Source organism: Chrysemys picta, chromosome 8, assembly GCF_011386835.1.
Source record: "Chrysemys picta bellii isolate R12L10 chromosome 8, ASM1138683v2, whole genome shotgun sequence".
Taxonomy (NCBI): Eukaryota; Metazoa; Chordata; order Testudines; family Emydidae; genus Chrysemys; species Chrysemys picta.
The window spans coordinates 45,268,734-45,530,153 of record NC_088798.1 but is presented as its reverse complement, the minus strand read 5'-3'; the positions used below and the strand labels follow the sequence as shown (position 1 = coordinate 45,530,153).

At 44.0% G+C, this 261,420-nt stretch overlaps 4 protein-coding genes and 1 pseudogene across 8 annotated transcripts; 1 reads left to right on the top strand and 4 right to left on the bottom strand.

Moving 5' to 3' along the window:
* Nucleotides 1-36,428: 36,428 nt before the first annotated feature.
* On the bottom strand, nucleotides 36,429-133,100 carry LOC135973278 (complement factor H-like). Its single transcript, XM_065556037.1, is given in 30 exon segments — nucleotides 36,429-36,627; nucleotides 40,000-40,200; nucleotides 44,174-44,374; nucleotides 46,212-46,412; nucleotides 52,307-52,489; nucleotides 56,304-56,486; nucleotides 59,343-59,525; nucleotides 59,673-59,861; nucleotides 61,095-61,271; nucleotides 63,961-64,109; nucleotides 83,004-83,208; nucleotides 86,727-86,909; nucleotides 95,216-95,392; nucleotides 96,889-97,065; nucleotides 98,577-98,753; nucleotides 102,360-102,569; nucleotides 103,345-103,524; nucleotides 106,229-106,408; nucleotides 109,296-109,478; nucleotides 111,283-111,397; nucleotides 111,468-111,649; nucleotides 113,947-114,120; nucleotides 115,443-115,619; nucleotides 117,753-117,929; nucleotides 119,555-119,710; nucleotides 125,224-125,403; nucleotides 129,065-129,170; nucleotides 129,172-129,266; nucleotides 131,270-131,449; nucleotides 132,967-133,100. Coding segments are annotated over 30 exon segments (5,001 nt in total). The 5' UTR covers nucleotides 133,073-133,100; the 3' UTR covers nucleotides 36,429-36,613.
* A 2,115-nt stretch (nucleotides 133,101-135,215) lies between these two features.
* On the bottom strand, nucleotides 135,216-173,381 carry LOC135973277 (coagulation factor XIII B chain-like; annotated as a pseudogene).
* LOC135973046 (uncharacterized) lies at nucleotides 154,989-156,985 on the bottom strand. The gene is made up of 2 exons (XM_065554424.1): nucleotides 156,236-156,985; nucleotides 154,989-155,260 (listed from the first exon to the last, which is right to left on the bottom strand). The coding sequence occupies exons 1-2, from the start codon at nucleotides 156,786-156,788 to the stop codon at nucleotides 155,112-155,114; spliced, it is 702 nt and encodes a 233-aa protein (XP_065410496.1). The 5' UTR covers nucleotides 156,789-156,985; the 3' UTR covers nucleotides 154,989-155,111.
* A 6,830-nt stretch (nucleotides 173,382-180,211) lies between the features above and the next one.
* On the bottom strand, nucleotides 180,212-233,484 carry LOC112059023 (complement factor H-related protein 3-like). Of its 4 annotated transcripts, none has more exons than XM_065554419.1 (11): nucleotides 233,272-233,484; nucleotides 225,142-225,318; nucleotides 221,822-222,010; nucleotides 220,150-220,332; nucleotides 219,795-220,007; nucleotides 217,611-217,784; nucleotides 215,064-215,246; nucleotides 194,489-194,671; nucleotides 193,082-193,282; nucleotides 192,697-192,897; nucleotides 180,212-180,862 (listed from the first exon to the last, which is right to left on the bottom strand). In XM_065554419.1, the coding sequence occupies exons 1-11, from the start codon at nucleotides 233,432-233,434 to the stop codon at nucleotides 180,849-180,851; spliced, it is 1,881 nt and encodes a 626-aa protein (XP_065410491.1). In that variant the 5' UTR covers nucleotides 233,435-233,484; the 3' UTR covers nucleotides 180,212-180,848. The 4 variants fall into 4 exon arrangements, with proteins under 4 accessions (XP_065410491.1, XP_065410493.1, XP_065410490.1 ...); XM_065554418.1 differs by lacking the exon at nucleotides 180,212-180,862 and adding an exon at nucleotides 181,081-181,531 and having other exon boundaries at nucleotides 233,272-233,455; XM_065554421.1 differs by lacking the exon at nucleotides 215,064-215,246 and having other exon boundaries at nucleotides 233,272-233,453.
* Nucleotides 233,485-247,254: 13,770 nt separating this feature from the next.
* On the top strand, nucleotides 247,255-258,920 carry LOC101933818 (complement factor H-related protein 2). Of its 2 annotated transcripts, XM_024102029.3 has the most exons (7): nucleotides 247,255-247,408; nucleotides 248,591-248,752; nucleotides 251,798-251,950; nucleotides 253,476-253,652; nucleotides 254,380-254,568; nucleotides 255,916-256,098; nucleotides 258,184-258,920. In XM_024102029.3, exons 1-7 carry the CDS (start codon nucleotides 247,351-247,353, stop codon nucleotides 258,375-258,377), a joined length of 1,116 nt encoding a protein of 371 aa, XP_023957797.2. In that variant the 5' UTR covers nucleotides 247,255-247,350; the 3' UTR covers nucleotides 258,378-258,920. The 2 variants fall into 2 exon arrangements, with proteins under 2 accessions (XP_023957797.2, XP_065410494.1); XM_065554422.1 differs by lacking the exon at nucleotides 253,476-253,652 and having other exon boundaries at nucleotides 247,264-247,408.
* The last annotated feature ends 2,500 nt before the right edge of the window (nucleotides 258,921-261,420 follow it).

Sequence of the window (261,420 nt, the reverse complement as noted above, 5' to 3'; positions counted from 1 at the left end):
GTGGTCCAGGAGTTCACATTTGTCACTAGCTTGGTGAAATCTAATTATAGAACACAACACCAGCTTCGGCTGTCTGCTTTGTTTTCTGACAGTCTGCCTGAGATAGGCAGTAACAGTTGTGAGCCACTCCAGACAGAGTGACCCAGAGCCATGATATTTATTATGAGATTTAGTTCTGAGACTTGGCATAATTACTGTTCTGGGGCCATATCATAGAAGATTCTTAATATGGTGAAAGATTAAAAATAAAGACTCTCTACTCCGGGTCCCAGCCCAGGGGCCTTAGGGATAGCAGCAAACCACTTGAACTAGTGATTCCTTCCCCTGGGCTACTTCCCTCTCCAGCCCTTCGGCTTGTGGGGCTTCCTGTCCTCTCTCTGCTGGGGCAAGGTTTCTCCCAACCCTTGTGTCTGTGGAGTCCTTCTGCTCTGTACAAGCCGGGTTTCCCTTTACCTAGGGTCTTGGTCTTCTGGCCCACCATAGCACTTTTCCAAACTCTCCTCTGCTTCCCCCAAAACTGCTCTCCTTCAAACTACTCTCTGCTCCAACACCAAACCACTCTGCATCAACTCCTCCAACTGTCTGATTGAAGCAGGGGGGTTTTATCAGGTGACTGGCTTCAGGTGCTCTAATTGGCTTAAAGTGCCCTAATTGGCTTAATTGGCTTCAGGTACTCTAATTAATCTCTACAGGAAATAAGGCTCTCATCATCCTGGGGCTTACATATCTCCCATCTATCACTCTCCTGCTGCCCTCTGGCCATGCTATATCACATTTCCCTCTCCTCCCCCCTCTGCCCCCCCCACCCCGCGCTCAACACCATGGGGTTGGGCAACTTGGGAACAGAAGCAGTGCTGTCATGACAGGCCATCAGCATTGCCGTGTTGGCTTCCAGCCTTATGCTGTACCCGGAAATAGAAAGGTTGCAGGGATAGGAACCATCTAGTCACTCTTGCATTCTTCTCCTTGTTTCTGTGCATCCACTGGAGCAGGGCGTGGTCTGTCACAAGGGTAAACCGCCGCCCCGGTAGGTAGTAGCGGAGAGTCTCCATGGCCCATTTTACAGACAGACATTCCTTTTCAATGATGGCATACTTTTGTTCTCTGGGGAGGAGTTTCCAGCTGAGGTACAGGATCGGGTGTTCCCTCTCCCCTACCATCTGCAAAAACATGGCTCCTAGCCCTACCTCTGAGGCATCTGTTTGTAGGACGAATTCCTTCTCGAAGTCTGGGGCTATGAGCACTGGATGACAACAAAGGGCTGTCCTTAAATCTGCAAATACTCCTTCCGCCGCATCAGTCCACTTTGCTATCTCGGGGCCCCAAGCTTTTATCAGGTCTGTCAATGGCCCTACTCTTGTGGCGAAATGAGGGATGAATCTCCAATAGTAGCCTACTATCCCTAGAAATGCTCTGACCTGCTTTTTGCGGACCGGTCGAGGCCAACCCTGTATTGCCTCCACTTTGTTCCATTGGGGTTTCACCAAGTGTCTCCCTACTACATACCCGAGGTATCTGGCCTCAGCTAGCCCTATCATGCACTTGGGAGGGTTGGCAGTGAGGCCGGCCTTCCAAGGGCATCTAGCACTGCTTCTACTTTTCCTAGGTGTTTCTCCCAGTCAGGGCTATGGATGTCTATGTCTTCTAAATGGGCGATGACATACTTGGCATGGGGTCGCAGCAATTTATCCATAAGTTGTTGGAATGTTGCAGGGGCCCCATGGAGTCCGAAAGGGAGGACAGGGTATTGGAATAGGCCATTGGGTGTAGCGAAGGCAGTCTTCTCCTTGGCATCCTTGGCCAGGGGAATTTGCCAATATCCTTTGGTCAGGTCTGGGGTGGTTAGGTATCAGGCCTTGCCTAACTGATCAACTAGCTCGTCGATGCGTGGTATCGGATAGGCATTGAATTGGGATACTTCATTCAATTTGTGGAAATTGTTGCAAAACCTCAGGGTGCCGTTTGGCTTGGGGACTAGGACGATAGGACTGGACCACTGGCTGTGGGATTCTTCAATAACCCCAAGTTCCAGCATCTTCTTCACTTCCGTCCTAATTTCTTCCCTTTTAGCTTCTGGTATTCAGTATGGTCTTATCGTCACCCTTACTCCGGGACTGGTGACGATATGATGTTGGACCAGTGTCATACGGCCTGGCTGTGTACAGAACACGTCTTGGTTCTGTTGGATCATATCAATGACTTCTGTTCGCTGTTCTGGGGTTAATTCAGGGGGATATCCTCACCTGCCCCTGTGGGTCGTCTGTCTGGGGTGGACCTCCCTGAATGACCAGACACGGTTCTCGGTCACGCTAGGGCTTCAGTAAGTTGACGTGGTAGATCTGCTCTGGCCTTCAGCAGTCTGGTTGTCTGACCTTATAATCCACCTCCCCAGTGGCTTCCACTATCTCATACGGCCCATGCCAGCTGGCCAGGAGTTTGCTTTCTGCTGTAGGCACTAGCACTATCACCCGTTCTCCCGGCTGAAATCTCCGTACTTTTGCCCAGCGGTTGTAATATGCCCACTGGGCCTCTTGTGCTTTTTCCAAATGTTCTCGTACTATGGGGGTCACTCGAGCTATTCACTCTCTTATCTGTGTCACGTGCTCAATGACATTCTTTCCTGGGTTGGGTTGTTCTTCCCAATCCTCCTTGGCAATATCTAATATTCTGCATGGGTGGTGTCCGTATAGTAGCTCAAAGGGAGAGAAACCAGTGGACGCCTGGGGAACTTCCCGTATTGCAAACATCAGGTATGGTAGAAGGGTATCCCAGTCTTTTCCATCCTGTGCTACCACCTTCCAGATCATACTTTTTCGGGTATGGTTAAACCGCTCGACCAGGCCATCTGTTTGTGGATGGTAGACTGAGGTCCGTAGGGCCTGGATGAGGAGCAGGGTACATAAATCCTTCATTAATTTTGAGATGAAAGGGGTTCCTTGGTCAGTCAGGACCTCCTTAGGGATGCCCACTCTGGCAAAAACCTGGAGTAGTTCTTTTGCTATTGCCTTGGATGTGGGGTTTCTTAAAGGAATGGCTTCTGGGTACTGTATGACGTAGTCAAGGATGACTAATATGTTTCGGTGGCCCCATGCCGATATTTCTAGCGGGCCCACTAGGTCCATTGCTGTCCTCTCAAAAGGGACTACAATGATAGGCAAAGGTAGTAATGGGACCTGCAAGTGAGGTCAGGGGCTATGCAACTGGCATTCTGGGCAGGAGGCACAATAGCGTTGGACCTCAATGCGTATTCCTGGCCAGTAAAACCTTCTTAGGACTCGATCCAGTGTCTCGTCTACTCCTAGATGTCCCCCAAATAAATGCTTGTGAGCTAATTCTAGTACTACCCTTGTGTGTTTCCGTGGGACTAAGAACTGCTCTACTTCTTCCCTCATATTTGTGCTATCTGGTACAACAGATCACGTTTGAACACATAATATGGCCTTGGGCCTTTGGTCTTTCCCTCCACGGGTACGCCATTTACTTCTACTACCTCCTCCCTCACATTTCCATATAGCGGGTCATTGGCTTGGTCCTGTCCAAAATTCTCACGTGTGGTACCAATCTGACCTAATTCCAGGGGACCTACTCCGCCCCCTGGATTGCTCCTACTTAGGCTAGGAACCGCCTCCAAGTCCTCACTGGCCTGAATTGTCTCCTGGCCTCCTGAACGGGTTTGCCTACCAACAAGGGAGGCTTTCTGGTTCCCTGCTAGAATCCTGGTCCCTAATCTTTTATCTGCCTGCCTTTCCCACCTAGACTTTCAGGGTTTCATGGGGGATGAAGATAACTCTGGGGCAAATCCAGCAAAAATTGTGGTGAGGCTATCTCTAGGTGCCTCAGTCTCAGCCCGGGGGTTGCTACCCTCCTCTGGCTCTACTGGAGGAAGTAGGATCTCAAACCCTGGGAAGTCCCTACCAATTAAGACCGGGTAGGGGAGCCTGGGGACCACCCCTGCAGCTACCCTGGTAGTGTTCCCCTGGATCTCAATCTGTACTGGGATTGTGGGGTAAAAATTTAAGGTGCCATGAACGCACATTACCCCTGTGGTTTGGCCCGGGTTAGATGGTCTTGCCCCACTAACTTCCCCGAGACCAGTGTGACAGCACTCCTGGAATCCACTAATGCTATGGTCTCAATACCATTCATTTTTACTGACCTCGTATACCCATGTAGGGTCATTGCGACCCCTACCAGGCCTATTAGGCCACATTGCTCCCTGTGATCCCCCAGATTGCATGCATAGGCTCTTCCCTGTTGGGGCATTGGACTGCTATATGCCCCAATTCCCCACACTTGTAACACCGACCCCTTACCCTCATTGCCACCCTCTGCCTGGGACTATTTGGCTGCCCTCCCCTCCCTAGCCCTCTCTTCCCAAACCCCCAGGTCCCTTCTTGGCCTCGGCCCATTCCTCGGTCTCTTTCCTCCCCGTTACAGTTCTCCTGTAGTTCTCGACAGTCCGGGGCCTTGGGTTTGGCTTCCTGGTTTGCCATGTATCACCCCCTGGGGTCTGGAACAGTTCACGGGCTGCCAGCTGTCTTTCCACGAGGGAGACCAACTCATCATAGGTGGAGGGGTCATTCTGGCAACCCAAGCCTGGAGGCCTGGTGGTAGCCCCCTCATATACCAGTCCAGTATCAGGAGCTCCATCATTTTCTCAGAGCTGAGGGCCTCAGGGCGCAGCCATTTCTGGGTCAGGTGGATCAGGTCAAACAATTGCAATCAGGGTGTCTTGTCCTCCATACACTGCCACTCATTGAACCTCTGGGCTCGCAATGCCGTCGTTACTCTGGATCTGGCCAGGATCTCTGCCTTCAGCTGGAGGTAATCTGCCACAGTCTCTGCAGCCATATCGTAGTAGACCCTCTGGGCCTCCCCACACAGGAACGGGCTGAGGATACCAGATCACTGATCTCAGGGCCAGGACTCCCACAGGGCTGCTCTCTCAAAATCCAGGAGGTATGCCTCCACATCATCCTCCCATGTCATTTTCTGCAGGCAGTGACTGGACCGTATGGTCTGGGTCCCATTGTAGCTGTGGTTTAGCTCCATAAGGGCATTCATCTGGTTCACCAGCTCCTGCAGTGCTGGGCAGGCTGACTCATGAGCCGACTATTAGTCTCCGCTTGCATCCGAGTCGCCTCCTGTTGGGGGGTTGCTTGGACCCAGGTAGCCTCCTGCTGGGCCGCAGTGGCTTCTATTAGGGCCTTGACCATGTCATCCATCTTGGGGATGGGATGGTTTTGGCTAACCCTGGTTTAAATCCACAGCGCGGTAATCCCACCTCTGACACCACGTGTGGCAAATTGCCAGCACTACTATGATGGGTCCCGGACTTTCTCTTCTTGTGGGGGTGTTCATGGCCGTTTCTCACCCCTTATCTGGGATATTAACTGTCCCACTAGTATCCCAGAAAAGAAGAGTGGAGAGGGAGGGACCCGGGCCCACCTCTACTCCAGGTCCCAGCCCAGGGACCCTAGGGATAGTGGCAAACCACTTGAACTAGTGATTTCTTCCCCTGGGCTACTTTCCTGTCCAGCCCTTCATCTTGTGGGGCTTCTGTGACGTTATTGACATAAACTGGGACGATATAGATCATTATTGCAACCAAGGTCCTGTAGTGGCACCCAAATCTTGTATAAAGGGGGTCAAATGGGGTGTCTAAGACAAGGTTATGGTTTACTGGTTATGATTATGCTGTCTATATGTGTGTATCAGCTTGCAGTTGAAATTATGAATATTGGCTCTATACTGTCTGTATGGCAAACATGCTATGCTTCTGGGTGACATCCCAGACAAGCTGGTATTAGCTCTGCCTAGCCTGCTTGATGGCCCATTAAGGACCATCAGCTATACAATGGACCCATTGAGAGAAGGCAAATATGCCTTCAGACTCAGCAAAGTATGCAGGGACTGGCCCATGTGACTCCAGGCTCCATTTTGCTGTAATTTTCCACAGTAAGAACAAAGAGGTGTTCTTACACCTGGAAAAGACTATATAAGGCTGATGCCTCATCTCCATTTTGTCTTCAATCCTGTTTCTTACCTCTGGAAGGACTTTGCTACAAGCTGAAACTTTGAACAAAGGACTGAATGACCCACCCCAGTGGGGGATGTATTCCAGAGACTTAATTTGAACCTGCAGTTTATTCTATTACTGCTGCAAGCCTGAACCAAGAACTTTGCCATTACTGTATGTAATTGATTCCATTTAACCAATTCTAACTCTCATCTCTATCTTTTTTTCTTTTATCAATAAACCCTTAGATTTTAGATTCTAAAGGATGGGCAACAGCGTGATTTGTGGGTAAGATCTGATTTGTATATTGACCTGGATCTGGGGCTTGGTCCTTTGGGATCAGGAGAACTTTTTTTCTTTTATTGGGGTATTGGTTTTCATAACCATTTGTCCCCATAACGAGTGGCACTGGTGGTGATACTGGGAAACTGGAGTGTCTAAGGAAATTGCTTGTGAGACTTGTGGTTAGCCAGTGGGGTGAGACCAAAGTCCTCTTAGTCTGGCGGGTTTGGTTTGCCTTAGAGGTGGAAAAACCCCAGCCTTGGGCTGTAACTGCCCTGTTTAAGCACTTTGTCCTGAGTTGGCACTCTCAGTTGGGTCCTGCCAGAGCCACATCGTCACAGCTTCCTGCCCTCTCTCTGCTGGGGCAAGGTTTCTCCCAACCCCTTGTTTCTGTGGAGTTCCTCTGCTCTGCACAAGCCGGGTTTCCCTTTACCTAGGGTCTTGGTCTTATGGCCCGCCACAGCACTTTCCCAAATTCTCCTCTGCTTCCCTCAAAACTGCTCTCCTTCAAACTGCTCTCTGCTCCAACACCAAACCACTCTGCATCAACTCCTCCAACTGTCTGATTGAAGCAGGGGGGTTTTATTAGGTGACTGCCGTCACGTGCTCTAATTGGCTTCAGGTGCTTTAATTAATCTGTAGCAGCCTTTTTTCCCTCAATAGGGAATAAGGCTCTCATCATCCTGGGGTTTTCATATCTCCCATCCATCACTCTCCTGTAGCCCTCTGGCCTGGAGGGAGGGGGCTGCTGCTGCTCCTGCTACTAGGCCCTGGACTCTCCCTACAACTGCTGCTGCTCCAGCTACTCCCCTGGCTGAGCCAGACCCCCCCCCCCCCTTCTCTGCTACCTGCTTGCTGGCTGGCTATCTCCTAAACCCCCCCATCCACACTTGTTGCTGCTGCTCCAGCTACAGCCCCTTGGGGGGGGGGGCTGCTGGCCCACTCCCCAGAGAAGGGGAGGGAGGGACCCCAGCCATTGCTCCTGCTGCTGTGGACACCACCACCACCTCCACCTGAGAGGAGTCCTTCCTGCTGGCCACCAGACTGCTGCCTGGAGCTGCTGTGTTTGCTGCTAGGAAGCTGCTGGAGCCCCTTGCAGCCCTTTGCCCCTCTCCCTTGCCCCAGCCCCTCGCTAGCTCCCGTTTGTTTGCCTGCCCCACCCTTTCCCTCTGCAGCCTTTGTCTGTTTGACCCGCCCCGGCCTCTGAAGCTAGCCCCGTGGTTCCTCTGCCCCACTCCCAGCCTGGTTGTTCCCCTCCCCCTGTGGTCCCCTTGCCCTGATTAGCCCCTCCCCTTGTGCGCCAATGTCCCCTCCCATGCGCTTGTACCCCTCCCCATTTTAGTTTGAACCTGTCTCACTGCACCTCCCAATGCTGTTATGTCCCCCCTTCCTTGGTGCAACTAGAGGAGCCGGAAACCCTCCCCGAGTCAGTGACTGACCCCTTGATAGACCCCCCATCCAGCCCACCCCCTTTTTTGGCGTCCTCCTCCCCTGCCTGCAGCCTAGCGGGGAGGTGTGGTCGACCTGCTTCCCCTCTCCCTGCCTCCCCTCCGGTGTTTGTCCTCCCCCCGTCCTCATTATGGCAGGGGACGAGGCGAGTGGGACCCTGAGGGCAGACCCTGCTGCCCCTCATCCACCCGCCCCACCATCATCCCCCCTAGCCTCTTCCTCAACCGCCGCTGCCGTGCCACCTGCTACCGCCCCTGCTGGAGCGCTGGCAGCGGTGGGTAACGAGGTGACCTCCGCTGCTGCCATGTCCCTCACCCCCTCTGACTCTGGGGGAGCCCCCCCAGCCAGCAGGAAGGGCCAGGGCACAAAGAAAGGTAAAGGCCCCACCAAAAATTCCAGGCCCTCCATGGTGGGGGCTGCCCCCACAGCCGCGGCCACGCCACCAGCCACGGCGTCCCTCCCCGCTGTTCCCTCCACCAGCTCTGTATGTGTCCCTCCCCCGGCCCCCAGGGCATACACCCAGGTGGCAGCGGCCCTCCCACCTGCCACTGCATCATCATCTCAACCGACCACCACCTCTGCTACCATTTATAGTGGCCGGGGCCCCCTCCCCACCTTGAACAGGAAGCACGGCGTCCGTTGCCTCCTGGTGCCCGCCTCGCCCCACGTGGAGACCTATGTGCGGGCGTTGGCAAGGGTGGTGGGGCCCACAGCCATTGTGGCAGCCTCCAAGATGTACGGAAAGGTCGTCTTCTTCCTAGCATCAGAGGCTGCCACCCAGGAGGCAGTGGAGAAGGGCCTGGTGGTGGGGGGCGTGTTTGTCCCCCTGGAGCCGCTAGAAGACCTGGGCGCCCGACTGGGCCTGACCTCTGTCCGTCCCTTCCTTCCTAATGCCACCCTGTTACCCGCCCTCTCTACCCTGGGGAGGCCGATCTCTGTGGTCAGCCCTCTCCCTTTGGGCTGCAAAGACTCCGCCCTCCGTCATGTCCTCTCGTTCCGCCGGCAGGTACAGTTACAACTGCCGCCGGCAGCGCGTGACGGTGAGGCGCTCGAGCGGTCCTTCTTGGTCCCCTACCAGGGGGCCCGCTACCGGGTTCATTATTCGATGGGGGAGGCCTGGTGCTACCTCTGCCGGGCGATGGGACACGTCCGGAGGGACTGCCCCTTGACCCGGCATGGAGGGGCATCCGGGACCCCTGAGCCCCGGCAGGGCGCTGGCCCCATCGTCGCCAGCGCCCCTGGCTGCCCGGCACCCGAAGCCGCCCCTCCTCCTTTCCGGCCCACCAATGCTCCCGCTCGGGCCCAAGGGGTATCTCCCCTAGTGCGCCCAGACGAGCGGGAGGGCCCCGCCTCTGCCGCCTGCGATCTGGCGGGGCCTGTGGAGGAGGGTAGGGATACCGCCAGGCATAGAAGAGGGCATGCCCCAGGGAGAATCCTCCCTCCTACATGCTTCCCCACCATTGTCTCCCTGAGTCCCTGAGCCTTCGCCCTTGCTCCCTGACCCGACCCCTGTTAGCCAGCCCCCGGATGATGCCATGGAGGGCTGGTCCTTAGTACAGGGGACGCAAGGCAAGCAGAAGGCTCGAGCTCCGCTCCTTCCATCTGATGCGGTAGCCCCCCGGAAGACCAGGAAGGGGGGCACCGATGCTGAGCCTTCCACTTTGCCCCCTGCTGATTCTCATTCAATGGTGCCATCTGGGGATGCACCGGAAGGCAACATCGCCCCTCCTCCACAGTCCCTCCCTATGGAAGCCCCTGATGGAGCCCCTCTCGCCCCCTTACAATCTAGAGCCCCTGCAAGCACCAAGGCGAACGTCGCTTCGGGTGCTGGTGGGGAGAGCCCTGGGGTGGTGGAAGGTGATCTCCCCTCCATTTATGAGGAGATCGAGGCCCTGGGTCTGACCCTGGTTACCCAGGGGGAGGACGACCCTCTGCCAGCGGGCCTCAATCTGAGCGACCTCGCCTCGGCACCCCTTTCCCCGTGTTCCATCCCCTTATCCACTGCTTCCGCTCCCGCCTCTGAGGAGTCCCTGGACTCTTCCACCAACCCGGCCACAGATGGCACCCCGCTAGCAGCCGCCGAGCCTCTTGAGGTGACAGCCAGTGCCATGCGGCCGGGACCCGAGTCGCCAGGGAACTCCCTCGTGGCTGCGGAGCAGCTGACCTCCTTCCCGGGTGGGAGCCCCATCGTTGATTCTCCACCTACGGACGTGGCTTTACCATCTGCCCTGGAGCACGAACCCGGCATCGCCGAGGGCCCCCCTCCCTTCCCGCAAATCCCTGAGCCTATTTGTGGAGTGGCCTAGCTGCTGGGGCCCCCGATCCCACTATCGCCCCTTCAGCTGTCCCTATTCCTGACTCCGGCCCTGCCCCTGATATCGACCCCGGCCCTGACCCCTCCACTTCCCGTGATGCTTTTGCCGCCCCTGGGGCTGTCTCTTTCCATATCCCAGAGGATGACCCCCAAGGAGCGGCCTTTGTTTTTCCCTGTCACGACCCACCAGGGGCTGCTATTTTCCCTCCACCGCCCCCCATTGAGCCAGGGTCTGAGATGGGCCACGTGGCGCCAGCCCATCGGACGCCACGTCGAGGGTCTGCCCCCTGCTTGCCCATCTCGGTGGGCCACGGGGCTGTGACAGGGGCCCCACTAGGGGAAAGCCATAGATCGGTAACCCCACTCCCCCATACGCTGAGAGAGGAGCTACGGGAGTTCCTTGAGGACATCCGTGGCTCCCGCAACAAGGTACAGCTTGCACTCCAGCGATGGGGGGGATTTCCATCAGATCCTCCGGGCCGCGAGGGCCCTCATGGGGGAGGGTAAGAGGACCGGGAGGCAGGCCGCGGCGGCCTACCAACGGGTCCGCCTCTTCCGTGACTCTTTAATCGCCCACGGGATAGGTCACGGATTGTTGCGCAGTCCGACAGAGGCCGTAGGCGTCTCTGCCGGCGAGGATCCCCCCCAGCCCTCTTTATGGCACCGATCATCTTCGCAACATTAAACACCTGGGGCTGTAGGATGGGTCTCCGCAGGAGCCAGGTGCTCTCCTTCCTTCGGGGGGAGGGGGGTAATCTGTGATTTTCCTGCAGGAGACCCATACGGATCTGGCCACTGAAGCTAGCTCGCGGCTGGAGTGGGGGGACAGGGTCTATTTTAGCCACCTCACAGTTCGTACGGCTGGAGTGGCGACCCTGTTCTCCCCCGACCTATGGCCCGAGGTGCTGGGGGTCGCTGAGGCTGTGCCGGGCCGCCTGCTGCACCTCCGGGTCCGCATGGAGGGGCTTCTGGTCAATCTCATCAACGTTTACGCCCCGACATCGGGCCCGGAGAGGTTGAATTTTTATCAGCAGGCGTCTGCCTTCCTCGGCACCTTGGATCCTTGCGAGTGCCTGGTCCTGGGCGGGGACTTTAACGCCACCCTCGAGGAATGGGACCACTTGGGGACCGAGCAGCACCCGGCCGCCGTGGACGTCCTCCGGGAGATCGTTGAACATCACTCCCTGGTGGACGTCTGGCGCGACCACCACCCGGATGACATTTCGACGTTCACTTTTGTCCGGGTGGAGGTCCATTGGTCGCACCCCTCCTGATTGGACCGCATCTATTTGTCACGCTTCCATCTTTCCCGGGCCCACTCCTCCAGCGTCCGGCCGGCCCCTTTTTCAGATCACCATCTGGCCACCGTGACAGCCTCTCTCTGCGCGGAGAGGCCGGGACCGGCCTATTGGCACTTTAATAATAGCTTGTTGGAGGATGTGGGCTTCGTGGCATCCGTCCGCGAGTTCTGGCTGGCCTGGCGAGGGCAGCGGCCTGCCTTTCCCTCGGCGCGGCGGTGGTGGGACTTGGGGAAGGTGCGCGTCTGGCTCTTCTGCCGTGACTACACCCGAGGCGCCAGCCGACGGAGGGATGCGGCGATAGGGCAGTTGGAACGGGAGGTCTTAGAGCTGGAGAGGCATCTGGCCACCAGCCCCGGTGATCCATCCCTCTGCGGAGCATGCCGGGAGAAGTGGGAGGAGCTCTGGACCCTCGAGGACCATCGTGCCCGAGGTGCCTTTGTTTGATCCTGCATCCGCCTCCTTCGGGAGATGGAACGCAGCTCCGCTTCTTCTACGCCCTGGAGAAAAAGAGGGGGGCCAAGAAGCACGTCACCTGCCTTCTAGCAGAGGACAGCACCCCCGTCACGGATCCGGCGGAGATGTGCGGGAGGGCCAGGGCCTTCTACACAGGCCTTTTCTCCCCGGATCCGACCGATTCTAACGCTTGCAGAATGCTCTGGGATGAACTGCCGACGGTCAGCGCAGGCGACCGAGCTGCCTCTCACTCTGGCCGAGTTCTCGGAAGCACTCCGCCACATGCCCACCAATAAATCTCCCGGCATGGACGGGCTGACCGTGGAGTTCTACTGCATGTTTTGGGACGTCCTCGGCCCAGACCTTGTCACCGTCTGGGCCGAGTCCTTGCAGGGCGGGGTCCTCCCTCTTTCGTGCAGGCGAGCCGTGCTCGCCTTATTGCCGAAGAAGGGGGACCTCCGCGATTTAAGGAATTGGCGTCCCATCTCGCTCCTCAGCATGGACTATAAAGTCGTAGCGAAGGCCATCTCACTGCGGCTAGGGTCTGTGCCGGTGGACATGATCCACCCAGACCAGACCTACACCGTCCCGGGCCGCACCATCTTTGACAACTTGTATCTGGTCCGGGACCTCTTGGAACTCGGGTGTAGGGATGGTCTGTCGTTCACCCTCCTATCCCTGGATCAGGAGAAGGCATTCGACAGGGTGGACCACGGGTATCTCCTGGGCACTCTGCGAGCGTTTGGCTTCGGGCCCCAGTTTGTGGGTTTTCTGCAGGTGCTGTACGCCTCCGCAGAGTGTTTGGTCAGGCTCAACTGGACCCTGACCAAACCGGTCAGCTTCGGGCGAGGAGTACGTCAAGGGTGCCCCCTCTCGGGCCAGCTGTATGCTCTGGCGATCGAGCCCTTCCTCTGTCTCCTCCGTAGGAGGTTGACGGGGTTGGTGCTGCGGGAGCCGGAGCTGCAGCTGGTCCTGTCGTCGTACGCCAATGACTTGCTCCTCGTGGTCCAGGACCCGGGCGACTTGGTGCGGGTGGAGACTTGCCAGACCATCTGTTCGGCAGCCTCCTCCGCCCGGGTCAACTGGGTCAAGAGCTCTGGCCTGGTAGTAGGTGACGGGTGGCAGGCGAGCTCCCTCCCACCCACGCTTCAGGCCATCCGGTGGAGCGCGGATCCGCTGCTCTATCTCGGCGTTTACCTTTCTGCCACGCATCCGTCTCCGCCGGAGAACTGGCTAGGTTTAGAGGGCAGGGTGTCGGAGCGGCTCCGGAAATGGACAGGACTGCTCCGGTGTCTCTCCCTTCGAGGGAGAGCACTGGTGCTCAATCAACTAGTCCTGTCCATGCTCTGGTACCGGCTCAACACCCTGGTCCCGGCTCCGGGTTTCCTGGCCAACCTCCGGATGTCGATTCTGGAGTTCTTTTGGTCAGGACTGCACTGGGTCTCTGCGGGGGTTCTCCATCTACCCCTGGAGGAGGAAGGGCAGGGCCTGAAGTGTCTGCACACTCAGGTCCACGTCTTCCGCCTCCAGGCCCTGCAGAGACTCCTTTATGGTGCAGGTAGTCTGGCGTGGATCGTATTGGCGCACGGCTTTCTGAGGGCTCCGATATGACCGGCAGCTCCTTTGTCTCCCCGGAGAGGTCTCGCGGAAGACCTCTTGGATGCTGCCGGTCTTCTACCAGGACCTCCTCCGGACCTGGAAACTGTTCTCAGTGACCAGGTCCATGGTGGTCACCGTGGGGGCAGATCTCCTCGTGGAGCCCCTGCTACACAACCCCCAGCTCCGTGTGCAGGTGGCGGTGTCCCCCATGGTGCGCCAGAGGTTGGTCCTGGCAGAAGTTACCAGGGCCGGAGACCTCCTGGACTAAGACCGGGGAGACTGGCTGGATCCCCTGACACTTGCTCAGCGCATGGGGCTCTCCAGACCTCGTACTCTCCGGCACGTCTTTCAGGAGGTGAGGGCTGCTTTGCCGCTCGCTGCTCGGGACTATCTCGACCGGGTCCTGCAAGAGGGCACGCCCCGCCCACCCTCCACTCCGAGCCCTCCAGACTTTTTCATTGGGCCCCTGACCCATGGACCCAACTGGTCCCCTCCCTGTCCCTTCGCCATGAGCCGGCTGCATGATCTGCAGCCGGTTCTGTTCAGGACCGCGCCAAGGAAACATCTATACACGCTCGTGCTCCATGTTCTTCATGTCCTCACCCTCGTGTCCTGCCCCGATACGAAGTGGCGGGACCTTCTGCCACCTCTGGAGGGTGAGGAGCCCCGGTGGGCCAGCCTTTATTCTGCTCTGATCCCGAAGCCCACCGGGGACATCAGTTGGTGGCTCCTTCACGGAGCCGTGAGCACGGGCATGTACTTTATGCGGTTTGCCCCTATCCCAGATACCTGTCCCTTTTGCGGCGTGAGGGAGACCCTGGTGCATGTTTACCTGGAGTGCACCAGGCTGCAGCCCCTATTCCGGCTCCTCACGGATATTTTGTTAAGATTTTGGTTGCACTTTTCTCCTCACCTTTGTGCGGTCCAAAAGGAGCTTGTGGTTCTTTAGGGGTTCTCGGTGAAGGACTGAGTTGAATGACCCAGGACGAGGAGAAATGGATACAACTCAATTTTATTATATGATAATTATAATATAATGTTAATTTTATGAATTCTTATTAACTTGCTACTATACTATGTAACGGATTTTAAGCAACTATAATTACTATGTAACTAAATTTATAAGACTTGCAATTATTATGTAACTAACTTTAAAAAGCACTTACAAGATAAGGGAAAGGAAACACATTAACAATTGAGGCCTTTTTCAGTCTAACCACAGTATGGGGTAACAAGCAAAGTAACCACAAACAAAGCAATGATAGTTAACTAATTACTTACAACCATGCAGATAACAGTCAGATGGGAGAGCATATACATAATGAGTTCGAGCCGGCTATACGACACACGCTCAGGCTGGATTCGGGAGGGTCAAGCCTAAGTTGATCAGACCTGGACTGGTCGTGACGTAGGTTCGTTTTCGGGACACCTCTAATTACTATACAGGGGTGACTAAGTATATAGTTTTTGGAAGTGAATGTGGCACCCGTTGATTGTTTTTTTTAGTGCCCCACTGTCTTCCCCTTATTAGGAAGAACAGTACAATATGGAAACTGCAGAAATGGCTTTTTGTGTGGTAACACTAGGGACACGTCCCTCATAAGTTTCCTGTGATAAGCACTATGCCCTAATAAGGTCGTGCAGTCTATTGGGCCTCTTTCCTGGCTTCGGGTCCGCTGCGGGGTTGCGAAGCGGCCTGGCCAAAACGAATGGGGGGGGGGGTATACGCTGTATTAACAACCTTTTTATTTATGCACTCCCTATCCGTCGCCCCACAAAGTCATAGGACCTCCTGGTCAACCTCCTCTTGGCCCTAGCTAAACTGGCAATCTATAAAACCAGAGTGAGGAGGTTGGCTGATGGAGTCTCCTGTGACTGTGGGGCCTATTTCAGGTCCTCTGTTCATTCACGTATCCGGGCAAAGTTCCTCTGGGCAGCGTCCACTTGCTCCCTTGACGCCTTCGAGGAGCAGTGGGCGCTGTCCACGGTTTTCTGCTCAGTGTCCCCGTCTGGTTCACTTCATTTGACCCTTTGACCTCACTGCTGTCCCTGTTCTTTTATTAGTTGTCCCCTGTAATTTTTTGGTCTCCAGGTCCTGTGGACCTCCCCTTAGGCTGGGGGGAGGTCCTTTAGCAAAGCCCGCCCACTTCCTGGATCCCAATAGGATCACTCTCCTGCTGCACTCTAGCCTAGAGGGAGGAGGGAGGGAGAGGGCTGTTGGTGTTGCTACTGGGCTGTTGCTGCTGCTCCAGCTGCTCCCTTGGCTGGGCCAGGCACCACCCCCCTTCTCTTCTACCTGATTGCTGGCTGGCTGCTGGACCCCCCCCCCCCCGACCCTCAGTTGCTGCTGTTGCTCCAACTACAGCCCCTTGGCAGAGGGGGGGCCTGCTGGCCCGCTCCCCAGAGAAGGGGAGTGAGGGATCCCAGCCACTGCTGCTGAGGATACCATGACCACCATGAGGACACCATGACCACCTGAGAGGGGTCCTTCCTGCTGATCACCAGACTGCCGCCTGGAGCTGCTGCTGTGTTTGCTGCTGGGAAGCTGCTGGAGCCCCGAGGAGGAGAAGAAGAGGACCATCTACCAGTGTGGGAGTGCGGAGAAGCTCTACAGACCACTGTGGAGGGGGCCTACAAGGACTGAGTAACTTTTGAACTGTGCTCTTGTGGTGGGAGTCTAGACTGTGTTTGTGGAGACACCAGGGGTGTGGCATGGAGCCTGCCCCCGGTCCGTCTGTGTCCTCCCCCAACCCCCCCCCCACACCATCATCATCACTGCCCCCTCCACCGCCACTGCCCCCACTGGCTACTCACCATTTGCCTCGAGCTCCTGCCTCTGGGACTTAGCACCTCACCTAGCTTGCCACGCCTTGTTTCCACCATTGGGCCTGAAGCAGCAGCCAGCCCCAAACTGACTTTTTGCAAGCGCCCGTGGGCACATCTACCCCCCCTTGGACTGACCCCTCCTCCCTGCAGCAAGCCCCCAGCTTTGCCCCTTACTGCCTGCCCCATTTGCCCCTTGCAGCCTTTTGTCCCTCCCCTTTACCCCAGGCCCCTCGCTAGCTTCAAATTGTTTGTCTGCCCTGCCCGTTTCCCTCTGCGGATTTGTTTGCCCTGCCCCAGCCCTGAAGCTAGCCCCTTGGGTCCTCTGCCCCATTCCAGCCTAGTTGTTCCCCTCCCCCTAAAGACCTGCCCTTGTCCTGATTAGCCCCTCCCCTTGTGTGCCCATGCCCCCTCCCATGCGCTTGTGCCCCTCCCCTGTTTGAGTTGTCCCTGTTTCACTGCACCCCCCCCATGCTGCTATATCCCCTGTTCCCCTAGTGCAGCTAGAGGAGCCGGAACCCCACTCCAAGTCAGTGACTCACACCCCCCCAAGTCCTTGATAGACCCCCGCCCATCCAGCCCTCCCCTGCTGGTGCCTTCCTCCCCTGCCTGCAGCCTAGTAGGGAGGAGTGGCTGCCCCCTTTCCCTACCCCCTCCAGTGTTTGTCCTCCCCTTGCTCCCATTATGGCGAGAGACATGGCGGGCGAGACCCCTCAGATGGACCCTGCTGCCCCGCCTCCGCCTGTCCCCTCATCGACCCCTCAGGCCTCCACCTCAACCAACTCTTCCGAACCATCTGCTACCGTCCCCGCTGAGGCGCCGGCAGTGGTGGACAATGAGGTGACCTCCACTGCTGACATGTCCGTTACCCCCTCCAATTCTGGGGGAGCCCCCACAGCTGGCAGGAAGGGCCAGGGCAAGAAGAAGTGTAAGGGCCCCGCCACAAAGACCAGGCCCACCACCGGCCACGGCGTCCCTCCCCGCTGCTCCCTCCACCAGCACTGCAGGTGCCCCTCCCCCGGCCCCCAGGGCGTACACCCAGGTGGCAGTGGCCCCCCCGCCTGCCGCTACATCAATTCTACAGGGTGTTCTGGGATGTCCTCAGCCCAGACCTAGTCACCGTCTGGGCCGAGTCCTTGCACAGCGGGGTCCTCTCTCTTTCGTGCAGGTGAGCCATGCTAACCTTATTGCCGAAGAAGGGGGACCTCCACAACTTACAGAATTGGCATCCTGTCTCGCTCCTCAGCACGGACTACAAAATCATAGCAAAAGCTATCTCGCTGCGGCTAGGATCCATGCTGGCGGACATGGTCCACCCAGAGCAGACCTACACTGTCCCAGGCCGCACCAACTTTGACAACCCATATCTGCTTTGAGACCTCTTGTAACTTGGGTGTAGAGATGGTCTGTCATTCGCCCTTCTGTCCCTGGATCAGGGATCAGGAGAAGGCGTTCGACAGGGTGGACCAAGGGTATCTCCTGAGCACTCTGAGAGTGTTTGGCTTCGGACCCCAGTTTGTGGGTTTTCTCCAGGTGCTGTACGCCTCCACAGAGTGTCTGGTCAGGCTCAACTGGACCCTGACTGAACCGATCAGCTTCGGGCTAGGAGTATGGCAGGGGTGCCCACTCTCAGGCCAGCTGTAAGCTCTGGCAATCGAGCCCTTCCTCTGTCTCCTCCGCAGGAGATTGATGGGGGTGGTGCTGTGAGAGCCGGAGCTGCGGCTGGTCCTGTTGGTGTACGCCGACGAAGTGCTCCTCGTGGTCCAGGACCCGGGCCACTTGGCGCAGGTGGAGGCTTGCCAGGCTGTCTACTCGGAAGCCTCCTCCACCTGGGACAACTGGGTCAAGAGCTCTGGCCTGGTGGTTGGGGACGGGTGGCAGGCGAGCTCCCTCCCACCCGCGCTTCAGGCCATCCGGTGGAGAATGGGTCCACTGCCCTATCTCGGCGTTTACCTTTCTGCAACGCATCTGTCTCCACCAAAAAACTGGCACGCTTTAGAGGGTAGGGTGACAGAGTTGCTCTGGAAATGGACAGGACTACTTCCTTCGAGGGAGGGCACTGGTACCCAATCAACTAGTCCTGTCCATACTCTGGTACTGGCTCAACACCCTGGTCCCGGCCCTGGGTTTCCTGGCCCACCTCTGGACAGCGATTCTGGAGTTCTTCTGGCCAGGACTGCACTGGGTTTCTGCAGGGGTTCTCCATCTACCCATGGAGGAGGGAGGGCAGGGCCTGAAATGCCAACACACTCAGGTCCATGTCTTCCGCCTCCAGACCCTGCAGAGGCTGGAGAGTACTGGTACACGCCTTCCTACGCCATTTCCAAGGGCTCAGATATGACCGGCAGTTCCTTTATCTCTGCGAGACCTCTCTGGGCTGCCAGTCTTCTACCAGGACCTCCTCCAGACCTGGAAACTGTTCTCAGTGACCAGGTCCGTGGTGGCCAACGTGGGAGCAGATCTCCTCGTGGAGCCCCTGCTACACAATCTTCAACTCCATGTGCAGATGGCGGAGTTCCCCTTGGTGCACCAGAGTTGGTCCTGGCAGAAGTTACCAGGGTCGGAGACCTCCCGGACTACGACCAGGGAGACTGGCTGGATCCCCTGACGCTTGCTCAGCTCATGGGGCTCTCCAGGCCTCATACTCCCTAACGCGTACTTCAGGAGGTGAGGGCCGCTTTTCCGCTTGGGCCTACCTCGACCGGGTCCTGCGAGAGGCACACCCCGCCCACCTTCCACCCCAGGCCCTCCAGACCTTTTCATTGGGTCCCTGCCCCATGGACCCAACCGCCCCCCCCCCCCCCCCGCCCCTTCACTGTGAGCTGGCTGCATGATTTGCAGCCGTTTTTTTTCTAGACCATGCCAAGGAAACATCTATATGAGTTCATACTCCACACCCTTCACTTCCTCACCCTCGCGTTCCGCCCCGACACAAAGTGGTGGGACCTCCTGCCACTTCTAGAGGATGAGGAGCCCCGGTGGGCCAGCCTATACTCTATCCTGGTCCCAAGGCCCCCCCGGGGATATCAGTTGGCAACTCCTTCATGGGGCCGTTAACACGGGCATGTACTTGGCGCGGTTTACCCCTGTTCCAGACATCTGCCCCTTCTGAGGCGTGAGGGAGACCTTGGCACAACTTTATTTGGAATGCGCCAGGTTGCAGCCCCTATTCCTGCTCCTCTTAGATATCCTGTTACATTTTTGGTTGCACTTTTCCCCTCACCTCCTTATCTATGAACTCTCCATCCGTGGCCCCACGAAGTCACGGGACCTCCTATTCAACCTCCTCCTAGCCCTGGCTAAAATGGCCATCTATAAAACCAGGGAGAGAAGGTTGGCCGATGGGGTCTCCTGTGACTGTGGGGCCTATTTCCGATCCTCCGTCCATTCACACATCCGGGCAGAGTTCCTCTGGGTGGCGTCCACTGGCTCCCTTCACGCCTTTGAGGAGCAGTGGGCGCTGTCTGGGGTTCTCTGCTCGGTATCCCAGTCAGGTTCCCTTCGTTTGACCCTTTGACCTCACTCCTGTCCCTGTTATTTCATTAGTTGTCCCCCGGAATCATTTGGTTTCCAGGCCCAGTGGATCCTCCCCTCAGGCTTGGGGGAGGTCCTTTAGCAGTGGGCGGGCTTTGACCGCCCACTTCCTGGATCCCAATAGGATCACTCTCCTGCTGCCCTCTCGCCATGCTGTATCACACAGGTAATATCTTGTTCAGTGTTTGTTGCTGACAATCCAGATACCTTCCTCCTCTCCCTACCCCCCAGTCACACCATCATGACCTCAATAGGGGTGAAATTCATTGTAGTGCACAAGGGCTGTGAACCACTTACATTCCACTTGAGCTCTCTAAATGGATCTTAAGTGGGATGGTAGTCGTGTGTAGACCTCCACAGAGGAGTGAATTTCCCTCTAGATAAGGAAAGATACAGGTACAAGGTTAGGATTCTACTCAGGTTTTTATACTGCACCCATCACTCTGGAATCCTAATGGCTAAGTTACAGCATGACACTATCATAAAAAGGAAGGCTTTATGCTAGTCTCTTTGGCCATGCCCTAACTGTGGCTATTCTTAGATCATTGTTTGCTGGGCTCTTTGAACTTGGCATTCTTTTCCCTCTTTTTAAAATTGTACTCTGCTCTGTTCCTTATCTTTGGCAAACATTTTGATTCATTATAAGCTACATGCTTAATTACCATAACTACAACACTTGCATCGGCCAGAAGGAGAACATAACAATTTATAATGCGATATTTTACCATTACAATGTAATATGGACCATCTTACTACGATAACTATACGTACATCATTAGATTTCTGCCTTTCTCATTCTAGAGCCATGTGTTATCTCTCAGTTAGAAATGCAAAACCGTGGCATAGAGCTGACTGAGACATATAATGGAAAACAATACATACAACATGATGATTTTGTTGCGTTTAAGTGCAAATCAGGACATGTACTCCAGGCATTTTTATCTCCTGATTTTACTGTGTGGTGTCATTCAGGCAATATTGCGTATCCCCAGTGCAGTAAAGCTATGTGTTCCTTAATTAAATTACTATTCCTTGGGATATTCTGAGCTGGGAGGAAAATAAGCAAACTTGAAACAGAAGACCAGTGCTTCAAAGGTTTGTATTCGGTAAATACAGAAAAATAACATAACTATCTAAAGTGTGCAGTGGACAGTGGACACTTGTGAAATGAATTAGCTTTTATTTATTTAGGAAGGCTTCATTCTCTTAGTTAGAAAACAAATATTTAATAGATCAGGGAAGATAGCAACATTAATTGTCCTGTTGCTTTATTTGTTGTGCTGGAAGAACAACAACATACATTGGAAAACAATTAGCCTTTAAAGGAGAAGTTAAATTAGATCCATTTATAGTTCAATTAGTTCCTCTTGCAAATGCAAGATTCCCAGGTGTGGGTTTATGAACCTAGCAGAGGTGCTTCTCCATTCATTTATGATGATTCAGCATCAGGCACCTATCTCTCCAGATCTGGGACCATAAGTGGGTAGTGGGGAAGGTGAGAAACAGCTTCTGTGATAAATGTAAGTATCATAGGGGCTGTTCTAAGTTGTCCTGACAAGAGATGTCCCATAGGGAACCTTCTTCCAGCTGAGAACTGGGCGGAATGCTGTGAATTACAGCCCTATCTCTTTGGTCTTGGGCTGCCCATGACAAGCCACTAAATCACACAGGGGAAATCCTCAACAATCCCCTTTAGGGGTAGTTTAAGGTCCTTTCATGTCACTTCAGTGGTGCTAAAGGACCTTACTGGAATTAAGGATGGGCCGCCTGGGGTTTAATTAGTGATGACTGAGAGTGGCAAGAAGTTGTCACCTCAGGGCAACATGCCAGGTCCAAATGTAGAGCATAATGTTCAACAAAGACCCCAAATGAGGGACAAACATTTAGTTATGCTGGAATTTTCCCTAGGTTCACCCAAACTATTGTATCTAATTGCTTGTTAAGGCATAATAAGTAACTCATTGAAGAACTGTTTATATCACAATAACCACTACCATATCTGGTGCTTATTGGAAACCTCACTAGACAGATATAAGCACTTCTCCAGCTTCTTTGTTAGCCCAACACAGAACACATTGATATAGTCTAACCAACAGGGGTGTGCATAGGAATTTAAGTTTTACAGCTTTTGTAGAGGCATGTTCTGTGATCTTGCTGTGGCCTGTGGGCCAGAGAAGCTGTCAGTTCTCCCTGCTGTGGCTCTGGGGCTCGAGGAACTCTGTGCCCTTGCTGATTTATTGGGTGGGGGCTGTGCCCCTCCTAACCAAGATGCATGAACATGGCTGCGTCTTGCTTGAGCATGGATACCATGCAAAGGTAAAACTGCCGATGAGGAGCAATTCCAGTATTCTAGCCTACCTCCCTTCCTTCCGTGTTATCTGTACAGTGAGAGGTAACTCCTGAAATCAGGAACTAAAAGAGGCTTGACAGAAAATAAAAATGTGAGGCAAGGTAAACAGGTGTAGTTAGGGCAGGAAACAATGCTACCAGCATTTTCACTTTAAGTAGCTAATACCGTATTATAGTGCTATTATTCTGAGTTTTCAATGCTCTGTTTATTTAGATGTGTTAGGAAGGTCTGGCCCCCGCACCTTCCATTCAAAATGGAGACATCATTTCTGATCTATTGCCAGTATATGCAGCAGGTTCTTAAGTGGAATACAAATGTCAAAGTTTTCATGGACTGATAGGATCCAAAACAATCACATGTCGCTTAAGAAAATGGAAAGCCCCACCAATATGCTCAGGAAATTATAAAATTATTTTTGTGAGATGAAAAAGGAGCATGGTGAATTAGGTGACTGTTTCAAAATTTCAAAAATGGCTTCTAAATGTGCCAGTTTAAGTTATTTGCATAGCCAGAAACCTGTGTTTGTGCACGTAAACAATATTTGCATGCATTAACCAGGAAGTTTAACCCTCAGCTACTTGATTTAGTGCTGCAAATTCAATTTTTTTTTGCCTTTCTTTTTTTAAGCAGCTGGAGAAATACAATATGACCAAATTCTTATAAGCCTGGTGGAAGTGACTTTAAAAATGGCTCCAGAGCACATAATCTGTCTAGGAATGTAAACGGAAAAACATTCTGTCCAATTCAATGTGAATAAACAGCATTTCTTGCTAATTCAGTGTCATGTAATTGTATAAATCCATTAAAACATCACAGAAATTATATTAACAAAATATTATGAATATGTAATAGTGAACTGAATTAAGCACAGATATTCATTGAAAACTCAAGGTAGAAAACCAGATAGGCTTTCCTTTATTCATACCATTGTATGTGTGGCTATGTGTGGGATGGGTGGAATGAGGAGAAATTCATGCCTTCAAAATGGTTTGGCAATGGAACAATGCAATTTGAACTGAGCTGAGTGCTGCACCTAAGCAGTGCTTCAAAGTTATTGGAACCACACATGATTAAAATTACACATATGCTAAAATGTTGGCTGGATCGGGGCCTGAATTCAACACTGCCACTCCTCTGCCATTATAAACACTATATACTGTGTGCTGTTTCAGAATACCTTCAGTAACATATTCTTGAAATCAATCACTAAAGGACATCAGTGAGTTCAATAACCATAATATACTGGTATAATAAAGACAATTCTATAAGACTAATGCAAATTTCCAACACGTTAAATAATCTTTAATTAATTTTTGAAGAGGCATGGATGGCATCCCCAGAAATTATGAAGAAAAACACTACAGAATTAATACAGAGAAGTAGAAATAGAATTGCTTCTACTGCAAAACACTTTATGGAACTTTACTGTAAATGGGGATATGTGGAGGTTTCCAACATCTTCTGCATTTAGAGTACAAAGTTTAGAAGGGAAACTACAACATTGGGGAATCAGCTGACTAAAACATTTGTTAGATTTTACTGAGGAAGTATATTTAATAAATACAAAGAATGCTTGTCATAGTGGCTCTGTTGGGAAGGTTACCATAGAAACACATGGGAAATCATGCTTCCTGCTCCAGACAGCTTGTAATCTCAATAGATGAGACAACAGGAGGGTGAAAGGGATACAGCTCACAAGCAAAGTGAACAGAGTGTAACTTGATCTGGGACAATGGTCTTTTCACCTGTGTGGGCTATACATGTGGTAGAAAAGTATTGTAAATGTGCTGTTACCCAAGTTCTCTGGGTGGCCCAGTTCCTCATCCAGGCACTTGATTTCTGCTAAGGTCTGTGTCCCTTCAATATTCCTTTAAAGCTGATGTTTCAGATCCTTATCTCCTTATTAACCAAGTCATGTAGACCCTACCTGATATCTGGATTCACTGAGTGTGTTTCCTACACATTGTCTTTGCTGGGACTCATACAAGGATACTCCTGGGACATTGACAGTCATTTCACCGGCTGAGCTAAGCTATTAGGAGCTGTGCTGGTAGCATTCCCCATCCCCATCCAGTTTCTGGAATTGCTGTTTGTGCATTCTTTCCATTATTTCAATCTAGACAGCAGGTCTATGAGGTGAACCAAAAGGGATAGTGTTCCCACCTATGCAAATAGGAGTTGTGCTGTACTCTTAAGTGGATGCCCTTTCAGGCAAGATAAATGCTTCCTGGAGCATGGGTGGAGGGTGACAGGATGCAGCAGGAACTTCTACCCTTATCCTTTCATGGAGCCAGCAGAGTATCTAGCTCTTCTAATGCTGCCAATCTTGGGGAGCCCTTGCGTTCAGTGAAGCCACAGTGGATCCATCTGCATCTCAGGCAGATACTCTGTCTGAAGAGGGAGTTGAGGAGGTAGCTTGTCTTTTTGAACAAAAACACGCTGACACAGACTATGCTCCTAATTTTTCTCCAGAGGAGCATGTGGGACTGGCTTCTGCCACTTCTCCTGCTGAGGACGCTCTGCAGTTCCATGACCTGGTGAATATCATGGCAACTATATTGAACCTACCTTCAGTAGCTGTGGAAGAAAACTCCCATCTGGTGTTTAGGGGAAGCTCTTGGGGCTACCTCCAAGATGAGGATGTCATTGCCAATTGTTAATGGTCTGCTGCAGCCAGTTAGGTCCACTTCTGCCTCTTGCCAGCCTATTTCCAAGAAGGCAGGCAAATTATATCAGATAAATCCTTCTGAGAGGTTTTCATATTTTTACACACATCCTATACCTAATTAACTGGTGGTGACTACTGCCAGTAGCAGGTTGAGGTCTAGACAACCATATTCCACTCCTGCTGATAGAAAAGGGGAAGATGATTGATTCCTAAGGAGAAAGGTGTTCTCTTTTTCTTTTCTTGGTCTTAGGGCAGCAACTTTTCAAGCAGTTATGGCCTGCTGTCTATTCCACCTATGGGAAAAGATATCATTGTTTTTGCAGGATCTGCCAGATGACAAAGAGAATTTGGCAAATGCAATCCTAATGGAAGGTCAAAATGTAGCAAAGCACACACTCAGGGCCTTCTTTAATATTTCAGACTCTTCTATCAGAGAATTGGATCCTGCAATTCCTCATAGCAGACATGCTTGACTTCACTTCTCTACTCTAGCTACTAGAATTAAGGTGGAGGATCTTCCCTTTCAATGGGGATGGCCCTTTGAAAAGATGGCTGAGTTGCTACGAATGCTGAAGGAGATAGGAATGACAGCCAGCTGTTTGGGCTTGATTTTCTTCTATTAAGAGAAGACCTTCTACTCTAGAGACAGTATTAACTGCAGTCTTCTTTGGCCTATTTCTTGTCAAATCAAAGATGTCAGCAACAATCCCATCAACGGACATCTTTCCACAGACAACACAAGAATGTATCTTTTCAAACTGAGGTCTAAATCTAAATAATCTGCTCAATCCCTGCCATCTTTGCTGAATACCAGGCTTCATCTTTCATGTGAGGCTCAAGAGTCGAGAACTAAATAGTAAGGACCCTTCTCTTCTTCTCTTTGGAGACAGGCTCACCCATTTTATCCACAAATGAAGGGTTTTTACATTAGACAGATGAGTCCTAGAACTTACAGACAGAGAAGGGCTTTTCCATTCAATTAGAGGCACTAACCATTGATATTTGGCTGACCCAACCATAGTAGATTCATCACATCCCTACTGTCCAACTTTCCCATACTAACTAAGAAGCATTTGGTTTTGTCTACCAACTTGTGGCCATAACTGAGAGCAGACTTAACCAATCAGTGTAGACCCCATCTGGTGTCTGAACTCCCTGAGTATGCTTCCTGCACTTTGTCTTTCCTGGAACTCATACCAGGATATGGCTGGAACATTGATAGCCATTTCACCAGCTGAGCCAAGCCATTAAGAGCTGTGGTGAGCTGATTCAGATAAGTGTTGCTCTTTGTATTTTACATTTTCCTCCCTTTCGGGTAGTTTCATGCAGGAGCCAGTCCCCCCACATCACCAGGACTCAAGATGGGGCTGGGCAAGTGGTGGTAATCTTTTAATCTCTACTCCCTTGGTATACCAAAGTTAGATGTTACTCACAGGAGATCCTGCAGATGATCAAAACATGATTACCTCACAGTGTGGTTCTCATACACCTTTGGGCATGGCTGGGTTAAGGCACAGGTACAAATAGGAACCTACTCTCTAACTCCCAGAGTCCTATGTTGACATCAGAATTTCAACTTTTATTTAAAATATATATTGGTTCTAGTCCACATGGTTTTGAAAAAGAGCTCAAAAGCAATCAACTGAGCATAACTGATTTTGTGATAGCTGCATGAGACTGCAGCAAGAGCCATTAGAGGCACAGATCAGGCCCTTTGGGTAGTAGATTGAAGAGGGAGAAAGTGGTGGCTAACTCTCAAATGCCATCCAGTCTCTGTTGATTGAGGAGTTCTGTAATCCTCATTTTTGTTATTGTACATGCTTTGATCAGCAGTGAAATAGTTGGGCATCTGAGCCAACCCTGTATAGTTTCACAAGGCATTCACACCTCAGAAATATTGTTTCAGGCCAAGTGCAGAATCAGACAGACATATTGGCATCACTTACACTCATTTTATGGTTTTCTGTTACGGAGCAAGAGCATACTATGATGTGGACAGAGCCGGTCAGAAATTTTCCAATAGAATAAAGTTTGGTTAGTCAAACATGAAATGTTTTGCGGAAACTTGATGATGATGACAAATCCCCACCATTGTTTGACCTTTATTTTCATTCCATTCATCTTAATCCAAAACAATTCACCAGAGGCTAGCACTATTGTCACCTCCCTGAAATTTAAAGTGTTCTGCTAAACAGGCCCTTAAAAATTAGAGGATTTGAATAGTATTTGCACAAATCATAAGTGATATAGTTAACCTGAGATCCTTCATGGGAATGTGTAAGTAAGTGTTCCTGTATCTCTTTTCAGACATGAGGTGTGCACCCTCACATAATCTAGCATAAAACAGGAGTAATTCCACTGACGTTGATGGAGTTAATCTGGTGTTAAACCAATACAAGTGATTTCAGAATTGGGCCCATAATAAGAAAAACACCACAGTTGTATAACTCATCACAGTTTTTTCATATTATAATTTTTTCGTACCCACCTAAGCAAACTGGCAGGTCTGTCGAGTGGCCAGACTCACAGCTAACAAATGCAGATCCATTCATTAGATTAAAACTTTTGAATTTGTATTTTCACTCTTGACCCTGATTCAGATTCGGGTTGTGAAAAGGCCAGGGTGTTTCCATTATCATTAGCATGTGTGGTCCCACACTTTGCAGCCGCCTCTAAAATTAAGTACAGAAAGGGATAATATATGCATTAGTGTTTACTTACAGTAAAATCACAAATATTACATAACAGCACCATCAATGAATTGCGATAAAGCAGGACAAAATCTCTATAGGCTTTTATTCCTTTATTCTAAATATTTATTTCCCTTAATAGACTCTTGTGAAGAACCTTGCTGAGAACTTTCCAAACATCCAAGCAAATTCTACCTTCTGGTCCCATTTATACTGTGTTACCAACTCTTTCTAATAATCATAAATGAATAGAGAATCACATCTGCTGGATTCATAAGCCCACAGGTGGGAATCTTGTATTTGCAAGAGGACCTAATTTAACCATAAATACATCTAATTTGACTTTTCCATTAAAGGCTAATTATTTTCTAATGTGTGGTGTTTTTCTTCTAGCATGTCAAATAAAGCAACAGGGCAATTAATTGCTGCTATCTACCCTGATCTATTAAATCGTTGTTTTCTGAGGACTAAAATAATGAAACTCTGCTAAAAAAAAATACAAGGTAATTCATTTCAAAGGTGTCAGCTGTACAATGCACACTTTTTATAGTTATTTTTTTCTGTATTTACCAAATACGAGCCTTAGAAGTATTGATCTTCCGTTTCAAGTTTGCTCATTTTAGTCTGAGCTCAGAATATCCCAAAGAATAGTAATTTAATTAAGTAAAACATACCTTTATTAAACTTGGGATATACCATATTAGCTGAATTACAAAAGTGGTGGGATTCTGGAGGGATTTGAAGGAGGGAAGCTGTTCTAGGACTAGGGAAAGAAGGTGACTCCACATTCATTATAATGTCAATATCTACATTGAGAGAGAAACCACTGAACCCATTACTCAGGGTATGTCTACACTACGGGATTAATCCAAATTTATATAATTCGAATTTTTGGAAACAGATTGTATAAAGTCGAATGTATGTGGCCACACTAAGCACATTAATTCGGTGGTGTGCGTCCATGTACCGGGGCTAGCGTCGATTTCTGGAGCACTGCACTGTGGGTAGCTATCCCATAGCTATCCCATAGTTCCCGCAGTCTCCTCCACCCATTGGAATTATGGGTTGAGATGCCAATGCCTGATGGGGCCAAAAACATTGTCGCGGGTGGTTCTGGGTATATCCTCCCCCCTCTCCAGGGAAGCAACGGCAGACAACCGTTTCACACCTTTTTCCTGGGTGAATAGTGCAGATGCCATACCACGGCAAGCATGGAGCCCACTCAGCTCAAGACAGCAGTCATGAACATTGTAAACACCTCGCGCGTTATCGTGCAGTTTATGCTGAACCTGCAAAACCAGGCGGCGAGGAGTAGGCTACGCAGCGCGGCAGCAAGAGTGATGAGGATATGGACATGGAATTCTATCAAACCGCGGAACCCGGTGCTTTGGAGATCATGCTGTTAATGGGGCAGGTTATAGCCGTGGAAGGCCGATTCTGGGCCCAGGAAACAAGCACAGACTGGTGGGACCGCACAGTGTTGCAGGTGTGGGAAGATTCCCAATGGCTGCGAAACTTTCGCATGCGTAAGGGCACTTTCATGGAACTTTGTGACTTGCTTTCCCCTGCCCTGAAGCGCCAGAATACCAAGATGAGAGCAGCCCTCACAGTTGAGAAGCGAGTGGCGATAGCCCTGAGGAAGCTTGCAATGCCAGACAGCTACCGGTCAGTCAGGAATCAATTTGGAGTGGGCAAATCTACTGTGGGGGCTGCTGTGATGCAAGTAGCCAAAGCAATCACTTGGGTGCTGCTACGAAAGGTAGTGACTCTGGGAAATGTGCAGGTCATAGTGGATGGCTTTGCTTCAATGGGATTCCCTAACTGTGGTGGGGCGATAGATGGAACCCATATCCCTATCTTGGCACCAGAGCACCAGGGTACCCAGTACATAAACCGCAAGGGGTACTTTTCAATGGTGCTGCAAGCACTTGTGGATCACAAGAGACGTTTCACCAACATCAATGTGGGCTGGCCGGGAAGGGTTCATGACGCTCGCGTCTTCAGGAACACTAATCTGTTTAAACGGCTGCAGCAAGGGACTTACTTCCCGGACCAGAAAATGACCGTTGGGGATGTTGAAATGCCAATAGTTATTCTTGGGGTCCCAGCCTACCCCTTAATGCCATGGCTCATGAAGCCATACACAGGCAGCCTGGACAGGAGTCAGGAGCTGTTCAACTACAGATGAGCAAGTGCAGAAGTGGTAGAATGTGCATTTGGCTGTTTAAAAGGTCGCTGGCGATTGTTATTGACTCGCTCAGACCTCAGCCAAACCAATATCCCCATTGTTATTTCTGCTTGCTGTGTGCTCCACAATCTCTGTGAAAGTAAGGGGGGGACCTTTATGGCGGGGTGGGAGGCTGAGGCAAATCGCCTGGCTGCTGATTACGCCCAGACACCAGGGCGATTAGAAGAGCACACCAGGAAGCGCTGTGCATCAGAGAAGCTTTGAAAACCAGTTTCATGACTGGCCAGGCTACAGTGTGAAATTTCTGTTCATTTCTCCTTCATGAAAACCCGCCCCCTTTATTGACTCATTCTCTGTAAGGAACCCACCCTCCCCCTTTCCCCAGCTTGCTTTCAAAGGAAATAAAGTCACTATCATTTAAAAATCATGTATTCTTTATTAATTGATTATAAACATAGGGAGAGAACCGACAAGGTAATCTGGGTGAGGTTTGGGAGGAGGATAGGAGGGAAGTAAAAGGCCACTGAAAAAATTCAATATAATGACAGCCTTTTGGTTGGGCTGTCCACTGGGGTGGAATGGGAGGGTGCACGGAGCCTCCCACCCCCCACCCCCCCCGTGTTCTTACACGTTTGGGTGAGGAGGATATGGAACATGGTGAGGGGGGAGGGAGGTTATACAGCGGCTGCAGCGGCAGTCTGTTATCCTGCTGCCATTCCTGAAGCTCCACCAGACACCGGAGCATGTCTGTTTGCTCTCACAGCAGCCCCAGCGTTGCAGCCTGCCACATCTCATCTCGAGCGTCCCTCATAACCTCACGTTCACTGGCATCTTTCCTAAATTTAGATGCCGTGTCCTTCCACTCATTCAAATGAGCTCTTTCATTGCGCGTGCATTCCATTATTTCCATGAACATCTCGTCTCGTGTCCTCTTCCTCTGCCGCCTTATCTGAGATAGCCTTCGGGACGGAGGAGGGAGGCTTGAAAAATTTGCAGCTGCTGGAGGGAGGGTTGAAAAAAAGGAGAGAAGTTTTTTAAATGATACATTTTACAGAACAATGCTTATACTCTTTCATAGTGAACAACACTATTCACATTGCATAGCACGTGATTTCAGTACAAGGTCGCATTTTCCATCTTAATATTGAGTGCCTGTGGCTTTGGTGTTAGAGATCACAGACGCAGGTCTGGGCAACAGAATTCAGCTTGCATGTGGCCATGGTAAGCCATTGTCTTTCGGCTTCTGCACCCTCCTTTCCCACATACCATTCAAAGCCCGTTGACTGATGCGGTTTTCCTGTTAACCTTCAGCAGCAGCAAACAAACTAACCCCCCCCATCCAATTCTCTGGGATGATTGCTTTATCCCTCCCCGCACCGCATGGCTGGTAACAGGGAAGATCCCTGCTAGCCAAACGTGAAAAGCTCAGGGCCAATTCCCCCCCCTCCCCCACGCTTGGCTAACTGCAGGGAAGGATTTATTTTCAGCCACAGGCAAACAGCCCAGTAGGAACGGCCACTCTGTCCCCTTAATTAAATTCCCTTATTTCAACCAGGTTACCATGAGCGATATCACTCTCCTGAGGATTACCCAGCGAAATAAAGAACGGATGTTGCTTGAATGCCAGCAAACACCGGGACCATACGCTGCCAGGCTTTGTCATGCAATGATACCAGATTACTTGCTGCAAGCATGGCGTGGTCAAGTGTCCTACCATGGAGGACGGAATAAGGCTGCACTGCCTAGAAACCTTGTGGCAAGGCTTTTGGAGATTTTTTCAAAAGTTTTGGCATTTCGTCTTTTCGAACGAAGTTCTGCTAGCACTGAATCCTCTCCCCATATAGCGATTAGATCCAGTACCTCCAGTATGGTCCATGCTGGTGCTCTTTTTTGATTATCGGCCAGCATGGTTACCTGTGCTGATGAGCTGAGCTATCTGTGGTCACCTGTGCTCTCCACGCTGGGCAAACAGGAAATGAAATTCAAATGTTCACGGGGCTTTTCCTGTCTACCTGGCCAGTGCATCCGAGTTCAGATTGCTGTCCAGAGCGGTCACAATGGTGCACTGTGGGACAGCTCCTGGAGGCCAATATCATCAAATTGCGGCCACACTAACCCTAATTCGAAATAACAATATTGATTTTGGCGCTAATCCACTCGTCGGGGTGGAGTACAGAAATCGATGTAAAGTGCCCTTTATTTCGAAATAAATGGCTTTGTTGTGTGGATGGGTGCAGGGTTAATTCGATTTAACGTTGCTAAATCCAAATTAAAGTCATAGTGTAGACCAGGCCTCAGTATAGAATCATAAGACTGGAAGAGACCTCGAGAAGTCATCTAGTTCAGGCCTCTGCACTCATGGCAGGAGTAAGTATTATCTAGACCATACCTGACAGTATTTGTCTAATATGCTCTTAAAAATCTTCAGACACAGAACTTCCACAACCTCCCTAGGCAATTTATTCCAGTGCTTAAGTATCCTGAGAGTTAGGAAGTTTTTTCCTAAGCTGCCCTTCCTGCAGTTTAAGCTCATTGCTTCTTGTCCTATCCTCAGAGGTTAAAAAGAACATTTTTTCTCCCTCCCCCTTGTAACAACTTTTTATGTACTTGAAAACTGTAATCATGTCTTCTCTTTTCCAGACAACACAAATCCAATTTTTTCAACCTTCTCTCATAGGTCATGTTTTCTAGACCTTAAATAATTTTTGTTGTTTTTCTCTGGACTTTCTCCAGTTTGTCCACATCGTTCCTGAAATGTGACACTTAGAACTGGACACGATACTCCAGTTGAGGCCTAATCAGCACGATGTAGAGTGGAAGAATTACTTCTCATGTCTTGCTTACAACACTCCTGCCAATACACTAGGGCTTTATAAGTCTAAGTGTCACATAAAGTGGCTGAGCCAATGTAGTTGCCTTCATGTATGGTGATGGGAAAGCAACAGGTGGGAAAAATGCAATTCTGTGGGAAAATAATCCAAATACAGATAATAGAAAGGGATAGTGACCCTTGTCCATTATTTCCAGGATCCAATGGTCTGGAGTTAACCAGTTTCAGGCCTCCTAAAAGCAAAACGGATGGTTCCCAAAGAGAGGAGAAGGAGGATAAGGTAGATTATGCAGTTCCAAGGGGCTCTCAACTGCACCATCAAAACTGCCGATGCCAGGTCAAAGCACGGTTGTGATGGAGGAGGAAGGGGCATAAGGTGTCCCTCAGCTTTGCTGGCTGTAATAATAAGAGGAAGCTTGTCTCTGTCTGGAATAATTGAGGCTTATATATTACTTTCTCCATGTGGCCAGGGTATACATCTATAAGGAACACAACATGGCCATTGAATACTTTAAAGTGTTCAAGGCATCATCTTTGTGCTTTTTGAAGAGGTTGCAGTCTTCAAAAGGTATTGTCATGACTAGGATCTGGGCCGTCTGACCAAGTGGTCAGAGCAGGAGTCAGCTTGGGTCCGATACCAGGAGCCCAGTGTCTGAGGGCAAATGAAGAGTCAAGTGCTAAGAGATGGGGTAGGTAGGGTTACCAGGAGATCCACAACAGATATCACAAAGGAAGCAGTCTAAAGCAGGAGGAACTCGTTGCACAGACTACTTTCTGTTCCTGTGCTTGGATTATTTCTGGCATTCTGGAAGGTCCTGCAGTGGCATTAAGAAGATAGATAGAAAGGAACTGGGGCCAAAAGCTTCCTTGTAGAGGCCAGCAATGGGGACTCCAGCTGGTCAGATACCACAAAGTCACTCAGTACTTTGACTCTCACGGCTACTGAGTAGATTGGGTCCAAGATTGTTTCTTCCACCTCTGGAAGCATGGTAGAGACCACAGAAGAAATCTGATTACACTAATAACTATAACACTAAACTAACTAGAGCGCAAAGAATCCATTCACTGACTGTGCAGAGACATGGGCGCTGCAGGGGTTCTGTCTCACACCCACAGGCTGAAAGAAAAATCTAGAGCATGGTTGGGACTGCTCTGGTTTTATGCCCTTGGCTACAGGACATTGGAGATCATCCAGGATGCAGGCGCACCCAACTTGGAATACATGTGATTAGCTGATTTTTCCCAGATAACCTTGTATACGTTCTGTATTGTAAACTGTAATTGAACTCAGCGAGAGAGTGACACTCCCCCTCCACCCCCCGCCCATTTGGTAAATGCTCTCTGGAAGCTTGAATTGCTTCTCAAAAAAACTTCACTGCTTAATGATATCTGACCCTCTGACCAGCGAATAGCCAGTGCTCAACTACATGGGTGCTTCTGCCACTGGTAGATCCTGGCCCTTGATTCATAAGCTGCTAGCACCACCTATCAGAATAGGGTTACATAGTGAACTGCATTGTACAGGTGCTTTGTGAGCCAGTGGATCCCAATTGTATGGGGATGTGGGCCAGGACACTGGGCTATCAGTAAAACATTAGCCCAAGTGATCACCCAACTTGGCCATCAAATTAACCTAACGTGGATGTTATTAAATTCAAAGATTCTACAGTATTGCTCCTCAAATTATGAATTTTTAGTGTTTTGAGATTTTTTTTTTGCCTTAGATTATTATTGTAGACTTTATCTTCTCCTTCTTTCCATAAATTGAAAATGTGATAATTTCTGTCTTAGATTAATTCAGCAAGTTATAATGTACTCAATACCCTCTTTTAGTCTTTTCCTTTTAGGGAAATAAGGGTCCCCCTTCTCCAGGGAATGGACACATCCCTCCCTTCTTCTTGCCAAAGTATGCTTCAGTTTCAGCAAGGGAAGACAATTGCCAAACTTCTCAGAAAATGCTAGGCCACACTCCAGCAAAGTGTCTAAGCATGCATTTAACTTTAAGCACAGGTAGTGCCATTGCCATCAAAACTAGCCATGTAGATTTCAAGTAGTAATAATCTTTCTTAGTGAGCCATTCAACAGCAGCAGCAATATCAGTGGGACACTGTCCCAGACTGAAACTCTTCCTCTTAGCTCTGCCACAGATGAACGCTGAAAATATCCTGACATGTAAAAAAGAGGGTTTCCATGAGGACACAACATTTATCAAAAAGCTAAAACACAACCTTGCCTGTTGAAGCCATTCCGTTTTCTATTAAACATTCAGGGGGCTACAGCACCATTGAGAATGATTCTATGGCCCAGTGGTTAGCAATTCACCTGATATATATGAGTCTCAAGTCCCTGTGCTAATGAGCATTTTAATTACTTAATTTGTTAGACAAAGTAGAACAGCTGAATAGGAGAGCTTGAGAAAGACATATGCTAGAATATGCCATTGGCAATCAACGGGGCAACCTGAGTTTAAGTCCCTCCTCCACATCAGTATTTGGACTTAAGGCTCCTCCTACAGGATGAATGCACACCTGGGTATAATGGCATCACCACCTAGTGGTGTGAGCTTTACAAAAAAGAGCTGACCTGACTTGGGTGCCTAACTCCAGGAGAGAGTTCACCCCTGTCAATCCTGCGTGGAGAAAGGTGCTCAACTCCCTTGTCCTTGGCATTCCCCACTGGCTGGTTTAGGTGCCTCCTTGTTCAACATGCTGGCTTTTGTGAATCCCAGTCTAAGGGTATGTCTACATTTGAGCTGGGAGCTGTACCCACGGTAGAGCTGCCCAACCTAGCACCTAAAAGTAGCAGTGTGCAGTAGCAGCACCAGCAATGGCTTGGGTTAGCCAGACGAATAGGTAGCTGAAGGTCTGGCAGAGTCGGGGAAGCAAGGCTACGCTAGTGCCTGTGTGGTGATAGTTTGAGCAGAGCTAGGGCAGATATGGCTATGAAAGCTGGGAATCACACCTCCAAGCTCAAATGCAGCCCTACTGTTAGGTGCCTGACTCTCCCCAGCCCTTGGATAGGAAGCCTGGGTATTTAAGTTAGAAGTAGGGAATCCACGAGGGAGATCAGTAACATTACCACTGCAATAATGTGAACATTTGCAGCCATCACACAATTTTGGGGAAATGTGTGTGTCTGTGGGGGGAGGGGGGCGTTGGCGTTATTCAGCTTTAGCTGCCCCGGGTCTAGAGTGTGGTTTAGACACGTAGCATCCCATCAATGTTCACTGTCTCTTTATTAATTTGTTATTCTCACGTATGTGGATTCTGATAAGTTCATCTCTATCACACCACTGGTCTAGTTTGTTGCATACAGTAAAAGGTAAGAATAGTCAATTTGTTCACACACTACCCAATGCATGCATCATGTTGCTGTTTAATGGGCTGCAGGCTTTCATCTTTGTCTCCCTTTCAACAAATCCTAAAATTCCTTCTCACTTTTCTTCAGGTTGGGTTGTTAGTAAAAAACACACTCAAACAACAGATTTTTTTTAAATTGCTAAATGAAATATACAACTCTTTAATTTAAAAAAAGAAATAAGACACCATAAGTTTAAATTGTCATCAGAGAAGTGAATATTTTCTATACAACTGTGTTAGATGTCTGGATAATATTTTGGTTGCATGGACTAAAACATTTAAAAGAACGATGACCAACTGCTCATAGGGATGGGCAGAACTCAAAACGGTCTCAATCCATAAATAAACCTCTGGATGTAGCAATTGGGCTATAAGCCTTCCAAGATTAAGGTTCCTTGTAAGACTTCAAGGAGTTCCTGATTTGGGCCAGAGAGAAATATTGTTACTTTCTGTTTCAGCAAGCGGGAAGTATGTAATTCAGGACGTGCGGCCAAGTGTACAATTTCCCTTAAAGCTTCCTTTTCCAATTTTCATAAAATAGCTGTAGTTTGGAACTTTTTGCCAATCTGTTGTTACTATTTTATGATTAGTTTAATATACATTGTGATAAAAGAAGTAATTACATGTATCAGTTCAGACAATCTAGGTTAAAATACTGACAAAGAGCATAATGTGTGAACATTACAAATAACTGGTTAATGGCTTCTGCTCCTCAGATCTGGGTTAAAATTATTTGTTTGATGCTTCTTTTTATTCATTCTGAAGTACCTGTCAGAGAGAGAACAAATACTGGAAAATTAATTTAGTACGTCAATTTTTTTGAAACAATATTACATACAGATCCCCTATGGGTTTCTCACAGGAACAGACTATTGATTTCAGCACAACGCCTTAACATTCACCCTGGGTAATTTTAGCCATCTTTGGAAACTAAATGGAAACAAACTCAATCAAATGTAATTGCAGTAACTCCTGAACTGCAGTGGATCAACTACTGTTCATATTAAAAGCAAATATTTTATGTTATGTGGAACTTAAAAGCAGGATAGAAAACCATGCGTTGATTTCATACATATTACTGTATTTTATCAGCATCCATTGTGTAGCTACTAGCATTGGAAAGTGATGGAATTTTTGAAGCAGAGATCTTCATTCTGTTTCATCCTATGACTCCTTATCAGCTTCTTCCAGCCAGCCCTCTTCATATATATGCACGAATGATTTGCTTCTGTCCCCAGTGCTATAAAGGGGGCATCATTTCTCAAAACACTTTATCGGAGGTGGTGTGGGAATTATCACAATAATATAGGAGCAAGCCTATTATGGGAGGAAGATCAGCAATTACACCTCTTCTATAGCAGAAGACAGGATAACTAGAATGAGGTAAGACAAAATAGATCATTCCATTAATAGATTTTTGATAGTATTGTTGTATTGGAGGTTGGTTAGCTCACAGTAAGTGTGTCTTTAATCTATAGGTAGTCACAGACCTCAGTGGGTATCTCTACACAGCAATGTACGCTAAGGTTAGTGAGACTCGAATCAGCTGACCCGTGTCAGGGAACCCTCGGCTTGAGCATCTACACTGCATTTTAACTCTAGGTTAAGGATTTTCTGACCTGTGCTTGAACTAGGACTTTGGCATCTACACCATAGTGCACAGATCCAAGTCAAAATAACCCTATCCCAGAATGCCTAGCACCTCCTCCCCCCTGTCCCCTGCCCTCTGCCCTCTGTTGACACTCTAGCCTTATGAATATGTTGCACTGTGAGAAAACTCTACTACCAACCCAGTTTCCTAACTGTGATGGTGCTATTGAAGGGCGTCCAGGAAGTCTGCACCAAAATCTGGCTGTGGTCTTGTGATCAGGAAGCAGCTCTCTTTGCAAAAAGCTTCTTCTGATCTGCGGGGTACTGCAGGGGGCAGAACCCCAAGAGAAAGGACACTAGGGTCCGGGAGGGTCACCAGGGCCAGTGGCAAGTGAGACACCCACCTGCAGAGGGCGCTCCACTGAAAACCATGCAGGATATCTGGTAGTGTGATTTCAGACTGATGTTCAGCAGACAATGGGTTAATGCTGAACTGAGCTGCTGCCATTTTCAAAGGCAGGTGTGGATTACATTTGCAATAGGGTGCAATAGACTGCATCAGAGATTATAGGCATCCAGAGGACTGAGGAAAATGCCCCAAGGAACTCTGGGATACATCCAGAGGACTTCCAGGACTTGAGTCAAGCTGGGGCCATATGCACACAGGAAAGCAATAGGGCTTGATTCCTGAGTCTGAGCATAGCAAGGGCCCAAACCGTCTAGCACTGCAGGGTCCTGCACCTTAAGTATGAGATCTTGGTTAACACAATTGCTGTGTGGATGCAAAAGGGGGTTAGGCTTGAGCCAGAAAGCTGCAGAAAGCCAGCAGACAGCAAGAGAAGTATTAGTAGCATGGCCTGATAGAAATCCAAAAGAGACCTCCTTGATCAGAATGGTGAATGTAAAGGTAGGCTTGTATTGTGAGCAAGGAAACAGCCTGCTGTTGTCTGATCCAACTGTTCAGAGAAACAGGACTTTGTGTACATTCTTTGTAAACAACAAGGATTGTGTCATGAAAATACCTGTCTCTACCTCCATTTTTCCTCCTCACACAAAAACAAGGCAGAAGACCCTATTGGCTAAACGCTTAGGCCAAAAGGGCAAAGTCAAAGATGGGCAAAATAAATTAAAACAGGAGATGGAGATTTTGCAAAAGGTATTGAAGTAGCAGAGGGAGGTTTCCTATGAAGGTATGAGAGATGACTCGCAGTCTGAGTTAAAATATTTGTTGGGCCAGCAGATATGAAGTCTCCGGGCAGCTTGAGAATCCCGGCTGTGACACTCCCAGTCTGAAATAGAAAGGCAGATTGTAGCGGGGCAGTAACCCCATTCCTGCCCTGAAGGGCTTAAAACAATCCTGTGAGAGGGCTATGGCAGGGAATCAATAAGATAGGCTGATTGGGGAGGCAGCCACAGCTGGGGCCATGCCCCAGTCAGGCCACAGCTGGCCCTATAAAAGGCCAGTGAGCCAGGAGCTGGCAGAGTCTCTCTAGCTGTTGAGAGGGATGGGTCTGGCTGTGGGGAGCTGAGCAGGGTACCTAGACTGGAGTAGGGCTGGGGAAAGGCCAGAGGAGCTGGGGAGCTCCGGCCTGGAAAACCCCCAGGCTGCAGGTCTTGCTAAAGGATGGAAAAGGTACTGGGGTTGCAGAGGGCAGCCCAAGGGTAGGCAGAGGCAGCAGGTCCAAACCCTCCTTGCCGATGATGAGTGGCAAGTATACTGCAGTCTGCCCCAGTGAGCAGGGGCTAGACGGTGACTGGCAGTAGCCAAAGACTGAGGCGAGGTGTGGATAGGGGGTTGGGGGATCCCCAGGGAGGGGAAACCCAGAGAGACTGCAGGGTACTGCAGGGGGCAGAACCCCAAGAGAAAGGACACTAGAGTCCGGGAGGGTCACCAGGGCCAGTGGCAAGTGAGACACCGGCCTGCTAAGGGCATTCCTGAGTGGACAGAGCAAATTCCCTGGATGACCAGCAGGAGGCGCCGCACCAGTGAGTCATTGCCCCGTTACACAGATAAATAAGGTGACCAATAAATTGACTCTTGTGGATAGAAGGTTTCAAAGGAACTATGCAACATCAGTAAAGTTTTCCCCAATATGGAACGTGTTAGCAGCTATGAACTCCAGCAACGAATTAAAGAGCTAAAAAAAAAATCAGCATAAGAGGAAAATCAAAGAAGTGTAGACCACAATGGAAGTCAGCTGCCCGGAACTGGGCGGCCAGAGAATTTGGGTAAGACAGGAAACTTACAAAACTTTTCTGCTCTGTTGGTAACCGAAAGAGACCCAGATGTCAGAGGGAGATTATCCCAGCTCAAGTAATAGAGCTCACAAACAAAGTAACCAGTGTATCTCTTTAACCGACCATTTGTCTTCTCTATTTAGATTGCAAGCTGTCTGGGTCAGGAACCATGATTTCCCACATGTTTTTATGGCACCCATCACAATGGTGCCATTGCATTTTTTTAAACCTGAGAAAATCTTGGTAAAAATTTTAACAAATGTTTTAGTCAGATGATTCACCAGAATTGTAGCTTACTTGGAGATCACTTACCTCTTCTCTTACATTTAGGATATGCCAATTTTCCCTCCACACACTGTACTCTAAATGCAGAAGATGTTGGATCCCTCACATATCCATTTTTACAGTCAAATTCAACAAAGTTTCCACTTTCTAAATTAAGTTGTGTTTTCAAGCTCCATTTCAGCCCAATATTGTTTTTCTCCATATCTTCTGGGGATGTTGTACATGGCTCTGGAAATAGAAAAATATAATTTCAGTATGTACATGTGGATGTATCAATGGACATTTGGTTCACTAATTGTATAGTGACTCCATGCTGAAGGATACTCTGTTGCTTGAGAAGCAATTGAGGGCAGTTCCCCCACGCAGTGCTAGATAACTACAGTGTAGTGCACAAAACTGAGCAGGATGTATGTGCAGGCTGAACAGAGACTGCTATGTAAAATCTCCGATCAAAGGTGCAAGGGGCGCAAGGGCATCTAGAGTGTAGCACCCATTGGGACACTATTCGAAGAAGAACAAGAAGGAATTCAACAGAAGGAGCTTTCAAAACAAAGTAGGCATAGTTGTTGGCATTTCTCAGGTCTTCCAGAATGTTCTCATTATAACAAATTTGAAGAAAAAGGTTTTGGAGCTTATCTACCAGTTCTTCACCTCCACACTTGTAGACTTAAGCTGGTAAGCTGTCTGGTCCTGCTGGCTTGTTGTTCTTGGTTTGCATGATTGTTGGTGTTACTTCTTTGAGTGTGGAAGGTTCAGCAAGAGATTATTTTTCATGTCACTGAAGTATGGATTTTTCCAATTTTTAAGAAAGGAGACAAGTCAGAGTGTGGAAGTTATCAAGGCATTGCCTTGCTATCTACAGCATTGCCTTGCTATCCCACCTGTATCCTCTTAAACCAATTACTTCCCCTTGTTGAGGAAATATTGCCAGAATCTCAGTGTGGTTTCAGACCATCCTGTGGGACAACCAACATGATCTTCATTCCCCACCAAATCTAGGAAAAGTCTCGGGGACAAAATCAGGATCAGCACATGGCCTTCATCGATTTGTTGAAGGCCTTCAACTCTATCAATTGCGAAGACCTGTGGAAGATGCTGGCCAGATTTGACTGCCCTCCAAAATTTATTAGGGTCCTAAGGCTTCTTCATGATCAGACAACTGCCACCATTCGCTGTACTGACTTAGAGACGGACCCTTTCGTCATCAAAACTGTGGTTAAGCAAGGATGCAATATTACCCCAATCCTGCTCTCCAGCTATTTAGCAGTCATTCTGGTTCTCGTTAAAGACTACCTCCCCACTGGAATTGAAATTCAATACAGAATGGATGGGCGGCTTTTTAATCTTTGATGTCTCTGCTCAAAGTCTGAAGTCCTCCAGGCATCTATTATTGATCATTAGTATGCTGATGACTATGTCATTCTTGCACATACTGAGAATGACCTTAAGTCCACACAACATTTTGTTGCACAAGCTTACTGAACCCTAGGACTCTCACTTAATATCAAGAAGACTAAATGCTCCATCAGTCTGCTTCAGGCCTTGCACATGATCCACCACAAATCACCATTGAGGGACAGATTTCGGAGACAGTTGAGCACTTCTGCTACCTTGGTAGCCAACACTCTCTAAATGCAAAAATGACAGTGAGATCCAGCACAGGATCCAGTGTGCAAATGCCTCCTTTGGGAAACTGCTCTGATGCATTTTCACAGATCGTGACCTATGGAAGGACACCAAGATTCAGGTCTATAAGATAGTTGTCATCCCTACACTCCTTTTTGGATGCGAAACCTGGGTTATCGACAGCACCTCAAGAATTTGCAGAGGAACCACCAACGATGCCTCCTGAAAATCCTTCATATCAAGTGGGAAGATCACCGCACTAATGCCAGCATCCTCAATGAAGCCAATGTCACCAGCATTGAAGCAACGATCCTTATCCACCAATTCTGCTGGGCTGTACGTTGTGTGTGGATGCCAGATTCTCACCTCTCAAAACAATCCCTCTACTCTCAGCTCATGTATGGTCATAGATCCTGTGGTGGTCAGAGGAACTGCTACAAAGAAACACTAGAAGTGTATCTCAAGAAAACTGATATGGACATCACAAGCTGGGAGGAGCAGGTCACCAACCAACTACAATGGTGCCACATCTTCCATCAGGCAGTGGCCCGCTTCGAGGAGAAGTGCCTTGCCCTCAAATTGAAGAGAGAGACAGAAGAAAGAATGGTCTCTCAGCCAGGGCTGTCCCTAGCTATTCTGGGGCCCTATGCAGCCCTCCCCATGTAGGGGGATGGGGGGGCCCAGGCCTCCATGGGGGGGGCAGGACTGGCTTGGGGGACGGGGGGGGGAGAACCTCCCCCAGCACTCACCAGTGCCGGTGAGTGCAGGCCCAGCCTTGCTGCAGTCCTCAAGGGAGTGGGGGAGAGGCTGGGGTGAAGCAGGGGCAGGGGCTTGGGGAAGGGGCGGGGCTTGGGGCGGAGCAGGGCAAGGGCTTGGGGAAGGGGTGGAGTGGGGGTGGGGTTAGGGTGGAGCAAGGGCAGGGGCCATGGGGAAGAGGTGTAGCAGGGGCTGGAGAAGCACGCAGCTGCTCAAGGCACCAGGAAATTTGGGGCACCAAATTTCCTGGTGCCCTACGCAGCTGCATACTTTGTGTATGGGTAAGGACGGCCCTGCTTCCAGCACACAGCTGACCTGCCAGGAAATGTCTGTACCTACTGCGGGCAGATCTGTGGTTCCAGTCATCTCAGCACCCATATGTAAATCCATGGTAGCGATCATCCTCGAATCGAGGAATCACCGATGATAATGAATCATATTGTGTAAAGGAACAGTCTGTTGGAAGCTGGGACCAGATGAGAACAGGGAGTTCCACACATTCTGGTTATATTTTACAATCTGGCCCCTCTGTGTCACTCAGCTCATGCAAGAAGTTTGCCGAGATATAGGCTGTGAAGCTGAGAGCAGGGGGACCAGGGTTGCGGCCCGATTGCTTTTTGACTTGGCGAAACCTGATCATCACTGTTATCCCATGTGCCAGGCCACAATTCCAGTGGCTCAGTTTTGGAGAGGATGGGGCTAAGGGCTCATGGGCCAAGGCATTAGGCTGCTTGTGGTTGTGTTGCTGGTGGAGTATCTAGGAAGAGGAGAGTCAGGAGGGAGGCAAATCTATGGCCCACACACACATACCTTAAATACCGTTGCACAGCTCCTGCCCTTAGCAATGGATAAACACAGGAGCTGGGGATTAATTGGTGGAGCTGTGTGTCTCTGAGTCACAAGCTGCCAGAAAGTCAGGGGACAGTAAGAGAAATCTTGGAAGAGGGGCCCTGAGGAAAGGCTGAGAGAGCATTTTTTGGACAGAGTGCTGAATGTGAAGCAGGCTTAGAACTGTGAGCAAAGAAACTTCCTCCTGATGTTCATTTTGCATTCAGAAAAACAGGACTTTGTGTACACTCTTTGTAAATTAAACTGCTTCATAGAAAACCTGACTCTATCCCCAATTTCTCTTCCAAACACAAAAAATGAGGTGGAAGACCCTGAGTATTGGCTAACCACTCAGACCAAAAAGGTAAAAAGAAGATAAAAAGAAATTAAAACAAGACCTGAATCAGGAGTGGGAGACTTCACAAAAGAAACTGAAGCAATATTTGGCAGTTTCCCAGAAAGGTATCAGAGATGACTCACAGTCTGAGAGAAAATATTTGTTGTGGCAGCAACTACAAAGTCTCTAGGCAGATTGAGAAGCCAGCTGCAAAATTCCCAGTCTAGAATGGCAAGACAGATAAAGGAGGTGACCAACAAAGGTTTCCCAGTAACTAGAGGAGATCAGGAAAGCTTTTCCCTATATAGTTCTTATTAACAGTGATGAGCTCCAGCAATAACTAAAGGAGGTTTAAAAAAAAAAATCAGCTTCAGAGCAAATGAGTGTAGACCACAATGGAAGTCAGCGATCTGAATGAGGAATTGGCCAGCCAGAGAACTTGGGTAAGACAAGAACACTTACAAAACTTTTCAGCTCTGTTGGTATCCCATAGAAGCCCAGATGTCAAAAGGAGATTGTTCCAGCTCAAATCATACAGAGGTTACTTTGCTTGTTAGCTCTCTCTCTTTAACCCACCATTTCTCTTAAAAAAAAAAAAAAAAACCCTTAGAATTCCTCAGTAAAAATATTTTAATTTCACTGGAGATTACTTACCTCTTTTCTTACACTTAGGATATGCCAATTTCCCCTCCACACACTGTACTCTGAATTCAGAAGATGTTGGATCTCTCACATATCCATTTTTACAGTCAAATTCAACAAAGTCTCCACTTTCTAAATTCACTCTTGTTTCCGAGCTCCATTTCAGCCCAATATTGTTTTTCTCCATATCTTCTGGGAATGTTATACATAACTCTGGATATGGAAAAATATAATTTAAGCATGTACATGTGGATCTATCATTGGAAATTTGATTCACTAACTGTATTGAGACCTACCCCATCGCCAAATGGTTTACTTAGCTAAATAAAACAGAAATATTTACAGATAAGATTTATAAAGTAAAAGAGAGATGGTAAGGTTGAGAGAACAAGAAGGAATTATCGAGAAACAGGCTTTCACACAAATCCAGGTGATACTGTGGGAAGGAACAGAGAAGTGACCGGGGCTAGATGAATAGCGAGGGAGACAAGGTTAGATTCTATTTTACAATCTGACCCCTCTGTGTCACTCAGCTCATGCAAATGGGCCAGAATCTAGCCATAGCTGGCCAACAGACTACTCCCCCTGCAGAATGATACTCTCTCTGAGGCTTGAAAAGGAATTCAGGGCAGTTCACCCTCATAGTGCTAGATAACTACAGTGTGGTGCACGAGACACAGCAGGATGCATGCGCAGGCTGAACAGACACTACTACATGAAATCTCCAATCAAAGGTGCAGGGGACGCAAGTGCACCTAGAATGGAGCACCCATTGGGACACTACTCAAAGAAGAGCGAGAAGGAATTCGAGAGAAGGAGGCTTTCAAAACAACGGTAATCATACTGTATAAAGGAACAGTCTGTTGGAGGTTGGGACCAGATGAGCAGAGAGAGGCACACACACCATGACTCGATTTTACAATCTGGCCCCTCTGTGTCACTCAACTGATACAAGGGGCTTTACTAGGTATAGGCTATGAAGCCAGGGTGGGGGGAACCTGGACTGTGGTCTGATTGTTTTTTGCCTGGGCCAGACCTGATCTGCACTGTGATCCTGTGTGCCAGGTCACAACACGAGGCATTGATTTGGAGTGGATGGGATTAGGAGTTTATGGGCCAGCACACTTAAACTGCTGGTTGTGGTGGTGTTGGTGCCTGCATGAGAAAGGAAGAGGACAGTCAGGAAGAAGGCAAATCTGTGTTCCACTCACACACACCTTAATTTTTGCTGCATTGCCCATGTCTGTAGTGATGAATAAACACAGGAGCTGAGGATTAATTGATGAAGCTGTTTATGTCTGAGATAGAAGTTGCCAGAAAGCCAGTGGACAGCAAGAAAAGCCCTGGAAGAGTAGCCCCACAGAAAAGCTGTGAAAGCATTTTTTGGACAGAGTGCTGAATGTGAAGAGATGACTCGCAGTCTGAGAGAAAATATTTGTTGGGTCAGCAACTACAAAGTCTCTAGGCAGATTGAGAAGCCCAGCTGCAACACTCCCAGTGTAAAATGGCAAGACAGATAATTGAGGGGACCAGCAAACTGACCCTCATGGATAGAAGGTTTCCCAGTAACTCGAGACAATCATGAAATCTTTCCCCAACATGGAGCTTCCTAACAGTGATGAGGACCAGCAAGGACTTGACTTAAGGAGCTAAAAAAATCAGCTTCAGAGGGAAAGCAAATGAGTGCAGACCACAATAGAAGTCAGCTATCTGGATGAGGAATTGGGCTAGCTAGAGAACTTGGGGTAAGACAAGAACACTTACAAAACTTTTCTGCTCTGTTGGTAACTTAAAGAGGCCCAGATGTCAGAGGAATTATGTCTCAGCTCAAGTAATAGAGCTCACAAGCAAAGTAACCCATGAATCTCTTTAATCCACCATTTGTGTTCTCTATTTAGATTGTAAACTGTCTGGGTCAGGAAGCATGATTTCCCACATGTTTCTATGGTACCCATCACAATGGTGCCATAATATTTTTTAAACCTGAGAATTCCCTAGTAAAAATTAAGACAGGTAATTCACCAATATTGTAGTTTCACTGGAGATTTACCTTTTCTCTTACATTTAGGATATGCCAATTTCCCCTCCACACACTGTACTCTAAATGCAGAAGATGCTGGATCCTTCACATATCCATTTTTACAGTCAAATTCAACAAAGTTTCCACTTTCTAAATACAATCTTGTTTCCGAGCTCCATTTCAGCCCAATATTGTTTTTCTCCATATCTTCTGGGGATGTTGTACATGGCTCTGGAAATAGAAAAATATAATTTCAGTATGTACATGTGGATGTCTCATTGAACATTTGATTCACTAGCTGTATTAAGACTGATCCTGTCCCAAAATGCTTTACATAGCTAAATAAAGCAGGGAAATATTTTCAGATAAGATTTGAACAGAAAAGGAGAGTCGGTATGGTTGAGAGAACAAGGAGTTCTAGAGAAGGAGACTTTCACACAAACTGGTCCAGGCTTTTGCTAGAGTAGGCATCCCTAAGGAGATCCTGACAGAACAAAGGACTCCCTTCATGTCGAGAGTAATAAAAGATTTATGTACCCTGCTCTGCATCCAGGCCTTGAGGACCTCTGTCTATCATCCCCAAACAGATGGTCTGGTTGAGCGATTTACTCAAGAGCATGATCCGAAAGGTGGTGGCACAAGACAGAAAAGACTGGGATTACCCTCCTTTCATACCGGATGTTTGTGATACGAGAAGTTCCCCAAGCATCTACTGGATTCTCCATCACAAGGGTGAACCGCCGCCCAAGTAGGTAGTACCATAGAATCTCCATGGCCCATTTAACCGTTAGGCATTCCTTTTCTACTACGGCATACCATTGCTCCTTGGAGGGGGGAGGGCTAGCTCAGTGGTTTGAGCATTGGCCTGCTAAACCCACAGTTGTGAGTTCAATCCTTGAGGGGGCCACTTAGGGATTTGGGACAAAATCAGTACTTGGTCCTGCTAGTGAAGGCAGGGGGCTGGACTCGATGACCTTTCAAGGTCCCTTCCAGCTCTAGGGGATAGGATAGGAAGTCATTGCGGAGAAACTAAATGGATTCTTTGCTTCAGGTTTCACGGCTGAGGATGTTAGGGAGATTCCCAAACCTGAGTCAGCTTTTGTAGGTGACAAATCTGAGGAACTGTCACAGATTAAAGTGTCACTAGAGGAGGTTTTGGAATTAATTGATAAACTTAACAGTAACAAGTCACCGGGACCAGATGGCATTCACCCAAGAGTTCTGAAAGAACTCAAATGTGAAGTTGCGGAACTATTAACTATGGTTTGTAACCTGTCCTTTAAATCAGCTTCTGTACCCAATGACTGGAAGATTGCTAATGTAACGCCAATATTTAAAAAGGGCTCTAGAGGTGATCCCGGCAATTACAGACCGGTAAGTCTAACATCAGTACAGGGCAAATTAGTTGAAACAATAGTAAAGAATAAATTTGTCAGACACATAGAACATAAATTGTTGGACAAAAGGTTTCTGTAAAGGGAAATCGTGTCTTACTAATCTATTAGAGTTCTTTGAAGGGGTCAACAAACATGTGGACAAGGGGGATCCAGTGGACATAGTATAGATTTCCAGAAAGCCTTTAACAAGGTCCTTCACCAAAGGCTCTTACGTAAATTAAGTTGTCATGGGATAAAAGGCAAGGTCCTTTCATGTATTGAGAACTGCTTAAAAGACAGGGAACAAAGGGTAGGAATAAATGGTAAATGTTCAGAATGGAGAGGGGTAACTAGTGGTGTTCCCCAAGGCAAGGGCGGATTAACAAATTTGCCACCCCTAGGCCATCAAAAAATTGCCCCCCCGCCCCCCCACCCCCACCCCCACCCCCGCCAGCTCACTCCGCTCCCCCGCGGCAAGCTGGGGAGGGAGGGGGGAGAAGGGGAGTTGCGGCGCGCTCGGGGGATGGCGGCGGCAGTGGAGCAGAGGTGAGCTGGGGCGGGCCGGGGAGTGGTTCCCGGCCCCCCGTTACTCCCCATGCCCGCGGGCCCTAGCTCACCTCTGCTCCGCCTCTTCCGAGCACGTTGCAACTTGCTTCTCCCTCCCTCCCAGCGCGGCAAGCCTGGGAGGGAGGTGGAAGGAGGGAAGTGCGGCGCGCCTGGGGGAGGAGGCGGCGGGCCGGGGATTTGGGGAAGGGGTGGAGTTGGGGAGGGGGCAAATTTGCCACCCTAGGCCTAGGCCTTGTTGTCCTAGGTGATAATACGCTGCTGCCCCAAGGGTCAGTCCTAGGACCAATCCTATTCAATTTATTCATAAATGATCTGAAGAAAGGGGTAAAAAGTGAGGTGGCAACGTTTACAGACGATACTAAACTGCTCAAGATAGTTAAAACCAAAGCAGACTGTGAAGAACTTCAAAAAGATCTCACAAAACTAAGTGATTGGACAACAAAATGGCAAATGAAATTTAATGTGGATAAATGTAAAGTAATGCACATTGGAAAAAATAACCCCAATTATGCATACAATATGATGGGTGCTAATTTAGCTACAACGAATCAGGAAAAAGATCGGAGTCATCGTCGAAAGTTTTCTGAAGACGTCCACGCAGGGTACAGAGGCAGTCAAAAAAGCAAACAGGATGTTAGGAATAATTAAAAAGGGGATAGAGAATAAGATGGAGAATATATTATTGCCCTTATATAAATCAATGGTATGCCCACATCTTGAATACTGTGTACAGATGTGGTCTCCTCATCTCAAAAAAGATATACTGGCACGAGAAAAGGTTCAGAGAAGGGCAACTAAAATGATTAGGGGTTTGGAACGAGTCTCCATATGAGGAGAGATTAAAGAGGCTAGGACTTTTCAGCTTGGAAAAGAGGAGACTAAGGGGGATATGATAGAGGTATATAAAATCATGAGTGATGTGGAGAAAGTAGATAAGGAAAAGTTATTTACTTATTTCCATAATACAAGAACTAGGGGCCACCAAATGAAATTAATGGGCAGCAGGTTTAAAACAAATAAAAGGAAGTTCTTCTTCACACAGTGCACAGTCAACTTGTGGAACTCCTTGCCTGAGGAGGTTGTGAAAGCTAGGACTATAACAGTGTTTAAAAGAGAACTGGATAAATTCATGGACATTAAGTCCATTAATGGCTATTAGCCAGGATGGGTAAGAAATGGTGTCCCTAGCCTCTGTTTGTCAGAGAGTGGAGATGGATGGCAGGAGAGAGATCACTTGATCATTACCTGTTAGGTTCACTCCCTCTGGGGCACCTGGCATTGGCCACTGTTGGTAGACAGGATACTGGGCTAGATGGACTTTTGGTCTGACCCAGTATGGCCATTCTTATGTTCTTGGCCCGGCTCAGTTGGTCTTGCCCCACTAACTTCCCTGAGACCAGAGTGACAGCACTCCCAGAGTCCACTCTGGTCTGGATATTGTTCATCTTTACTGGCCTGGTGTACTCATGTGGGGTCGTTGCAACCCCCACCAGGCTGATTAGGCCACATTGCTCCCTGCGATCCCCCAGATTGCCTTGCATGGGCTCCTCTCTGTTGGGGCACTGGGCTGCTATATGCCCCAACTCCCCACACTTGTGACAATGATATCTCATCCGGAGGTTGCCCTCTGTCTTGGGCTTTCTGACCCATTTGCCCAGCCCTCCTGCCCCAGACCCCTAGGTTCCTTCAGGGCCGTGGGCCGCTCCTTGGTGCCTGTTCTTTCAGCTATGGCTTTCTTGGAGTTCTCAATAATCCAGGGCCTCTGGGTCAGGACTGGCTTCCTGGAACACTGTATTTCACCTCCTTGGGTTTCAAACAGTTCACGGGCTGCCAGTTGTCTCTCCACGAGGGTGACCAGTTCATCATAGATGGAGGGTCATTCTGGCCTACCCAGGCTCGAGGATAGTCCCCTCATATAGCGGTTCAGCACCAGGAGCTCCATCATTTTCTCAGAGCGGAGGGCCTCTTGGCGTAACCATGTCCGGGCTAGGTGGATTAGGTCAAACAGTTGTGACCGCAGTGTCTTGTCTTCACAATACTGCCATTCATGGAACTTCTGGGCTCGCAAGGCCATCGTTACCTTGGACCTGGCCAGGATCTCTGCCGTCAGCAAGGGGTAATCTGCCGCCTCCTCTGCGGTCATATCATTTTGTGCCTTCCCGCACAAAAATGGGGCAAGGATGCCCGACCACTGGTCTTGGGGCCAGGCCTCCTGTAGGGCTCTCCTCTCGAAGGCCAGGAGGTATGCCTCCACATCATCCTCCTGGGTCATTTTCTGCAGACAGTAGCTGGCCCATGTAGTTCACGTCCCACCATACCCGCGGCTCAGCTCTGTAAGGGCCTTCACCTGGTTCACGAGTTCCTGCAGCATGGCCCGATCTTGGGTGGCCTGATTCATCAGCAGGTGATTAGTCTCCTGCTGCAGCCGCATGGCCTCCTGATGGGTGGCTGCCTGGACCCGGGTAGCTTCCTGCTGGGCAGCGGTGGCTTACACCAGTGCTTTGACCACGTCCTCCATCTTGGGGATGGGGTGGTCATGACCCAATCTGGGTTACATTCACGGGACAGAAATCCCACTCCAGACACCACGTGTGGCAAAATGGCCGATGTTGATATGGTGGGTCCCGCACTTTTCTTGGCAGGGGGAAAGTACGCCACTCTTTGCCCCTGCTCTTGGGGTGCCAAGGGCCCCTCTAATGGCCCGGGAAGGTGGTAGAGGAGAGAAAGGGAGGAGGGGTCTGGGTTTGCTCCTCACTCTGAGCCCCAGCCCCTCTCAACACCTTCAAGTTTCTAACCATCTTCCCCCCTTGGGTAGGGTTACCCTTGGTCCTGGATGCTGGGGGAGGGAGTCTCCCTGTCCTCCAGTTCTCTGGTCTTTCAATTCTTCAGCAACACACTTCCAAACTCCAGTCTTCTCTCCTTCCTTACACCACACTGTCTGCCTGAAGCAGGGTTTTTTAATTAAGTTCCTGACAGGGCCTTAATTGACTACAGGTGCTCCAATTAACCTATAGTAACCTACCCTCCTCTATAGGGAACCACACCTTAATTAGCCTAGGGCTTATATATCTCCCCTCGACCACTCTCCCACTTCTCCCTGGCCCTGCTGTAGCACAATAGCTAAATAAAGCAGGGAAATATTTTCAGATAAGATTGAACAGAAAAGGAGAGATGGTACGGTTGAGAGAACAAGAAGGAGATCTAGAGAAGGAGGCTTTCATACTAACCAGGGTCATATTGTGGGAAGGAACAGAGAAGAGACTGGGGCTGGCTGAATAGAGAGAGAGACAGCATTATATTCTATTTTACAATCTGGCCCCTTTGTGCCACTCAGCTGGTGCAAGTGGGCCAGAATCTAGCTATATCAGGCCAACAAAATACAATCCATGTGGAAGGATACTTACTTTTTGATGATATGAAGCTGGCAGATCGGGCTTCCCGTTGTCCTCTTCCCCCCACCCCAACCTTTGAGTAGGTGACATGGCAGAAGAGAAAGGGGATGTGGTGGGCTACATGATCAGTTCATCATAAATTTAAGAACCACACAGAGGTAGCTGCATAGCTGGAGATCACTGCACCACAGTGTACTCCAGCCACCCGCTCCCCTCTCACTCTCAGCAAATGGAGGTTGGAGAGAGCAGACTATATTGGTTTTATGCCAGTTAGAGTTCCCCCTGGGTAAAAGTGGAATCCCCTGCTGCTCATGCCAGCATCGTGTCTACTCCAAGTACTGAAGAGCAGTGACCAATATTCCTCCTGGTCTTCCATAAGTTATTGAATTGTATTTCACAGCATCTGCTATAGTTGAAATCTTTTCAACTAAAATATATATTTGAATATATTTTTTCATGTACAGTAAATGGTAGTTTCATTATAATGGTTGTTGCAGGTTTTAACTAAGATATATTTTGGGGGTTCATTCTAAATACTTATAATGGTGTGGGTGTTTGCTATTTGCCAGTCTTTTCCTTTTGAAAAATCTGCACTGATGTCCCTATAAAGAATGTGAGTCTCCCCCACACTTGCTCCGGTATAAATCGGGGGTAACTCAATTCAGATGTATGGAATTAATCTGGTGTTACACCAGTACAGGTGACTTCAGGATTGGGCCCATAATATGAAAAATACCACAGTTGTATAATTCATCACATTCTTTTTTATATCGTAGATAGTTGTACCTACCTAAGCAAACTGGTGGGTCTGTCCATTGGCCAGACTCACAGCTAACAAAGGCAGATCCCTTCATTCTATGAAAACTTTGGCACTTGTATTCCACTCTTGAACCTGAGTCATATTCTTTCTGTAGGAAGGCCATGACGTCTCCATTATCAATAGCAGGTGGGTGCCCACACTTTCTAGCAGCCTCTAAAATTAATGTAGAAATAAAAAACATGCACATCAGAGATTATTTACAATAAATGCTGTAAGATCACATATATTACAGAATAGTGCTATCAAATGTACTGTGATAGAGCAGGAAAGATCCCAAAGAAAATTTTTAAAAATCCTCTTGGTATTGGAACTGAACACAAAATACTACAAGATATATCTTTAAAGTTGACACAGCATGATACTTCCATACTAGCAGTATGGAACTGATGGCAAAATAGGTAACTAGCTACTCTAGCTTTGTCAAAATCTGATTCTGGTTGCTTTTCAAACAAGTTAATTTGGAAGCCTTTGGGTCAATCATCTCTGCCCAACTAATCTCACCATTCTGTCTTGAGCACTGACTAGCACAGAAACAGAAAGTAAGAGGCTTTGACCCAACTCCTCCCCTCCTAAGGCTCATGTGGATCAATCAACTGAGATGTGCATCCATGTGAAATACCTACTCTCTCCAGGACCATATTACCATGTAGGGTATTTGATGCACCCAGCATTTGTCTCAGAGTATTGTGAATTATGATGTTACCATGGTATCTGCATATTGAAAGACTGGGGGTAAAATAGTGGTAAGAGGATACAAGCTAAATAGAAGTTGGGACAATACGGGCCAAAGGAGTGGAATATGAAACATAGAATAATGCTAGAGAGATAAATGAGTGTAAATCATACAACAGGAATCGGCAACCTTTGGCATGTGGCTCACCAGGGTAAGCATCCTGGTGGGCCACTCTGGTTTGTTTACCTGCCACGTCCGCAGGTTCAGTCAATCGTGGCTCCCACTGGCCGCGGTTTGCCGCTCCAGGCCAATGGCGGTGGCGGGAAGCTGCGGCCAGCACATCCCTCAGCCTGCACCACTTCCCACAGCCCCCATTGGCCTGGAGCGGTGAACCGCGGCCAGTGGGAGCTGTGATCGGCCAAACCTGAGGACGTGGCAGGTAAACAAACCGGCCCAACCCACCAGGGTGCTTACCCTGGTGAGCTGCATGCCAAAGGTTGCCGATCCCTGTCATACAAGAAAGAAGTACCACACAAAATGGAGGGAAAAAGGAAAGAAAGAATCCTAGGACACAAAAACCTCCTGATGTCCCTATAACTGATAAAATCATAGATGTGGCTAAGCTGTGCCCTTTAGAAAGAACCCTTCACCGGGTGGATTTTAAAAATAATTCATAGAGAAGCCAAAGTCATCATCTGAAATTTACTCTCTAATACAAACTGCCTTTTCCTCTCTCTCTGCTCCTCTTCTCACAGAAAGGGAAGTGAGATTGGGATAAACAAGATAAAGTTTTGAAAATGGTAAGGCTAAAAATTAACATGAGTAATAAAATACTATACCTTTACTCAACATAACTTAACATGTGTCTCTGCCCTCTTTCTGCTTTATGGCCCACCCCTTTTGCCTTATGTCCCATCCCTTAGTCTCACTTTTGAAATGTGGATTTCTGGCACTGGTTGCCATTTTGGAAAAAAAAAAATCCTTTCTATTTAATTTATTCTTATCAGATGCATTAGAAATAGAAAAGAAATATATGTTTCTTGCTCTTTCCTCATTTTAACAAGAGAACACGTTTTATATTTTTAATGCAATATTAAATAAAGTCTAGTAAACAGGTGTACAATGTTATAATAACCGAAGAATAAAGAAAGGCTAACGTGCATCTTTTCTGTAGGGAAAAAACAGTTGTGACAAAAAATGTTAGTAATGGCAGAATCAAGTGTTCTTATATATATATATATATATATATATACACACACACACTCACACACACACACACACACGTATAAAAATCACATTTTTAGAGAAAAATATTATTTTATGCATTTACTGTATTTTTATATAAAGAAATTAAATAATTGTACCACGTCTAAATAACAGAGAATAAAGAAGTTTTATATATGCACACCATGCATTTTTCTTATTTTTAGATAAAATATTTTTATATATTTAGTACATTTTTAAATAGTAATTAATTATACAAAGTCTCAAGGTAGAGACATAAAAGAGAACTGTTAATACATACTGTATATAGAATTATGCATTTTTATAAGAAAATATATATTTCATGAAGTTAATGCCTTTCTAAATAGTCACTAAATAATACTTTGTGACCTTTGTGGAACTGTTTAATCAACTTCATTTAGAATTGTAATATCTGCATAATTTTTTTTTCTAAAAGTGCATAATTCTCTCTATATGTATATATTAATACTTCTCCTTTATTCCTTTGTCATTAATACTTTCTATAATTATTTAATGATTTTATTCAGAAATATGCTAACTGAATTAAAAATATGTTCCTATAAAAATGAGGAAAATGCATATTAACGTCATAACATTTCTCTATTCTGCTGTTACTAAGCTCTTTTATGCAATGACTTCATTTAGAAATGTACTAACTTAATTTTCTCTACAAATGTATGATTTTATGTAACACTCCTTTATTTCTCTATCATTTATTTCTCTATCATTCACTTTGTATAATTATTTAATGAGCTAGAACTGTTCTAGATGCACAAAAATATTTGTCTCTCAAAATGCATGATTCTGTATATGTATTAAGACTTCTCCTTTATTCCTCTGACCATAATGCTTTATTTAGAAGTGAACTAGCTACATTTAATTTTTTTCTTAAATGATAGAAGGGATGCTAATATATATGTGTTAACACTTTGTTCTGCCATGACTAAGATTTTTGTAAATTAGTACACTTCTAAATAATTATTTAAAAACTGTCTTAAAATTATTTTTTTCTAAAACATGCATGTTAACTTTTTTGTATTGTTCTGTCATTAAGACTTTGTACACCAGATTACTAGACTTTATTTAAAATTGCACTAAATGCATAAAAACATATTTTCTTCTTAATGAGGAAAGGGCCACAAAGCTTCATTCAGTTCTACTACTTCCAGAAAGGAGAAATGGAATCAGAAATTTTAAAACTTCCATCTTTTTTTCAAGACGGCTGCCAGCACCAAAAATGCACATGTCAAAAATGAGACTTAGGGGAGGGACATAAGGCAAAAGAGGGGCATGGGAACATACCAAAAATCACATGATGAGTGAAGCTATAGCTTTTTTTAATGACTAACATATTGAATTTCCCTGGAAATAGAGGATAAAGGCAGCAAGAAAGTGAGAAGAAAAATTATCACAGAGCTACACAGCTATTGGCTTTCTACATATCACTTAGCCTTCTGTATCTAATAGCTAAACTTTAAGAAACTGTTTGGGGTAGCATGAGGCTCTCCACCTCAGGGATAGCTCCAAAACCATTGCATCTCCATTCAAACCAATGGTTTAGCTTGGTGCTTTATGGTGTGATCAGGGTGAGTTGCATGCTTCACTACAGTTTAGAGGGGGATGAGTTTTATGCTCCCCTTTGTGGTTGGCTAGCTCTTCTGCCAAGGCCCTGCTTCCCTCTGCCCCTTATGTGGTGAGTAGCATCCCACTGAGAGCAGCACTAGTAAAAACATTTGGGTTAGGATGCATAGAAAGAAAGGCAAACAACTATGGAGATTTATCAAAATCATCATGTTTCTGCAAAAAGTTTGAATCAGTGTTTTATCAGTAGGAAAATTTCTGATGAGCTCTATCCACATCATACTGTGTTCTTCCTCCCCAACTCACAGAAACTCTTCTGTGGGTTCTCCCTTGGAGTTTATGCTCTGTGCCTGAGATGGATATGCCAACTAGTCTCTGCCAGATTGTCTCCCCCCCCCCCCCCAAAAAAAAAAACCAAGAGCAAAGTCATGTTTCTTTTTCATATCACAAGGATAATTTTATATGTACCTGAGCATACTGGTGGGGCTGTCCATTTTCCTAAGCGACATGTGATTATTTTGGATCCTGTCATTCCATGAAAACTTCGACATTTGTATTCCACTGAAGAGCCTGCTGCATATACTGGCAATAGGTCAGAAATGATGTCTCCGTTTTGAATAGAAGGTGGGGGGCCACACCTTCCTAACACATCTAAAAAAACACAGAGCGTTGAAACACAGAGTAATTGCACTATATTAGGGTACTAGTTACGTAAAGTGGAAGTTCTAGTAGCACTATTCCCTGCCCTAACTATACCTGTAAAATCTGAGCCTTCAATAGAGTAAAAGATCAATCTTGCTATTTTTTTAAATTAATGTTTAACTTGCCTCATATTTTTCTTTTCTTCCAGGTCTCTCTTAGTTCCTGATTCCAAGTAGTTACCTCTCACTGTACAGACAACATGGAAGGAAGGGTGGTAAGGCTAGAATATTGGAATTACTCTTCTGGAGAAGTTTTAATCTACCATGAGATCCATGCTCTATGAAGGCTCAGTAATGTTCATGCATCTTGGGTAGACTATTTCTATGTGCTCTGTATTGGACTGACTAAGAAGGTGGAGAAGTGCTTACATCTGTCTAGTGAGGTTACCAGTGTGAGATGTGATAGTGGTTATTGTGATATAAGCACTTCTCCACTGACCTACTTAATATACATTAAAGAGCAATTTAATATCATAGTCTGGACGAGTCTAGGAGAAATTCCAGCATAATTAAACATTTGTGTCCCTCATTTGGGGTCCTTGTTATACATTGTGCCCTGCATTTGGGCATGGCATGTTGAGAAGCTTGTCCTGAGTTGACTTAAGTTCTTGCCACTCTAAATTGTCATTAAATAAACTCTAGAGGCCACATCCTTGACCCCAGTTAAGGTCTTTTCACACCGTTGGAGTGACATGAAAAAACTTTTAAACTATCTCTAACTGGGAATGGTGAAGATTCCCCCTGTATGATGGAGTGGTTTGTCATGGGCAGCCCCACCCAGTCCTCAACTGGTAGAAGGTTCCCTATGGGACTTCTCTTGTCAGCACAACTTAGAACAGTCCTTGTGCTGCTTACAGTTATGGCAGGAGCTGTTTCTCCCCCACTATCCACTTATGGCCCCAAATGTGGAGAAAGAGAAAGGTGTCTGAATGCTGTTCTATTCTCTCAAACCCACTAAGCATTACCCCAAGTTTCCCATTGCCTGGTAAGTTTCTAACATAATAGAATTGTATTCTTTACTCTGAGTATTTGTGTCCTTTAATAGATTGTCGTGAAGGACCTTGTTAAGAACACGAAAAAAAACCATCCAAGGAAATTCTGTCTTCTGGTCCCATGTATCCACTGTCTTACCAACTCTTTCCAATAATGATAAATGAATAGAGAAGCACCTCTGCTAGGTTCATAAACCCACACCTGTATTTGCAAGGGAGCTAATTTAACCATAAATGCATCTAATTTGATTTCTCATTTAAAGGCTAATTATTTTCCAATGTGTGCTGCTCTATTTCCAGTATGACAAATAAGGCAACAGGACACTTAATGCTGCTATCTACCCTGATCTATTAAATCTTTGTTTTCTAACAACTAAATCAATGAAGCCCTCCTAAATAAAAACAAGTAAATTCATTCCATGAGTGTCATCTGTACATTCCACACTTTTGATAGTGGTGTCATTTTTTCTGTATTTATCAAATATAAGCCTATGAAGTACTGGTCTTTTGTTTCAAGTTTGCTCATTTTCCTCCCAGCTTAGAATATCCCAAGGAATAGTAATTTAATTAAGGAACACATACCTTTATTGCACTGGGGATACACAATATTGCCTGAATGACACCACACAGTGAAATCAGGAGATAAAAATGCCTGGGGTACATGTCCTGATTTGCACTTAAACACAACAAAATCATCATGTTGTATGTATTGTTTTCCATTGTATGCCTCAGTCAGCTCTATGCCACGGATTTGCATTTCTTCCTGAGAGATAACACATGGCTCTAGAATGAGAAAAGCAGAAATCTAATGATGTACATATAGTTAACATGGTTGAGGTCTAGGTGGACTGATTCGGGGGAACCGATAGAAGAAAAGTATCTGGATTGTCAGGAACAAACACTGAATAAGATATTACCTGGCTTTTCCAATAATCACAAATTTGTTTTGATGTTAGCAATAGAAAAATGGTATGGTCAAGAACCTGGGATTCCCAGATTAGATCTCAGCCAGTGGCCTGTACCAGATGTATCAGAGGAAGGTGTAAGAACCCTGAGGCAGGCAGAGATGGGATAATTTGCTCCCCACCCCCTAATATTAGATCTCAGCTTGATTTCTAATAATTACAGACTGATTTAACCCTGAAACAGGAGTGTGAATATTGTTTCCACATTTTTTATCATTATTAATCATGATAATCTGTCAAGTATCAGGGAGTAGCTGTGTTAGTCTGTATCTACAAAAACAACAAGGAGTCTGGTGGCACCTTAAAGACTAACAGATTTATTTGGGCATAAGCTTTCGTGAGTAAAAACCTCACTTCTTCGGATGCATAGCCATGCATCCAAAGAAGTGAGGTTTTTACTCATGAAAGCTTATGCCCAAATAAATCTGTTAGTCTTTAAGGTGCCACCAGACTCCATGATAATCTGGATATTCTTGTAGGCCTTATAAACACTGAATTCCTTATTGAGTCTTGCTAACTTCTTGGCCTCAATCACTTCCTATGGCAATGAGTTCCACCATCTAATTACGTGTTCTGTGAAAAAGTATTTACTTTTGTCAATTTCAAATTTTCCACCCTGAAGTTTCATTGAATGTTCCTTTAAAAGGACTTCATTGAAATTGTAAAGAAAATACATTTTCCAATAACTTCTAAAAGAACCTTGAACTTTCATCAGAAATATTTAGATTTCTAACAGTAAAATCTCTATATTACAAAGTTCAAAATATTGGTACAAAATAATGTAACAAAAATGATATTTGAACTGTGAAGCACTTTTACCTACTACCAGATATATAAACATCATCTTACCCTCACAAATTGGTGTTTCTGTCCAGTTTCCATTGTTACAGAAAGATTTATTTTGCCCTTTCACTGAATAAAACTTTTGGCATTTGTATTCCACAGAAGAGCCTGAGGCATACTCTTTTTGCAAAAAAGTAGTTATATCTCCATTAACAACAACAGGTGGACGTCCACATTTCTTTCCTGTCGCTAAGCAAAAACAAACAAAACAAAATGATACTGCATGCCCAGTCATTGCTTGTTCACCCATAAGGCTACTTGGGATGAGATTTTCTTCGTTATCTTCCCCTCATTTCATGTGAGTTATAGACAGTGTCTGCAAATTATCATACCTACCAGAGATACACAGTGGAAAATCTATGTGTCCATCAACACACTTCCTGGCTGAAGGTTCTGTGGGGTTATATCCTTCACTGCAGGAAAATTCCACTATTTGATCATTTACAACCATTATTGTACGTCTACGGCCACTGGACAGAAGCAGTTTTTTGTCCTCCAGTTGCTGTTTTGTGATGGTACATGGTGCTAAATGAAAACAGGAAAAAATTAGAACAATGTATTATTCACCACAAAGCTTACAGATTACATACAATTAAAGCTATTGCTTTATTTTAATCTTTCACCATAATAACAATCTCTTCTATGATCTGGCCGCAGAAAGTGATTATGGCAAATATCAAAAATAATTTATTAACTAAATCTCATAATAAATTTCATGAGTCTGCATTAGATATGGGGCCTAAAACTGCTTCCATTGGGTGATTGGGCTCAGAGTCTAATTGCATTTTGATTGCAAATTAAACTTGTCAAGGAATGGTGAAAGGGAGATGGTTGCTGATTGAATAGTTGGAATTGGAGTCACCAGAGAAGTCACTGAAGAGAATAGAAAACTAAATTCAAATTACCTCTCCAAAGCGACCACCTTTATTAAGCAATTACTTTCATTACGAGACCATCCCTAAGAACCCCAAAGTATATTGAGTACAATTCTGTTTCATTTTTATCAGACGATCATTTCTGTTGACTGATTTTTATCAGTCCCTCAATGGATCACTTTTGATAGGTTTCATTGTACTAGTGAAAATGTGGCACACGAGTTAAAGTTGTGACTAAGCATATTACTTTTAGGGGCTCAGTGTGGTATTCACAATTCAGGGGGAAAGGGTTAAATTTCTTGGGAGATGTATGGGGCGAGGCAAGCAGGGGTTTAAAGTTAGCCATTTTACATTAACCTCTTAGGCTTTCTAATATTTCTTAAATTGCCAAATGTTTAAAATTACTATTTATAAATTGTCTTCTTGAGAGCTGGAATAAGGAATGCCTGAGCATAGATTTCAGGGAGCAAGGAAAGTCAAGCCACAAGAGGTGGGCTTTGTGGAGGGATTTGAAGGAGGAAAGCTGTTCCAGGAATAAGGAAAGAAGGTGACTCCACAGTCATTATAATGTCAACATCTACATTGAAGGAGAACGCATTGAACCCACTAGAAAAACAATGCTATAAAATCCAGTGATGGAAATTTAATATAATACTTGTTTTCTCCCTGGTCAAATACCTGCGTCAGAATGCACCCTAACTTCACAACATGGAGACACGGTGACGGCAACCAACCGCTTTCCTGCAATAGTGGAATAATGAAGGATTCTTCTCACCTATGGTCTCTGATCAACTACCGAGTTCTACATACATCTGCATTTATTAACAAAAATTCACCAAGACTTAAGCTGTGGGGAATAAAATAGATTCAAATTTCCCTTTACCCAAACATTTTGGTGCTGGCATCCAGTTTCTCCCATAACACGTTATCCGTTCAGATCCTGCCAGTGTGTATCCAGGATAGCAGCCGTACTGCACAGAGTCACTCTCCACATATTGCGATTTCTCACCACTAATAATATTGCCAAAATCAACATCAGGCGGCTGTTCACATACTGGCACTACACAAACCAAACACACAGTGTTATTCATTATAGGTGCAGATTGGGTAACTGAGCATCTGAAAAAGCATTTCAGACTATTTTGTCAGCTTGCAGTGCAGAGCTCAGGTAAATTTTAGATTGTATAAATATTTCCAAAAGACTGACTTGAGCTAAAAATATAGCACTTTTATCTCTCCCTCTTTCTCTACTTTATATAAACAAACCATCACTGAAAGAAAAAAAATCATTTTGCAGGCAGGTTAGACTTTCATGTTTTGTTACTTAGAAACCTATTCCATGTTGGTGACATTATCACTGAAATGATAAACAGTGAAGAACTGTGTAATCTTATCACGTCCACACTGGTCAACGCATTCAAGTCTAAAATATGGCATGGGGCTCTGGGAGAGGGGGAGGGAGTCCTACAGAGAGAAGTGGGCAAAGGCTAGTGTTCAAATCAGATATCATTCAGATTTGGAGGATCTGAATATTGTCCAAATATCAGAACCCTCCCTGCCCAAATCTGAATAAAACTTCTGAGTCTGAATGGAAAACAATTCTGTCTAATCTAAACTAGTCTACCTAAGCATTTATAATGAGCCCATCATGGCAGAATCTACTTCAGTGTTGTCAATTAAGAGTGAACATGCCCTCTCGATTATTATATATATAATGCTACTAATAGCTACATAATCTGGTTTATTTTTAAAGATTTCTATATTTTATTTTAGATACATTAGGCCCATAAAACCTGCACATGTACTTGGAGTCTAGAGGTCAATTCACCAGTGTTCCCAACTACCATTTTGTTTAGTCTTTTAGAAAAAGAAATCCCTGCATTATACTGGATCCAACACCCATACATTCTGGGAAATCTAGATCCAATGAACGAAAAATGCTGAGGTCTGGAGAAATGTTAACTAATCAGATTATGGCAAAGATGTTCAAAGATGCCTAGAAGATGAAGGAGAAATACTATTATTTTCAATGACTATTGTGTATCTAAATTCTTAAGGGACTTTGACAATCTCAGCCCATATATATAAAGTTTTTTTTTTTAAATCATGTAAACTTAGGATGTGTGAATCACTCACCTAAGCCACTAAATGATGATGCTGTTGTCACCTTTGTCCTCCCCTACTTGTATTTGTCACCCCATCTGTTACTCTCTTAATTAAAAGCCTGTCTAGCACCCTCACTCATGTGAGTAATCTCTGCTCATAAAATCATCCCTTTGTGTGGGTCTGCTCACAGGAGCAAGGCCTGCACCTTTAGCCATCTGCTTTGACCCTTTGAATGTAAAGAAAACTGTTACAAATAAAAAATCAATGACCATAAAGCAGAGATTGCCATATAGTGATTCAAGTATTCAGAATTCTTGGAACAGCTTATGCTTTTTCCTGAATTAACGTATCAAATCATATCAGGATTTATTGTTTGTCAATGCTAATATTTCTCTTTGAACACAAACATTTTAATGTTCATGTAAAGAAAACTCAGTATTAATTTAGTGTAGCACCTCCTCACCAATGCCAGGGTTATGGCTGAGACAATTCTTTCATTCGAAGCATTTACCGGTGCTGAAGTTTCTCATGTTCTTTGTCAGTCCAAAAGTAAATGTTTGGGGGGAACTTTGACCAACATCTGATCAACCATTTTTCATTACTCAAGAAAAAAGAAGTTACTTCATTAACAAATTTAAGATTTTGATAAAACCAGTTCAGATCTAAAACCTCAAGCTCTACAAACTCTTGAGTCTTACTGAGGAATTAATGTCAGCTAATGTACAAAACAATTAACCGAGACAATGAAACAACTGATAGCACAGTATACTGGCACCTCATGTCATTTTCTGTGCAGAGTTTGGTGTACGTGGAATCCAGTTATTCAGATATGCCTGCCTGAGGAAGTGCATATCTTCCAGAATGTAATACATTGAACTACTGAGTAGCTCAATTAACATGGATTATTTGAGCAAAAACAGCCTGTCCTACATTAACAGTTATGATTCAAATTACTTCTTTGGTGTACCAAAGTTCTTAACTGCTTGGAACCCTCCCAGTCTCTTGGAAAGTCATCCCTCTAAGTCCTAGTTCACTGAATGATGTGATGGGAAAGGACTCAGAAGGTCTAGTGTCAGAGATTAAAATGCCCCCTTCTCTATAGAGCTCAATGCACTATCTAGAGCTATTTCTAAGGCATCTTTCCCTATATTATCTATATATCAGGCCCATATACCAGAAACTTTTCTACAATCAGCACAGTATTACTCTTGGAGTGATATGAAATAAAAACAATTGCTAAACAAACATAAATCCTGTTGAATTCATAATTCATTTAATGTGGCAAAAATAACTATGGAGATGAACAGGAAACAGATATGTGAGTACCTTAGTAAATTTCACCAGCTGTCAGGATTACAGCAATAATGCATACAGAGCTACTAGGAACACTCACATACTTTTGCACTCTGAATCCCTCTGAAGTATTTTGTTTCATTAGCCTTGTTTCATTAGGCAGTAGACACATGGGAATAGTCTCTAGAATAACACAAAAGTAAGGCTCCATAACTAACCCTCCATCTGCAAAGGTTCTCACGCACTCTCCTCCATTTGTCACTAAACCCCCTATTTACCATGTTCCATGAGTCATTGTTTTACCCTTGCAAAATGGGGCTGAGGATCTTTTAATTCATTTTGCATCTTACCTTCTCCCTTAGCATAGAAAGCCCAGAGTATCTGAATGATGATACCTCTCAGCAAAGTCATGCTGGTGCTTGATAAAGTACACCCAGCACTTGTAATAGCTGACATGGAGTTCTGCTCTTCTCTGGATCCTGTCCTCAGCAAATGAAGACTGACCTTCCTTTATAACCCCTCTCTGTTGCACCCCCGACCTCTTCTCTTGCAACATCTAATTCCAGAAATAACAGATATAAACTCCACCAGGAACACAAAACAAGTTGTTTGTTTGTTTCCCAATGCTCCTCTTTCATGACATAGGACCTGCACATCCACTAATGTTATATATGCCATCATGTGCCAGCAATGCCCCTCTGCCATGTACATTGGCCAAACCGGACAGTCCCTCTGCAAAAGAATAAATGGACACAAATCGGACATCAGGAATGGTAACATACATAAGCCAGTAAGTGAACACTTCAATCTCCCTGGTCATTCTATTACAGATTTAAAAGTCACTATCATTGAACAAAAAAACTTCAGAAACAGACTTCAGAGAGAAACAGCAGAACTAAAATTCATTTGCAAATTCAACACCATTAATCTGGGCTTGAATAGGGACTGGGAGTGGCTGGCTCATTACAGAAGCAGCTTTTCCTCTCCTGGAATTGACACCTCCTCATCTATTATTGGGAGTGGACTACATCCACCCTGATTGAATTGGCCCTGTCAACACTGGTTCTCCACTTGCGAAGTAACTCCCTGCTCTCCATGTGTCAGTATATAATGCCTGCATCTGTAACTTTCACTCTATGCATCCGAAGAAGTGAGGTTTTTACTCACGAAAGCTTATGCCCAAGTAAATCTGTTAGTCTTTAAGGTGCCACCAGACTCCTTGTTGTTTGTATGACATAGAGGTTTCCCCTCACATCATTTCCTGACTCTTTTACTCTATGACCAACCCACTCTTTTGCATATGTCACAATTTTTGATTATCTAGTTGCTGGGTCACCCACTTTCTGAAGGTGGCAGGATCTTCGGGGTGAATGTACATGGCCCTAGTCCTCTTCCCTCCTCAAAAGCAGCACCAGAAGGAGGCAGCTGGGCTGGCAGGTGCAGTGGACAGAACACTGAGGTTATATCTATGCTAGAGGTTTACTCCAGGTTGCTCAATTCAGTAAACCAGGAGCCTGGAACAAACATTTGGGCAGTGTTTACATTACCCTTTATGTCTGTGTCAACTACCTCATATTAACTGGCAGCCAGTTAGGTTGTGGCGAAAAACTTGAGTGAAGCCCCAGGCCTGAGAGATAGCATTTGCCAGTGGAAGCTGGTATTGTGCAAGCCTGACTGTTTATCACTCATTGATCAGGACATACAGACACTTTGAATTTTGGAGTGAGGTAGAGCTTATTCTGGTAAATCATGTTTTGGGGGAACTTCCCAGCAAAGGTTAAAGACTATTAGTGCTATTCACATTTACTTATGTTATCAGACTGTAGCTCATCCTCCAAGTCCTTTTGTCCCTCTGGGGAGTATAGTAGATGTGGATAATTGCTTTTGTGGAGACATCCAAAACACCATGAGGCAGGGACACTTACAAATACAGGATTATCTTTAGTGCATCACACTACATTGTACGGGATAGGCATCAACATTCACTGAAAGAAACTGAAAAAGTTTTGGGAGCAGAAAACCCTGTACATTGCTACCAAATAACCGTAAAGTTATGTTCTCTTATTTTGCAACTGTGGTTCCAATCTCACAGTTCTACATTCACTGTTAAGGAAACACCAGACTGTGGAGAATAAGTTCCCAAGCCATGTTATAGGAAAACATTTATAAGTATTTTATCTGTGGGCTGTTGGTGAAAAATAAATGCAATTACCCTAAAACACCTGCATATTATCTTTTTGATTTAGGGATAAACAACCCACACAAATATCCATTGCATGAATATTTTTCTTATGATGCTTTAAACATAGAGTAGGAAGACAGCATATTTGCAAACATTTTAATTTCTTTTTCATAGGCTAGAATGAAGGAAAGACCTACATGGTCCCCTAGGATCCGTCCAAGCTAATGTAAAGTTATTCACTATAGTACATGTTCTAGTATTCTCTCCAGTCTAGTTGCTTAACAACAACAACAAGAAAGAAAGAAAACAATATTCACCTATGAGTGGGACTCCATGACACTCCTTATAATACTTTAAAAAATCACAGTGCCTACATGCTCAGTAGAGACTTCTTTGAATTTGACAACTAAATTCATCAAAGATTCTGTCTGCACTGGGCAATCACCATTCTGGGGCTGCAGAAGTTTTCCAACAATTGCTCTGCCCTAATGTCAGAGATCACTGTGGCATTGGGTACAGAAACTGAGAGGAGGGAGACTATGTCTCATGTACTATCAGTGCCCCCCTGGCTGGCATCTAGGTAGCCTGAAGGAGAATTAGGAATCAGCCTAATTTGAATAAAGAGGGATGAGGAATGGTGTTTAGTGGGAGAGAGCCGGGACAGAATAGCAGCAAGGAGGGAAGGAGGTTGTGGGAGCCAGAGAATGGAGGGAGCAGAGTTCGTGGAGTGAGTCTAAGGGGCTTATAGGCACAAAGTCGGATGAGGCAGGAGCTAAGGCATTGTGAGTGGTAACATAGGAATTAATGGACTGTAACTAAAAGAATGTATCATAATTCATACACACAGGGAAGATTAATTCAAGATGCACAGCAACCTTAATTCTGTCATTTCCTAATTTTTGAGTGCTTGATTTTTGCAATTTCAAGTTTCTTAATAATTGGAACAACCCTCTCCCTGCCCTTAGAATCATAAAACACAGCTCCCAGGATTGCTAGCGATCATACAAATGTGTTCATTGGTCAGAAATATTCTTCAAAAGAGTCAGTTTCCCACCCCAAAGCAGGATTTAAAGAAACTGGCAGTCTAGTGGAATGGTGCTGACAATCTTTTTGGTTCATGTGTCCCTCCTGCTGTTGTGCCACTGCTAACTTTGCCCTATGAGTGCCTATGTGGACAAGGGCAAAGTTAAAAACTAAGGTAAGTGAAGTTGTGACAGCAACCTTAACCAGGGAGCGAAATGGGGACCTCCAGTGCTAAAGGTGGGAGATGCTGTGCCATAGCAGTGACTCTATATTTCTTAAGTGTAGTGAAATTAAAAGCTTAATGTGTCATTAATTTACTTTTTGGGGGGGGGGAAGGAGGGCATACCAAGATACTGAAACTTTTCCCTGTAATTAAAATTTCTCCACCCGCCTTTAGATCATGCTTTCTGTGACTAATTTTTTGTACACACTCCCACCTACTTTAAAGGGCTTTGAACCTGGCACAGAAAGACAGTTATTGGGCTAAATTCCCAAAGACACAATAGAGAGGTACTTTATGTAGACACCAGATGACCTTAGCAGAGCCCAGGATCTGCCCCAATCAGTGCTGAGCACCATAGAGAAATCTAGTATCATGTAATAAATGTTTTTACATACTAAGAAAACTGGTAGTTCTGTCCACTGGCCAACGTGAGAACCCTTTACCGCATGTAAACGTTTGGATTTGTATTCTATTGTTGAACCTGTTACATATTCTGGCAGTGGGAAGGAAGTTATTGCACCATTACCAATAGTAAGTGGGTGCGAACACTTTCCAACAATATAGAAATAAAGAATAAAACTATTAGGCAGCATTTCATTACAGTAAATTTTATATGAACAAACTAAAATCAAAACAAGAAATCAAACTAAAAAGTGAAAAATACATACATTAATATTAGAGCTGGAACCAAACTATTAAAACCCATATCAATATCAATAACCCGTTAGGGTAGGATGACAGGAATGAAAAATAAAAGGCAAAAAATATCTGCTACAAACCACCAGGATTGGCAGAACGTGAGAATAAGTAAGTTCCTGAACCAATTCTTGTGGTGTGTGGAAGCATGTCATGTTACAGTCTTTGGCGGGAGAGCTGACTGAGAATCATAGAATCATAGAATATCAGAGTTCGAAGGGACCTCAGGCGGTCATGTAGTCCAAACCCCTGCTCAAAGCAGGACCAATTCCCAACTAAATCATCCTAGCCAGGGCTTTGTCAAGCCTGATCTTAAAAACATCTAAGGAAGGAGATTCCACCACCTCCCTAGGTAACCCATTCCAGTGCTTCACCACCCTCCTAGTGAAAAAGTTTTTCCTAATATCCAACCTAAACCTCCCCCACTGCAACTTGAGACCATTACTCCTTGTTCTGTCATCTGCTACCACTGGGAACAGTCTAGATCCATCCTCTTTGGAACCCCCTTTCAGGTAGTTGAAAGCAGCTATCAAATCCCCCCTCATTCTTCTCTTCTGCAGACTAAATAATCCCAGTTCCCTCAGCCTCTCCTTATAAGTCATGTGCTCCAGCCCCCTAATCATTTTTGTTGCCCTCCGCTGGACTCTTTGCAATTTTTCCACATCCTTCTTGTAGTGTGGGGCCCAAAATTGGACACAGTACTCCAGATGAGGCTTCACCAATGCCGAATGATCACATCTCTTGATCTGCTGGCAATGCCCCTAATTATACAGCCCAAAATGCCATTAGCCTTCTTGGCAACAAGGACACACTGATGACTCATATCCAGCTTCTCATCCACTGTAACTCCTAGATCCTTTTCTGCAGAACTTGCTGCCTAGCCACTTGGTCCCTAGTCTGTAGCAGTGCATGGGATTCTTCCGTCCTAAATGCAGGACTCTGCACTTGTCCTTGTTGAACCTCATCAGATTTCTTTTGGCCCAATCTTCTAATTTGTCTAGGTCTCTCTGTATCCTATCCCTACCCTCCAGCATATCTACCACTCCTCCCAGTTTAGTGTCATCTGCAAGCTTGCTGAGGGTGCAATCCACGCTATGCTCCAGATCATTAATGAAGATTTTGAACAATGGGAGAACACTAGGGGAACTTGGAACCAGTGACTGTGAGTTGCTACAGTGGGCACAGTAAAGAGTAGGATCCTAAAAATCACCTGGACAAGGGTATTCAATTTCTTAATTCCTCAACATTTACTTTGTTGAAATCATGCCCCCTGCTCCCCTCCACCACTGTGAGGGGGTGTGGAAGGGGAGCATGCCTTCCTCACAACATCCTGCCTCTTAAACTACTCTACTCCTTTAATCAGGGGCCAAGCACATTCTTTGTGTTCCCCTGAGTGTTAGGGCTCTGCAAGTCTAGGTGTTACATAAAACATTAGACAGCTAGAAGTGGGCAAGACTGTGCCAATGCAGTTGGCTTCTTGTATGTTGGTGGAATATAACAGGTGGGAAAAATATAATTCTGTGGGAAAATAAACTAAATCTAAACACAGTTAATAGGAAGGAATAGTGACCATTGTCCATTATTTCCAGAATCCAATGTTTTAGAGTTAGCCAGTTCCAGGCCTCCTAAAAGAGGGGAGAAGAAGAAGGTAGATCCTAGAGTTCCAAGGGGCTCTTTGCCGCAGCATCAAAGCTGCTGATGTGAGGTTGAAGCAAGGTTGTGGTGGAGGAGAAAGGGGAAGGTGGTGTCCCTCTGCCTCAGAGGCTCTGATGACCTTTGTTGGCTGTAATAATAAAAGGAAGGTTGTCTCTGTCTAGAATAATTCTGAGGCCTACATATTACTTTCTCCACGTGGCTGGGGTATGTATCTCAAAGTAACTTAACATGGCCCTTGAGTCCTTTAAAGCATCCAAGGCTTCATCCTTGTGCTTATTGAAGAGGTTGCAGCCTTCAAAGGATAGAGTCATGACCGGGGTATGGGCAGTCTGAACTAGTGGTCAGAGCAGGAGTTGGGAGTAAGCCTGGGTCCAATACCAGGAGGTTAGAGTCTGAGACAGGCAAGAGGGCAAACCGAGAGTCAGGTGTCAGGAGGCAGGTACTGTCAGGTTAAGAGGAGATCTGCAGCAGGTACGAGGAGCAGATATTACAGGAGAAGCAATGCAAAGCAGGGAGAACCTAGTTACATGGACTACTTCCTGTTCCTGTATTTGGGTTATATAGAGGCTGGGGACCAATCAGGACCCCCAGGGTTCCACCAATCAGATCTTGGGACAGGAGTTCTCTGCTAGAGTTCAAAGCTGCTATCCTAGAATCTGGCAGCAGGTCCCTGGGTGGCAGGTTGGGACTTCCCACTTCTTAGGTGTCCCGTGTACCAAGGTTCAAAACCTATAGCTCCTATATGGTCATTTGGCCCTCCTTCATATCCCCCAAGAGCACAGCTAACAAGCCCTGTGCATCATGACACAGTAGCCATGTCTGAGGGAGCAAGGCCTGCCTGTAAGGAGGTACATGCAACAGTTGTGCTGCTAGCTCTAATAATAATATGGGAATTTAATTTATTTTTATTTAATGTTATTAATATTAATAATAATAAACTATTAATATTAATTAGTATGGTTCTTAGGCTCGCCAATCTGTTTGATCAGAAGATAAAAATTCTTGTCCTGAATCAGGCTCCACAGAATTTACAAAGGACCCTCGAGGGTATGACAGGAAGCTCACACTGAGACAGATATAACCTTAAAGACTTCTTATTAAAATCAATAATAGTAAGTAAATGGTAAAATACCCAGAGTTACAAAGTTACAATTGCATTACTGCTATTCAAAAGATGCATATAATTCTATATTATCATATGTAACAAAGCTTTGGTTAACATACTCACACCCTTTCTTGATAACCTGGTAGTAAGAGACACAGGACCAGCCTTGCAGTTCAGGTTTCTCAATTCTTGAGTGAGGGATGCAGTACTTAGAAAATGCTAAGAGCTATCAAAGCTGACTAGGGTTTACTTGACTAACTTAAACTTAAATCAAAACCTAATCAACTAAGAATATAACTTAGGGAAACCAAGCTTAGCCTAGTTCCCTTGAAACTTTAAGTTTAAGAAGAACAAGTACAACCTACTAATAGTAGCAGTCATTGTAGATAGAGAGAATAGATAGAATGGAGGAAGTAAGTAAGAATAGAGCAAAGTGAGAAATGGAGATGGAGCAAAGTGAGAAATGGAGTACTCTATTGAGGTGGGTTACCTCTTTTATAGGGCAAATGCCAGAAATCTTTCCTCTTATGTCCAAATTTAATTCATTCACTCAGAAGTGTTAGGGTACACTTACCCCATAGGCTAGTATGTATGTGCGAATTGATGACAGTTATGTACGCACATCAGTCTCTTGTCGTGTACTTGTTAAGTCTGTGGGTACAACATTGAAAACCTCCCTATGCCATTCTCCATTGTCTATTGGTCTAAATAAAAGGTCATAGACATAGGCGTAGGTACTTTATCTATTTGGGTATAGGATAAACAAGATAAAGGTCAACTTTGCTTTCTGAGTAAAAGGACTTAATATAGATATGCTAACTTTGCTTTAGCTTACCATACAGGATATGGCCTGTAGGTCTCTTGCATTACAGCCAAACTTATTTTTAATATACATTTATAAACCTATTTCAATAAACCAAATACTTAAACTATAAGAAAAAATATATATATATATATACACACACAAGCAAGCAGGTTGTAGCCTATAGGCTACAGCCTCCTCCATTGGAGGGAAGCTCCCTGAAGATTGGATAGGCATCTGTCTGAGCTAGGACAGCTGGCACACCAGCCTCATTAGGCAAAAATGAAGAAATTGCCATAGAAATAGTTTCTTCACATCATCCCACTCCATAGCTTGGTCTTGGTGGTGTGAGATATGCTGGACCAGCTGAGATCTATGGTGGGAAGGAAACCTGGATTTAGCAGCAGGAGCAGTGGCTGGACCCCTTCTTCTTAGTATCTCATGGAGCCCAGAATGGACAGGATGGCATGAGATAAAGGTAAGGTGCAATAGACCATAGAGAATACCATGAAGGATGCTCCTCTTGAAACTCCCAATGCCTCCTTTTCTAGGAATGTTCTCAACACTGCCTGTCTGAGTAACCTGGCTCACAGAAGAGGAGTATTGCAGATATGTACGATACATCACTGCACTCCTTTCAGATGCAGAGGAAGAAAAAGAGTTTCTCTCCTCTGTAGATGGAGCCATTCTTTCCAGAGTTCTGGAAGGTCCTGCAGTATACTGCACTGGCATTGAGGTGACAGATATAAATGGACTGGAGCCAAAACCTTTTTAGTAGAGGCCAGCAATGGTCCCTCTGGCTGGTCAGTTACCACGAAGTCACTCAGTATTTGAATCTCACAGGTACAGAGTAGGCTGAGTCCAGGATTGTTTCTTCCATCTCTGGAAGCATGGAAGATACCAAAGAGGAAATCTGGTTACACTAATAACTATAACACTAAACTCACAGCTAATTAGAGGGAAAAAAACGTTAACACACTGTACAGAGACATGAACACTCCAGGGATTCTGTCTCACACCCACAGGCTGTAAGACAGAACTAGAGCATGGTTGGTGCTGCTCTGATTTTATGCCCGGGGCTACAGAAATTGGAAAGCATCCAGAGTGCAGGCGCATCAGATGTGAAATATGTGTGATTGGTTGATCTTTCCCAGAGAACCTAGTATACATTGTATATAGTAAACTGTAATTGAATTCAGAGTGATGCCACATTTTCTAGCTGCCCTCTGGAAGCCTGAAGCACTTCTCAAAGAACCCCCCCTACTTAATGATATCTAACCCTGTCACAATGAACAGACAATGCCAAACTAAAGTCAGTGCTACTATCACTGGCAGATCCTGGCCCCTGATTCATAAGCTGCTAGCACCACCTATCAGAATAGGGTTACATAGTGAACTGCATTGTACAGGTGCTTTGTGAGCCAGTGGATCTCAACTGCATGAGGAAGTGAGCCAGTACACTGGGATATAGTTAGAAAACTGGAACATTTGATCACCCAACATGGCCATCAAATTAACATAATCAGGATTGTGATAAATGAAGGGGAAGGGGAGGTGTAGCTCCCTTTTATGGACACCCAGCCAGCCAGTAGCTATAAAATCCCTCTTAGTAGCTGTTCTCTAATTATTCTACCTGTAAAAGGTTAAAAAGTCTCACTGCTACGCATAGGTAAAAGGAAGCCAAAAGAGCCAATGGGAAGGCTAGAACTTTTTAAAATTGAGTAACAGAAACAAAGAAAGAGTTACAAGAATCAGAAGAAGCTACTAAGACCTGGAATGCTCCCACTCCCTTTGTGGGGCAGCAAGCAGTCCAGAGACAGCAAGCGGGGGAACAAAATAAAACATTGGAAACAGCTATAAAAAAACTACAAAGAAGGGATGTGCCGTTCCCTGTTATAAATATTTGTGGTCAACAGCAGGCTTCAGGTAGCTACCCTGTGCCTGAAGAATGGGGACAGAAATGGAAAAAGGTGGCCCTAGCAAAATTAAAACATGAAACAGCGTCCACTGCATTGCAACCACCACTGTATGATAAAAGCCAGATTCCGGTAAAACCTAAACCAAGACCTAAACTGGTGCCTGTCAAAATGGGACAAGTAAGTGCACAGAAGGAAAAACTAGTGAAAAATACTTTCACTGAATTGGTAAATCAGATGAAGAGAAAAAATGGAACAGTTCACAGAGCACATTAGGATACAGGAGCTGCGACTCAATCACAGGGAAGTGAATAAAAAACAATTTCAAAGTGAAAAACCAAAACTGAGCAAGTTAACACCTAAAATTAATGTATTAAAAAATGGAGCTGCCCAAAAATAGTTAACTGCAGCATGGAAGGGCACTCCTGCAATCTATTTGGCATGCACATGTAACCCACACACCTTCTGGGTGTGGTGTTCTGTCCCTTCTAGTGGCAGAAGAAGGGAGGGGGGGAGAGAGAGAGAGAGAGAGATATTAATGAGTTTGCTCTACAGCCTTAGTTAACAGGTGGTAGCTCATGTGGTAGAGGCTTATGCACTAAACTCCAGAAGTCCCCAGTTCAATCCCACCCACCAATGACCGACATAAGAACAGCCATACTGGGTCAGATCAAAGGTCCACCTAGCCCAGTATCCTGTCTTCCAACAGTGGCCAGTGCCAGGTGCCCCAGAGGGAATGAATAAAACAGGTAATCATCACCTGTTGCCCATTCCCAGCTTCTCACAAACAGAGGCTAGGGACACCATCCCTGCCCATCCTGGCTATTAGCCATTGATGGACCTATCCTCCATTAATTTATCTAGTTCTTTTTGAACCCTGTTATAGTCTTGGCCTTCACAACATCCTCTGGCAAAGAGTTCCACAGGTTAACCGTGTGTTGTGTGAAGAAACACTTCCTTTTGTTTGTTTTAAACCTGCTGCCTCTTAATTTCATTTGGTGACCCCTAGTTCTTGTGTTATGAGAAGGAGTAAATAACACTTCTTTATTCCACACCAGTCATGATTGTATAGACCTTTATCATATCCCCCCTTAGTCATAGAATCATAGAATATCAGGGTTGGAAGGGACCTCAGGAAGTCATCTAGTCCAACCTCCTGCTCAAAGCAGGACCAATTCCCCACTAAATCATCCCAGCCAGGGCTTTGTCAAGCCTGACCTTAAAAACCTCTAAGGAAGAAGATTCCATGGGTTACCTCCCTAGGTAACCCATTCCAGTGCTTCACCACCCTCCTAGTGAATTTTTTTTTCCTAATATCCAACCTAAACCTCCTCCACTGCAACTTGAGACCATTACTCCTTGTTCTGTAATCAGGTAGACACTCATTTCTTAGGGTATCATCTCATTTGTCTATTAAACTACATTAAAGGAAAATCAACCCAAAGACTATCTCTAATAACAATAACTAATATAGAATTCATGGACTTTCTAATAAAATTTTGTAAATATTAATTGCTTCCATGCCAATTACAGTAATGCATATGTAAAAAATAAAAAAGAGTGGGCTGAACCTTTGCAGGTATGTTGCATATCTCACTTCTTTACACACCATAGCGGTAGTATGTATATAGTGCACATCCCCAGGTTTATCTAAGCATATCCAGTTAGTATGTCCCCCTCACTTGGTGTTTTTTTCCCTACTTTCAGATGAGGACATTTATCAGTGAAGCAGGCCATGATAAATGAGGAGAAGCCCCCCTCCAAGATACAACCTTATGGGGCCCATCAACTCCTATGAGGTCACTGCAATGAGTATCTGGATAAATATTATTTGCCAATTTCTCCTAATACTGCGCCCAGCCCCTGGCCAGTTGCATCTGGGCTGCTGCCCAGCTGGTGCAATCCCATGGCGGCCCCGGGGTGGAGGCATCGGCAGCCCAGGCCCGTTCGTTCCCCTGCGGGACCCAAACGGGACGCGGGGGCTGGGGCCTGCTGCCCCCACTCTGGGGCCGCCGCGGGATAGCACCAGCTGGGCAGCAGCCCAGACGCGACTGGCCTGGGGCTGGACGCAGCGTGCGTGCTGCTGGGTCCCCGCAGCAGGCCCAGGCTCAGGGGGTTCGGGCCTGGGCGCCAGAGCCGCAGCTGCAGCCACAGCTGCCGAGCTTGGCCATCGGCCACTTCCTCCCCCGCGGCAGTGGGAGCTGCAGCAGCGGCTGCTCCCAAGTCCCACTGCCCGGGGGGGAGAACAGCTGCTGCCTGGCCCCGCGGGCCGCCCCCCTACTCTCCCTACTGCCCGACTGAGTCCTGCCTGCTCGGGGCCAGGCCGGACTCTCACTCACCCCGGCCCCGCGGTTCCCCTGCGTCTCCCAGGCCTCCCTCCAGCGCTTGTGGAGGAAGGGTGTTTTGTTTTTGTTTTTTGCTCTGCCCCCCCACGTCCCGATATTTGACTTGGGTGATCTGGTCACCCTAGGCACTCGTGAAAGAAAGTTCAGCAAGGAGAGTTTTCAGTGAAACTGGATACCACTAAGGCTATAACACTGCAGCCAAGGCTGGAGCACAAAGTTCTGACTACCTTCACTGGCGGCAAGAAGGAACTGAGGGTGGGGGGAGCGCACAGCCTCCTTTATGGCGCAATATGTCAGCTCCACCCTAGGGGCTGCAGCGGTGCTCCCCCACTTGGGATGCTGCTAAGGGAAAAACTTCTGCCACCAGTGCACGTGGCGAGCACGCACACCTATAGTGAATACACAGGAGCAATCACTCGAAGAAGAACTTTTGCTTTAGGCACTGTCCCCAGAGGGTCTTTTCTTTCCCTCTCATTGGTGGCAGAGGACAGCTGCAGTGAGTGATGGGCACCCTTGTGGGAGAGTGGGTTAGGAGGGATGCGATGGCCAGGGTGGGTCTTTTGGGTAAGAGGGAAGAGAAGAGAAGGGATGTGGTGAGCAGCGGTGATCTCTGGAGGGGTGTGGAGTGGGGAAGCTGAGCAAGGAAGGACTCACCAGGTAGCAGAGGGCAGTGGGGGCCTTGAGGATGGGGCAGAGCATGGAGGGGAAGAGGCAGAGCACAGTAGGGGCTTCCACAGCCCAGACGTCTGGTGGTGGGGCAGCGGCAGCTCTACCAGGGGAGGCTTATTATACCTGTTGGCCATGCATGATAGCCTCATTGAGTGGCAGAGACACTTTTGAGTGGTCCACTACTACTACCATGTCCAGCAGGCTGTGGGAGGTCTCCTTGACTGCCTCCATCTGGGTGCCCAAATTTGAGACCAACCACTTAAACAAGTCTTAGTGAGCCTTATAGTCGTCCTGAAGAGGTGACAAATCAATTGCCAATAGCCTCATCTGGGGAGGAGGAAGCCAACACAGGCTGAGGACCCTCCTCTCCTCTTTCCACTTTGACAGGGGCCCACTCTTGAAATTCAGTACCGGACTCCGGTACTGAGCCTGGATCAGGAGCCTCTCACCAAGGCAGTGGTAGTGCTCTGCTCTCAGAGGCCACCAAATAGGAGCACCTTGAGACAGGACTCTGGGCTGTGGGAAGCCCCCACAGGTTCCACAAGGGCCATTGCATGGTCACTGGCCCCCAGGGTCCAGAAGGCCAGGCACACGGTGGTACCCTGGTGCTTGGAGCCATGGCAGGGTAGAAGTACCTGGGGGTAGCATGGGTGGCTCCTAGGGTGAGAGGAGTATGACCCCACCTCTGACTCTGAGGATGATGAGTCTCGATGAGGTGACCATGGAGGCACAGTTCCTATCAATGCCAGAGACCAGTGCTGAAGTGGGGAAGTCTGCGCCGAGGCCAGCAAAGATGGTTTTCCCCTAGATGGTACCATTGGCCCTGGTACTGGACAGAAGCTGGGGCAGCGGCTTCCCTCCTCCCTGCCAGTTACCAGTAGCACTGACTCCTATGCTGCCGGAGATATGGGCACCAGCAGCGAGAGCAGGTCCCTAGACATGGCAATAGAGGAGTTGATGGCACTGTAAATGCACTGGTGCTGCGCTGCCTCTACAAAGACAACAGCACCGCCGGGGCCGGAGTTAATGGTACCAACTGCTGCAGTGCTGAGGTAAAGGAGTGGCCTGACACAGGTCTCACTCTGTCCTGGGTCCCATACCTGGCCTTCTTTGGCACCAGGATCAACACCTCTCAGACGACTGCTTCTTGTGCCTCTTCCTGGGCACTGGGGAAGGGGAAAAGTGCTAAGACTCCTGCACAGTGGGAGGAGGACTCCTTACCGACACCGAGGTACTCAGTGCCGAGTCGAACCGGCTCAGCTCAGAGGCAGGTCCCAGCGCTGCCTCTATAAAAAGAACCTTCAATCTGGCCTCCCAGTCCTTTTGAGTACATAAATGGCAAAGGGTGCTACTCCATTGTTATGAAGGCGCTCATTGACCACAGAGGTTGATTTAAGAATATCAACATTGGCTGTACTGGGAAAGTTCATGATGCCAGGGATTTTCCCCCATCAGGAATCTCCATTCCTGGACAAGTTGGAACACTACTTCCACCAAATAACATTGTCATAAATGGAGTTACTATCCCCACCACATACCCGCTTTGCCTTGGCTTATGAAACTGTGTCCTGAATTAAGAGGCCCTGGAAAGGTGGTTTAAGTAGTTGTAGCAAGCTTGCTGAACGTGCTTTTGCAAATTGAAGTCCAGTTGGAGACATCTACAGACCAGTTGGATGCCAGTGCCATCAATGCTGTCTGCATTACTGTGGCATACTGTGCTCTCATAACCTTTTAGCAGGCCACTACCAGACTTACTTGGCTGGAGATTTTTGGTCCCTGTCATGGGGTGCGTTACTCACTGCTCGGCTGGTGCACCCTCCTGGTCACTCTGGGGATTAGCTCAAGGCCAATGCCCTCATCCATGGTTTGCTTTGCCTCTGGTCTGCATCTTCTCTCACTTAGGTGCCCTACTCACACCCAAATCTGCAGTCTCCTGTTATATGGCTTGGCCCTCCAGCCAGGTCACTAAAGTCCTCCTCTTCTGAAGAAATCACTGTCCTCTGTCAATCTGGCAGCTCTTATGCCCTTTGCACTTCCCAGTGGCAGGTAGGGGACCCCAAGCCCTCCCTTTACATTGTTTTCCAGCCCAGGTACCCCATACTAAGCAGCCACAGTCCCTGTACAGTTCTCCCCTAGGTGCTACTTCCCTGAACTAACTCCTACTTGTGTAGCTTCCCCCAGTCTCTGAGTTTGCCAGACTCCAACTCCTTCAATTCAGGAAGTGGCTGCAGCCTGTTTGCCTGCAACCCCCTGCTTGCAGCCAGCCACCTGACTTTGTGTAGACCCCACCTGTTCCAGCACAGGTGAGCCTGTTCCTCTAATTAGACTCTCCCCTCAGCATTCCATATATTAGGTTAATTGGCCCATCTGGCCACTATCTTGGACTTCTGTGCGGGGTGGATACCCCATCACCGTCCCTAAAGCCAGAGGCTCTCTTTCAGAGGCTTCTGCTCTGTGCAGCGTTCAGGAGCCTCCTAACTCTCTGCAGATTCACTCTGCCACATCTTCCTCTCCCAGTTCCCTATTCCCCTCTGGCTCTGTGTGGAGACCAACTGCCCTCCATCAGACCCCAACAAGAGGCTGTTAGTGAGGCATAGGCAGTGCTTAATTTTTGCAGGGGTTTGCCAGGGCTGAGACCCAGAATCTCTAGGCTTGGCAGTTCATAGCTGTGGCACCTCTGGGCTTGCCACATCACTTATGAATGTAAAGAAATTGCTTGAGCCCCGGCACCTCTTTCATTACAGATTAAGCACTGGGCTCAGGCCCAATCTACCCTGTGACACTTGGGATCATACAAACGTACGGTGGGTCCAAACCATTATCCGTAAGAATCCATTTCCATCCCAGAGTAGTATTTAGAGAAGCTCGAAGTCCAGTGGGAAGAAGCTGACCCTTCTGTTACTGCTACCGCTGCCAACCTTGTCCTCTGAACGCATTTGTGGAAAAGAGCAGGTAAGAACCAGGAGAACCCTGCCATTAACTCTACATTTCCTGAGTCTTGTGTGATTAAAAATCTCACCCTTAATCTTGCATTACATTCATTTCCTGCATCTATTTATATATTTTATTCATTCATTTCAATACATACAAATTTGGGGAGGGGCATACAACAATATTTAGATTTTTCCCGTAATTGAAGTTCTACCCCCAGCTAGTCACACAGAAAGCCTAATCCAAAACCCATTGAAAGCACATAAAGATTTGTGAGGAAAACTCCCATCGACTTCAAAGGACTTTCAATCATGCCCAGTGAGACAGTTATTGGGACAAATTCTCAGAGGCACAGTACAGAGGTGTCTGCTGGAAAATAACCCTCAACAATGAGATATGGAATTGAAGTAGGCTGTCTCCATGCTAACTCCACTCAAAGCTATGGATAAGTCACTTCACTGGAGTCATTCAGGAGAGGCATTCCCTGACTGGGGCTGAGAGATGCAACAAAAATCTATATTCACCCCACCACTAAGTATTAGTGCCCTGGCAGTAGTTAACCAGAAGGAATAATCTATTGGAGGGGGCAGCTGTACCTGGTTTCAATGGTAGCCAGAATAATAAAGTACATTTAATGGGCTTTCTTAGGGCCAGATTGATATACCCCCAGGCATGCTGAGTAGGACCTTACTTTGCAAGTAGACCCATTGATGTCATTAGAAATTGGAACAGTGACAGACACCCCCCCGACCCCATCCACCCCCCCAGTCCTGATCCCCAGCTGCGAGCCCAGCCCCTCTGAGCTGGGCACCCCCCAACCCCATCCACCCCCCCAGCCCTGACCCCCAGCTGCGAGCCCAACCCCTCTGAGCCGGGCACCCCCCCGACCCCATCCCCCCACAGTCCTGACCCCCAGCTCCAAGCCCAGCCCCTCTGAGCCGGGCACCCCCCGACCCAGAGCCCAGTTCCCCACCCAGCCCTGGGCAACAGTAGTGCCTCCCCAGGCAGCGACAGCCCATTGGCACCAACCATCACCATCACCCAGTGACAGCCCATTATGTAATTGCAAAAGTATACATACCATTAAAGCATTTAATGTTTTTAAATAAAGTATTTTGTGTATTTTCAAATTATTAAAAAATAATTTTTGAATGTATTTCACTGGTTATTTTTTACATTTCCAAATACATGTTACTATAGTATTGCATTTTTTTTATTGAAGAGGCCTCCGAAATTGCTTTGCCCCAGACCCCCTGAATCCTCTGGGTGGCCCTGGCAGGTTGGTGGGCTTGGAAGAGCTCAGCAGTCCCACAGTCCAAGTTGCACCCCAGGGACCTGTCCCAGACTGCTCACAGCATAGGGTACTACTCAGACTGAAGTACATCTCATAGACTGGCCCAGAATGTATATCTATCTAAGCTTGGAAAAGGGGCCATATAACTTAGTATCTGAAAGCCTCACAGTCTTTAATGCTAGAGGTGTGATTCACAGCTCAAGGAGACATACCCACATTAGCTTTGATTGAGATAGTGTGCTAAAGATAGAGTGTAGCCACAGCAGTGTGACTGATGGGACAGGCTAGCCACCCCACGTACGTCCGTAGTGTCTCTGACAGGCACATACCCTCAGTAGCTAGCCATTTCCACCACTCAAGCTGCTGGGACTACTATCTGTTTTTAGTACGGAAGCTTGATGAGAGCTAGCACAAGTATATCTCCTCGAGCTGGGAATCACACGCCGAGCTTGAAGTGTAGACATACCCTGGGAGGTAGAGAACTATATTATCCTCTATTTACAAATGGGATGCTGAGGTACTCAGAGACTAAGTCTCTGGAGTTCCAGGCTAGTACCCTAACCACTGGACCACCTTTCCTCTCTACCTGCTTTTGGGGCTATTTGGTTAAGTTCCAGAATTTGTCCAATTTACTGGACATAGCCTCCCATCAATGTGCACTACTTTTGGATTTGTTTGTCATTCCCAGCTGGTTCTGACAAATTAATCAGTCACAGGACTGGTCAACTTTCCAATTTACTGCATACAGAAGAAGAACTAGTTTGTTCACATATTGTGAAACACACGTAGCTCACTACTGCCCATTTTATCTGCAGACCTTGATTCATCTTTGCTTGCATTTTTCATCATACCCTAAAGTTTCCAGTCAGTTCATTTCAGGATGGATCTGTTAATAACTGACAAAAATTACAAGGCAGGAATGTTCAGGTTATTTTAATTGCTAAATGTTTTATACACTGTTTTCATTTTAAAAAAAGAAAATTAAGATTGTGCATGTTTAAACTTTAACCAAAAGGAACAATCGTTTCTATATAATTCTGTTAAAATACATTGTGGTTGCATCTACTAAATTATTTTCTTTTCCCAAAAGTCTGTTTTAACAGTGATGGTAAAAAGGTCTGAATGTTTTCCTGAACAAAACCAACATTCTGGTACAAGATCAACGTTGCTAGTGAGATTTCCCATACTTCCTCCTTTTGGCCAGGTGGGAAATACTGCTGCTTCTACCAGCATATTAGCAAAAATAGGAAGTGCAGAAGCATATGTGATTTCGTTTTAAGCATCAAAAAAAGGTTTGGCTTTGGTTTGAGTTTGGGGTGAAGATTTGGCTCAGATCTTCTTTTATCCAAACCCAGTTGCCTGCTTTACTTGAAATTAGTTGTAGAAATGTACCTTTGATCAAAGACATAAATAAATGAGTGTGTAACCAATACATGTAAACTGCAATCCAGGCAAATATGCCAAAAAAAACCCAGGAGATAATCTGTGAATATTACAAATAACTGGTTAATGGATATTGAACATAAGATGCTGGTTAAAGATACAGTTAGATGCTTATTTTCATTCATCCTCCGGAACCATCAGAGATCAGATATAAATAGAAAAAGTTATTTGTAGATATACATTTTTGAAGCTAATGGTAGCCCTGAGAGCTCCCAGGCTCCTGGCTCCATGACAGAAAGTCCCAGGTCTTCTCAGTGACTGAGCTAGCTCTGTGGCAAGGAATCCGGAAGCCCTAAGATACATGGCTGAACCAGGAGCCTCAGACTTGGGCTCTCTGCCATGGAATATCTTTTTGAAATTTTCAAAATAAATGCTTCAATTCTTTGTCAATGAAATGTTTTTGGAACATCCCTTCCATGGAAATTTTTCACTCTTTGTTCTGAAACAGAATGATTTTTTTTAAAATCAAAATTCCAGAATGTCCCACAGAAGGGGACCAGCTATAGTATTATCAACCACAAACTGTCAATTTCCTTATTGTAGAATTCTCTATAGTCTTGTCTGTTATATACAAACTTTACAAACAAATGCTCTTGGGGCTTGAGCCAAAGAGCCAGTATGAAGCATGAGGCGGGAGACTGTCATGTGAATAATTCTTGGCACAGGGTTGGGTGCCAAGAAAAATCTCTTAATGTCATTAGAGGACACTTAAAACATATTTTTGGATTAAAGTATCCAAGTTTCCCTGTTCCTTCTCCATTTAAAACACCATTACCAAAATAACCTCTCCAAATTAACAGAGTTACACTGATTTATCCCAGCTGGGGATCTGGTCTCATGTTTTTAATTTCTTAATAACAACTTGCATACTTCTACTGGAATATTCAACACTCTGTGATATTAAGCAGCAGCTTTTATCTTGTGAACAAGGCAGAAATCTCACTTTATACATTAGAATTTCAGAGAATATTACATTTCATTCTGTTCAGTCACCATGTCATGTATTGATTGTATTTTACACACCCTTAGACATCCTCAATAAAAATAAATAAATAAAAATTTGGCTTAGTGGACAAGTCATCAATATTGTGGTTAAACTAAAGATTACTTATTCCTGTGTTTACATTTAGGGTATACCAGACTCCCCTCTAAACATTGTACCCTAAGTCCAGAAGATGTTGGATCCAATTTATATCCCCATCTACACACAAATTGAACAAAGACCCCTGATAAAACATAGAATTTTTTTTCATAAGGCCGTCTCAGCTGTATTTTGTTCCTCTCCATATCCTCTGGGGTTATAGTACAAGGCTCTGCAAAAAAAAAAAAAAATGGCACTTCAGTTATTTGCACATGGGTCTGACCTGGACATTTGACTCAACAGCACTTTATTTGTATAATACATCTTCTCAAATACTTCAAATAAATCAAAAGATCAGAGCTATTTTCTCTTTACCTCTGATGTTACAGAGCCAGATGCTCCAGTAAAGAGTGTAGACCTTCTTCCCTTCTGTCATAGATCTTAGCAAATGCCCCCTTCTGGACACTTGCTAAGTCCAGCCATTGTCACAATTTTAAGGGCCCTAAGCACACTCTCAGGGCTCAGACCTTTCATCTGGCACCCGCTGTCCAATTGCCTAGCGCCTGGATGCAAAGATGACTCTTCAGAGTCCCTTGCACCTAAACCCACCCTCTCCCAGAACTCCACCCAAAAGGTGTGAAGCTCCTGGTTTACAGTTTAATACTCCCAGGGGCACACAGCAGTTAGGAAGCAGTTCAGACACACACACACACTTTGCACAGCATATAACACATTTGCTCTTTTACTTAATGATATAAAATGCCAGAGAGTATAGACCACACAAAATAATAAAGCTCTGAGACAGCAATGTCCTACACTAGCTCACCCTGCTCTTGTGTGTTCTTGAGGAACCTTTTGGATCCAGGAAAACAGGCAGTTCCCTGCCTCATTCAGCCTGTCACATGCTGGCTGGTTTCTCTTCCTCATGGAGTTCCTTACCCAGCTTGTGTGACCTTGTTCTCTCCTGCCCCAATCTTCTTCCTGTCTGGCCTTCGTTCCTGTTTGGTTGGCTATTTAAATCCCCCCGGCTTCCTTTGTTTTGTCTTTAGCGTCACTCTCCTTGGCTCCGACCTTCCTTTCTCCCTTCAGGATGTAGCTGCTTTTCAGCATAACCTTTGTGTCATTAACCGTAAATATTTCCCATTGTCCCTCTCTGGTATGTATCTGTTACAGGACTTGTCAGCAATGGTGGATCCATATACATATTGGCAGTTTTCCATAATATGTCACAATATCAACCAGATTTCATAAATTGTACAGTCATAGTCCCAATTTATCTCCTGCTGGAGAATTATGCAATCAAATGTCTATGGGGAAAATTTCTTTACAATAGAGCTGGGAAAATAGTGAGAGTAAATAAATATCCATAAATATTGTCTTAACTTCTAATTCATTTGTGATGTGACCATGTCCACACCAATTCTTACTTATTTACAGGGAATATTGGGGCGAGCATTGGCTCAGTTGAATGTGGGGTGAAGTCACAAGTTCATGCCACTACTGGGATTACACAGGAGTTCTGGTGAGGGGGAGAGTGAACAAAGGATTTAAAAGATAAATAAACTGGTGTGATCAATATCATGAACAGCCTTGATGAGGAGATTGCAGTACAGTGGGCCAAGAGGACGGATGCTGCAGCTGCAGTCCCTCCAGCTGAGTGGGCCAGCCCTTTATACCATCAGCAAGCAGGGCAGGACAGGGCAAGCAGAGCCAGTAATAGTGCTGTGGGGTGCCACAGACACTGGAGTGGGAACAGCTGTAAAAGCTGCAGGTGGTAAGGTCTTTGCTGCTGAAGTTGACCAGTGGGTGGTACCAGTGAGAGTAACTGCCACAGCTGGGCAGCTTCTCTCCATGAGTGGAGGCACACCCTGGGAAAGAGAGGGAGCTTGTGGAGGGCAAACAGCTCCTGAGGACCTGAAGGATGAAGCAAGATGGCTGGAGGAAAGCCACAGACTATATTCGGGTAGCCAGAATATAATGAATTCCTTTTAGCCTTAGGAAGAGAAATATTAATTAATTATTAATTAATCTGTTACATGATGCATAGAGAGTAGAGCTAGTCAGAAAATGAGGTTTTCTAACATTTTAGCAAAATACTAATTTAAAAAACTGATTGGCAATGCCATATGGTACCTTATGGGAGTTATAGTTCATCCGTCTCATGATCCCATTCTCCTCAGGGTCCCTGGTTGGACTGCATTTACCTTGATACACCATGGTATCCCCCACTGGGTGAGGATAAATTGTGCATCATGGGAATACCTGGCCATAGTTCATCATGGGAGATGTATTTCAGCTGGGGAGTCCAGCCCACAGTGAAGGATGCCACAGTTGAAGCATTGGAACTACAAGTACCACGAGGAACCACCACAGCATATCCAAATACAAAAATTTTTGGTCAGAAACTTAAAACTTTGATGTTTAGGTGTTTGGTTTTTCAACAATAAATAAAAAATTTACACAGAAAAAAGATTTTTTTGTGAATAAAAATTATTTCAGTCAAAAACCCAATTTTCAGTCAAAAAATGTTTAGATGGAAATATTTTAACCAGCCCTAAAAGGAGGAGTCACATCACTCACACAAGCATCACACAAATATATTAGGCTCAGTCATCAATGCTCATGCTCAGCACCATCTGTGGAGGAGGCAAAGATTGTCTAAAAACCACTTTTATGCCTCCCCTGACCCTGGAGATAGCTGGGGACTGATCCCAACCCCATATCTCTGCAGAATTTAGAGCAGCCACAGGACTACCCCAACTTACAAAAGCTAGAATGGCCCCGTAGGGACTGTTCTGCTGGCCAGAAATTTGTTCAGTGCACCTCAATCTGTCCCTGTCCCCTTGGGCCCCCTCCTCACCCCAGATGGTTCCAGCTTTGTGCCATCCCAGGATTCTCCCAAAACTGAGAGAATCCTCAGCTGCCCCTTAAAGTACTCTCCTCTGGTAATACAAATAAATAGTAAATAATAAATAATAATGTTTTGCTTTTCCAATATTTTACAGTGACCCTAGCAGGGACCGGAATTTATCCCATTTCACTGTTGTGAAATCTTTACATAAATAAGACCCAGAAATTCAGGGCTAGAATTCTGCAGTGAGCATCAGGAGCAGAAACAGAAGCAGCATTCTCATCACACGGACAGAGCATTACACAAGAAGCTATGCACAAACGTAATATGCAGGTGCTGATAATTATGTGGAAATATGGAATCGCTCCTATCCCACCCTCATTTGAACCTGTTCTCTCAAGAATGTAAAGATGCTGATGAAGATGACTCTTGTGTAATGAAATGTAACAAAAGACCCAGACTTTAGAGACAGAAACAGGAATCGCTCTGATATGTTGATAGGCACTAATGCTAGCCTGAGTCCTACAAACGCCAGAGCCCAAATATGGAGTCTACTAAATTTTTTCTCTTTCCTTCTTTCCACATTCTATCATCCCTAATTATTAACTAATTGAATTCTAAGGGACTCCAAGAAAGGAGGCAACAAATTCCATATTCTCGGTGTGTGAATGGTGGCAGGTTTTCCGCATTCACTACATTATGGGGCATGTATTTATTGGTGCTCAGAATCCTTTCTGGTTATTTTCCACCACCATCTCCATGGGTTTCACCTCTGCTACTAGTCTCATACTCTGGCTATGTGTATTGCGTGTAAGCAGGCAGCGTTGTTCATTTTAAAAAATAACACCGCTTCATAACACACCACTGTTCTGTTTCGTATAATTGATTTTTGTACATACCTAAGCAAACCGGTGGGTCTGTCCATTGTCCAGAGTCACATCTAACACTTTGAGGTCCCTCCAATATATGCAAACTTTTGCATTTGTAATCCACTGTTGAATTTAGTACATATTGTTTTAATGGGAATGAAACAATGTCTCCATTATCAATTCTTGGTGGAGGCCCACACTTTCCACCAGCCTCTGAAATGAAGTATAGAAATAGAGAATAAAACTACTGGGCACTATTTAGTTACTGTAAATGCTGTAATATGTCAGTACAGCACTATTAATTCACTCTGATTTGTAGACCAGGAAAAATCAAAGGAAAAAGTGAAAAATAGCTATACTGATATTGGAGCTGAAACCAAAATATTAAGTCATACTGACATTCAAGTTGCAGCAGTACTGTATGAAACTGATGGCAGTGTTCTCCCACTGGTTTTTGAGTATTATGATTCCTGATGTGGGAGAACACTTTAACCTGTCTGGTCATTCAATGACAGACCTGCGGGTGGCTATATTACAACAGAAAAACTTCAAAAACAGACTCCAAGGAGAGACTGCTGAGCTGGAATTGATATGCAAACTAGACACAATCAACTCAGGATTGAATAAGGACTGGGAATGGTTGAGCCATTACAAACATTGAATCTATCTCCCCTTGTAAGTATTCTCACACTTCTTATCAAACTGTCTGTACTGGGCTATCTTGATTATCACTTCAAAAGTTTTTTTTCTCTTACTTAATTGGCCTCTCAGAGTTGGTAAGACAACTCCCACCTGTTTATGCTCTCTGTATGTGTGTATATATATCTCCTCAATATATGTTCCATTCTATATGCATCCGAAGAAGTGGGCTGTAGTCCACGAAAGCTTATGCTCTAATAAATTTGTTAGTCTCTAAGGTGCCACAAGTACTCCTGTTCTTTTTGCGGATACAGACTAACACGGCTGCTACTCTGAAACCTGTTCCACTTCTTGTTACTTAAGTAGTCACTGTCCTGTGCAGAGCCTCATTTCTCCATGAACACATGTTAACAACTGAGGTATTTCAGACAGTGGTTGAGTGCATTAGAGCATTAGACACCATGTTCTTCCTGTGGTGACTAAATATTGAGGAGGAGGAGGAAAGAGACTAAAGGGAGATGAGTGATGGAGGGTAAAAACTAGGTAAGAGGATACAAGCTAAGGAGAGAAATGGAGAAAATGGGTTAAAAAGTGTAACATAAAACACCAAATGAAAAAAGGAAGAAACACTGACTAGATAAGAAAATGAGCAATGAGAATTTAAGAAATTAAACAAGAGAAAAAGAGGAGAAAAATAAGAAAAGAAAAGATGCCAAGGAGAAAAACCATTGGTACCAATAAGAAGTGATATAATCATGGATGAAGTTAATGCTTCGGTCTCTGGAAAAGCCCTTGGGCCTGACAGATTAATAATGGATTATAAACATATAGGAAAGAGAAGAACCACTCATCATTTGATAGTTACTCTCAATAAATATCAAATGATATTTATTTGATTAGTAAAATAGCCCAGAGTGCTAACAGGGCTGCAAAGGATTGTTTCTGCACGGGGAAGTCATCAGCTGAAAAAGGCAGTGTCTGGAGGGATTGTGTTGGGGCAGAGATGACCTGCAGCATGTAGCCTTAGCCAATTCTGAGCTATGGAGTTGTCCCTTACGAGTTTTCAACCATCATCGGCCTCAGAACCAGGCTCAAAGTCACTTTTCTCCCACCCATCCTCAGCTGTGCTTAACTTACACTTGGCCCAGCTGAAGAACTGGCCCCGTCTCTTGAAGGCACTGGCCCACATTTGGAGCCATGTGTAGCCTTTCCAAGCTAAGGAGTATTCTGGAAGCCACTGTGCCATAGGGAGAGAACACTTCCTGAGCTCAATGATGCATGGGGGTCTGTGCATGCTGCACCACCCCTAAGACAAAAGGGGGCAGTGTTGCCAACTCTCATGATTTTGTCATGAATTACATGGTATTTCACGTGTTTTTTTAATTCCAGCTCCTGGGGTCATGTTATGTGAGAATTTCAGCTGTTATTAAAAAATAAAAAGATGCTAAACCTCATGGTTGTGGAGGAGAACTTGAAAACATGGCCCAGAGGGTTCAAAACACAGACGACAAATACAAAGACCCCAGATTTATTATTTTTAAATATTTTATCATTGTTTAGTGAAATCTGATAAGTTTAGCAGGCCTGATTCATAATTACTGAATGCTTGAGGTTGGCAATACAAGGAGAGTGTTCTCCCATTTGGGGTTGGCCAGATCCTCTAGCCAGTGTGAGCCAAGGCCCTTCCCCTTTCTGTCCTCTTTCCAGAAAGAACGAAAGGGCAACAGGCTCTGTACTGAGAGCAAGGACTGCAATATATGATTGTTTCCCCCTGCACCCCCCCAAAAATATTAACAGAAATACCCTGGTTTTATTTTATTGTCAAAAGAACTGGAAAATTAAAATATTATATTTGTGGAAAATGTATGTGTTGAGAGAAAAGATCTTTCTGCTGAACAAAATTAGTTGGAAATGTTTCTGTCTGCTCTAGTTATTAGTAAAGGATGATTCATAAGCTCTTTGAGGCAGAGGCAGTCGCTTTATATGTATGGCTACAGTGCCTAGCACAATGGGTCCCTAATACTACTATTTTGGGGAAGTTCTATGGCCTGTGTTATACAGTTGGTCACACTAGCTTATCATATCATATCCTTCTGGCCTTGGACTCTATGAATTTTCCTGCCCAAATAAGCAGGTTTGGGTAGCTATGGTTTCCTAAAATCAAATGCAGTCTATAGCACTTTAAATGGTGGGGCAATGTTTAATTTAAAGAAACTGTATTTTTTTCCTGAATTTAGAAGTTAACTTACACTTTTAAAAAAACATTTAAATTTTGTTTATATTTCATCCTTTGAACTTTTCATTTATTTTTATAAAAGTCATAATTACTTAAAATGGTTCATATTTATAGTATGATTTTGATTTTAATGTATATAAACAAACAAACTGCTATTAAAAAATAAATTGTTCCAATCGTAATGCTACCAGTGGCAGCTGAACAAGAAGGTCTTACTCCTTTTCAAGACTACATTACTTTTGCCACAGAGAGATTATAACAAGGAGTCCTTGTGGCACCTTAGAGACAAACAAATTTATCTGGGCGTAAGCTTTGTGGGCATGAAGTGGGTTTTAGCCCACAAAAGCTTATACCCAAATAAATTTGTTAGTCTCTAAGGTGCCACAAGGACTCCTCATTGTTTTTGCTGATACAGACTAACACGGCTACCACTCTGAAACCAGAGAGAATATATTCTACTTCTTTAACTGCATTACCACCTCCAGCTTCAAATTACATTTTCATAGTATTTTTTCCTGCAAATAAAAGGTAAATGGCAACCCCATAAGCACACACACATTATAGCCACAACATTAGAAATAATCATTTTAATGAGCAGAGGATGTTAACATTTACACTAAGAGTACGATAACTTTCTAGCTAATGGAAGAAGAACCATATCACTTATTTTTCTGATTTTTTGTTTCTAAACAAAGCAATGGAATGTACAGCTTTTGGGTTTCCCAGAGGCTCTGGTTGGGGGTGGGCGGGCTACCTGGCTCCCCAGCTACTTGGGCTGATAATAAGTTTGAACTTATTTTAAATTTTGCTGATGGAAGAACGCTGAGTAACTGCCCGTTGCTAGGGTTCTCTCTCAATTAGCTATGTTTATAGTATTTTTATGTTGAAATTTCCATAAATTGGTGACATAATATCATCTTAAGAATTTTCACCCAGATAAAACCATACCAGCTTCCTCAAAAGTGGTCTCATGTATCTGGATTTTTGATATTTTTGGAGTGGGTCACAGACATAGATCTCTGTGTTATGGAAAACATCCAATATTTTTTAAATTGCTAATTTAAGGGGGGCTTTTCCAAGTTGATACTCACTAAAGATGACCTAATTCAAAGCTGGCTGATTGCACCAAGTTGCATGGCTCCAAGGTAGGCCTCTCACTATGAGGCGGGAGGTACATCAAGGCTGAATAAGCAACTTTCAAAAAATAAGAATCAAGCGTAAGGCTGAGCTCTCTTGCCTTTTGGATCAACAAGACAATCTAGAGGGAAGACAGACATTCTGGAACTCTCACAACTAGGCCACCTCGGGGAGAGGAACTCACAACATCAACAAACAGGCTACACCTGCCTTTGGCTAGTCTTTCTGTAGCTGAAGGTCCACTAGTGAGAAGTGCTGTGCCAGCAACACCACCTTGACTGCACGTCCAGTTCCTACTCAGAGTCCAGAAGACTGTGAGAGCTAAAGAATTTGCAAATTCTGTTATTTGAGATCTTATTTTTCCTTTTTCTATTTTTATTAGTTGTGAGACATCCCAGCTGTTTAATATTATTTAATTTTAGGGTGTGAAAGTGTGGTTGTGTGCATGCTTATGTAGAACACTACCCATAAAATCTTCATGGGGAAAGCACCAGAAGGAAATTTCCCTAGGTTAACACAGCCCTAAATAATGTCTCATAGAACTTATTCAATAGAGAGTATGTTCTGCATTCTATGTTTAAAAGTCCTGAGAGATTTGATATTGTCGTTTATGATAACTTGTCTTTTAACTTCTGATAAGTTGTCAAACTACTCCTTATCAAGAGTGTTCTGTTAAACTCTGAATTATAATATCTCTGTCAATGTGAGAGGAAAGTATTAACCACTACACTAGATGGAGGAAGCTTTGTAATTGGCTCTGGGATTGCAATTCAGATATTATCTTAATACTGAAACAAAATTATTATCTATTTAACGAGTGCAAAGTTATACATTTAATTGACTTTGGTAAAATTCCTTACTTGGGATTTACAACAAAATGGACAGCCACCTCCTCAGACTCCTTCTTAGAATTTATATGAATTTTTTTTTGCATTAATTTGATGATTTGACTAATTTGATTATTTAATTTCAGTCCAATATTGAGACTAATTTGTTGATTTCTTGAACTTACAGCAATCTAATACAAATAAAATTAATGTAACACTTTACTTTTAGTTTAGTTTAATGAAATAGCAACTTAGCTTTGGTGATATGTTTTCTTGGTTTTATTTTAATTTGGTTTAATAGTTTTAGCAACATTTATAAAATCAATACAGTCACATTTCTTTCAATAAGCAACATGGGTTCAGAAACTTTGAAGGCATAGGCCAGTCAACCTAGAAGCCTGATGAGCTCCCCCTAAATAAGTCTCTTGGTCTCACAGTCTATACAGAGCGCTGACCAGTAGAATTGTCCAGAAAGAGATAGGAGTATGTTTTCTTCTTCCTTAAAATCATTATTAATGTAAGCAGAGTCAGGATGAGCTCTACCCTGACATCTGGTGGTGAATGGTGGCGAGTTGTGGAAAAGAATTTCAGGGGCAGATCTTGTTTGCATAGGCACACCCACCCCGACTAGCATGAGCCCAAATGGTCACTTTGGCTGCTGTGGGATCCCCAGTTTCTCTGTTATTGGGGCAGGAAGAATAAATTGTTACCCTGATTATGTGAATCAAGAACAATGAAACTGTTTTATGACAGAGGGACTCACCATCAACTAAGTAGCACTCGCTAGACAAGGGACATGGCTTCCAAAACCCTGTGAATTGAGAGAGGTATTTGTACCTGATGGTATGGGCCCCCTTTAAGGGCCTGAAATACCAATTGCTCCTCCTTCTCTCTCTACTGTGGACTATCAAAGCTAATTTTAATTCCATTAGGAGTCTAGTTACAGGCCACTGAGCTGAATTCACTTTGGGCCAATGGTGCACTAGCACTGAGACTCCCCTACTACAAGCTGAAATCACTAAAGAGCTAAAATCATTGAGTGCTGGGGGGGGAGGTGCCTGAAGATATGTTGCTGAGCAGCTGGCAGGGCAGAGCAAAGCAGTTTGTGGGATGACTGGAGCAGCTTGCGGGACAGCTGGTGAAGCGGCTGGCAGAGCGGAGCAGTTCGTGGGATGGCTGAAGCGGCTCACGGGACGACTGGTGGAGCAGAGCGGCTGGTGGAGTGGCTCGCAGTGATGGCTGCAGCAGAACCCCATGGAGAGGCGGGGCAGTTGGTCTCGGACCACGTAAGGTGCCCCTTAACGCCACTGTGCCCACCCCCCGCTGGGAGGTAAAACTCTGCAGATAAACTTTTGAACTCTCGGGCTGCACTGACCAGGGACTTTTGGGTTGTTGGACTTAAGATCCTGAGGGGAAAAGGATACTGCCAAACTTACTTGGGGGTGGAGGGTGGCTCTTTTGTTCATGGTTTGTGTTATGAATCCTGTTTGTGGTGTTTCCCCAACATAATGCCACATTGTTTCCCTCCTTTATTACACTCAGACTCTGCTTGCGAGAGGGGAAGTACTGCCTCTTAGAGGCACCCGGGGGGGGGGGTATGTAATTGTCCCAGGTTACTGGGTGGGGGCTCGAGACGGTTTTGCATTGTGTTATTGAAACAGGACCTCTAGATACTGAACCCGGCCCTTGTTGCTGCTAACTCAGACGGGCAGAAGGGTTACATTAATATTATTGGACCTTTTGAAGACTTGCGAGACCAAATGGTAATGACTGGAGTTGAAAAAGCTGTCATCCTTATACAAAAGGGGGGAATTATCTGTGGGATAGTAAAATGGGAATGTTTGTTAAAAATAAACAAAGGATAGATTATTTCAGTCAGAATGCTTTAAAACTTCCTCAGAAGGTCTGAGGTTGCCTCAGATAAACTATAGCTATATATCCCTCCTCATGCACTTGTTTGTAATCCGCTGACACAGATTCGGACATCTGGCCTTCCTCCCTGGAAAAGGAAGGTTTCTTGACACCCCCTTTTCACCCTTTGGTCTTAGGTATTTGGCCCTGTGACAGTGTTCTGGGACTTTGTGGTGTGATATACACTGGGGAGATGTTTTCCTTTTAAGAAGTTTCTACTGTTGATAAAACTCTTTTGTTGCAGGTGGCATGAGTGAGTGAATGAGATACAAATGGAGATGGAGTATGAGAGATCATATTCTTTTTTGGTGTCTGTTCCACTCTGCTTTATGTCTGTTTATGCTGCAAAATTTTGTTGTTCTACTTCCTATTTCACTTTTGTTGGGAATTAAATGAGTCCCAGAGCTTTAGCAAGCACTGACAATGGGAAATTAGTTGGGGTTGTCATGACAACAGTTGCCAGGAAAAGCAAGAACTAATTGCCTGGATTTGATCCTGAAACACTAGGTGAGGCTTGGTGAGGAAACAGAGTCTGGTCAATCAGGACAGAGGAAGGGCCAAATAAAAACAGGTTTCCTCAGTTTGTTAGGTGTGGATGATTCCAAAAGAGTGGGAGCCTTGTGTGTGCTGGTGGGGTTGAGCCTGTGAACTGGAACTGTTTAAGAACTAGTGCCAGGATAGGGAAGTTGAGGGCAGTATACTGCAACTATGACACTGTTAATTTAAAGGTTGAAAGCTACAGGCATTCTGAATCTGGATGCTGAAACCGTTGAAGTTCATGTGCTGAGACTGAACCTGGGAAGATTGTGTATGGCAAAATCAAGTGTGAAACCTGAATTCTTTGGGCATGTTCTTTCCCAGTTTTGGGAAGGATGAAAAGATTATATTATAGAAAGAGAGCACTTGTGACTCTGTTTTATTAAACCTAGACACATCAATTGAGAGGTCCCTGTAACAAGTCCTATGCTCCTGTTTCAGAGGGAGGCAAGAAATTGGGCTCAGGGATTGTTCAAAAAATATTTTGAATAAGTAGGGTTCTTCCTCCCCACAAAGAGGTTTGGCTTAATGACTGACCTCCCACTCTGGGGTTTGCCTGTGGCTCTCCCAAGGAATGGTTTGGGCTCAAGAATGAACTCTCCAGCAGCCTGATGCCTTAGGATTGACTTGCCCAAGATGGGAGGTCCCTATACTCTACCCCTTTCTGACACATGGGGTTTACCTGGGTCTGCATTTCCTCTGAAGGCTTGAGCCTGGAATATTGTGGGAGACCTCTAGGAGACCTTTGACAAGTGGCAGGAGTGGGAAGGGGTCTGGGCAAAAATGCCCCTTAGCCCACTACCTGGTAGTGGCACTGTGCATGTTGTGTCTAATGCTGCCTTTCTGTGATCCTATATGAGGTGGAGGCAGTGCAATCTTCAATCTGCTGCACTGTCTTTCTGGTGTTGCCATTTTGAAAATGGAGGCATGGGAGTGGGAACTACTTGCCACTGGAGCTGGCTTTTCAAGTTCCACCTGCCCCTTTCTCCATCTGATGGAGGGGACAGAGGTGACTGCACCGGGGCTGCTGAAATGCTTCCTGCATATTGGAATCAGAGCTGAATTCTCCTTGCTTCTATCTTTCGTTCCTGGATAGGCATCAAGGTGACCCCCAAGTCACACAATATAAGGAGAAAGATACAGAGAAGTAAAAGCTTCTTAGTATGAATGCAGCTTTTGATTCCAACAGTATCTTCATTTTTAGGATATGTATAAATAATAAAATAAAATACCTCTGCACTCTGGTGATTCTGACCATTTTTTCTTCTGACATGTCACTGTCTGTGACCCAATGAGGCTCAGCCCTTGTTGACATCGATAGCGCACTCTCTCACCAGGCAAATACTTTTGGTTTCTATACCCTAGAATCTGACCATTAGTAAGTGCAGGTGGAGGTCCACACATCATATCTGAAAAGATATATGGACACATTTACAGTCACTGACACATTTCCAAGAAATACTTCAGTTGAACCAAATCTTTAATGACATTTCATTAGCTGTGTATCTTTTCTATTCAGATCCTCCAGCCAAGGCACGTAACTTATCCTGTTTAGTTTATCAGAACCTTTTTAATTGCAGAGAACCAATTGACAAACCTTTTTAATTTCAGAGATTAATATAATTAAGCTGAAATACCCTGGGTCTATGGAAAATAGATCCTGTCAAACTAAACAGATATATTTTTGATGAAATTACAAGTTTTGTTAAGTGATGATGTAACAGGCTTAGACTTCTGTAAAACATTTGACTTGGTACTACATGACACTTTGATTCAAAAACTAGAACTATACAAAATTAACATGGCATACATTAAATTGATTAAAAACTGGCTAACTGATAGGACTCAAAATGTAACTGTAACTGGGAATCATCATCAAGCAAGCATGTCCCTACAAGGATCCTGTAGGGATCGGTCCTCGGTCTTGTTTTATTTAACATTTTTATCAATGACCAGTTTTATCTGCGATTGAGTCGGCTGCAGCCCTGCTCACAAAGAGAATATCAAAGAGAATATTGCTGACAGGAATGGGGTGGGATTTCAATGGACACCAGAACTTCCCCCCAGATCCTTCAAAAAAAGATGAACAAGAGAGACTTCTGAATTATTGAGGGGTTGAAAACATAAGAACATAAGAAACAGTATATAAGTCTTTTTCCTAACTTCTCCAAATGGAAACCTCTTAAAGTCAGCTTGTTTGGCTGCAAATATTTGCATCACTTTGATTTTACTCATTTCAAATTTAACTTTTACTACACTTCATTTTTTTAAAAATTTTCCTTTCCTATTTTTAAGGAGACACCATTTGCAGACTCCCTCACTTACAGATGTCCATATGGACTATGACAAGAGTGAAGGAGACACTGATTTTACCCACAGTTGGCAAAATTAATAATAAGGGGGTTAGAGGTAGGGCTGCAGCACCCCTCTCTCTGAACTGTCCATTCAGCTGGCCCCATATGGTGCTGGTGGAGTACTGAATGTTGTACCCATTTTAACGGCCAGATTCTGCCTGGCCCTAATACAGGTGCTCACTTGTGGCAAGGGTGCAAGGAGCCTTCCCCCACTTTTGAATAGCTTACATAGGGGCCAGGGACAATTTCAATCCCTATGCTCAGATGCATGTAAGGCCTGCTTTCTCTCTACTAGTGGTACATGGTTCTAAAAGGGGTAAGGAGGCAGGTCCACAGCTCCATCTTTCTACACACTAGCCCATAGAGCTGACAAGCTGTGGAGTGGGGGAAATGAGCTGCAACCAAGGAGGGTACTAGCGACATTCATTCAGACTCTGCTTGCCAAGGATGTTTCAGAAGGGATTCTGCAACCTCCTCGCCTTACTTGACACCCATATACTGGGCAGGTACAATCTGGCATTAATTGTTTTAATAAAAATTCAAACCTCCACCTTCGCAAGTTGGAGGTTGTGACCATTCCCTGTTTATACAGGTGACATCATTTGGTCCATGACTTTCAAAACCTTCATGACACTGATACTGCACTCTTTCAGCAGGCCAATATCTTCTGTCTCTATGGTCTATGATCTCAGCATTGGCAACTGCAGGTGGATCTCCACATGTTGCATCTGAAAGGGGAGATTTATCAAAGTGAAACACTTTTGTCGAGTATCTTATACTTTATGGCCCATAAAAGAAAACTCCAGGCACTCTCATAACGAAGGTAATGAAACAAATCTGTAAAAGTGAGATGAGAGCATTTATTCTGTATTCCTTATTAGGGCAAAAAATGGCACAGGCTGCAGCACTGGACTCTATATTGTGACAAATAAGTAAATTTAAAATACGTTAAAAACAACCTGCAGACTTTGATAGTTTTAAAAATGCATTTAAGTTCTCTTTGTAGAAGCTGGTAGGAAAAAAATTGCTTTCCTATTTTGTCCTTTTCCATTTGACAAACAACAAATCCTCTCGCAGCTCCTTCCATATTTGAAATTATCAGGATTTGTGTATCAGCCTTCCCAGTGAATGAAGCACAGCCATGGAACAGAGTTTGGTGTTGACTGTTTTGTCCTCTGCTGCTGCAGAGGCAACAGAGGGAGCAGAAAGTTAAGTATCCTAAAGTATTTAAGTATTTATCAAGTCTATCATTATATCTGACTCAACATAAGGCACGTGGCACTGTGGGTAGCCAATCCCAGTGTATTCTGCACTGCCTTCAGGTGCACCTTGTGGGAAATTGTCACTATGTATTGTGCAGCAATCACTGTATATTTAGGAATACCCATACACCTCTCAGGAAATTGTGAGTACTTGGTCCCCAGATTTCCACAATTTCCCTTGTTCCATCCCATAATATACTGCTCTCAAGCTCCATTTTTGAATTGGCTGCTGCACTCTCCTTAAAGTATCTATCTACTCCAGCTGTATATCTGACTCATCTGGATAACTGAAATATCCTTCTCTCTGGCCTTGGCAAATGTAGTCTTGATCTGCTCATATCCATTCAGAATGCTGCTGCAAAAATCATTTTCCGATCCCATCCCTTTGAACATGTCACCCAATCCCTCCACTGGCTCCCCCCTTCTATATTGCATCAAACATCCCATCATATCTCATTCACTATCAAGCTCTCGATGCTCCTCTCCAATCGGCCCATGATGCCAGCCTCCACTGCCCACATGTTCCATTTTCAAACTAGCACCTTCATGCTTTGGCCCATGCTGCCCCTCACACATGGGAGGCACTCCCCATAAACATGCACAAAGCAACCTAATTATCCACTTTCAAATCCCTCCTTTAAATTCTTCTTTTCCACAATGCCTACAAAAAAAACTTGACAATGTAGGCCATTGATGTGCTGATACCACAGTCTGTCATACTAGCCAATAGTGTCTTCTTGTTTCCTTGTACTCCCATCTATTGACTCTTGTCTTATACTTAGATTGTAAGCACATTGGTACAGGGACTGCTTTTTGTTCTGCGTTTGTACAGCATCTAACACATTGGGGCCCTGGTCCATGACTAAGGATCCTAGGAAATATACTAATTCAAATAAATAGTAATCATCATCCCCTGAGTATCTGAGTGCCTATATTATAATATATTCCTGACAATTAAATCAAACCACACACTGTACCCTGGCATTCCGGTAGCTGGGTCCATTGCCCTCTTTTACATGTTACCTCCTGTGATCCAACAGCAATAAAACCTGGGTGGCACTGATAACGCACTGTTTCACCAGGTTCATAATTAGTCTTTATGCTACCTTCAGCATGAGCATGGGGAACATCAGGTGCATCTCTGCATGGCATTTCTGAAAAAATAGTCACACAAATTGAAAGTGAGTGAAACCTTCTCACAAATTACCTTCATTCAATAAAGCCTGTTTAACAAGGTGCTCAGATACAAAGAGAGAGAAACTTAAAATAAAGACTTCAAGCAGCACTCAGAAATATGCACTGAGACATGGATGGGTATGAAACTTACACAATGTGCACTGTTAAATAAAATTGCTCAATACTTGGTTAATTAAATAAACAAATGCTAAATAGATTAGAATTGAGTTTTTGTGGATGTTTAGTTTCTGCCTCAGTCTAAGATTAGCATTTCTGGTTGCTTCTTGTCTCCTGGATTTCTCATGCAATGGCCTGTCCTGCTAGGCCTTGTCAACACACAGCAATCATGTCATTGTAACTTAAATAGTTTTTTAAACTGAGTTACTTTAACCCCGTGCAAACTCCTCTGTAGACACTTTTATTTTGGTTTAAGTATCTCACTTCAGTTCCACTTAAACCTGTTGTGACTAAACTGAATCTGGTTTAAACTGAAATAAACTTTTTTAGACACCATCACCGTAGTATCTGAGTGACTGACAATGTTTAATGTATTTAGTCTCCTGACACCTGTGACATATCTAAGTGCTATTATCCACACTTTACAGGTGAGAATTTGAGGCACAGAGAGAAAAAAAGTGATGCGCCCAAAGTCACACAGGAAGTCTGTGGTGGAGCAGGGAACTGAACGTGGGACATAAGTGGGTCCACAGACTGATACACCAGTTTAACTACATTTGTTTAAAATCACAACTCACAATAAACTTGGGCAACTGCTGCATGGACACAAGCCCTTATTAATGCTATAGAGATGTAAAGATAGAACCCATCATAATAGCATCAGACCATCTCACAAGTTTTAATTAATTTATCTCCACACTGTCCTCTGTGGTAAATAAGTATTATCCCTTTGCAGAAGGTAAACTGAGGCCCTGGAGGATTAAGTGACTTGCCCAAGATCACAAGGACATTTGTTTTAGAGTCAGGAACAGATGCCAGATATTTGAAGTCCCAGTCCAGTGCCTTAGCCACAGGACTAGACAGCCCAGTGCTATACCACATACTCATTTGAACAGTCCTATTGGGCTGTGTGATTATTATAGACCATGACTGTGCATTGGGCAGCTATTGCTGGAATTTGCACTCACTATTATGTGGATCGGCTTAATACATTTTTTGTAAAGCCCTGGTTGTAACACCCATAAAAGTTGCATTTCATAGAGGGAAATGTATCAGAGGGGTAGCCGTGTTAGTCTGAATCTGTAAAAAGCAACAGAGGATCCTGTGGCACCTTTAAGACTAACAGAAGTATTGGGAGCATCAGCTTTCGTGGGTAAGAACCTCACTTCTTCAGATGCAAGAACCTCACTTCTTCTTGCATCTGAAGAAGTGAGGTTCTTACCCACGAAAGCTTATGCTCCCAATACTTCTGTTAGTCTTAAAGGTGCCACAGAACCCTCAGTTGCTTTTTATAGAGGGAAATGTTACTTCTGCACTGGTATTCCCCAACCCAGGGGCAGCAGATGGGGAGGTTCACATTATAGAAAAATTGAAATGTTCAAGAGGAAACCCCAAATTCACTATTGCTTTTACATAAAAACATATTTACCAACAAAGTCAAAACAGGAATGACCCTATAGTCGCATTAAAATTCCTGTTTTAACATATACGTAAGAGGTTGACTCATTTCTCAGCATGCAGCTATGTTTTTGAAAATTAAGTATGACTGGAAATTGTCTATTTATTACATATAGAGGAATCCTGGAATTTGTTGTCAGCTTATGCCAGGACTGGTTAGAATGTGATCCTTAACCTGACTTATCTCCACATGCAAGTGATGAGTACTATAAGTACAAAACGATGGGTTCTTTTTCCCCTGTGAATAAACAATAGGCTCCTTATTGTTCTGTATTGACAAGATATCAATGCACGTGCCTTTTCCAGCTGGAAGTGCTAGTTTCTGTGCTATATTGCATCTCACAAAACACCACACATTTTCTAAAAGTGTAAAGAAGCACATTTCCTTGCTCAAATGCAAGCCTTATTCATGAGCCATCTTAGTTCAAGGCATCTCTGGGCTGGTCTACACTAGGGGAGCGGGATCGATCTAAGATATGCAACTTCAGCTACGTGAATAGCGTAGCTGAAGTCGAAGTATCTTAGATCGATTTATCTCAGGTCCTCACGGCGCGGGATCGACGGCCATGGCTCCCCTGTTGACTCCGCTACTGCCTCTCGCTCTGGTGGAGTTCCAGAGTCGATGGGGAGCGTGTTCAGGGATCGATTTAATCGCATCTAGATCACTTACTACCCGCCGATCCGGGTACCCTTAGGCCTGGTCCCCACTTAGTCCGGACCTTGGACTAAGGTACGCAAATTCAGCTACGTTAATAACGTAGCTGAATTCGAAGTACCTTAGTCCGGACTTACCGCGGTCCAGACGCAGCCGGAAGTCTCCCCCCATCGACGCCACGTACTCCTCTCGGCGAGCTGGAGTACCGGCGCCGACTGTGAGCACTTCCGGGATCGATCCGGGATCGATTTATCGCGTCTTAACCAGACGCGATAAATCGATCCCAGAACATCGATGGCGTGCCGCCGGACCAGCCGGTAAGTGAAGACTAGGCCTTAGATGCAGTACAGGTACAGCACTTACTGCAGCATCCCAATTACATCCCAAAGCAGAAACGCTGGATGTACTAAACTTTTGTCCAATGTACATTTAGGAATGTACATTGGACAATGACTGACAGAAATGACCCCACTAATTATCAGAAAGTTAGAAAAATCTGTCCTCTATTGTAGAATTGTAACAATGAAAGATGGAAAATACCCATCAGGTAACATTCTCTCTCTCTCTCTCTCTCTCTACTAAAACAAGATTATTCAAATATATATGCTCTATTTTCTGAGTCATTATAAAAACTTAAGTTATAAAAGCTATAAAAGAATTTTTTTTGATGGATTGATTGCATCCAATTATAAAATGTCTTCAGTCATTGTTTAGTATATTTTTAAGCAAAATAAAATTTACAGTTTTTTAGTTAGTTATTTTGGCTCTGTGAACAAGCAAATTCCCAGATGATTGCTACCACCTGAACACTGGCTGATGTCTATTGTTTTCTATGGGCATAGCAGAATACCAGATGTAGAGAAGAACTGACAGTGGAAGAAGCTGGGACCAGTGACTGTTTGGAAGCTGTCAAGAAACATCAGCCTGCTGAGACAGATGTTCCTATGGTCTTCATGGGCCCTGCAGGGCAGAGAGCTGGAAGAGGTCTCCTTTTCTCAGAGAAGTAAAAAAAGGGAGCAATAACTGGGACAGAAGATAAGTTCCACGAGGCAGTTTTTAAAAACCAAATAATTTTTTTTAAATAAATCCTTCACTTCAATCAGAAGTTTGTTTCACCGCAAGCTAAACAAATGTAAGAGTTCCTGTTCACCATCATTTAGCCTCCACTTTAAAACTCACTGGGCCAAATTATTTGCTGAACCCATTGGAATTACACTGGCATAGAATTTGGCTCTTTGATTGCTCTACTGAAAAAATATTAATGGAAATGCAACACAGCAGACAATATAATTACCAATACAGGCAGGCGGTGAGGTCCATTTTTCCATATTACAGGTTATTTCTGATGGGCCTCTTAACATGAAGCCCGCATTACAGGTGTACTTTAATGTCGCACCATTCGGATAAGTCACTCGTCCCGGTTTCTCCATTCTTAAGCTTCGATTTTCTAGACTTAAAATCTCACCATTTTCTATGGGATATGGTTGCAAACATGATTTTTCTTCTGTTTGGAAGAGAAAAATTAACAATAAAATGTACATGTCAAATGCACATGTAATCTAAAACTGAAAGAAAAAAAGGTAAAGCTGAGTGAGTGTAAGTTCTAGTCATTGTTCTTAATGCAGGACTCCTTGTATGGGCTCAAATTAAGAAATGCTACAAACAAACCCTCTGGCCAGCCCTATAATAAACATTTGAAGCTGTTACAGTGTAAGTTAAGTACAGTACAGTCAAACAGAAACACAGGGATTGTCATGCTGAACGAGACCAATGGTCCATCTGGTGCAGTAGCTGCTCTCTGACTTTGGCCAGAACTAGATAATTCCAAAGAAGCCATAAAACTGCCATGAAGGAAAATTATGCAATAATATGCCCACTGAAAATTTTCCTTTTAACCCCAAGTTAATGAGGACAACAGTGACGAAGTGACTGAATTCCTGCTTCTCTGTATGCTCAAAAGAATTTCCATATACCAAAGCTGGATAATGCTGAAGAGTTTCATTAAAATGTGATTATTCCAGCTTGTTTCTAGCCCAAAATAAGAAATGAACATACACCTACACACTGAGGGGTGCATTAAGTCAGGGATTTTTAAGAAAGCTCAGTACTGGCTTAACTCTTCTTTCTTTGAAGTCAATGGGAATTTTACCATTAACTTCAATGGGTGCAGAGTTATTACTGAAAATGACAGTTATTACTGAATGTGCTTTTTGTCTGATTCATCTAATTTCAGGAAATCTGTATTAAAAACTAAAACATAAATAAAACATCCTACTGACCAACACAGTGTGGTGGTGACTGCCACTTCCCACCTTCACACGTTATTTCTTTCACTCCATGAAGCTTGAAATTTTCCAGACACGTAAAAGCTATTTTTTCACCAGTCTCATAGCTTCTTTTCTCTGTTATCTTGGAGGCTCCTGGTAGCTGAGGGGGAGGTGTGCATTTTCTTTTATTCTCTTCAACAAAAGATAGTTTCAGTCAGATCTCAAGGCTCAAAATATGGTAAATGTGACAGTTCATTGCAAATCAGAACAGTTATTAGATGAAAAACAGCATACCACAGATCTTTAGTAACCATTGTCCTCTTTTAATTGCCATAGACTCATAGACTTAAGGTCAGAAGGGACCACTATGATCATCTAGTCTGACCTCCTGCACAACGCAGGCTACAGAATCTCACCCACCCACTCCTGTAACAAAACCCCTAACCTATGTCTGAGTTATTGAAGTCCTCAAATCGTGGTTTAAAGACCTCAAGGTGCAGAGAATCCTCCAGCAAGTGACCCATGCCCCATGCTGCAGAGGAAGGTGAAAAACCTCCAGGGCCTCTGCCAATCTTCCCTGGAGGAAAATTCCTTCCCGACCCCAAATATGGCAGTCAATTAAACCCTGAGCATGTGGGCAAGATTTACCAGCCAGCACCCAGGAAAGAATTCTCTGTAGCAACTCAGATCCCACCCCATCTAACATACTATCACAGACCATTGGGCCTAATTACCTGCTAATAATCAAAGATCAATTAATTACCAAAATTAGGCTATCCCATCATACCGTCCCCTCCATAAACTTATTAAGCTTAGTCTTGAAGCCAGATATGTCTTTTGCCCCCACTACTCCACTTGGAAAGCTGTTCCAGAACTTCACTCCTCTAATGGTTAGAAACACAAAGATCTGCTGGCTGATCAGCTCCTGCCTAGAATTTTTCAAACATTCTGTTTCAATTCTTCTCAAATTGTGGAAAATTTGGCATTTTGGATTTTTTGTTTTGACTTGGGATGATTTTTTTTTAAATGTGAAATTTTCCATGGAACAGAAATTCCAGTTCCCACATAGCCCTAGTGCTTGGCTTGTTTCCCTGGATTTGAGGGGTGTGTATACCCCAAAATGTGATCAAGCTAATTGCAACCATATTGTGTGCATTCTGCCACCCTGAAGTAATGAAACAGAACACCACATAGTGCAGTGTTAATTTGGTCAAAACTAGCTACAGTTTCTGCTAATCAGAATTGGAGAAAGGGACAGACAAGTAAACAACTGAGTGTGAAAACCTTGCTGGTTGAACAACATTGAATCTAGACACCTCTGATATTAAAAGTTTCTTGAAAGTTAGAAAAGTGATGATCCTGTAGAGGTCATTATGACCTATGTGTTTTGTAGAAGTTAGTTATAAAACATTAGCTAATAGAGTGTACTTGGGAGCAGTCCTCTGAAGCCATCTTGAGAGATGTTTTTCCTGATACTCTTTCTCCCCAGTGGTTGAGCAGCTGGCCACTGCGAACCTACTGTTTGTCCAACAGAAACTGGCAGCATTTCCTAGATTGTCCATTTTTCCAGATTTATGCATGGGGATTGTATCACACAAATGCTCAAAGTGATATTACAAATCCAAAACACATCTAGCCCTCTGTGACGGGGCAGCCCCGTTGCGCACTAGCCCCAGCGACGTCAGACCAGTAGCTCTGACGGAGGAAGTCCCGACCCGTTCATACTGGGCATGCTCCAGATGCTCATTGAGTATAAAAGGAGGAAACTCAGCTCAGTCAGGGCTGGCGGCCGCAGGGGAGGGACCTAACTGGGAAGCTCCTGCAGAGGACCAGCTGACACTCTTGAGGCTGCCAGGGACTGAGGCTTCGACGGGCCAGCACGAACCCCTACTGCGGGAGGAACCAGAGGAGGCGACGGATCCGGAGACTCACGGAGAACCCTGGGATCCGTGGGAGACCCCAACTCCCCAGCCGGTAGGGAGCGACACGGGGGGGTGACGGACTGGTACCTTGACCCCGGTAAGCCTCAGCGTGTTTAGTAGGACCCCCTCGTTGAGCCAGTAGTAAGGTCCTACGGCCCTGCAACCAGGGGCGCTTATATGGACTCTGGCCACTAGGCCGTGCTGCCCTGTAAGGAGGGGTGTGAACCCTCACACCCTCACTTGGTTTTCCAGAGTTTCTAGTCTTCCCCCCTCCTCCTCTTATTGAGAGATTTTTGCACTTTTTTGAGGTTTCATTTGCACAGATATTTATGGCCTTAATCTCAGTCTCCATGTACCTCAAATGCGGTTCAACCCTAGTAACTTGAGGATAAAACCACTCATGAACTGAGTCCATCTTTTCTTCCACAGAGGACACAAATTTTGTAAACCATTGAGTTAAACATGTAGGGCAAAAATCATTTCCTTTGGAGTCCCCTTTCTCTTCGGCTACAGGATTGAGTTAATTAAGGAGAGACTCACTAGCACAAACTCAGCACACTGGTCTGACATTTTCTTTATCAGAGCATAGCACAAAAGTCAGGTCTATGTAATCTGCAGTGCCATAGGTGAATGCAGCTCAAGAATACATCATCTCTATGTAGAGAGAGAAGCTAAACCAACTCTCATTGTAATATGTACTTTATTCAGACTCTTAATTGTTCTGCGAAAGTAATTCATAGTAAATTAGCCAAAAGTCATTTGGTTAGGATGTCAAATTATTTCTGACATTTAAAAAGTATTTGGTCAGTGTTTTCTTCCTATTAGCATATAAACAAATTTATGGTTTAATTATTAAATCAGCCCTATTTTTCAAACTAGTGAACTTCATTTAGATTAATAGTAGCGTTAATAAAATTAGCATTCTTTAGCTGGATTACAAAAAGCAACAATTTGATATAAATGCAAATACTTACCAATGCATTCTGGCTTGGGTGACCATTTCCCATATTCACAGACTGTTTGTTTAAGTTTGACATCTGAATTACATCTGTATTTTACAACATCTTTGTGATAGAAACTCTTTTGAAAATTGTAAACTGATAAAAATCTGATATTCTCAAGATTCCTTGGAAGTGCACATTTCACAGATGGATCTAAATAAAATCCAACACAAAAATTAAAATATGTTATAGCTCAAAGAACCTGTCAGGTAAATATGCATTTAAAGAGATGCCATCAACTTGAAGATGTGTCCATTTGAAAATTTTATACCTACTATTGTTACAAGTAATGTCCAAGATTATTAGCAGAAGGAGATCAAAGGAAAAACATTTTTTTCCAGTGTTTATAGTCTGTGTGCTTTTAACAATAGCAGGCAAGATATTCTAACAGAGGTGATTTTTTAAGTTGACAGTGTCCCTTTAAATGTGTGAAAGAACAACCAAATTATAATTTGATTTGTCCTTCCACTATTTTTCAAACACCACCACTGTGTAGAGAAATGTACCACCATCAGCAGATTATTTCAAACAATCAGTATCCAAGAAAGGAGTATGTGTCTTAAAGTTGATGTGCTGAACCAGGCCTTGTCTCTTTAATTAGGGGCTTCTGGGAGTTATAATGAATGCTTCTCAGATAACTGTGCAAGCTAAGCAAACTGACCACTGAGTTGAATACAGGATACAATTTTCCAAAGCTCCTTAGTGACTTACTTTCTTGGTTTTGTAAATACGCAAATCTTATTTTACTGCAGTTACCTGATTTTCATAGTCCATATATTATCTTATATTAGCCTGTGAAACTGAAAGAAAGAATTAGAAGAAAAGGCCACAAAAGTAGTTCCAGTATGAAAAGACCTGCTTCAGATGTACAGGAGGTCAGAGGGAGGGATTAATCTCTCACATCCTGAGAATGTTTTTGAGGTTATTGGAAAATTCCATGAAGCAAACAAATAAACAAACCCACTGTATAAGCCCCTTACATCCTAAAAGTCCCAGGGATGCTACAAAGTTGCCTGTTATTGGAAAGATACATTGAAACAAGGGGTCAAACTGTTTTAAAACTCCAGAACAAATTTAGACCCCACAGCTGTGAAGACTTACTTATGTGCTACATTTACACACTGAGGACCCCTTTGAGTTTAGTAGGACTATTCATGGTGCGACAAGTTGAACTAATGCCTAAGCCTTTGCAAGTTAGGAGCCATCGTAGAGAAAACCCAGCATGAAACCAATATGGTAGCTATGCCAGGTGGAGAACGGTTCTCCAAATAATTAGAAACGGTGCAGGTAGTGCTGCCTAAGTTGAGGTTGTCCAACTCTTCACACTATAATTTTGTTAAACTTAAACTATTCAGGCTGAAATTTCTTACGCCAGGTGTGATGATTCTGTACCACTTATGAATTTGGATTGCTATTATGATGACATTATGAAGTTATTAGTATGAAAAGTTTTAGTAAAAATGGCGCTGCCATTTCTAAGAATGAAATCAGTGAAAAATACATTGTTTTGCCCATGTTAATGAGTTGGTTGTAAGAATATTTATAGGAGCTTTAGCTCCTCCATACTTTGAGGCATGGATTTCAAATTTGGCAAGGGGGGACTAGTCTATAATCACTAATATATACTCCTGTCCAGAACCTGGAATTCAATCCAGTAGTCCTCAGTTTCTAGATTTCTCTGCTTTCAGTACATATCTGTGAAAATCACTGGGAAAGTGTGTCTTCTATAGTGCCTGATCCACATAAAGGATGACAGCCTACTATTGCTATCAGTTACTCCTTGAACTCAGAAGTCTGTGCTGTGGATCCAAAGAGCCAAACCTTTCTGACCTCCGATTTGTACTATCAGAATGGTTCCACATAATGGAATTTCTGTTTTTACAATTTTGTTATTTAATTTGGAAATGGCATCCAAAAACCCCTATGTTAGAATGTGCCAGAATGAAGGTCACCTGTGCAATCTTAATTTGGCTCCCTTGTGATTATGCATTAAATTACAGTCTTTGATTACATGATCACATACTTTTTTCATCCCACTTCAGTCCAAAGGATGGTCCTGCTCTGAGAATGAATTAGGGTTGTGTAGTGAAAAGGCTGTAGTCTTAGGAACCCTGTTTCAGAAGCTGGAAGGCTGGTAAAGAATGAGGTAGGAAATTGCCTGAAGAGGAAGGATTGTCTCATTGTTCAAGAAGTTGAATGCTGCCTGAGACAATTGGACTGTATCCCTGACGCTGCAAAAGAATTATATGGCACTAGCCAAGTCACTTAATGTTCACAGTTGACCACAAATTGTGTTTTCTTCATTTTCTGAAAGCCTTATGTAAGACATCTGGGGCCAGATTTGTAGAACTGCTGAGCACTCGTGACTGCAACTGAAGTCAATGGGAGCTATGCTTTCAACATATGATGTGCTATTAAACTGCTACAAGTACTGTGGAAAATTAGGGCCTAGGTGTCTCCCTGGTATTAGAGGACACTTTTGACAGTTTTAGCCCTAATGTCTGTATTTCAGTTTGCTATCTGTGAAATGGAAATAATAATTCCCCATTATCTCACAGCATTGTTGTGAGAACACACTTATTAATGTTTGTGAAGCACTTAAATACTGTGCTGAGAAACATAGAAACATCACGGAGGAAATTAGTAGTTTTCTATTCAGTGCAGGGTTTGAATGGTGTGCAGTAAATAAGGGCCAGGCCACATAATGAACGTAGAGGATAAAAAGGCATATTGAGTAACTTCTCATTCACAGAATGAGGCTGGGGTTTTGTGGAAAATATAGTATATTCATTTAATTAAAGTCTACAATGTAGCACATATCCAGGAGGGCAGAATTAAAGATGCATGGACAACCTTTAGTTGTGTTTCCTAACTTTTGAGTACTTGACTTTGCAACCTTGATATTCTTTTAATGTATCTGGTTTTGGATACAATATCCACATTAATTGTATTTCCATGAATATAGATGAATAAACTCTATAAATCTTTAAATAAAATTAAGTTACATTGATGTTTAAAGTGTTATCTAAGTACAGTTTACCAGCACATGAAGGTAAAGATGTCCATTCTCCACTAAGACATTTTATGATATTTGTCCCAACAATTTCAAGGTTTCCTTCACAGCCATACTCCACAGCATCACCATGAAAATATCGGTTCTGGTTTACACTGAAGGCACTCCCTCTGGCAATATTGGGGGGTGGCACACATGTTTTTTCCTCTTCTGTAGGGTAATGAACAAATGATCCATATTATAGTTTTGTCACATTTACAGATACATCATAAAAGAAATTTAATGCAAATATTAAAACCACTATTTAAGACCTGATCTTTTTCCCATTAAAGCTAGTGGAAAAACTTCCACTGACTTAAATGAATGTAGGCGAGGGATACTAAGTCTGTAACAATACTGTTTCCTCTAAAAGTCTATCTTCTCCCTCTCATCTCCTAGGTTGTTATTAGGCTTCTTTCCTTGCATTAGGCTCTCTAAACATTGTCACTTATTCCTGTAAAATCTCTAATGATTTTTTTATGTGTGAAACTAAAGTTAAGGTTGCTCAAATGTATTTTCTCACAACAATGTAGACACTGCAAAGCACACAAATCATAAGCAAAGAGAACCATCTCTACACATCAGCTCATTACTATCATGATACTCAGTCACAACGATGCACTGACTCACTCATGTTCTTTTTAAAAACACTGTCACTCTTAGTGCACACATCCAAGAAATGAAAATTGCACTGCAATACAACACCTTGACACCTGCAACTCCTTATTCCCTGGCTTTCCTCAAGCTCCGCTTCCCACCTTTCAATCTGCAGCAAAACCAGGGCTAAGATAATTTCCCTCCCTTCCTGCTGTGACCACATCACTGTTCTCTGGATTATTTCCTTTGCTTGCTCTCTATGTCTGTAAAACATTCAGGTTCCTTATGCTCACTTCCAAGGCTCAGCACAATCTCATTCCTACCTGTTTTTTGCCCCAGATTGCCTATCCCACCCCTTCCTACATTCATCATAAAACCTCCTTGCTAGTTGCTTTTTTTCCCTCTCCTCATTTCACTTTTAGTTTGTACTTAATTTCATGTCCACTCCTACACCTAGGATTCCTTACCATTTATTATGCACTATCCAACCTCCCCTCCCTCTGTTAAATTGCTCCTTACAACACACTTCTCCAGGAAACGTTCCTTTACTGATCTGCACAAATGTCCTTTTCCACATCCCTTTGCCTTTCAACTGTTTTTTACATGCACCTAAGATTCTCTACAAATAGGTAACATTCATAGTAGCTCTTTATTTTATGAAAACATCTGTAATTATTTCCTGAAGCTGCAGGTCTTCACTGCTGCTAAATCTAAACAAAAAAATACTCTATTTGTTTTCCAAATAAACTGCAAGAGCAAGCAAATACTATAGCTTTATGCATTTATTTTGATTCTTAAAATGATATGAGTTAATATGCATACCAAATGCCTCCCTCAGGGTCCTAGTAGTAAATTAGCCAATTGGCACTCATAAATAATATTATTGTAGCATCAAGGAGCCCCAGTTATGGACCAGGACCCCATTTTGCTAGGCATGGTATAAACACAGAACCAAGGAGCTTACAACTTTCTTAATCAACGTTCCTTTCAAGATCCTGCAAATTACAGTTGGTCCCTGGGTAGCATATTAGGTGTCAAGGCAATAAACACACTGTCACAGGGCATCCCTTCACTTACAGTGTGAATACTGCTACCTAGCTACAAACACACAGCCTGTTTCTCTTTCACTACACATGCTTTTAGTTTTCAGTTTCAAAGCATAACAGACAGACCTCAAGTATACAACAGGAAAAGTCTTCCACACAGCTTTCTCTCCTCCCTTCACTTCCTAGTTCCTCCCAAATATATCTTCCCAATTACTGAGTCAATTGCCTCATTAGCCCAACAACTGACACCCAAGTAATCCCTACGAGAAACTACTTAATTGACTTTAATTAAGGCTGGAGTCTTCCCAGTGCTGCGGCACTGAAGAATGCACCTGTCACAAACTTGCACAGGTCTGATTCCATCCCACAGAGGGCTATGGTATGGAAATTATGCACATCAGCCAGCATGTTACACCTCATTGTGTGTAGTTTGGATTTTAAAAGTCCCTGAAAGCATAAACAAACAAGAAAAAATTATTCTACACTAATCTTAAAAGTGAAAAATCTATAGTTTAGCAATGCAAAAGGGTGAAGATGACCATTCTCCATCAACACATTCTATACTCTTTGAGCCAATCATTTTAAATCTGAGGTTGCAGTCATATTCCACTGAGTCTCCATGCTGATATTTCTCGTGAAGTTCACTGATAATATTCCCATTCGTAATGCTGGGTGGTGGCCCACAAGCTTTGATTTCCACTAGAACAAAAAGACTATCTGAATATTTTGTATAATATTAGCCACAGCTATAATCAACATGGATGAAAACAAATTCACTCCTGCAAGTGGGGAAATGTGACACAAATGTCTTAGTGAATGACTTTACACCTCTGGAGATTTGGATTCAAATGCTCATTTAGGTCACAAGTGGAAATGACTTTGCAGGGCTCATCCTAATCTCACGCCACGCAATTGGAAGGTTCTACTCAAGGATGGAACAGCAAGGAGTAAGATGGTTTTTGGATTGGGTAGAAGAACACCAGTATAGATGTGTGATAGAAGCTTATATAACACTTCCCTGTACTATGAATAATTAGCTTGCATTGTTAGTACCTGTGGTAAATGAGGGGGGGCAGCTCCCTTTTATGGACACCCAGCCAGTCAGTAGCTATAGAATCTTCCTTAGCAGCTGTATCCTAATTGCCTTAACTGTAAAGGGTTAAGAGAAGCTTAACCTGAGTTGGCACCTGACCATGGGTACCAATGGGGGGGCTGTACCCTTTTAAATTGGAAAAATTGCTGGGTGTGGGGATGGGGGTTCGGTCTCTCAGGCTGGAGAGAGGGAAAGGCAGCAACAAGCTTTAAGCCAGGTATGGGAAATCATCAGCATCATACCTAGAAACTCCTCACTTGGAACCCCAGATATGTAAATAGCACAGGAAAACTTTAAAGAATGAGGCATGATCTGGATAATTTAGAAAGGAAATAACCTTAATGAATACCACTATCTTATGCCCCTCACCTACAGCACAGAGGGACTAGGTAAGTATGGCCTATCCTTTTCTGGATCAGATATATTATAATTTTTACCCATTGCTGTGAAAAGTCTTAGTGGACTTTTATGTGTGTAAACATTACTTGTCCATTTTCAGACAATAGCCCTGTCCACTATGCTTAGCTAAGAATAATAGGATCATAGAATATCAGGGTTGGAAGGGACCTCAGGAGGTCATCTAGTCCAACCCCCTGCTCAAAGCAGGACCAACCCCCAACTAAATCATCCCAGCCAGGGCTTTGTCAAGCCTGACCTTAAAAACCTCTAAGGAAGGAGATTACACCACCTCCCTAGGTAACCCATTCCAGTGCTTCACCACCCTCCTAGTGAAAAAGTTTTTCCTAATATCCAACCTAAACCTCCCCCTCTGCAACTTGAGACCATTGCTCCTTGTTCTGTCATCTGGTACCACTGAGAACAGTCTAGATCCATCCTCTTTGGAACCCCCTTTCAGGTAGTTGAAAGTAGCTATCAAATCCCCCCTCAGTCGTCTCTTCTGCAGACTAAACAACCCTAGTTCCCTCAGCCTCTCCTCATAAGTCATGTGTTCTAGCCCCCTAATCATGCTCTCTGCTGGACTCTTTCCAATTTTTCCACATCCTTCTTGTAGTGTGGGGCCCAAAACTGGACACAGTACTCCAGATGAGGCCTTACCAATGTCGAATAGAGGGGAACGATCACGTCCCTCGATCTGCTGGCAATGCCCCTACTTATACAGCCCAAAATGCCGTTAGCCTTCTTGGCAACAAGGGCACACTGTCGACTCATATCCAGCTTCTCGTCTACTGTAACCTCTAGGTCCTTTTCTGCAGAACTGCTGCCTAGCCATTCAGTCCCTAGCCTGTAGCAGTGCATGGGATTCTTCCGTCCTAAGTGCAGGACTCTGCACTTGTCCTTGTTGAACCTCATCAGGTTTCTTTTGGCCCAATCCTCTAATTTGTGTAGGTCCCTCTGTATCCGATCCCTACCCTCCAGCGTATCTACCACTCCTCCCAGTTTACTATCATCTGCAAGCTTGCTGAGCATGCAGTTCACGCCATCCTCCAAATCATTAATGAAGATATTGAACATAACCGGCCCCAGGACCGACCCTTGGGGCACTCCGCTTGATACCGGCTGCCTACTAGACATGGAGCCATTGATCACTACCCGTTGAGCCCAACGATCTAGCCAGCTTTCTATCCACCTTATAGTCCATTCATCCAGTCCATACTTCTTTAAGATACAATTAAGAAAGGGAAGAAACATCCTAACTGTGAGAAATATGAGGTTCAGGAATAGTTTCCCACTGTAAAAGGTGAAAACTCAGTCAGGGCATTTAGAACTAGACAATGAAAATGTGCTGAAGGCAACAGTCCCTGCATTGGCAGGGGGACAGATGAATGATTTGACTTGGGGAAGAGGTTACAATCCAGAAGAAGACCAACACAAGATTAAGAGTATTCAAGAGTCAGATGAATTACTATTCTCCCTTTTCAATAACCCTAGAGTAAACATTTACCTTTACATGTCGGAGGTGCTGGGGACCATCCAAAGTAATAGCACTGAGCAGAGTCAGGTCCTACTCTGGTGTAACGTTTTGCACAGGAAAATGTCACAACGTCTCCATTAAGATATTTGTCCTCCTTGGGGAAAACCTCTCCATGGGGCAGCATCAGCATCTCACATTCTATTGCTAAAGATGGCAGTGAGGGAAGGAAAGAGAATACTACATTGTAACTACACATATGGAAAAGGATTCAATAATTTTGCTAATATGAACAAAATAATTTAGGATCTGATTAAGAGCCTTTGAAATCAATGGAAAGGCTCCCATTGTGTGGATCAGGGCTTTGATTATCAGCAAGAAGAAAAGTCCTGATTGAGGATAGACTGGGAATCTCTAAATGTGTAAGATTCCCATCACAGGTGGGGAAGAAAAGAAGGCAAGGAGGCCAAACAAAGTGAATAAAAACAAGCTGCAGGGCATAATATGATATTTGCTGGAAGGCAAATGATGAACCTTAACAAATGAGGATTTGAATTTTCATCATCTTTCCCCCACATTCTATCTTCTAATTATAAATAATTTTGCAAGTAACTTTAAAAAACAGGACATTTTCACTGACCTGTGGTTCACTCAGCAAAATTACGTTTGGTGAACTGTACATAATGAGCTGGTGAAATTGACCTTTCCATCTGCACTATTTTCCATCAGGCCTTTAGATACCCCTGTTACTTATTTTAATATCCGTATTAAGATTTTATTGTATTTCTTATTTTAGTAAAAATTCTGTTTGCATGAGTTGATTCAAGCACTCTAACTACCTAACGTACAAGTTACTAATTCTCTAAAAATCCACTGACTATGGCAAGTAAAACCATGACACATCCCCCAGTCTAAATCAGCCGTACACCCTCGGCCCCCACTCCAGCCATGGTGTCCCTGTACAGACACTTCAGCTCCGTAGAAAGGAATGGGCTTCCTGCAGCCTGCTCAGGAACACCTTATGATTCCAGGTGGCGATTGACCACAACCGTTAGGGTTCAAGAGACATACTTAATGCTTCCAGTAGCCCAATGAGAATTTTCTCTTGCTGTGGTCTTAGTACATCTCTATCACCACTTCCCAAACTGGCTATATAATCTGTAAAAACAGTATATGAAATGAAGTTGGAGGGATACAACAAACATATGTCACACTGTGCCCCATGAATAATGTCACCCACATAGTTTATTCTAAATTTTCAAAGCAAACCAGGAAATGGGAAATGAGGTTGATATTTTAACCTTAGTCTATGAAGAACACTGTTTCCTTGGGATTGCTGACTAAATATGATTAATGATTCTTGACTACCCTGGGAGCCATCAATTTTTCCCACCCAATCATTATCCACAATGTAACCTGCACCTAAATCATATTGATTTAAATTATTAAATGAAACAACTACAAAACCTTTTCAAAGAAATACATTCTGTAGTGTAGAAGTTTCATTAGTACAAAAAAAAAAAGCTTACCAAAACATTGGGGCTCTGGAGTCCATCCATTTATGCTACATATTGTGTGACCCCTTGAGATTTTATTTACAGTTTGGTATCCATCTGCACATTCATATTCCAGTATGTCTTCAGGCAAAAATACCATTTTACTGGTGTAGAAATGAATATGCTCAAAAGCAGGCATCCTACATGTCTCTACAGAATTAGAGAAAGATTAGTTATTTTTATTAACTAGATACTCTGACAGCCTAAAGTATCCTCATTATATGTACTTTGTGCATGTCAATCTTATTAATTGCATATTTAATAAAAATTAAAAATGTAAAATTCTTCAATGCCACACCAAAACAGAGTATTCTACACAAAGTGTCGCACATTATATCTGTTGCATTTGTCTTTAGAAATATGTGGAGGTAAAAGAAGAGGATTCTTAGACTCAAAGGGAAGGTACAGAAGAGATGATTTTGAGCATCTAATTTGAGCCCTGATTTTGTAGGCTTCCCTCCATGCTAGTCCCAAATGTCTTCTCAGACCTGTTTGTTCTTGACAATCTACTGTGATAGTGACTCAGGTGTTCCCCTCGAGAATCAATGCTAATATTCTTACAATCAAGAATATCTCCCTAACATCTATCCTAACTCCTTACTTAAATTCAGGCCACTGTTTTTTTTCTTAGCCTCTGACACTGTGAATAATTCCCTTCCTTCAGGCGCTGTACTGGATATTGTTACTGTGGCTGTTCCAGTTGTAGTCATGCTTCCCTCAGCCATCGATGGGGATGTCCACATTGCAGCTTGAAGTGGGCCTCCCAGCCCAGCTAGACAGACTCGCGCTAGTGGGGCTTGAGCTAGAGTGCTAAAAATAGCAGTGTATTGGGGCTTGTGCTGGAGCTCAGGCTCTCAAGCCTACCCACCCCCCAGGCTTCAGGCTGCAAGAGTTACACTAAGAGCTAAACTCTCCAGGGTGGGGAAGCCAGGGCACAGATTTTCTGATCTTACTGGCTAGGCAAAACAGGGAACCAAAGTAGGGGATGGAGCAAAGGTGATTTTAAGCCAATCTTCTGCCTTCCAGATCCTCAGATTGATCCACCCTCTTCAAGCTACCTTGTGCTGTCTACCTATGGCCCTAGGGGCTCTCTCCAGCAGCCAGTGATCCCTGCAATGCAAGGACACCCAAGTAATGTCCCTTTTCCCTAGCCAACTCCTCCATGTCTTGGGGGAACTCACACTAGCTAGTTAAACCAAATTCTGGCTGTTTTGTGCAGCCAGAGCAATGCCAAGTGGATGGAACAAGAGGCAAATTTGGCTTTGTATGTATAAAAGGGTTAGGGATGGAAAGCCATGTACAACCGTACATACAATGTTCTAACTGCATTTAACAATATTGGCCCTTATATTGACCTGTTTTATCCCATTTGAAGGTCTAGTCCTTGTTTACTAATCAAATTAATCCATCATGCTCACTGTCTGTATTTCCAACATCATGACATGCATGAACACCACAAAAGCCAGAAACATTTCCCCACTGAATTCTATATGAGTCATAAGATGCAGAAAGCTCCTATAGAAATGGAGAGATTATTCTTGGCTGGAAATATGGGAAAATACTTGAAAAGAGGCACTCGTCCAAAAAACGGTCTATTCCTTCGTTGTACGAATTTTGTATCCTGTTTTGTTTTGAAGCTTCCCAGTTTGATAAAGCTCTGGTAGGTGCTATCACAAGGGAAACCACTTTGTAGAGCCAGAACTGTCAGCAACTTCAAGTTCATATATTTCCAGAGGCAGCCAACATAGAAGGGATTCTCATAGTCATGGTAGCTATGCTGATTATGTTATAATTGTACCCTTGCTCTGTGAAACAGAATGGACCTCGTCTTGAAAAATTATAAGTGAGTTCTTTCAGTCACAAAGGTGATACTAATAGACAGAATAACCAGGAGATAAGGTATCCTGGAATAAAAGGAATGCCCTAAACCTCACTTGGGCTGGGCTAATACTGTAAGTCATTATTTCATGAAAGTGGGAGATTTAGTTCTCCCCTATTAAAACCATACTTCCCCTGGCCTGGAAAAAAGGGACGTTTAAAATACCTAAGATGATAACAATCAGAAGAAAGTTTTGAAACTTTTCTACTCTGGTGTTTTACATAAAATACATCTCCTTATGATTTGAATACAGATCAGACAATGGCAGTAAGTTCTTTTGTTTATGATGGTAACACCTTCCCAAACAATAGATTAGTTAAAATAAGGACAAACTGTTACAATTAAGGGAAAATCCAGTAAGGAGCTATGTGACAAAAATAGAGCTATTCAATCAAACTACTCACTAATGCATTCTGGAAAAGGACTCCATCCTTCTTCAAGACATTGTATCTCCCCTGTGTCATTTCCTTCTAGAGTCATGTAACCAATCTGACACCTATATGTTGCTTTTTCATTTAAACCAAACCTGTTCTTTGTTTCATAGAAATAACCATGAGGTACCTCTGTCCTTCCACATATTTCTAAAGCAGAGAGAAAATGACATTACTTCAAGAAAAAATACTGTTAAGTAACACGTTTTATAAATGTAAGGTGACCATGATGAGGACACGGAATTAAATGGAGTAATGCCATTTAAAAACTCCTTGAACAATTCACTTCATTTCTTCATATTGTTCTGACTTTGGAGAGCAGGTGGGATGTCAGTAGGGAAGGATAAAGGTCATCACACCATATTGCTTCCCAGCTCTCATAATTTCTGATAGTGTCTTGCAGAAGTCAAATTAAAAGGTGACTGGAAGGAAATGATCATTTTGATTTTGACACTAATGGCTCTTATTTTATGGCAATTCTTTTGGACAAGTAATTCTGTGAAGAAACTTCATATTGTTAATGTACTTGACAAATCAGAAGGAGCTTGTACATTTAATTCAATTCAATTCAAAGGAACAGTGCTGCTAGCAAGGTATTACCCCTTAAGGGCACACACTCAGCTGTGGAATGAACTCTCTGCCTGAATTTTCTGACCTTCAGGATACACTGCACAGCTCATCTGTTTTCCCAGATAAAGATAGAGATATGGAGGAAATGAGGCTTTGAAGCAGAATGGACGATGAGTTTGTATGGCTAAATTTTCTTATGATATTGCTGACTAGAATTACAACCTGTATTTGAAATTGTAAATGTGATATCTTTATTGATTTCCAGGCCCCAGGGGTACTGGGCAAATTGTCCCACAGAAGAAGGGGAGGCAGAAAGAGAAGGTAGGGCCATGGCTTTAACCCAATTTGAAACACCCAGAAGTCTTAGTCAGAGGAACATGCTGCACCATCCTAACATGGTATACTACACTGTGGCAGGGCATCTCGGGGACAGTCTGGAGCTTACAGCCAAGATAGCCTGGGTATCAGAGTTTTGGGGCTGAACCATTTTCTGCTAGAGTGCACCCATGTGGTGTGGCCCAATGACTCCAGGATATGGTTGCCTAGTGGCTGATTTCAGAGATTGAGACTATGGGGGAACTAATGGACAGTATTGTTCTGGAACAATATCTGCAGATGATCCAGCTGTGGTACAAGCCTGGATCCAGCATTTCTGTCTGACATGTTTAGCAGTGGCCAGGAAATGACTGAGAGGTTCCAGAAGGCCAAAACACCCACAATGGGCAGGCGTGGTCAGGAACAGCAGCAGGAAATGGCACAGAAATGCCCACACAGAGGGTCGGCTCAGAGCCACTGAAATTCAGGACTGAGGCCCACACACAACAATAGCACAGACAGAAAGGACCAACCCTCCTCTCCTCCCCCCCGCCAACCCAAATTGTCTGGAGCATACCACTTCTTGTCTAGGGAGGATGGGTGGTATGTTATCACTCTTGGGACCTGGGATACATTTGGCATGAATGCTCCCTTATGAACTGTGACTATCTGGGATGCTACTTTGATTAGTCTAGGGAAGTGAACAACCAATCCATAGGCCATCCTAGTATTTTATGTAACACAAACAAAAATAGGGCCAAACACCATGGAGAATTTGGTAGATTCAGACTGTGGGCAGACCAGCTCCAACACTACAAGTTTCATTCTAGGCCTTAAATCAGGGACATCCCATCCAGGTGTCCTGTAGTCATGGTGATGTGCAAACATACCTGACAGACTTAATGATCCTGTGTGTGGCGAACCAGATGGACCAGCTCCAGGTAGAAGTGATGGATCATCTATCCTGGTCAGTGATCCCGGGGCGGGACTGAAAACATCTTCTGGCTCTCTTGGGAGGAGAGTCTGTCCCATCTTTCCCTGAAACCCTGAAGTGGCAAGGAGGAATGCACTCAGCAGACACCTGGGATCTAGCCCTGTTGCCCAGTCAGACCTTTGTGAAATTCCTCAGAAGACCTGAAAGCCACAGAACCAACAGTGGAGGGCTGGGAAGGTTAGGCAAGTCTGGGTCTGTCACAGAGGTGACTCGACAGAGCCTGAAGGTGACTATGGGGGCAGACCTTAGAGACTGGACCTCCTAACAACACAAACCCCTTTATGACCAGGAGAGGGGCCCAGCAGAACAATCTTCCACTCTAGATTACAGTGTGCTAAGTGACATCTTTGACACTGTGGTGGCCTAACACAAAGACCAACTGTCCAGGGGTGTTGGTTTGTTTCTTGGCCAGGCTATACAAATAGGTAGCGGATATCTGCCTCTTATGTCCTGACTGCCAGAGACTAGCCATTTGGTATGAACCAGGGGTTATGCCTTCACCATCACCATGTGGCTCCATATTTAGACAATGTCATAATCTACAGTTAGGACTGGTCCACCCATCTCTGGGACTTGGCCATAGTACTGCAGTCACTGTGAGATGCCAAACTGATGGTGAATCCAAGAAACTGCAAAATGGAAAGGCAAAGGACTAAATAGAACCCCTAGTCAATAAAGTGGAAGTATAAAGTGGATACCATTAATGAAGGCTCCTTAGAACCCACAAGTGGAGAGGCAATTCTTGGCTGAGTCCTAGGTGGGGCACAGGATCTAGTACAAGAGGTGAATTTAGCTGAAGCACTCTGTAATAGCGACAATAATGTAATTAAATTTAACATTCTTGTAGGGGGGAAAATACCAAAGACACCCACCATACTAGCATTTAAATTTAAAAAGGGAAACTACACAAAAATGAGGAAGCTAGTTAGGCAGAAATTAAAAGTAACAGTGAGAAGAGTGAAAAGCCTGCAAACTGAATGGAAACTATTTTAAAACACCATAATAAAGGTTCATACTAAAGGTATATACCAAATTTAAAAAAAAAGCAGCAACAAGATCCAAAAAAATGCCATCAAGGCTAAACAGAGTAAAAGAGGCAACTGGAGGCAAAAAATCGTATTTTAAAACTGAACGTCAAATCCTACTGAGGAAAACAGAAAGGAGCATAAATTAAGGAATATGAAATTGCAGAACAACTAACTATGGTATGTAACCTATCACTTAAATGTGCCTCTGTACGAGATGACTGGAAGATAGCTAATGTAACACTGATTTTTTTAAAAAGGCTCTAGTGGGAATCCTGGTAATTACAGGCTGGTAAGCTAACTTCAGGACCAGACACATCGGTTGAAACCATAGTCAAGAACTGATTTATCAGACATATAGATGAACATATGTTGGAGAAGACTGAACACAGATTTTTTAAAGGGAAATCATGCCTTACCAATTTATTAGATTTCTTCGAGGGTATCAACAAGCATGTGGACTGGGTGATTCAGTGGATATAGTGTACTTGGACTTTCAGAAAGCCTTTGACAAAGTCCCACACCAAAGGCTCTTAAGCAAAGTAAACAGTCATGGGATAAAAGAAAAGGTCCTTTCCTGCATCAGTAACTGGTTAAAACATAGGAAATAAAGGGTAGGAATAAATGGTCAGATTTCACTATGTGAAGAGGAAAATATCAGGGTCTCCCACTGTTCAACATATTCATAAATGATCTGGAAAATGGGATAAACAGTGAGGTGGCAAAGTTTGCAGACGATATTGAATGACTCAAGATAATTAAGTCCAAAGCTGACAGAAAAGAGTTACAAAGGGATCTCACAAAAGTGGGTGACTGAGCAACAAAATGAGAGATGAAATTCAAAATTGAGTAGTACATAGTAAAGCACATTGGAAAACATAATCCCAACTATTCATGGAAAATGATGGGTTCTAAATTAATTGTTACCACTCAAGAAAGCGGTCTTGGAGTCACCATAGATAGTTCTCTGAAAATATCTGCTCAATTTGCAGTGGCAATCAAAAAAGCTAACTGAATTATTGGAACCATTAGGAAAGGGATAGATAATACGATAGAAAATATCATAATGTCACTATATAAATCCATGATACCCCCACATCTTGAATACTGCATACAGTTCTGGTTACCTCATCTCAAAAAAGATATATTAGAATTGGAAAAGGTACAGAGAAGGGCAACAAAAACATTATGTGCATGGAACAGCTTCCATATGAGGAAAGCTTAAAAAGACTGGGACTGTTCAGGTTAGAAAAGAGTGACTGGGGGGAAATATAATAGAGGTCTATAAAATCACGAATGGGGTAGAGAAAGTGAATAGATAAGTTTTATTTACCCCTTCCATAACACAAAAACTAGGGGTCACCCAATTAAATTAATAGGCAGTAAGTTTAAAACAAACATAAGGATGTACTTCTTCACACAATGCACAGTCAACCCATGGAACTCATTGATGGAGGATGTTGTGAAGGCCAAAAGTATAAGAGGGTTTAAAAGAGAATTAGATAAGTTCATGGAGGATAGGTCCATCAATGACTATTACCCAAGATGGTCAGTGATGCAACCCCATTGGCGTTGGAACAATTTTTTATAGTTGGGTGCTGAAAGCCATTGAACAAAACTGTAAACCCTGTACATGATGGAAACCACTTAAAGCCAGGGGGTGCTGCCACACCCTCAGCATCCCTAGTTCCAGCTACCCCATGCTCTGGGTGTCCCTACACCTCTGACTGCCGGAAGCTGCCACAGGACAACAGGAAATGGATCACTTGGTAATTGCCCTGTTCTGTTCATTCCCTTTGAACTATCTGGCACTGGCCACTCTCAGAAGACAGGATACGGGGCTAAATGGACCATTAGTCTGATGCCATATGGCCATGTTTATGTTCATTGCCCAACGTATCTGTCCCAAGCATCAAAAAACAGGTATGTCTTTCCTGGGCCAAGCCAGATATTATGGACAGTTTGTGCTAATTTTTGCCTCACTGGCAGGACTTCTCATGGACCTTATCGAAAAGTCATCCACAAGCAGGGCCGGCTCTAGGGTTTTGGCCGCCCCAAGCAGCCAAAACCAAAACAAAAAAAAAGCTGCGATCGTGATCTGCTGCGGCAATTCGGCGGGAGGTCCTTCACTCCCAGGCGGAGTGAGGGACCGTCCGCCAAATTACCGCCGAATACCTGGACCTGCCGCCCCTCTCCGGAGCGGCCGCCCCAAGCACCTGCTTGAGAAGCTGGTGCCTGGAGCCGGCCCTGTCCACAAGACAGATTGGAGTCACCTCAGTGAGACCAGGTGTTTCAGGAAATGAAGAGAATTCTCTGCAATAAATGCTTTCTGCACAGCCCCGACTTCACACGGGAGTTTATTTTACAGACCAATGCCTCACAGTTAGCCCTGGGTATGGTCCTTTCCCAGATGTTCCAAGGCCACTAATACCCCATCCTCTTCATGAGTAGGAAGCCCCTAGACAGAGAGATGTGGTACTCTGCCCTCAAAAAGAAATACTTGACCATCCACGGGGCCATTAGGGTGCTAGTACACTACCTGTTGGGTACCCTGTTTGTCTTGATCACTGATCATATGGCTCTGCACTAGCTCCATATGATGAAATGCCCATGTCAGTTCTGAGCAATAGAACAGTGTCCAGGAAAGGAACAGCATAACACTGATTTCTGTTCTCTGACTGAGGAAGATGTTGGCATGATTATTGAGTGCACCAATGGGTCCAGTCAGAGGGGAGAGATATGTGATGAGGTGTACTATCCCTTTAAGGGACAGTCTGGTGCTTACAACCAAGACAACCTGGGTGTAAACACGAGCTGCTACAGGTTGCAGGCCCATTAGTCTTTAGGTCACTAGTCTGACCAGGGCCATAGAGACTTTGTATGTCTGACTATAAGTTTTGTTGCTCTGACTCAAGGCTCAGCGATCTCAAGGGCCTTAAGAATAGGTTAAGCGGTTCCTCCCCAAGCTGACATCTAAGGGAAAGGGAGAATAAGCCAGCCTGCCTCCTAGAACAATAAGGAAGCACTAGGAATTCTGCCAGAAGGGGTAAGTTTGGAGGGTTTTTTTTTTAAAGGAGACACACATTTTTGTTAGTTTGGTTTTGGCCTCCCCCTCGGGGATCCTATACACACACACACCTCCAGACTGATGGGGGTGGGAGAGAGATTGGGCTTCCTACAGTACAATACCTCCCTGGGCCAGTTTGCCTCCACACCATCCCCAACACAGGCTAGTCACTAAATGCCATAATTTGGCTATATTACAGATGGCTCAGGTAACATCGCCTGTTATTAAGGTTGCTGGACACACTCCATTATAAGACCCTGTTTTCGGTTGCTTACGACTTTGTCAAACTTTAACTGTTGCAAATAAAATTTTCTATGCTGGGTGTTTTTGAAAGTATCTGCTAACACAGTTCAATCATTTATAAGAATGAGATGAGAAAAAAATAATGTTAAAATAATCTTACAGCTGTTTTGTTAAGAAACTCAGGCACTTGGATGCTTTGGGGAAAGGTCTTGCAACTTGACTGGGGTGTCCACCCGGTATCAAGAATGTATCTTTTACTGTCCTCCAGAATAGTCACTCAAATTTGGCCAAGTTATAAATTTATGTAAGTCTCAGATTTCAAATGCCCAGTATAGATCTGTTACAGTTTGACAGCTAAATTCTTTGAAGATCCTGTCCACACTGAGCATATTCTAGGGCTGCAGGGTCTGAGCTGGACTTCCCTGAAATTACTCTTCCTAGCTTCTAGGGGGCCACAATGGTTCTGGGCATCAAAACTGAGATCATTAAAACTGTCTCTCCTGCACTCTCATTCCCCACAGTGATGGTGCCCAGTCAGCCTGGAGACGAAGGAGGAAATAGAATTACTGAAATGCAATGGGGTGAAGAGCATGGGGGAGCAGAATCAACCTGTAAGGATGGATATAAGAAGAACCAGGAGAGGCTCTGGGGTGGGGATAAGGAATAACAAGTATGGGTTGCAGGAAGAGCATTATTAATAATAATAATGTTTATTATGCCCACAAATATATTTGGCTGTTCGCAGAAGATAAAGAAATACTTGGTACCTGTCCCAAGAACTTTACAATCTAAATATTAGACATGACACAACAAGTGGGGGGTGACAAACAGCAGAGAGGGTCTGGATGAGGAAGGCTGAGGGTCACAACAACATGATCTTATAATTACTCAGGTCAAGAATACACATTCTCATGATAAGTCATCTGCTAGAATTGGTACTATAACACTAGCTTATAGAAATCAAAGGATGAATTGGGACACTGCAAGTAGTAACTCCAGCACAAACCGGCAGAGCTAAAACTTACTAATGCCCTGATCAGATATAACAATATATTAAAAACAAAAAAGCAACAACTTAGCACTAAGATAAAGATACAGCACCACCTATTGGTGGAGGTTCTATCCATACTAATCATTACACTATTTTTGTATTTCTCTTAAGCAGAACATGATAGTAGTGGTTTTGCAGTTGTTTAGCCAGGAGCCTGAAAGAACAAAAATGTTGCTTACTGTTAAAGATACATCTTGGAGTAGGCGTCCAGTTATTCTTTGTGCATGTAACTTTTGCTTGTTGATTTTCAGGGATATATTCATGATCACACACATATGAAATTTCATCACCTACTTTGTAGTATTTCTGCCATTGAATTAGGAATTTACCATTTGCCAACCAAATGGGAGAACACTTTTCTAAAGGAAAAAGGTTTAGTACAGTTAGCAGTTGGACAGCAGGCATTTAAACTGGGAGAAAAAACTGAGATCCTTTGGCTTTCCACCTTCTGTCAAGCCTCCCACTCTGTGCACCAGTATTCTCCACTTCGGATCCCTCATTAAAACTCACCTCTTTCACTCTCACTTCCTATATCATTCTGACTACAAATGTCTCTAAGCCTGCTGATCTTGTACTGGAACAGCTATCCTGTGCATTGTGTTGGCCTGAATTTGACTCTAAGCTCTTTGGAGAACGGATCTTGTCCTTGTTTGTGCTTTGTGAAGACCCATGCATGCCCACAGCTCTATTTAATTCACAACACCACACCAGGTTGTGGTGACCCCCACGTCTCTCTTCTAACTTTTCATGGGAAGTAGCTATTCCTATCTCCAATTTTATAACTAATCTAATGGAGATTTTCTTTTAGTTTTTCAAAGTGTAGAATAAAAGTTTTCAAACATCAAGACTTCAAAAATGAGCCCTTTACACACTGGGAGCTCGAGGGGTAAAATCTCATGATATTTCTGCCACTTCTAATGTAAAAATAGAATAATCTGTACATTAAAAATCCATACTGGGCCAATTAGTGTACATTCCCCCCGCCTACTATAAGTGATTAGAATTTCAGTTTTGAAACTAAAAAGTTAGGATTGCCTGTGTCCCCATCAGCCAAGACACTCTGTAAATGATTAAGCACCCACTGTTTAATTTTTTTAAATCACTGGAGACAAAGTTGTAATTGCTAATCTACAAGTATTTATAATTTTAAATACTATTGCACTGAAGAGCATTCCAAAGTGCTAAGAGTGTGGAGAGCAGTGCGGTGGGACGTTAAACTAGGGGAGTCTGGCAGGCTAGGAAGAGGGAGAGGTTTTAATCTCAGGATGTGTACTCAGTGCAGCCCCTAGCTCCAGTGTGGAGATACATTTTGATGGCTGGTGGACCTGCTAAGGTCTCATAGAGGAAAGCAGGACCTGTCCTCCTGCAGACTCAGCATCCTCACAGGAGGTGGAGGGGGAAGAGTAGATTTGGCATGGAAGTATCCATGGAGAGGGGCTGACTGGGCACTGGACTCAGGTCTAGAATTAGGCCCTATACTGGGGAAGGCTGGGGTCTGCAGCTGAGGTGCAAGGATGCAGAAGTAGAGCGAGAACTGTCTGTAATGCGGAGCCTGGCTGTGATGAGTGATGGGGGAAATGGCTGGAGGCTCTCTGAGGGGCCAGAGAGCAGGGCTGGCCAGACAGTAATACATTTATACTTGCTCCATGAAAAAAATCTTCATAGCAGATGGACAAAACTTGGGTGTAGGTTACAGATTTCTCCAACTGGAACACAAAGCTTTCCACTTAAAGTGGATCTGGCTTTGTAAAAAGCTTTGTGCACTAACCTGGGAAATCTTAGATATTGGCTAAAGACTTTATGGAACAGCTGTGATGCTTTTAGGTCTCTCAGACTCCTCTGGTCTGCACCCAACCTCTGAATTACTTTCCAGCCCAGAGCCAATTCTCCAGGTACTAAGTATGTTCCCTACACATACCAGTTCCCAGAACATGCTGAGGTATAGAGCTGGACAGGGAACAGTTTTCCTATTTCACATTAAGACAAAACCTGAGACCTTTTGAATTTTTTCATAAAAAATATGAGAGAGAGAGAGAGAGAGAGAGAGAGATGCTCACCCCAGAATAGCCAAGAGGTAGGGCACTTAGTAAGTGAGAGAACCAGGTCAAGTCCCTGCTTTGCCATTCTACCACATCCCAGCTAAGTGACCTAATCGCTGCCCTCATCACTGATTATAAGCCACTGGTAAAACTACTGAGTTCAAAGGTGATTCACTATACTCTTCTGGGATGGCTACACCTCATAACCAAAGAGCAAATTAGTCCTTACTATTTCAAGAAACTGGAGTTATCCGTGAATGGTTGTTTGCTATGGAGGCTACGAGTAGTAATAGCAAAACATGAACAGCAAAAGATGCCAGTGGAATTACATGAGTAGCACCAAAGGGTAGTAAAAATGAAAGGAGTGGCTAGAAGTTATGTTAGGTGGCTGGCTTCAGTTCAAGATATAGAAATGAAAAGTAGCCTGCATGACTCCTGCAACAGCCATTGAAACATACCAGAAACGGTACTATGTCACCCATGGAAGGGGGCTATGAAGCCCTGTCAATGGCTGCACATTGACTTTGCAGAAAAATAAGCAAATTTATTTAGTTGTGGTTGATGCTTATTCTCGGTGGTCAGAGTTGGTTCACATGACAACAACCTCTTCTGTTTGCCATGTACAGTTTACCTACGGACCTCTTTTCAGATAATGGTCCATAATTTATTTCTGAAGATTTTCAGACATTTCTATGGCAAAATGTGTGGAAGCATATTAGATTGGCTACCTATCACCCAGCATCAAATGGATTGGCCAAGTATTTTGTGCAGATATTGAAACAAGCATTAGACCAAAATAATGGGGGACACAATGCATTGCAAATTTCCTGTTCTCATATAGGTCTAGCCCACAATCTGCCAGCTGACATTAGTTAGGTACTACATTTGATTTACTTAGACCAGACTTACTGAGAATACTCGATGAAAGACAGCAAACAGTCAAAAACCCACAACGTAAACCTTCCAGGTTTTTCTGCATAGGACAGGCAGTGTTGGTACAAAATCACAGGGGAGGGATGAAGTGGGGAAAAGGTGTGGTGAAGCAGATATTGGGACCAGTGACATGTTTGGTAGAGGTAAAAGGCGAGAATGAAGAGGCACACTGATCAACTGTTACCAGATACAAGCTCAGGATGGTTATAGGATGTGGTCTCTCAAGTTAGTAAAGAAGGTTGTACATTTTGTTGGCCAGAGGAGATGGTGCTGCTAGAAGATAATGGCCGAAAGAGAAGGAGAATGAGCACGCTCCTGCTGAGCATGATCCATAAAGAACAGGACAAAGGTCAGGTGTCATTCACTTTTCCTGGCAGGTACCACCAGCCTCAGTGAAATCACAGACCTCCCATGCGGTTACATTTATGAAAATTTTTATTGTGTTTGTTTTAATTGAAGAATTCACACGGGAGGAGTTTGCTGTTTTGAAAACTATATTAAAGTATACAAGCACCCTCTGTATAAAGCTATGAAAGTGAGATCCATGTGGACTTGATCAGTATTTTCCTGATCCTGCTTCCAGACTGGGGGGCTCTGTAGGGAAGCATGCAATCTGGGTCTAGTAGCAGTCAGACTGTAAAGAGGAAGCTTGTAGTAAAATGGGGTGAAGTGTACCTCCCTGCCTTGGGGACCAACCTGCTTTCTCTGTGTGTTTTTGGTTTTGTGTGTAAAAATTTTGGACATTAAGAAATAAAGTAACATTATTATGCAACCTTCCCAAAAGGATATTTTGTGTGTTTATCTAACTTCTCTGTTTGTATGCCATGACTAAGAAGGGGAAAATCCTACTAAAGATTTTTTCATGTCCTTGGATTACAAGTCTTGACTGGGAGATGTAAGGGCCAGACTACCAAAGCATTGTTATAAAAGTCTCCCCACTCCCCCCAACTTGGTTCCTTCAAATGCTGCTGATGCTCTACATATTTACTAGTGTTTCATGCTACAATAGTATTTTTAAGGGAAAAAAAGCAAATTTACATTTACTTACTAAGACATTTTGGTATTGGGTCCCAGCCATCAGCAGTACATCTCATTAGATTCCAGGTGCTCTCACTCTTAGATACATAACCATCAAGACATCTGTAGAAAATTGTCACCCCCTAAACGTACTGGAAAATCTTTTTCTCTGTGGTTTTTGTAATAGCCAGTTAATTTGCCATTTTCTATATGTGGGTAGTCACAGAGTTTCACTTTAAAAGAAAGTTTGGAACATATATATATTACAAAGTACATGGAAGAAAAATTCACTGTTATATTCACTCATCAGTTTTCTCCTCAGTTTTAGTACTTTGCGTTTGAATGTTACATTAACTCAGTGGTTCCCAAACTTTAACAACCTGTGAACCCCTTTCACTAAAATGTCAAGTCTCACGAACCCCCTCCTAAAAATGAATATTTCCAGGGATTTTCTCCTTTACCTGAGTTTAAATTATAAAAGCAGTAATCTTGGAAATATAAAATTTGTTTTTATGACATGCTTACTACACACTATTATTAATTATTATGTATCATTACAGTATTTTTATTACATTATGAAAATGGCAACACTCTTCCAAGATCTCATTTCTGTAGCTTGTATCACTTTGAATAAGCCTGTTATAAGACAAGGCTCCTGTGTTTCATCAAGGAGTATCAGATTTGAAACAGCATGAAGGTATTTAAGAAGCCAATTCAAAGAGTTCCTCCTACACAAGCATTCAGGTCTTGAATAGTCCAGGCAAAGAACGCACGTTACAACAAAGCTTAAACTTGTTCTTCATAATAATTTTAAAAACAATACTACCTGCCTATTTAATTTTTAAGAACAGCAAAAAATGTCCACCTCCCTTTCCATTTCTTATAAGGAGTCTTGAAGTTTAAATCTCCTTGGCATGATAGATACGCTTGCTTTGATCTGCTTAGCTCTTGGAAGTCCAGGGTCTCCAGGCTGCTGGCCCCATGCTGCCCGGGGTCCCTAGGGACAGCTCTGTCTGCCATTAGGGAATTTTTTCCTGAGCACCCCCTGTAACATTTCGTGAACCCCTAGGGGTTCACGAACCCCAGTTTGGGAACCACTGCTAACTGGAGTCATGAGTTCAGGACATATACAATATGATGATCTGGGTTATTTTACTTTTCACCTCCACACGCTTTTCCTACCAAGCAGGATGGGACAGCTTTAGAAATTACTGCATAACAGCTTGTTATTCACAGACTCCAGGAAGGATTACCCCGTTCTGTGGAAACTCATTGGGAGAGGTGAGAGGAGGGGAGAGCTCTGCAAGGTTCCACTCACAGTTCACTCAGATTGTTCATTTGGTGCATGCATTACCGCTTTCACCTGGTGAGCAGGGGGTCCTGCCCCCAGAACCCACATACTGTGAGGGATCTCCTCACGGTACAGGGCCATCCACAAGTGGGCAAGATGGTAGCTTGGAGGTGACTGATTTCCCTCCACACGCAACAAGCTCTGTGTTTACCACAAAATCTGTAGTCCCATTATCAGAGGGTTAATTTATAATGACACTGGTGGGCTTCACCTCCTCCTGCTTTAGACAGTTTTCATTTATTGTTAAATAACAAGGGCCAAATTCCTCAATTTTTACTTAGTCTCTATTCAACAAAACTCTCACTGCAGCCACTGGGATTTTACCTCAGGAAAGATTAGGTAAACATTTGATAAAAAACTTCATGATTTAGCACAGGAAGAACCACCTGGAAAAAAACTGTGACAGTTCAGAACAAAGGTTCCAAATCTGAAGGCACAAAACTAGGGCTGTGGTGTATATGAGTGACTCAGAGTCTAAATATACCACATAGAGTTTCTTACCATTCATACTATACTGGTATAGTGCCTGGCATGCTACCATTTTGATAGGTAAAACACAGAGATACAAATCTTCCCTGTAGGAGGTTGATCTTAACACATTTGCCAAGTCAATCATAGTGTATATGTTGCTCATATAGTTATTTACGACTATACTATCTGATATCATACCATGTTGTTTTCACAGGGACTTTTTCCAAGACGTTTAAAGTAAACTTTGCAAAAGGCAAAAGCCCAGCAGGTATGAATCTTTCATTTCTGTTGACTGCAGAAGTGAGGCCACCAGCTCCTTTTTATTTAAATATTTTATACTGTCAACTGCAAACATTATATAATCAATTGGATTTTGATAGTGTCTACACACGTTAAGACATAAAAGCAACTTACAGATACATCTTGGAATAGGTAACCAGCCATTCTTTGTACATTCCGATGTCTTTTCCCTGTTGTCCGTTTCAAAGTGAAATCCATGATTACAGTCTACTCTGATTACATCCTCTTCTCTGAATACTCTCTTTTGGGGCTGGAAGGTTCCATTAGTCACTGCTGGAGGATCACAAGTAATTTCTATGCAGAAATAGATAAACTAGTTGAAATGGAAACAGGACTTAAGGCCATAAATACCCTTCAGTTAAGATTCTTTATATCCATCTTTTTTATTACCTCTCAACATTGCAGTATAAGAGCACTTTCTGTATCAAACTGTGAAAGTGAGATCCCTGAGCACTTAATGAAGTCTGTAGCTCTTCTCCTGTCTCTGCTTCTGGGAGGATCTGCTTAAGGTAATTTTATTTTATTTTACTGTGTGGGGATCAGGTAGTTGTTGTTATAAGTATCATTCTGATTAGGATGGGAAAACTTTATCAAAAAGGCAAGTCTTGCAGAGAGACCTAAAACTGGACAGACATTATTTTTGTTATGTCATCTGGAAGTTCATCCGATAGCTGGAGTTGGATCTCCTTCACCAAAAATGCCTTCCCTCTCTCTCTCTCACACACACACACACACACACATTCTCCTATCCTAGGCTTGGTGATTGGCATTGTCCCAAAGGAGTGCAAGTCTTGGCACATCATAAATGGAGATGTGATTTCCAATGTCCTGAGCTACTAATGGCTTTGTGTTCATGATCAGAAGAACCCCTCCACAATATGTGGATTCTGGAGGAAGAACTCTCCACTGCTCATTTCAGGTGAAGCTCTACTTCTTGCCCTAATGAGATTGGCTGGGTAAATTATGGGTGGACCTGGCAAGATTAACCCTGAGGTGAGAAATGCAGAACATAATCCTTAGTGTTCAGATGAGACAAGGGTCCTACAAACAAGACTCCTTCACTACACAACCCTGATTCATCCCCAGAGCTGCTCGATTTTAATAGCTAGGTTTCAAATAGACCCTCCTTTCTCTCCACAACATTCAAATAGTCCTTAAATACTCACAAACCCCTCAGTTCCCTGGAAAGTCATCCCTCCAAGACATATTTTACTATATGACATCATGGAAATGGATAAGTCAGGTCTGATGTCAGAAATTAAAGTGCCCACTCATTCTATAGGGCTCATTCTATAAGTATATGAAAGGCTCCTATCCCCATGGTACCTATAAATCAGGCCCACATGCGAGAGCATGTTCTTCAGTCTGTATAACACTGAACCTGGGAATGATACAGAACTGTTTCTAAACAAGCCAGAATACAATGAATATAACTACAGCTCCCATAGCATGGCATAAATAAGAGACATTTGAGTACATGAGTGAATTTCACCAGCTCTCCTGATTGCAGCAGTACCACTTATAGAAATACTGGTAATGCTCACCTGCTTCTGCACTTTGAACTCTGCAGTGTTTTGGGGAATGCACTCAGCCCTGCTGTATCAGGCAGTAGATTACGTACATGGATAGCCTCTAGAACTTCATAAAAATTAGATTGAATATCAAATGACGTGAGCTGAAGTTGTATATATGAGAGTTTGCTGTAACAGCACTTGACTATGTGCAGCATTGAGCGTATTTAATGTAACCCCACACAAGGGAAAAGTTAAACTAAAGTGTTGTTGAATATTTTGATTAATTTTGCATCTTACCTTGTCCCTTAACACAGAAAGCCCAGAGAAACTGAATGACGATACAGCTCAGCAAAGTCATCCTGGTGGTTGACCAAGTAAACCCAGCACTCGTAATGGCTGACATTGAGTTCTGCTCCTCTCTGGATTCTGTCCTCAGCAACTGCTTTTAAAGATTGATCTTGCTTTCTAACCCCTCCCTGCAGTTGTCTATCACCTCTCTTTCAACATAAAGGTACCAGAGATAACATATGTAAACTCCACCGGGAATACAGTTCAAGGGTTTTGTTTTTTTCCCAATATCCTCTTTCATTACATGAAATTTCTCCCCACACAGCGTGATCTGGGAAATTCTTGTACTAAGTACTATGCTATCTACTACTGGGAGTTCAGAAAAATTTCTCATGTGTAAATATCAGATAAATTAGGGTTGTTTAAGCTACATTTTCAGACATTTTCACTATGCATTCCCCAGGTTGGTTTTCATTTCTATTACTACAGTCTTTATTCTGTTTTCCAAAATGGGCAATTAATTGTTCAACACAAATTTTCATACTACAATCTGCTAACCTAAGAGTTCATGTAGAGTTTCTGTGGATCTGAAGAGACCTGTAGTTTTGAAATGCTGGAAAGGGACTTGATGATTTATTCATATGTTTAAAGAGGGGTTCCTGGCTACAGGACGTTTGAGAACAACATGCACAAGAAGCATTTGTTGGAATCTTCAGAAATTCCTACTGGGAAAAATAAATCAGTTTTATAAACCACCTTGCACTATGGACAACCATTAAACTGATATTCCATCATGTCTGAATATTTCATTTGGTGCATGCATTTCAAAAAAATGTGTCCAATTGAAAGACTTTAGTTGCTGAAGTTGTTCCAAACTAAACATTTTGTTTGAAATTATTTTGTCAACTTTTCTGATTTGCCAAAGTTTTTCAAAATTTTTAGATTCACTTTGATTTGAACCGTTTTTCTTTCTTTATTCCAGAATTTTGGAAATGCCAGCGAACCAAATTTGTATCACTTGCTCTAGTCCTACACTTGAAATATCACAGCAATTTTTCAAGGCAAACTCCCTGCCATGTGATTTTACAGAACTTTAAAATATTGTCTATAAACCAAAACTCTGCTGCAAGCTTAGGTAGGCGCTGCCCTACAAACAATGTTCAGAAAGCCGCAGATATTCTGTTTTACTAAACAGCCAAAATCAGCAGTTGGTTGGAATTTGATGGTTACCTGTTCTGTTCATTCCCTCTGGGGCACCTGGCATTGGCCACTGTCAGAAAACAGGATACTGGGCTGGATGGACCTTTGGTCAGACCCAGTATGGTCATTCTTCTGTTCTTATGTTTTTGATAATTACCCTGAATGTCACAAACACCCTCCCTTCTTCTCTATGAAATTTCACAGGATCTCCTGATCCCAGAATACAGTTCCTGTCTCTTTTGCTGTATGACCGACCCCTTCTCTTGAACACACCTCAGTTTTTGATTAACAAGTTGCTGGGACCCTCTCTCTGAAGGTGGCAGGATATTCTTTCCCCTCCTCAAAGTTACCAGGATGAGGGTGCAGCCGGGCTGGCAGATGCAGTAGACAGAACCATGAGGGGATATCTACACTAGAGTTTTTACCTCAAATTAATTGATTACCAATTAATTCAAGCTAATTAACATTTTGTAAACACTAGTTTGGACTCTCCTCAAACATTTGTCCCAGAATACTAACATGGTTTGCCCTAGGCTGATCCCTCTGGTTAACCACAAACATTTGGGAACTGCCCAAATCACCCTTTACACTCGCATTAAATCCCTTGAGTTAACCATCAGTCAATTAAATGGAGGTAAAAAAGCTCTAATGAAGCCAAGCCCCAAGACACAGCATTTCACCAGTGGAGGCTGGCATTGTGCAAGCACGAGTGTTTATCAAACATTGATCAGAAGTTCATTGGCCAAACAGATACTTTGAATTTTGGCATGAAGCAGCACTGGATGTGGTAAATCATGTTTTGAAGGAATTCCACCTTGTATGCCAAAGGCTAAGGAAAGAAAAATTGTCATCATGGAGTAACTTATCCTGGTGTTTTGAGTGAAGTCAGGATAGGGCCAACAACTACCACCTACAAATGTTACTGCTGTCCGCAGTGTTTCTGATGGACACCTCTGCAGAATGTCTGGCAGGACCTAGCCTGTTCTTCAGCGAAACATCTCAATGACTATTTATGTGGAGACTTTTTGGGTAAAGAAAGAGTCTAAACATATTGGTTCAACCCCCCAGATATGTATTTATTTTATAGAATGAACAGAAAACAATACAAATAGGTGCAAAAATTAAATGAATGCAATATTAAGGGTGAGATTTTCATTCCACATGATTTAGGAAATGCAGAAGTACTGTGATGGTTCCCCTAGAGAACTCATTCACATGTATAAACTGAGGAAAGATGACTGTAGCTGCAGCCAGCTGGACAGGTGACTACTGGCAGGAAGAATACTCTGTGAGAAAGGGTGTGGGAGGATGTAGCTGTATATGGGGTGTCTAATGACTGGAATAAAGCATATATTTATTCTGCTTTTGCAGCATGCATGTGTCCCTGTTCTGGGGCCTATTTGGGAGAGACCCACAATTTTCCTGCACTCTGGCCAAAGAATCCCATCGGTGCTCACTCATTTTCTGTTTCCACCTGGTGGCCCTAGGAAATTCACCTTAGTGACAGCACTGATTTAATTTCTAATTGACTGTCAAAAGAGGAGCAAAAAATAATGAATTTCTTCACAAAGCACATGCAGTTCACAGCTGCTGAAATTCTCTGCCAATTTCAGTTCATTTTTGTGTAGTCCTTTCATAAGATTTTATGATTTCTTTTCACATGGAACAATGTTTTCCATTCAATTCTGTTAAATGACTATCTAGTTAGTAGTCACAGCTCTTAAAAACCACATTTTCTTTCCACAGCAATCAGCCGTCAATAGTGATGGACGACCCCGGTAAAACACCAAATATTTTCCTGAACTAAACTTTCTGATTTGCAAATGTCACAAGATCAAGATTTCCAATGATTCTTAGATTTGACCGGGTGGGAAATGTTGCTGTTTCTGCCAGCCAAGAGAGAAAACCAGAGGGTGCAGTGGCATATGACTTCATTTTAAAGTTAAGAAGGGGCACCGGTTTGGTTTGAGTTTGGGGTAAAGATTTAGGTCCGTCCTTAGAGTTAGAAAACCTATTTGCCCATCCTACATTGCTTCAAATTTGTTTTAGGAATGTATATTTTGATCAAATACATAAACAAGCATTTGAACTGATAAAGATGAATCCAAGCACAAATGATGACAAAGAATAGGAGATAATGTGTAAATATTACAAATAACTGGTTAATAGTCTCAATGATCATGAGGTGCTGGTTAAAAATATCTGTTTGAGGCTTCTTATTTTCATTCATCTTGAGTACCTGTCATATAAAGAGAATAACAGAAAGTAAAAAAGTTAGCGCTAAGTATACAATTTAATCTAATAATAGAAATAACAGTTTGATGATCCAGATCATCATATTTCTCTCCATCACATGTGGATTCTACCAATCAGAACTTACTAGCTTTACAAATAGAGAAAAAGTTAACGTAGCAACCTGCATGGAACTCTGAGGGATGGTCATGGGTTGCAGAAGGGAAGAGTTTGAAGAAGGGGTCCAGGCACTCAGCCTATGGGTATGTCTACACTACCCACCGGATCGGTGGGTAGTGATCGATCTATCGGGGATCGATTTATTGCATCTAGTGTAGACGTGATAAAATCGATCCTCAATCGCTCTGCCATTGACTGTAGAACTCCACCGTGGTGAGAGGCGGAAGCGGAGTCGATGGGGGAGCAGCCAGCAGTCAACTCGCCGCCGTCCTCACGGCCAGGTAAATCGACCTAAAATATGCCGACTTCAGCTACGTGTAGACCTAGCCTTAGTGTAGATGACTTGCATTGTTATGCTACATTTGGAGCAACTCTATAAAAAGTGGCTTTACTAAAGAGCTAGTTTATTTTCAGTAAGAATAGAGTCCTCTCATTTTATTACTTAGCACTCAGCGAATGAACCAAACATATCACATGGCAGAGCGTGAGGAGAGACAGCACATGTGCGGGCCTAATGGACACTGCTCCAATCAGCAGTGCAGGGATGCAGGCACACCTACAGTGGAGCACCCATCGGGACACTACTCAAAGGAGAATACTAGGTTAGCAAGTACATTTTCAATCTGATATGTTTAGTATACCGAGTTGAGTTTTGACATTTGTTAAGCAAGACAGGACACAAATGCAACTTACTGCTACACCTTGGAGGAGGCAACCAGCCATTCTTTGTGCATTCAGCTATGTTTTGTCCATTATGAATGTGAAATCCATGATTACATGTAATTATAATGACATCACCATCCCTATACGCATTCCTTTGAGGTCTGAATCTACCATTATCCACTCCTGGAGGATTACATACAATTTCTAACAAGAATGAGACAAACACATTTTACAAATGAAAATAGGCCAGTAGGCTGTACAATCCATCAGAAATTAGTGTGATTTATCTCTGAATAAAACATATGGAAATTACATAGGAGGGAACCTACTGTTCTCCCCAACTTTTACTGTAATGTCTGTTTAAGAAGTTGCTAAATAGAATATGGATGAACTGATTTTTAATTGAGCAATACACATGCCAGAGCTAGTAAAAAGTTTTCAGTCAAAACTGTTGCTTTTTAAACAAGAAATGGTCTTTTTCTAAACCAAATACTTTCACAGAAAAGCTTGGGTTGCTTGGTTTGGGATTTTTGTTTTGAATTTTTCCAGTTTTTCATAAAAAATTGATATTTTAAATTGTGTTTTTTCTACTCCTGTTTTCCCTTTTTTATTACTAAATACAATAGAATGAATGATGTCAAAGTCTTTTACCACCACTTTTTCTTTTTTCCATCTTTGGCTTTTCTACTCTGTAATTATTCCAAAGTTGGAGAAGTTTTCAAAATTTACAGAGTAGAAAAAGGAAAATGAGAGAGGAAACCCTGAACATTATTCATTTATTTACAGTAAAATGGGGGTGGGGGGAAAGGGAGGCTGGATAGGAAAGGAAAACATTCAAAGTTTTGAAATTAAAGTGTATATACTTTGTGAAAAAAAATGAAAAATTGCTCTATTTCAAACCCTGCAAAATGGTAAAACCATCAGATGTCAACACTTTTCACAAAATTGCTTCTCCATTTTTCATCCAGCTCTGTTAAATTTGCTGTGTCAGGGCTTGTACCATAGAAATTAAAAGGACTTTGTGTTATTCTGTAGTTACAAATTGTTATACCCAGCAGGTGATTATACCATCTCTAGTTCTCCCAGCACTTTCATACCCAATAGCAACAAACCAAGCTCCAGGCACAAACTCAGTTTTCCTATTATAGACCCAAGTTGTGCTGTCAAGAAAGGCCTGAGTGGCTCTGACCGCTGTTTCTGAGAAGGCTTCTGAGTATCACCATTAAATATTCTGTGAATGGATTCAGTAACATCTGAAATAGCCTTAGATACGCCTATGCTAGATATGCGTAGTTACAGACAGTAACTCATTTTTATTTTTAAAATGGTTGTATGACAAATAAATGCCACTTGGTTATTAAATTAACTCAGGGGGTCAGAGTAGAGTAGGGAGAATATGCCTCACAGTGTCTATTAGCCCCTGAAATGTAGTCAGCTTAACCAAGCTGCCATCTGGAAGGCTTTAACCTCTGCACTGCAGTGATGAGAGCAAAGCAGCAGCTCTTTTACATCCCTTATTCCTATCTCTCCAGAGTGCCCTCTACTGAAAGCAGGATATTTGAGATACCCACTAGATCCTGTCTCTACCTACCTTTGCATTCTGGATAGACAATTGGATTTCTATTGCAGTGCACCATAAAAGTAGATTGAGATAAATTAGTTGCAAGTGCATATCCTGGTTTGCAGCGAAACTCAAGAAAACCACCACGTTTTAGGTACACCAACTGCAATATGTTCTCATTTGCTCTCCCATTCAACTTTATCATCCAGTTTTCCATTTCTTCCACTGAGATAGCACATGGCTCTAAAACAAGAAAAAGAAGCAGTTGTTTTGGTAACACCCCACACACACACACAGGTAAGCACATTGAAGTAATGTGTTTACACAGGTGATGAGTTTTATTCAGTGAATCTCTAAATAAACCTCAAAGCCTAAGAAAGCAGTATCTTTTTTACCTAAACAAAGTGATGCTTTTGTCCAATTTCCATTGTCACAGAAAGATCTGTTCTGTCCTTCCATTGCATAAAATTTTTGGCATTTGAATTCTATGAAGGAGCCAGATGTGTATCCTTTTTCCAAGAAACTAGTTATGTCTCCATTCTCAATGGTAGGTGGACGGCTACAGTTTTTTCCTGTTTCTAAAGGGAAACAAATGACAATGATAATAATCTTATGCAAAAATGGTTATGATGTAATTTTTTGGCTTTGGTACTGCATGTGGAAAATGACTCCTTTTCCAATGTTAGGGAAACCACTTGTAAAAAACCTCATGTGGCTGAGGTAGGCACAATGACCAAAATACTACGGGCCTCATCCTCAGCTGGTGTAGATTAGTGTTACTTCACCTGAACACAATGGGTCTATGTCAGTTTACACCAGCTGAGGACAGGGTTCTGAATTTCTTGGGTTTTATTAACTTAATTCAGACACTAATTTTTATATGGAATGTATTTAGTTGTATATCTAGTATTTCGTACATACCTTTCCCTTTCACACTCTCAATTATACATATTTGTATTACATACAAAGCACCATCAAAATCTATGTTAAAAGATTATTAAGATTGCAAAGTGAAGCATTCAAAATATGCATATGCATTACGTTGGAGTCTTTAATCGCATGATAACACACTATTTTTCCCACAGGACCCCTGCCTCATTCAGTGCACAGGCTGGTGGGTGCTCACTAGGGTGACCAGACGTCCCGATTTTATCGGGACTGTCCCGATATTTCCTTGTTTGTCCCACGTCCCGACCGACGTGCGGTCGGGACACTGGACAAACAAGGAAATGCTCCGGAGCCTGGAGCCCGGAAGTGCTCCCCCCCCCCCCCCGCCCCGACTCCACCCCCTCCTCCCACAATTGGCTCCCTCCCCGAATCCCCGCCTCTTCCCCGGGCTCACCATTCCTCCTCCCTCCGCAAGCGCTGGAGGGAGGCTCGGGAGACTCAGGGGAAGCGCGGGGCCGGGGTGAGTAAGAGTCCGGCCTGGCCCAGTGCAGGCAGGACTCAGTTGGCTGGTAGGGAGAGGAGGGGGGCGGCCCGCGGGGCCAGGCGGCGGCTGTTCTCACCCCCGGGCAGTGGGACTCGGGAGCAGCCGCTGCTGCAGCTCCCACTGCCGCGGGGGAGGAAGTGGCCATGGCGCTCGGCGGCTGCGGCGCCTCCGAACCCCCCGAGCCGGGGCCTGCTGCGGGGACCCAGCAGCGCGCACGCTGCGCCCAGCCCCTGGCCAGTCGCGTCTGGGCTGCTGCCCAGCTGGTGCTATCCTGCGGCGGCCCTGGGGCGGAGGCATCGGCAGCCCAGCCCCGTTCGTTCCCCTGCGGGACCCGAGCGGGACGGGGGGGCTGGGGCCTGCTGCCCCCACTCCGGGGCCGCCGCGGGATAGCACCAGCTGGGCAGCAGCCCAGACGCGACTGGCCAGGGGCTGGGCCCAGCGTGCGCGCTGCTGGGTCCCCGCAGCAGGCCCCAGCTCGGAGGGTTCGGGGGCGCCAGAGCCGCAGCCGCCGAGCGCCATGGCCGCTTCCTCCCCCCGCGGCAGTGGGAGCTGCAGCAGTGGCTGCTCCCGAGTCCTGCTGGCCGGGGGTGAGAACAGCTGCCGCCTGGCCCCGCGGGCCGCCCCCCTCCTCTCCTTACCACCCAACTGAGTCCTGCCTGCTCGGGGCCAGGCCGGACTCTTACTCACCCCGGCCCCGCGCTTCCCCTGAGTCTCCCGGGCCTCCCTCCAGTGCTTGCGGAGGAAGGGGTTTTTTTTTGGCCCCGCCCCCTGCCACGCCCCTCCCCCCCCCCCCCCCCCCCCGCGTCCCGATATTTGACTTGGGTGATCTGGTCACCCTAGTGCTCACTGAATGAGATGACTATTCAATATTTCTTTTTGTCCTCATCTTTCTATATGCAGCCCCTTGCCTTATGTTGTATCCACCAATCAAGGTATTAACAAACTTTAACAGACCTTTATTTACAGTGGAAGTCTCTTTTCCAAGCTGTAGCTGCACACACTGTAACTCTCCCAGCCTCCTCAACTCCTCTCCCTCCTTCCTGTTTCCTGTCCTTTCAGACTCCCAACAGCCAATGCTCCCAGTTCTAATAATCACATGCAGCATCTAAACACCACATTCCCTCCTCTCTTAAGAAACTTTCCAAATTAAAATAAACATTGTTGTTCTAACCACAGGAACAAATATGAAACAAGACACTATACTGTTGGAAGGAATATTACACTGAAAACACTGTAGATACTACATAACATAGTCTTTAGTCCAGGCAGGTGGTCGTCTGAGTCTGACAGGCCGTCTCTCAAGCACCAGTTCCAGTGCAATGTCTTGTTGTGTTGGTTCTACAGTGAAGTCATCCAATGCAAACTGGGCGTAGGCATAATCTCCTCTTGGTGCATAGGCAGGTGCAAGATAAGAAGCATTCCATACCCGCCCATCAGAAAGTCGATAGGTGTAAGGTCCCTTCTTCTCTATGATTTTAAGAGGAGCTGTGAACTTATGGTCCCCTTTGTGTAAGTTTCCAGGTTTTCATATTCTAACAAAGGAACCACACTCAAACTTTGGTTCCTTAGCACCTCGCCGTTTGTCTGTGAAAGCCTTAGACTTTGCTTGGTTCTGTTCAACTGTCTTTCTCACATCATCCCTGTTTGGGGCATCAGGTTTTAGTCCAGCCTGTGAAATTGTATGCCCCAGAAAGGAGAGTTCAGTTTGTCTAAATTTGCATTTGGACCTATTGAGCTTGAGGCCTGCTTTGCTGATGCAGTTTAGTACAGACTGCAGGTTATTGTCATGCTCCTCAGTAGTATTTCCAAACACAATAATATCATCCAAATAGCACTGAACTCCATGTTGATTCTTCAGAATCAATGACATCATTTTTGGAAGGCACTTGGGGCTGATGTGAGACCATATGGAATACATTTAAATGAAATAGTCCCTCATGTGTAATGAATGCTGTGAGGTCTCTGCTATCTTCATGCAACATAAGCTGGTGGTATGCGCTCTGCAAATCAAGAGTAGAAAACATCTTTGCTCCACGGAGTTCTGCAAATACTTCTTCTATGTGAGGAAGAGGATGGCTGTCAATCACAATATCTTTTCGTACAGGCATCACATTATTCCGCATTTTAACTTTATGCAGAAACCCATAAGCACAGCCGAATTTCTCCTCAACCTGGAGTTTGGTCCCAGCTGAAACTAGTGTGAGTACTGCAAGAGTGCTTTGCTGCGGAAGATCAATTCGTCCATTAACTACCCTGAGATTTAAAGCAGCTAATAAATCTCTGCCAAGGATAGCAGTGCCTTTGTGAACAATGTAGAATTCCGCAGTTACACAGCAATCACCAAAAGTAACTATTGCTGGCAAGCAGCCATGTACTGGAATATGGTTTTTCAAATAGAATACCAAGTGAAGTTTGGGTTCAGTAAGAGGCACATCTTTAAAGTAATGCAAATAGATGGAATCAGATAGTATAGATACTGCTGAGCCAGTGTCCAACATTAGCTGAATAGAGTGTGATAGGCCTGAGGGTATGGCAGAAACATTTACAGTGCACTTTATCTGTTCTGGAATATGTGCAGTAGTGATTTTGTCTACATTCAGCTCAGTAACATCTGGTATTGTAACTGCATGCACCTGTTGATTGAACTGGCTACTGCGACATACTTTAGCAAAATGCCCAATCTTTTTGCAATGGTTGCACCGAGCTACTTTTGCTGGACATCCTGTGTAGCTTGCAAGATGTTGTGGGGATCCACAGCGAAAGCATGCTTTTACTGTATTTTGCATTTGCTGATTCAGTGGCTTTTCATTAGTTTTCCTTTTGCAATTGTTTGTCTGCAGTGATAGTGAACTTTTCTGCAAAGGAGTCACAGCCTGGACTGGGCCTCTTGTACCCTGGCTCATTATTTTGGCTTCAGCTGTAGCTGACTCAATCTGAGTAGCAATGGTTATTGCTTTTTCTAGTGTAAGTTGTGGTTCTAGAAGTAAGCGTTCTCTTACACGAAGCATGGTTGTTTTCTCAATGAGCTCGTCTCTAATCATCTCATCTGCCATATTCCCAAGTCACAAGTTACAATCAGACTCCTTGTGAAAGCCATATACTGCATTATAGTCTCCCCTGGTTTCTGCTCATGCTGGCGAAATCTGTAGCAATTAGCTACTACATTCACTTTTGGCACAAAAAAGTTCTTTAATGCAGTAAGTGCAGTCTCATATTTATCATCTGCAAGAGGAAAAGTGTAAAATATACACTGTCCTTCTGCTTCAAGGCAGTGGATTAGCAGAGCACGCTTCCTTACTTCAGAAATCTCTGTAGCACTGATTGCAAGCAGATAAGTCTCAAACATATGGATCCAGACAGTAAAAGCAATTGGAGGCTCACCTGGGCTTTGCAGAAAGGGTGCAGGTGGGTTCAGAGGCAGAAGATCCATCCTTGTCGCCAAAATGTTGTATCCACCACGCAAGGTATTAACAACTTCAACAGAACTTTATTTACAGTGGAAGTCTCTTTTCCAAGCTGTAGCTGCATACTCTGTAACTCTCCCAGCCTCCTCAACTCCTCCCCCTCCTTCCTGTTTCCTGTCCTTTCAGACTCCCAACAGCCAGTGCTCCCAGTTCTAATAATCACATGCAGCATCTAAACACCACACCTTATTGGCCACATTATTCACAAATGTCAAAGGCAGGCGGGAGGTATTATGCAGGCCATACCAAACAAGTGCCCCTAAAATCCCTCTTAAAAAGTGGCTTGAAGCTGCACAGTGTTTTCAGTTGTTAGAAGCAGTCCCAAAGAGATGGGTAAGTGGGGAGATGCTGTCCAAACCATGTGCTTATCACATGGCTCTGTAATTTAGTACATGGATGTCACAACCACTATATATTTTCTATACAACAAAATTATGGTAAAATACTGTTAAGGCTACAAAGTGAAGCATCCCAAAAGTCAGAAAATTCCAAAGTTAAGGCTGCCTGTACAACGTTAACTTTGCCCCCTGTGTGTATACATTACAACTGGCCTTTAACTGCATAATCATACTGTATTTTTCTAGAGCAACCCTGCCTCATTCAGAGTGAAAGCTGACCAGTGACTTAGGCAGCTGTTTAATATTAATTTTTACCCAGTGTTCAATGTGTGAGTTCTGTTTCTTCCACTACACATTCTGCAGTGGTCAGGAGCACCCCGACTCATGCAGTACATAAACTTTTCTCATTCACCAGCTAATCTGCTCACTGAAGGAAAAATTCATCCCTGCACAGAGGAGCAGCACAAGGCCTATTCACCATTTATGCCCTACCTTGTGCTGGCCCTCCGAACAGCACTGAATTCACCCTGAATGAGGCAAGAGCCCCGCAGAAAATAGAGTATATGATCATGTAATTAAAGACTGTATCATAATACAGACACACCGTGAGGATATACAGGTAAATATAACTTTGGCATTTCCAGTCCTTTGAGTGCTTCACTTTGCAACTATAACTTTCTTTTAAAGCAATTGTATGAAATTTCCTACCACTTTTATATAAAGAAATTCCATCATGTGGAACTGTTTTCCAGACTGCAGGTGACTGCTCTGTTCTGCACGATATGTGCACTAAGTGATGCCCATGGAGGGTGATGCAGTGCCTCATGAGTGATTATCTCTAATGGAAGGAGTAGGTGTCACAGTCCAGAACACAGTGCAATACAAGCACACAAATGACTTTACACAAGAGATCAAATAAAACTGAGAAACTGAATTATCAAAATACGGTGCAGATTTACCAGAGATACAGGAAGGCAATTCCATGTGGCCATTAATGCACTTCCTGACTGAAGGGATTGTGAGGGTATATCCTTCACTGCACATAAATTCCAGTGTGTGGTCACTCTGAATCAACTGTGCATGTCTTCGGCCATTGGACAGAAGCAGATTTTTGATCTCCAGTTGCTGTTTTGTGAGGCTACATGGTGCTAAAGAAAAACCAGAAAAAAATGAAAATGATAGAGCCTGATTCTTCAGTGTCCTGCATCTTGTGCAGCCATTTACCTGCTCTGTGCAAAGTGACTGAAAAACATGGCCATTCTGCTGTGTACTCTCTCTCTCTCTGAAAGGTGTAAAATGCTATGTAAGATGCAAGACAGTGGAGAATCAGACCCAAGATATAGGTTAAAATGTATTTCTAACTATAACTATAAAATTCACATTGCTGAAAAGCAAAATAAAATAGTTTTTTCTAAATATTAATATAGATGTATATATGAACATATATAGACATGTGTTGCCAACTCTCATGATAGATCTCTAGTGATATTAGTGGTATTTTTAAAGCCCCTGCTCCCAGAGTCAAGTGAGGATGGAGTGGAGGTTAAGGATAATCTAGGCATGGCCCAATATCTAAACAAATACTTTGCCTCAGTCTTTAATGAGGCTAATGAGGAGCTTAGGGATAATGGTAGGATGACAAATGGGAAGGAGGATATGGAGGTAGATATTACCACATCCGAGGTAGAAGCCAAACTCAAACAGCTTAATGGGACTAAATCGTGGGGCCCAGATAATATTCATCCAAGAATATTAAAGGAACTGGCACATGAAATTGCAAGCCCATTAGCAAGAATTTTTAATGAATCTGCAAACTCAGGGGTTGTACCGTATGACTGGAGAATTGCTAACATAGTTCCTATTTTTAAGAAAGGAAAAAAAAGTGATCTGGATAACTACAGGCCTGTTAGTTTGACATCTGTAGTATGCAAGGTCTCGGAAAAAATTTTTGAAGGAGAAAGTAGTTAAGGACTTTGAGGTCAATGGTAATTGGGACAAAATACAACATGGTTTTACAAAAGGTGGATCATGCCAAACCAACCTGATCTCCTTCTTTGAGAAGGTAATAGATTTTTAGACAAAGGAAATGCAGTGGATCTAATTTACCTCGATTTCAGTAAGGCATTTGATACGGTTCCACGTGGAGAATTATTAGCTAAATTGGAAAAGATGGGGATCAATATGAAAATTGAAAGGTGGATAAGGAACTGGTTAAAGGGGATACAACAGTGGGTCATACTGAAAGGTGAAATGTCAGGCTGGAAGGAGGTTACTAGTGTAGTTCCTCGGTGATCTGTTTTGGGACCAATCTTATTTAATCTTTTTATTACTGACCTTGGGACAAAAAGTGGGAATGTGCTAATAAAGTTTGCGGATGACACGAAGCTGGGAGGTATTGCCAATACAGAGAGGGACTGGGATATCCTACAGGAAGATCTGGATGACCTTGTAAACTGGAGTAATAGTAATAGGATGAAATTTAATAGTAAAAAGTGTAAGGTCATGCATTTAGGGATTAAAAACAAGAATTTTTGTTATAAACTGGGGATGCATCACTTGGAAGTAACAGAGGAGAAGGACCTCGTCGTATTGGTTGATCACAGGATGACTATGAGCCGCCAATGTGATATGGCTGTGAAAAAAGCTAATGCGGTCTTGGGATGCATCAGGCGAGGTATTTCCAGTAGAGATAAGAAGGTGTTAGTACCGTTATACAAGGCACTGGTGAGACCTCATCTGGAATATTGTGTGCAGTTCTGGTCTCCCATATTTAAGAAGGATGAATTCAAACCGGAACAGGTACAGAGAAGGGCTACTAGGATGATCCGAGGAATGGAAAACCTGTCTTATGAAAGGAGACTCAAAGAACTTGGCTTGTTTAGCCTAACCAAAAGAAGGCTGAGGGGAGCAGGGCCGGCTCTAGATTTTTTGCTGCCCCAAAGGGGAGCAGTGGAGGCAAAAGACATATCTGGCTTCAAGACTAAGCTTGATAAATTTATGGAAGGGATGGTATGATGGGATAGCCTAATTTTGGCAATTAATTGATCTCTGACTATTAGCGGTAAATATGCCCAATGGTCTGTGATGGGACACTAGATAGGGCGGGATCTGAGTTACTACAGAGAATTCTTTCCTGGGTGTCTGGCTGGTGAGTCTTGCCACATGCTCAGGGTTTAGCGGATTACCATATTTGCGGTCGAGAAGGAATTTTCCTCCAGGGCAGATTGGCAGAGGACCTGGGGGGTTTTCGCCTTCCTCTGCAGCATGGGGCACGGGTGACTTGCTGGAGGATTCTCTGCACCTTGAAGTCTTTAAACCACAAATTGAGGACTTCAATAGCTCAAACATAGGTCAGGGGTTTGTTACAGGAGTGGACGGGTGAGATTCTGTGGCCTGCGTTGTGCAGGAGGTCAGACTAGAAGATCATAATGGTCCCTTCTGACCTTAAAATCTATAAGTCTATGAGTCTATAAGTGAATACAAAGGAATCTCATCTTTCACTTAATAAAGTAAGTTTCTAGTCCTCTCTGTTGTTGAGAAAAGCTCAAAAACATGACCCCAATGTACCTTAAGGCTCAAAAAGCAGAAGGTAAATAAAAGCACACACAAAAGTAGTATTTTAAAAAAACAATTTCATTATTTTAAAGCCAATCTCATGACTTTTGGAATCTTGCGGTTAGAAAAACTGAATAGATATCACTTTCCTGATAAAATCCTATTTTCATAATAGAGGCCCAACTTAAATGTATACCCCAAATTAAGAAACACAGTAAAAGAACTAAAAAAGAACCACCATGGCTTAACAACCATGTAAAAGAAGCGGTGAGAGATAAAAACTTCCTTTAAAAAGTGGAAGTCAAATCCTAGTGAGGTAAATAGAAAGGTGCATAAACACTGCCAAATTAAGTGTAAAATTGTAATAAGAAAAGCCAAAGAGGAGTTTGAAGAACGGCTAGCCAAAAACTCCAAAGGTAACAAATAAAATGTTTTTTAAGTACATCAGAAGCAGGAAACCTGCTAAACAACCAGTGGGGCCTCTGGATGATTGAGATACAAAAGGAGTGCTTAAAGACGATAAAGTCATTGAGGAGAAACTAAATGGATTCTTTGCTTCAGTCTTCATGGCTGAGAATGTTAGGGAGATTCCCAAACCTGAGCCGGCTTTTGTAGGTGACAAATCTGAGGAACTGTCACAGATTGAAGTATCACTAGAGGAGGTTTTGGAATTAATTGATAAACTTAACATTAACAAGTCACTGGGACCAGATGGTATTCACCCAAGAGTTCTGAAAGAACTCAAATGTGAAGTTGCGGAACTATTAACTATGGTTTGTAACCTGTCCTTTAAATTGGCTTCTGTACCCAACGACTGGAAGATAGCTAATGTAACACCAATAATTAAAAAGGGCTCTAAAGGTGATCCCGGCAATTACAGACCGGTAAGTCTAACGTCAGTACCGAGCAAATTAGTTGAAACAATAGTAAAGAATAAAATTGTCAGACACATAGAAGAACATAAATTATTGGGCAAACGCCAACATGGGTTTCTGTAAAGGGAAATCGTGTCTGACTAATCTATTAGAGTTCTTTGAAGGGGTCAACAAACATGTGGACAAGGAGGCTCCAGTGGACATAGTGTACTTAGATTTCCAGAAAGCCTTTGACAAGGTCCCTCACCAAAGGCTCTTACATAAATTAAGTTGTCATGGGATAAAAGGGAAGGTCCTTTCATGGATTGAGAACTGGTTAAAAGACAGGGAACAAAGGGTAGGAATAAATGGTAAATTCTCAGAATGGAGAGGGGTAACTAGTGGTGTTCCCCAAGGGTCAGTCCTAGGACCAATCCTATTCAACTTATTCATAAATGATCAGGAGAAAGGGGTAAAAAGTGAGGTAGCAAAGTTTGCAGATGATACTAAACTGCTCAAGATAGTTAAGACCAAAGCAGACTGTGAAGAACTTCAAAAAGATCTCACAAAACTAAGTGATTGGGCAACAAAATGGCAAATGAAATTTAATGTGGATAAATGTAAAGTAATGCACATTGGAAAAAATAATCCCAACTATACATACAATATGATGGGGGCTAATTTAGCTACAATGAATCAAGAAAAAGATCTTGGAGTCATTGTGGATAGTTCTCTGTGTGGATAGTTCTCATGCAGTGTGCAGAGGCGGTCAAAAAAGCAAACAGGATGTTAGGAATCATTAAAAAGGGGATAGAGAATAAGATGGAGAATATATTATTTCCCTTATATAAATCGATGATACGCCCACATCTTGAATACTGCGTACAGATGTGGTCTCCTCATCTCAAAAAAGATATATTGGCATTAGAAAAGGTTCAGAGAAGGGCAACTAAAATGATTAGGGGTTTGGAACGGGTCCCATATGAGGACAGATTAAAGAGGCTAGGACTTTTCAGCTTGGAAAAGAGGAGACTAAGGGGGATATGATAGAGGTATATAAAATCATGAGTGATGTGGAGAAAGTAGATAAGGAAAAGTTATTTACTTATTCCCATAATACAAGAACCAAATGAAATTAATAGGCAGCAGGTATAAAACAAATAAAAGGAAGTTCTTCTTCACACAGCGCACAGTCAAGTTGTGGAACTCCTTACCTGAGGAGGTTGTGAAGGCTAGGACTATAACAGCGTTTAAAAGAGAACTGGATAAATTCATGGAGGTTAAGTCCATTAATGGCTATTAGCCAGGATGGGTAAGAAATGGTGTCCCTAGCCTCTGTTTGTCAGAGGGTGGAGATGGATGGCAAGAGAGAGATCACTTGATCATTACCTGTTAGGTTCACTCCCTCTGGGACACCTGGCATTGGCCACTGTCGGTAGACAGGATACTGGGCTAGATGGACCTTTGGTCTGACCCGGTACGGCCGTGCTTATGTTCTTATGTTCATACTATTGCAACAATATTGAACACACAGGTCTCTATGCTATATTCGGTGATAGGGTACATTCTCTAATAAATATATTTATCAACATATATAAAAGAAAATTTTAAAATACAATGTATATCTGGGAACAGATCCTAGTCCAAATCTAATAGTCCAGAATTCCAAATAAAATTAATTATTCAATCAATAAGACAGAAATCACCATCTTAATTTATTACAAATGCCAAATAAGCCATAAAACAGAGAAGTTCCAAAACAGGAGAAACTGATGTATGATAATTGGCCAAAGTCTGTTCTTTCTACATATATGACAAATGGCAATCAAGGGCTCTGCCACCACCCCACCTCTTCTCCTGAGGCTCCATCCCTATGCCGCCTCTTCCCCTGACCCCCATCACCTCTGCTCACTCCTCTTCACCCCTCTCCCATCACTCACGGCTTTAACCCATATAAACATCCGTCTGGTTTGTAAAGGACTTTGTCTAAGTCAGGTAGCCAGGATTTCAATTATCTGAGGTCCTAACAAGCAGTATAATCAAACGGTATCCCCTGAAAAGACGAGAGGCCCCTGTACAATACCAAGTACTTCTAGGATACTTTGCTTTTAATAAGACTCCCTCTTATACGGTGTCAGTAAAAATATCACATACGTTCAGCCTCCTGAACGTTACAGTGCTAAACTAGCAGGGTGTCAGCTAATTTGTTTAGAAAACTGCATTAAAAGAAAATCAACCCACAGTTGATCTCTAATAACAATAATACAGAATTCATGGATTTTCTAATAGAATTTTGTAATTTTAATCGCTTCCATGCCAACTACAGTAATGCATATGTAAAAAATAAACAATAGTCGGCTGAACCTTTGCAGGTTTGTTGCATATCTCACTTCTTTACACACCATAGCTGTAGTATGTATATAGTGCACATCCCCAGCTTTATCTAGGCATATCCAGTTAGTACGTCCCCTCACTCAATGGTTCTTTCCCTGCTTTCAGGGGAGGACTTTTAGCAGTGAAGCAGACCATGATAAATGGGGAGAAGCCCCCCTCCAAGATACAACCTTATGGGGCCCATCAACTCCTATGAGGTCACTGCAATGAATATCTGGATAAATATTATTTGCCAATTTCTCCTAATACTGCAGGTCTCTTGTCTTTCTTATGATGATACAATGGTGTTTCATCTCCATATTCTTTGTTATGGATATTTTTAACCACGCCTCCAGTTTTCAGGCCCTGTGTCATTGCTCGCATTCAGGGTTATTTTTAATAAAAATCCTGGAATTTGATAAAATGGAGAAAATTCTATCTCTTCTGTAAAATGAATAAATAAATCTAGATGCTCCATATCTTGTTATAAAAGAGATCCACCTAATTCAATTTTCATATTTGAAACTATCAGTTGACCTGCAAAGATCTCATTAACAGCAACTCTTAGGGTATGTCTACACTACGAAATTAGGTCGATTTTATAGAAGTCGATTTTTTAGAATCGATTTTATACAGTTGATTGTGTGTGTTCCCACTTAAGACCAGTAAGACCATTAAGTCGGCGGAGTGTGTCCACAGTACCGAGGCTAGCATCGACTTTTGGAGCATTGCACTATGGGTAGCTATCCCCACAGTTCCCGTGGTCTCCGCCGCCCATTGGAATTCTGGGTTGAGCTCCCAATGCCTGATGGGGCAAAAACAGTGTCGCGGGTGGTTCTGGGTAAATGTCGTCAGCCGTGAAAGCAACGGCAAAAAATCATTTCTCGCCTTTTTTCTTGGGTTACCCGTGCAGACGATATACCGCTTCCTGGGTTACCTGTGCAGACGACATACCGCTTCTATGATGAGCTGCATGCCATTGCAGGGGGTGCCCCTGGAACTACGTCACCCCGGTGCTTCCCTCCTCCCCCATCCCTCCCGGACTACCTTGGTAGTTATCCCCCCATTTGTGTGATGAATTAATAAAGAATGCAACGACTTTATTGCCTTTGCAAGCGGAGATCAAAGGGGGAAGGGGAGTGCGGTTGGCTTACAGGGAAGTAGAGTGAACATTCTGCATTTGCTCAACCTATAGTTGAGCTGCTCCTTACTTCATGAGCCATGGGAGCAAGGGGTAGGCTGGGGTAAGTGCGACCGCACGGTGCTGCCGACTGGGAGAGCAGCCTGAGGCAGAAGCCTCCAGCTGGTATGATATTCCAGGCAGGACTGAATCTCCATTAGATGAAACTTAAAGAAGGGAATGACCTGGAGTCATTCCCATTTTTGTCCAGGCGCCCCTGACCGACCTAACCAAGGTCAGCCAGGAGCACCCACGGGACGACGATGACGGTTAGCAATCCTATTGCACCGTCTGCTGTTCGCAGGGCAAGGTAAGGGGATGCTGCTGTGTAGCACTGCAGTACCGCGTCTGCCAGCAGCACTCAGGAGACATAAGGTGACAGTGAGCTGAGAGGGCTCCATGCTTGCCGTGGTATGTCGTCTGCATGAGTAACCCAGGAAAAAAAGGCGAGAAACGATTTTTTCCATTGCTTTCACGGAGGGAGGGGGTGGCTGATGACATTTACCCAGAACCACACGCGGCACTGTTTTTGCCCCATCAGGCATTGGGAGCTCAACCCAGAATTCCAATGGGCGGCGGAGACTGCGGAAACAGTACAGTAAGCCAACCCTGTACGCCATGTCATCAGTCGCTCCCCTCCCTCAATGAGCAACCTTTTTTCCGGGCAAGCATGGAGCCCGCTCAGCTCACCGTCACCGTACGTCTCCTGGGTGCTGCTAGACGTGGTACTGCATTGCTACACAGCAGCAGCTCATTGCCTTTTGGCAGCAGACGGTGCATTACGACTGGTAGCTGTCGTTGTCGTCTCCTGGGTGCACTTTTAGCCGACCTCAGTGAGATCGGTCAGGGGCTCCTGGGCAGACACGTGTGCTCCTGGCCGGCCTCAGTGAGGTCGTTCGAGGGCGCCTGGACATAAATGGGAGACGACAATGGCCAGCAGTCCTATTGCACCGTCTTCTGGCAAGCAGCCAGGCGACGACTATGGCTAGCAGTCGTACTGCACCATCTGCTGCCAGCCTAAGATGTATAAGAAAGATGGAGTGGAGCAAAACAATAAAGAGACCAGATGTGTTCAGTATTCATTTGCTCCCTGCCCGCCCCCCCCCCCCCCGTGAATAGTGGGGGGAGGGATAGCTCAGTGGTTTGAGCATTGGCCTGTTAAACCCAAGGTTTTGAGGTCAATCCTTGAGGGGACCATTCTGTGTGACAACCCTGTAAGCCAACTGTGTATGCCATGTCGTCAGTCATCCCTCCCTCCGTCAGAGCAACAGCAGACAATCGTTTCAGGCCTCTTTTCCACGCAGACGCCATAGCACGGAAATTATGGAGTCCGTTCAGATCACCGCAGCAGTTATGAGCATTGTAAACACCTCATGCATTATCGTGCAGTTTATGCAGAACCAGAAGCTGAAAAACCAGGCGAAGAGGTGATGGCAGCACAGTGACGAGAATGACGAGGACATGGACACAGACTTATCTCAAAGCATGGGCCCTGGCAATGTGGAGATCATGGTGTTAATGGGGCAGGTTCATGCCGAGGAACGCCGATTCTGGGCCCAGGAAACAAGCACAGACTGGTGGGATCGCATAGTGTTGCGGGTCTGGGATGATTCCCAGTGGCTCCGAAACATTCGCATGCGTAAGGGCACTTTCATGGAACTTTGTGATTTGCTGTCCCCTGCCCTGAAGAGCAAGAATACCAAGATGCGAGCAGCCCTCACAGTTGAGAAGCGAGTGGCAATAGCCCTCTGGAAGCTTGCAATGCCAGACAGCTACCGGTCATTCGGGAGTCAATTTGGAGTGGGCAAATCTACTGTGGGGGTTGCTGTCATGCAAGTAGCCAATGTAATCACTGAGCTGCTGCTATCAAAGGTAATGACTCTGGGAAATGTGCTGGTCATAGTAGATGGCTTTGCTGCAATGGTATTCCTTAACTGTGGTGGGCCGATAGACGAAACGCATATCCCTATCTTGGGACTGGACCACCAAGGCAGCCAATACATAAACCGCAAGGGGTACTTTTCAATGGTGCTGCAAGCACTGGTGGATCACAAGGGACGTTTCACCAACATCAACATGGGATGGCTGGGAAAGGTTCATGACGCTCGCGTCTTCAGGGACTCTGGTCTGTTTAAACGGCTGCAGGAAGGGATTTACTTCCTAGACCAGAAAATAACTGTTGGGGATGTTGAAATGCCTATAATTATACTTGGGGACCCAGCCTACTCCTTAATGCACTGGCTCATGAAACCGTACACAGGCACCCTGGACAGTAGTAAGGAGTTGTTCAACTATAGGCTGAGCAAGTGCATAATGGTGGTAGAGTGTGCATTTGGACATTTGAAGGGTTGCTGGCGCAGTTTACTGACTCGCTTAGACCTCAGCGAAACCAATATCCCCATTGTTATTGCTGCTTGCTGTGTGCTCCACAATCTCTGTGAGAGTAAGGGGGAGACGTTTATGGTGGGGTGGGAGGTTGAGGCAAATCGCCTGGCGGCCGATTACGCCCAGCCAGACACCAGGGCGATTAGAAGAGCACATCAGGAAGCACTGCGCATCAGAGGAGCTTTGAAAACCAGTTTCCTGACTGGCCAGGGTACCGTGTGACAGTTCTATTTGTTTCTCCTTGATGAAAACCCACCCCCTTGGTTGACTCTAAAATTCCCTGTAAGCCAACTGCCCACCCCCCTTCGATCACAGATTGGAAATAAAGTCACTATCATTTAAAAAACATGTATTCTTTATTAATTGATTATAAAAACAGGGAGATATCTCACAAGGTAGCCTGGGTGGGGTAGAGGAGGAGGGGAGGAAGAGGCCACTTTAATACTTGTTGAATGACAGTCTTCTGTCCACTGGGGTGGAGTGGCTGGGTGCCTGGAGCCTACCCCCACACATTCTTAGGCATCTGGGCGAGGAGGCAGCTATGGAACATGGGGAGGAGGGAGGGCGGTTAAACAGGGGCTGCAGTGGCAGTCTCTCCAGCTGACATTCCTGAACCTCCACCAGACGCCGGATCATGTCCATTTGTTCCCGCAGTAGCCCCAGCATTGCTTCATGCATCCTCTGATCTTCCTGCCGCCACCTCTCCCCATGTTCACTGGCCACTTTCCTGTCCTGTGCTATTGTGTCCCTCCACCCTTTGTGCTCAGCTCTTTCAGTGCGGGACGCTGCATGAGCTCAGAGAACATTTCATCGTGCATGCATTTTTTTCGCCGCCTTATCTGAGATAGCCTTTGGGATGGAGGAGGGAGGCTTGAAACATTTGCAGCTGCAGGAGGAAAAAAGGGAGAGAAGTATTTAAAAAGATACATTTTACAGAACAATGGGTATACTCTTTCACGGTGAACAACACTATTCACATTACATAGCACAAGTGATTTCGGTTCAAGGTCATTTTTTGCATCTTATATTGAGTGCCTGAGGCTTTGGTGTTTAGACATCAAACACGCCGGGCAACAGAATTCGGCTTGCAGGCGGCCATGGTAAGCCATAGTCTTTCGGCTTCTGCAACCTTCATAACAGCAGCGCTCTCCTTTCCCATACCAAGCAAAGCCTGCCCGTTAAGTTGTCCATTTAGGGCTGCAGTTTTCATGTTAACAAGCAGCAGCAGAAACCAAACTAACCTCCCCCATCCTTTTCTCTGCGATAATAGCTTTAACCCTTCCCCAACCACATGGCTGGTATCAGGGAAGATCCCTGCTAGCCAAACGCGAACAGCTCAGTGCCAATGCCCCCCCCCACCCTCCCCACTGCTTGGCTAACAGAAGGGAGGATTTCTTTTCAGCCACAGGCAAACAGCCCAGTAGGAACGGCCACCTCTTAATTAAATTCATGTATTTCAACCAGGTTACCATGAACGATATCACTCTCCTGAGGATAACACAGAGAGATAAAGAACGGATGTTGCTTGAATGTCAGCAAACACAGGGACCATACATTGCCAGGTTTTGTCATGCAATGATACCAGATTACTTCCTACTAGCATGGCATGGTAAAGTGTCCTACCATGGAGGACGGAATAAGGCTGCTTTCCCCAGAAACCTTCTGCAAAGGCTTTTAGAGTACCTCCAGGAGAGCTTCATGGAGATGTCCCTGGAGGATTTCTGCTCCATGCCCAGACACATTAACAGACTTTTCCAGTAGCTGTACTGGCCACTAATGCATCACAAGTCCTCAGGGCAAATTAATCATTAAAGAACGCTTGTTTTTAAACCATGTTTTATATTTACAAAGGTACACTCACCAGAGGTCCCTTCTACGGCTTCATGGTCCGGGATATCGCCTTGGGAGGGTATTTCAGTCCGGGTGAGAAAAAGATCCTGGCTGTTGGGGAGAATGGTGTGCTGTGTGGTCTCCTCAACCTCATCCACCTCATCTTCCCTGTCTGCAAAATCCTCAGGCATGGCAACTGAGAGTACCCCATCATCGGAGTCCACGGACAGGAGTGGGATAGTGGTGGCGGCACCTCCTAGAATTGTCTGCAGCTCAGCGTAGAAGTGGCATGTCTGTGGCTCTGTCCCGGAGCGTCCGTTTGATTCTTTGGATTTCTGGTACGCTTGTCTCAGCTCCTTAAGTTTCACGCAGCACTGTGTTGAGTCCATGTTGTGGTCTCTGTCCATCATGGCCTTGGAGATTTTTTCAAATGTTTTGGCCTTCCGTCTTTTGGAACGGAGTTCTGATAGCACGGATTTGTCTCCCCATACAGCGATCAGATCCAGTACCTCCCGTACGGTCCATGCTGGAGCTCTTTTTAGATTCTGGGACTGCATGGACACCTGTGCTGATGAGCTCTGCATGGTTACCTGTGCTGATCAGCTCTCCACGCTGGGCAAACAGGAAATGAAATTCAAAAGTTCGCGGGGCTTTTCCTGTCTACCTGGCCAGTGCATCTGAGTTCAGATTGCTGTCCAGAGTGGTCACAATGGTGTACTGTGGGCTAGCTCCCGGAGGCCAATACCGTCAAATTGCATCCACACTAACCCTAATTCGAACTGGCAATGTCGATTTCAGCGCTACTCCCCTCATCGGGGAGGAGTACAGAAATCGATTTTAAGAGCCCTTTATGTTGACAAATATGGCTTCGTTGTGTGGACGGGTGCAGGGTTAGTTCAATTTAATGCTGCTAAATTCGACCTAAACTCGTAGTGTAGACCAGGCCTTAGATATGGCTTGAGCCATAAACCAGATATTTGGGGTATTTGGATCTAAGGATCAAGGCTGCTCCATCAGAGACATGAATTTGCTCTGAATTCTCATACCACCTTCCCTGTCCCCCCAAGTTCAGGAGTGTTTGAATTCATGGGTTTGATTTGGGTCCATCTCTACTAAAGATCCAACCTGTAGGAAAGAGCAAGGGAGCAATTCCTCTTACCCAAACACTGTGGTGCAGGTGTCCAGGCTTTCCCACTGCATGTGATCCATTCAGGTCCTGTCAGGCTGTATCCAGGATTGCACTTGTACTACACTTTGTCACTCTCCCGGTACACTGATTGCTGATCACAAACAATCCCCCCAAAATCAATGGCAGGTGGCTCTTCACATGGTGGAGCTGCAATAGAGGCAGACATAATTGTTGTTATTTGATGTAGAGAAAATGTTTTAAGATCATTTGGCTTACTAATGAACACCTTACTGGTGGCTTTGCACAGCTCATTTATTTTAATCATTTATAGGTCAACTATCAACATGGTGCCTGGGAACATTACTGCACAAACACACACAACTCTCAGTCACTGAAATAACCCGACAGAAAAGGGAGAAAAGAAGAGGAGAGAGATGCTTTACATTAGACTAAGGTTTGTCTGCACTGATGAGCCTTTCACCATGCTCTGAACATCAGCAACACAGAACTGACTTATCACCACAGGGAGCGAGCACCACAGTTTTGGACCCTACACATCGAAGTATGTCTTACCTCCAGCTCCCAAGAGTGCATTTCAAGGGACTGTCTGCGGCAGTGCCTCAGCTAATCTGAACTGTCACAATGGTGCATAAGGAGGGAAGGAACCTCCAATGTGTCACACAACATACGGTTTTATAGACTAAAACCAACACCTGGAACTGCTCACTATACAGCAAAAATACACATAGCAGGAAGAGGAGGTCTAGAGACAGGCAACCATGATGAGGAGTATGGAAAGAGCCAGAAACCTGAAACAATGAAGAATTTATTAATATGCTACATGGTCCTGCTCCAAAGAACATCTTTGTTCAGATCCACAACAGTATTCTCTGAAAAGGGTAAAAGCCCCTTTGCAATTGTTCCTTAAACATCCTTGTAATTTAGGAGAAAAATGGGATTGTGGATTATGAATATAACCAATGGAGTTAATGTCGGGGTACAGTCAAAAGTAGATGACCAGGAGATGAATTAGGCCTCATATGGATAACAGGGCTGGGGTGGAAAGCAGCATACAACAATAAATATGGAGGTCTCACTGCATTATATATTTGCAGAGCCAGAAATGCAAATAGCCTCAAGTTCATGTATTTCCACAGACAACCAAGGTAGAGGAATAAAAAGAACAGATGCAAGTCCTAAACCTCACTTGGACTGGGCTAATATTGTGGGTTTGTGTGTCCGAAAAAAGCAGGACACTTTATTCTCCACTTTTATCACTGTGTTTCCTCTGGTCTGGAGAAAAGGGACCAAAGGAAGAAACCCAACATAACTAAGGCAACAACAGCGAGTAGAAAGAGTTCTGAAACCTTTCTGCTGTGGTGCCTTACATAACATTTATGTCCTTATGATTAAAATACAATCAGACACGGGAAGTAAGATCTTTTATGTACAATGCTGACACGTTCCCAAAAAAACAGATTTTTTTTCTTATTTACACTAGTCACAATTAAAGGAAGAGCCCAATAAAATCTAAGGATCCCTCAGTCTTGTAAATTTCTCCATATGAACCCCAAAACTTTGCCCCATACATGAGCAAAATGCTCATCTGATGGCCAGAAAGAAAGGACCAATGTGACAAATGTAGAGAGTTCTTCAACCATTAAATTACTCACAGAAACACTTTGGTAAAAGAGTCCATCCATCTTTAAGGCATTGTGTCTTCCACATCTCATTTCCTTCTGGAGTTGTGTAACCAATTTGACACCTATATGTTGCTTCTTCATTTAAATTAAACCTGTTCTTACTTTCATAGAAATAACCATTCTGTACCTCATTTTTTTCACATATTTCTAAAAGGGAGAGAGAATGACATTACCTCAGGACAAAATACTCTTAACATGATTTTTGTAAATATAAAGTGACTGTAAGAAGTGGGGCACATGAAATAAAATGGAGGAACGTTATTTAAAAACTTTTTGAACAACATGTTCCTTCATAGTGTCTTGGCTTTTTAGGGGTTGGATAGGGAAGGTAAGAAATCACCACGGTGCACAATACTGTTTGCCATATCTTGCCATTCCTGATACTGACTTGTCAAAATCAATCTAAAAGATGGCTGGATGGGAAATGGTCATTTTGGTTCTGATGCTACTAGCTTCTACTTTCTGGAGAAAGATTTCTCTTTTCATTGTATTTCTTTTATGTACAAGTATTTTTGTGTAGACGCTTCATATTTTAATACCCTTGACAAATCATAAAGGACTCATCCATGAGAAAGACAGCACTATAAACTCACATAGACACAATCACTTAACCTGCCCCTCTGTAGGGAGCCAGGGTGGCTTCCTTCCGAACCTGAGGGTAAAGAGCCACTCTCTCAGCCTGAGTGGGCAAGGCCAGGCCAAGCTTACTCCACCCCCAGAAGGGGAAGGGTGGAACAGGAAGTACAAAGGGCAGGGCCCTTAGCTCAGTCAGGGCAGCACCAGGGAGGGAGGCAGACATAGATGGCGGGCTGCTCCCTTCAGACCCTGCTGCCACGCCAGGGGAGGCCCTGGACCAGGGGAAACCTGACCGGGAGGAAGGACTGGAGCTATCAGGACTGCCCACCACCAAGTACCTGGAGGGACTGGAGGAGCCTGAGGCGGAGGGGGAGCTGGAGCTGCCAGCAGCTGACTACCCGGACGAACTGGAGGGACCAGAGGGACTCGCACTAGCAATCGGGTAGGAAGTAGCCCAGGGACAGAACTGCACAGCACGGGGAGTCTATTTGGTCAGCGTGTTGCGGAAGGACCCCCGCTGACCCAGTGGCGGGACCCTTGCCCCGCCACTGTCAGGGCCCTGCGCTGGAATGCAGTGGTGTAGGGTGGGCCTGCGTTCCCCTACCCTGGCCGACCCGCCTCGGGAACAGAATCCTGACAACGCTACAGACTTTTGCTGATGCTCCCCTGTTTGGGGGGCGCGCTACGGACTTTTGCCCGCGCCCTTCCCGCCGCTAATTCCCCAGTGACAGAGGCGTGACCCAGGCCGGCCAGTGAACCTGTAGCTCCCCACCGCCCCCTAGCGGCTCGACCCCCCAACCGACACAGCTCACACTCTCCCACTGCAATTCTTCCACAGTAGTGATCAGTGGAGCTTTTGTGTTGGACCCCCCTCAGTTTAAAGGAGAGGGTGTTACCAGCAGGGCATTATCCTAGAGGGGCACTGAGCTTTGGAATTCATTCTCTGCTGGAATTTGCTGACCTGCAGGATACATTATACAGCCCATCTGTTCTTCTGGGCATTTGTGGAGGGTAGAGAGAGAGAGGGAATGGTGTATTGAGGCAGGATGTGTTTGTATTGGCTAAATGTTATGGGATTTAGCTGACTGAAATGGCCTCCTATATTTTAAGTTTTATACATATCATCTTAATTAGTAGTCATCAGGCACCCATGACTACTGGATAAATTGTGCAATTCCCTACGGAGGGAAGGGAAGAAGGTACAAGGAGAAGATGGAGCCATGACTTCAACCCACTTCACAACACCCAGAAATGTTGGGTAGCATAGACAAAGGAACATGCTCCATCATCCCAACAGATGCTACACTGCACACAGTCCTCCTCCCTGATAGGAAGCTACAGGAGGCTTCCTGAGGTACAATCACTTGCTGGACCAGTTTGCGTCAATCTCCAACACAGGCTGCTTAATAAAATGCCACAATTTGGCCATCTTATAGGTGTCTCAGGTAGTGATGCCTATATAAGACCCTGTTTTCAGTTGTTTATAACTTTGTCAAACTTTAATCATTCTGGCTGAAAACTGTCTATGCTGGGTGTCTTTCTCAAGTTGAATTTTTTTAGAAAGTTTTTGTTAAAATAAACATTACAGCCATTTATACAAATGAGATGAGGACAAAATATTTTCTTTTGCCTGTGTAAAAATATTCTTTCAACTGTTTTGTTAAAGAGCCCACTCACTTTGGAGTAGGGAACTGAAATCTTGTCGGGGATGTCCACCAGGTGTCTGGGATGCGACTTTTTTTCTGGAAACCTAGCAAGTTGTAAGAATATGCACAGTAGACACTTGTTACAGTTTGACAGACAAATTCTCTGAAGATTCTGTCTGCACTGAGCGCATGCTCCAGGGCTGCAGGTGTTGTGCAGGACTTTCCTGCTAATTGCTCCTCCCGGCTTCTAAGGGTCACTATAGTGCCAGGAGCCAAAACTGAGAGCAGGGACACTGTCTTTCCTGCACTCTCATTGTCCACACTGCTGGTGCTCAGTCAGCCTGGAGGAGGAGGAAGTAGCTTGACTGATCTGCAGTGGCGTGAGAAGCATGGGGAGCCAAGACAGGCTGTGGGACAGGGATAAGGAGAAACAGCTGTAGACTTTGTATTGTTACTGTTGTTATTATATTGCATCCAAAGGTACGCTCGGCTCCTCGCAGAAGATGAAGAAATACCTGGTACTGGTCCAAAGGAGTTTACAATTTAATTATTAGACATGACACAACAAGTCAGGGGTGACAAACAGTAGGAATGGGCTAGGTAAGGGAAGAAATATGATTGCACACAGTTGCTAATGTCAAATGTACACAGTCATGACAAGTCACCTGCTAGAATTGGTATTTTTGTATTTGTCTTAGGCAGACAGTGATTGTAACATGTCTACAGTTTTTAGCTAAGAGCACAATATTACATAAATACTGCTTACTCTTAAGGATGCATCTTGGGGTAGGTGACCAGTCATTCTTTATGCATGTAGCTTTGTCTTTCATATTTTCAGGGCTATATTCATGAGTGCACACATATGAAATTTCATCACCTTCTTTGTGGGTTGTTTTCCAATGGGTAGATAGAAATCTACCCTTTTCCAAATAACCAAGAAAACACTTTTCTAAAGGGAAAAAGGTTAAGTACAGTTACGCACTGGAAGTCAGAGATTTAACAATGAAAAGAAAAACTAAAAACAAAACCCAAACTAGCTATTTATTAGAAAAAAAACTTGCAAATAAAAGGAGAGATTGCTCACCTTGAGCAGTAAACAGCTTGTGTGTGTGTTCAAAGGTCGACAGAGAACACTTGGCCTTGAAGGGTGAGGGTGTGCACAGAGTTGGAGAACAAGATTTCTCTTGCTTTAATGATTGTAGTAACATTTTCAAACACCTCACAAACCCCTGATGGCCTTTTGTTAACCCTTTGGGGCTTGTGATCTTTGGAGATCCCCAATCTCTGTTGTGCCTCTAGCCACTACTGGAATGCAACCAAATATTAACAATAATTTCCAGGAGGAAATTTATATATTATAGTATATTTATATATGTTGCAAGTGCTTTGGAGGGTAGGATTAAAATACAAAATAATCTGGACAAACTGCAGAAATGGTCTGAACTAAATAGGATGAAATTCAATAAAGACAAATGCAAAGTACTCCACTTAGGAAGGAACAATCAGTTGCACACATACAAAATGGGAAATGACCACCTAGGAAGTAGTACTGCAGAAAAAAATCTGGGGGCACAGTGAACCACAAGCTAAATATGAGTCAACAGTGTGACATTGTTGCAAAAAAAAAAGCGAACATCATTCTGGGATGGATTAGCAGGAGTGTTGTAAGCAAGACTCGAGAAGTAATTCTTCCACTCTACTCCACCCTGATTAGGCCTCAACTGGAGTATTGTGTCCAGTTCTGGGCACCACATTTCAGGAAAGATGTGGACAAATTGGAGAGAGTCCAGAGAAGAGCAACAAAAAAGATTAAAGGTCTAGAAAACATGACCTATGAGGGAAGATTGAAAAAATTGGGTTTGTTTAGTCTGGAAAAGAGAAGACTGAGGGGGGACATGATAACAGTTTTCAAGTACGTAAAAGGTTGTTAAAAGGAGGAGGGAGAAAAATTGTTCTTCTTAACCACTGAGGATAGGACAAGAGGCAATGGGTTTAAATTGTAGCAAGGGATGTTTAGGTTGAACATTAGGAAAAACTTCCTATCAGGGTGGTTAAGCACTGAAATAAATTGCCTAGGGAGGTTGTGGAATCTCCATCTTTGGAGATTTGTAAGAGCTGGTCAGACAAACATCTTTCAGGAATGGTCTAGATAATACTTAGTCCTGCCATGAGTGCGGGGGACTAGACTAGATGACCTCTCGAGGTCCCTTCCAGTCCTATGATTCTATGTTTATGAAGTACTATGTGTGATTGTTCATTACGATATTACTAGTTGTTTTGTGTAAAGAACCGATATTATGCAAGGCTTAGAATTAGGCTGTTAATTGATTAGCTATGTATCTAATCATATTAGTCTAGATAGGTGTATAGAGATTACTATTTGTATGATATTCATGTAGCATACATTTTTCAAAAGTGCCTAACTCCCATTGAGAATCTTGAATTGTTAAAATACCTTTTATTTTGTAGATTTTGATGATTAATCCAGTCTTTGAATAAATCGGAGTGAAGATTTTATAGACTGTTATGAGAGAAAGATTTTTGACGGCTAGCCTGAGGCTGCAAAGTGGAATGACAAGACTCTGAGCAGGCTGGTTCTATGTCACTTGAGTTTTCTTCTTACACTAGGGGAGTCTTACTTGGCCACTTAGATCAGCTTTAAATCTGCTTTGTACAGTTTGAATGTCACAAAGCAGACTTAGCATGTGTCAGGATCTCCAACTGCAGGCCTCCATATCCACAGCATCTGGCAGTGGCACTCCACCCTCACCACCAAGGAGTGGCCATTGAAAGGGCACAGTAGTTGGAGCCCAAATACTGACCTCCAGAGCAAGCTGCAAGAGCCAGCTAAGAAATAATACATTCCCACACAGCAGAAAGTGTGTGTGCATATGTGTGTGTGCGCACCTGCATGCATACACATTTGCAAAAAAAATCCTGTACGTCTGTCACTCTCACAGGCAGTTTCCTTACAACTGAACATCCCAACGAGAGAAGAACCACCCGAGCCTCTTCTCCCCAAGAAAATTTCACAACCCAAAAAAACCCTCCCCACAGGTCTTTCCCCACACAAGTTATTATTGATCTTTGCTCACCCCTTCTGAACCTGCTAGATCCCAGCCCCTTCCGCTAATTCTTTCACTCTGAGGGATACCAAGTCCTAACTCATCCCCTTGCAACAGGGATAGAAATACTGGTGGAGGGATCAGCACTGAGGAGGAAGGAAAAGGAGAAAAAAAGAACCAAAAAAAAAAATCCCTCTGCAAATCCTACAAGCGGTTTACTGAAGGCCTGTTCCCACTCCTGGCGCCTTGTAATGCTGCTGCTGCTGCTGCCTGATGGGAGGGAGAATCCTATTAAAGAGAAACTCATGTTCTTGGATGACAGTCTTGGCTGGCGGAGTGAAGGGGCTGGAAAGAAGCAGCGATGTAGTAACACACACCGTTCTGCCATTGCTCTATATAATTATTAGTATTTACAGTACAATAGAATTTTAAGGAAATAATAAAAATTTACATTTACTTACTAAGGCATTTTGGCGCAGGATACCAGCCGTCATTAGTACATTTGATCAGATGCCACCTCTGCTCGTCTTCAGATACATAACCATCAAGACATCTGTAGTAAATTGCCACGCCTAACTGTGTTGGAAAGGCTCAATCTTTGAAGGTTTCATAATAGTCAGTTAATGCTCCATTTTCTATATGTGGGTAGTCACAGGGTATCACTTTAAAAAAAGTTTAAAATGTATACTATTAGAAGGTACATGCAAGAAAAATTCAATTCATTAAGTTCTGAATATTCACTCATCTGTTTTCTCCTCAGCTTTACTACTATATTATTTGAGTTTTACATTAACTGGAATCATGAGTTCAGGACATATACAATCTGATGATCTGGGTTATCTATTTCTGCTCCTCTCTCCCTCCCCGCGAAGCTTTTCCTACCAAGCAGAATCTGGCAGTTTTAAAAATTATTGCATAAGAAATAATTGCTCACCCTGTGCAGTAAGTGTGGTTCATCAAGATATGCATCCCTATGGTTTCTCCACTCTAGGTGTGCTAGCACTCCCTGTGCGTTTGATCAGAGATTTCTCATAGCAGTGTCTGTTTGGCCTGCGCATGTGTATTAGTCTTATGCCTCATATCCTTGTTATATAGCACTGGGCAGGTGAACCACCCTCAGTTCCTTCTCTACCACACAGCTCCATAGCAGAGAACTCCAAAGCAGAGGGGAAGGACAGCGGGTAGTGGAGCACCCGTAGGGACACACATCTCAAAGAACCACAGTTACTGCACAAGGTGAGTAACCATTTCTTCTTCTTCGAGTAGTGTCCCTACGGGTGCTCCACTCTAGGTGACTACTGAGCAGTTCCCTCTATGATGGGAGGTGTTTCGGAGTAGAGTCCAGGACCAAAGAAAGTACAGCTGAGCCAAACACAGTATCAGCAGCAGAGTCATGAGTCATAGCATAGTGTATGGCGAACCTATGTATAGACTCCCAAATAGCTGCCTTACATACTTCAGTAATGGCCATGTTCTTGAAGAATGTGGTAGAAGTGAAAATGGACCTAGCAGAGTGAGCACATATATTTGAAGATATTTGAATATTGCAAGGTTTGTAGCAAGAATTAAGGCAGCCTCATATACACTTGGGAAGTCTTGGATTAAAGATTGCAGACCCTTTTGACATTTCTGCTAGCAAGACAAATAATTTGTGGGTCTTTCTGAAGGGCTTTTTCCTATCAAGATAAAAGACTAGAGCTCCCCTGACATCCAGGGGGTGCACCAATGCCTCCTCAGTATCTAGGTGAAGTTTGGGGTGGAAGAAAGGCAGGTAAATGGGTTGATTAATATGAAACTCAGAAGAAACTTTAGGTTAAAATTTGGGGTAGGGTTGTAGTTTGACCTTCTCTTTAAAAACTCTGTAAAAGGAGAGCATGCCATCAAGACCCCTATTTCCCCAACCCATTATGCCGACATGATGGCTATGAATAATGTCGTCTTCATTGATAAATGGAGCAGTGAGCAGATAGCTATCAGTTCTATCAGTTCACATGGTGGTGTTTTGAGGCATTTAATGACCAGAATGAGGTCCCAAATAGGAGTAGGGTGTTGGACTGGGGGATAGAGGTATCCAAATCCCCTGAGAAATCTTGTGAAGTTGGGTGAGAAAAACATGAGAACCCTCTAACGGAGGGTGGAAAGCTGTGATAGCTGCCAGATGGACTCTTAAGGAGCTCATTGATAGTCCCAAGCTTTTAGAGTTAGGCTGTAGCCCAGTATGTCCAGCAGCGATGAGGTCATCCATAGAATATGTCTGAGGTCACATCAATAGACAAATCTTGACCATTTTTGAGAGTACATGTAGTGAGTAGACTGTTTTCTGTTGTGTAGTAGTATTCTTTTTACATCCTCTGAGTAGCTTGTTTCTAATCCTGCGAACCATTGACCAACCATGCTTTGAAACAAAGCACTGCAACACTGAAATGAAGGAGCTTCCCACCTTCCTGGGAGAGGAAATGAGGAGGGATGTGGAAAGTGATCAGTGAGCAAACAGCCAGCTATATCAGGTAAGGGAACCACATTTGTCTGGGCCAGATTGGAACTATTAGGATGACTCCTGCTTTGTCTTTTTTTTTTAATTTTGAGCATAACTATGGCTATTAGGAGAGTCGGTGGGAATGTGTACAAGAGAGTTGACAACCAATGAAAGTGAAAAGCGTCCCCCAAGGATTGGTAACCCAGTCTGCCTCTTGAGCAAAACTGGGTACATTTCTCATTAACTCTGTGGTGAATAAGTCTATCTGAGGGGTGCCCCTTGACGGAATATGTGGTGTAATATGTTGGGGTCTATTTCCCACTCATGGTCTTGGAAGAAGTGCCTGCTGTCTGCCACGTGCCCAGCAACAGAAGACAGTTCTTGACTGCACTTTGAGGGCTGAGCTGAATTGTGTTGGCTATGTTGGAAAGGACAACAAACCTGTGCACAGGAAGGTAGGCTCTTGCTGGTACTGAATCAAGATGTTCCCCTATGAGCTCTAAAGTTTTGCACAGGGGTCAAAGTGGATTTTTGGATGTTCAATTGCAGGCCCAATTTGAGGAAGAAATCTATGGCCTCAGAAGTTGCCCAAGACATTAGTTACAGGGAGTGGCCTTTCAGCAGTCAATCGTCCAGATAAGGGAATACGAAAATACCTTTCATGCAGAGCAGTGCTGCTACTACCAACATGACTTTCAAAAAGACAGGGCAGATGACAGACCACTCAGTATTGAAAGTGGTCCTGGTTGACAGTGAAATGTAGGAATAGTTTGTGGATGGATGGGTAGCAATATGGAAATATGCATCTTGAAGGTCGAGGGCTGAGAACCAATCCCCTTACTCTAGTGATGGAATTATTGCTGCAAGGGTCACCATTTTTATTTTTATTTTTGCCTTCGCATAGGTGTTGAGTAGCCTCACACGTAGGATGGGTCTCCAACCTCCACTCTTTTTTTGGTACCAGTAAATACCTTGAATAAAACCCTTTCCCTTCCCTCTGTGCTTCATGCAGGCTGGTTCTATAGCTCCCAAACATAAGAGAGCATCTATTTATTGATGAATCAAGCTCTCATGAGAGGGATCCCTAAAAGAGGGAGGGAGAATGGGGGGCTGTTGGTGGAAGTATAGGAAAGTAGATGGTATATCCTGTAGAGATGATCTCCCAAATTTATTTGACTGTAGCGACTAACTCCCAACTCTACATGAAGTGGTAAAGATGGTCACCTAAGGGAGGAAGGCGGGCGAATCAGAGCACCTGATAAGGATGGTAACTCAGGTCCTCGACCAATTGGTCAAAATTGCTGCTTGGAGGAGGACGGGTGCAAGGCAGGAGGCTGAGAAGTGGACGGTTTCTTTCTCTGGCATCTTTTGTCTCTTTTGGTGCAGTTCATATGGCCTCTGGGAGGTTAGGAATTGGGCCAGGTGGGATCTCTAAGCTGTCTGAGACTTGCAGAGCTTCTCTTGTAGGTGGGAATATAAATTCCAAGAGAACGTAAGGTAGCTCTAGAGTCCTTTCATGTTTGCAGAGATTCATCCGTGCTGTCTGGGATCAACTTAAACCCATCAAAAGGAAGGTATTCCACCGTATTCTAGACCTCTTTTGGAAATCCAAAGAGTTGGAGCCAAGAGGTCCTTCTGATAATGCTGCCCATTCGATCGTTACAATGGTAGTTATCAGCAGCATCAAGGGAAGCTTGTAGAGATGTTCTGGCAAGTAGATGGCCCTCCCCAATAATTGCCTGGAATTGTTCCCTGTGCTCTGCCAGTTGGTAGGTAATGAAAGAGTTCAGTTTGGTATAGTTTACGTGATTGTATTTTGCCATTAGCGCCTGGTAATTGGTGATTCTAAATTGTAAGGAGGTTGATGACTAAGATTTCTTCCCCAATAGGTCTAGACACCTATGGTCTTTTTCATGAGGCATGATTTTGGAGTGGTGCTGCCTTGCATGTTCATTAAATGCATCGACTACCAAAAACTTAGGTGAGGGATAAGAAAATGAAAATTCTGGGTCATTGGTTGGGACATAATATTTCTTTTCCACTCTCTTGCATGTAGGGGGAATAGTAGCTGGAGTGTGCCAGACAATCTTCACTGGGTCCAGAATGGCTTCATTGACAGGCAAATCTATGCAGGCAGATGATGGCGAATGGAGAATATAGAGTAGTTTATTATGAGGTTCTTTAATCTCCTTGAGAGGGATCTGCAAGGAGTCAGCAATTTTCTTGACCAGATCCTGGAACTGCTTAAAATCATCCACCAAGGATGGAGGAGTAGGTATGACAGTTTCATCCAGAGCTGAAGATGAGATGTTAGTTGTAGGAGAGACTTCGTCATTGGCTCTAGCTTCCTACTTCTCTAAAGATTCCTCTTGAGGGTCAGGTCTCCTGAAGGTAGCAGGTGATGCAGGTTGCCTCTCTTTGTGATCAGTGGTGCTTGAGGCTCTGGAATATTGTTGGCAATAGGCCTCTCAAGAGTCCCAATATGACCAAGGAGGAGGTGAATAAGGCATAGAAGGAGGAAGCACCCATGGTTACTCATTCCAGTGAGATGTTGGTTGCACCTTTGTGCTATGAGTAGTTATAGCCTCACTAGAGGCTTCTGGAAAGGAGCCTCTCTAGGTGTGAGGGGGGAGAACCCTGAATCAATATTTGAGACACTGAGGACATCAGAATCCTTTTCCTCAAACTCACTCTGAAATGATGAAGTGCCTGGAGAAATCTGAGGTGAAACCGTTGGTACCGGATGAACTTCAGGCGATCTCTATGTTCTCAGTACTGACAGCACATAGGAGCCGAGCAGTGAAGAATCGAGCATCTGAGATACAGCCAAGTCCTGGGAAAAACAGAACTTCTGCAGTCTCAAGAGTGTTATTGGTACTCAGTCTGTACCAAGGTGATGGTGGCTGAGGCCGCTGATGGTAGCATAGGTCTCAGGCCCTCTGAGGCAAGCATGGTTGGAGTCCAAGTGAGCTTCATTGGTACTGAGGAAACAGGGGAAGAGCTCTTCTTTCCACCTTGGTCCACAAATGGTACCGATGATCTCTCCAAGCCCGAAGCTTTGTAGGTGGGAGCTGTCTTTTAGTCTAGCAGTGACCTGGGTAGAATGGTGTTGGAACAATTTTTATAGTGGGGGTGCTGAAAGCCACTGAACAAAATTGTAAACCCTGTATATGATGGAAACCAATTCAAGCCAGGGGGTGCTGCTGCACTCCCAGCACCCCTAGGTCCAGCTCCCTGGATGGGTATGTGAGGAACCAGCAGACTTGTTGGTACCTGATTGGAGAGCAGAAGGTGTGGAGTTGCTGAAGGCACATTCCTTCATACTTTTGGAGGATGGGAGGTGAAGGTAAGAAATCATCAGAGTGCATGTCAGTTTTTTCTCTCTCTCCTGATATTAATTTGTAGAAGCCAATCTAAATGATGGCTGCATGGAAAATGGTCATTTTGGTTCTGACACTGCTGGCTCTTATTTTGTGGGGAAAGTCCTCTCTTTTATTTATTTTATTTTATGTACAAGTAATTTGGTGAAGAAGCTTCGTGTTTTTAATGCACTTGACAAATCATAAGGGGCTTATCTATGAGAAAGACAGTGATAAAACATCACACCGACATGATCGCTTATCTTGCCTTCTTGAAAGACTGCCACTACCACTGCAACACTTCCACAGGGCACCATCCACGAAGGACATTCAACGTTGGAATTCACTCTTTGCCTAAATTTGCTGACCTTCAGTATACATTGTACAGCCCATCTGTTTTCTTTGGCGTTTGAGGAGGGTAAAGATAGGAAGGGAATGGGTCTTTGAGGTAGAATGAGGGATGTTATAGGGTTTGGTTGACTAGACTGGCTTTCTGCATTTTAACCCCTCTGGAGTTGGTTATTCCTGACCTATTACTCTAAACCCCTAGGCAACTCGCACCTGGACTACTGCAGCAATGGCTACAGAGGCTCAAGACTCTGTTTCCCAGATTGTTCTATCCCTACCCTGGACTCTAGGCAAACTGGAAGCTACTACAACAACCAATCATAAGCCAGAACTCAGAGACAAAGAGTTTTGTTTTACTTTAGCTTTTGGCTATTGATGGAGAGAAGCAACGTCGACATAGTCCCCATTAAAGTTCCCATTCCTACCCAAAGGGAAACTTTGAACTCTTTTGATGGTTACTGGGTCCTTGATGGGCGTCACCCAGCAGAGATTAGCAACCCAGGAGGCTGAGGAGTGAGTCCAGGAAGCTAAAACTACTACTTCTTACTAGCTAACTAGACTAATGCTAAGAGCTACAATGACTAACTATTAGAATAAGAAACATGAACAAAGTTGAGGAAATCTCAATAGTTCATGGAGGTGACTGAATTCCCTCCACACAAGCCAGGGGGTGAGCCATATACTAAAGGACCTCTCTGTGTGCAGATGCAGGGGGAACAAACTCTGTGTTTTCCAGGAAATCTGGACTCCCATTATCAGAGAGTTAATTTATAACACTGCTGCCTCCACCTCTTTCTGTTTTAGGCAGCTGTTATTTGTTTTTAATTATCAAAGGGCCAAATTCTGAAGACTTTCATCATTTTTTACTCAGTCCCTACCTATCAAAACTCTCATTGCAGCCATTGGGATTTTACCTGAGAAAAGATTGAGTAAACATTTGAAAAAGAACTTCACGATTTGGCACAGGAAGAACTTCCTGGAAGAAATTGTGACAGTTCAGAATAAACAAACAAAAACAGAGAGTACAAAACTAGCACTGTGGTGTATGTGAGTGACTCAGAGTCCAAATATGATCCATAATGTTTTGTTTTCTTTTTTACCATTCATACAGTACCGGTATTGTGTCTGGTATGCTACCATTTGGATGGGTAAAATACACAACTATTAATCTTCTCTGTAGAGGGGTTAAATCTAGCATATTATGTAAGTGAGGGAGGGATAGCTCAGTGGTTTGAGCATTAGCCTCCTAAACCCAGGGTTGTGAGCTCAATCCTTGAGGGGGCCACTTAGGGATCTGGGGCAAAATCAGTACTTGATCCTGCTAATGAAGGCAGGGGGCTAGACTCAATGACCTTTCAAGGTCCCTTCCAATCCTAGGAGATAGGATATCTCCATTTTTTATTATTATTAAAAATAAATCATAGTGTATATGTTGATTGTGTAGTTATTTACAGCTCTATTAACTTATTCCATATTTCACAGATGCCTTTTCCCAGTCAGTCAAAGTAAACTTGGTAAAACAAAAACCCCTGCAAATATGTCTATTTCATTTCTCTTTATATTGTCAATTGCGGATATTGTATAATCATTTGGACTTTGACATTTTTAAAACAGGTCCTAAATGGAGATGTGATTTCCAATGTAGATGGGACGTGGTCTATTAATGGCTTTGTGATCATGCTCAGGAGACCCCCACAATATGTGAGTTAACCATGACAAAGCTCTGCCTCTTGCTCTAAAGGGATTATCTGGATAAACTCTCGGTTGACCTTTTAAAGGTGCACCCTGGGGACAGAAATGCTAATCATAATTTTTAATGCTTAATTGAGGCAGGGGTCCTGCCAATAAGACTGCTTCACTATACAACCCTGATTCATCCCCAGAGCAGGTCCACTTTAATAGTAAGGTTTCAAACGGATCTTCCTTTGCCTCTACCAAACCCAAATAGCCCTTATTTACTCAGGAACCCCCAGTCTCCTGGAAAGTCATCCCTACATTGCATATTTTACTATAGGTCATCATGGGAATGGACAAAGCAGGCTTGGTGTCAGAAATTAAAAAGCCCCGTCACTCTATAGGGCCTCCATTGTACTATCTATCAGTATATGTCAGGCACATATCCACATGGTACCTATACATCAGGCCCATGTCTCGGAGCGCTTTCTATAATCCATGTAACACTAAATATGGGAGTGATACAAAACACAATTGCTAAACATGAACACAATGAATATAATTACAATTCTCTTAGTGGAATAAATAATTCTGGAGAAGAACTGGGAATAGGGATTGGAGTACATAGTGAATTTCACCAGCTGTTCTGGTTACAGAGTAACACATACAGAAATACTAGGAAGGCTCTCCTGCTTTTGCACTCTGAACTCTGCAGTATTTTGGAGGATGCACCGAGCCCTGTTTTATCAGGCAGTAGCTCTGGAACACAGAAATATTCTCTAGAACTACACAAAAAGGAGGCTGCATAACTTACCTTCCCCTGTCAAAGATTTTCATTCACTCTGTTTTTAACTGCTTTCTCCAGTGTATTATACATTCTACCGTTTCATCCTTGCAAAGTGGGGCTGGAGATGTCACCGCTATCTGATGGTTCAATCTCATGATAAATATTTTGTGTTCACTGCCCTCCCTCAGTTGTTCATTTCTACCTCTGAACCCCACCCACTGTGCTGTTGAAAACAGCCGTTACTGTAATAGCCCAGGGCTTTGTGTAGTATCAGGCTTGTTTAGTATCCCCATGCACCAGAGAAGGATTAAGCTAAAGTGTTGTTTAATCTTTTGATTGATTTTGCCTCTTACCTTGTCCCTTAGCACAGAAAGCCCAGAGTATCTGAATGATGAGACAGCTCAGCAAAGTCATCCTGTGCTTGACCAAGTAAGCCCAGCACTTGTAATGGTGGCTGTGGGGCTCTGATCATCTCTGGATCCTGTCCTCACCAATTCCTTTTGAAGGCTTTCTAACCCTTCACCCCCAGAGGTCTTCCACCCCCGTCTTTCAACATCAAGGTACAGAGATAACATGTGTAAACTCCCCCAGGCATACAGCCCAAGTTATTTTTTTAAATGCTTCTCTGATTACACTGAAGGACTTTCTCTCTCTTGGGTTCCTCTACTTGCCACTCCCCAAGCCTGTACCTATAGGTGGGAATATGCAGAACCACTTGAAGAAGAAATATACATTAAAGGAAGAGGAGGAAACTAATTGAGGGGGAAAAATCCCATTTGAGGCTCCTTTCCCTGTCTCTTCTTTCCCCCTCTCTCTGCCCATCATAAAGGCACAGTAAACGACACAAACAATTGTTTTACCTCAAAGTTCATCTTTAATTCTATTAATTCAGCTAGGAAAAATGACTGGTTCAGCACATTTATAAAGACCCATGAGTAAGGGAAAACCTACTATATTGCATAACTTCTCCACTAGGCCCCCACAAAAAAGGGGTATGAGGTGGAGAGGAAGGAGTAAAGATCAGGGAGATACCATGAGAACGCAGCAGCGAGAGACACAAAAAGGTCACCGGGCTTCTCATTTCCTGTGCAAAACCAATAGCTGGCATCCACTCAGCAACAAGTGCTGCAGCCACGCTCCCCAAATATGCTCTACCACAGAAAGGCAGAAGACAGAGGAATCTATTATAAGGCTCCCAGCCAGGCATCTGTATAAACTAGACTACAGCTAGTTTACCTGCATCAACAGCCTGCTCCTCAGCAGCTCTCTCCAGTCCAGTAAGAAGAGTAGGGCTCGCTTGCTGGTTTTCTGCACCTTCATTTGTGCAGCACTACTGATGTAACTCCTGTGGGAAGCTGTAGAACCAGTTTAAATCAAAGGGGATCCTGTTCACCACTGGGCTCTGCCACAATGTCCTGTTCCTGTAGCCTCAGTGTCCCACACAAGTCTGGGGTGTTTGGGCTGTTCTCCTCTCTGCAGTTCATGGAGGTGGTTCGGCATTATGGTGTAGCCTGGGCTGGCCACATCCCCTTCTCCAGCCTCCCACCAGCATGTCTGCCTCCACAGCAGCAGCGTGGAAATATGCTTTGGATGAGCCTCACATTTGGCATGGGGCAGACTCAGAGGGGAGGAATCATATACTCAGGTTGTTCTCTGGGCCTGTGCCCCAGTACCAAACTCAGCCTCTCAGCCTCTGGAGTTTCTGCAGCAGCCCCCGGTGCCTTCATGTGTCCTCCACTGCTGCCCACAGTATTCCTTCTTCCCATGAGCACTTGCAACAGGGAATTGAGACGGGATTTCCTGTTATCTCTCTCTACCCAACCACAGCTCTGTCCATCAGACCTCCAGACTCCTGCTTTGGAGTGACATACCTCTCTTCCAATGAGCATCACTTGGGTCTGCCCACTGTCTCCACTTGGCCAGAGCTCAGGACTCATGTTCTGGAGTGACATCCCCCCCTTCTAGTGACAGGAGAATCAGCAGCAGGAAGTCAGGGGTAGGATTTCCTTCCTATCCCCTACCAGCTGAGGATCTGGGCTGGCTCCTCCCCTGATCATTCAGACCTTATAGAGATAGGGCTTGCCTAGTGTGGCGGGTGACTGCTCCAAACTTCAATTATTGACCTAACTCCCATGAGAGGCCATAGAAGCAGTTTGGGTGAAAGGTTACCCTTCATGCCAAGGTTATCTGCAACTTTCAGTTCTAATCTGTTCTAATTAAAAAATTCTGCTTAACTTCCCAGAAAAAAGACAGCCATCCTGTGTCCTGACTGCTGTGTTTGTAAGCTGCACAGCTGGCTGACATCTGCAACTGGATAGGGTCTGTTGTAATAACTGGGCAACCAATTTACTAAAATTGTGAGTTTATCTGTAAAAAGTGCATATAAATTCATAAAATGTCACAATAACCTAGAATAACAAATGGTAATGGGCAAGAGCTTGAAAAGGCGACAGAAACACTAAATTATGCAAATGAAGAGGCCTACTGATATAACTCAGGGACTGTGTTAAAATCATACTTGATAAACAAGAAAATGTGGGTTTGGAAATTAATGAATCAGAATTGCTGTGTCAGCTATTAGGCCTAACCGGTGAACAAATAATGAGGGGATGGGCTATTCAACCCATCACTCCCTTTTTGGGTCCTTGGAGAAAAAGATTTTGGAGGGAAAAATATGGAAGACAAGACGGAGACTACTGGAGCAACCTTTACCTTTATGGCTGCCACCCCCACCATCTCCTGGGATCCTAGACCTTCTTCATCTTAAGCCTGAGAGATGTCCTAACCAGACCAGACCAAAACAAGAGACTCAGATAGCATCCTAGAGGAACCATCTACTGGTGCCAGCTGCATCCCAACCACCATCTGTGATAAAATGGGATAGAACTTTAACAGCAGCAGCAACAATGACAGCTCCAACCCATCTCAACTAACTTCTCTTTTCCTCAAAAGGACAGTTATTGCCATCTCTGACACCATCTAAGAGACTGTCAAAAAATGGCTTTTCCTTCTAAGCTCTCTCCATCTAAAGGGAAAGGGAACAATGAATTTTGTAAAAATGAAAGCTTTGTTTAATATTTTACATTTCAAATGTTTTAACATTTTTCCTTTTCTGTATCTTTACTAAAAGGTTAAAGGTATTTTAATAGAATGTTTGCCATACTATTAGGCAAGCTGAGATCTCTGAGAACCCCCAAACTTTGTTCAACATTATTTAATGCGATTGGGTTATGTTAACACCTTTAGCCCATATATTCCAACTGAAATAATACAACAGGTCCAAGAGCTTTCAGGAGAAGAGAAGCCTTATGTTTTGCTTGCCCAGTAGGTGAAGACCCTGAAACCTGCAGTCATTGGATCCTCATTGTGTGTGTGAAGTATTTGTCAGCAAAGCGCGCTCACATTTTATGGAGATTTGTCTTAGTTTTATTAAGAACAATTAATGCAAAAACTTCTGTGTATCTTGTTATAGCCATCTATGTGTTCTGTCACACAAAGGTCATGGAGAGTGCCTTGAAGTGTAATGACTATGCACATGTACTGGTAGGACTGACCACTACATTCATACCTGTGGCTTCAGGGGCAGGGAAAGCTCACCAAACACATGGAAAATTGTTGGCAGCTGTCTTCATTACTGTTCATTTGATACCCAACCTTGTCTCTCACTCTTTCCCCTTTCCCTGCTTTGGACTGCCTGTTTTCTATATTCCCTGACTGGTGGATTTTTTTCATAAGAACCTTGTATGTGTCTTATACTGTAAATTGTAATTGAACTCCGAGACTGACTCTCCCACCCCCATTTTGTACATTACCTCTGGAAGTTTGAAGCTCTTCTTCTCAAAGAAACCCCACTCTTTAATGATATCTGATCCTGTCACCAGCAAATAGACAATGCCAAATTGAAGTCAATGCTTCTCTCATTGTCAAACTCTGGCCCCCAAATTCATAAACTGCTAGCATCACCTGGAAGAATAGGGTTCCATAGTGAAGTGCATTGTACAGGTGATTGGTGAGCCAGTGGATCTCAACTGTACAGTAATATGGGGCAATATACTGGGACATGGGTAGAAAGTTGGAAGTCTTGATCACCCAACTCGGCCATCAAATTAACATAATGTTGATGTTATTAAATGTCTAAATATATCTCAATATTGGTCTTCTAATTATGAGTTTTTAGTGTTTTGAGATGTTTTTGCCTTAGACTATTATTCTAGACTTTAATCTTCTGCTCCTTTGGATAGATTGAAAGCTTGGTAGTAATTTCTGTCTTCAACTATTTCAGTAAGTAATACAGATTAATACTGTACTTTATGCCCTCTTTTAGTCCATTCCTTTTAGGAAATTAAGGGTCTCCCCTTCTCCAGGGACTGGAGACATCCCTCCCTTCCTTTCTCCCTCTTGCCAGAATATGCTTCGGTTTCAGCAAGGGAAGACAATTGCCAAACTTCCCAGAAAATACTAGGATCTGAGGCCACAAGCATCTAAGCATGTGCTTAACTTTAAGCACATGTAGTGCCATTGACATCAAACTAACCAGATAGATTTCAAGTAGTAATAATCTTTCTTAGTGTGAGCCATTCAGTAGCAGCAGCAATATTAGTGTGACACTGTCCCAGACTGAAATTCTTCCTATTAACTCTGCCCCAGATGAACACTGAAAATATCCTGAGATGTAAAAAAGAAGGTTTCAATGAAGATATGACTTTTATCAAAAAGCTAAATGATGGTGACAAACTGTGATTCTAACCCCAAATATATATGTTAGCTGCTATCGGTACAGACCTAGAATAAGAACATTGCAGAGATTTAAGAACTGATGTCTTCAACTTTTGTTGTGGTTGCCTTTATATATGCTCCCATGGCTCTTAGTATTCCCTTGTATTGTGTGTATATCTGCTTTCACATAAGCTTATCCTTTCAGGCTCATGTATCTCTGCTTTCCCTGGAACTCTATTTCCTCAGTGCACAAAATGCTGAAGTGAAAACAAACCCCAAACAAGACAAGGTGTGTGGTAAAACTAGATCCCTTAGGTATATCTTTGGTTCACAGTGAGGCACAAGATGCCCTTGTTCTTTCAGCTGCCTGAGGACTCCAGTATGACTGCAGCACTTCGGGCTAGATCCACAAAGGGGACTTAAAAATCCAGCACAATGAACAAGGAGCCACCTAAGCCAGAATTCCCCATTGCCCAGTAGTTCAGATAATTACGCAAGCAACATAGGTTCAACTCTCTGCTCCACATCAAGATCTGGTCTTGGGGCTCCACCTACAGGGTGTGTGCTCTAGGGTATAATGGCACCACCACCTAGTGGTGTGTGTTTTATGATGAAGCACTGACCTGACTTAGGTGACTAACTTCAGGAGAGAGTTTACAACTGGAGTAGAGAAAGGTGCCCAGCTCCCACTGAGGGGCAAGGCTTAGGCCACACCCTTGTCATTGGCATTCCCCACTGTCTGGTTGACGTGCCTCCTTGCTCATCATTCTGGCTTTTGTGAATCCCAGTCTAAAAGTATATCTACATTGGGAAGTATGATGCCCAGATCACATTGAGGTACCATGCTAGCTCTGCCCAACCTGGTACCTAAAAATAGCAGTGTGCTGCGGCAACACCTGCGGTAGCTTGGGCTACCCACCCGCGTAGGTAGTTAGGGATGCACTAGGATTGTACTCAGGGCAGCAAAGCTGAGCTGCTGACTGACTGGTGCTAGCTTAAGTACAGGCAGGGCAGGTATGTCTATGCAATCTGGAAATCACATATCCCAGCTCAAATGCAGACATACTGATAGTTGCCTGACTCTCCCTAGGCATTGAATAGGGAGCATGGGCACCTAAGTTAGGACTGTGGAATCCACTAGGAGAATCAGTAACATAACTGTTGCAATAATGTGAAAAACTGCAGCGTTCACACCATTTTGGGGAAAATAAGTGTACATTTTTTCAGCTTGTCTAGTGTAGGTGTGTGCCTGTTTGTGTTTGCCAGAGGTCCAGAGTTTGGTCCATTCACTATACAGAGAATCCCATCAATATTCACTTTCTCTTTATTAATTTGTCATTCTCACGTGTGTGGATTCTGATAAGCTCATCTCTGTCACAGGACTGGTCTAATTTCCTGTTTATGTATACAGTGGGAGATAAGAATCGACAATTTATTCACACAATGGGAAACACATGTACCATGTTCCTATTCAAATGAGCAGCAGACTTTCATCTTTGTGTCCATTTTTCAACAAATCCTAAGATTAATGATCTGAAGGATGGCGTGGACTGCACTCTCAGCAAGTTTGCAGGTGACACTAAACTGGGAGGAGTGGTAGATATGCTGGAGCGTAGGGACAGGATACAGAGGGACCTATACAAATTAGAGGATTGGGCCAAAAGAAACCTGATGAGGTTCAACAAGGACAAGTGCAGAGTCCTGCACTTAGGATGGAAGAATCCCATGCACTGTTACAGACTAGGGACCAAATGGCTAGGAAGCAGTTCTGCAGAAAAGGACCTAGGGGTTACAGTGGACGAGAAGCTGGATATGAGTCAACAGTGTGCCCTTGTTGCCAAGAAGGTTAACGGCATTCTGGGCTGTATAAGTAGGGGCATTGCCAGCAGATCGAGGGACGTGATCGTTCCCCTCTATTTGACATTGGTGAGGCCTCATCTGGAGTACTGTGTCCAGTTTTGGGCCCCACACTACAAGAAGTATGTGGAAAAATTGGAAAGAGTCCAGCGGAGGGCAACAAAAGTGATTAGGGGGTTGGAGCACATTACTTATGAGGAGAGGCTGAGGGAACTGGGATTGTTTAGTCTGCAGAAGAGAAGAATGAGGGGGATTTGATAGCTACTTTCAACTACCTGAAAGGGGGTTCCAAAGAGGATGGATCTAGACTGTTTTCAGTGGTACCAGATGACAGAACAAGGAGTAATGGTCTCAAGTTGCAGTTGGGGAGGTTTAGGTTGGATATTAGGAAAAACTTTTTCACTAGGAGGGTGGTGAAGCACTGGAATGGGTTACCTAGGGAGGTGGTGGAATCTCCTTCCTTAGAGGTTTTTAAGGTCAGGCTTGACTAAGCCCTGGCTGGGATGATTTAGTTGGGAATTGGTCCTGCTTTGAGCAGGGGGTTGGACTAGATGACCTCCTGAGGTCCCTTCCAACCCTGAGATTCTATGATTCCTTTCCACTTTACTTGAGGTTGGAGTTGTTAATTAAAAAAAAAAAAGTACAAATAACAGACTTTTTAAGAAGAATGCTAAGTGAAATATACAAATATTTAATTTTTAAAAAGGAAAAATAATTAACGCTCTGTGTGACTTTAAACTTTAACCACAGAAGTCAATGTACTCTATACAACTGTGCTAAAGATGACGGGATAATTTTTTGGTTGCATCGACTAAAACATTTGAAAGAATAATGATCAACAGCTAATAGTGATGTGTAGACCTCAAAAAGGCTCAGTGCATATCCCAAATTTACTGGTGTGGCAATTGGGCTACAAGTCTCCCAAGATTAAGGTTCCTGGTGAGACTTCCAGGAGTTCCTGATTTGGGCCAGAAGGCAATATTGCTACTTTCTGTTTCAGCAAGTAGGAAGTATGTAATTCAGGAAGTCAGAAATATACAATTTCCCTTTCCAAATATCATAAAATGCTCTAGTTTGATTTGAGTTTGAACCTCTTTGCCCATCTGTTGTTACTATTTTATGATTGGTTTAAAATTAGTTTAAAAATATACATTGTGACCAAAGGTAAAAGATTATGTGTATCAGTTCAGTCACACTAAGCTAAAATACTGACAAAAGGATATAATGTGTGAACATTACGATTAATTGGTCAATGTATTTTGATCCTCAGCTCTGGGTTAAAATTATCTGCTTGATGCTTCTTTTTATTCATCCTGAAATACCTGTCAGAGAGAAAACAAATTCTAGAAAATCAGTTTACTACATGTCAATTTTTTGAAACAACACAAATCCCCTATTACAGAAAAAAGAATATTGATTTCAACACAACTGCATTAAGTTCACATTGGATCATTTTAACCACCTTTGTAAAGTAAATGGAACAAACTCCATCAGATGCAATTGCTGTTACCCTTGAACTGGAGAGATCAACTACTTTTCATATTAAAAACAATTTTATATGAAGTGGAACATAAGCACAAACAACCATACACTGATGTCACAGATATTTCTGTATTTCAACAGTATCCATGGTGTAGCTACTAGCATTGGAAAATGATGGATTTTTGGAGCAGGGATCCTCATCCTGTTTAATCCCATGACTCCATATCAGCTACTTCCACCCAGACCTCCTCATATGTATGCATATTATTTTCTTCTGTTCCTATAATGCTATAAAGGAAGTGACATTTCTCATAGCAATTTACAAGAAGTGGTGTGGGAACTGATACAGTGATATAGTCATCCTAATATGGGAGGAAGATCTGCAATTATAATTCTTCTCTAGCAGAAGAAAGGAGAACAAGAACGATATAAGACAAAACAAATCTTTTCATCAAAAGGATCTTTCCATCTTCAGGGAGTTGGTAGGTAAAAGCCCATAGGAAGTGAGTCTAAATGGAAAAACAATTGAAGACAGTTGACAGTTTTTCAAAGAGACATTATTAAGGGCACAAGAGGAAACTATCCCACTGCGTAGCAAAAAGAGGAAGTATGGCAAGAAACCACTCTGGCTTAGCCAGGAGAGCTTCAATGATCTTAAAATCAAAAAAGAGTCCTACAAAAAGTGGAAACTAGGTCAAATTACAAAGGATAAATATAAACAAATAACACAAGAATATAGGGACAAAATTAAAAAGGCCAAGGCACAACACGAGATCAAACTAGCTAGAGACATAAAGGGTAACAAGAAAACATTCTACAAATAAATTAGAAGCAAGAGGAAGACCAAGAACAGGGTAGGACTGTTACTCAATGAGGGATGGAAATAATAACAGAAAATGTGGAAATGGCAGAGGTGCCTAATGACGTCTTTGTTTCAGTTTTCATCAAGAAGGTTGGTGATGTCTGGACGTCTAACATACTGAATGTCAGTGAAAATGAGGTAGGATCAGAGGCTAAAATAGGAAAAGAACAAGTTAAACATTATTTACACAAGTTAGATATCTTCAAGTCACCAGGGCCTGATGAAATGCATCCTAGATTACTCAATGAGCTGACTGAGGAGATATCTGAGCCATTAGCAATTATTTTTGAAAAGTTATGAAAGACAGAAGAGATTCCAGAAGACTGGAAAAGAGCAAATATAGTGCCAATCTATAAAAAGGGAAATAAGGACGACCCCGGGGAATTACAGACCAGTCAGCTTAACTTCTGTCCCCAGAAAGATAATGGAGCAAATAATTAAGCAATTAATTTGAAAACATCTAGAAGATAATAAGGTGATAAGTAACAGTCTGCATGGATTTGTCAAGAACAAATCATGACAAACAAACCTGATAGCTTTCTTTGACAGAGTAACAAGCTTTGTGGATAGGAAGAAGGTAGATGTGGTATATCTTGACTTTAGTGAAGCTTTTGATGCGGTCTCACATGACCTTCTCATAAACAAATTAGAGAAATGTAACCTAGATGGAGCTACTATAAGGTGGGTGCAAAACTGGTCGGAAAACCATTCCCAGGGAGTAGTTATCAGTGGTTTATAGTCATGCTGGAAGGGCATAAAGGACAGTTATCTGTTCCATAACTGGCGTTCTTCAAGATGTGTTGCTCCTGTCTATTCCACAGTAGGTGCGCGTGCTCACCACGTGCACCGGTGCCGGAAGTTTTTCCCTTAGCAGTACCCGTAGTGGGGGAGTACCACTGCGACCCCTGGAGTAGTGCCTCTATATTGCGCTATAAGGGGAGCTGCGCATTCCCTCCACCCTCAGTTCCTTCTTGCCAGACAACTCCGACAGAGGGGAAGGAGGGCAGGGTGTGGAATAAGCAGGAGCAACACATCTCAAAGAACACCAGTTACGGAACAGGTAACTGTCCTTTCTTCTTCGAGTGATTGCTCCTGTGTATTCCACAGTAGGTGACTCCAAGCTATATCTGATGGAGGTGGGCAGGAGTTTAAAGGTTATCGGGTCGGAGTACCTCCCTACCAAACCCGGCGTCGTCCCGTGCTTGGGAGACGATCACACAGTGTGAGGAAAAGGTGTGGACAGAGGACCACGTGGCAGCCCTACATATGTCCTGGATAGGGATGTGGGCTACATAGGCGGCCGACGAGACCTGAGCTCTCATGGAATGGGCCTTTACGATAGGTGGCGGGGGAACCCCTGCCAAGTCATAACACGTGCGTATGCATGAGGTGATCCAGTGGGAAAGGTGCTGGATGGCAGGGCCGACTCCAGGGCTTTGGCCGCCCCAAGCAGCCAAAAAAAAAAAAGCCGCGATCGCAATCGCGATCTGCGGTGGCAATTCGGTGGGAGATCCTTCGCTCCGAGCGGGAGTGAGGGACCGTCCGCCGAATTGCCACCGAATAGCTGGACGTGACGCCCCTCTCCGAAGCGGCTGCCCCAAGCACCTGCTTGCCAGGCTGGTGCCTGGAGCCAGCCCTGCTGGGTGGAGACTGGTTGCCCCCTCATACGATCGGCCGATGCAACGAACAGTTGCAAGGATTTCCTGAACGGCCTGGTCCGGTCCAGGTAAAAGACCAGCGCCCTACGTATGTCTAGCGTGTGTAGGCGGCGTTCCTCATTGGAGGAATGGGGCTTAGGACAGAGTACCGGTAGGAAGATGTCCTGTTCCATATGGAAGGCAGAGACCACCTTGGGGAGAAACGCCGGGTGTGGGGCGAAGCTGGACCTTATCTTTATGGAAGACCGTATATGGGGGTTCCGAGGTCAGGACCCTAAGCTCCGAGACCCGACGGGCTGAGGTGATAGCCACCAAGAAAGCCACTTTTCAGGAGAGGTGGGACCAAGAACAGGTGGCCAGGGGCTCAAAGGGAGGGCCCATGAGACGGGATAGCACTAGGTTCAGATCCCATTGCGGGACTGGGGCCCTGGCATACGGGAACGTATGGTTCAGCCCCTTCAAAAAACTAGAGGTCATCTCATGGGAAAAAAACGAGCACCCTTGCACCGGAGGGTGAAAAGCTGAAATGGCCGCTAAGTATGCCTTTACGGAGGCCGGACCCAGGCCTTGGATCCTAAGGGACAGGAGGTAATCTAGGATAAGTTGGAGGGATGCAGATGACGGGGAAGCGCCCCGCTCTCCCGCCCACCTAGAAAATCTAAACCATTTGGCCAGGTAGGTCCATTGAGTAGATGGCTTTCTGCTCTCCAGCAGAATACGCCGGACACCCTGTGAACACTTTCCCTCCTCCTCGTTTAACCGTGGAACAGCCACGCTGTCAAGTGAAGAGTGGCTAGGTTGGGATGGAGGAGGCATCCCCTCTCCTGGGAGAGGAGATCCGAGCAAAGTGGCAGCCTCCATGAGGGGACCGTTAACAGTTGCAGGAGGGTACCGTACCAATACTGGCAGGCCCAATCCGGGGCTATGAGTATGATCCTGGACCTGTCTGTCTTTACCTTCTGAAGGACCTTGCCTATCAGTGGAAACGGTGGAAAGGCATAGAACAGCTGGCCAGACACCGGAGGAGGAATGCTTTTGAGAACGCCCCCCCTTTCCACCCCTGCCCTGGAGCAGAACTGGGGGCAGAGACGATTCTGGGTGGTAGCGAAGAGGTCTACCAGGGGAGCTCCCCACATTCGGAAGAGTTGCCGGGTAACCTCCCAGTGGAGTGACCAATCGTACTGGTGGGAGAAGACCCTGCTGAGGGGATCAGCTCACGTATTGCATGTGCCAGGTAGGTGAAAAGCCCTCAGAGAGATATTGTGCGCTATGCAGAATTCCCATAGGTCCAGGGCTTCCTGGCACAGGGCCGAGGAGCACGTGCCCCCCTTGCCTGTTGATGTAAAACATCGCGGCTGTATTGTCCGTAAGGACTCTGACCACTTTCCCCCCAGGTGTAGACTGAAGGCCATGCACGCCAGGTGCACCGCCCTGATGTTTATGTGCAGGGACAATTCCGCAGTCGACCATCTGCCCTGGGTTTGGAAGCTCCCCGCATGGGCTCCCCACCCCAGGTCTGAGGCGTCCGACACCAGATCTAGTGTGGGGGGGGTCTCTCGGAATGGGATTCCTTGTAACATGTTGGCTGGGAGGGACCACCATTGCAGGCCGGCCACTACGTTGGGGGGTAACGTGACAACCTTGTCCAGGCCATCCCTGGCTTGGGAATATTGGGAGGCCAGCCAGAGCTGGAGGGGCCTCATTCTGAGCCTGGCATGTCACACCGCGGAGGTGCATGCTGCCATGTGGCCTAAGATTTGAAGGCACACCCTTGCCGTCGTCACGGGGAAGGCCGTGACTGAGGCTATGAGACTTGCGAGCGTCTCAAACCTGTCTCGGGGGAGAGAGGCTGTGGCCACCACCAAGTCTAACAGCGCTCCTATGAAGTGAATGTACTGAACCGGCACTAATGTGGACTTGTCCTTGTTTACCACTAGGCCTAGACTCTCCCATGTGGCCAGTAAGAATTTCATCTGGCCTGCACCTGGGACCGAGACTTGCCCTGGAGCAGCCAGTCGTCCAGGTAAGGGAAAATTTGCAGCCCGTTCCTCCTGAGGTGGGCTGCCACTACCGCCATGCATTTGGGAAAAACCCTGGGGGCCGTGGAGAGGCCAAAGGGGAGGACCATGAACTGGTAGTGGTCCTGCCCTACCAGGAAGCAGAGGAAGCACCTATGACCCTTGAAAATATGGATGTGAAAATATGCATCCTGGAGGTCCAGGGCTGCGAACCAATCCCCCGGGTCTAGGGATGGAATAATAGAGGCCAGGGACACCATGCAGAACTTGTAATGGACCATAAACTGGTTGAGGTTCCGTAGGTCGAGAATGGGCCTGAGCCCGCCCTTTGCCTTCGGGATCAGGAAATACTGGGAGTAAAACCCCTTGCCCTGGAATTCCCGAGGTACTTTCTCCACTGCGCCCAGGATGAGAAGGCGCATCACCTCCTGGTCTAGCAGGAGTACGTGCTCCAGATCCCCGGGAACCTCCGGGGGCAGGGGGCGGAGCGAACTGCAACATGTAACCCTTGGAAATGGTGCTGAGGTCCCATTGGTCCGACGTTATATGGGACCATTGCACTCGGAAGGCAGATAAACGGTCGCAGAACACAAACTTTATTAACTGGGGGGGCTTCCCTGGCAACAGGCCAGGTGGCCCCCAGCAGAGTCAAAAGTGCCTCTTCCCCTGCCTCTTGCCCTTGGCGGGCCCAGGTCGAGAGGCCGAGCGGGACTGATGCTGGGATCTGCGTCTCTGCTCCCTCAGCCTCTTAGGCTCATATCTGCCTCTAACCGGAGGAACTGAGGACTGTGACCTGGGTTTGTCCTTAGTCGGTGGGACATGTAGGCCCGGGGTTTGCAAGGTGGTGCGGGAGTCCTTCATCCCGTAAAGACGGCTGTCTGTCTGATCCGCAAACAGGGCCTTCCTGTCGAAAGGCAAGTCCTGCAAGAGGGACTGGGACTCCGCGGACAGCCCTGACAGCGAGAGCCACGATGCCCTGCGCATGGTAACAGTGGAGGCCATCGAATGGGCAGCTGTATCCGCCGCGTCCGAAGCCGCTTGGAGGGCCGTTTTTGCTGCCACCGCGCCTTCGTCAACCAAAGCTCTGAACTCCTTCTTATCCTTTTCCTGAAGATTCAAATTTTGGCAGAGACCCTCACAAGTTAAAATCATATCTGCTCAGGAGGGCTTGGTGATTTGCCACCCTGAGCTGGAAGCTTGCCGATGAATAAACCTTCCTGCCGAAGATATCCAGTCTCCTAGCGTCTTTATCTTTGGGGGTGGGTGCGGGTTGGCCATTCCTCTCTCGGTGGTTTACCGACTCCACCACCAGAGACTTCGGGGCCGGGTGAGAGTACAAATATTCGTGCCGCTTTGCTGGCACAAAGTATTTCCTCTCCGCCTTTTTAGAAATAAGCGCCAAGGACAAAGGGGCTTGCCAAAGTGAAGTCAAAATATTGGCCACCCCTTGGTGGAGAGGTAGGGCCACACGGCCCGGTGCCGAGGAGGACAAGATGTTGAACAAAGTTTCTGATGGCTCCTCCATCTCCTCAGCCTGGAGCTGGAGGTTCAAGGCAACCTGCCTAAGGAGCTCCTGGTGAGCTTTAAAATCCTCCTGTAAGGTGAGTGGTGGCACCGCAATAGATTCTTCCGGTGCCGGTGACGGGAACGGATCTGCCCACAGGACATCAGATGGTGCCGGTGGTTCGACCCCCAAGTCCGAGCCCAGGTACAGTGCCACTGTCTCGGTGCCCGGTGCCCTCTCACAGTGCCGAGGTGGGGCCGTCGAGTGCACCTGCGATGCACCTGCTACCGAACGGGGTCTCGCTGGTGCCGGCAGTTGGGGCCAAGGTGCCCACTGTCACCACTGCCCTTGCCAGGGTGCCCCTTGCCAGTGCCCCACTTGGGGACCTAGCGGAGCCGCCTGATCATGCGGGACGGCACAGCTTGGGGATGGGTGGCTGGGTGCTGAAGCCGAAGTCGCCGAAGAGCGCACGGTGCCGTACGAGCGACGGGAACGTCCATGGCCGTGTCAGTGCCTGCCTCGAGATTTAGATCTCGATGAGGAAGACCTATACCCGTCAGAGGTACTGCGTCCAGAGTCCCCACGGTGACCATGGCTACGACGCCTCGGTGCCGGTGCAGGGGTGCTCCACAAACGACGTCTGTCGGAGCGAGCACTCGATGTGAGCGTCAGTCCCGATGTTGTTGAGACCTGCTCCTATACCTCCAGTAGGAAGAGGAGCATCGACGCCTCTTGTCTCGGTGCCTGCGACCCCTCCAGGTAGTAGAGGACGCTCGGGACTCCCTCTCAGGTGAAGAGGCCAATGGCGTGGGGGTCTGACGCGGGCTACGAGTTGGCCCCGCCCAGGTAGGCACCTCATCCTCGGAGCGGGGGCTATCCCGGACCGTGGAGGGTTGATGAGCTCCCAGCGGCGACTTCCCTCGAGAGTGAGGGCCCATCTCAGGTGGCGTGCCCGGCACCAAAAGGGCAAGTATGTCACGCGCTGCCTGAGCTGCCTCCAGTGTCAACAGTATTCTCACCGCAGGAGAGGCACGCACGGATGGGACCAGACTACTCCGCTCAGCACGAGTCGGAGGTCTGGGTCCTGAGGGGGTTTGTGGGCTGCCCAACTCAGGTGCAGCCTCACCCCGTCCTTCTCTCGGCGCTGCTGAGTCTTCCCTTGCTTCTTAGTGGAGGAGCGGTGCCAACTGGTTGATGGGACATCGCTCCGCACCGATGATGCACTCGGCGCCATGTCAGGTCAGTGCGTCGGTGCCGGGGCCAATGCTGACTCCATTAGTAGGGCCCAGAGATGGATATCCCTTTCACGTTTCGTTCTCGGTTTGAACGATCTGCAAATTTTACAACGCTCACTTACGTGAGTCTCACCCAGACAGTGAAGACACTGAGTGTGTGGATCGCTCCTGGGCATAGACTGCGACAGGAGTCGCACGACTTGAAGCCTCGGCCATGGGGCATACCCCGAGCCAGGCAACTAACTAGAGAATCAAGCTATGAAGAAGAGTTGTACTATTAAGGCTAAAAGTGCTACAGTGGAGCTGGAGCACAAAGTTCCGACTACCTTCACTGGCGGCAAGAAGGAACTGAGGGTTGGGGGAGTGCGCAGCTCCCCTTATAGCGCGATATAGAGGCGCCACTCCAGGGGTTGCAGCGGTGCTCCCCCACTATGGATACTGCTAAGGGAAAAACTTCCAGTACCGGTGCACGTGGCGAGCACGCACACCTACTGTGGAATAGACATGAGCAACACAGCTCGAAGAACACCAGTTACGGAACAGGTAACTCTTTGCTCTTTTCCAGACTAAACAAACCCAATCACTGCGACCCCTGGAGTGACGCCGATATATCGCGCTATAAGGGGAGCCGTGCACTCCCCCCCACCCTCGGTTCCTTCTTGCCAGACAACTCCAACAGAGGGGAAGGAGGGCAGGATGTGGAATAGACATGAGCAACATATCTCGAAGAATGCCAGTTACAGGTAACTGTCTTTTCTTCTTCGAGTGCTTGCTCGTATGTATTCCACAGTAGGCGATTCCAAGCTATATCTGTTGGAGGTGGGTAGGAGTTCACGAGTTCCCGGGACACAGGACCGCTCTGCCGAACCCGGCATCATCCCTAGTTTGGGAGACAATCGCATAATGCGCAGTGAACATGTGAACTGAAGACCAGGTGGCAGCCCTACAGATGTCCTGGATAGAGACATGGGCTACATAGGCAACCGACGGGGCCTGAGCTCTTGAGTGCGCCCTGACGATCGGTGGCGGGGGAACCCCTGCCAGATCATAGCATGTGCGTATGCACATGCTGATCCAGCGAGAAAGGCAGTGGGTGGAAATAGGCTGCCCCTTCATACACTCGGCCAAGGCAACAAAAAGTTGCGAGGATTTCTGGAAGGGTTTAGTCCAATCCAGGTAGAAAGCCAGAGCCCTATGCACATTGAGCGTGTGAAGGCGGCGTTCCTCATTGGAGAAATGGGGCTTGGGACAGAGGACGGGAAGAAAGATGTCCTGTTCCATATGGAAGGCAGAGACCACCTTCGGGAGGAATGCAGGGTGTGGGCGAAGTTGGACCTTATCCCTGTGGAAGACTGTATATGGAGGTTCCGAGGTCAAGGCCCTAAGCTCTGAGACACGACAGGCCGACGTGATTGCTACAAGGAAGGCTACCTTCCATGAGAGGTGAGACAAGGAACATGTGGCCAAGGGTTCAAAGGGAGGCCCCGTGAGGCGGGACAACACCAGGGTTAGGTCCCATTGTGGTACAGGGGATCTAGCATATGGGAATGAACAGTCAAGGCCTCTCAGGAAGCGGGAGGTCATAGTATGGGAGAAGACCAAGTGCCCTTGCACCGGTGGGTGGAAGGTTGATATAGCCGCCAAGTGTACCCTGACAGAGGCGGGTGCCAGCCCTTGGGTCCTAAGGGACAGGAGGTACTCGAGGATAAGTGGGAGTGGTGCGGACGATGGGGAGACTCCCCGCTCCCCTGCCCACCTGGAAAATTGGGACCACTTTGCCAGGTCTGGCGTGTGGATGGCCTCCTACTTTCCAGGAGGACCTACCTGACTTCCTCAGAACACCTCCTCTCCTGCTCATCTAGCCACTGAGCAGCCATGCTGTCAGGTGGAGAGCAGCCAGATTGGGATGGAGGAGGCGGCCCCCGTCCTGGGAGAGGAGGTTCGGGCGTAGCGGCAACCTCCTCGGAGGGGCTGCCAATAGGTCCAGTAGGGTCCCGTACCAGTGTTGACGGGGCCAGGCTGGGGCGATAAGGATGATACGTGCTTTGTCTGTTTTCACTTTTTCCAGGACTTTGCCTATAACGGGAAATGGTGGAAAAGCATAGAAAAGCTGGTCCGACCACTGCAGAAGGAAGGCATCTGAGATCGCGTCCCTCCCCAACCCCTCCCCCTCCCGGAACAAAACCGTGGACAACGCCGGTTCTGGCGGGTCGCAAACAGGTCCACCTGGGGAATTCCCCACTCATGGAAGAGCCGTTGAGTGACCTCCGAGTGGAGCGACCACTCGTAATGGGGGGAGAAAACCCTGCTGAGGCAATCGGCCTGTGAATTGCGGGCTCACAGTAGGTGGAAAGCCCTCCGGGAGATGTCGTGGGCTATACAGAATTCCCACAGGCTCAGGGCTTCCTGGCAGAGGGCCGAAGACCATGCCTCGCCTTGCCTGTTGATGTAGAACTTCACAGCGGTGTTGTCCGTAAGGACTCTGACCACCTCGCCACGAAGCTGCGTGATGAAAGCTACGCACGCTAACCACATCGCCCTGAGCTCCCTGACATTTATATGGAGGGACAGGTCTGAAGTTGACCACATCCCTTGGGTTTGCATGTTCCCTATGTGGGCTCCCCAACCCAAGTCTGATGCATCGGACACCAGGTCTATTGACAGGGCCGCCTCCCGGAAAGGAACCCCTTGGAGCATGTTGTCCGGGGAGGACCACCATTGTAGGCAGGCGATTACCAGGGTCAGTACCGTGAGGACCTTGTCCAGGCCGTCCTGGACCTGGGAGAACTGGGAAGCTAGCCATAGCTGGAGGAGCCTCATTCGGAGCCTGGCCTGGCGGACCACATATGTGCACGCCGCCATGTGTCCTAGGATCTGAAGGCACGCCCTTGCTGTTGTCACGGGAAAAGTGGTGACCGAGGCAATGAGACCTTTGAGGGTTTCGAACCTGCCCACAGGGAGAGAGGCTGTGGCTCTTTAGGAGTCCAGTAGTGCCCCTATGAATTCTATGCGCTGCACGGGAACTAGCGTTGATTTGGTCTCATTTACCAACAGGCTGAGATTGGCACATGTGGACAGGAGCAGTCCACATGGGCCCTCACCTGAGACCGTGAGTTGTCCCTGAGAAGCCAATCGTCTAGATATGGGAACATCTGGACCCCTTCTCGTCTGAGGTAGGCTGCCATCACCGCCATACACTTTGTGAATACCCTGGGCGATGTGGAACAATGAAAACCAGTGCCAATGGACTAGATCACAGGCAAGGTCTAAGCAACGGCGGAGCATTTCTGGTTGAGTGGTTTCTCTGGGGATTAAATGGTGGAGCTGCATGCGTGTGTCTGAATCAGAAGCAGCCAGAAAGCTACAGAGAACCAGCAGACAGCAAGAGAAGTACTTGTAGCATGTCCCTGACAGAAATGCAAAAGAGCATTTTGGTCAGAGTGGTGAATGTAAAGGTAGGCTTGGAATTGTGAGCAAGGAAACAACCTCCAATTGTTTTATCTTCCTGTGTTCAGAGAAACAGGACTTTGTGTACATTCATTGTAAATAACTAGAGCTGTGTCATGGCAACACCCTACACAAAATTTTTAATCCCAACACAAAAACAAGGTGGAAAACTCTGAATATTGGCTTAAACGCTTAGGGCCCAAAGGGCTAAATCAAAGATGGCCAAAAGGAATTAAAACAAGACCTAAAACAGGAGCTGGAGTCTTTGTAAAAGGGATTGAAGCAATAGTGGGAAGCTTCCCAGAAAGAAATGAAAGATAAGATTTTTATCTTAAATTGCAGGTTTAGTGGGGCAGCAGCTACAATGTGTCCAGGCAGATTAAAAAGCCCAGCTGCAACCCGCCCAGTCTGGAATGGCAAGGCAAATCATCGAGATGACCAGCAAACTGACTCTCACGTATCAGGTTTCCCAGGAACTAAAGGAGATCAGGAGAGCTTTGCCCAACTTGGAATTTGTCCACAGTGCAAGCTGCAGCAAGGAGCTAAAAATCAGCTTCAGGGGGAAACCAACGGAGTACAGACCACAATGGAAGTCAGCTGCCTGGATGAGGAATTGGGCCAGTCAGAGAACTTGGGTAAGACAAGACACTTACAACACTTTTCTATTCTCTTTTGTAGCTCACAGAGGCCAAGACGACAGAGGGTGATTGTCCCAGTTCAAGTAAGACTCTAGTCACTTTGTTGTGAGCTGTATCTCTTTTACCCACAATTTGTCTTGCCTATTAAGATTGCAAGATCTCTAGGGCAGGAACCATGATTTCCCAGCACAATGGAGCCACTCTGCCATGCATTATTTTGTATTTTTTAACCCTAGAATTCCTCAGTAAAAATTAACAAATCATTTAGTCAGATGATTTGCCAGTATTGTAGCTTGATTGGAGATTACTTACGTTGTCCCTTACACTTAGGGTATGCCAATTTCCCCTCCACACACTGTACTCTAAATGGAGATGATGTTGGATCCTCTCTGTATTCATCTTCACACTTAAATTCAACGAAGTCTCCACTTTCTACATACAATTTCTTTTCCCAGGACCATTTCAGCTTAATGTTGTTTTTCTCCATTTCTTCTGGGGATGATGTACATGGCTCTGGAAAAAGAAAAATTTAATGTAATTATGTACATGGGGATGTGTTATTGGAAATCTGATTCACTGTAACCGTATTGAGACTGACCCTATTCCCAAATGCTTTGCATAGTTAAATAAAACAAGGAAACATTTTTAGAGAGGATTTGAAAAGTAAAGGAGAGAAGATTGATTGGAGATTACTTACGTTGTCCCTTACACTTAGGGTATGCCAATTTCCCCTCCACACACTGTACTCTAAATGGAGATGATGTTGGATCCTCTCTGTATTCATCTTCACACTTAAATTCAACGAAGTCTCCACTTTCTACATACAATTTCTTTTCCCAGGACCATTTCAGCTTAATGTTGTTTTTCTCCATTTCTTCTGGGGATGGTGTACATGGCTCTGGAAAAAGAAAAATTTAATGTAATTATGTACATGGGGATGTGTTATTGGAAATCTGATTCACTGTAACCGTATTGAGACTGACCCTATTCCCAAATGCTTTGCATAGTTAAATAAAACAAGGAAACATTTTTAGAGAGGATTTGAAAAGTAAAGGAGAGAAGGTAAGGTTGAGACAACAAGAAGGAACTCTAGAGAAGGAGGCTTTCACACCCACTGGTGTGATATTGTGGGAAAGAACAGAGAGGAGACTGGGGCTAGATGAACACAGAGAGAGACAGGATTAGATTCTATTTTACAATCTGGCCCCTTTGTGTCTCTTAGTTGATGTAAATGGGCGAGAACCTAGCCATAGCTGGCCAACAGAACACTCTCCTCGTGGAAGGATACTCTCTGCTAATATAAAGCTGGCAGATCAGGCTCCCTATTGTCCTTCCCCACCCCTTTGTGTAGGTGACATGGCAGAAGAGAAAGGGGACATGACAGGCTGGTCCTGAGCTGTGAAGTCAGGTCCAGGACACACCAGCCCACCTGATTAGTTCACCATAATTTAAGAACCACATGGAGGTGGCTGCACAGCTCAAAATCACTGCACTGCAATGTACTCCATCCAACCCCTCCTCTCACTCTCAGCATATGGAGGTTGGAGAGAAGTGGTATAGAGCAGACTACATTAATTTTATGCCAGTTAGATTTCCCCCTAGAAAAAAGTGGAATCCCCTGCTGCTCATGCTAGCATCATGTCTACTCCAAGTACTGAAGAGCAGTGACCAATATTCCTCATGCTTTTCCTTAAGTTACTGGATTGTATTTGACAGCATCTGCTGTAGTTGAAAGCTTTTAGACTAAAAATACATTTGAATATATCTGTTGACCTTCAGTAAATGATGGTTTCATTGTAATGTGTTTTTATAGGTTTTAACTGAGACACTATTTTGGGGGTGCATTCAAAATACTTATAATGCCGTGGGTGTTTGCCATTTGCTGATCTTTTCTTTTGAAAAGCGTGCACTGATGTCCCTATAAAGAATGTGAGTCTCCCCCTCACATATTCTGGTGTAAATCAGGAGTAACGCCATTCAGATTTATGGAATTAATCTGGTGTTATACCAGTACAAGTGACTTCAGAACGGGAAACATAATATGAAAAATAACACAGTTATATAACTCATCACCTTTTTTCATATCATAAATGTTTGTACCTACTTAAGCAAACTGGTGGGTCTGTCCAGTGGCCAGACTCACAGCTAACAAATGCAGATCCCTCCATTTTATAAAAACTTTGGCATTTGTATTTCACTGTTGAACCTGAGTCATATTCTGCCTGTGCAAAGGCAATGGTGTCGCCATAATCAATAGCAGGTGGGAGCCCACATTTTCCAGCAGCCTCTAAAATTAAGTATAGAAATAGAGAATAGTTTCATCAGTGTTATTTACAGTTAATGCTGTAAAATCACAAATATTACACAACAGTTCTATCAACTCTGATAGAGCAGTAAAAACCCCAAGGGAAATGTGAAAAAGAATCATCCTGATATTGGAACTGAACACAAAAAACAAAAAGTTTTGTCTTTATAGTTGAAGCAGCATGATATTTGTTTATTAACAACTAACACTATGGAACTGATGGCAAAATAGCAAACTAGCTGCTCTAGTTTTGTTAAGATCTGATTCCAGGTGGCTTTTCAACCAGGGAATGTAGGTTAGTTTGAGATCTTTTGAGTCAATCATCTTTGCCCTACTAATCCCACCATTCTGCCTTAAACACTGACTAGTAGGGAAATGGAAAGTGAGAAGCTTTGGCCCAACTGCTTCCCTACTAAAGCTCATGTGGACCAATCAACCTGCTTTTTGTCACTAAGAAGTAAATCCATGTGCAGTACCTACTCTCTCGTTACCATGTAGGGTGTTTGATGAACCCAGCACTTGTCTCAGAGTATTGTGAATTATGACTTTACCATTGTATCTGAATATTGAGAGCAGAGAGAACTGAGGGTAAAATAGAAGTTGGGATAATACAGGCCAAAGGAGTGGAATATGAAACACAGAAAAAACTAGAGAGGCAAATAATTGTGAATAGTACAAAAATGAGGGGAGTGAGGAAAGAATGAATCCAAGGACGGGAAAACCTCCTGATGTCCCTATAATTGATGAAATCATGGATACAGATAAGCTTTGCCCTTTGGAAAGGTCCCTTGGCCAGGTGGATTTTAAAAATAATTCATAGAGAAGCCAAATTCCTCATTTGAAATTTACTCTTAAATGCCAGCTGCCATTTCCTCTCTCTGCTCCTGTTCTCATAGAAAGGGAAGTGGGATGGGGGTAAACAAATTTGGAAAATGCTAGTGTAAGCCACATACCTCCTGGTGTGGTGCTCTGTCCTGCTCTAGTGGCATCAAGACCACTTAGAGATTAATGAGTCTGCTTGAGCCTTAGCTAAGAGCTGTGTGGCTTTCAGCTTATGCTCTAGAGGTCCCAGGTTCAATCCTGCCCAATGATTATGGTCTGTCAGTGTTATGTTAAGGCTACAAATTAACATGAGTAGTAAAAAAGCTTTACTTCTACTCATCATATAAGTTGACAGGTTTTCCTGGGCACTTTTCACTTTATGTTCCATCTCTTTTTTTATTGCCTTATGTCCCATCCCTAGGTTTCATTTTTGGAAATATGCATTTCTGGCACTGGTGATCATTTAAAAAAAAACTTTTTCCTTTCTACTTAATTTATTCTTATTAGATGCACTAGAATTAACAAAGAAATATGTTTCTTGCCCTTTTCTCATTTTAACAAATGTTAGTACTAGTTACTAAATATTGATCCTTTTAGTTCTTTCTGTATATTTGATTAATTTATATTTTAACTATTCTTTAGAATCTTTATCTTTAACACAGACTGTGCCTGAATTCTAAGGCCCAGAACACTGGTCCTTGACCGATAAGTAGCATCCGAAGAAGTGGGCTGTAGTCCACGAAAGCTTATGCTCTAATAAATTTGTTAGTCTCTAAGGTGCCACAAGTACTCCTGTTCTTCTTTTTGCGGATACAGACTAACACGGCTGCTACTCTGAAACTAGCCCTATTCAGGAATTATTAAATACAGCATAATGAAAAAACTCTTGGACACCTTTATGTCTCTAAAACTCCAGATATTCTTGGAAATCACCTCTTTAACATATATTCTTATGTAAGCATTTTACATATGTAGACTTAAAAACTAATAAGGGATGATTGTTACAACGGATATTCTCTGTTGGGGAATCAATAGGGAAGGATGATTGTGGGTAAGAAAGACTCACTGAAAGATATTATCTTAAAGAATTGTTAGTCCTTTCAGCTGTAAGGAATGATGCTTTCATACATAAATCAGGTAAACTTAGAACGTATAGAAAGGACATTACAACATATGTTTCTGGGAGAATATACAATACAACATATGTTTCTGGGAATGAAAGCAGTGCATTCTTTCCAGATGCAGGAGAGAGACATATCCAGCTCTTAGTCTGACAACAAAGGGTGGTAATGTAGCTATTAATTTCTTTATTCTGTATAGTGCTGTACTAATCTCTGATTAATAATATTAAATGAAATAATTCCAATTGAGCCTGTTATTTTGACAATCTTGAGTCTTCAACTCAGACACGCAATAAGATAACACTTATATATTTAGTGCAGTTCTCAATAAAGTCTAGTAAATAGGAATAAAAAGTTTTAATAACAGAAGAATAAAGAAAGGATAACAAGAATAGAGAAAAATAATGACAGTTAATACATTAATGACAATTAATACAAAATCTTAGGAAGGACAGATTAAAGTGTTCCTATATATACACCTCTACCTTGATATAACACTGTCCTTGGGAGCCAAAAAATCTTACCGTGTTATAGGTGAAACCGCGTTATATCAAACTTGCTTTGATCCACCAGAGTGCGCAGCCCCGCCCCCCTGGAGCACTGCTTTACCGCATTATATCCGAATTCGTGTTATATCAGGTCGCGTTATATCGGGGTAGAAGTGTATATTTATATAAATAATACGCATTTTCTTATTTTTAGATAAAAATATTTTATATGCAGTTAATATATTTCTTAATAAAGCCTTAACATCAGAGGAATAAAGAAGTGTTTGTATATATAAAATCACACATTTTTAGATGAAAATATTCTTATGCATGTACTGTATTTTTAAATAATTATACAAAGTCTTAATGTTACAGGCATAAAAGAGAAGTCTTAATACATGTATAGAATGCTGCACTTGTAAAGGCATATATGCTTTTTATCACACTTATCACTAATACTTTGTGACCTTTGTGGAATTGTTTAATCAACTTTATTTAGATTTGTACTAACTGCATATTTTTTTTCTAAAAATGCATAATTCTATATACATTCTCCTTTATTCCTATGACATTAATACTTTGTATTATTACTTATTGACCTTATTTAGAAATGTGCTAACTGAATTAAAAAATATTTTCCTCTACAAATGAGGAAAATGCATGGTAACCTATGTATTAACACTTTTGTGTTATGCTGTTTCTAAGATTATTTCTAATGTAATGACTTTTAGAAATGTACTAACTGCATTGAAATTCATTTGCTCTAAAAATGCATCATTTTATGTAAACATTAGGTTATTTTTCTACCATTAACATTTTGAACAATTATTTAATGAAATGTACTAAATGCATGAAAATATTTCTCTCTCAAAAATGCACAATTCTGTATGTGTATTAACACTTCTCCTTTATTCCGCTGACTTTAAGGCTTTATTTAGAAATGCACTCATTGCATGTAGAAATATTTTTCTAAAATGAAGGAAAGCATGTGAACATATATATGTGTTAACACTTTGTTCTGCCATTACTAAGACTTATGTAAATTAGTACACTTCTAAATAATTATTAAATAACTGCATTCAAATTATTTTTCTTTAAAAATACATTTATATTTTTTAAATTCTTCTGTCATTAAGATTTTCTACAACAATTTATTAGATTTTTTAAAAATAACACTAAATACATAAAAACATATTTTCTTCTTAAAATTAAGAAAAAACCAGAAAGAGTAGGTTACTCACCTGTAACTGGAGGTTCTTCGAGATATGTGGTCCCTATTTGTATTCCAAACAGAGGGTGCACATGCGTGCCATGCACTGGAAGTGAACAGCAGTGAGGTGGATGTAAGGATGCGATAGGTGAGGCCTACTGCAGGACAGCCCAGCCCATAATTCTGTCTGTGGCTGCCCACTGGTCGAGGGCGGTGTAGTGCATTGTGAAGGTGTGAATGGAGCGCCAGGTTGCTGCCTGTCAGATCTTGTACCAAGGGACTTCTGCCAGGGAGACGGAGGTGGTCTTGTGTGCTCTCGTGGAATGGGCCATAATCCTGCCTGGTGGCATGGCATTGGAGCACACATACCATTCCGTAATGTACTTAGAAATCCATTTGGATATGTGCTGCGAGGAGAAGGCCTGCCCCCTTGACCATTCTGCAATGGCCATGAAGAGGCATGGGGAGGTGTGGAATGTGCAAGTGCCCTGTGGATGTCCAGGGAGTGCAGTATCCTATCCATGGAAGTGGTGTGTGGCTTAGGATGGAAGACTGGGAGATGGATTGACTGATTGAGATGGAACTCTGTGGTGACTTTTGGGAGGAACTTAGGGTGAAGGCGCAGGGACACTTTGTAGAAGATTGTATATGGTGGGTCAGCCCTCATGACCTCCAATTTGCTGATCTACTGGGCGGAAATGATGGCCACAAGGAAGATAACTTTCATGGATAGGTGGGCAAGGAAGCATGTGGCCAGTGGTTCGAAGGGAGGGCGGGTGAGGTCAGACAGCACGAGGTTAAGGTCCCAGGGCTGGGGTAGAGGTAAGGACCGGTTGGAAGCAGTTTGTCAGGCTCCTCAGAAACTGGGCAGTGGTAGGGTGGGTAAACAAGGACCATTTGTCCATTGGAGGAAGAAAGGTGCTGAGTGCTGCGGGGTGGATGCAGATTGAGGTGAGTGCAGGCCCCGAGTTTTTGAGATCCAGAAGGTAGTCTAGCATGGCAGGCCCAGAGATGGCCTGGAGTGGGAGGTGGTGGCTGTGTGCTCAGAGGTGAAGCGCTTCCACTTCGCTGTGTAGCACGCCCTCATGGATTCCTGTCTACTGTATGTAAGTATACGGTGGATGAACGATGAACAGGCATTGTCTATGCATGAGCCCCATCCAAAAAACAGGCTATCAGTAACAGCAGGCGTAGGTTGGGGTGGCGAACCCTACCGTTGTCTTAGGTGAGTAGGTCCAACAGGGTAGGAAGGCTGATTGGTGGGCGGGCATACAGTCTGAGTAGATTGAGAAATCAGAACGGTCGGGGCCAGCATGGGGCTATCAGGATAACTGTGGCTTGGTCTCGGCAGATCTTGCAGAAAACTTGGGGGAAGAGGGGAACGCGAACCAGAGGCTGCTGCGCCATGGAAGAAGAAGGGCATTTCTTTGGAGTCCCAACCCCTAGCCCCCATGGAGTAGTAGCGGGGGAACTTGTGGCTTCCTTGAGTGGCAAAGAGGTCCCAATGAAAGGAGCCCCAGGCACGGCAGATGGAGCGGAGAATGGGGGCATGGAGTTCCCACTCGTGATTGAGGTACCAGGTCCGGCTTAGTGCATCCACCAGGGAGTTCTGCACCCATGGAAAGTACATCGTGTGGTATACAATGTTGTGGCGATACACCAGCTCCAGAGGCAGATGGCTTCTTTGCTTCCCAGTTGCTCTGCACACTGGTGCCACCCCATCTGTTTATGTATGCCAATGCAGTGGTGTTGTCCAAGGGGATCTGAACATGTTGATCATGGAGCAGAGGCAGGCACGTGTGGCAAGCCAGGCAGACTGTGTGCAACTCTAGTATGTTGATATGCATGCGTGCCTCCCTGGGACTCCACTTCCTCTGCATGGTACAGCCATCCAAATGTGCGCCCCACACCACCAGGGAGGCATCCATGGTAAGGGTGGCCATGGGGACAAGGGTGGCACTTGGTCGAGGCGCACAGCCTGAGCACCGTCCCCGTGTGGGCTTAAAGCACCATCCTTTCGGGTAACAGCTGAAAGTGCTGACCCATTGCACCACATAGACACCTGGGCTAGTTGCAGGATTAAGAAGAAAGAAGCAGAACTAACTATGTATAAATGTCATTCTCCCAGAGATTACAAGCATGCAAAGAGAGGATTCTGACTCTGACCATGCGGTAAGAAGGAACTGAGAGTGCATCGCCCTGCACGGCCTCTTATGCCCTTGTCTGGAGCACAAGGCGACTTAGGACAACCATGTGGGTCAACGGACACTGCTTCTGAAAATGTCCAGCTTCAGTGCATGGTGTGCATGCACAGTCCACATTTGGAATATGTATAGGAACCATCACTCGAAGAAGCAGCTAAATTTACTCATTTACCTCTAGTGCTTCCAGTAAAGATAAGTGAAACAGAAATTTTTAAACTTTAATTTTTTCCAAAGTGGCTGCCAGCACCAAAAATGCATGTAAAAAATTATACTTACGAGCGGGACATAAGATAAAAGTGATGGGTCAGAAAACAAAACGGAGACATGGAAATCTGTCAAATCACATGATGAGAGAAGGTATAGCTTTTCTTGCTAGTAACCGGTATCAACTTTCCCTAGATATGGAGAATGAAAGGCAGCCAGAAAGAGACCAAAAACTCTCACAGGGTCACACAGCTATTGTTAATTGGCTTTCTACATATTTCTCAACCTTCTAGAAGCAATAACTAATCTTTAAGGCACTGGGTCCATGTTTGGGGCAAAGTGGAGGCTCTCCATCCCAGGGACAGCTCCACAGCCACTGTTTCTCTCTTCAACACAATGGTTTATCTTGGTGTCCCAAGGTGTGCACAGGGTGTGTTGCATCCTGCACTATAGTTTAGGGGGAATGAGTTTTATGCTCTCTTTTGTGGTAGGCTAGCTCTTCTGCCAAGTCCCTATTCCCCTCTGCCCCTTATGTGGTGGGTAGCATCCCACAGGGAGCAGCACCTACACTTGGTACTGAACTCCTTGGTATAACTGGGAGACATCTGCTGATAGGACACCCTCTGTGAGAGGCTCTTGACTTTGGAAATTGTTTCCCTCTGTGGCCTGCCATATCCTGCATTCTTTAACCTTTAGGACATGCTGCAAATACCAGCTAGTCTCTCAAGCTCTCAGAGGAATCAGGTAGTTTTGGTTGTTAGACCCAATAGGAAGCTTATTTATATCTGTATATGTTTTGGCCTGGTTGCATTATTTTAATGATGTGACTGAACTGTGTATTTAATGAATAATAGATTAGGACAGGTGCTTTTGTGTGTAAATACCAATAAAAATAAACCACAATACATTGACTCTGATATTTTATTTTGCTTCAAAGTTTTTATATTTGTAATTTGTTTTTCATGCTACTGGGGTTTCGAGCTCTCTGCTGTATCTTGTGCTAGGAAATGCTTAGTGAGGCAGGAATATCAGGGAAATATCAGAGAGCCCCCAATATAGACCAGGCCATAGAAAAAAAAGAACAGGAGGAAAATAAAGAGCTGGGAGGCCCATGTGTCTTCAAAATATTCAAACTTTCAAAAGAAAAAGAAATCTCAAAAGAGTTTCTGAACGGAGCAGGAAGGCTATGAGCTCAGGAAGGCTGTGCTGGAGAATGGCATTAGCTGTTTGGTCTGGACAGTTTTCTCATTTCCTCCCAGCTCACAAAATTCCCTAAACTTGAGAGGAATAAGGGAATAACTTTTTGTATTTAAGCCAAAAAAAACTGAAAACAGACATATGCACTCAAAATGTCCGGGATTTCTCCCCTCCCCCGGCAGAGCAGAGCGAGCAGCTGGGAGGGCTGCAGGAAAGTCCCAGGCTGGACTCCGGAGCAGCTGTAGAGGAGCCGGATCCGCCCTGCATTCTGAGCCGGCAGCTCTCCCCTGCAGCCCGGTCCAGCAGCACTGTGCAGGGCCAGGGACCGGGTTTTGTTGTGCTGGGGAGCGCAGCCATGTGTCCGGCTCGGCTCGCACAGAGCCCAACACCCTGTTCTGAGCAGCAGGGTAAGGGGGCCAGGGAGCAGGAGAAGGGGCAGGGAGGTTCTGGAGGGGGCAGTCAAGAAACGGGGGGGGGCTTTTTGGGGGGAGTGGAGAAAGTTTTGGGCAGTCAGGGTACAGGTAGGGGGTAGGGTCCTGGGGGGCAGTTAGGGGCAGGGGTCCCAGGAGGGGGCAGTCAGGGGACAAGGAACGGGGGGAGGGTTGGGGGTTCTGGGGGGGCGGGAAGTGGGAGGGGCAGGGGCGGGGCTAGGGCGGGGCTCCTCCCGTCCTCTTTTTTGCTTGCTGAAATATGGTAACCCTAATGTTGTGTGACAGTCATACCGGAGATGCACACTCTGTATTATGGCACAGAGCTGAGCAATGCAGAGACCCCCCCGTGCATAACAGTGAAGAGAGACAGGAGGAGGAAGCAGAGCATAGGTGAGTGGGAGGGGGGCAGCGCAAGAGGATCCACTCCTTGTGAAGGAGGGAGGGGTGCATGAGAGCCCACATAGTTTACTCTGTAGTGTGGCCTGTGAAGAAAAAGGATTCCTACTCCGTATCAGATCTTTATCAAAAACTGAGATCCATCAGAAAATACACACACACACACACACGGTTAAAAGGAATATACAGATTGCAAAAGTGAAGCACTCAAGAGTTAGGAAATGCCAGAACTAAAGTTGCCTGTGCAACCTTAATTCCTCCCCCTTGTGTGTATGCATTATGACACTATCTTTAATTACATAAGCACATACTATATGTTTTCACATGGCCCCTGCCTCATTCAGTGCACAGACGGGATGATATGTGATCATGTAGCTAAAGACTGTATCCCAAGAGGCAAAATTAAGATTGCATAGAGGAACGATTGTCCAGTGCTTAGTCTGCTAGCTTAGGTCTTGGGAGACTTGGGTTCACATGGTGCAGACTTACTGTGTGACCTCGGGCCAGTCTCTCTGTGTCTCAATTCCCTATCTGTAGAATGGGGATAATAGAATTTCCCTACCTCACAGGGGTATAGCAAGAATAAATACATTAAGTTGAGTTCCTTCTTTGAGAAAAGAACTGATTTTTTTGATAAGAAAAATGTGGTAGATCTAATATACTTGGACTACAGTAAAGCATTTGACAGTGCCACATGGGAAATTATTAGTTAAATTAAGGAAGATGGGGATTAGTACAAGTATTGTAAGGTGGATAAGGAATTGGTTAAAGGGGAAAAGGCAATGGATTGTGCTGAAAGGTGTATTGGATTGGAGAGAGGTTACTAGTGAACTTCCTCAAGGCTCCATCTTGCAACTAATCTTATTCAATATTTTGATTAATGACCTTGGCATAAAAAGTAGGAGTGTGCTAATGAAATTTCCTGATGATACCAAGCTAGGAGGCATCATCAATACAGAGGAGGATAAGAACATTATACAGGAAGATGCGATGACCTTGAAGACTGGAGTCACATAAATGGGTTGAAATTCAATAGCACAAAGTGCAAAGTCATGCACTTAGAGTCTAGTAATAAGAATTTCTGCTACAAGCTGGGGGCTCACATCAGTTGGAAGCAAAAGAGGAGGAGAAAGGTCTGGAGTGTGGGTTGATCACAGGATGATGATGAACCACCAATGGCAAATGTGAATATGCCAAATGTGATCCTAGAATGTATACAGCAAGGCATTTCCAGTAGGAATAAAGTACAATGATAATGTACAAAGTACTGGTAAATCCTCATTTGGACTACTGTGGACAAATCTGGTCACCCATTTTCAAGAAAGATGAATTTTAACTGGAACAGGTGCAGAGAAAAGCTATTAGGAAGATCAGAGGAATCTATCTTATTAGAGAAGACTGGAAGAGTTTGCCTTGTTTAGTCTTAAAAAAAGAAGGCTCAGATGGGATATGATTGCTGTGTATAAATACATTTGGGGGCGGGGGGTGTAAATACCAGTGATGGTGAAAAACTATTTAAGCTAAAGGACAACGTTAGCACAAGAAGAAATGGATGTAAACCTGGACATGAACAAATTCAGGCTTGAAATTAGAGGAAAGTTTCTAACTATCAGAGGGATGAGGTATTTGCAGAAGTATTGTGAGCAAACAATTTACTTAGTTTTAACAGAGATCAGGACAAATTTTGTGTGCAATTTTATGAGGGAGTTGCTTGTGATGGTAGAGGGCAGGGCTCAACAGCCAGGGGGCTCACTTCTGTCTTAAATCCTATGTTCCTAAAGCTCATGCTTCAGGAGTATAGCCAGCCATCTGCAGGGGTCAGGTAGGGATTCTCTCCCCCCCCCATGTATTCTGGGACTTTTTTTCTCTCCTTCCTCTGAAGTATCAGGAGATGACCATAGGTGCAGATAGGCCAGTGGGTGGAGAGGGGCTAGGGCTCTGAGGTGGCACCAAACATTCTCTCTCTTAGGTGCTTGGCTGGCTGGTTCTTACTCACATGCTCAGGGTCTCACTAATCACCATATGTGGGAAAGGGAAGGAATTTTACCGCAGGTCAGATTGGAAGGGACCTTGAGGGGTTTTTTTTTCACCTTCCTCTGCAGCATATGGGTGTGGGTCACTTGCCTGGGTATATCTCACTTAATTTCCCTGCCATTGTGGGGTCCTTGGGAACTGGTGCACCTCTGTCCCTCCTATTCTCTGCCTTTAGCTCTTAATAATCTAGTCTCCTGTGGGCTGTAATACTTTGGTCCCATTGCAGTTGATGGGTTTAATCTGTGGGTGGTGTTGTTGCCTGTGCTATACAGCAGGTCAGACTAGATGATCTAGTGGTCCCTTCTGCTCTTAAACTCTATGACTCCATTAAAGATTGCGAGATACAACAGAGATGGGGCTACAAAAGTACCTGGCATTTCTTAACTTTTGAGTGCTTGACTTGCAACATTCATGTTCTTTTAATGGTTTTCTTGTGTGTAATTTCTTATGTTTTTAAAACATACATGAAAAAAATGAGAAGTCCATCATGTGGCATCTTATTGACACCCACAAAGATAATGAACAGAGTTGGGAACTTTAAATCTGCTGCATAGACCTCTGCCACTTGAGCCAATGGAATAACTGGTAGCAATGGCAGGTTGTCATCTATGGGAACCAGCAATAGGTGGGAATGAGACAAGCACTTTCCCAATATGTTTCACAGATCTTTGTTGACAGGCTCCAGAATAGAACCCAAGACTATATTTTATATCTAGGACTTAATTTAAGAATAGTGCTCAACCAGTCCCAGTTCCCCTCTCCCTGCTTCTTGTCTGATATCTGGCTCTCTCTTGTGCCTGACCACCCCAAACACTAGCTCCCAGCCCCCAGTATCTCTCTCTCTCCCCCTTCCCAACTCCTCATCTGCTCCCAGTTCCTCCTTCATCCCATTTTGATCCCAGTCCCAGTCTTCTTCCCTAACATGCTGCAATTTCCCCTCCCAAAACCCTAGTTCCAAGTCCCAGTTTCTCTCTTTCTTCTAACCCTTACAGCCTCCACTCTTGTTCCAATATACTTCTTCCCCTTCCCCAGTCCAGCTCGTGCCCCTTCTATATTGGAGTCAGGGAGCTTCCTCCTCCATTCTACCTGTGAGCCAGTAAGAGGGTCACAAAGAGTACAAGAAAGATAGTCTCCCTACTCTCAGTTCTGGTGTCCAGTCCCACACCAGTATAGAATAAAAATGAATATGACTTCACCCTTTCAGCCTGCGTTGGACTGTTATCAATCACTCCGTGAGAATGGTGCGCTCACAGTATGGTCAGCAGATAGGAACTGTCAAGGGATGGACGGTGAGCAGAATCTTTAGAGACTCACAGCTAAATTCTGTGAAAAGTCTCTACTGAGCACATGCAAAATAAGATTTTTTCAAAGATTTATAAAAACTTGGCCAAATTTGGGCAGGTTTTCATAGTTCTGACAAAAGGTACATCCCTGATCCAAAGGCCACTCCCCTTACAATTTTCAAATTCCTCCTTCAAAACATGGAGGTGCTAGAGCTGTTCTAAGAAAAAGTTGCAAGAATGTTTTCTCATGGGCAAAATAATGTATCTTATTTGCATTCTTAGAAATGGCTGAAGTAGTGTGATAAACTATTCGAAGAGGTTGAAAAAAAAATCAGCCTGAGGCAGATACCTGGTGTGGAAAATTTTGGCCTAACTAATTAAAGTTTGAAAATATGGTCTTAGAATAGGAAGTGTCAGACAACCAGCTCTGCTTGTAATAGAGTGTGGGAGAAGACCTAGCTCTGACCTAGCTCAGTGGCTAGAGTAGCTGGAGGGGCACAAAGGAGGGCTTGTAGCTGGGGCAGTGCTGCTATACATTGCACAGGTTTTCTTCTAAAATATCTGTCTGAGAACTTGGTTGCTAGCACCAGAGTGGATGAGGAATGTCCAGTGAATCAGGGTCACAAACATCTAAATAGCTGCTCCAGTGTCATTTCTGCTTCATTGCATATATTAAACACAACTCCTTCTGTTCTAGCCCACGCACTAAATTCTGGTTTCAGCATACATTTCAGTGAGTTGTTTCTAACCTGGTGTAAGTTTTACCTATAATCACTGGACATTACCTCAACCCACTATCACCTTTAAAAAATATTTTGTGTACACACACACACACACACACACTCCTCTCTCTCTAAACATATAATATGTTTTATAAAATATATATACATTGTATGTAGTCACTTTGGAGACAGGGATACTATTCAAACTACAAATCCCTTTCAGTTATTTAAAACATTCAAATTTTCTCGATTCAAGCTAAATTACCAAAATAATTTTTTTTATATATTTAGCCTATATCTCAATTAAGTCCTAGGAATAAAAGATAACAGGGACCACAGATGGTATAACAATATTCTTCTATGTCTTCACTGGTGTGCAAACCAAATTAAGAATCAAAGTAAAAAGCACACAGCAATGCAGAATGGATATTAAGTCTGTCCACAGTATGAAGAATTAAAAAACCCAGACCAAACAAGGAAAACAATCCTGAAATGTCTTGTTGCTGTTCCATGCCATAGGAGACAGAATATAGGTTAGATGTTCCTCCTTCATTGAGGCATTTAGGTCCAGATTAAGGAAAGCACTTAAGCACATTGACTTCTAGGGGACTTAGGCATGTGCTTACGTGCTGTCCCGAATAGGGATGCTTTCCAGAATCAGGGCCTTAGGGAGAAGAAGACATTAGTCTTGATATTTTCTATCAGGACTTTAGTGTCCCAAAAAGAATTAACTTATCCAAAAAGAATTAACTTTTTCCTCATGAGCAATATTAAATTTAACAGGGAGTAGAAATCTCTTGCTTACTCCAAATGCTCATTGAGGACATAACCTTTGATCTGGGCTTTTTTAATAGGCATCAGATTAGGAAATAAAACCAGGAACTTGCCGCTTTAGTAAGTGATGCAATATGCAGCCCTACTAGTCTTCAGGATTCTCTTTCTGTCAAACAGACAAAGAACCTAGTAATTCCTATTGTTGTGGATTGAGTCAAACCTTTTTTCTCCTTTATTATTCTGAAGAGAAGTTTACTCATGGTGCCTACCTCATGCGCCGTTCTCTCTTGAAGTGTTGTGTGCATGACCCGGACTCCTCATTTCCTTCTCCACCTCAGAGCCAGTATCCAGCTCTGAAGTAGAGGGGAGGAGGGTGGGTAGTGGAGCACCCACTGGGCCATCCACCTCGAAGAACCTCAGTTACTGCACAAGGTGAGTAACCATCTCTTCTTCTTCGAGAGGTGTCCCTGTGGATGCTCCACTCCACTGTAAAGCAGTGCCCTTTAGGGTGGTCGGGGCTTTGGAGTCGAAAATAAAATACTGGAAAGTACCGCTTGGCCAAGTTGAGTATCTGTTTTAGGGGCTTTCGAGATAGCGTAATGTTTGGCAAAAGTGTGTTTGGATGCCTGGGTGGCAGCCTTGCAAAGTCTACCAATTGGACATTGTTTAGAAACACCGTGGACATCGACATGGACCTCGTGGAATGCGCCCTAATGGTTGCTGGAGGCTGAGTGCCTTTTAGCTGATAGCATAGTCAAATGCATCCAGATATCCATTTAGAGAGCCTCTGTGTAGATATGAGTGCTCCCTTGGACCATTCCACTATGGATACGAGAGTTTAGGACTAGCCTGAAATGGTTTCGTTCTGTCCAGATAAAAGGCCAAAGCCCTTCTAACATCCAGGGTATGCATGGTCACTGCAAACGAATTCACATGTGGCTTGGGGAAGAAAGTTGGGAGCTGCAGAGGTTCATTAATGTGGAAGGACGAGTGCACCTTGGGTAAGAATTTGGGATGGGTGCATGTAGTAGGTCTTAGCCGGGGCTCGACCCTTCCGGGCAGGAGGGGAGCCACACCGACTCACTACTGTGGGAACAAGCAGTCAGTTAGTCCCGAAGCTCCGGCTCTTTGGTGCAGGGCCGGAGCAACCACAGTTAAAGCTCAGGCCCTTGACTGCAGGGGCGGAGCAAACAGTTCAGAGCCCAGGCCCTGGATCAGGGCGGGGCAAACACAGTTAAGCTCAGGCCCTTGTTTGCAGGGGGCTGTGCGAGCAAACAGTTCAGAGCCCAGGCCCTGGATCAGGGCGGGGCAAACACAGTTAAGCTCAGGCCCTTGTTTGCAGGGGCTGAGCGAGCAAACAGTTCAGAGCCCAGGTAAGGCACGCCTAGGCTTTCTGTAGCTGAGCGTTGGGTGAGGGGGAAACCTGCCACCCGTGAGCGGGGGTGGCAGGGGGGAACGCAGGCCCACCCACTCCACTGCGTTCCAGCCCGGGGCCCTAGCAGCGGTTACTGCCGCTACTGGTCAGTGGGGTATCCAGACCGCAACACACTGACATAGGCTCACACTCGGTTGCAGCCGGACCGGGGTCGGCTACCCCCGGGCTACTTCCACGATCCCCCTCAAAGCCTACCTCGTTCGTCGCGCCGGGCTCGGGCCAGTCCATCTGCATGGACTCCTCTCTGCCAGGGCTCGGTGGCAGGTCCGGTAGCTCTGCCGGGAAGTCAGGCCAACGGTCCTCAGGCGGCTCCTCTGGGTAGCAGCAGGGGCGGAGAGGTTTGGGTACAGTGTCACCCTCAGGGTTGGTGGGGTGGGGTTCCCAGGGATTCTCCCAGTGACGGGAGCGGACGGGTTCCGGTGGCTCCTCCTCGTAGCGTGCTCGGGCCAGCTAGGGTCCAGGCCTCGGTCTTCGGCGGTCTCCTGGCCGGGAGCTCCCGGCCACACGTCTGCTCCCTGCGGTGGCTGGCCGCCGACTGAGCTCTGGCGGCCGGCCTTTATACTTCCTGTCCCGCCCCTTGACTTCCGGGGGGCGGGGACAGGCGGTGGTGGTCCCACCCACTCTGGTGCCTGCACGTGGGCTCCCTCTTCTGGGCAGGAGGGGAGCCACACCGACTCACTACAGTGCATAACATAACTTCATCCTTAAAAAAGATAGTATAAGGGGGAGCAGCCATAAGCGCCCCTATCTCCCCCACATGTCTCATGGATGTGATGGCTGGCCTGTTATCGGTCATCACTTGTATGTGTTGGTTTTGTATGAATGGTAGGAAGTGGAGGCAGGCAGCGCGAAGTTCCAGAGATTTATGTGTAACCTGATCTCTGTTGTGGACCATAGTTCATGAGGTGGGCAATATCATGTTGCCTCTATATAAATCCATGGTATGCCAACATTTTGAATACTGTATGCAGATGTGGTCGCCCCATCTCAAAAAAGATATATTGGAATTGGAAAAGGTTCAGAAAAGGGCAACAAAAATTATTAGAAGCGTGGCGTGGCTTCCGAATGAGGAGAGATTAATAAGACTGGGACTTTTCAGCTTGGAAAAGAGATGGCTAAGGGGAGATATGATTGAGGTCTATAAAATCATGACTGATATAGAGAAAATAGATAAAGAAGTGTTGTTTACTACTTCTCATAACACAAGAACTAGGTATCACCAAATGAAATTAATAGTCAGCAGATTTAAAACAAATAAAAGGAAGTATTTCTTCATACAATGCACAGTCAACCTGTGGAACTCTTTGCCAGGGGATGTTGTGAAGGCCAAGACCATAACAGGGTTCAAAGAAGAACTAGATAAATTCATGGAGGATAGGTCCATCAATGGCTATTAGCCAGGATGGGCTGGGATGATGTCCCTAGCCTCTGTTTGCCAGAAGCTGGGAATGAGTAACAGGTGATTGATCACTTGATGACTACCTGTTCTGTTCATTCCCTCTGGGGCACCTGGCATTGGCCACTGTCAGAAGACAGGATACTGGGCTAGATGGACCTTTGGTCTGACCCAGTATGGCCGTTCTTATGTTCTTATGTTGCATGTGTGCTCCCCATCCCACGAGGGAGACATCTGTCATGAGCAATTGTGATGGGGGTTCCTGTGTGAATGGTCTCCCCGAGCATCGGTTGTGTGGGTGAATCCACTAGGTTAATGATTCTTTGAGCTTGTGGGGCATTGTTAAGTGGATGTTCATGTTGTGCTTTTTTGGTTTGTACACTATTGATAGCCGTCCCTACAGGCATCGCATGTGCAAACATGCATGTTTGACCACAAATATTCATGCTGCCATGTGGCCCAAAAGTGGTAAGCATTCATGGTCTGTGGTTTGTGTGCTGCTGCACACTATGGCTACGATTGTTCGTATGGAGTCGAATCTGTCCTGCGGAAGTGATGCCCTCACTGTCGTAGAGTTGAGATAGGGGCCAATGAATACCAACCAGGTTCTATCATTGATTTCTTTGTGTTTACTTGGAGGCCGAAGCTGTGGAAACAGTTTATTGCCATTTGCCATTGCGTGGAGTGAATGGCTTCCAATCGAGTCTGTGCCTAGAGGAGGCAATTGTCCAGGTAAGAGAATATAATTACTCCTTCCTTCCTCAGATGAGCCATTAGAATAATAGAATAATAGAATATCAGGGTTGGAAGGGACCTCAGGAGGTCATCTAGTCCAACCCCCCTGCTCAAAGCAGGACCTAATCCCCAACTAAATCATCCCAGCCAGGGCTTTGTCATGCCTGACCTTAAAAAAACCTCTAAGGACAGAGATTCCAACACCTCACTAGGTAACCCATTCCAGTGTTTCACCACCCTACAAATGTCCTTCCTAATATCCAACCTAAACCTAAACTTCCCCCACTGTAACTTGAGACCATTACTCTTTGTTCTATCCTCTGGTATCACTGAGAACAGTCTAGATCCATCCTCTTTGGAACCCCCTTTCAGGTAGTTGAAAGCAGCTATCAAATCCCCCCTCATTCTTCTCTTCTGCAGACTAAATAATCCCAGTTCCCTCAGCCTTCTCCTCATAAGTCATGTGCTTCAGCCCCCTAATCATTTTTGTTGCCTTCCGCTGGACTCTTTCCAATTTTTCCACATCCTTCTTGTAGTGTGGGGCCCAAAACTGGACACAGTACTCCAGATGAGGCCTCACCAATGCCAAATAGAGGGGAATGATCACGTCCCTCGATCTGCTGGCAATGCTCCTACTTATACAGCCCAAAATGCTGTTAGCCTTCTTGGCAACAAGGGCACACTGTTGACTCATATCCAGCTTCTCGTCCACCATAACCCCTAGGTCCTTTTCTGCAGAACTGCTGCCTAGCCACTCGGTCCCTAGTCTGTAGCAGTGCATGGGATTCTTCCTTCCTAAGTGCAGGACTCTGCACTTTTCCTTGTTGAACGTCATCAGATTTCTTTTGGCCCAATCCTCTAATTTGTCTAGGTCCCTCTGTATCCTTTCCCTACCCTCCAGCGTATCTACCACTCCTTCCAGTTTAGTGTCATCTGCAAACTTGATGAGGGTGCTAACCACGCCATCCTCCAGATCATTAATGAAGATATTGAACAAAACCGGCCCCAGGACTGACCCTTGGGGACCTCCGCTTGATACCGGCTGCCAACTAGACATGGAGCCATTGATCACTACCCGTTGAGCCTGACCATCTAGCCAGCTTTCTATCCACCCTATAGTCCGTTCATCCAGCCCATACTTCTTTAACTTGCTGGCAAGAATACTGTGGGAGACTGTCAAAAGCTTTGCTAAAGTCAAGGAATAACATGGCCACTGCTTTCCCCTCATCCACAGAGCCAGTTATCTCATCATAGAAGGCAATTAGGTTAGTCAGGTATGACTTGCCCTTGGTGACTCCATGCTGATTGTTCCTTATCACTTTCCTCTCCTTGAAGTGGTTCAGAATTGATTCCTTGAGAACCTGCTCCATGATTTTTCCAGGGACTGAGGTGAGGCTGACTGGCCTGTAGATCCCCAGATCCTCCTTCTTCCCTTTTTTATAGATGGGCACTCCATTAGCCTTTTTCCAGTCATCCGGGACCTCGCCTGATTGCCATGAGCTTTCAAAGATAATGGCCAATGGCTCTGAAATCATATCTGCCAACTCCTTTAGCACCCTCGGATGCAGGGCATCTGGCCCCATGGATTTGTGCTCGTCCAGCTTTTCTAAATAGTCCTGAATCTCTTCTTTCTCCACAGAGGGCTGGTCACCTCCACCCCATACTGTGCTGCCGAGTGCAGTAGTCTGGGTGCTGACCTTGTTCGTGAGGACAGAGGCGAAAAAAGCATTGAGTACATTAGCTTTTTCCACATCCTCTGTCACTAGGTTGCCTCCTCCATTCAGTAAGGGGCCAACACTTTCCCTGACCTTCTTCTTGCCACTGCAAAGATCTTGCCACCATTGCAAGGATCTTGGAACAGATAGTGGTGCTGTTGAGAGGCCAAAAGGTAGCACCTTGTATTGGTAGTGGTCTGTGCCTAACATAAATCTGAGAAACCGTGAGGGGGGTGTATCATCACATGAAAAAAGGCATCTTGAAGGTCGAGTGCTGAAAAAAGGCATCTTGAAGGTCGAGTGCTGAAAACCAGTCCCCTTGTTCCAGCACTGTTATGATAGTTGTTAGAGTGACCATCCGAAATCTTTGCTTCCTTATGAACTTGTTTAGTCACCTGAGGTCGAGGATGGGTCGCCATCCCGCACTTTTCTTTTGCGTTAAAAAGTAGTGGGAGTAAAATCCCTTTTTCCTGTGTTGTTCGTGGACCAACTCCACTGCCCCAAATTGGAGGAGATGTTCTACCTCTCAGCACAACAGTAGTTCATGTAATGTGTCTCTGAGGGATGGGTTGGGGGAGGGTTGGTGGTGGGTATGGAAAGGAAAGGGATGATATAGCCCGAGTGGATGACTTCTAGGGCCCATTTGTCGGTGGTAATAGCTGACCACTTGATGCATAAGAGGTGTAAACAGTCTCCAAAGAGTTGGATGATAGCACCATGCATTGGAACCAGCGAAAGGTCTTCTAGGCCCTCGACCAAAGCTTTAGATTTGTTTATTGGAGGAAGGAGTCTGAGATGCCATTGCTTGTGGTTGGCAATGACGTTGTGGCCTTTGTCTTTGCCTCTGTGGTTGTTGCTGCTCGTATGGACTCTGCTCCATGAGTATGAGTTTCAGCCTCAGATCCCTGTCTCTTCCTGCCCAAGCTTTAAGTCTGCTGCAATGGGCAAACTTCTGGGGAAAATGGGATTAACCCAGACAGTGGACACATTGTGAGTGTCCATCTGACACTGGCATCACTTCTCTAAGTGAAGTGCACCTTTTGAAATCCATGAGCCCGGCATAATAGGGGCTAGTATCTAACTACGGGTTGAAAGAAATGTATTTTTTGGGGTGGGGGAAATAAAGAAAGAAATGAAACTTGGCACTAAAATACTAATGGTATAAACTGTCTAACACTAAATAACTATTTACAAATCTCACTAAAAACTACATATGAATGGGACTGTGGAGCTCTGTCTCAGGCCGGAGATGGTTGAGAAGGAACTGAGGAGTCCGGGTCGCGCACGCGACACTTCAACAGACAATGGCGCATGAGGCAAGCACTGCGTGTGCTCGACCCGTATGGGCACTGCTGTAAAACTCTCCAAGCGAAGGCGCAGGGATACACCTACACCTGGAGTGGAGCACCCACAGGGACACCTCTCGAAGAAGAACCAAGTGAAAATTGGGATTAAGACCAGGAAAGCCTCAGATGTTGTTCAGCCCATCACTTGAGAGTCTAACACTCAAGATACTGAATCTAACTTTTCTGCCACAGGGAGCACAGATTTTGTAAACTACCAACTTTAACATGTAACAAATCTTTTTGGAGCCCCCTTTTTCACCTGCTACAATTCCTAAAGAACAGAATAGCTCTGGCATGATACTATAGTCTAAGAGTTTGTGGTTTGAAGATATCAGACCACTCAGATATAAATTTATTTATTTATTTTTGCAAATTTCTTACTGGTAAGAAAAGATCTTTTTGATCCTTCGGGAATGAATTTTTACAGGAAATCTAAGGAATTCTCCTCTCCAAAGCTAGATCTTCATATGTTGATTTCATTGCTGCTAGGCTCTGCCCTCAGAGCCCTCCTAATAAAATGTCTTTAACTTTATTATAAATCTTACGAGTGTATGCAGAGAGATTTGTTTTCCTAAGGAAAATTCTGTAAGGATATGCTGGAATGAAATATTCTGATCTTCATACCAGTCAATTGTTTACAGAATGTCAAAATATTCCTGTAATTTAAAAGCAGCAAGTTATCTTTTCTATCCTTTGGCATATAAACAGATTTATGTTTTAATGATTAAACCAGTTGTTTCTTCAAACTACTGAAATTCACTAAGACTAAAGGTAGATGTAATACTTGGTAATTATAATAATTAGAAAAGAACAATCTGTATAGAAAAGAACAATAGTATCTGGGAACCAAATTAAGCTTACCTATGCAGTCAAGTTTGGGTGACCATTCCCCATTTGTACAAGTTGCTTGCTTAAAGTTTCTGGCGTCTGATATACATTGGTAAATGATACGTTCATTCTGCTTATAGATCTTTTTCTTGGTGTCAGTTTGTAAAATAGCTATATTATCAGAATTCTCTGGAAATTTACATGGAGCAAATTGATCTAAATAAAATATAACGCAAAAATTAAAATATGCTATAACTCAAAGGATGTCTCAAGTAAATATCCATTTAAAGGCAGGCATTCAACTTGCAAATACATGCCCATGTGAAAATATTTTATCTACCTTTGTTATAAGTAATCTCTAAAGTTAATAGAACAGAAAGAGATCAAAGAAATTTTTTTTTTCCAAAATGTTTTCAGTTTGTGTAATAGTAACAATAAGAGGGAAATATTTTCTGGAAGATGTATGATTTTTAAGGTGAACGCATCCCTTTCATTGTGTGAAATAACAGCAACACTAGAATTTCATTTCTTTTTTTTCTATTTTTTTTTAAACACCACAACTGCGTAGAGAGATGTGCACAAATGAAAGACCTCATATTTTTAGAACTATAAGTACCAGAGGTTTTATCCATATAAACAAATTATTTCAGACAAACAATCAGTATCCCAGGAAGATGCATCTGAGATTGAAAGTTGATGTGCTGAACCAAGTCTTGCGGCTTGATCAGGGGTTTCTGACAGTTATAATGAAAGCTTGTCTAATAACTGTGTAAGCTAAGCAAACTCTGTTTGTTAGGTCAGATGAAGTCCTCCACATAATTGTAAATAAAGCATTATTGTTTTAAATCATTGCAAATAATGGATAAATATACAATTTATTATGTTGAAAGGGAGGCAAGGATAGAGCACAGATTAACTCTTATTCAGTAACACAAACCTTCAATTGTACATATATGAGGGCAGATCCTCTGTTAGTATAAAGGGTCTAATACAGTTTACAGCAGCTGAGGGTCTGACCCATGGTGCATATCTTGACCTCAACTAAAATTTTTGTAACTAAGAAAAGTATATTTTAGGTTTAAAAAAATAAAATATTAAGTTATCCAGCGTTCACAATGTGTATACTATGTTATATTAGCCTGTGCAACTAAATGGGAGAATTAGAGGAAGGAGCCAAAAACATAGTTCAGATATGAAAAGAGCTGATCTAGACCTACCAGAGGTCAGATGATTAATATCTCACACCCTGGCATTAGAGGTTGTTAGAAAATTCCATAAAGATTTAAAAAAGCCAAATAGCACCTAAAGAGGTAAAGTACTTAGCACAGTGTGCACCAAACTCTGTTACATCTTAAAGCTTCCAAAGATGCTGAGTTCCTTCGTTAGAAAGATACACTGAAGGGAGGTGGGGGTCAAGCAAACCCCGTTGAAAGCCACTGATGCTTTTACGCACATGCTTAACTTTGCTCACATTGAGAATACCCCATTGACTACAATGGGACACCTTGTATAAAGTTAAGCACAGTCATAAGTCTTTTCAGGATCTGGACCTTAGCAATTTCTAACTAAAAATCATAAAATCAAAACCCCCAGCAGCAAACCAATGCATCAACTATGGTATGCAAAGAATGGTTCGAAATGTCTATATAAGCTGTATCTGCCTAAATATTGATGAATAATCTCCATAAAACCTTAAATGAAATTGTGTTTAATTCTTAAAGTATTATCTAAAAGGTTTACTAGCACATGAAGGTGGAGATGTTCCCTTGACTTAAGGGGGGCCTGATATGGAAGGTGTGCACGGATCGGTGCTTGGTGCCAGAAGATTTGCCAGTCTACGTGATTTCTTATCCTGTTTGTGAGCACTGGAATGCACCGCTTCTCCACAGATGGAATTCATGGAAAGCGCTTCGTCCTTCGTAGGCCTGGAGGAAGACTTACTGCCATGCTTATGCTCCTGCTTCCTTGACTCCTGACTAGGCCCCGGCACGGGGTCCGTAGTACTAGTATAGCCAGATCCGGACTTGATCTCTGTGGTCGGAGGCACCCTCCTGAGTTTCTCAGGCCGATGTAGGGAGGGCATCCCACAGAAAAAGGAGCAGTTGTTGTTGTGGAAGGGTGTGGGGTGAGGCTATGGAGAGGAAAGGTCATCCTCCAGTTTTGGAAGTTGCTGTATCTTGCCTGACATGCTGCCATCTGACTGATCCCAGTGCATTTTACCAAATCAGCAGCCTACTATATATGGTGGTTGGAGACATCTACATTTGCTTATACACTCCCCAGTTTCATCCATAGCTTTTGTCACATCCCTTATTTTAAAGACAAGAAAAATAAGTTATTTTACAAAATAAATGGCCTTGAATACAGACCCAATCCATTTTGTAAATGACAAAATAATACAAATGTACCTGTCAGTTCTATGTACTGTCAAAGGAAAGGGCCAAACGCCTGACCAAGTACCCACAATTGACATTTAAAAAAAATACTAGGATAGCAAGTGCATTCTCCGTCTGATATGTTTAGTATACTGAGTTAGATTTTGACATTTGTTAAGCAAGATAAGACATAAATGCAACTTACTGCTACAACCTGGAGGAGGCAACCAGCCATTCTTTGTGCATTCAGCTGTATCTTGTTCATTATTAATGTGAAATCCATGATTACACGTAATTATAAGGACATCACCATCCCTATACATGTTCCTTTGAGGTCTGAATCTACCATTAACCACTCCTGGAGGATCACATACAATTTCTAATGAGAATGAAACAAATACATTTTACAAATGAAAATAGGCCAGTGGGCTGTACAATCCATCAGCAATTATTGTGATTTATCTCTGAATAAAATGTATGGAAATTGTATAGGAGGGAAGATACTATGTTCCCTACTTTTACTGTAATGCTAATTATGAAGTTGCCAAATAGAATGTGGACATACTGATTTTTAATTGAGCAATACACACACCACAGCTCTTCAAAAATGTTCATTCAAAACTGTTGCTTTTAAATGAGAAATGGTCTTTTTTCTAAACCAAATACTTTCACCAAAAAAATGTGGTTGTTTGGTTTTGGTTTTTTGGTTTGAATTTTTCCAGTTTCTCATAAAAATTGGATATTTTAAATTTTGTTTTTTTCTCCTTTCTACTCCCGTTTTCCCCTTTTTACTAAATACAATAGATTGAATGGTGTCAAGGGCTTTTTCCTCCACTTTTTCTTTTTATTCATCTTTGTATATTTACAGAGTAGAAAAATCAAAGTTGGAGAAGTTTTCAAAATTTCCAGAATGGAAAAAGGAAAAAGTGAGATGAAACCCTGGACATTATTCATTTATTTGCAGTAAGATGCAAAAATGAAAAAAAACGGGGAGAATTGATGGGAAAAAATAACATTAAAAATACTGAAGTTAAAATGTATATATTTTGTGGGGAAAAAATTAAAATGAAATTTGATCTGTTTCAAACCCTGCAAAATGGTAAAACCATCAGATGTCAACACTTTTCACAAAATTGTTTCTCCATTTTTCATCCAGCTCTGGTAAATATGCTGTCTCAGGGCTGGTAGCTTAGAAATTTAAAGGACATTGTGTTATCCTGTAGTTACAAACTGTTACACCCAGCAGTTGACTATACCATCAGAGGCAGATTACCCTTTTGTGGGGCCCTGGGCCAGAGCAAGTGGGCCCCACCCCTTCCACCTGCAGTCACCCCCATCCAACCAGGTGCTCCTGCCGGGGAGCAAGGTCAGGGTGCAAGGGCTTGCCCAGCTCTGCCCACCCAGTGCTCCTGCGAAGGAGCGGGGGTGGGGCACGGGGGCTTCCCCCACCCCCCAGGCAGGAGCGCTGGGCGGGCGGAGTGGGACAGGGCACAGAGGCATCCATTTTTCCAGGGCCCCTCAGTTGGCCAGGGCCCCTGGGTATGGGCCCTGTTGGCCCAGTGGCTAATCCACCACTGCATACCATCTGTACACTGCTCCCACTCCCAGCACTTTCATACCCAATAGCGACAAACCAGGCTCCAGGCACAAACTCAGTTTTCCCATTATAGACCCCAGTTCTGTTATCAAAAGAGGGATAAGCTGCTCCAAACACTGTGTTTCTAAGGCTAGGTCTACACTACCCGCCTGAATTGGCGGGTAGAAATCGACCTCTCGGGGATCGATTTATCGCGTCCCATCGGGACGCGACAATCGATCCCCGAATCAACGCTCTTACTCCACCAGCGGAGGTGGGAGTAAGCACCGTCGACAGGAAGCCGCAGAAGTCGATTTTGCCGCCGTCCTCACAGCGGGGTAAGTCGGCTGCGATACGTCGAATTCAGCTACGCTATTCACGTAGCTGAATTTGCGTATCTTAAATCGACTCCCCCCTGTAGTGTAGATGTACCCTTAGAAGGCCTCTGAGTACTGCCATTAAATACTCTGTGAATAGATTCAGTAACATCTGAAATAGCCTTAGATATGCTTAGTTACTAACAGTAACTCATTTACATTTTTACAATTGTTGTATGACAAATAAATGCAACTTGGTTATTAAATTAACTCGAGGGGCCAGAGTGGAGCAGGGAGAATCTGCCTCATGGTATCTATTAGCTCCTGAAAAGTAATTAGCTTAACACAAGTCCAGCCTGGAAGGCTTTCCCCACTGCACTGTAGTGATGAGAGCAAAGAAGCAGCTCTTTCACGTTCACTTATTCCTATCATTGCAGAGTGCCCTCTACTGAAAGCAGGATATTTGAGATACCCATTAGAGCCCGTCTCCACCTACCTTTGCATTCCGGATAGACAACTGAATTTCCATTGCACTGCACCATAAAAGTAGATTGAGATAAATTAGTTGCAAGTGCGTATCCTGGTTTGCAGCGAAGCTCAAGAAAATCACCACGTTTTAGGTACACCCATTGCAATATGTTCTCTTTTGTTCTCCCATTCAGCTCTACCACGTGGTTTTCCATTTCTTCCACTGAGATAGCACATGGCTCTAAAACAAGAAAAAGGTGCGGTTGTCTTGGTAACCCCCCAAGTAAGCACATTGAAGTAATGTGTTTACACAAGTGATGAGTCTCATTCAGTGAATCTCTACATAAACCTCAAAGCCTAAGAAAGCAGTATTTTTTTTTTACCTAAACAAAGTGGTGCTTTTGTCCAATTCCCATTGTCACAAAAAGATCTGTTCTGTCCTTCCATTGCATACAATTTTTGGCATTTGAATTCTACAAAGGAGCCAGATGTGTATCCTTTTTCCAAGAAAGTAGTTATGTCTCCATTCTCAATAGTAGGTGGACGGCTACAGTTTTTTCCTATTTCTAAAGGGAAAAAATGACAATTATAATAATCTTATGCAAAAATGGTTATGATGTAATTTTTTGGCTTTGGTACTGCATGTGGAAAATGGCTCCCTGTCCCATGTTAGGGAAACCACTTGTAAAAACCTCATGTGGCTGAGGTAGGCACAATGACCAAAATACTACGGGTCCCATCCTCAGCTGGTGTAGATTAGTGTTACTTCACCTGAACACAATGGGTCTATGTCAGTTTACACCAGCTGAGGACAAGGCTCTGAATTTCTTGGGTTTTATTCACTTAATTCAGACACTAATTTTTACATGCAACGTATTGAATTGTATATCTTGTATTTCATATGTACCTTTCTCTTTCACACTCTTGATTATACATATTTGTATTACGTACAAAACACCATCAAAATCTATGTTAAAAGATTATTAAGATTGCAAAGTGAAGCATCCAAAATATGCATATGCATTACGTTGGAGTTTTTAATCGCATGATCACATGCAATTTTTCCCACAAGACACCTGCCTCATTCAGTGCACAGGCTGGATGGTGCTCACTGAATGAGATGACTATTCAATATTTCTTTTCATCCTCATCTTTCTATGTGCAGCCCATTGCCTTATTGGCCGCATTACTCACTAATGCCAAAGGCAGGAGGAAGGCACTATGCAGGCCATCCCAAACAAGTGCCACTAAATGTGAAGCTGCACAGTGTTTTCAGTTATTAGAAGCAATCCCAGGGAGATGGGTAAGTGGGCAAATGGCAGGGGATGCTGTCAAAAGCACATGCTTATCCAATGGCTCTGCAGTTTAGCACACGGACATCAAAACCAGTATATATTTTCTATATATACACAACAAAACTAAGTTAAAAGACTGTTAGGGCTACAAAGTGAAGCATCCCAAAAGTCAGGAAATTTCAAAGTTAAGGCTACCTATACAACCTTAACTTTGCCCCCTGTGTGTATACATTATGACTGGCCTTTAACTGCATAATCATACTGTATTTTTTCTAGAGCAACCCTGCCTCATTCAGAGTGAAAGTTGAACAATGATTGAGGCAGCTGTTTAATACTCATTTTTGCCCAGTGTTCAATGTGAGCTCTGTTTCATTCACTACACATTCTGCAGTGGTCTGGAGCACCCCTACTCATGCAGTAAAAAAAACTTCTCATTCAGCATCTAGTCTGCTCACTGAAGGAGAAATTCATCCCTGCACAGAGGAGCAGCACAAGGCCTATGCACCATTTATGCCCTACCTTGTGCTGGCCCATTGAACAGCAATGAATTCACCCTGAATGAGGCAGGAGCCCTGTGGAAAATACAGTATATCATCATGTAAGTGATGCCTATAGAGGGAGATACAGCCCTCATGAGTGATTATCTCTAATGGAAGGGGCAGGTGTCACAGTCCAGAACACTACATGCACTTACTTGACTCTACACAAGAAATCAAATAAAACTGAAAAAATGAATTATCAAAATACAGTACAGATTTACCAGAGATGCATGAAGGCAAATCCATGTGCCCATTAACACACTTCCTGACTGAAGGGGTTGTGAGGGTATATCCTTCACTGCACATAAATTCCAGTGTGTGGTCACTCTGAATCAACTGTGCATGTCTTCGGCCATTGGACAGAAGCAGATTTTTGATCTCCAGTTGCTGTTTTGTGAGGCTACATGGTGCTAAAAAAAAAACAGAAAAACAATGAAAATGATAGAGCCTGATTCTTCAGTGTCCTGCATCTTGTGCAGCCATTTACCTGCTCTGTAGTTAGTGACCGCAAAACATGGCCATTCTGCTTTGTACTCTCTCTCTCTCTCTGCAGGGTGTAAAGGGCTTTGTAAGATGCAAGACAGTGGAGAATCAGACCCATTATTTTCATCAAGATATAGATTAAAATGTATTTCTAACGACAACTATAAAATTCACATTGCTGACAAGGAAAAAAGAGGTATTTCTAAATGTTAATATATATATATACACACACACACACACACACACACACACACACATATAATGCAGTGCTGCCAACTCTCATGATAGATCTGTAGTGATATTTGGGGCATTTTTAAATCCCCAGTTCCAGGAGTCAAGTGAATACAGAGGAATCTCATCTTTTGTTTAATAAAGTAAGTTTCTAGTCATCTCAATTATTTAGAAAAGCTCGAAAACATGATCCTAGTGTACCTTAAGGCTCAAAAAGCAGAAGGTAAATAAAAACACCCCAATGTGTTGTAGTATTTTTTTAAATGAATTTCACTATTTTTAAACCAGTCTCATAAATTGTGGAATCTTGGGGTTAGCTATACTGAATAGATTGCATGAAAATAGGATTTTACCAGAAAGTATTATCTCAACCATAACTAACACATGGGTCACTAGTTTGATGCTATATTCAGTGATAGGGAACATTCACGAATAAATATATTTATCCACATATACAAAAGAAAATTGCAAAATACCATGTATATCTGGGAATGTACCTTTGTCCAAATCTAGTAGCCCAAAATCCCATATAAAATTAATTATTCACTCAATAAGACAGAAAGCATCATCTTAATTTATTACAAATGTCAAGGAAATAAGCCTTAAAATAGAGTAATCCCTAAAGAGGATAAACTGATGATGTATGTTTATTGGCCAAAGTCTATTCTTTCTGAAAATGGGAAGCTAGGGCCTGCTCCTGCAAACTGGACGCATGCACGAGATCCCACTGAGACCAATGAGACTACTTACATTTGAAGCACTTTTGTGAATAAGAATTGCAGAAGTGCATCTAGGGCCTGCTCTTGTTGCTGATGAAGTCACTGGGAACAAGATTGGTATAGACTTTGTAAGCAAGCCCATTTGTTCCTCCATACTGTAGCTGATATTTCTTGATGGAAAGGCCTCAGCCCTCCCCTTCCTACACTACTAAAAGGTGCATCAATCATTTGAAATGAAAAGAGGCACTAAAAAGTTGTCAAATAGAAACAGAAATTCTAAAATCCTACATCATGCACACAATTTACATGCAGACTTAGACATGAAAAGGGCAGGGTAAAAGGAACAGTAATAAATCAATAAAATTAATTCCTGCTATACTTACCTGCTATACTTACCAGCTCCAAAGAAAGTTTAGGGTTCAGTAATTTCCCCTCACAGATGATAACATCACAAACACCTAATATAGGTGTTTTAGGTGTTAATAGTGTCAAGAGATGGCAACAGTTATAGGAGAAGACACACACATCACTGAATTTAGGTCTTTGCAACTAAACAAGCATTTCATCTCATCAACTAAATTCAAAGGGTTGTCAAAATCAGCAGTAGGCTGAGCTCTAAAATCCCCAGTGCTGCATTAAGAATAAATGATTTCTCATTAGAATGACTCTTACATTTTCAAACCTCACTTCAGTATAAGTGAACACAAACATCGGCTCGTGCCAGAGTACATGTGTTAAATCAAATCACTCATCTGCACACAGTTTCTACATAATCAGGAGACAATCAAAGCCATATTAGGCCATGTACTGCATTTGGGTGGTCAAATGCACGTGACAAAATAGCTTACATGGGTCTCTAAGCACTATGGGCAGATTTATGCAATAACCCATATAAACATCCGTCTGGTTTATAAAGGACTTTGTCTAAGTCAAGTAACTAGGACTGCAGTTATCCGAGGTCCTAATAAGCAGTATAATCTTATGGTATCCCCTAAAAAGATGAGAAGCCCCTGTACAATACCAACTAGTTCTAGGATACTTTGCTTTTAATAAGACTCCCTCTTATATAGTGTAAGTAAAAATATCACATACCCTGTGATATCACAAACCCCACATACCAATTATCCTGCTAGTTTAGTAGTGTATCAGCTAATTTGTTTAGTAAACTACATTAAAAGAAAATCAACCCACAGCCTGTCTCTAATAACAAAAACTAATATAGAATTAATGGACTTTCTTAGAGAATTTTGGAATTTAATCGCTTCCATGCCTATTACAATATTTGGTTGGACCTTTGCAGGTATGTTGAATATCTCACTTCTTTACACACCATAGCTATAGTATGTATATAGTACTCATCCCCAGGTTTATCTAGGCATATCCAGTTAGCACATCCCCCTCACTCAATGACTTTTTCCCTGCTTTCAGGGGAGGACTTTTAGCGGTGAAGCAGGCTATGATAAATGGAGAGATGCACCCCTCTGGAGCCCTCTCCAAGGTACAGCCTTAGGGGGCACATCAACTCCTATGAGATCACTGAAATGAGGATCCTGATAAATATTATTTGCCAATTTCTCCTAATGCTGCAGCTCTCTTCTCTTTCTTATGATAATACAATGGTGTTTCATCTCTGTATTCTTTGTTATGGATATTTTTATACCATGCCTCCAGTATTCAGGTCCTGTGTCATTGCTCGCATTTGGGGTTATTAACAACAAAAATTGTGAAATTTGATAAATGGAGAAAATTCTCTCTCTTCTGTAATTAAACAGACATAATATAAATTGTAATATAAATTTAGACGTTCTGTTGTCTTATTATAAAAGAGACCCACCTAATTCAAATTTCATATTTGAAACTATTTGGTGATCTGCAGAGATCTCATTAATAGAAACTCCTAGGGACCAGATATGGCTTGAGCCATAAACCAGATAGTTGGATCCAAGGATCAAATGTGGTCCATCGGAAACATGAATCTGCTCTGAATTCTGATACCACTTCCCCTCTCCCCCATAGTTGAGGAGTGCTTGAATTCATGGGTTTGATTTGGGTCCATCTCTACTAAAGAACCAACCTGTGGGAAAGAGCAAAGAAGCAGTTCCCCTTACCCAAACACTGTGGTGCAGGTGTCCAGGTTTTCCCAGTGCATGTGATCCATTCAGTTTCCATCAGGCTGTATCCAGGATTGCACTTGTACTGCACTTTGTCACCTTCTCTATACTCCGATTTGTCATCACTAACAATCGCCCCAAAATCTATGGCAGGTGGCTCTTCACATGCTGGAGCTGCAATAGATGCACAAACATTATTGGTGTTGGTTGATGCAGGGCAATGTTCTAAGATCATTTGGCTTACTAATGAACACCTTACTGGTGGCTTTTCACAATTCATTCATTTTACTAATTTATAATTCATCTATCAACATGGTGCCTGGGAACATTACTGCACAAACACACACAACTCTCAGTCACTGCAATAACCTGACAGTAAAGGGAGAAAAGACAAGGACAGAGATGCTTTACATTAGACTAAGGTTTGGCTGCACTGATGAGCCTTGCACCATGCACTGAAGATCAGCAACACAGAACTGACTCATCATAACAGGGAGCGAGCCCCACAGTTGTGTACCCTCCACATGCAAGAATATCCTGCCTCCAGTCCCCAAGAGTGCACTTCAAGGGACTGTCTGCAGCTGTGCCTTGGCTGATCTGAACTGTCACAATGTGTCACACCATGTACAGTTTTATAAACTAAAACCAACATCTGGAACTGCTCATTATACAGCAAAAATATATATAGCATAAAGAGGAGGTCTAGAGACAGGCAACTATGAGGAGGAGCATGGAAAGAGCCAGAAAACTGAGACAATGAAGAATTTATTAATATGCTGCATGGTCCTGCTCCAAAGAACATCTTTGTTCAGATCCACAAAAGTATTCTCTGAAATGGGTAAAAGCCCCTTTGCAATTCTTCCACAAATATCCTTGTAATTTAGGAGAAAAAAATGGATTGTGGATTACAAATATAACCAGTGGAGTTAATGTCGGGTTACAGTCGAAAGTAGATGAGCAGGAGATGAATTGGGCCTCATATGTATAACAGGGCTGGGGTGGAAAGCAGCATACAACAATAAATATGGAGGTCTCACTGCATTATATAATGTGGGCTCCAATATTGACTCCTCTTTTATCCCACTTGATGGTCTGGTCCTTGTTTACCAACTAAATTGATACATGCTGTCCTTTCTTCTGTAGGGTGGATTACACAATGCCTTGAAGATGGATGGGCTCCTTTACCAAAGTGTTTCCATGAGTAATTTAATGGTTAAAGAACTCTCTACCTTTGTCACATTGGTCCTTTCTTCCTGGCCATCAGATGAGCATTGTGCTCATGTATGGGGCAAAGTTTGGGATTCATATGGGGAAATTTACAAGACTGAGGGATCATAGGATTATGTCTGGATCTTTCTTTAATTGTTTCTTCTTACTTTGACGAGTCACAATCTATTGTTTGAGAAGGTGTCAGTATCATAAATAAAAGAACTTACTGCCAGTGTCTGATTGTATTTAAATCATAAAGACATACATTTTATATAAAGCACTAGAGCAGAAAGGTTTCAGAACTCTTTCTACTGATTGTTGTTGCCTTAAGTATCTTGGGTTTCTTCCTGTGGTCCCTTTTCTCCACCCTACAGAAGAAAGGAAGGTACATTCAAATAATAAAGTACTAAAGCTGAGGGGAGAACTGACCAGTGGGTATTCAGAACTTATCAAATTGATTTTTTCTTGCATGTACCTTGTAATATTATACGCTTTACACTTTTTTTTGAAGTGAGACCCTGTGGCTACCGACACCTAGAAGATGGAGCATTAACTGACTATTATGAATACTACAAAGAATGAGCCTTTCCATCATGGTTAGGTGTGTCAATTTACTACAGATGTCTTGATGGTTACATATCTAAAAGCGAGGACAGGTGGAATCTAATCAACTGTGCTAAAGAGGGCTGGGATCCAACACCAAAATGCCTTAGTAAGTAAATATATATTTTACTTAATTTCTTAAATGTTTTTGTGTACTATATATACTAATAATTACAAAAAGCAGCAGCAGCATTGGCAGGAACAAGGACTGGGGTGGGCTGCGGGGAGGCAAGGGTGTGACAACACTGCTCTATTCTGGTACCTACACCTCCCTGCCAAAATTGTCATCCAGGGGCATGAGCGTCTCTTTAAAAAGACTCCTCCTCATATCTGGCAGCAGCAGCATTAAAAGGAGCCAGGCCTGGGGACAGATCTTACGTAGGCAGGTTGAGGGATTTGGAGAGGGGTTGTTTTTTTCTCTCCTTTTCCTTCCTCCCCAGTGCTGGATCCTCAACCAGCATTTCCATCCCTGAAGCAAAGGGATGGGGTTGAGGTTGGACTTGGTATCTCTCTGAGAGTGAGAGAGCTGCAGAGAGGAGCTCAGGTCTGGTAGGTTTAGAATGATCAATTATAACCTGTGTGGGTAGAGACCTATGGGAAGGGGTATGGTAGGCTGAGAAATCTTCTGAACAGGAGTAGAGGCTCTTTAGTGCTTGGGGATATTCAGTTGTAAGGGTGGAAAAGAAAGTCTCACAGAAAGGTGAAATGACTTCCAAAGTTCACACAAGTCAGTGGCAGAGTCGGGAGTAAAACCCAGGTCTCCTGATTCCCATGCCTGTGTCCTATCCACTAGACCAGTGTTTCTCAGCCAGAGTGTTGTGACCTCCGGTCACAAAAAACCACCAGAGGAGTTGTGCGGTGTTGAAAATGTTATAATCTAAAGCAAAGGAAGTCTTGCTCCCACACTTCCCGCACACCCTCACCCTTCAAGGTCACGTATTCTCTGTCAACATCTTGAAACACACACACAAACAATGTATATAGGCTGGGTACCTGGAAGATTGCTTCTGGGATGGATACTAATTGCAGGGCTGGGGAGGCAGAAAGCCCTGTCCATAACGTTTTTTAGTCAAAGAACAGCTTTCTCAGGCTAGTTGCACAAAGCTTTTCACAAAGCTAGAGCCTTACTATGTGAAGTGGAAAGCTTTGATTTCCAGTTGGAGAAACCTGTAACCTACACCCAAGTTTTCTCGGTCTGGTACTCAGAGTGTTTCATGGAGCACCTATAAACATATTACAGTCTGGCCAGCCCTGTTCTCCGGCCCTTCAGTGAGTCTCCAGCCCTGTTTCCGCCACCATTCATCACAGCCTGATCCCAGACCTAAGCCAGTTCTTGCTCCCCTTCTGCAGCCTTGCACCTCAGCTGCAGACCCCAGCCACCTCAGTATATGTCCTAATTCTAGGTCTGAGTCCAGTCCCAAGTCAACCCTTCTCCTGGGATATGGTCATGCCAAATCTACACTAGCTCTTCCACTGTTAATCACTGAGGGCACAAATCACCTCTTTTGAGGGTGCCAAAAGTCTGCAGGAAGACTGGTCCTGCTTTCATCCATGAGACTTTACCAGGTCCACCAGCCACCAAAATGTATCTCCACACTGGAGCTGGGAGCTGCAATGAGCACACATCCTCTCTCCCTCTTCCTGGTCTGCTCCAGACTCCCCTAATTCAACGCCCCACCTCGCTGCCTCCCCACACTCTTAGCAGTTTGGAATGCAGTTCAATGCTGTAGTAGTTAAAATGATAAATGCTAAGAGATTTGCACTTACAGCTTTGTGCCATCAGTGATTAACAGTTTAACCAGTGAGCGCTTAATCATTTAGGGTGGCTTGGCTAATGGTTACACAGACAATCATAACTTTTTAGTTTCAAAACGGAAATTCTAATTGCTTATATTAGGCATGGGGCTGTACAATAACTGGCACTGTATAGATTTTTGAGCATATGAACTATTCTGTCTTTCAGCTAGAAATGGCAGAAATATCATGTGGTTTTTCTTACTTTTGCTTTTAGAAAAAGACTCATTTTTTGAGGCCTGGATGTTTGAAAAGTTTTTATTCTACATTTGAAAAACTATCTGAAAATCCCCCTTAGATTAATTATAAAGTTGCTGTCAGGAATAACTAATGCTCATGGAAATTTAGAAGAGAGGAGTGGGTCAAATTGGATTATAATTGGATTCTGTGCGAATGAAATAGTGTTGTGAGTATGCACAGTACTTTACAGAGCTCAAACAAGGACCAGGTCTCTTCTCCAAAGAGCTTACCGTCAATCACAGACCATCACAATGCACAGGATAGCAGTTCTGGTACCAGGACAGTAGGCTCAGAGACATTGGTGGTTAAAATGATGTAGAAAGTGACAATGGAAGAGGTGAATTCTAAGGAGGGGGTCTGAAGTAGAGGATCCTTTTTGCACAGAGTGGGAGTGTCTTGATAGGAGGTGCAAAGCTACAAGAAGCTCACACTTCAATCACAATATAATTGCAATCACACCTTCCTGACACTCATGACTCATGCAGGTGGGTGAGAAAGGGTTAAAAAATATTCAGGGGGGTCAGAATTTTGGTCTTCAGCCTCATTCTTTGCTCCCAGGCTCTAAGGGGCATGGTGGGCTGTGGAATCAGCATGCCTAGCTCTTGGTTAGGATCTTGGCAGGAAGGAGCAACTTGTGTTTCTCTGTAGCAAATCTTCAGACTCTGAGTCAGTCAGTGATAAGTGGGTGAATAATGACTTAGCATGAAGCCTTAGGGGCTTGGGATGAAATCCTGGTGCCATGGAAGTCAATGGCAAAACTCCTATTGACTTTTGTGGGGCCAGGTTTTCACCCTTGGGTAGCAGCTGATGAGTTGGGAATGGAATTGCTTCAAGAGCAGTCAGAGGATACTTTAAAGAAAAAAATGCCCAATTGCTAGAAAAGAGGCCCAGTTGCTAGATGATCTTAATCTTTTTGTCTTTAGGAAAGTGTTCTGTCAGGCATATGGAAGATGGTAAATTTATATGTAACTATGGGAAAACCTACCAAGAAGCTGATGAAATTTCATGTGTGTGTGCTCATGAATATAGTCCTGAAAATCTGCACACCAAAGTTATATGCACAAAGAATAACTGGCCACCTTCTCCAAGATGCACCCATAACAGTAAGCAGCATTTATGTTCTGTTGTGTTTCTGTCTAAAACTCTAGACGTTACTATCTTGGTCTGCCTAATATAAACACAAAAATACCAGTTCTAGCAGGTGACTTGTCATGACAATGTACATTTCTGACGTGAGCAACTCTGTGATCATATTGCTGTGATATTCGCCCTTCCTCACTCAGTCTGTCCCTGCTGTTTGTCACCCCCACTGGTTGTGTCATATCTAGTAGTTAGATTGTAAACTCCTTGGAACAGGTACCAGGTATTTCCTCATCTTCTGTGAAGAGCTGATTGTACTTTTGGGCGCAATAAATAACAGTAATAATGCTCATCCTGCACCTGTTTCTCCTTATCCCCACCCCACAGCCTGTCTCTGCTCCCTGTGCTCCTCACCCCACTGAAGTTCAGTCAAGCTACTCCCTCCTCCTCCTCCAGGCTGACTGGGAACCAGTAATGTGAACCATGAGAGTGCAGGAGAGAGAGTCTCCCTGCTCTCAGTTTTGGCTCCTGGCACCAAAGTGGCCCTTAAAAGTCATGAGGAGCAATTAGCAGGAAAGTCCTGCACAACACCTGCAGCCCTGGAGCATGCGTGGTGCAGACAGAATCTTGAGAGAATTTCTCTGTCAAACTCTAACAAGTCCCCACTGTGCAAACTGAGATTTTCCTGTGCTTATAACTTGGCCAGATTTGGGGAGTACAGAAAAAGTCACATCCCTGACACCAGGTGGAAACCCCAGCCAGATTTCAATTTCCTACTCCAGAGAACATGGGTGCTAGAGCTCCTTAACAGAACACTTGTAAGAATATGTCAACACACGCAAAACAAAAATATTTCTTCCTCATTTCATTGTTATAAATGGCTGAAATATCTATTTTAACGGAAACTTTCCAAACAAAATTCAAACTGAGGAAGACACTCAGCATAGCTGAGTCAATTTCAGCCACAATGATTAAAGTTTGACAAAGTTATAAGTAACTGAAAACTAGGTCTTATAATGGAAAGTGTTGGGCATCCTATTAACAGCCATCACTACTTGAGCCATCTATAATCCAGCCAAATTGGGACATTTAGCGACTAGCCCGTGTCCAGGACATATACAATCTGATGGTCTGAGTTATTTTATTTCTCACCCTCATAAGCTTTTCCTACCAGGCAGGAAGTGACAGCTTTACAAATTATTGCATAACAGCAATTGGATAATTGGTAATCAATTAATTCAAGGTAAAACTCTATTATAGATATACCATCACTGTTCTGTCTCCTGCACCTGCCAGCCCAGCTATACCTCATTCTGCTACCTTTTGAAGAGGGGAACAACACATTTCACAACACCGAGAGGTACATGCTACAAGCATCCGAACAGATAGTATAAGGCACACACTTCTCCTGTCTGATAGAATGCTATAGCAGGCTTCTTGTGGCACATCTTGAAATAGGTAACCAGCCATTTTTTGTGCATTCTGCTGTCTTTTCCCTGTTGTCCGACTCAAAGTGAAATCTACAATTACAGTCTACTCTGATTATATCCTCTTTTCTGAACACTCTTTTGAAGGCGATAGTTTCCATTATTCATTGCTGGAGGATCACACGCAATTACTAAACAGAAACAGACAAACAAGTTTAACTGGAAACAGGACTTTAGGCTGTAAATTCCCTTCAATTAACATTATTTATATCCATCTTTTTTTTTCCCTAACTCCAAGGATCGCATTATAGAAGCACTTTCTGCATAAGATTGTCAAAGGGAGATCCCTGTGGACTTGATGAAGTCTATAGCTCTTCTCCTATCTTTGCTGCTGGGAGGATCTGCTTAGGGTAATTTTATTTTATTTTTTAAGTGGGGAGAAGGTAGTTGTTGTTATAAGTGTCACTCTGATTAGGATGGAAAAGCTTTATAAAAAAAGGAGTCTCTTGCAGTGAGATCAAAAGTTGGACAGATATGATTTGTCTAATCTCTTCTGGAAGTTCATCCCACAGCTGGAACCCTTTCACCAAAAGTGCCTTATATCCCGCTCACACACACTCCTAGGCTGGTGATGGCATTGTCCCAGAAGAGTGCAACAGTCTTGCCATGTCATAAATGCAGATGTGATTTCCAATGTAGTTGGGACCTGATCTACTGGCTTTGTGATCAAGATCAGGAGACCACCCACAATATATGGGTTCTGGGGGCAGAACCCTCCCTGCTAATTCCAGGTGGAAGGTCTACCCCTTCCTCTAAACAGATAAGCTGGTTTAATTGTGAGTAGACCCTGGCAGGATTAACCCTGAGGTCAGAAATGCTGAACATAATCCTTAGTATTCAAATAAAACAAGAGTCTTACAAACAAGACTCCTTCACTGCACAACCCTGATGTATCCCCAGAGCAGGTCCCCTTTAATAATTAGGTTTCAGATGGATCCTCCTTTCCTACCACTAAACATAAATAGCCCTTATCTACTCAGAAACCCCACAGTGTCCTGGAAAGTCATCACTCCAAGACATATTTTACTATATGACATCATAGGAATGGACAAAGCAGGTCTGGTGTCAGAAATCAAAATGCCCACTCACTCTATAAGCATATGTAAGGTTCCTGTCTCCATGGTATCTATAAATCAGGCCCACATGCCACAGTGTTTTTCCATCCATATAACACTGAATCTGGGAGTGGCACAAAACACAATTTCTAAACAAACCAGAACACAATGAATATAATTACAATTCACATAGTATGGCATAAATAATAGATATATGAATACATGAGTGAATCTCATCAGCTGTTCTGATAACAGAAGTAACACATACAGATGTACTCAGCTTTTGCACTCTGAAAGCTGCTATATTTTGGGGGATGCACTCAGCTCTGTTTTAACAGGCAGTAGCTCTGACATGTGGAAATATTCTCTAGAACTACCCAAAAATGAGACTCAATAACACACCTTCTACCTTCAACGATTTTCATTCATTCTGTTGTTAATGGCTTTCTCCTGTTTACTGAATATTCGATTGTTTTGTCCTTGTAAAGTGGGGTTGGGGATGTCTCCACTATCAACTGATGTGAGCTGAAGTTGCATATTTGACATTCACTGTAACAGCACTTGACTATGTGCAGCATTGAACGTATTTAATATCACCCCACACCAGGGAAGAGTTAAGCTAAAGTGTTGTTGAATATTTGGTTCCTTTTGCATCTTACCTTGTCCCTTAGCAGAGAAAGCCCAGAGTATCTGAATGATGATACAGCTCAGCAAAGTCATTCTGAGGGCTGACCAATTAAATCCAGTACTTTCAATGGCTGATGTTGAGCTCTGCGCTTCTCTACATTCTGTCCTCAGCAACTGCTTTTGAAGACTGATCATGCTTTCTACTCCCACTCAATACCTCTCTCTATCACCTCTCTTTCAACATCAAGATACCAGAGATAACATATGTAAACTCCACTGGGAATACTGTCCAACTTGTTTTTTTTTCATTCCCGTTTTTGATTACATGGAATTTCTCCCCTCACAGTATGATGTGGAAGATGCCTTGTGTTTGTCTCAGCAGAAGTATCAACTACTCAGTGTTCAGACACATGTATCAATATCAGATAAACACAGGTTGCTTAAAATACATTTTTGGTCTTCAGAAAGCTTCATTATGCAAAATGAGCAATTAATTCTTTACCACCAGGGTTTAAATACTACAATCTGTTCACCAAAGGGTTCATGCAGAGTTTCTGTGGGTCTGAAGAGACCTGGCATTTTGAAAGGCTGGAAAGGGAGTTCATGACTTATTCAAATGTTAAATGAGGGATTTCCTGGCTTTGGGAAGATTGAGAACCACATGTACACGAAGTGTTTGGTGGAATTTTCAAAAATTCCCATTTAGAAAAATAATTGATGTAACTACCATCTTTATAAACCATTCACTACATACAATCAATAAACTGATATTCCAACATGCCTGACTATTCCATTTGGCACAAGCATTTCAAATAAATATGGCATAGTGAAAGACTTTGGTTGCTGAAGTTGCTCCAAGCTAAAAACATTTCATTTGACTTGAAATGCCCTTTTTGTTAATGTTTCCAATTTGCTGAAGTTTTTCAAAATTCTTGGATTCCATTTGCCCTTACTGAAATGTTTTTTTCCAGTTTTTCTGAACTCCCAGCCAACCAAACAAATCAGTTCTTCCCCCAGCGCCAATTCGATCGTGTCGGACTATTTCATCTGGCACATGCATTTCAAAAAAGCAATGTGAATCTCTAAAAGATTTCAGTCTGCAAGGTAAGAAACCTTGATACTCATCCCGGCAGTGCCAGATTTGGCCTTGTACAAACTCCCACTTATTTTACCTGCAAACAAGAAGAAGAGCAGCAGAGATGCACAGCAACATAAACAGGTATAGTACAAGAGGAGACAAACACATAGGTCACTCCGACCAATGCCTCTTCCACAAGGCAACAGGGGGATTTTTTGGTGTGGGCACTCACTCAGGACTAGCCCAACCATTCACTGTTGAGCAAAGAGACATCTATGTGCCAGTCTGAGCATTGTACTGTCAGGCCAAAAACCACTTACTCCAGAGCACTGAACTAAATAGCTAATGTTTTGATTAATGCATTTTCAGAGACAAGTGCAGTAAACAAGCTGAGTACTGGGGGAGTTCAGGGATATGAGTTTTGTGTGGTCCCTCCCCATCATTTGTTCTGAACCAGTGCACATAAAAGCAATATAAGAACCTGCCATTTTAGAAAGCAGAGTCTTTTTCTGAGGGGGGTAATGTATCTTGGAAATCCTTGAATGTATTTACCCCAAATTTGCACCATATGCTCTAGTCCTACACCTGAAATGTCACAGCAATTTTCAAGGCAAACTCCCTATGCCTGTTGATTTTAGAGAACTTTGAAAAATTGCCCATAAAGAGATTCAAGCTTAGATAGGAGCTGCCCTATAACCAATGTTCAGAAGCCACAGATGTTCTGTTTTACTAAACAGCCAAAAACACAAGCTGGTCGGAACTTTTTGGTGGTTACCCTCAATGTTGCAAACACCCTCGCTTCTTCTCTCATACCTTCCCTAGGATCTCCTGGATCCCAAAATATATTTCCTGTCTCTCTTGCTTTATGACAGACCCCCATCTCTTGCACATACATCAGTTTTTGATTAACAATTTGCTGGGTCCCTCTCTCTCTGAAGGTGGCAGGGTTTTCAGGATACACTTGTATGGGCCCCGGCGCTTTCCCCTCTTCAAAAGGTAGCAGAATGAGGTATAGCTGGGCTGGCAGGTGCAGGAGACAGAACAGTGATGGTATATCTATAATAGAGTTTTACCTTGAATTAATTGATTACCAATTATCTAAAGTTAGTAAAAGTCTGTAAAAGCTAGTCTGAACTCTCCTCAAACATTTGTCCCAGAATACTAACATGATTTGACGTAGGCATCAGTCTAGGCATCAATACCTCTGGTTAAAGACAAACATTTGGGAAGTGTCCAAACCACCCTTTACACTCGCATTAAGTCCTGGAGTAAATTGGCAGTAAAAAACTCTAGTGAAGCCAAGTCCTGAGACATACATTTTGGCTGTGAAGGATAGCATTGTGCAAGCACAAGTGTTTATCAAACATTGATCAGAAGTTCATTGGCCAAACAGACACTTTGAATTCTGGCAAGAAGCAGCACTGTATGTGGTAAACCATGTTTTGAAGGCTAGAGAGGGAAAAATTGTCATCATGGAGACCTCTTGGGTAACTTATCCTGGGGTTTTGAGTGGAGTTAGCCACTTTTCCACCTAAGATAGGACCAACCAACTTCCACCCAAGAATCTTACTGCTGAGATAAACCAAACATATTACACAATGGGGGAATATATGGAGCAGCTGTCATTGTTGTAGAAGAGTGTGGGGTGCGGCTGCAGAGAATGAAGGTCACCCTCTATTTTTGGAAGTTGGTTCAAAAGGCAGAACTGGACAGGCAGGCAGGCTGCATCTTATTTCAGGCGAACATTGCGTTACCTAATGTTTAAACAGTTTAGTTGTTAAATAGCAATCCTTGCCTTATGAGGAACACCAGCAGGTAGAGTTGTCCCGTCCTGACGAATCACCCACAGGCAGAGGTTGAGGGAGGGAAGATTAAAACTGAGATATTCTGTTCATGGAGTTTTCCCCCAGAATGTTCATTGGGGCATGTGTTTTGCACCCCCCAGAACCTGCAGATCCTGGGAGATGTGCTGAGGAACAGAACCTTCCATGCAGCACTGAAGCTAAGGCTTCCCCCAGCCCCTTCCCCTTAAGGAGGGCTCCCCAGAGCAAAGTGGCTCCATGCAAAATTCAGTGCAGATTCAAGTGTGCCCTGGCCCTACTCCCATCCCTCCCACACACAGATCCTTTGGCTCAAAGTCCTTCTCTAACTTTTTCTTCTTAGACGCCCAGATTCTGAAGCCCTACCTCAGATTTTACTCAGTCCTTACTCTGGCATAATCCCATTGGCTTCTGTGAGCAACAACTGAATAAGAATTTCTTCATTTAGTGCAACAGAAAATGCCCCCCCAGGGGCTGCAGCGCTTCCTGGAGCAGCACGGTGCCAGGGACAGGGCAGGCATGCAGGGAGCCTGCCCTGGCCCCAGTGCTCACCGCTGCCACCCCAGAGCCCGAACCCCTCCTGCACCCTGCCCCCAACTCCCAGCCCTGAGCCCCCTTGTACACCCCGCACCCCTCCTGCACCCCGCACCACTCCTCTGCCCAAATGTGAAAGTAAGTTAGGTGGGGCCTCGGGCAGAAGGGGCGGGGCGGGGCTGGGGGTCAGCATCCCCCAACCAGCCCTTTCAGGTCGCCTGGCCCACGCCACCCAGGGCTCCCGTGTTGATTTAAAGGACCCGGGGTTCCAGAGGCTGCTGCTGCGCCCCAGGCCCTTTTAAATCGCCGGCCCCAGGGCAACTGCTCCCTTTGCCCCCCCGCCCATCAGAGGCTGCGGGGGGCGGGGAATGGGGCAGGGACATTAAAGCGCTGCAGGGCCCTTTGCCATGGCAGCGCTTTAACGTTGTTGCGCCCCCGCAGGAACATTAAAGCACTGCTGCAGGAACATTAATGTCCCCGCCCCTTTTGCCTCCTCTGTCGGCGGCCCTGCCGGTACAGACCCTACCAGCAGGGCCACCAACGGGGGGAAGGGGTAGCGATGTTAAAGTGTTTTAACGTTAATGCGGATACCCATAGCAGTGCCACAGTAACTGTGGATGCTCTCGTTATTATGGAGGTTCTGGTCATGGCTCCATAGTTAAGGTGATGTTGGAATTTGTACTGAAAGCAGGACTAAACCCCCTTTGTTACATAGTTTAAATAGTTATTTTGCACTAAACTTGTCTCACTTTCTCTTCATAGGCTAATTGAAATTTCTATATCATTTCCTTGACGACAGATATTTTCAGGTTTATTTTGAAAGGCTTTATAGCTAAAAATATTAGCAAGGTATTTTTTTTTTCAAAGTTCGCATACTGTGTCTGTGGAGATAGAAAGAGACTATTGAGTGTTGTAAGAGGACGAGGGGAAGTGATTACTGAAGTCAGGGAATCAAGGACAGTCCCAGGAGGCATTTGTGAGTGAATGTAGCTTAGAGCAACAGAAAACACCAGCTACCATTGTAAATGTGTCTGGTCTGTTTCTGAGACACTGATACTGCAGAGCTACCCTGTTCTGCTGCCACTATGGACATGTATTGCACAAAAAGATAAGTTGTTAAAATGAAAGACATGCTCTTAACTGATAGATAGCGAGTGTCTTGTAAAACTTATTGCTACAATATTTTACAAAGTATAGAGAAAAGTTTAATATAAATTATTTCAGAAGTCATCTTTAATAGGGAGTTCTGTGACTTAGAACCTACAGGTCTGTTTATCTTGGGCCATCCAGCCAGCTTCTGATATCAAGATGCATCAATGTGATGCCATATTGTAGAAGTCAGTGAGCCATAACTGAGACCTGATTTTCAGAGATGCTGAACTCCTATTAAGTTTATTTGGAGCCGTGGAGGCTCAGCACTTTTGAAAATTAGGACCCTAGTTTAATAATTCCTGTCCATATTAGTTATGGAGAAAAATCCTTTCAAATAAGAACTTTGTGCTAGACTCAATAGCTTCATTCATCATTTTCTTGTAGGACCTCCTCCTTCCCCCACAGGTTTTTAGTAAGATTTGCAGCAAATTGAACAAAAACCTTGTACATTGGGAGAGAAAGTCTTTGGGGTCTAACTCATTTCTGAGTTATTCAAGTTTTACGTACAGATAACTTCGCAACCAATGAATTTATAATGGCATAAAACTGGAGTAGCACAGTGGTGAATCAGCCCCTTCATATTAATTCATTACCTTTGAAAAGTTAATTTAAAATATGGGGTGCTATATATTGACTAGTACACTCCAACTGCCTTATGCTGCTATGGCAATGAAAAGCAGCCATAAATATGGCTTAATCTATCATTGAAACTGGGATTACAGATATATTTTGTCAATGGAGCAGTGCAAAGCAACTGGTGATTCAGGCCCAGAATAAGTACTGGTGTTGAAGTTGTTCTTCCTAATACTATGAGAGAACAATGATTCTGACTGGCTTTTATACAGAGTGCTGATCCAGAGTTTGGTATAAGCAGAGTTCCATAGTAAAGATATCTGTTACAGAGCTTTACTACTATTATTTTTTGTTCCCGTGCAAAGCAATGGATAAGAAACTTAATAGAATGGGGAAAGAAAAAGCCACAGAGAAAATATTATTTCTTTAGAATGTAGTTTTGGGTTATTCTGTGTATTGGAACACCAGGAAATCACTTATATTGTTTCAACTGTAATAACATCACATATCCCATTGATGCAGGATACTGCTATATTTTAAAATTTTATATTTTGGTTACTACCTTTTGGTAAAATATCAGATGCTCAGCCAAACAAATTTTCGGGAGTGTCAGGCAGATGGATGGAGCAAAGAAATCCCTTCCTGTGGACGTAAATGTTAATCTTTTTTCATACCAACTTTTATTATACGACTACTTAACTTGTATTATGAGAGAGAATAAATAGCAGCCTACTTATCATTCATTATTTAAAATACATATATCCCATTCCCTCTTATTCATCTCTCAAAATTACAGTCCCAATTTTTCAATCCCTCTTCATATGGAAGCCTTTCCCATGCCCATCATCATTGTTGTTACCTCTCTAGACCTCTTCTTTCTGTTATATATAAAACTTCATATAACTATATATATATAATGTGTTTGTTTATATACGTGTGTATGTATATAAACAAACATATATAAACAATGTACATACACACGTATATAAACAAACAGAAAGATATCTGTTTATCTATCTCCTGGGGGAATTCTGTGCTACTGTGTCCATAATTAATGAACCCTGCAGATTTTTAATTTTTTGCACAGAAAAAAGCTTCTGCCAAAATGTTGCTGCAGTTCTGCCTTTTTCCCACCAGAGGGTACTGTGGTGATAGAACAAAGCAGCAGCTCCCCTACCGCTAAGGAAGAAAGAGCTTGACTTCTTCATAGCACCTGTCAGGCCAGGTCAGGAGACAGGGGCTATGGGGAGACAGACAGCATGACATACTGGGGGGGTTAGATAGGGGCTCATAAAGGCCAGTGGGGGAGGACAGACTGGCACAGGGGCTGAATGGGAGTGGAGACACAGGGATAGGGCCACATGGTGATGGGGGAGGTGGTGCAGAGCTACATAGGGACAGGGGATGGCTGGCTGGGGGCACAGACATATGGGGACGGGGGGGGGGGTGCAGGGCCACATCAGGTTGGGGCAGAGGGTGTCTGAGTGGGGATGGAGGGACACATGTGGACAGAGGGTGCAAGGACACATGGGGCAAGGGGCAGATGTGCCTGATTAAATGGGAAAGGCTAGGGGTCAGCCAGGGTCTGCACAGGGGAAGCTCCCTAACAATTCCCCCCCCCCCAAAAAACCCTGATCCATACTTTGTCCACCCATACCCAACAACCCTCCAGGTTCACACCCACGCTCCTTCCCAGCAATTTACTTCCCTCTCCCTCAGCTCCTCCATTACCCCCAAGCCTTTGCACTGCTTCTGAATGGTGTGGAAAATACGGTTCTGTATTGTAGTTTACATGAATTATTACTCAGAGTTTTGTATTAGTATGCCTAGTAAGGAATCTATTTGTCAAAAAACATTTCCTGAATATATTTTTTTAGTCTTTATTGTTAGACATACTTGCTAACAGGTATTTTGAAATAAATTACCAAAAATAATTGAAACTGGTGTGAGTATATTGTGTTATTTTGACAAATAAAGTATGCAGTATTTTGCAGAATTTTAAAATATTGTGTGCAGAATTTTTAATGTTTTGGTGCAGAATTTCCCCAGGAGTAATATCTAGCTATCTACACATTATATAATTTTTTCTCCTTATGCATCATTGTGACAGCTGAGATCAGCTGGAGCACTGTTGCAGACAGTCCCTTGATGTGCACTTTTGATGGTTGGAGGCAGGACATTCTTGGATGTGGAGGGTCTACAACTGTGGTGCTCACTCCCTGTGGTGATAAGTCAGTGCTACGTTGCTGATGTTCAGTGAATGGTGCAAGGCTCATCAATTCAGCCAAGCCTTTGTCTAATTGAAAGCACTTCTCTTCTTTTCTTTTCTCCATTTTGCTGTCAGGTTATTTCAGTGACTGAGTGGAATGCAGTGACTGAGAGTTACATTGGTTTCTTGAGTAATGTTCCCCGGTACTGTGGTGATAGATGAAGTATAAATTATTAAAATAGATGAAGTGTGCAAAGTGACAAGTAAGACGTTCATTAGTAAGCAGAATAATTTTACAAAATCTTAGAACTTTTCCCTACACCCAACAGTAACAATAATGTCTGTGCAGCTATTGCAGCTCCAGCATGTGAAAAGCCACTTGCTGTTGATTTTGGGGGGATTGTTAGTGGTGAGCAATCAGTGTATTGGGAGAGTGACAAAGTGCAGTACAAGCGAAATCCTGGATACACACTGATGGGACCTGAATGGATCACATGCAATGGGAAAATCTGGACACCCACACCACAATGTCTGGGTAAGAGGAACTTCTTTGTTCTTTCTTACAGGCTGGTTCTTTAGAGATGGGCCCAAACCAAATTTCCAAATTTAAGCACTCCCAAAACTAGATGAGTGGTTCCTGAATTTGGATTTAAATGTCATGGCTGATCTCTGTAATGGACAAAACATGATCACTGCATCCAAATATCCCTGATCAGGATCTGCATTTTGTGGCTTGAAACCATGTCTAATCTCTAGGAGTTTCTATTAACGAAATCTTTGCAGCTAATCTGAGAGTTCCAAATAGCATGAAATGATGAATTACGGAATGAACCCAGCATGCCAAACTCTGAATTAGGTGGGTCTGTTTTATACTCTTGTAGTAATTTCTAGATTTAGTTTTTAACAAAGCAACAGAATTTTCCCCATTTGATTAAATTCCATGAAACAAATGTTTGTTATAAATAACCCTAACAGTGTGTATTGACACAGAAATTGAATACTGGTTAAAAATAACCACAACAAGGAATGTGAAAGGGAAACTGCATTGTATCTTCATAAGAAGGGGATAGAGCTTCAGCATTAGGGTCTGTGATGATTCCTTATGAGTCAGTGTCCCATGCATAGCTGCATCTTTATGCACGTTCTGTTCATACTATGTACATGTTCACTGCTTTCCTTCCTGCATAGCAATGAAAAAGCCAGTGATTAGGAGGGTCTGCTACCTACATATGCCTACATACAAATACTATGCTGTGCATGCAGCAAGATAAAGACAGCAGCCAGTGGTATAAAGACGTGGGATAGATAATGTATCTGCAAAGATGCATATAATCACCACTGTTTGGTTAAAAATTATAAAATGGCACTAGGAAGTCATATATTTTATAGAGCCACTAATGTATGTTATTAGAGTTATGTTGTGGATTATATTTTTGATGCAATTCAGTAGCTAATGAGTTTTGACCCCTATCCCTTGCGAGACTAGCACTATAATATAAACTAGAATGAACATAGGTCCCCAGTACATCAAACTTGCACACTAATGCACAACCTTAACAGTGACCTCATATGCGCTTACATAAATTATACAAACAGACTGGCACATCTGACAGTTAGACATTGCACACATTTGGGACATTGCTCTTCCTCAACACTGCTGAGGTCACAGATAAGGTTTTACGTTAAATGCAATTTTGATGAAGGTGGGAACTGTAATGCTTTTGGTTAATGTTGGAGATGAAAGTGAAAGCCTTATGGAGCATAGGAGCGTACATCAATAGCACTGTAGGCAATATGAAAGTGGAAACATTAACAAGTTGTCCACCTGAACTTATTTCCAGGCTTTCGATTTTGGATGGATGGGGTGTGTCCTGCTGCCACCTTACCTGTAACTAAATGTAGGTTTTGCTTGCTAATTAATTTTCTGGATTTGTTATTGTCCATTTAAATCTCTGCTTCCCATGTGCACATATATTCTGTTAAATGATTTAGGTTGTTACAATTTTTTATTTATTTTTGAGGGCATTTTAATGCCTCTTTTCATGTCGTTTGCCTGATGCACGTATTATTAGTGCAGGAGAGTGGAAGATGGAGGCCTTCCAGTCAGTGAATGGCTAATTCAGTAAGTCTTGGAAAATACGAATCTATTTGCAGCAGGGGTGGGCAAATTTTTTGGGCCGAGGGCCACGTCTGGGTGGGGAAATTGTATGCAGGGCCAGGGCAAGGGCTTGGGGAGTGGGAGGGAGTGCGGGGTGTGGAAGGGGGTGTGGTGTGGAGGAAGGGGCTTAGGGCTATGGCTTGGGGCAGAGGCAGGGGTGAAAGTGAGCCGGTATGGGCCGGTACTCCGTACCGGTAAGAACCTGCACTGGCCCATACCCAGCCCACATTAAAGTGCTGCTGCGGCAGTGCTTTAATGTCCCTGCCCCTTTTGCCTCCCCTGTCGGCAGCTGTGCCGGTAGGGTCTGTACTGGCAGGGCCGCTGACAGGAGAGGGGGAAGGGGCAGCAACATTTTACCCGCATGGCCCCACAGTATGCCAACATTTTTATGGCTGACTTAGAACAGCGCTTCCTCAGTTCTCATCCCCTAGCACCCCTCCTCTACTTGCACTACACTGATGACATCTTCATCATATGGACCCACAGGAAGGAGGCCCTTGAAGAATTCCACCTGGATTTCAACAATTTCCACCCCACCATCAACCTCAGCCTGGACTAGTCCACACAAGAGGTCCACTTCCTTGAAACTACAGTGCAAATAAGTGATGGTCACATAAACACCACCCTATACCAGAAACTTACTGATTGCTATACTAACCTACATGCCTCCAGCTTCCATCCAGGACACATCACACGATTCATTGTCTACAGCCAAGCCTTAAGATACAACCGAATTTGCTCCAATCCCTCAGACAGAGACAAACACCTACAAGATCTTTATCAAGCATTCTTAAAACTACAATACCCACCTGGGGAAGTGAGAAAACAGATTGACAGAGCGAGATGGGTACCCAGAAGTCATCTACTACAGGACAGGACCAACAAGGAAAATAACAGAACACCACTGGCCATCACATACAACGCTCAGCTAAAACCTCTCCATCACATCATCAACAATCTACAACCTATCCTGGAAAATGATCCCTCACTCTCACAGACCTTGGGAGGCAGGCCAGTCCTTGCTTACAGACAGCCCCCCAACCTGAAGCAAATACTCACCAGCAACTACACACCACACCAAAGAAACACTAACCGAGGAACCAATCCCTTTAACAAACCTCGTTGCCTACTCTGTCCCCATATCTACTCTAGCGACACCATCAGATGACCCAACCACATCAGCCACACCATCAGGGACTCATTCACCTGCACATCTACTAATGTGATATATGCCATCATGTTCCAGCAATGCCCCTCTGCCATTACATTGGCCAAACCGGATGAAGAATACGTAAAAGAATAAATGGACACAAATCAGAAATCAGGAATAGTAACATACAAAAGCCAGTAGGAGAACATTTCAATCTTCCTGGACATTCTATAACAGATTTAAAAGTAGCCATACTTGAACAAAAAAACTTCAGAAACAGACTTCAAAGAGAAACTGCAGAATTAAAATTCATTTGCAAATTTAACACCATTCATTTGAGCCTGCATAGGGACTGGGGTGGCTGGCTCACTACAAAAGAAACTTTACCTCTCCTGGAATTGACACCTCCTCATCAATTATTGGGAATGGACTACATCAAAGCTCAGTGGTTTGAGCATTGGCCTACTAAACCCCGGGTTGCAAGTTCAATGCTTGAGGGGGCCATTTAGGGAACTGGGGTAAAAATCTGTCTGAGGAGTGATCCTGCTTTGAGCAGGGGGTTAGACTAGATGACCTCCTGAGGTCCCTTCCAACCCTGATATTCTATGATCCACCCTGATTGCATTGGCCCTGTCAACACTGGTTCTCCACTTGTGAGGTAACTCCCTTCTCTTTGTGTCAGTATAATAATGCCTGCATCTGTAATTTTCACTCCATGCATCTGAAGGAGTGGGTTTTTTACCCATGAAAGTTTATGCCCAAATAAATCTGTTAGTCTTTAAGGTGCCACCAGACTCCTTGTTGTTTTTATTAGCTAGATTAACACTTATTCTAAACTAGACACCATCAAATTAGGCCTGAATAAAGACTGGGAGTGGATGGGTCACTACAAAAAGTATTTTTCCCTCTGCTGATACTCACACCTTCTTGTCAACTACTGGAAATGGGCCACCTTGATTGCATTGGCTTCGTTAGCGCTACAAAAGTAATTTTCCCTCCCTTGGTATTCACCCCTTCTTGTCAACTGTTGAGAATAGGCCACTTCCACCTTAATTGAATTGACTCGTTAGCACTGACCCCCCACCCCACTTGGTAAGACAACTCCCATCTTTTCATGTGCTAGAATAGATATTCTCCTTATTGTCTTTTTCACTCCATGCATCTGATGAAGTGGGTTTTAGTCCACGAAAGCTTATTCCCAAATAAATTTGTTAGTCTCTAAGGTGCCACAAGGAGTCCTCATTGTTTTTACTTATTCCAATGTCCACTGAAGTCAAAAGGAATCTTTCCATCAATGAACATTAGATTGGGCACATATAAACCTACATGCTTCAGGGCATAAATCCAACTATTGGGGGTTGGAAAGAAATTTCCCCTATGGGCAAATTATTCTGTAATTGCCCTTTATGGGATTTCTTAAAACTTCTCCCTGAAGCACTGAGCACTGCCAGGAACAGTATGTTACACTAGCTGGACTATAGGTCAAATCATGCATGACAACTCCTAATCTTTTTTTGGAAACCAGGTTATTGTTTCTGCTCACCGATTCGATGACTGAAACATTTCCAAAGGAGGTTAATGAGTAACAAATAGCAAAAACTAACAAAACACATATCAAGTGACTTTCATAACCATTTGTGTTCCAATTTGTAAAGCTTGCAGGATTTTAAGATGTTTTCACAAATAGACACTTTCTTTCTGAATATTTATTAGCAAAAATTTAACAATACACATTCAACAGCGAACATGAACTCCGATTTTATTTGAGAAAGTATTAATGAATCAGCTTTCAAAAATGTTTGCCTAGCTCTAAGTATTTCATAAGTGTGACTATTTCACAAAGAGCGATTAAGAGCCAGTTTTTAAAGGTATTTAGGCACCTAACTGCTTTTGGTTTCAATGGGACTTAGGTCCATAAAGATTCAAATAAATTCCTACTTGAATACTCCAAAGTACATAGGCACTTAAGTCCCATTGAAACCAAAAAGAACTAGGCACCTAAATGCCTTTGCAATCTGGCCTTAAGCCTTGACTGTTATGGTGAAATCCAGGCTCCACTAAAATCAATTGAAAAACTCTCATTAACTTCCTTGGGTCCAGAACTTTACTCTATTTCCATGTCCTTCCCCACTCCATCAACCTTCTTCTCCTCTCTCCCACTATTTTAAAAAAAAATTATAGTACCAGTGGGCATGGGAAAAATCAGGCTGAAAGGTGAAGGTGAGCCTCCAGGCTGGACTGAACCCAGACTCCTGCTAGTGTATAGGGTAGTATCCATTTAAATACTTCGTGAGCTCTCTAGTGGTGCTCACTTTGTTATCTTTTAGAAGCTACCAGAATTCAGTCAGAACATCAGTATCTTTGTAGTTAGGCCCTGTATGCTTTTATATTTTTTGTAAACATGGCTGTTTGGGATCTCCGTTGTGCTTGCGTGCTGTTTTTGGTTGTGTAAAGGATGAAAGTCCCAACCCACGATCTCAGTATCAAATTGCAGTGTAGCCTGTTTTAAAAAACTGTTCAAGTAGCTGACAAAAAATTAGTTGCTCAACAGGGGGTGACCTCCTAATGAAGGTACAAGATGATTGCACTCTACATATCTGGAGATACTTCAGGGTGGTCTTAAGACAGGAGATTGCCTACTAAGTACAGGTTTCACTATATATAGTTAGGTCCATTGAATATTTTAATCATTTTTAGTGCACAGTACAGAAAATCTAGGATACATGAATGACACTAAAGCTCAGCAATATCATTTCAGTGCTCCACAAAGTAAACGAAGGACTTTTGAAGGCTAATGAACTGTTGCACTTGGATATTGCGCTCAACAAATCTTTTGGAGACTGAGTATTAATCTCCTCCACCACCTCACCTTAAATATCAAGGTACAGAGAGAGAATTTAAGTGAGCTTTATGAAGAATACAGTCCAAATTATTGTAAGTGCTTCTTTTGCATTACACTGAATTTCTCTCCACTTAGTTGGCATGATCCAAAATCCATTAAAATCAACAGGAAATCTGCCATTGACTTCAACTGGCATTAGATCAGTGGCAGTGGGATCTATCATGGTATTCACCCTAGTTCAGATCAGTCTTGTTCAGATACCATAATTAGATTTAAAACCTGTCCTAGCTCCTAGGAACCTTACTGACCTGGAGCTCATACAGCTGGATGGGAGACAGTTGGCACACTTGTTCAAGGAAACGTGGGAGGGGAATTACTGGAAGAAATTGATCTTTTTGAATAACTATGACTGCCTTTTAAATTAAAATTTGCATACATCTGTGATGCAATATTGACAGAGTGTGGGGCCCAGCAGTGAAGGGATTATAAACAAGAGGTCAGACTTTAAAAGACATTGGTAAGGACAGAGTCCAGGGCACAGCACTACACTACACCAGCACTTTAAAATTGCGGGCCAAACTTTTGAGGCACAGAGATGACGCAGTTTGGATATATTGCCATTCTGGTATTATGGGGGTGCTCCATTGCATTAGGTAAGATGTTAAGATACAAACAAAATATAGACTTTTAAAAAGACCATGTTAAGGTATAGCAATAACTGAAAGGAAAAGATTTTAAGCACATACTACCATCTAGGCCTATTGGGGTAGGAAAAACTGATGGTGACTTAGTAGTACAACTGAGGGGCAAGGTAAAGCAGAGACACAGCTTCAAGGGCAGAGCCTGTTTTGAAGATGCTAATGGAGTAATTGTCATTTTGTATGTGTAACAGCTATACAGAAAATTCGTCCTCTCCAAATTTAGCTGTTAGTTAGTTTATACCAGCTGAATATGCCAGAAATGCACAATTCTTTGCATCACTGCTGCCCCCTTTCCATAATATTTCACACAGATTAACCATCACTAAAATGCAGATTTAGCAACTCTGCAACATTTCATAAATTTGTGTTGATTTTGCCAAATTATTTCAGTAAAAAACCTTTAAAAATTCTCAAAAAAATTAAATAATTTCTCTGGACTTTTTTTTGTTACAATTTTTTATTCTAAAAAAAGAAAACCTTGTTTCAAATTTTTCTTGCATTTATTTTAAAAATGAAAAGTGTTACAAAATGCTCAAAATTGAAATGAAACATTTTGTTCAACCCAAAACAATTTTGGGGGTATTTTTATTTGCTCCAAATTTCGGGTGGGAGGGGGACATTTTTAGCTCAATCCAATACATTTTTCTGTCACCAAGATGAAAAATCCATTATTTGCCTTAGCTCTAGTGTTCATACAGCAACTTCTCTGCTACCACAACTGTGTGTGCTTGTCCATATGTTCCATGCTGCCTAACCATATTTGCATTAGTACATTTTGGGAAAATCAGGGCAGCAAGCAGGCTTCATTAGGAATGGTGACAGCTCAATTTAAAAAAAGTCATGTTATATAAACTGTTTTGCCTATTTTTATATCTTAATTAACTTTCGTTAGTAATTCCAGTGTTAGTTACCCATGGGAGTATTTTCATTTTAAACCTTTACTAGGAGAGTTTTCATTTCGTTTCACCCAGCTGATGTTCCTCAGCTTTTCCAAATGGCTCCAACCAAGTTTAAATCCTTTTTCATTTTCTTTAAATGTATTATGTTGTGCTAAATAAGATCAGCAGAATATACAACCAGAGATTTCAGATTATATACAGTATGTCTGAGTTTATGTATTTATTTTGCTTTCAGCTATTTCATGTGGTAACATAGAAAATGGGAGTGTAAAGCCACGTTTCTTCTTCCAGAGAAGAAAAAGAACATTTGAATGTAATGCCGGGTATATAGCAGAAAATGACAACAACAGAATTGAGTGTACTTCTTCAGGATGGTCTCCTGTACCCAGATGCATTCGTAAGTGAGCTTTAAATAAGGTTAACTTCCTCTATATTGTCCTTCAAAGAGAGAGATACATTGCAGTTTTTATAGTACTCGAGATGTACTGAAATACTTACCCACTGTACATGGGCCGTTTGCTGCTTATTTACTTTCATTATATACACCAGTCTTGGAACACAGCAGTCACAAAGGGCACTCAGTGAACCCCCTTTTCCAGAATTCTCAGCAAACCACCAATGCCAAGTTCCCAGGAAGCAACTCTGCAACACGGATCAGCTGTAATTACAGAGATGAAGGTAGAGGGCAAACTCTCTTACTGTTTTCCACAGCTCCCCACCACATCACCTGCATCACAAAAACGAAGAACAATATACAGTAAAAGTTTTGTTATGTGGCATGTTGGGAGAATGGGGGGTTAATCAAAAATTCTGGTTAACTAAGAGCTATACTTACCAATGGAATACCAATTTTCAAAGAATTAGAATACAATAAAATGGATAAAGTATAGTAGTAGTAGTTCTGCACTGCAGAGAGCTTGGTTTCTTGAAGCACTTAGGTTTATACAGGTAACTTTTTCTATACAGTAGGTTATCTTAAGACACTACCTATCACTATGGGCAGCACATGTTGTACACCCAGCTCACTAAAAATACACCTAATACTAAAACTATACTGAACATAATTTAATCTTTGATGATTCAGAAGACACTTCAGGATCTTGCAGTGCCTCAGGGTCATCATTATCAACATCAATTATCACTGTAGATGTAGAAGGTGTAGGAGATTGGGCTGAATCTGTAATGTCACTTTGACACACCCTGGAAGCTGCTTTTTTGAATAATTGGCCGGGACTGGGGAACCGCAGCCAATGGGAGCATCAGGGGAGGTACCCACAGGCGAGGCCAGAGCGCAGAGCCTTCTGCCCCCTCTCCCCCAAGGGTCGCAGGGACATGGAACCGGCTGCTTTCAGGAGCGGCATAGGGCCAAGGCAGACAAGGAGCCTGCCCTGGCCTCAGTGGGCGTCAGTGCCACCCCGGCGCCACTCCAGGTAAGCAGCGCCGGGCCAGAGCCCACACCCCAAACCCCTCCTGCACCCCAACCCCCTGCCCTGAGCCCCCACCACACCCCTCCTGCACCCCAACCCCCTGCCTTGAGCCCCCTCCAACACCCCACACCCCTTCCCCCTGCCCTGAGTCCCCTCCCCCACACTCCTCCCTGCACCCCTATCCTGAGCCTGCTCCTGCACTCACCCCCTCCTGCACCCCAGCTCCCTTCCCTGAGACCCCTCATACACCCTGCACCCCTTCTCTGCCCCAACACCTTGCCCTGAACCCCTTCCTGCACACTGCACCCCCTCCCACACTCCACGCTCTCTCCCACACCCCAGCCCCTTGCCCCAGCCCTACATTCATGGCCCTGCATGCAATTTCCCCACCCAGATGTGACCCTTGGGCCAAAACGTTTGCCCACCCCTGGCTTACAGCCTTGTCAGCAAATGGTGGATTCCACATCCATATGGAAGCATTCCCTGATACAGCAATTTCATAACAACTTCATAGCATCAACCAAAACTCATAAATTATCCAACCCACTTCTCCAAATTGTCACAATACCTATTACAGAGTGACCAAAACTGATACAATAATGATAGCAGAATATTATACTCACTCAGTACATATGTGATTCTTTGAATAACATTACACTTCATTTTGTATGACTTTACATTACATTTACACTGTTATGCTATACAGGTCTCTTAACTGGTTTTGATGCCTTTTAGGGATAATGCAATATATGTGTACACTAATAATATCACAAACACAATCTAAAAGAAAAATTAGGACTACACAAAAATTAGCCAAAAACATGTACAAAATTAGACAAAATAGTGCTATTATAAAAATAAAACTAATGTAGCACCTACATTTTGGTGATTAGGTTGATAGCAAGATATTGTAGACCAGATTAAGCAAAACAAAACAAAACAAACCACAACATACTTTAGAACACTATTGTCATTGTATTTAACTTTAAGTACTACAGGTAATGTGCAGCATTACCTCATCTAGCATTATTGAACAGATTCAATCCTAATATTAACTAGAATTTTTCCCCCCCTTTCTTGGATATTGCAATTCAATCCTAATCAGTCAAAAAGCTTAAATAAATCAAGCAACAATTTCAGAGAAGAGAGCACCTTCTCTTCACTTTATCAGTATTATTGTTTTTTATTTGTATTGTAATAGCCCCACTCAGGATCGGGGCTGTTTTATGCTAGGCACTGTACAAACGTGTAGAAGCATAACAAACTCTAATAATTTAATATACTTGGTAGTTACATTTGGATGCTCTTCCTGTCACTAGTGAGAGTTTTCACTTTGCCTTCACTTAGTCAAGCCAAAGTTACAAGACACAGATAACATCCAGTTTATGCTATAAATTGCAACCATGTTCGTACTCAGTTTAGAGAGCAACCATATTTTAATCAAGGACCCTGACAATAGGTGTATTTTAAGAGTTTTCGTCAGCTCATGTTTCCAGTACTTTCATATGAGCTATAATTAACTTTGATTTTCTGTCAGTGACTTAATTAGATCTAGAGTAATGGGGTAATGTTTTCAGAAATACATAGGTGAGTTAAAGCCTAAGTCCCAATTTCAAAGTGACTTCGACACTTTAGATCCTAACTACCACTGAAAGCCAATGGGACTCTGGGTCCTGAGTGTGTAAGTCACTGTAGAAAGTCCAGGTGTTTTAAAAAATTTTTACCCTGTTCAAAAAATGCTTAAAGTTTTCAAAAAAAAATTGGGTGTAAAAATTTCATTTACATTTCAAAAAAATTCAATTAAACTTGTTATAAAATCACAAGTTTCTCCACAAAATATTTTGTGCTTTTTGAGAAAACAGATGTCAAAAATTTATTTTTCTAAATTGACCAGCTCTCCTAATGAGGCAGTGTTAACTGTTATGGTAGTACAATATGTTGTATACAATACACCATGTATTCCTGTATATTATCTGTAATAGTCTTTTTGATTATGATGTTCTGTTTTTGTTCAGCAATACAATGTGGAAGAATAGAAAATGGGAAAATAGTGGACAAAGTTGAAGAAAAAACAACCTTTCAATGTAATCATGGATATAAATCTGAAAATGGAATTAATGAAACTATCTGTACCTCTGAAGGCTGGTCTCCAGTACCCATATGTATTGGTAAGAAAGCTTTCATTTAAGATTAATTTCTGCTAGTTCTTTTTCCCCCAGACAAATTGTGTTTATTTGAAAAACCATCAAGTGTTTTAATAATCAATCAGTTCTATAAATAATGTGGAATGTAATGTGTTCTTAAAATAGATACTAAACTCTCTAGTTTGGTAATACAAAACCAGGTAAATTTTCTCACAGTATCTAAAATGAAGGAGAACCAGAGCTCAAATCCTTAAAAAAAAAAAAAAAAAAAGTGCCAGAACATACAATTTCAACAGCAAGAATATCTTATAATAGTAATGTAGGTTTTTATTGCACACCTGAAAGATGCTATGTGCATGCACACACACACACACACACACACACACACACACACACACACATATTCTTCATTATCTACCCAAATACAGTATCAGTTTGCTGCTTGAACTGCCTCTTTGGGTATCTTTTTCCATGATTTTGTGTCTTCTGCTGATCGATGCTTTGCAAGTCACTTCTTCACATATGGACAAGCCAGGCCATCACACACTTTGACACCCTTTTTCTGACAGCATTATATATTTATGAAGTAGACAATTTATCATGTGTCTTTTTGATAAACTGATGCTGGCAAAAAAGCTGGAATTAACAGGGTTGTGAAACAGGATTTTTGAAAAAGCACTAATGAAGATTCCAATATTTTAGCATCAATAATCATTGGTTTACTTTTCAATTATCAGAAATACTGGAATGCTATTCTGCCTCCCCCAAGAAAAGGGCTAGAATGGTGTTCTGGATCAACACGAGTGCTGAGGAGGACTTACCTCTCTAAGCAATTATCCCAAACATAGAGAGGCAGGAAGGCATTCTTCCTACCTTAAAATATAGCTGCTATTCATTCAGAGCCTGATCCTGTACTCACTGAAGTCAGTGTAAAAGCTCTCACTGACTGTACTGGTGCCAGTTCTTGGCCTTAGAAAATAAGAAAGTGTGGTGATGTGGAAAGCTTATAAGGAATATTCAAAGATAATGTTGTGCGGTGGTGTAAATTAGATCACCATATCATAGCTTAAACTTGTATTTAGATCCCCTTACACCTATTCGCATCACTTAATGATGTATCAACTTTAAGGTCAAGACACTAATTACAAACAGAAACAATATTACTTCTTTTCTTATGTCAATTAACTGGAGCTTCTTCTTATGATGTACATCAGTGAAAATAATGTTCTAACACAGGAAATGAGAGGAGCAGTGTTTCTTCAAGTTACCCATTGAACATTCATGAAGCTCTCACACGTCAGACTTTTATTTTAATCAATTTTCATGATGGAAATATCCCACATTAATTATTATTTGTTTTGTTCTAGCCACAAAGACCCCAGTCAAGATCAGGGCCTCATTGTATTTCTTCAGCATCTAACATAATATAAGTGACAATCTTTACCCCAAAGAACTTAACACATAAAATTGATGTAACACTGTTGTTTCTTCAGTTCTGTTCCCCCACAACCCCCATCAGTAATAGGTTAGCACATGTTGTGTGTTGCAGTTCAAGAGTGTCCACATCCACCTGACATCGATTTGGCAGAAATTGTCAGTGGGGAGAAAGCAGAATATCAGGAGGGTGATGTTGTTCAGTACAGGTGCTACCCAGGATGCACTCTGGCAGGACCTGAAAGGATAACATGCAGTGGAGAAAAATGGACACCTCCACCAAAGTGCTTGGGTAGGATAATGTTTTGGTTCTTAATTCATTGGACTAAAGTAGGTGGGGCATAACATCCCTCTCTTGTCTCATAGTATTATTTAATGATGGATACTATTCTATGGGTGGCTACTTACTGTTTCCAGAACTCCCATAATTTCTGATCCTGCTCCCATACAATGCAATGGCAAAATTCCCATTGACTTCACTGGTATCAAAGGATCAAGTCCAAAATGAGACTTGCTGGAGCATCATACACTATCTAATTTTAGGCAGAGCTGAATACTAATCAGTGAACAGGACTATATAGTTGATAGATAGTAAATTCCAGATTATCTTGTAGGGACAGTGTAGATAACAGTATCCTATTGGCTTTGCTTAACAATAATTTATATTAGAATACCTTTCATACATTCCTTAACAACAGGAACTTACTGTCCCCATTACAAGAATGGAGAAACTAGAGCAATGAAATTAAGGAAATTGCCAAGACCACACAGCAAGTTAATGGTAGAGGTGGGACTTGAACACAGGAGTTCTGATTTAGAGTTCCCTGATCTAACAACTAATACAAATCACTTTTAGAGTACTGTAGTCCATTTTTTCTTTGTTAAGTGTCATTCATTCTCTATGTGGTAAACAAAAAGGGAAGATGACTCGAAGTATGGAATCTGCAGCACTGTTAATGTGGGAGGAGATATTTAAACTTTTAATCTACTTTTTTTGTGTTGCTCTTTTTTATTTAAAGCTCCATGTATTATCACAAGGCAACAATTGGAAACAAAAAAATTGCTTCTGTCCAATGGCCGAAGACGTACAGTATTGATTCAAAGTGACCAAACAATGGAATTTCTTTGTGGCGAACATTCTGACCTTAAAATCCCCTTCCCCATCGAGTGTGTAGATGGGCATATGGATTTACCAACTTGTATATCTGGTAAATGTACTTAGTTCTATATCAGTTCTTTTCCTCAAATACGTTTGAGCAATAAGGAGGGGAACGTACGTGTAATGGGTTAATGTTGGTTCCAGGCAGAGTTAAGCAAATCAGTCTTCCTTTCAGATTTATTTGGGACTTGGTAATTCAGGACTTCCTGAGAAAATCATCCTATTCGTGTTTCTATTTAATTAATCAGATAGCTTTAAAAACTCTGGCACCAGCCAAGCTGGTCCAGTGAAACACTGACAAAGGTAAACATGGGCAGCGAGACCACTTCTTTCAAAAACATACATGTTTCCTTTTACAGAGACAAAAAGCTTTATCTAATAGACAGAAGTGGGGGAGGGTTTCAACACTAATTCAACAGTCCAGGTCTGAAACCCATAGAAAATGCCTTGGGAGTAACCTGCTTAAAGGTTTCAACCTGGACTTTCCTGGCAATCCTTTCATTTGATGGGTGGTAGAGTTTTGCCATACTTGGAAGTAGCCAGGGATTTAGTATCCCAGAGCCTGAAGATCTTAGGCTACCTGCCAGAGGCAAGGCTCATCTGCATGGTGTCCTATTTCTCACACTAGTTCGGTGTCAGGCAAGCAGGGTTCAGACTCATAATAATATACGTTGTTTACTATGGAAAATTTAGCTCAGATGCAATGTTTTACCTCCTGTGAGATCCTGATGTTTCACCCAAAGTTTCCATGTGTAAAGATGTGATTCACCCAAGGCCCCATAGGAGCTCAGATGGGATTATAGCACAAGCTCAGCCTAAGTGATCTGGGAACTACTTGTCTAGGACTGAATATAGCAAGCCTTGCACTTTAGAACAGTGTAATTCCTTAATCACTTTTCATGCCTGCTCAAGGCCACCAAATACAGGAGAAAAACATTTTTTGTGGTTACATGCATTTTTGTAAAGCTGAGGTAACTGCAAGGTAGGAAGGAATTGTCCGGTATCATCCTGGATCAATTAGATCAGCAAACTAGACCAGTCATGTAGATTATGTGCACAAAGGTGAAAGGATCAAGAGTGCAGATTATGTTTATTAATGACAAATTCAATGCAGTTTATTCCATAATTTCCAAAATAAAGGAATTTATAACCATAGATGTTATATAAATGTGTGTTAGAGTAACACTTAGGATCTTGCTTAAATGTATACCAGTATAATCTTGCCCCCTGGCTAAACTATTGATTTCAGTGAGAGCTGGATTAGGCCTGAAAAGACAAAAAATTCAGAGCATTGTGGCCGATGAATACTGGTGCCATCAGCATGCTACATACAGAATAGCAAAGCCAAAAACATTTGTATCTGTACAAAATCATAACTACAGATATTTTCATTTAGGAACTGGGGAAAAGTGTGGCCGGCCACCTACTATTAAGAATGGAGACATAACTACTCTATCCCTAAAAGAGTACGTATTTGGCTCTTCGGTAGAATACAAATGCCAACATCATTACATAATAAAAGGAGAACGGAAATCATACTGTTACAATGGAAACTGGACAAAAGCACCAGTTTGTTTAGGTAAGAAAAATATTCAGTAGTAAAAAGTTTTCAATTTATAACTAAATTAATTTTATAAACCATGATCTCCTGGCTACTATTTTGTCATTTCTTTTTCATGAAGCTGAAATTTATTTTCAAAGCTGCCACTGCATGACTCTTTTTTACTATAAGTGACATGTAAATTTAACAGCATAATTAACTAGAGTTGATCAAAGTCTTGGAAAATATTTCTATGAAAATGTTTACAAACATATCTCCCTATTTTTCTATTTAAAATGTTTCAATGGTAATTTTCAAACCAGCTTTATGATTAACAAACCAGCTAAAAAGGAAAAGACAGAGTGAAGTTAATTGGATTAAACCATATTTGCTCCTACCTAAGGCAAAGAGCCAGAACATTATATAGCCAAATATCCAGCATCAAGGAGTCCAGCTGCCATTCTAACCAGACTAACATTCACATCTGACTATCAATTTGATTCTGGTAGTTGATGTGATGGTTCTAGCAGCATGATGAACCAAGCTTGAGAGAGTAAAAATTTCTTTTTAAATACACTTGTGAGAAATGTGCCATCCCCTCATGAATAAGGGTGGGAAAAAGTAAAAGGAGTTAAAAACATTGACGAACTGGAAGGAATGAAGAAGTAGCAAGGAGCAGCCAGTTACAAAATTGCCACTTTAGGTTATGCCAAATGAAAAGGACTAGTCCTCGAAACAGTATGTTGGGGGGAAAAGTTCCTATAAGAGGCCAAATTCATACCAGCAGAGTTAATAAGGGTCAGGATATCACAAAGGAATGGGTTATTGCTCTGTTTGCATGCTGCCTCTATATCCAGTGGTGTATTACATTCATAGAGCTGCTGATGGAATAAACTGTAGCTACAAAGTTTTCAGCAGCTCCAGGTGTGATACTTCTCACCAGCAAGAAATTTTTTTTGATTTCCCCCCATAGTGGCAGTAGGAATGGGGAAGTAAGAACTTACTTGCCACAAATCTGATAAGTAAGAGGGCCTGGGGATACCTGAGGCAGCTGGCATGCTACCGGAGCCAGTAGGGACAAGGGTATTGGTGGGCCAGTGGGGGGTAGGGGTGCTATGGAAGGGAGACTGAAAGAGGGATTAGTGATGGAAGGTGGGGTGTGGGTGTGGAAGTCTAGCCCAGCAGGGGTGGGAAGGCAAGGGTGGATCAGTGGGAGCTGGGGGGGGGTCAGGAAAAAGGATGGTTGAGGATATAGCGGAACCTCTATAATATAGCAAGCCTGTCACCTTGGAGCACTGTAATTCCTTAATCACTTCTCTTGCCTTCTCAAGACTGCCATGTACAGGAGAAAAGAAAAAAAAAAACACATTGTTTGTAGTTACCTGCATTTTTGTAAAACTGGCAGCTTCCTTCATTTTGCCCCTTTCCCAAAACCGTCCCTCCTCTGCCCCTCCCTAACTGCTGTCACCACCACCTCTGCCTCCCTGGGGATTCCACATGACAGAGAGGCCACCTAAATTATATCAAAATTAGGCATTGCAGCATCACCCACTACCTGGGAAGAGCACTTGCAGTTGCCTGCCCACAACCCAGTTGAATGGGCTTGACATCTCACAGGACACTGAACAGCTCCTGAATAAACTCTACCTATCTCAGAGCTTGGTTTAGTTAACACTTTTTTCAAATACATTTTATTTGAAATTGTTCCTAATTTCTATTTTATGCTAGGTAAAGGCACTAAATTAATTGCATATAGAAAACATTCCATACGTTTCATGCTTTTATTGTCTTACTGCTTCATCACTAAAAGGAATGTTACACTCTTTTTGCAAATAGTCTACAAACAGTGACATTACCCATTAAATTCAGATTCAGGTAACACTAATCATCTGTAGTAAGTGACTTTCAGAAAGTGGAAAAAACTGTTTGCTTTCTCCTAGGACTAAAGTTCCCTACTTGAAATCACATTTACATCATGTATTGAAGCCAGCGAGCTTCAATGAGAGTCACAGAGGGCACAATGGCCCTTAATTATTTTATCATGGGATCTCCTTCAGTTTCACTGCAGGATTTTTCCATTTGGATTTCTATAACATTCTAATAATATTTTTGTTGTTGTTACAGAGCCATGTGTTATCACGGAAGAAGATATGAGATCACACAACATAGATCTAAAGTGGGCTTCAGCTCAAAAACTCTATGTGTCACATGGAGATTTTGTAGAGTTTAAGTGTAGATCCAGTTTGTCTCCAAACTCTTCAAATAATCATAGAGTGCAGTGCAATGCGGGCCAAATACCTTATCCCCAATGCACTTAGCGATGGGTGAATGTAGGAGACTTCACCACATGTGAATGGCAAGTGCCCTTTATTATTATGCTTATCAGTGGTCCCTCTGAAATGGATCCCCAGAGTTTTATCCTTCAAACAAGAACTACCACCAGATAGCAGTCACTCCAGGAATGGTATAAGCAACAACTAATTCATGTTAACTAATGCTATAGCGACACTTTTGGGTGTGCAGCTTTTTAGGAGTAATGCCTCCAGAAATAATCACAGCCAAGATGATGGCAGATGTAAGCAATCCTCAAATAGATCAAACAAAAGAATATAAAATTCCAGAGGCCCTTTAAAATGAACTGCAAAGAAAACAAAATTGGGGTTTGTGCTCTTTCTTGCTTCTTTATGACGGCTAATGGCAGCCTAAAAACTAGAATTTTTTTCCCCCTTTCTTGGATATTGCACTAGAAATTGAGACCTAGTTTAGAATGGAAGACTAAGATGACTGGAGAATGAGCGTAATTGTGACATCACAAGAACCAAGAGTGAAAATTAAGCAAATAAAACAGGATGTGATTTTTAGTCGGATTGTAATTCTTTGTGTTTTGTTTTTGTTAATTGTTTAATTTCAGTTACCAAGATCTCATGCCCCTACAATTAAGTATATTAGAGTGTACAATAAACATGCTCTGAGACCTCGCAGTGGTCCTCCAGCAAAACCAGGGAAGTCCATATGCCTGGTATTTCTAAAGTAGAAAAAAAAGCAATTAAAAAACTTTGTAAACAAGAAGAGTCCTTTCAGGCCTTCTTGCTACTTTATAAAGAAACAAAAGGGGACAGAAGCTAATTTAAAAAAAAATTGCAGGTCACCTTTAAAGAACATGCTTTCTGTTCTCTCATACGTTCACTGGTATCTTCTAAACCCAGCTTAGCTTCCAACAGTGATCTCCCATATTCCTCAGGGTGGCCACTCTGAAATGGACCTTCACCTCAATTTTACCAAACATTACCCACTTCTATTGCTTGAGGCAGATTCTCACTTCACCAGAATTATATAAAACCCACTCATATTGCCACTGGCCCATCCACTACAGGCTGCATATGCTACGTACACCAAATCTGGCAAGCAAGCAAGAAAGAAAGCAAACAAACCTTACATGAGAGAATGCATCAAGCAGATGTCCAAATGGTCAGAGTATCCTAGCTGGCAATGAATTCACACTTCCCTACGCCTTCCCAGTCAAGAAGCACAAATAAACCAAAATTGTTTTATCATACCTATATTGTGGTACCTACCCCCAAGCTCGGCCCCCGAGCACTCTCCCGTTGACTCCTGTACTCCAGCGCCGCGAGAGGCGCAAGCAGAGTTGACGGGGGAGCGGCAGCAGTTGACTCACCGCGGTGAAGACACCATGGTAAGTCAATCTAAGTACGTTGACTTCAGCTACAAGTTGCGTAACTTAGATCGATCCCCTGCCCCAGTGTAGATCAGGGCTAAGAGTAGAGCTTTAACAGAGTGAACAATAACCAGAGGACAGATCTTGTAGACATTAGTAAAGCTGTGTTGTCACTCTCATGATATTTTATGTTCTTAAAGCCCAGCCCAAATGATAGATGAGAATCTCAACCTTCAGATCCAGAGCTGAATGTCCCTGGAGTTTGGATCTGAGGTTTTAGGCTTGGGTTAATCTCTACCGAAAACAAATGGTTACAGGATGTACAGCAAATTCACATCACAACTGTGAAGTGTACACTGCTTGATAAATCACAAACTCAGTCATTAGAAATGGCTGTCACCTCTTTTATTCAGGTCCTACTATTGTTTCCTACATGAAATATAGATATAGATATATTATGATTACTGTTCATTAATATAATCATCTGTTAATAACCAATACAATATGGTGGGGAGGAAAGACTGGAATATGACATATGTTTGAGGACAACTCCAAATACATTGCAGTCAATTAAATAATTTTTTCTCTCTCCTGTATTTTCCTTCATGTAATCGGGGCCGGTGCAACCACTAGGCGAACTAGGCGGCCACCTAGGGAGCCACGTGGTTGGGGGTGCCAAAAAGCACTCTCAGGGGAGGCGGTGGAGTGGAGGTGAGCCGGGGCAGGGGAGTGCGGGGAGGGCTGCCCGCAGCAAGTAACAGGGGGGCTGGGATGTGCAGGTGACGCTCCCCGCCCCAGCTTACCTCCGCTCCACCTTCTCCCCTGAGCACGCCACCCCCGCTCTAATTCTCCTCCCGTCCCAGGCTTGCCGCGCCAAACAGCTGATTGGTGCCACAAGCCTGGGAGGCGGGAGAAGGCGGAGCGGAGGTGAGCTGGGGTGGAGAGCTGCCGCAGGGGGAGCTGCTCGGGCGGAGGGGGAGCAGGGGGCTGCCGCAGGGCTGGGAGCTGCTGCTGGGGGCTCCCCAGGTGGGGAGCTGCCGCAGAGGGGGCTGTATGGCTCTTCCCCATGGCTCCGCCACCTGCTCTGCCCCAACCCCCCCCAGCCCCGCCCCCGCTCCCCTGAAGACTGCAGCCAGGCCCGACCCTGCACTGACCGCATGGTAAATGGAGCGACCCGGCCCCAGCCTGCTCCGCTCCTCTGGTTCCCAGCCGCGCCACCGGCAAGTGCTGGGGGGCAGTTCCCTCCTCCCCCCAAGCCTGGGAGCCAGGGGAACAGAGCAGGCTGGGGCCCCAGGCCTCCGTGGGGGAGGCTGGCCCCAGGCCTCCGTGGGTGACAGGGGCTGCCTACTTCCTGTGGGAAGTGGAGTGACCTGGCCCCAGCCTGCTCCACTCCCCTGGCTCCCAGGCTTGTGGGGAGGGGGGAACCGCTCCCTCGCACTTGCCGGCAGTGCGGCTGGGAACCAGGGGAGCGGAGCAGGCTGGGGCCGGGTCGCTCCACTTCCCGCAGGAAGTGGCCAGCCCCCTTTGCCCCCAGAGGCCTGAGACCAGCCCCCCCTTCCCATGGAGGCCTGGGGTGGGGCCACACACAGCCCCCCGCAGAGGCCTGGGGCTGCGTAGGGCACCAAAATAGCTAGGGCAGCCCTGGCTCCCCGGGCCAGGCGGGGGGGCGCAAGGTGGAAGTTTCA

Bases quoted from the DNA above. Each gene is read 5' to 3' on its own strand.
- LOC135973046 (XM_065554424.1), bottom strand. From the start codon at position 156,788: ATGCAGAGCTCATCAGCACAGGTGTCCATGCAGTCCCAGAATCTAAAA. The intron at 155,261-156,235 runs GTGAGTGTACCT...TTCCTCCTGCAG, and splicing joins AGCCGTAGAAGGGACCTCTG to CTGCAAATGTTTCAAGCCTC.
- LOC112059023 (XM_065554418.1), bottom strand. From the start codon at position 233,434: ATGATCAGTCTTCAAAAGCAGTTGCTGAGGACAGAATGTAGAGAAGCG. The intron at 220,333-221,821 runs GTAAATCTGTAC...TTTTCCCTTTAG, and splicing joins TTTGCCTTCATGCATCTCTG to AAATAGGAAAAAACTGTAGC. The intron at 194,672-215,063 runs GTAAGCTTAATT...ACTTAATTTTAG, and splicing joins ACCCAAACTTGACTGCATAG to AGGCTGCTGGAAAATGTGGG.
- LOC101933818 (XM_024102029.3), top strand. From the start codon at position 247,351: ATGACGCAGTTTGGATATATTGCCATTCTGGTATTATGGGGGTGCTCC. The intron at 247,409-248,590 runs GTAAGATGTTAA...TTTTGCTTTCAG, and splicing joins GGGGTGCTCCATTGCATTAG to CTATTTCATGTGGTAACATA. The intron at 256,099-258,183 runs GTAAGAAAAATA...TTGTTGTTACAG, and splicing joins AAAAGCACCAGTTTGTTTAG to AGCCATGTGTTATCACGGAA.